The sequence below is a fragment of the Dendropsophus ebraccatus genome, chromosome 9, assembly GCF_027789765.1.
Source record: "Dendropsophus ebraccatus isolate aDenEbr1 chromosome 9, aDenEbr1.pat, whole genome shotgun sequence".
In the NCBI taxonomy this organism is placed as follows: domain Eukaryota; kingdom Metazoa; phylum Chordata; class Amphibia; order Anura; family Hylidae; genus Dendropsophus; species Dendropsophus ebraccatus.
Genome location: NC_091462.1, coordinates 113,777,919 through 114,040,302, shown reverse-complemented (window position 1 = coordinate 114,040,302; position 262,384 = coordinate 113,777,919). Strand labels below are relative to the sequence as shown.

The 262,384-nt window shown below is 46.9% G+C and overlaps 7 protein-coding genes across 19 annotated transcripts; 3 read left to right on the top strand and 4 right to left on the bottom strand.

The window, feature by feature from the left end:
* Positions 1-8,836: 8,836 nt before the first annotated feature.
* Positions 8,837-17,712, bottom strand: LOC138800536 (ubiquitin-conjugating enzyme E2 T-like). The gene is made up of 2 exons (XM_069982285.1): positions 17,585-17,712; positions 8,837-9,405 (listed from the first exon to the last, which is right to left on the bottom strand). The coding sequence occupies exons 1-2, from the start codon at positions 17,680-17,682 to the stop codon at positions 8,940-8,942; spliced, it is 564 nt and encodes a 187-aa protein (XP_069838386.1). The 5' UTR covers positions 17,683-17,712; the 3' UTR covers positions 8,837-8,939.
* Positions 17,713-27,610: 9,898 nt separating this feature from the next.
* On the top strand, positions 27,611-154,800 carry LOC138800535 (uncharacterized). 5 transcript variants are annotated; one of them, XR_011364473.1, is made up of 25 exons: positions 27,611-27,832; positions 38,076-38,396; positions 40,458-40,604; positions 44,381-44,464; positions 51,884-52,204; positions 54,888-55,019; positions 56,899-56,982; positions 62,045-62,128; positions 78,487-78,741; positions 81,787-82,041; positions 91,087-91,206; positions 91,453-91,584; positions 92,987-93,073; positions 104,575-104,679; positions 104,967-105,125; positions 114,165-114,419; positions 117,044-117,298; positions 119,367-119,446; positions 122,203-122,255; positions 132,160-132,374; positions 134,182-134,468; positions 139,469-139,594; positions 150,237-150,399; positions 153,322-153,539; positions 153,667-153,725. XR_011364473.1 is itself a non-coding variant. In XM_069982282.1 (25 exons), the coding sequence occupies exons 1-25, from the start codon at positions 27,826-27,828 to the stop codon at positions 153,936-153,938; spliced, it is 4,038 nt and encodes a 1,345-aa protein (XP_069838383.1). In that variant the 5' UTR covers positions 27,611-27,825; the 3' UTR covers positions 153,939-154,800. The 5 variants fall into 5 exon arrangements, 4 of the variants coding, with proteins under 4 accessions (XP_069838383.1, XP_069838382.1, XP_069838384.1 ...); XM_069982282.1 differs by having other exon boundaries at positions 153,325-153,363; positions 153,667-154,800; XM_069982281.1 differs by having other exon boundaries at positions 153,322-153,363; positions 153,667-154,800.
* Positions 98,218-100,466, top strand: LOC138801043 (lamina-associated polypeptide 2, isoforms alpha/zeta-like). Its single transcript, XM_069983461.1, has 2 exons — positions 98,218-99,262; positions 99,356-100,466. The coding sequence occupies exons 1-2, from the start codon at positions 99,159-99,161 to the stop codon at positions 100,464-100,466; spliced, it is 1,215 nt and encodes a 404-aa protein (XP_069839562.1). The 5' UTR covers positions 98,218-99,158.
* Positions 154,801-165,668: 10,868 nt separating the features above from the next.
* LOC138801598 (apoptosis-associated speck-like protein containing a CARD) lies at positions 165,669-168,867 on the bottom strand. Its single transcript, XM_069984599.1, has 2 exons — positions 168,571-168,867; positions 165,669-166,289 (listed from the first exon to the last, which is right to left on the bottom strand). Exons 1-2 carry the CDS (start codon positions 168,578-168,580, stop codon positions 165,994-165,996), a joined length of 306 nt encoding a protein of 101 aa, XP_069840700.1. The 5' UTR covers positions 168,581-168,867; the 3' UTR covers positions 165,669-165,993.
* A 9,258-nt stretch (positions 168,868-178,125) lies between these two features.
* On the bottom strand, positions 178,126-199,189 carry LOC138801597 (apoptosis-associated speck-like protein containing a CARD). 2 transcript variants are annotated; one of them, XM_069984597.1, is made up of 3 exons: positions 198,782-199,188; positions 185,313-185,363; positions 178,126-178,539 (listed from the first exon to the last, which is right to left on the bottom strand). In XM_069984597.1, the coding sequence occupies exons 1-3, from the start codon at positions 198,789-198,791 to the stop codon at positions 178,241-178,243; spliced, it is 360 nt and encodes a 119-aa protein (XP_069840698.1). In that variant the 5' UTR covers positions 198,792-199,188; the 3' UTR covers positions 178,126-178,240. The 2 variants fall into 2 exon arrangements, with proteins under 2 accessions (XP_069840698.1, XP_069840699.1); XM_069984598.1 differs by lacking the exon at positions 185,313-185,363 and having other exon boundaries at positions 198,782-199,189.
* A 16,860-nt stretch (positions 199,190-216,049) lies between these two features.
* Positions 216,050-223,839, bottom strand: LOC138801595 (apoptosis-associated speck-like protein containing a CARD). The gene is made up of 4 exons (XM_069984596.1): positions 223,301-223,839; positions 219,860-219,931; positions 219,572-219,607; positions 216,050-217,515 (listed from the first exon to the last, which is right to left on the bottom strand). The coding sequence occupies exons 1-4, from the start codon at positions 223,575-223,577 to the stop codon at positions 217,253-217,255; spliced, it is 648 nt and encodes a 215-aa protein (XP_069840697.1). The 5' UTR covers positions 223,578-223,839; the 3' UTR covers positions 216,050-217,252.
* Positions 223,513-261,066, top strand: TRIM72 (tripartite motif containing 72). Of its 8 annotated transcripts, XM_069984594.1 has the most exons (9): positions 223,513-223,640; positions 224,549-224,702; positions 254,992-255,034; positions 256,791-257,187; positions 259,109-259,204; positions 259,296-259,526; positions 259,907-259,929; positions 260,018-260,136; positions 260,352-261,066. In XM_069984594.1, exons 4-9 carry the CDS (start codon positions 256,792-256,794, stop codon positions 260,915-260,917), a joined length of 1,431 nt encoding a protein of 476 aa, XP_069840695.1. In that variant the 5' UTR covers positions 223,513-223,640; positions 224,549-224,702; positions 254,992-255,034; position 256,791; the 3' UTR covers positions 260,918-261,066. The 8 variants fall into 8 exon arrangements, with proteins under 8 accessions (XP_069840695.1, XP_069840696.1, XP_069840689.1 ...); XM_069984595.1 differs by lacking the exon at positions 224,549-224,702; XM_069984588.1 differs by lacking the exon at positions 254,992-255,034.
* Positions 261,067-262,384: the final 1,318 nt, after the last annotated feature.

Sequence of the window (262,384 nt, the reverse complement as noted above, 5' to 3'; positions counted from 1 at the left end):
CTAGCCATAGACACCAGGTTAGGTTCTTGAGCAGCATCCATGGCTTGAAACCCCAGAAACACCTTGATGTGTGAACCCAGATGGAGCGCTTCATATAAATATTTGACCCCGGCCTCTTATATACACATAGGTCATCCTTTGTCACCATCACAGGAGAACATCTAGAACTGGATGGACGATGGAGATTTTCTCTGGTGCAGCTTATCTGTGTCAGTCCACAAAGTGCTTCGCCTGAACCGAACCCTGTAACAACAGGAAAATTAAAAAAAATTATATTTTGAACTATTATAGAATGTATGTATAAATTCTATTTTTCATCTCAACTACTGTACAAAAATCTGCAGTAATTATTGTTTTTTTTTTTATTTTTTTGCATGCAAAAACATAAACCTGAGCAAACATTCCTTAGTGACACTGAAGTTGGGACAGAAGAGGTGAGAAGTATATATGACAGCTCCGGTTCTAACATGACAAAACACCTGCACATAAACAGAGGCACTCGATGGCCTGAGGGATGACACTGCACCTGTACACTATAGATACTGAGTCATGTGACTACACCTGCACACTATAAATACTGAGGAACATCACTGCACCTGTACACTATAGATACTGAGGAACGTCAATACAACAGTACACTATAGATACTGAGGAACGTCCCTACACCTGTACACTATAGATACTGAGGAACGTCAATACAACAGTACACTATAGATACTGAGGAACGTCCCTACACCTGTACACTATAGATACTGAGGAACGTCCCTACACCTGTACACTATAGATACTGAGGAACGTCCCTACACCTGTACACTATAAATACTGAGGAACGTCTCTACACCTGTACACTATAGATACTGAGGAACGTCCCTACACCTGTACACTATAGATACTGAGGAACGTCAATACAACAGTACACTATAGATACTGAGGAACGTCTCTACACCTGTACACTATAGATACTGAGTCATGTGACTATACCTGTACACTATAGATACTAAGGCACCAGAATACAGATACTGTGGGACCATTGTACTAAGAACTTTTTTTTTTTTAAACTCAGTTTTATTAGAGTATATAACATGGCATATACAGGTACACATATGGCAAGGGTACATCAGATCAGAAAACCATCCTAAGATACACAGCTTCTCATAAAAAGATACAAGCAAAATCTCTCTCTGTAATCCAAAGGGAGACGCTCACAGGTCACTAACTTCCCACATTGTCCAGAGTTACAATCTCACAGAACGAAAGTCCCGAAGAACATAGAGACAAGGTGCTACAGCACCACAGGGCGATCCAGCCTAAGCAGAGTCAGGTAGGTCCTGGGTGGAGATTAGCGTTCCCGGTGACTGCCACCACGCATTCTGTGCTAAGAACTTTATATTCAAAGGCAGAGTCATCATTAGTCAATACATCAAGACAGTAGTGTTTAGAAAAAGTTTGCAGATTTTTCCAGGTGGCGGCCTTGCAAATCTGCTCAGTAGAAGCTCTTTCCACCCAGAAAATGGAAATGAAAGACTAAAGAGAGCTTTGAACTCAACTAGAGATGAGAGTATGTCTCCTACTCCAGCCATGTGATCCATCCAGTTACGGAACTCTTCTTGCTTCCTTACTGTAATATGAGAGTTTTGTCTTTTCTCCGCTCATGTGTGGACTCCATATAGTGAAGGACTACCCTTCTAATGTCTAAATTGTGAAAGAACCTATGCTGATCAGGACAGAAAGGAGGAACACTGATATCCTGAGACCTACAGAAGGAAGAGACTTTCGGAAGAAAACTAACTTGAAGATGAGTCCATCATCTAGAGCCCTGAAAAAGGCTCCTGAATAGACAAAGCCTGACGCTCACAAACAAAAAAAAAACTGAAAATGGGTACTCCATAGAGATGAGCGAGTAGTGAAATATTTGAGAATTTGAATCGAGTAGGCACTGAGATTCGACTATTCGAACGAATACTCAATCCCATTATAGTCTATGGAGAAAACAAATTCTCGGCACTTGGAAATCCAAATTGGACCACTTGGAGGTCACCAAGTCTCCCATGAAACCTCCCTGAATGATGCCAACACCTCCGGAATGACACTGGGACATCAGGGGGAGCATGCCTGGGTGCACCCAACACCCCAAAATCGCAGTATAATGCCACTCTCCGCAGTTGTGACTGAAAAGTATATGCGAACGCTTTACGGCAATGTTCACACATTTCCTTCATATTTCTTGCGCAGCGTTACATACATGATTCCAACGTGTCTCCGCAGAGTATCACACGTCATGCTGTACGAACATTACTGGAACAGTATGTATCACGTGCCTCTAACTGGGCTACTGGCACACTGGATTAACGTTAACGTGCCCTTAGTGGGCTACACCAGGGACACTATAAGTCACTTGTACACACAGATTCCTGGAATGGATACACCGGCTGATGCTGTTATATCATCTATGTCTTAGCACTGAGAAGCTTTGGATTCAGAGATGACTTTTTTGCTGTATTTTAGCCCTGAAAAGGACTTTTGGGTTCAGTAGTAATCCTGCCTAACCAAACCGCTACTACAATCTATCTCTCCCTACTGCAAGATCTCTCCCTGACTAGGTTGAAAGCTCATCTGCAGTCGAGAGGCGGGAGCCAAGTATTTAAGATTCGAAGGTCATGTGGTTCATCCATCCAATGAGGGTAGACGCCGTTTTCGCGCTGCGTGCGTACTCCCAGGGTCCCTCACGGCCTCCCTGCATGGTGATTGGATTAAAAAAAGCGCCAACTGCGATGGGAGGGCTTTCCAATGTTTCCCACGTATTCGACACACTACCCGATTGTATTCGAATCTTTCTTATACCGCAATATTCCATCTAATACCGTCTCGTACGAATCGTATTCGCTCATCTCTAGTACTCCAGGTGGTAGGGCTTTTTTTTTGTGGATCTTATAAACCCAGAAACCCAACTATTGTCACAGATTTTATCATCATAGGAGGCGTAAAAGGCCTACACCTTAAAGTTACTGGGGGCCAGCCCTAAGTCGAACCCATCCTGTAAGAAATCAAGGATTAGTGGAATTTTGAGAGAATCTGGAACCACACCAAGAAGCAAACTCTTTCCTGATCTTAAAGGAGAAGTTGTGCTTTTTATAAAAGCTGGCAGCCTGCAGGGTGAGGAAGGAAATAGATTAGAAGTAAAACATAACCTAACCACGTGCCTGCGCTGGCCTCCGGGATCTCCACTTCACGGCCAGTCCAACGGACTGGCCGCTCATCCAGTCAGTGACTTATCGGCTGTCCAGGGACAGGCATTTTACCCCGAGCCGTGACGTCATCACAACTCTAAGGAAAATTACTTCCGGCAGGGGTCTATGGCCACTCCAGCCACTCACTGGCAGAGGTAAGTTCCTACTTGTAATCAATTTCCCCCTGCAGGCTGCCAGCTTTTAGAAATCACTAGTCTTCTTCTTTAAATGGGTATTCCCTTCATGTTAAAATATGCTGAAGCATCCCCCCTCCTCCTGGAGACTGACAATTTGTTCTATACTTGTTATCTTTTCAGTCTGCTTCCAAAGTTCTGAGGTTGCTGCTTTCTGACGACACAGAAAACTGTGTGTGAGCTGCGCTCTCCTTCCCTCCCCCACTCCCGAGATGGCTCATGTGAACAGCTCCTTGGCCAGCTGTTTCTGCACTCTGTAATGCATGGAGAGTTAATTGCAGGGAGGTCATCAGCAACTTGACCTCGGATTGAAGTCTGCAGTGCTGGAACCTGGAAGGTAAGTAGGTATTTTACTATAAAGTGACCAACCCCTTTAAGACAGCTAATTAACCATTCAAATGCCGCTGTCAAAACTGACAGCGGCATTTAAATAGCTTTAAAACGCGATCCAAGGTGGCCTAGTGGCAAGATCGTAAAGGGGGTCATACTTCCTACTTTCCTGTCCGGGACTCAGTGACGTAATGGTGTTGATCCCAGCTCAGCACTCGATTACTAAGTTTTCTAAATAAATATATATATTTGCTATAGTTGCCCGAACTATTAAATCATCACACATAAAAAGGCGTAAGCACAAAAAAACAAAGTGCAAAATTGCAGATTTTTGTTTACATCACATCCAGAAAAATTTGAATAAAAAGTGATTAAAAAGTTGTATATACGCAAGCAAGATATCGATATAAAGTACAGATCATGGGGCAAAAAAAATGTTTCAAAAAGTCCTGTACGGCAAAATTTTTTTAAAAGGGGTTGTCCAGCGAAAAGAGTTTTCTTTAAAATCGACTGTCAGAAAGTTATATAGATTTGTAATTTACTTCTATTTAAAAATCTCAAGTCTTCCCATATTTATAAGCTGCTGTATGTCCTGCAGGAAGTGTTATTTTATTTACATTCAGAAACAGTGCTTTCTGCTGACATCTCTGGCCGAGTCAGGAACTGTCCAGAGCAGCAAAAGAGAAAAAAACATTTTTTCACTGGACAACCCCTTTAAAGGACAAGTGCCATGAAAAACTTTTTTCCAGTAATTGAAGCACATTACAAAGTTATATAACTCTGTAATATGCTTCAATCACCTATCTGCCTCCCTCCACCCCCCACCAGGAAGTGTCCTGACTCACACAGACCTGATTATTGTCGTCACCGTCACCAAGCTCTTCTCTCAGCTCCTTCTTCTGTTACACTAGCCTCCCCCCTTCCCTGCCTTGTCAGGTGACAGGCTTGCTCAGCTCCCATTGGCTGAACAACTGCAAGCCATCACTTGTCACATCGCACTTGCTTATCTTCCCTCCGACTGACTCCGGCACATAGGCAGCTCCCCCCTCCCCTCATACCCTCTCTCCCCCCTCCCCTCATACCCTCTCTCCCCCCCTCCCCTCATACCCTCTCTCCTGCTGCCGTGGACTCAGTGAAGGAGTCATGTCACTAGAGAAGATAAGCTGAGCAAGCAGAGTCACCTGACAAGGAGGGGGAGGGGGAGGCTGGTGTAACAGGAGCTAGAGCAGCCCTCCTGCTGATGACTCATCCTCACAAGAAGGAGCTGCCTGGTGATGGTGACGACAGTAATCAGATCTGTGTGAGTCAGGACACTTCCTGGTGGGGGGTGGAGGGGGGAAAAGACAGAGAAGGGAGGCAGATAGGTGATTGAAGCATATTACAGAGTTATATATCTTTGTAATGTGCTTCAATTACTGGGAAAAAGTTTTTCATGGCACTTGTCCTTTAAGCTTTATAATGATCAGAATAGAGCAATTTTAGTAAAAATTTTTTAAAAGCAGCTAAATAAAATAAAAGTTATAGGTTTCCTATCGCTGTAATCATACTGACTTGAGGAACATAGATAACATGTCAGTTTTGACCTCAAATTCATTACACAACTTGAATTACCCGCCCCTCTGTCCCTCTTAGGCCGAATTCATGTAATCAAAATGATGAGTTTTCCAAAATTATTATACCCCATCCAGACGATCCCCATACTCCTAAAACACAGACGTAAACAGACTCACTTCTCTCTTTTAACAGTTTCATATGGCAAAGGAAGAAAAAAAAAGTACGTATCGCCAATACAACACTATGCCTACCGACGCGAGATGCAGGGACCAAACTACCAAATGTGAGAGTATATAACTTAGCGGCTTTATTCCGTCACGTGAGACTGGATATTGCACACTAGTCATTTTTCGAACCTGCGCTTAGAGTCAGAACTTGTAGCTACGTAGACCCTGTCGGCACTCCTCCCTGCCAAATATACAGAGACCCCTTTGCACCTTTTATTTTGTTCAGAGACAGAGTAGCAGCGCAGAGGACCATACGCAAACCATATCAACTACCTTATACGATGTCCAAATACTTCCCTCTCTGGCGCAACCCTGCTTTCCCACAGGGAGATGAAAACCCGCTCTTTTAGATGTGGAAAACTAGACACAGAGACACAATGGTGGATTTGCTTGATCTCCAGGTGGGTGCTTGTATTGGTGGGATACTTGTCTTGGCAAGACATCTCCAGTAAACACAAACTGACCCATAACCAACAATGGCAACATCTGCAAACCTGTAGTTATAGTAAAGAAAGAGTGAAGACCCTCCCCCTAGCGGAAAAGACTGGTCTATTTGATCAACTGCTGGCTTCTACGGATGCTCATTTATCTTTATCATAGATTTATTATATGCTCTCTGCGGTAGCATCACGATGCCTAGCAGATAAGGTTTTGAGTCACTGGGTAGGAACACTGTCTAGAGATGATCTGAACTCAAAAATTTTGAAAGGCTTGTCCTTGCCCTTCCAAACGAACGCCTCCGTGAATCACACCTGAAAGTGATACACAAGGCTATCTACGCCTTTAACTTCCAAAGAACGTCCCTCTCCAAACCATATACGCCATACTGCCCAAAATGCAAAGCTCCAGCAACAGATTTATTTCATGGTCTGTGGACCTGCCTAGAGACCCAAAGCTTTTGGAGACTTGTCCGGGAGCTTATCGCCACTACATGGAGTACTAACCTAGATATTGACCCAATAGGCTTCTTATTCTACTACACCACACACACCTCTGTAGATGGCTCTTCCGAGACATTGGTAGCAAGTAAAGGTGTACATCTAACTCTTCTGTTAGCTCTCCGGAGCATTTTACGCCACTGGTTAGACGAAACATTACCCCCATTGATGAACTCATAACTGGACTCAAAGACACATTACATTGGGAAATAATACACACGCTGAAAACAAAAGAAACTTCAACAAAAGATTTCTTTGGAAAATGGAGGAATTTTGTGGAATGCAAACTCACTCAAGTGGAAAGGGTACAGATCATGCAACACTTCAGATTCACTAGCTGCTATTGTACTGAGGACATTAAGGGCACCCTGGGCGTTTTGAAACTATGATATCTCATCTACTGATATGTGGACAGAAAAGGTTGGTCTGTCTCACTCCAATAATTATTACTGTTCTTTTCCTTTTGGGAAACCTGTCACACTGTAGTTTTTTCTGACTTTTGTTGGACTGCAACAAATCACTATATTCTCTGGGCACTTCTCTCTACAGGAAAACCCTTTACCTCACTTTATCTTATGTTCTCATCACCCCACTGTCGGAGAGATCACATTAATTTGTAGTCTGATTTATTGTCCATCCCGATACCTCATTGACCCATCTTGTGAACCGCCTTGGCAAGATCAGATATGGGACCTTGATGGAAGCGACAAACGATGGGTGGACTAAAACAGCAAAATTTGGGGGATGTACAGGATAATGACTTTATTGTCTCAGTTACAAAAAGCAGCAATTGTGTGACCTATCTGCAATTTGTATTACTTTTGTATACCTGTACAATACTGTAATAAAATGTTAAAAAAAAAGGTCAGTTTTACCACAGGGCAAACCAACCCCCCCCCCCCCCAATAATGAAAAAAATGCTGTGACCCCGCTCTGAATCCCTCCACTTTCAGCAGCTAGGGACCACGGCTATTAGCAGGTGCGGGCCGATCGCCACTCCCGCTAATTAGACACTTAAATGCAGCTGTCGGGGGGACGTGTCCGGCTTCTGAGGAAGATGGACGCCTATTAGAGGGGCTCTGCTCATCCACTGCTGGCTACATCAGCTACTGCCCCCCGTTATTCCCTGCCATCCTCCCTGAATTACCTGGGGGAGACCCCAAGAACCCCTGTAAGCAGAGGTTGCCGGCTTCAGTTGTGTCAGGAGTTCGAGGTGGGACGCCGAGTCCTCTGCATGCTGCAGCCGTCGCCATCTTGCATAACACAGAGAGGCTATAGCAGACCGTGAGGTCGGTGGCCGCCCCCATGGAGTGTCCTGCAGGCCAGCTGGGCATAGCAGCGAGAGGAGGACAGCCATATTCCACCTGGAGCTTTCCAGAACTGCTCTGGCTGCATAATCCCTGGGGTCACTTCACCACAAGTACTGGGGAATGGGGCACCAGAAGAGGCACCTCAGCATATTGTATATACTAAGTCCTGGAGCACGCAGGGGCCCACATCCACCCTACCTCGAGGGTCACCCAATTTTCATTGGCAGCTCTTACCCCTGTTCCCTCGCAGTCTCTCTCACAAATCCCCATCTGCCAGATGGACCTGGATTTCTGGTAAGTTCAGCTTTAGCTGTCCAGGAGTTGTAGTTTTGCAACAGCTGGAGGGCCGAACGTTCCCCATCCCTGTTTAACAGCATGATAACAAAGTAAATTGCAAACTTGCTTTATATCACATCTACTGCTGATACATGAAGTCACAGCCAGTCATGACGTACAGGTATGTGATATGTAGTGAAAGGGTTAGAGAGAAGCCAACAGCAGATTATAAGACTCTAACCTGCTGTTTTGTCCCTATAGTACAGAAGCCGCTTAGAATAAAAGGTAATTTTCTTACCATCACCTTTAGTTGTCTTTAAATCTGTTTTATTAATTAGGTGGTTTGGTGCACTGGGGGTGGTACCACAGCATTTGGTGTACCGATCCACCCATCCCCCCCCCCACTTCTTATGAATATTCATGTGGTGCTCTGCAGTGATGAGGGAACAGAGCAGCAATAGTCACACAGAGCGGATCAGTGTACCACAGGCCATAGCTCTGCCCCTAAACATTAACAAAATGGAGAATCAGGACACCATGAGAAACAGTGAAGTATTTTACAAGTGGATTATATGTGATATCAAAGCCTCAGAGGTCATCAAGTAACAAGGCACAGATCACATGATCACTGCAGCACCTCCTCTCTCCTCCTCCTGACCTCTATAGAGAGCTGACTCTGCTCCTGCATCCATATACATTACAGTCCATAAGAAACTATAGCAGGAGGCATCTGACAGCCCACTACAGCCGCACAATGTGAACATACTGTATGGTGACCCCTCTGTGTATATACACGCTTATTTATTCAGCACACGTAACATGACTGCCACCTGGCGGTGAGTGCGGTAACTGCAGCTGTCCTGTAATGTCCGCTATAGTGCCATCATGGTAGCCCGGGCCGGGGCTTTTTGGCGGGCTCTGCCTGGTCAGCGCTGCGCCTTTTCTGCGCCAGGCTGTGGGCGCTGGTGTCCCGGGGTTTGGCGTGCTTCTCCGTCCAGCTCCGGGCGGTGGCGCTGTACGCGGCCCTGTGGTACTTGTATTCCCGGGCGATGTCCGCCATCAGGGGGTCCTCCGGGTTGGGCTCGGCCATGAGGAGCTGGATGGAGGTCAGGACGGAGGACAGGCTCAGGGCCGGCCTCCAGGCGCCTTTAGGCGGCGGCTTCAGGATGTCCAGGCAGATCCTGCCGGCGGTGTCTATGTTCGGGTGGTAAATGGGGGTGACAAACTGCACCCGAGGGGGCTCGAAGGGGTATCTGTCCGGCACGGTGACCTCCAGGCTGAACACCCCGCCCTCATAGGGGGTTCCCGGGCCGCCCACCACCTGAGCCCGCAGCTCGTCCATCTTATCACTGCAGTCACGCTATCAGCACTTCACAAAAATGGAGTCACGCTATCAGCACTAGAAATTACAGTGCTCTTATATACCATGTATTACGGTAATAGCCAGGACTAGTTAGTTCCAGGCTTCAGAATGTGCCAGGAAGATCAGAGGGGGACATCTACATGTAAGACTAAAGAATGGCAACTCTTAACCCCTTCAGATCCATTCACCCACTGTTAACCCCTTCACATCCACTACAATCTAACTCATATACTGTTAACCCCTTCAGCTCCGGGAATATTTTATTTTTTTCTAACTATATGTAAAACAATCCTAAAATTTTAAAGTGCTGCGGAATCTGTTGGTGCTATATAAAAAAAAAAAAATATTATTATTATTATTATTATTTTAATTAACACCTATAAGAACATAAATGTATTTTGCTTCATTCCTGCCCGTATAACCGCTTAAGGGTTACTTTACATTACCGGATTCGTAGCGGATTTCACGCTGCCAGTTTGCAGTGAGATTTGCTGTGAATCCTTGTACTGAGAAGGTGAATGGGGTTCTGCTTCTTGTGATGCAATAAATTTCGCCACATAATATTTACCACCTGAAAACCCGGCTCATTTTAATTTATTTCTCTCATTTGTCTTATAGAAGAATCACTGTTACTGTAGGAATTCGGAGTAATGTGATAGGAAAGTGTCTATATGGGGCTATATGTCGCATTTTTTGAAGTCCAATAAAATAAAAAAAATCTAATTGTTATCCAATCACACTACCATATCCTAGAAGAGCGCTTATTCTCGTACAGATTCTGTGATTTTCAGACATTTTTACTGTAGGAATTTGGAGTAATGTGATGGTAAAGTGTCTATTTGGGGCTATATGTCGCACACTTTGAAGTCCAATAAAATCACGAAATCAAATTGTTATCCAATCTCGTTACCATATCCTAGTAGAACGCTTACTCTCGTACAGATTGTGTGATTTTCAGACATTTTTACTGTAGGAATTTGGAGTAATGTGATGGGAAAGTGTCTATTTGGGGCTATATGTCGCATTATTTATATCCCAATAAAATCACGAAATCAAATTGTTATCCAATCACACTACCATATCCTAGTAGAACGCTTACTCTCGTAAAGATTCTGTGATTTTCAGACATTTTTACTGTAGGAATTTGGAGTAATGTGATGGGAAAATGTCTATATGGGGCTATATGTCGCACACTTTGAAGTCCAATAAAATCACAAAATCAAATTGTTATCCAATCTCATTATCATATCCTAGTAGAACGCTTACTCTCGTACAGGTTCTGTGATTTTCAGACATTTTTACTGTACGGATTCGGAGTAATGTGATGGGAAAGTGTCTATTTGGGGCTATATGTCGCACACTTTGAAGTCCAATAAAATCACGAAATCAAATTGTTATCCAATCTTGTTACCATATCCTAGTAGAACGCTTACTCTCGTACAGATTCTGTGATTTTCAGACATTTTTACTGTAGGAATTTGGAGTAATGTGATGGGAAAGTGTCTATTTGGGGCTATATGTCGCACACTTTGAAGTCCAATAAAATCACGAAATCAAATTGTTATCCAATCTCGTTACCATATCCTAGTAGAACGCTTACTCTCGTACAGATTGTGTGATTTTCAGACATTTTTACTGTAGGAATTTGGAGTAATGTGATGGGAAAGTGTCTATTTGGGGCTATATGTCGCACTATTTGTATCCCAATAAAATCACGAAATCAAATTGTTATCCAATCTCGATACCATATCCTAGTAGAGCGCTTACTCTCGTACAGATTGTGTGATTTTCAGACATTTTTACTGTAGGAATTTGGAGTAATGTGATGGGAAAGTGTCTATTTGGGGCTATATGTCGCACACTTTGAAGTCCAATAAAATCACGAAATCAAATTGTTATCTAATCTCGTTACCATATCCTAGAAGAACGCTTACTCTCGTACAGATTCTGTGATTTTCAGACATTTTTACTGTAGGAATTTGGAGTAATGTGATGGGAAAGTGTCTATATGGGGCTATATGTCGCATTATTTATATCCCAATAAAATCACGAAATCAAATTGTTATCCAATCACTTTACCATATCCTAGAAGAGCGCTTACTCTCATACAGATTCTGTGATTTTCAGACATTTTTACTGTACGGATTCGGAGTAATGTGATGGTAAAGTGTCTATTTGGGGCTATATGTCCCACTATTTGAAGTTCAATAAAATCACGAAATCAAATTGTTATCCAATCTCACTACCATATCCTAGAAGAGCGCTTACTCTTGTACAGTTTCTGTGATTTTCAGACATTTTTACTGTACGGATTAGGAGTAATGTGATGGTAAAGTGTCTATTTGGGGCTATATGTCCCACTATTTGAAGTCTAATAAAATCACGAAATCAAATTGTTATCCAATTTCGCTACCATATTCTAGAAGAGCGCTTACTCTCGTACAGGTTCTGTGATTTTCAGACATTTTTACTGTACGGATTCGGAGTAATGTGATGGTAAAGTGTCTATTTGGGGCTATATGTCCCACTATTTGAAGTCTAATAAAATCACGAAATCAAATTGTTATCCAATTTCGCTACCATATCCTAGAAGAGCGCTTACTCTCGTACAGGTTCTGTGATTTTCAGACATTTTTACTGTACGGATTCGGAGTAATGTGATGGTAAAGTGTCTATTTGGGGTTATATGTCCCACTATTTGAAGTCTAATAAAATCACGAAATCAAATTGTTATCCAATTTCGCTACCATATCCTAGAAGAGCGCTTAGTCTCGTACAGTTTCTGTGATTTTCAGACATTTTTAATGTACGGATTCGGAGTAATGTGATGGTAAAGTGTCTATTTGGGGCTATATGTCGCACATTTTGAAGTCCAATAAAATTACAAAATCAAATTGTTATCCAATCTTGTTACCATATCCTAGAAGAGCGCTTACTCACGTACAGGTTCTGTGATTTTCAGACCTATTTACTGTAGGGATTTGGAGTAATGTGATGGTAAAGTGTCTATTTGGGGCTATACACCTGATAATTTGAAGTCCAATAAAATCACGAAATCCAATAGTTCTCCATATTGTTCTTGTTGTTGGACGCTTTTGGTAGACGACTTCCAATCCCAGGAGGGACCAGTTTCATGGCTGATGGAGGATAACCATTAAGAGACTTTTTTCAGGACTGTTCTTCTATTCTAGTTTAATAAGTCTATGTTCCTTTTAAGTTTAGGTTAGGGACTCGCAAGAGAATGAGGACCCTTGATGTGGCTTGCGAGCTTACGATATTTCTTGCCTATTTTTTTCTTCTAGTTTTCAACGGTAAAAGATATCTACTAATACCTCATTGAAGATTGGACATCGAGCCATCAAGGAGCCCCACTAGACTAAAGCTGCTTTCACATGCAGCAGATTTTAGGCAGATTTTCTGCAGCAGATTGTCTGTTACCAAACCAAAGTCAACCTGAAGTTTCAAATCTTCTGTAGAAAATCTGCATCAAATCCGCAGTGTGTGAAAGCACCCTTACTATTCTGCAAGTCTTCCCCAGTGCATTATAGGGCCATGCAGCTGCCACTGACTGACAGCTACTTACCGCCCTAGCGGTCTTGTTTCTGCTACCTAATAAAGAGCGCTGAGGGGCCTGTGTGAGCTGCTGGCGCCTGCTGATGCCCCTCCCCTGTGCCAACTTCTATGCTTTTATAGAAGAAGTCTGGCTAAAACATTTTTGTATTGTTATTGTATTGTCACCCAAAAGTTATACAAATCCCCAATATACACCTATTACGGGAAATGCTTAGAAAGCACTTTTTTCTCTGCACTTACTACTGCATCAATGCTTCACTTCCTGAATAACATGACGATGTCACTTCCGTGATAACATGGTGATGTCACTTCCTGGATAACATGGTGATGTCACTTCCTGGATAACATGGTTATGTCACAACCCGACTCCCAGAGCTGTGTGGGCTGTGGCTGCCGGAAAGGATGATGGCAGGGGGACACTGAGGGATACAGGGCACTGGAGGAACACTGAGCATGCCCCTGCCATCATCCTCTCCAGCAGAAAATCTGCCTAAAATCTGCTGCATGTGAAAGCAGCTTTAGTCTAGTGGAGCTCCTTGATGGCTCGATGTCCAATCTTCAATGAGGTATTAGTAGATATCTTTTACCGTTGAAAACTAGAAGAAAAAAATAGGCAAGAAATATCGTAAGCTCGCAAGCCACATCAAGGGTCCTCATTCTCTTGCGAGTCCCTAACCTAAACTTAAAAGGAACATAGACTTATTAAACTAGAATAGAAGAACAGTCCTGAAAAAAAGTCTCTTAATGGTTATCCTCCATCAGCCATGAAGCTGGTCCCTCCTGGGATTGGAAGTCGTCTACCAAGAGCGTCCAACAACAAGAACAAGATGGAGAACTATTTGATTTCGTAATTTTATTGGACTTCAAATTATCAGGTGTATAGCCCCAAATAGACACTTTACCATCACATTACTCCAGATCCCTACAGTAAAAATGTCTGAAAATCACAGAAACTGTACGAGACTAAGCGCTCTTCTAGGATATGGTAACAAGATTGGATAACAATTTGATTTTGTAATTTTATTGGACTTCAAAATGTGCGACATATAGCCCCAAATAGACACTTTACCATCACATTACTCCGAATCCGTACAGTAAAAATGTCTGAAAATCACAGAAACTGTACGAGAGTAAGTGCTCTTCTAGGATATTGTAGTGTGATTGGATAACAATTTGATTTCGTAATTTTATTGGACTTCAAAATGTGCGACATATAGCCCCAAATAGACACTTTACCATCACATTACTCCGAATCCCTACAGTAAAAATGTCTCAAAATCACAGAACCTGTACGAGAGTAAGCGCTCTTCTAGGATATGGTAGCGAAATTGGATAACAATTTGATTTCGTGATTTTATTGGACTTCAAATAGTGGGGCATATAGCCCCAAATAGACACTTTACCATCACATTACTCCGAATCCGTACAGTAAAAATGTCTGAAAATCACAGAAACTGTACGAGACTAAGCGCTCTTCTAGGATATGGTAACAAGATTGGACAACAATTTGATTTTGTAATTTTATTGGACTTCAAAATGTGCGACATATAGCCCCAAATAGACACTTTCCCATCACATTACTCCGAATCCGTACAGTAAAAATGTCTGAAAATCACAGAACCTGTACGAGAGTAAGCGCTCTTCTAGGATATGGTAGCGAAATTGGATAACAATTTGATTTCGTGATTTTATTGGACTTCAAATAGTGGGGCATATAGCCCCAAATAGACACTTTACCATCACATTACTCCGAATCCGTACAGTAAAAATGTCTGAAAATCACAGTACCTGTACGAGAGTAAGCGCTCTTCTAGAATATGGTAGCGAGATTGGATAACAATTTGATTTCGTGATTTTATTTGACTTTAAAATGTGCGACATATAACCCCAAATAGACACTTTACCATCACATTACTCCGAATCCGTACAGTAAAAATGTCTGAAAATCACAGAACCTGTAACAGAGTAAGCGCTCTTCTAGGATATGGTAGTGAGATTGGATAACAATTTGATTTCGTGATTTTATTGGACTTCAAATAGTGGGACATATAGCCCCAAATAGGCATTTTACCATCACATTACTCCGAATCCGTACAGTAAAAATGTCTGAAAATCACAGAACCTGTACGAGAGTAAGCGCTCTTCTAGGATATGGTAGCGAGATTGGATAACAATTTGATTTCGTGATTTTATTGGACTTCAAAATGTGCGACATATAGCCCCAAATAGACACTTTACCATCACATTACTCCGAATCCCTACAGTAAAAATGTCTCAAAATCACAGAACCTGTATGAGAGTAAGCGCTCTTCTAGGATATGGTAACGAGTTTGGAAAACAATTTGATTTCGTGATTTTATTGGACTTCAAATAGTGGGACATATAGCCCCAAATAGACAATTTACCATCACATTACTCCGAATCCGTACAGTAAAAATGTCTGAAAATCACAGAAACTGTACGAGAGTAAGTGCTCTTCTAGGATATGGTAGCGAAATTGGATAACAATTTGATTTCGTGATTTTATTGGACTTCAAATAGTGGGGCATATAGCCCCAAATAGACACTTTACCATCACATTACTCCGAATCCGTACAGTAAAAATGTCTGAAAATCACAGAACCTGTACGAGAGTAAGCGCTCTTCTAGAATATGGTAGCGAGATTGGATAACAATTTGATTTCGTGATTTTATTTGACTTTAAAATGTGCGACATATAACCCCAAATAGACACTTTACCATCACATTACTCCGAATCCCTACAGTAAAAATGTCTGAAAATCACAGAACCTGTAACAGAGTAAGCGCTCTTCTAGGATATGGTAGTGAGATTGGATAACAATTTGATTTCGTGATTTTATTGGACTTCAAATAGTGGGACATATAGCCCCAAATAGGCATTTTACCATCACATTACTCCGAATCCGTACAGTAAAAATGTCTGAAAATCACAGAACCTGTACGAGAGTAAGCGATCTTCTAGGATATTGTAGTGTGATTGGATAACAATTTGATTTCGTAATTTTATTGGACTTCAAAATGTGCGACATATAGCCCCAAATAGACACTTTGCCATCACATTACTCCGAATCCCTACAGTAAAAATGTCTCAAAATCACAGAACCTGTATGAGAGTAAGCGCTCTTCTAGGATATGGTAACGAGTTTGGAAAACAATTTGATTTCGTGATTTTATTGGACTTCAAATAGTGGGACATATAGCCCCAAATAGACAATTTACCATCACATTACTCCGAATCTGTACAGTAAAAATGTCTGAAAATCACAGTACCTGTACGAGAGTAAGCGCTCTTCTAGAATATGGTAGCGAGATTGGATAACAATTTGATTTCGTGATTTTATTTGACTTTAAAATGTGCGACATATAACCCCAAATAGACACTTTACCATCACATTACTCTGAATCCGTACAGTAAAAATGTCTGAAAATCACAGAACCTGTAAGAGAGTAAGCGCTCTTCTAGGATATGGTAGTGAGATTGGATAACAATTTGATTTCGTGATTTTATTGGACTTCAAATAGTGGGACATATAGCCCCAAATACACACTTTACCATCACATTACTCCGAATCCGTACAGTAAAAATGTCTGAAAATCACAGAAACTGTACGAGAGTAAGCGCTCTTCTAGGATATGGTAGCAAAATTGGATAACAATTTGATTTCGTGATTTTATTTGACTTTAAAATGTGCGACATATAACCCCAAATAGACACTTTACCATCACATTACTCCGAATCCGTACAGTAAAAATGTCTGAAAATCACAGAACCTGTAACAGAGTAAGCACTCTTCTAGGATATGGTAAAGTGATTGGATAACAATTTGGTTTCGTGATTTTATTGGACTTCAAATAGTGGGACAAATAGCCCCAAATAGACACTTTACCATCACATTACTCCAAATCCGTACAGTAAAAATGTCTGAAAATCACAGAACCTGTACGAGAGTAAGCGCTCTTCTAGGATATGGTAGCGAGATTGGATAACAATTTGTTTTCGGGATTTTATTGGACTTCAAAATGTGCGACATATAACCCCAAATAGACATTTTACCATCACATTACTCCGAATCCGTACAGTAATAATGGTTCCTCTATGTCTAAGACAAATAAGAGAAATAAATTAAAATGAGCCTGGTTTTCAGGTGTTAAAAATTACATATAGTTAGAAAAAAATAAAATATTCCTGGAGCTGAAAGGGTTAACAGTATATGAATTAAACTGTGGTGAATGTGAAGGGGTTAAAAGTGGATGAATTGAAGTGTTGTGGATCTAAAGGGGTTAACAGTGGATGAATTAGATTGTAGTGGATGTGAAGAGGTTAACAGTGGGGTAATTGAACAGTTGTGGATCTGAGGGGTTAACAGTGGGTGAATGGACCTGAAGGGGTTAAGAGTTGGCATTCTTTTGTTAGTCTTACATGTAGGTGTCACCCTATGATCTTCCTGGCACATTCTGGAGCCTGGAACTAACTAGTCCTGGCTATTACCGTAACACATGGTATATAGGAGCACTGCAATTCCTAGTGCTGATAGTGTGACTCCATTTCAGTGAAGTGCTGATAGCGTGACTGCAGTATCTTATCGCCCACCAGCCAGCAGCTGACCCCGGAGGGCGGCTCGGTGCTGAGGAGCTGCAGCTCCCGCTTTAGTCGTGACTGTCTCTGCATCTCACAAGATGGCGGCGGTGATGTTTGAGGAGAGCGGGGCCGCTCAAAAAGCCCGCCAAGCCGATCACGTGATCAATGTCGCGGCTGGTGGTGTGTGGAGCAGAGTCATGTGACCTGAGAGCGGGAAGATTACTGACTGTACGTCCTGTGATGGAGGTTACCTCATAGCTGTGGTGAAGAGAGGGGAGCAATGTATAATATAAATATATAAGATATAGACTTTTATGTTTTAGGCCTGTGTGAGAGGTTATATTCCCATCCTGCATATGGTATACTGTTGGCATTCTGCTATAAATGGGCTGATGGCACTAATGGCGTCACCTCTAGTTTCTGTACATATGGAGACTACATGCTGCAGCCTTCTGAGCCCTGTAAAATCAATGTTTTTGGATTTAAATAGTCCCAATGGAGGCACTACTCAAGTCATTGGAATGAATGGCGCCCGTTGCTGTAAGCCAGAAGACGTCGGCATTCTGGTCTTGGTGAGATGTGGATGGATACATGTGACGTACACCATAAATGCCTTGTGGACTTATGGTACGTATACACAGACAGATTTATATGACAGATCTTTGAAGCCAAAGCCAGGAACAGACTGTAAACAGAACAGGTCATAAATAGAGATGAGCGAACCAGGTTCGAGTCGATCCGAACCCGGATGTTCGGCATTTGATTAGCGGGGGCTGCTGAACTTGGATAAAGCTCTAAGATTGTCTGGAAAACATGGATACAGCCAATGACTATATCCATGTTTTCCACATAGCCTTAGGGCTTTATCCAACTTCAGCAGCCGCCGCTAATCAAATGCCGAAAGTTCGGGTTCGGATGGACTCCAGCTGCTCCAGGTTCTCTCATTTCTAGTCATAAAGGAAAGACTGAGATTTCTCCTCTTTTTAAATCCATTCCTGGCTTTGGCTTCAAGAATCTGTCAGATAAATCTCTCTGTGTAAACACACCATTAGGCTATATACATGATGCATATGAAGCCATTGGTGCTCTATTATCCCGATACGGGAGGAAAGTGTGTCCTCGTGGCCACCATCAGGAGGCATGCCCCGGTATATCTTCCTGTGGGTGGATGATAATGGGGAATAAATCTTGGTACAAATATTAATTCAATCCGTTATTTCTGCATATAATCATCCCCCAGAACCACGGACAAACCACTGACTGAAGCTCTTCCTTCCTACCGGCATTCTGCTCATCTGTCTGCCGGGCTTTGAAGTGTTCTCCGCTCCTCCCCAGGTGCTGGAAAAGATCCATCCCGTCCTGGGAAACTTCTCCCAGTTTCCCAAGACTGGATTCTTTTTTCCAGTACCTGGTGAGGGGCAGGATGGAGCGGAGCACACTTTAAAGCCCTGCGCTTCGCATCGTTCCTACTGTACATCCACTTATCCCTAATTATTGGTTTCTGAATTTTGTTTAAAATAAAGAAGAGTGAATTTGTTTTGGTTTCTGACCTCGAGAATTTCTAACTATCCCGCCTCTCTCCGCCGCCTCTCTCCGCTCCCATATACCGCCTCCCGGTTCGCACTGCATGCTGGCCGGGGTCAGGAAGCACCCCCACCCCGCAGGGAGCACGGCGCTCCCAGTGCTTCCTGTCCCCGACCGGCATGCAGTGCGGACCGGGAGGCGGTATATGGGAGCAGAGAGCGGCGGGATAGTTAGAAATTGTTAGCTAGGAGGGGGAGCGGCGGAGGGGGCATGCTGAATCCCTTGTGAGGAGCAACTGTGCGGCGGCTTAATGGGGATAGCACAGGTACTACTCCTCATTATCTGCTCATACTATGAGCAGATAATGGGAGTAGTAGTACTGTGTATATGTGGCAGCAGCAGCAGCACCGGGGAGGGAGGGGGGAGGTAGATGCACTTCTCTCCCTCCCTGCTCGGTGCCCTCCAAATGTACTTGGTAAATACACTTATGGATTACTTTGGGAAACAAGGACACTTGCACAAGGACACTTGCTCCCCAAAGTATTCCATAAATGTATTCAATCAAAAACATACTGTATATTACATTTACATACACATCCATGGTAATTCCAATGGAGTGTCCTGCAGGGGTGCAATATATATAGAAGTCAATGGTACTCATTAAATTCTCTATATAGCGCGCCACCTGCTGGACACTCCATTGGAATTACACCCCCTGTTCGTGACGTCACAGTATTTTAGAGAATCTGAAGTCTCCCTTATCTACTAAATTAAGGGAAAAAGCCCTATATGTGCATTTCCCATAATTAATGTACATAAAAAATTTGTCTAACTTTCCATAAGTAATAACATATTAAAAAATAGTTTTGGCAGGAGTTGTCCTTTAAAGGGAACCAATCACCTAAAAAAACTGTTAGGGTCCATTTACACAGAAAGATTATCTGACAGATTATCTGCCAAAGATTTGAAGCCAAAGCCAGGAATGGATTTGAAAAAAGGAGAAATCTCAGTCTTTCATTTATGATCTGATCTCTGTTTATAGTCTGTTTCTGGTTTTGGCTTCAAATCTGTCAGATAATCTTTCTGTGTAAATGGACCCTTAGAGGCCTATTCCACGAGAGCGATAATTGGCCGATTATCGCTCGGCGGAATAGAGAAAACGATCAACCGCTGATCGTTTATTTAGGGCCAAACCTAAAATCATTGGTCCCCCACCGCACATCGCTATGGTGGAATAGCGGTGCACGGCAGGCGACCGACGATTTGAGAAGCAGCACCATACATTACCTGGCAGGACTTCTCGGTAATGATGTCCCTGGATCCCTCGCTAAACGGTCATTGGGCCGTGGAATAGCCCCAGTAAACAAGTGCCGATCTAGCAGATCGGCGCTCGCTTACATCGTTGATCGGGCCCCCATTGGCCCGTGGAATAGGACCCTTAGAATGCAATTAATCAACTCTAATACATCCCATAACAAACTTTGCAAACATCTGCATTACCTGGCTGCCTGCCAGGTATACAGAAAAAAAACATACTCCTATACTTGTATTGATTTTCGAGCTATATGGTAATTGCTGTCATGTAGTCATCTGGGCATTTCTTTTGGCCCAACTAGTCACAGTCCTGGGGCTGGGTTTTGCTGTAATCACACCTCTGTGGACATGATTCCTTGCTCTTTGTCATGTGATCTTCCTCCTGAGGCGGGTCTAGCCATGCGTAGCAGTGTCCAGCAGACATGCGTACAGTTGCGTCCTTTCTCCGCTGTACTGCGCATGTCCAAAATAGCCTCAGACTCAGCAGAATGACTGCTGTACTGCGCATTTCCCTCGGAGGCAGCTACGCATTGTTAGGCGCATGACTGCTATGGGCATGATTCTCAGCTCTTTGTCATGTGATCATCATCTTGGGGCGGGCCTAGCAGTGCTCAGCTGCGTCCGAGGGACATGCGCAGCACAGCAGTCATTCTGCTGAGGCTATTTCGGACTTGCGCAGTATAGTCATTATACACAGTATGGACAGTGTACACACACAGTATACCCATACACAGCAATGATGGTGTATACACAGCACAGTCATTATACACAGGATGGACAGTATACACAGCATGGTCATTATGCACAGCCTAGAAAGTGTATACAGCATAGTTATTATACATAGCATGGACAGTATACAGCATAGTCATTATACACAGTATGGACAGTGTACACATTATACTAATATACGGTGTATACACAGCATAGTTATTATACACAGCATAGAAAGTGTATACAGAATAGTCATACATAGCATGAAAAGTGTATACATCATTATACACAACATGGACAGTGTACACCGCACTGACATGCAGAGATCATGGAAGTAGTGCAGTCTCCATACTGAATCATCATCCTCAACTATGTGTCTTGGAGGAACGATACTACTATATAAAAACCATATATGGGGGCTGCATCGGGTAGAAGGGCTGATACCATTTGGAGGATGCACAGGGGGGAGCCTTATACTATATGAGGGCTGCATAGGGGGAGCCTGATACTATATTGGGGCTGCACAGGGGGGTATATACTATTAAGGGGCTGCAGACAAGAGACCCATACTATATTGGGGTGTACAGAGGGGACTATACTTTATGGTTACTGAACAGAGGGGCCTATATTATATAGGGACTGAATAGAGGGGCCTATACTATATAGGGACCTTACTACAATTACAGGGCACAGAGCATACCTAATTACAGGGCACAGTGGGACATTAAAACTATATGGGGGCACAGAATGGCCTACCTACAATATAGCGCCAAAGGGGACCTAACTGCTATATTTGCTGGAGCAAGGAGCCTAAAATATTTCTCTGACAGATTTTAGAGAGAGGCTTCATGGCCAGGAGAAGACTTCAAGATGACCCAGGCTGGATGGAGAGAAAAAGAAAAGTGAATGACGCTGATCAGAGAAGACGCCCCCTGTGAGTCACTGGATGTAACTGCACTCTGTTATAGGGTCTGTAGCGGTAGGAATAGTGTTCATGGTATTATCTAGTGGTATCATTGGTAATATTTTTCTGTTTTGTTCAGTAGCAGTATGGAGGCAATATGTAATCACTATGGCGGTAATATTTATTGGCAACAATGTCATAAGATAATTATGTATGTTTTGGGGTATTGGTACTGTGTGCGGGCAATTTGAGGGCAATATGTGTGTGGAGCACTAAAGGAGGCATTATACTGTGTGGGGAGACTTGGGGGACATTTATTAAGCTTTTTTTTGTGTGCCGGGCTTAAAAATGTTCCTGCCGCGCCAAAGTACGTTGGATTTACGTAGAGCTGCAATGCCTCTGCATAAATCCCGTGCGCACGCAGTGAAACCTACATCAGCTCAGAGCTGGCGTAGGTTTTCTTAACATTTTTCCACCTGAAAATGTTAAATGCATCCGTGCCCCCTCTGTGTGCTGCTGCAACCCTGTTATGCCCCCTCCACGCCCCTCTGCACATAAAACCATAAATTATTCACAAAACAGGTGTTTTTTTTGCATAGATTTAGAAGTTGGCCCTCTCTTCTGTGCTTAAGCACCGGCCCGGTACCCGTGGGTAGAATGGCACCGTACGGGGGAACTGGGCCGTGGTTCAAAAAACGAACCGCGGCACCGGCTTCCCCGTGACGGCGCCGTTCTGTTGGTGGGTCAAATTTAAGAGGGTGTACCTGATGGTACATCTGTTTTCCACCAGATAATATAGAGGTGTAAGTAACGCTATATTTCATGATATAGACGCTCCGTTATTAGCCAGTTGGGTGTGCTGGCTGCTGCTGATGTCCATTGTGTGACGGATCCAGCTCACCAATACGACAACTATCCTGATGAGAGACTTACCTGCAGTAGGAGAGACCCTCTCCTGTGTTATTATAGGCTCTAACAATGTATTAGGACAGGATGTATACGATGAGGGTGTGAGCAGGTCTCCCGTATACTATACACCCCCACGTCCACATGAATACATAGTGAAAGTGACATTGTCCTACTAAAATTGTGAGAATAAAGCGGCATAGTTCACCGGCAGTGCAAGGGTTAATACATGTTTCCGCTACAGCTGTAGTTACTTTCAGTTTCTAAATTACGTCATTTCCTGGTTTCTACATGTAATAGGGTAGAGCCTAGAATGTATCCTCTCCTTTGAGTTTCTCACTGTAGGGGATACATTCTAGCATGTTCAGTACTTAAATGGCTAGAATGTATCCTCTCCTCTGAGTTTATCCTCTCCTCCGAGTCTCTCACTATAGGGTATACATTATAGCATGTTCAGTATTGAAATATTTAGAATGTATACTCTCCTCTGGAGTGTCTGGAGTGTATCCTTTCCTCTGAGAGGGCATCTCCACCAGGTGTATCCTTTCCTCTGAGAGGGCATCTCCACCAGGTGTATCCTCTCCTCTGAGAGGGCATCTCCACCAGGTGTACCCTCTCCTCTGAGAGGGCATCTCCACCAGGTGTATCCTCTCCTCTGAGAGGGCATACATTCTAGAAAGTGCAGTTTTGAAAGGTCTAGACCACAGGTGTCAGACTTCATCCCTCTGCTGTTACAAACTACATTTCCCATCATGTCTTACTTGTCCAGACATGGTGGGAATTGTAGTTCTGCAACTGCTGGAGGGTCTGAGTCTGACATCTCTGGTCTAGAATGTTCTCTTTTCTAACTGCAGGGTATACAGTCTAGTATGTATCCTCTCCTCTGAGCGTATCCTCTCTTCTGAGCTTCTCCCTGAGCGGGTTATATTACACAGCATGATTAAGAGGTGAAAGCGAGCGGCGATGTGTTAGGTCAGTGCTTTCTTCCCCTTTGTTCCCTGCACATTTTCTGTGTTATTACACACACAGACAGTGACAGGGGGAACTGCGGGCAGCTGCGGGAGGGGCAGCCCAAAAAATCCTTAGATTGTTCAAGCTGCCCATTGTAGACAGCAGCACTATCGTGATCTGGATTACTCGACCAGTTTGAAGACCACAATCAGCTGATAACACGGATTATTACACCAAATGATTATCAGACGTAACGGCCAGGAAACCTTTGGTGTAATACACCAGTCTGTACAAGGAACAGAACTGGTGTGTGGGGTCTGTATACAGGGGAGAGGACTGGTGTGTGGGGTCTGTATACAGGGGAGAGGACTGGTGTGTGTGGGGTCTGTATACAGGGGGAAAGGACTGGTGTGTGTGGGGTCTGTATACAGGGGGAGAGGACTGGTGTGTGTGGTCTGTATACAGGGGGAGAGGACTGGTGTGTGTGGGGTCTGTATACAGGGGGAAAGGACTGGTGTGTGTGGGGTCTGTATACAGGGGGAGAGGACTGGTGTGGGGGTGTCTGTATACAGGGGGAGAAGACTGGTGTGTGTGGTCTGTACACAGGGGGAGAGGACTGGTGTGTGGGGGTCTGTATACAGGGGGAGAGGACTGGTGTGTGTGGTCTGTATACAGGGGGAGAGGACTGGTGTGTGGGGGGTCTGTATACAGGGGAGAGGACTGGTGTGTGTGGGGTCTGTATACAGGGGAGAGGACTGGTGTGTGGGGGTCTGTATACAGGGGGAGAGGACTGATGTGTGTGGGGTCTGTATACAGGGGAGAGGACTGGTGTGTGTGGGGTCTGTATACAGGGGAGAGGACTGGTGTGTGGGGTCTGTATACAGGAAAGAGGACTGGTGTGTGTGGGGGGGTCTGTATACGGGGGAGAGGACTGGTGTGAGTCTGTATACAGGGGGAGAGGACTGGTGTGAGTCTGTATACAGGGGAGAGGACTAGTGTGTGGGGTCTGTATACAGGGGGAGAGGGGACCAGTGTGGGGTGTCTGTGTACAGGGGTTCTCTCCCCCTGTATACAGACCCCACACACACCAGTCCTCTCCCCTGTATACAGACCCCACACCAGTCCTCTCCCCCTGTATACAGACCCCACACCAGTCCTCTCCCCCTGTATACAGACCCCACACACCAGTCCTCTCCCCCTGTATACAGACCCCACACACCAGTCCTCTCCCCCTGTATACAGACCCCACACACCAGTCCTCTCCCCCTGTATACAGACCCCACACACCAGTCCTCTCCCCCTGTATACAGACCCCACACACCAGTCCTCTCCCCCTGTATACAGACCCCACACACATCAGTCCTCTCCCCCTGTATACAGACCCCACACACATCAGTCCTCTCCCCCTGTATACAGACCCTACACACCAGTCCTTTCCCCCTGTATACAGACCCCCCACACCAGTCCTCTCCCCCTGTATACAGACCCCACATACCAGTCCTCTCCCCCTGTATACAGACCCCACACACCAGTCCTCTCCCCTGTATACAGACCCCACATACCAGTCCTCTCCCCTGTATACAGACCCCACACACCAGTCCTCTCCCCCTGTATACAGACCCCACACACCAGTCCTCCCCCTGTATACAGACCCCACACACCAGTCCTCTCCCCCTGTATACAGACCCCACACACCAGTCCTCTCCCCCTGTATACAGACCCCACACACCAGTCCTCTCCCCCTGTATACAGACCCCACACACCACTCCTCTCCCCCTGTATACAGACCGCACACACCAGTCCTCTCCCCCTGTATACAGACCCCACACACCAGTCCTCTCCCCCTGTATACAGACCCCACACACACACCAGTCCTCTCCCCTGTATACAGACCCCACACACCCGTCCTCTCCCCCTGTATACAGACCCCACACACACACCAGTCCTCTCCCCTGTATACAGACCCCACACACCCGTCCTCTCCCCCTGTATACAGACCACACACACCAGCCCTCTCCCCCTGTATACAGACCCCACACACACCAGTCCTCTCCCCTGTATACAGACCCCCACACACCAGTCCTCTCCCCCTGTATACAGACCCCACACCAGTCCTCTCCCCCTGTATACAGACCCCACACATACCAGTCCTCTCCCCCTGTATACAGACCCCACACATACCAGTCCTCTCCCCCTGTATACAGACCCCACACACCAGTCCTCTCCCCTGTATACAGACCCCACACACCAGTCCTCTCCCCCTGTATACAGACCCCCCCCCCACACCCGTCCTCTCCCCCTGTATACAGACCCCACACACACCAGTCCTCTCCCCCTGTATACAGACCCCACACACACCAGTCCTCTCCCCCTGTATACAGACCCCACACACCAGTCCTCTCCCCTGTATACAGACCCCACACACCAGTCCTCTCCCCTGTATACAGACCCCACATACCAGTCCTCTCCCCCTGTATACAGACCACACACACACCAGTCCTCTCCCCCTGTATACAGACCCCCCACACATCAGTCCTCTCCCCCTGTATACAGACCTCACACACACCAGTCCTCTCCCCCTGTATACAGACCCCCCACACACCAGTCCTCTCCCCCTGTATACAGACCACACACACCAGTCCTCTCCCCTGTATACAGACCCCCCACACACCAGTCCTCTCCCCCTGTATACAGACCCCACACACCAGTCCTCTCCCCCTGTATACAGACCCCACACACACCAGTCCTCTCCCCCTGTATACAGACCCCACACACCAGTCCTCTCCCCCTGTATACAGACCACACACACCAGTCCTCTCCCCCTGTATACAGACCCCCCACACACCAGTCCTCTCCCCCTGTATACAGACCCCACACACACCAGTCCTCTCCCCCTGTATACAGACCCCCCACACATCAGTCCTCTCCCCCTGTATACAGACCCCCCACACACCAGTCCTCTCCCCCTGTATACAGACCCCCCACACACCAGTCCTCTCCCCCTGTATACAGACCCCACACACCAGTCCTCTCCCCCTGTATACAGACCCCCCACACCAGTCCTCTCCCCCTGTATACAGACCACACACACCAGTCCTCCCCCACTGTATACAGACCACACACACCAGTCCTCCTGTATACAGACCCCCCACACACCAGTCCTCTCCCCTGTATACAGACCCCACACACCAGTCCTCTCCCCCTGTATACAGACTCCACACACCAGTCCTCTCCCCCTGTATACAGACCCCCCACACATCAGTCCTCTCCCCCTGTATACAGACCCCACACACATCAGTCCTCTCCCCCTGTATACAGACCCCCTACACACCAGTCCTCTCCCCTGTATACAGACCACACACAACAGTCCTCTCCCCCTGTATACAGACCCCACACACCAGTCCTCTCCCCCTGTATACAGACCCCACACACCAGTCCTCTCCCCCTGTATACAGACCCCACACACCAGTCCTCTCCCCCTGTATACAGACCCCACACACCAGTCCTCTCCCCCTGTATACAGACCACACACACCAGTCTTCTCCCCTGTATACAGACCCCACACACCAGTCCTCTCCCCCTGTATACAGACCCCACACACCAGTCCTCTCCCCCTGTATACAGACCCCACACATCAGTCCTCTCCCCCTGTATACAGACCCCACACATCAGTCCTCTCCCCTGTATACAGACCCCACACACACCAGTCCTCTCCCCTGTATACCCCTCCATGCTACTATGGATATTGCAGCTTCCTTCACTCTGTTTCTGCACAGTGAATGGTGCAGCAGCTCACTACTTCCTACTTCCGGTCGAGGCCCCGCCCCTCCTGGTGACATCACACCTCAAAGGAGAGGATACATTCTAGCATCTACCCATGTAATAGTACAACCCGACATTACACCGCTGCGGCTTCTCCGGACATGGCCTGTAAGTACTTGGGGATATATATATCCACTACTGTAATAGCATCTATATCCTGCCGCTCTGATATGTTTTCCCTCAATGAATAACATAATATCCTCTGATACAATAATATCTTCTCCTCTCCCCCTCATGCCCCAGATCCCACTGTACTTTAGTAGAGTTGTGCAAATTTCCAATGTCCTCGAAAAACGCCGCACACTCAGGATCGGGCAAAGCCGAGCACGGTGGAAGTTTGCTCCATATACTTCAGTCATTGCCAGTGTCTCCGCTATCAGTGTGGAGAGTTGGGGGGAGGGGAGAGGACAAACCCCTCTAGAACCTTTTGAAAGTGAGAACTGACCAGGGCCGTATTTGCCACTAGGCACCCGTGGTCCGTCTGCTCCCCCTGCCTGTGCTCCCCCTGCTTGTGCCCCCCATCTCCTCCCCCTGCCTGTGCCCCCCATCTGCTCCCCCTGCTTGTGCCCCCCATCTCCTCCCCCTGCCTGTGCCCCCCATCTGCTCCCCCTGCCCCAATCTGCTCCCCCTGCCTGTGCCCCCCATCTGCTCCCCCTGCCCCCATCTGCTCCCCCTGCCTGTGCCCCCAGCTGCTCCTCTGCTTCCCAGTTGCTCCCTCTTCTCCCCTTGTCCCCCCAGCTTCTCCCCTGCCACACCAGCTGCCCCCATCCTCTCCCTGCCACCCCAGCAGCTCCCCCTGCCCCCTCAGATGCTCCCCCTGCCTCCCCAGATTCTCGCCCTGCCCCTGCCACCCCCAGCTGCTCCCCTTTCCGTCACCCCAGCTTTTCCCCCCAGTCCCCCCCAGCTGCCTCCCTTCCCCAGCTGCCTCCCTTCCTCAGCCCACCCCAGCTGCCTCCCTTCCTCAGCCCACCCCAGCTGCCTCCCTTCCTCAGCCCACCCCAGCTGCCTCCCTTCCTCAGCCCACCCCAGCTGCCTCCCTTCCTCAGCCCCCCCCCCAGCTGCCTCCCTTCCCCTGTCACCCCCAGCTGCCTTCCTTCCTCAGCCCCCCAGCTGCCTTCCTTCCTCAACCCCCCCCCAGCTGCCCCCCTTCCCCAGTCACCCCCATCTGCCTCCCTTCCTCAGCGCCCCCCAGCTGCCTCCCTTCCTCAGCCCCCCCCAGCTGCCTCCCTTCCTCAGCCCCCCCCAGCTGCCTCCCTTCCTCAGCGCCCCCCAGCTGCCTCCCTTCCTCAGCCCACCCCAGCTGCCTCCCTTCCTCAGCCCACCCCAGCTGCCTCCCTTCCTCAGCCCACCCCAGCTGCCTCCCTTCCTCAGCCCACCCCAGCTGCCTCCCTTCCTCAGCCCACCCCAGCTGCCTCCCTTCCTCAGCCCACCCCAGCTGCCTCCCTTCCTCAGCCCACCCCAGCTGCCTCCCTTCCTCAGCCCACCCCAGCTGCCTCCCTTCCTCAGCCCACCCCAGCTGCCTCCCTTCCTCAGCCCACCCCAGCTGCCTCCCTTCCTCAGCCCACCCCAGCTGCCTCCCTTCCTCAGCCCACCCCAGCTGCCTCCCTTCCTCAGCCCACCCCAGCTGCCTCCCTTCCTCAGCCCACCCCAGCTGCCTCCCTTCCTCAGCTGCCTCCCCTCCTCAGCCCACCCCAGCTGCCTCCCTTCCTCAGCCCCCCCCAGCTGCCTCCCTTCCTCAGCTGCCTCCCCTCCTCAGCCCCCCCAGCTGCCTCCCTTCCTCAGCCCACCCCAGCTGCCTCCCTTCCCCAGCCCACCCCAGCTGCCTCCCTTCCCCAGCCCACCCCAGCTGCCTCCCTTCCCCAGCCCACCCCAGCTGCCTCCCTTCCCCAGCCCACCCCAGCTGCCTCCCTTCCCCAGCCCACCCCAGCTGCCTCCCTTCCCCAGCCCACCCCAGCTGCCTCCCTTCCTCAGCCCACCCCAGCTGCCTCCCTTCCTCAGCCCACCCCAGCTGCCTCCCTTCCTCAGCCCACCCCAGCTGCCTCCCTTCCTCAGCCCACCCCAGCTGCCCGCCTGCAGACGAGTTGTGGTCAGAGAAGTCTTCATGATGGTTGCGCCAGATGGAGAAGAAAGCAAAAAGTGAGCAACGGCAATCGGAGAAGACGTCACCTGTGAGTCATAAGTAACTGCACTGTAAACACTTCTATAGTGTGCAGAGCCTGTGTACCATTGGGGTCTAAATGGGTCAGTGTATGGTTTGCGGTAGTGTACTGACACAGCCCTGCGGTCACTACAGTACACTAGCGCAAACTTTTAAACTAGAATCAAACTACAACAGCTGCAGGCACTACAACTCCCAGCATATGCTGAGGGCTGCAGACTGTCAGTACATGCAGGGAGTTGTAGTGCCTGCAGCTGTTGTAGTTGGGCCCTAGGTGGCATATAAGAATATATAGATCAGTGGGGGCTCAGTGCAGGGAAGGGACCCCAGAACATCACTAATAGGGGATAGAACAAAAACATCTCCCCCTATCCCATATTAGTGATATTCTGGGGTCACTTCCCTGCACTGAGCCCCCACAGATCTCTGTATTCTGAGTGTATGATGCACCTAGGACCCAACTATAACAGCTGCAGGCACTACAACTCCCAGCATGTACTGACAGTCTGCAGCCCTCAGAGTATGCTGGGAGTTGTAGTACAGTGTAGACAGATGTAATGCTGGACCTTCAGGGCTGATGGTTGTCACCCACAGATTGCAGCCACCAGGAGTCTCTGCACACAGTGATTTATTACAGGGTTGTCCTCTCAGAGACTACAACTCCCAGCATAGCCGGAGAGCTGTATAAATGTAGGGATTTGTCACAGATACAGATGAATTCAGGAAAGGAGCGGGGTCAGCATGTCGTGTCTCACTGGTTCTATATTGGTGGCCCCAGGTGCCCCAGTCCCACACTGGACAGAAGCGGCCCCCGAACTAAGACGTCCCCGGCCTCCTTCCTTCCTCCATCACGTCTGCTTGATGAGAATAGCGGGCATCAAGCAGAGCGGCACCCAAGTGCCAGGGTATATACCATGCATGTAACCAGCCAGTGCCGGGGGGGGGGGGGGGCGCCTCAGCAAGCAAGGTGCCAAGGGCAGCATGAACTCTAAATACAGGCCTGGAACTGACCTAAGTGTTTCCAGTTCAAAACCACAGAAGTCATGATATAATGATTTTAGGGTAGTGCGGCGCTAAACAATTATTCACTAAATACCACACATTACAAAGTTATACAACTTTGTAATGTATGTTATGTATGTGAATGGCCCCCTTCCCCGTGTTTCCCCCCACCCACACCAGACCCGGAAGTGTAGTGCTCTATACATACCTGCCTCATGCCGATCCCGTCCGCCATCTTGTGACAATGATGTCATCTTCGGACGGATGGCCGAACTGCTCCGACCGTCCCTAGTGCCGGCCGCCCTCTGCCGCATCATCAGCTGCGATTGGCTGAGCATAACTGTGCTCAGCCAATCCCGGCTGAGCAGCTGATGACGCGGCAGAGGGCGGCCGGCACTAGGGACGGTTGGAGCGGTTCAGCCGGCCGTCTGAAGATGCAGTGGTAGGCTCTCCAGAAAACCTTTTTAGGGCTGTATTCACACAACGTCTCTTGTGAATTATTCACGTCTGTTGTTGCAAATTGCAACACAGCCATGATTAATTCACAAGAAATGTTCTATTGAATGGATGGAATCCCGTATGGAGTGTATACACATATATGCTCCGGCCGGGATTCCTAGTTGCCACAATAAAGACTGAGATGTCTATTTATTGAATAGTGGCCACACAAAACTGTCAGTTCACACAATGGAAAAAGCAGCTCCGGCCGCACTCTCCATTATGTGCAATGGTGAATTGGGATGCGGGCACACACGGATGAGTCTGCATCCCAATTCAGCATAAATGAAGTTCATCCTTCCGGTACTGCAGTACCGGCAATGATAAAATTCACGGACACAGAGCGGCCGGTGTTTTACAGTGTGTTAACCCGGCCTAATGTGGTGTACATTGTTGTTTGGACCAGCTGTACCGCCACCTTTTTGTACCACGTTTGGGTTTTCCTTGGGGCATTGTATGGTTTGAGGACTTGATCTGAGTGATGTACCGAGTTGTAGTCCAGAATACAATCTGGTTTCTGTGCCATGGTTGTGGTACCTCAAACAGGGACATGGGTGATGCCATTATCGTGAATTGTGGTGAAAATAAGGACATCACGTTTGTCCTTATACTTGACCAACAACATATTTTCCCTGTTCTCACCACTTGGCATCAGTTGTGTTACTGGATGTCTTGGGAGGCCTCTTTGATTTTTTCAAATCGTGCCCCAAGCTACAGTATCTTGGGCAGTGAGGGACTGGAAACCTCAACCCCAACCCCTACCCCCTGCCCTGCAAATGGAGAGGGGAAAAGAAAAAAAAAAAAGAAAAAAAAACAGCTCACTTTTTACCAAAATGCATTTTCTGATATTTGCTACAACCATGTTCCCAGTGGATGATATTTGGAGCTGTGGGGGCCAGCCATTAGCAGCCTAGAATAGAACAATAATCTTACAGTCTCTTCTTTTATCTTTTTAGATGCACTAATTGACAAGGTGTCCCCTAATATACCCATCAGGGGAGTTGTATCCAGAGACACTCCAGTTTTCTCAGCCACTTTCCTAAATACCAACTCCCAGTATTCCTCTAGCTCTTCACAGGCCCACAACATATGCGTTATTCCTGCATCCCCCGAGCTACATCTCGGACATTTACTATGATTTCTTCTTTTAATATGAAATAAGAATCTGGGAGAGTAGTATAGGCGTTGTAGAATATTAAAGAAGCAGTTCAGTTTTTTTTTTTCCGGCCCCCCGGGTAGCCTCTGTCAAGTATACTTACAGAAGATGATCAGTGTCCCGCGGCGTAGCTCCGGTCCCGTCCCGCGGTGGCGTTCAAATCGGGCGCGCGCTCACTTCCGCCGGCGCTGTGACTCCTCTTCTCGGCCTTGTCATTTGAACGCCGGAAGTCATGCGCTTCCATAGCGAATGCATGGAAGCGAGTGACTTCCGGCGTATAATCACTGGTCAGAGAAGAGGACTCGCAGCAGCCGGGGGAAGTGAGCGCGCCCGATTTGAACGGCACCGCGGGACAGGAACTGACCTACGGGAACGGGACACTGATCATCTTCTGTAAGTATACATGACAGCGGCTACCCGGGGGGGCCGAAAAAAAACCAAAACTGAACTGCTTCTTTAAATTGTATGATTCGGTGACCCCCTGATCTAGAGACTTTTCTCATGTTGCCATAAATTTCCTCCCATCCCTTCTCACTAATGTTCCCCAGTTCTTCCTGCCACTTCTGCTTGCTTTTAACACCAATCGCAGTAAAACTGATTAGATATTTATATATCATTGAGATCTCTTTTTTCTTAACCGTTTTCTTCCTCAGTTGTTCAATAAAAACATCCTTAGTGCCCAGTTCTATTTTATCCAGCTTCATAGACGTTTGGATACAGTGGCGTAGCTACCATAGAGGCAGGGTAGGCTGTTGCTATGAGGCCCCGTGCAGGAGAGGGGCCTGGGGAGAAGGTAAGAGTGTGTGTCCTACTGCTTAACCCCTTATGTACTGCAGTGTGTAAGTGGCCCAATGTTTACTTATATGCTGCAACACAAAAAAGGGTTAACAAGCAGAAGACAGAGATCTCTTCTTCACTGCACTGATAACATCTGATCTCTGTTTTACAGCTGGCAATCAAGTAGGAAAATGTGCAGAGCTCCATGCAGAGGTCAGGGGTTATCAGTACACCAGCAGTAAAGTATATATACACATACATACATATATATTGTTGAGGTGTGGGATTTGTTGAGGTCACAAAAAGAAATCTTCTGTATTTTAAGCAAGAAAACAAAACAAATAATATACAGCAAACCAGGGTTTGTTGCAGCTGCCTTGGTATCAAGCAGCACCCTGCTTTCCCAGCTCACATACTCTGAGCCAGACTCTCTCCAAACCTAGGGATTCCAGGTGTCTTTATACCCAATTTACCCAAAATGCAACACTCTTAAAGCACTATACACATCAGTTTAGATCCAAACATAAAAGTGTCACAAACGTATCCTTTTCTTACACAGCATAAAATTAATAATACATATTGTGAAAATAAGTAACATAGAAATGCAAAAAATAACCAGGAATACAAAACCCAGTATAGCTGCCTAGCTCCAGCTCAGCCTCACCTGGCAGTAATCAGGCCAGTGCTCCATATAAACCCAGCACCCCCTCCCCTCTGCTTACTCCTGATAAGCTGGGATGCTGTTTGTTTGTGGATGTGTGTGCTGGTGGGAAATGCTGCATTGTCTGTCTGCAGAAATAACAGTGGATAGAAAGAGGTCTTGCTGGCCAGCAGAGAAAGAAAGTAAGAGAAAGACACAAACAGACAAACTTATACATCATTCACCCCCCCCCCCCCAAAAAAAAAAAAAAAAAAAATTATATATATATATATATATATATATATATATATATATATATATATATATATATATATATATTATATACACACACACACACACACAGTGGGGAAAAAAGTATTTAGTCAGTCACCAATAGTGCAAGTTCTCCCACTTAAAAAGATGAGAGGCGTCTGTAATTTACATCATAGGTAGACCTCAACTATTGGAGACAAAATGAGAAAACAAATCCAGAAAATCACATTGTCTGATTTTGTAAGAATTTATTTGCAAATTATGGTGGAAAATAAGTATTTGGTCAGTAACAAACAATCAAGATTTCTGGCTCTCACAGACCTGTAACTTCTTTAAGAGTCTCCTCTTTCCTCCACTCATTACCTGTAGTAATGGCACCTGTTTAAACTTGTTATCAGTATAAAAAGACACCTGTGCACACCCTCAAACAGTCAGACTCCAAACTCCACTATGGTGAAGACCAAAGAGCTGTCAAAGGAGACCAGAAACAAAATTGTAGCCCTGCACCAGGCTGGGAAGACTGAATCTGCAATAGGCAACCAGCTTGGAGTGAAGAAATCAACTGTGGGAGCAATATGTCAGGAACCGGACAGCAGGACAAGACAGTGAGCCCTAAGCTTAGCCCCACCCACTGTCCTCTACCTATTTGCCACAATCCGCCCTAAGATGGCGGCGAGCAACTGGGCGGCAGTCCCTGCACTGGCTAGGTGGGACACCAAGACAAACAGACAAAACACAAAGAATGGTCGACAGTCCGGGTCACAACAATCGGGCAGCGCAGTACAAAATCACAATCCAAAAAGCTAGGTCAATAAACAGGCAATATGGTCAGGGGCAGGCAGCAAGCAGGCATAGTCAGAATACAAAGCAAAATAGTCAGAATAAACACAGAGCTAAACAGAAGCAAGCTCAATATCCAGCAGTGAGAGGCAGGCTGGCACACACTATATAGGAGACCAGAGGTCCAGTGCAGAAGCTGATTGGACCAGACCCCTAATCTCCTCAGAACACCTGGGGCAAGAGCAACCTGACTGGCAGAGAGAACAGTCTATCAGACTAGCTAACCAGCATCAGAGTTAACTCCGGAGTGGCCAGGAGTATCTCAGGCAAAGCGGGTGTGGCTGAACAAACACAGAAGGAAATAGAGCTGTGTTCAGACAAGGTTCAGGACACTGCACAAACATACAAAAACACTGAATATCAGCGCCTTCTCAGGCGCGCAGCATGAGCCAAGGGGCGCACGGAGTTCGGTACAGGCACATTCATGACACAATAATTAGAAAATGGAAGACATACAAGACCACTGATAATCTCCCTGATCTGGGGCTCCACGCAAAATCTCACCCCGTAGGGTCAAAATGATCACAAGAATGGTGAGCAAAAATCCCAGAACCACATGGGGGGACCTAGTGAATGAACTGCAGAGAGCTGGGACCAATGTAACAAAGCCTACCATCAGTAAGACACTACGCTGCCAGGGATCCTGCAGTGCCAGACTGTCCCACTGCTTAAGCCAGTACATGTCCGGGCTCGTCTGAAGTTTGCTAGAGAGCATTTGGATGATCCAGAAGAGTATTAGGAGAATGTCCTATGGTCTGATGAAACCAAAGTGGAACTGTTTTCTAGAAACACAACTTGTCGTGTTTGGAGGAAAAAGAATACTGAGTTGCATCCATTAAACACCATACCTACTGTAAAGCATGGGGTTGGAAACATCATGCTTTGGGGCTGTTCCTCTGCAAAGGGGCCAGGACGACTGATCCGGGTACATGAAAGAATGAATGGGGCCATGTATCGTGAGATTTTGAGTGCAAACCTCCTTCCATCAGCAAGGGCATTGAAGATGAAACGTGGCTGCTGGGTCTTTCAGCATGACAATGATCCAAAGCACACCGCCAGGGCAATGAAGGAGTGGCTTCGTAAGAAGCATTTCAAGGTCCTGGAGTGGCCTAGCCAGTCTCCAGATCTCAACCCTATAGAAAACCTTTGGAGGGAGTTGAAAGTCCGTGTTGCCAAGCGACAGCCCCAAAACATCACTGCTCTAGAGGAGATCTGCATGGAGGAATGGGCCACCATACCAACAACAGTGTGTGACAACCTTGTGAGAACTTACAGAAAACGTTTGACCTCTGTCATTGCCAACAAAGAATATAGAACAAAGGATTGAGAGGAAATTTTGTTACTGACCAAATACTTATTTTCCACCATAATTTACAAATAAATTCTTACAAAATAAGACAATGTGATTTTCTGGATTTGTATATGCAGTGCTTTGTGTTGTGCGTAGGGGAGGGGGGCCCCTTACAAATTTTTGCTATGGGGCCCCTTGAATCCTAGTTACGCCCCTGTTTGGAATTTCTTCCCAACTCTTCGACCTATTACCTGCCCACACATCTCTTACTTTCTTTATCCCTGCATCTAGCAATGTCTTTAAGGGCCCTAGTTTTTTTTTTTCTCCTCTAAGTTATTATTATTCCATAATGATGCAAACCCCATAATCCCCTCTAACCCTAGTTTCTTCTTCGTTTCTCTCCAGGTCTTATGTAGGGTTTTGGCCATCTCCATCTTTCCCCCTACATCTCCCTCCAACCAACCCCCCTCCAGGAGCTCAAAAATATTACCTTCTCCAATTGCAACATCAGAAAGTAAATACCAACATCAGGGACACTCAACCCACCTTTACCCAGGGGCGCACACAATCCCCACAAATATTATTAGTATTATTATCACAACACGATCATGTGATCAGTATCCCAGTCTGCCTGGTTATTGGCCAGCAAGCACCATGTGACTAACAGGCCAATCAGAAGTGACAGGACAGCTGATGCAAATTAGCCATGAGGAAGGGGGATGGTTTACAAGCCAGGACAGAGAATCCCCAGCCCAGAGCAGTGACTGCACACTGACAGGCCGACACAAAATGGCTGCACACTGACAGGCCGACACAAAATGGCTGCACACTGACAGGCCGACACAAAATGGTGGCACACTGATGACTGACAGGCTGACACAAAATGTCCGCAGCTAGAGATAAGGGGGGGGGGGGGACACAGATTGGCAGCATCTAGAGATAAGGGGGGGACACAGAATGGCGGCAGCTAGAGATAAGGGGGGGGGGACACAGATTGGCAGCATCTAGAGATAAGGGGGGGGGGGACACAGATTGGCAGCATCTAGAGATAAGGGGGGACACAGAATGGCGGCAGCTAGAGATAAGGGGGGGGGGACACAGATTGGCAGCATCTAGAGATAAGGGGGGGGACACAGAATGGCGGCAGCTAGAGATAAGGGGGGGGGGGGGACACAGATTGGCAGCAGCTAGAGATAAGAGGGGACACAGAATGGCGGCAGCTAGAGATAAGAGGGGTCACCAGTAATAGGAAAAATAGAAACTATAGAACTTCCTGGGCAGCAGCTAAGAGGAGAAAAGTGGCTGAAACCAGCAGACCAGATGAAGCCTCCCTATGTGAGTGATGTATATGCTGGGGAAAGGAAGAGAAATATGGGGAAATGGTTTTTAGTGAAGTACCCCTTTAAGGGGGTGGGGTTTACATACTCAGAATGAAAAATCCTCTGCGAGTGTGTAAGCCCATACAAGCTGACCGTACCAGGAATCGTGTGAAATCCGCTGCAATGGCGGTATGTAAGAAGCTTCCCTTACAGGTCAGCAAAGCCAGCGACTGATCTGCATCTACTTTACTGTTCTATATAGAGAGATTCCCAGCTCATGTGGTTCTCCCCATCCATAGGATAGAACAAGCTGATCAGTGGGGTCCGGCCAGTGGGACGCCATGTATTCCAGGTATAATTTAGTCCACATCTGAGAGCTAATATTTTCTCATTACAGATGAGGATCATTTTGCGGATGCACATTATGCTATAGAAAACCAGTTACCTGAGACTCTGAGCAAGAATGAGGAGCATTTTGTGGACCGACATGGTGCTGAGCTGATACAGCGGGTGGTTCTGGCGGATCCCATCCTGGACGATCTCTATCAGTGGGAGCTGCTGACACGTGAACAATATGACTCAGTGCGTAGGAGGGATACCTCCCAGGAGAAGATGAGGGAGCTCTACTGGTATATAGGATCCTGGAGAGATGAAGACAAGGACCGGCTCCTGGAATCTCTGAGAAGACATAACCCTGATCTCATCGGGAGGCTGGGAGGTAAAGGCTAATCTGGTTACCCAGGGCAGCCAGTTGTTAGCAAGGACAGGTGCCGCGGGACCTGAGTGGTATATGTCCACCCTGGGTCCCAAGCAAACGCCTGTAAAAGCTAGTAGGTGTAGTCCCTGGTGTTCCCTGTGGTGTATAGGGGCACCTGGGTAATCAGATTCCACTATAACTTAACCCCATGAATAGTTTACTTGAAACTTATTTAAAGTGACAGTACAGTTCAGTACCTTGATACAAGTTTAGATACAGCGTTTTCACAAGAGATTGCCATTGTTTTTCTTGAATACTGATGATACTTGTTGGGTTGGTTATACTTTAGATATAAGACGCTTTAGAGCACAGTCCGGTATACTCTCTCTTGTGCGGCAGTGACTAGTCAGGAACCAGCTAACTACTAACAAACTAACTAAACACTTCCCTATTTAATAGCTAAGACTGGGCTTATTCCCTATCTGTGGGGGAAAACTGAGGTAGTACAACATCCCATTGCTGGGAACTTTCTAGAAGGTGTACCTGTTAGGCTAGGGGTGTATACGGATATAACATTTCCCATTGACTTCAATGTGCTGTAATACTATAGGAACTACTCAGTTGCGGCATCTTGTGGCTAAAAATGAATACTACGGTTTTGAAAACACAAATGGGTAACCCATACAAAATAAGTTCAGGGCCGACTGGACTAAGAAAAGAACCCAACAGTGGCCCATGGGTTCCCGGATACTGCACTAATGGACACTGCCTGGTGGAGTGTTAGCTCTTAGGATCAGTGTCCTAAGGGTTGTGTCACACTGTATCAGTATAATATGGGTCCTCGGTGTGTGTATATGTGTATATAAGAAGATAATACTGTAAGAACAATAGTTATCATAGAGGGCTGGTGTATAGTCCAGCAGCCATTACACCAGACACTATACAGTTGTATCATAGAGGAAACAGGACAGTCTGGAAATGGGGCAAATCTGCATCCAGACAAGTATCCATAGTGTCAGAATACACTGCACAAGATCTAGACCAATGTTTCTCAACCTTCTCAAGTCAAGTACCCCCATGTGATGAGACGTTCCAGGCGAGTACCCCCCAAAAATGCGACCGGTTGTAATCATTGACCAAATGCTGAGATCACACTCCGATAGGCTCTGTATAAAGTCGCTGGTACCAGTTTATTCCGAGATCAGATCCCCCCTTAGCAATGTGACTGATCTGTAGGCCCCAGTAATAATACTCAAGTAATGTCATATAATAATGCCCCTTGTAGTCAGTATATATAATATTGCCCACCCTCTAGCCTGGTACAATGCCCCCTATAGCTAGATGCATTACTTCCTTTAGCCGTATTTGGCCCCTTTAGACAGATATGCCCCCAGTATTCAGATAGGCCCGCAGTAGTCAGATATGCCCGCAGTAGTCAGATATGCCCGCAGTAGTCAGATATGCCCCCAGTAGTCAGATAGGCCCCCAGTAGTCAGATATACCCCCAATAGTCAGATAGGCCCCCAGTAGTCAGATATACCCCCAGTAGTCAGATAGGCCCTCAGTAGTCAGATATGCCCCCAGTAGTCAGATAGGCCCTCTGTAGTCAGATATGCCCTCAGTAGTCAGATAGGCCCCCAGTAGTCAGATTAGGCCCTCAGTAGTCAGATTAGGCCCTCAGTAGTCAGATATGCCCTCAGTAGTCAGATATGCCCTCAGTAGTCAGATATGCCCTCAGTAGTCAGATATGCCCTCAGTAGTCAGATATGCCCTCAGTAGTCAGATATGCCCTCAGTAGTCAGATATGCCCTCAGTAGTCAGATATGCCCTCAGTAGTCAGATACGCCTGTATAGCTATGTATGCCCCCTGCAGCCAGATATGACCTATACAAGCAGGTATGCCCATTGGAGCCACATACACAATTGTAGCCAGGTGTGCCCCAGTAGTCAGACATGCCGCCTGCAGACAGATACAAGCTATTTCTCAGAGTGCTCGTCCTCTGGACAATGACATCCACTCTTGCGCTGATACCAATGTTATTCATAGGACACATGAACCAGGTTACACTTATGTTTCTACAGATTCAGAAACCATGGAGAAGTTAAATGTGAAGGTGCAAACATCTAGATTGGCTATGCCACCCAAACTAAGGCAAAGAAGCAGGAGGCCGATGAAGCAGAAAGAGGAAGATGGAAAACCAGAAATATCAAGAATTCAAGCAACGAGAGGTAAATCCCCTGTCAGCTGTGTGAAGAGCCGCACTGATTTGTTGTTGAAGAAACACTCAAAAGTTTTATTTGCTGTTTTTTTCACATATAATGCACAGTCACCATCACTATTCCTGCTGATTCATCTGCCTTCTTGATCAGCCGCCATCTTGTCTTTTAGATGTCAAATTACATCCTCTCAGTTTTTGTATCTGCTATCAGTCCCATGATTGGCAGCTAAACCAGTATCACCACATGGGTTGTACCATCATCATCAGTAACGTCATGTATACAGCTTGTGTTATACGGCCAATGCAGCATTATGCAGGAGGCTCTGGGGGTTGAGATCCTGACGTCAAGCTGGACAGTTCAGTTTACAGTATTAGTAGGTGTACTCATTGTATATACTGACAGCAGCTCCCTATGTACTCACTGTATATACTGACAGCAGCTACCTGTGTACTCACTGTATATACTGACAGCACCTACCTGTGTACTCACTGTATATACTGACAGCACCTACCTGTGTACTCACTGTATATACTGACAGCAGCTCCCTGTACTCACTGTATATACTGACAGCAGCTACCTTTGTACTCACTGTATATACTGACAGCAGCTCCCTGTGTACTCGTATATACTGACAGCAGCTCCCTATGTACTCACTGTATATACTGACAGCAGCTCCCTGTACTCATTGTATATACTGACAGCAGCTCCCTGTGTACTCACTGTATATACTGACAGCAGCTCCCTGTACTCACTGTATATACTGACAGCAGCTCCCTGTGTACTCATTGTATATACTGACAGCAGCTCCCTGTGTACTCACTGTATATACTGACAGCAGCTCCCTGTGTACTCACTGTATATACTGACAGCAGCTCCCTGTACTCACTGTATATACTGACAGCAGCTACCTGTGTACTCACTGTATATACTGACAGCGGCTCCCTGTGTACTCACTGTATATACTGACAGCAGCTCCCTGTACTCACTGTATATACTGACAGCAGCTCCCTGTACTCACTGTATATACTGACAGCAGCTCCCTGTGTACTCACTGTATATACTGACAGCAGCTCCCTGTGTACTCACTGTGTATACTGACAGCAGCTCCCTGTATATACTGACGGCAGCTCCCTGTACTCACTGTATATACTGACAGCAGCTCCCTGTATATACTGACAGCAGCTCCCTGTACTCACTGTATATGACGTCAGCTCCATGTGTACTCACTGTGTATACTGACAGCAGCTCCCTGTGTACTCACTGTATATACTGACAGCAGCTCCCTGTACTCACTGTATATACTGACAGCAGCTACCTGTGTACTCACTGTATATACTGACAGCGGCTCCCTGTGTACTCGCTGTATATACTGACAGCAGCTCCCTGTACTCACTGTATATACTGACAGCGGCTCCCTGTGTACTCACTGTATATACTGACAGCAGCTCCCTGTACTCACTATATATACTCACAGCAGCTCCCTATACTCACTGTATATACTGACAGCAGCTACCTGTGTACTCACTGTATATACTGACAGCGGCTTCCTGTGTACTCACTGTATATACTGACGGCAGCTCCCTGTGTACTCACTGTATATACTGACAGCAGCTCCCTGTACTCACTGTATATACTGACAGCAGCTCCCCGTGTACTCACTGTATATACTGACAGCAGCTCCCTGTGTACTCACTGTATATACTGACAGCAGCTCCCTGTACTCACTGTATATACTGACAGCAGCTCCCTGTGTACTCACTGTGTATACTGACAGCAGCTCCCTGTGTACTCACTGTATATACTGGCAGCAGCTCCCTGTACTCACTGTATATACTGACAGCATATCCCTGTACTCACTGTATATACTGACAGCAGCTCCCTGTGTACTCACTGTGTATACGGACAGCAGCTCCCTGTATATACTGACGGCAGCTCCCAGTGTACTCACTGTATATGACGGCAGCTCCATGTGTACTCACTGTGTATACTGACAGCAGCTCCCTGTGTACTCACTGTATATACTGACGGCAGCTCCCTGTGTACTCACTGTATATACTGACAGCAGCTCCCTGTGTACTCACTGTATATACTGACAGCAGCTCCCAGTGTACTCACTGTATATACTGATAGCAGCTTCCTGTGTACCTCATAGAGCTTACATCAGACGCCCCTCCTCCAGACTGTGCTGCCCTGCTCTGTTTTATTTCGGTCCATAAGATGGCTGACCTGGAGGAGCATGTGAAAAGGCCTCGCCCAGTGTGTCCTCCATAGACATATACAGGCTCAGTGCTGGACACTGGGGGGGGGGGTCATGGTTAGCTGCTCCTCCATGTCAGCCATCTTATGGACAGAAACAAAACAGAGCAGAGCAGCCCAGCCTGGAGGAGGGGAGCCTGATATTAGCTCTATGAGGTACACTGGGAGCTGCTGTCAGTATATACAGTGAGTACAGGGAGCTGCTGTCAGTATATACAGTGAGTACAAGGAGCTGCTGTCAGTATATACAGTGAGTACACTTACTAATACTGTATACTGAACTAGTATACTATAAAGTGGCCAACCCCTTTAAAGGGCCCCGTCCTGCACCCAGTCCTGTCATTGTTCGCTCTCACTGTGCTGCTCTATTCTGTTGGATATCATATATTGCAGTAGTTGTTTCCTGCGGCCGCATATACAGTTTGGGATTCTGGTTCTACCCACACATCATTTATTAGAGCGGATACTAAGTCTGCTGTTCTTATTGTAATATGAGGAATCCATGCTGGTCTGACCTCCAGCTTCTCTTCTATGAGAGTGGCGGCAGCAGCATGGTTCGAGAAAAAAATCCCCCCACCTCACCCCACAAATAATAACAACGCTTTATCCCCCATACAAAATAAATAGAAAAACCTCCATGTTTGGCATCGCCACATCCATAACAATCCATTCTTTAAAACTACATCACTATTAAAATAGCACAGTGCACAGTGTAATTTCTTTTTTTAAAAGACAAAGGCATAATTGCTGCATTTTGCTAGAAAAACATAAAAAAGATCAAAAAGTTAAATGTGTGTGTGTGTAAAAATTGGTATAAAAAAACCTATACATCTTGCTGCAAAAATGTGTCCACAACCAGTTCCGGTGACCCAAAAGACCCAAAATAGGCCGAGCTCTAAGGGGTTAATCCACTGAGGCATTATGGTCCTTTTACACGGAGCGATTATCGTTGCAATCTGCGGGATAACAATCTCATTTGAGCAATAATCGGCTCGTGTAAATACAGCTATCAGTCAAGTGACGAGCAAGAAATCATTGATCGTGATCTTTCAACATGTTCTCAAATGGTCGCTGGTCGCTCGCTGATAATTCGCAGATCGCATCGACTAAACAGTCTTTCACCGATTCACCCTACTGTGTTAGATGGCCTTAAGCGATGTTAAAGCCACCGTAAAAACGATTTTTTTCGCACGATTTATCTCTTCATCTAAACGCTGATTGGAATAAAAACCAAATTGTCGCTTCAAAATTGTTAAAAGATCAATTGAAAGATTTAACATTTTGTTTAAAAGGACCAATATTCAGGCACTTTATTAGCCATTTTATGTCCAAGCTGTTTGGCCTCCACCTTCCATGGCACAGAAAAAAATTACATAGCCCCATGGACCAAAAAATAAAAAAGTTATGGCTATATGTTCTGGCCTACAATGCCACATAGCCGCCTCTCCAGCCATCCTCTACAGCTCTGACGTCTCCTCTGAAATTATTATTAGATATTGAAAATTTTATCTTTTTTTTTTTTTTTTTAGGGGGATCATATCAATCTCTACAAAGCCCGACCCCGAATCTGACAGTGCCTCTCCCTGACGAACACTCCGGATCTCTTTCCTCCTGTAGGTATATCCCCAGTATAATGTATATAACAGCTCACACTGATCCTCCCTCCTGTAGGTATATCTCCAGTATACAGTATATACCAGCTCACACTGATACTCCCCCCTGTAGGTATATCTCCAGTATAATGTATATAACAGCTCACACTGATCCTCCCTCCTGTAGGTATATCCCCAGTATAATGTATATAACAGCTCACACTGATCCTCCCCCCTGTAGGTATATCCCCAGTATAATGTATATACCAGCTCACACTGATACTCCCCCTGTAGGTATATCTCCAGTATAATGTATATACCAGCTCACACTGATACTCCCCCTGTAGGTATATCCCCAGTATAATGTATATACCAGCTCACACTGATCCTCCCTGTAGGTATATCTCCAGTATAATGTATATACCAGCTCACACTGATCCTCCCCCCTGTAGGTATATCTCCAGTATAATGTATATAACAGCTCACACTGATACTCTCTCCTGTAGGTATATCCCCAGTATAATGTATATACCAGCTCACACTGATCCTCCCCCCTGTAGGTATATCCCCAGTATAATGTATATAACAGCTCACACTGATACTCCCTCCTGTAGGTATATCTCCAGTATAATGTATATACCAGCTCACACTGATCCTCCCCCCTGTAGGTATATCTCCAGTATAATGTATATACCAGCTCACACTGATCCTCCCTGTAGGTATAACAGTATAATGTATATAACAGCTCACACTGATCCTCCCTCCTGTAGGTATATCTCCAGTATAATGTATATAACAGCTCACACTGATCCTCCATCCTGTAGGTATATCTCCAGTATAATGTATATACCAGCTCACACTGATCCTCCCTCCTGTAGGTATATCTCCAGTATAATGTATATACCAGCTCACACTGATACTCCCTCCTGTAGGTATATCTCCAGTATAATGTATATACCAGCTCACACTGATCCTCCCTCCTGTAGGTATATCTCCAGTATAATGTATATACCAGCTCACACTGATCCTCCCCCCTGTAGGTATATCCCCAGTATAATGTATATACCAGCTCACACTGATACTCCCTCCTGTAGGTATATCTCCAGTATAATGTATATACCAGCTCACACTGATCCTCCCCCCTGTAGGTATATCCCCAGTATACAGTATATACCAGCTCACACTGATCCTCCCTCCTGTAGGTATATCCCCAGTATAATGTATATACCAGCTCACACTGATCCTCCTCCCTGTAGGTATATCCCCAGTATAATGTATATAACAGCTCACACTGATCCTCCCCCCTGTAGGTATATCCCCAGTATAATGTATATAACAGCTCACACTGATACTCCCTCCTGTAGGTATATCTCCAGTATAATGTATATAACAGCTCACATTGATACTCCCCCTGTAGGTATATCTCCAGTATAATGTATATACCAGCTCACACTGATGCTCCCTCCTGTAGGTATATCCCCAGTATACAGTATATACCAGCTCACACTGATACTCCCCCTGTAGGTATATCCCCAGTATAATGTATATACCAGCTCACACTGATACTCCCTCCTGTAGGTATATCTCCAGTATAATGTATATACCAGCTCACACTGATACTCCCTCCTGTAGGTATATCTCCAGTATAATGTATATAACAGCTCACACTGATCCTCCCTCCTGTAGGTATATCTCCAGTATAATGTATATAACAGCTCACACTGATCCTCCCTCCTGTAGGTATATCTCCAGTATAATGTATATACCAGCTCACACTGATCCTCCCCCCTGTAGGTATATCCCCAGTATAATGTATATACCAGCTCACACTGATACTCCCTCCTGTAGGTATATCTCCAGTATAATGTATATACCAGCTCACACTGATCCTCCCCCCTGTAGGTATATCCCCAGTATACAGTATATACCAGCTCACACTGATCCTCCCTCCTGTAGGTATATCCCCAGTATAATGTATATACCAGCTCACACTGATCCTCCTCCCTGTAGGTATATCCCCAGTATAATGTATATAACAGCTCACACTGATCCTCCCCCCTGTAGGTATATCCCCAGTATAATGTATATAACAGCTCACATTGATACTCCCCCTGTAGGTATATCTCCAGTATAATGTATATAACAGCTCACATTGATACTCCCCCTGTAGGTATATCTCCAGTATAATGTATATACCAGCTCACACTGATGCTCCCTCCTGTAGGTATATCCCCAGTATACAGTATATACCAGCTCACACTGATACTCCCCCTGTAGGTATATCCCCAGTATAATGTATATACCAGCTCACACTGATACTCCCTCCTGTAGGTATATCTCCAGTATAATGTATATACCAGCTCACACTGATACTCCCTCCTGTAGGTATATCTCCAGTATAATGTATATAACAGCTCACACTGATCCTCCCTCCTGTAGGTATATCTCCAGTATAATGTATATAACAGCTCACACTGATCCTCCCTCCTGTAGGTATATCTCCAGTATAATGTATATACCAGCTCACACTGATACTCCCCCCTGTAGGTATATCCCCAGTATAATGTATATAACAGCTCACACTGATACTCCCTCCTGTAGGTATATACCTTAGTATAATGTATATAACAGCTCACACTGATCCTCCCCCCTGTAGGTATATCCCCAGTATAATGTATATAACAGCTCACACTGATACTCCCTCCTGTAGGTATATCCCCAGTATAATGTATATAACAGCTCACACTGATACTCTCTCCTGTAGGTATATCCCCAGTATAATGTATATAACAGCTCACACTGATACTCCCTCCTGTAGGTATATCCCCAGTATAATGTATATAACAGCTCACACTGATAGTCCCTCCTGTATTATATCCCCAGTATAATGTATATAACAGCTCACACTGATACTCCCTCCTGTAGGTATATCCCCAGTATAATGTATATACCAGCTCACACTGATCCTCCCTCCTGTATTATATCTCCAGTATAATGTATATAACAGCTCACACTGATACTCTCTCCTGTAGGTATATCCCCAGTATAATGTATATACCAGCTCACACTGATCCTCCCTCCTGTAGGTATATCCCCAGTATAATGTATATAACAGCTCACACTGATCCTCCCTCCTGTAGGTATAACAGTATAATGTATATAACAGCTCACACTGATACTCCCTCCTGTAGGTATATCTCCAGTATAATGTATATAACAGCTCACACTGATCCTCCCTCCTGTAGGTATATCTCCAGTATAATGTATATACCAGCTCAAACTGATCCTCCCTCCTGTAGGTATATCTCCAGTATAATGTATATAACAGCTCACACTGATACTCCCCCTGTAGGTATATCCCCAGTATAATGTATATAACAGCTCACACTGATACTCCCCCCTGTAGGTATAACAGTATAATGTATATAACAGCTCACACTGATCCTCCCTCCTGTAGGTATATCTCCAGTATAATGTATATACCAGCTCACACTGATCCTCCCTCCTGTAGGTATATCCCCAGTATAATGTATATACCAGCTCACACTGATATTCCCTCCTGTAGGTATATCCCCAGTATAATGTATATACCAGCTCACACTGATCCTCCCCCCTGTAGGTATATCTCCAGTATAATGTATATACCAGCTCACACTGATAGTCCCTCCTGTATTATATCCCCAGTATAATGTATATAACAGCTCACACTGATACTCCCTCCTGTAGGTATATCCCCAGTATAATGTATATAACAGCTCACACTGATACTCCCCCCTGCAGGTATATCTCCAGTATAATGTATATACCAGCTCACACTGATAGTCCCTCCTGTATTATATCCCCAGTATAATGTATATAACAGCTCACACTGATACTCCCTCCTGTAGGTATATCCCCAGTATAATGTATATAACAGGTCACACTGATACTCCCCCCTGTAGGTATATCCCTAGTATAATGTATATACCAGCTCACACTGATCCTCCCCCCTGTAGGTATATCCCCAGTATAATGTATATAACAGCTCACACTGATACTCCCCCCTGCAGGTATAACAGTATAATGTATATAACAGCTCACACTGATCCTCCCCCCTGTAGGTATATCTCCAGTATAATGTATATACCAGCTCACACTGATAGTCCCTCCTGTATTATATCCCCAGTATAATGTATATAACAGCTCACACTGATACTCCCCCCTGCAGGTATATCTCCAGTATAATGTATATAACAGGTCACACTGATACTCCCTCCTATATTATAGATATCAGCTCAGCCCCTCAGACCTCCAACACTGCTGCTTATTGTCACATATATACTGTATACTGTTCAGACTCAGGGGCATATCTAGAATTGGCTGGGCCCTATAGAAAACTTTTGATTGCCCCCCCCCCAACTGACCACTGAAGTGTAGTCCTAAACTTATGTTACATGGTTTTAAAAAAAAAATAATAATAATAATTATATATATATATATATATATATATATATATATATATATATATATATATATATATATATATATATATATATAGCATTAGGAGGAGCATTATAGCACCAGCACATAAGGATCAAAAATTATTACCATATTTAACACCTTCAGGCTATGTTCACACTAAGTAAAAGTATGGTGTGGAACACTGCCTTATCTGCTATGGGATCCCGGACGGAGCGTATACACATAGTATACGCTCCAGCCGGGATCCCATACGGCACTGCAAAGAACTGACATGTCAGTTTTCTGCGGCCGCAATTTAGTGTCAGTTCACACAATGTCCATTCCTGTCAGTTCACACAATGAAGCTTCATTGTGTGCTGTGTGAAGTTCTGCTGCGGGCGCGCGCTGATGCGCCCGCATCAGAACACTGCGGCCAGAAAGATCATATTTGCAGAGACCGGCCGCTCCGTGTGAACATAGCCTCACACTGTAACTGACCAAATCCTTTATACCAAGACCAATAATACCCATATACAAGGGGCGACTACGGTATTACCACCACACCCTGACCACTAACATTACTACAATACTGTTACTGACCAAATCCAGTATACTAAGACAAATAATACCAACAGAACCAGTTTACAAGGGACAAATATTACCACCACTCACTGACTAATACCACCACGTATTGAATTATGCTACCATTGCTAGGGAATAAAACCCACAGTCCAATATCATAGAGCAGCAGATGTCAGCTCCACATAGGCTCTGCAGACCATAAGTGATTACAGTGCAGTTACAGCCAATAACTCACAGGGGACGTCATCTCCAATCGGAGTTGCTCACTTTTCCTCTTCCTCTCCATCCGGCCTGGGCCATTATGAGGATTTTTCTCAGCCACAAGTCGTCCCTGTAGGATCTGCCAGACAAACAGTATAGGCTCCTCACTCATGCACCATCATCCTCCACATCTATTTGCTCCATTTGTTCCCTTATAAAGTAGTTAGTCCCCTCTGTATCCATATAGTAGTTAGACTGTTGTGTACCCCATATTGTAGTTACACCCTTCTGTGCCCCCTGTATAGTAGTTAGGCCCCTCTTTGCCCCTAAATTGTAGTCAGATCTCCCCCTCCCGCTGTGCATCTGTATAGTAGTTAAGCCTCCCTGAGCAGGTAGCCCCCCTAGTAGGTAGAATCCCCATGTAGCTATTTCTCCCATAAGTAGTGGTAGGCACCCCCCTGTAAGTTACCTCCCTGGTAGTCATTTTCTAGGGTATCTAGCCCCCTTCTGTAGGGATCTCCCCTTGTAGTTAGTCCCCTTCCTCCATATAGGTGTTTCTCCTGGTAGGCATGCAGTGTCCCAGAACAGGCTGTCCCTTTCTCACTTTAGGTCTACTTTTATTATTATGGTCCTGCCTGTCCTGGTAACTCTATGCACTGCAACTACTTGCTGTTTCACCCCTATTGCTCTCAGGATCCTGTACAATTCTATGTATGTTTCTGTGTGTATAACTATGTACAGTGGTATGCAAAGGCTGGTGATCACGTGACCGTGCCCCGTAACCATGGTTCCTCCGTCGAGCTTTGGCCAGGGGTTACCATGTGACTTTCCCTTATTGAGCAGTTCTGTCCTCTACCTCAGAGAGGACGGAGGTGTTCCTGCAGCCCCTCTTCACCTTTAGAAGAGAGGCTGGTGCGTTGCTGTTCAGTTATCGGCCGTCCGCCTACTCAGGTGCCTGGAGTATCTTCTCATCTTGGTGTCGTTCCTGTTCTCTTATCTCCTCATCGACTCAAGATATTCACTGCAAGTACTCTAATCCACCCAGCCTCTCTATTCCTATCACTACTACTCCCATCATCCGGCACGTGTCAGCTCAGCCTATGCAGCACCACCTTTGCTCTGCTTGTACAAGTCTGCTATATACCCGGTTGCATCCGGAAGAGACTGTTGCTACCAGTTACCTCAGTTACAATAAAATTGTAACCACCGCTGTTACTGAACCCTGGCATTGGTGTCCAATATCTGGTGCCCGACTAGGTACAGCGAAGAATCGCATGCCCAGTGTCCCGCATAGTACCGCAGACCGGCCTCCAGCTGTGCCACCCTCGTGCCCTAACCGTGACCACTCTATATCCCACAGCTGCCCCGGTTACTGCCTGCAATACCATCCGCAGTGCGGAGCGACCCCCTCGGGTCAGGGCATCGCAGTCACCCTCCCAATTCCCCCTTTCCCATGCAGGCATCCTCATGTTAAAAAAGAAACCAATACTCACCTAACTGTAGCTGCAGCGTCTCCTTCTTCTCCCAGCTGTCAGAGCACAGGTGACGTCACTCATGTGCTGGAGCGCTGGGAGGGAGCGATCTCTTGTGACCGGAGACAGAATGCTGCCTCCAGACAAAAGAGTGATTGGCAGGGTCAGAAGCCAATGGCTCCTGACCCTGTCAATCACAGCCCTGCATTTAACTGCGAGCGTTCATCAGAAGTGGGAGCAGGTAAAGGGCTGGATCCCGCTTGCCTGCCAGGTGCTGAAAGTGATCTCAGGGGGCCCCGGACCATTACAGCATTGTGCCCACCGGGCCTCCTGATGCCACAGGCCCCGGAGCAGCTGCCATTTTGGTAGTTCCGTCTTTGCAGAAACTGTTACCTTGAGGTTAGCTGTTCTCCTTTACTTCTGCTGCATGAAATTGGTTCATCTCTCTCCACTTCCATCTGTCAGCTCCGGGCAGCTAAGAATGCCATAGGATGATGTGGTGACATAGCCGACAGGGAGGGGGCTCTTCTCTTTTTTGACCAACATGTTATCTCCTCCTGCCCAAACATATATGATGGATAGATGGTCGGTCTCTTACAACGTGTGAACATAGCCTAGTATAGAGATATTCCCAGCTCATCCATAGGATAGAACAAGCTGATCAGTGGGGTCCGACCAGTGGGACGCCATGTATTCCAGGTATAATTTAGTCCATATCTGAGAGCTAATATTTTTCTCATTACAGATGTTGAGCATTTTCCGGCCATACCTTATACTACAAGTAACTGGTCTACTGAGACTCTGAGCAAGAATGTTCAGCATTTTGTGGACAGACATCGTGCTGACTTGATACAGCGGGTGGTTCTGGTGGATCCCATCCTGGATGATCTCTTTAAGTGGAATCTGCTGACACGTGGACAATATGACACAGTGCGCAGCTTCTTTACCTCCCAGGACAAGATGCAACAGCTCTACCGTTATATGCAATCCTGGAGAGATGAAGACAAGGAGCGGCTCCTGGAATCTCTGAGAAGACATTACTGTCCGCTCATCACAAGTCTAGAAGGTCTGAGTTGTATATGTCCTCTGTGGGTCCCAAGCACACACCTGTAAAAAAATTAGTAGGTATAATTGCAGTCCCTGGTGTCCCCTGTGGTGTATAGGTGCACTTGGATAATCAGTCCTCCTCTCCCCGTGCCCTCAGTAAATGGTGGGATCAGCTGCAGGACCCCCACTGGGCTCCGGGATCTCCAGAGCTGATATGCCACGACCCTGATGGACTTGCCACTCAGCTAGTCAGTGACTGGGGCGCTCCAGTCAGTGATCGGCTGAGTAGCCAGTCCATCAGCTGGGACAGGCCTTCGCGTCTTAAGTAATAGAAGACTTGTTGCAGAGGTTAGGGGCTACCCAGGGGCCGGTCTATTAAGTGCTGAGCTCTGTCAGGGTGACTTTAGATACTTGACTTTTCATAGGAGAATCCCTCTTCTCATCATTTAGAGAATAACATCTCTTGTTGAAAGAGATCAGAGAGTACCAGATCCAAGGACACGAGCCCCGGGCTTGAAGAACAGAGCAGAGATAATTCCTCTAAATTAACCTAGAAGATGGAGCAAATATTGGTGGGGTGAATTGGCTTTTGTTGCTACTTTTCCAATCACTAGAGATAGTTCTGGTCAGCTGAAGAACTTCATGAGGATACTTGTAGAACAGTCAGACATAGATAGGATGGTCCATATAGATAGATAGGATAGTCCGTATAGATAGGATAGTCCCTTTAGTAGTTGCCCCTGTTTAGGGTTTAGCTGCCAAATTTATGTGCTAGAAGACAGAACAAAGGCTTTAGCTGGAGTGAGCACCCGGCCATATGGGCTGGGCCCTTAGATACTATCTATTGTGCGGCAGTGACTAGTCAGGAGCCAACTAACTACTAATGCTGGGTTTACACGGAGCGATAATTCGCCCAATCGTACGATTAACTATTTGCGAAGTAACTATTTTTTTTTATAACAATCAGCATTTAGATGTCAGCATTCAGCATTTAGATGACAATTTAAGAACACGTTAAAAGATCAAAATGAACGATTTCTCACTCGTCGTTCGATCGTTCACTGCGTTTACACGTACGATTATCGTTCGAATTCGATCGTTATCGTGCAAATTTGCACGATAATCGCTCCGTGTAAACCCAGCATAACTCCCGGACTAACTAAACAATTCCCTGTATAATAGCTAAGACTGGGCTTATTCCCTATCAGTGGGGGAGAACTGAGGTAGTACAACGTCCCATTGCTGGGAACTTTCTAGAAGGTGTACCTGTTAGGCGAGGGCTGTAGGACATGGCAGGCAATCAATCTCATTACAGCATAATACAATACGGATATAACATTTCCCATTGACTTCAATATGCTGTAAATACTATAGAGGCGACTCAGTGGCGGCATCTTGTGGCCACAAGTGAATACTACGGTTTAGAAAATACAAAGAGCATGGGTAACCCATATAAAATACCTTCAGGGCCGACTGGACTAAGAAAAGAACCCAACAGTGACCCATGGGTTCCCGGACACTGAACTAATGGACACTGCCTGGTGGAGTGTTAGCTCTTAGGATCAGTGTCCTGTCGCTGTACTTATATTATACTGATACAGTGTGCCACAACCCCTTATGTGTTCTCGGTGTGTGTATGTGTATATAAGAAGATAATACTGTAAGAACAATGGAGGGCTGGTGTATAGTCCAGCAGCCATTACACCAGACACTATACAGTTGTATCATGGAGGAAACAAGACAGTCTGGAAATGGGGCAAATCTGCATCCAGACAAGTATCCATAGTGTCAGAATACACTGCACAAGATCTAGACCAATGTTTCTCAACCTTCTCAAGTCAAGTACCCCCATGTGATGAGACGTTCCAGGCGAGTACCCCCCAAAAATGCGACCGGTTATAATCATTGACCAAATGCTGAGATCACACTCCGATAGGCTCTGTATAAAGTCGCTGGTACCAGTTTATTCCGAGATCAGATCCCCCCTTAGCAATGTGACTGATCTGTAGGCCCCAGTAATAATACTCAAGTAATGTCATATAATAATGCCCCTTGTAGTCAGTATATATAATATTGCCCACCCTCTAGCCTGGTACAATGCCCCCTATAGCTAGATGCATTACTTCCTTTAGCCGTATTTGGCCCCTTTAGACAGATATGCCCCCAGTAGTCAGATATACCCCCAGTAGTCAGATATGCCCCCAGTAGTCAGATATGCCCCCAGTAGTCAGATATGCCCCCAGTAGTCAGATATGCCCCCAGTAGTCAGATATGCCCCCAGTAGTCAGATATGCCCCCTGCAGCCAGATATGCCCCCAGTAGTCAGATATGCCCCCAGTAGTCAGATATGCCCCCAGTAGTCAGATATGCCCCCAGTAGCCAGATATGCCCCCAGTAGCCAGATATGCCCCTCTGCAGCCAGATATGCCCCCAGTAGTCAGATATGCCCCCTGTAGTCAGATATGCCCCCTGTAGTCAGATATGCCCCCAGTAGTCAGATATGCCCCCTGCAGCCAGATATGCCCCTCTGCAGCCAGATATGCCCCCAGTAGTCAGATATGCCCCCAGTAGTCAGATATGCCCCCAGTAGTCAGATATGCCCCCTGCAGCCAGATATGCCCATTGGAGCCACATACACAATTGTAGCCAGGTGTGCCCCAGTAGTCAGACATATAAACCAGGTTACAGTTATGTCTCTACAGATTCTGAAACCATGGAGAAGTTAAACATGAAGGCGCAAACATCAGGTGTGGCTGTGCGACCCAAACCAAAGGCAAAGAAGCAAAAAGTAGAAGATGTAAAACCAGAAATATCCAGAAAGCTACTAGTGATCGGTAAATGACCTGTATATATATATATATATATATATATATATATATATATATATATATATATATATATATATATATATATATATATATATAATGTGTAACCCTTGCTGCACAATAGCTAGGCCGTGTTATAGACTTAGTAAACTAGCCGATCAGCGATCGTTTACATTACTGATCAGGCTTTATAATACAGCCCTAAGTGTCTGATCACAGGATGTCCACCTCTAGGATGCCCCTGTGGAGAGCAGAACCCGCTGCATGAGCTATAGGTCTCCACAAACTCCATGCATTGTCTATGGCAGGGATGGGGAACCTTTGGCCCCAGAGACCAAAAAATAAAAAAGTTACAGCTATAAGGAATGTGGAAAATGAGAAAGATAATAACAAAAATTATCTGCATTCTTAAAGGAGCCGTCCGGAAATATTTGAAAATTTCTAGCAGGGTTAGAGAGGAAGAAGCTTAACTTACCTCTCTCTGTACCTCCGAAGCGCTGCCTCACCCTCTAGGATCCAAGGCTCAAGCGATGTCACGACTTAGCTGATGGACTGTCTGCTCAGCCAAGCAGTGATTGGGATGGGGCAGATGGGGCAGTCCACCAGCCATGTCGGACATTTTCCCAGAGTTGTGACAATATCAGAACTCAAGTGAGAATGGGTTTCAGGCAGGATCTTGAAATCTGTGAGGCGGCACATGAGGGCACAGAGAGAGGTAAGTAACACTTGTTTATAAAGTGTGTGTGTGCCCCCACGCCCCTGACTCTTGGCAAGTTAAATCATTTGTCATGTCGCTATACTCACAACAGAGTTAGACTTTTAAACAATAGGGGCCACCCTGGTGTTTATGTTCTAGTACTCGCAACCGAGTGGAGGCACCCCTTGGCAACAGGCTAGAGATATCTGGCTATTCTTGTGTTTTGAGACTTGCAACCGAGACCGAGAGCTCAGTGATTGCTGTGTCTTGTTGGTCTATTTTTCATTGCCCCGGCTAGCCAGAATCTTGCTCCACACTGACGAGGGGCAAATACCCCAAAACTGCTGTCTGTGGATGGATGTCTGCCATGGTAAACCCTTATCATGTCACTAAACTTGCAACAGATTTAGACTTTGACATAAAGGGGGCCACCCTGTTGTTTCCTTATTTGTGTTCTAGTACTTGCAACCAAGTGGGACTATGTATCAGGGTGGCTCAGTGCTCTCCCCATCTGGAGGCGCCCCTTGGCAACAGGCTAGGGATATCTGGCTATTACCCTGTTTTGAGACTCGCAACCGAGACTCCACAGACTCCTTTTTTGCAAGTTAAAACATTTGCCTGACTTCTCCTTTAAGCATTTAAAGTCAATGGGACTTTATACCTGTGAGTTTCTTCTCCATCTTTGGCAGCAGCAAACAGGCTGAGGGAGATGAGAAGCCATCCTGAAATGAATCTGTCAGCAGCAGTTCAGGTTCCAGACTGCTGACACTATTAGATGCTGTTAGATCATGGAGACGCCTGGTACCTCTCATATATCTGTCTGTGCTTCCAGAATGTAGAGAAATGCTTCTATTCTCTGGTGTGAAGTGTCATAGAGGCATTTACAAGCCCCTCAAGTGCTGATGGCTGTAACACCTCCTCGCTCCCCCTCCCATCCCTGTCCCCTTTCATCTACAGCTAGTTGGAAGCTGATCTTCCAGAAGTAGAAAGGGAGTGAGGAGACGTCCCAGCTTGCTGTGCTTCACAGACCTGGGAACGCCTATGTGACTTTACATCATAGATTAAAGGTGTTTTTCTATGTTCTGGCCTACATAGCCACATAGCCGCCCCTCCAGCCATTCTCTACAGCTCTGACGTCTCCTCTGAAATTATTATTAGATATTGAAAATTTTATCTTTTTTTTTTTTTTAGGGGGATCATATCAATCTCTACAAAGCCCGACCCCGAATCTGACAGTGCCTCTCCCTGATGAACACTCCGGATATCTTTCCTCCTGTAGGTATATCTCCAGTATAATGTATATACCAGCTCACACTGATCCTCCCTCCTGTAGGTATATCCCCAGTATAATGTATATACCAGCTCACACTGATACCCCCCCTGTAGGTATATCCCCAGTATAATGTATATAACAGCTCACACTGATCCTCCCTCCTGTAGGTATATCCCCAGTATAATGTATATAACAGCTCACACTGATACTCCCCCCTGTAGGTATATCCCCAGTATAATGTATATACCAGCTCACACTGATACTCTCTCCTGTAGGTATATCCCCAGTATAATGTATATACCAGCTCACACTGATCCTCCCTCCTGTAGGTATATCCCCAGTATAATGTATATACCAGCTCACACTGATACTCCCCCCTGTAGGTATATCCCCAGTATAATGTATATACCAGCTCACACTGATACTCCCCCCTGTAGGTATAACAGTATAATGTATATACCAGCTCACACTGATACCCCCCCTGTAGGTATATCTCCAGTATAATGTATATAACAGCTCACACTGATCCTCCCTCCTGTAGGTATATCTCCAGTATAATGTATATACCAGCTCACACTGATCCTCCCTCCTGTAGGTATATCCCCAGTATACAGTATATAACAGCTCACACTGATCCTCCCTCCTGTAGGTATATCTCCAGTATAATGTATATACCAGCTCACACTGATACTCCCCCCTGTAGGTATATCCCCAGTATAATGTATATAACAGCTCACACTGATACTCCCCCCTGTAGGTATATCCCCAGTATAATGTATATAACAGCTCACACTGATACTCCCCCCTGTAGGTATATCCCCAGTATAATGTATATACCAGCTCACACTGATCCTCCCTCCTGTAGGTATATCCCCAGTATAATGTATATAACAGCTCACACTGATCCTCCCTCCTGTATTATATCCCCAGTATAATGTATATACCAGCTCACACTGATCCTCCCTCCTGTAGGTATATCCCCAGTATACAGTATATAACAGCTCACACTGATACTCCCTCCTGTAGGTATATCTCCAGTATAATGTATATACCAGCTCACACTGATACTCCCCCCTGTAGGTATATCCCCAGTATAATGTATATAACAGCTCACACTGATACTCCTCCCTGTAGGTATATACCCCAGTATAATGTATATACAAGCTCACACTGATACTCCCCCCTGTAGGTATATACCTTAGTATAATGTATATACCAGCTCACACTGATCCTCCCTCCTGTAGGTATATCCCCAGTATACAGTATATAACAGCTCACACTGATCCTCCCCCCTGTAGGTATATCTCCAGTATAATGTATATACCAGCTCACACTGATCCTCCCTCCTGTAGGTATATCTCCAGTATAATGTATATAACAGCTCACACTGATCCTCCCTCCTGTAGGTATATCCCCAGTATAATGTATATACCAGCTCACACTGATCCTCCCTCCTGTAGGTATATCCCCAGTATAATGTATATAACAGCTCACACTGATCCTCCCTCCTGTAGGTATATCTCCAGTATAATGTACATAACAGCTCACACTGATACCCCCCCCCCCCTGTAGGTATATCCCCAGTATAATGTATATACCAGCTCACACTGATCCTCCCTCCTGTAGGTATATCCCCAGTATAATGTATATACCAGCTCACACTGATCCTCCCCCCTGTAGGTATATCCCCAGTATAATGTATATAACAGCTCACACTGATCCTCCCTCCTGTAGGTATATCTCCAGTATAATGTATATAACAGCTCACACTGATACTCCCCCTGTAGGTATATCCCCAGTATAATGTATATAACAGCTCACACTGATCCTCCCTCCTGTAGGTATATCTCCAGTATAATGTATATAACAGCTCACACTGATACTCCCTCCTGTAGGTATATCCCCAGTATAATGTATATAACAGCTCACACTGATACCCCCCCCTGTACGTATATCCCCAGTATAATGTATATACCAGCTCACACTGATACTCCCTCCTGTAGGTATATCTCCAGTATAATGTATATACCAGCTCACACTGATCCTCCCCTCTGTAGGTATATCTCCAGTATAATGTATATACCAGCTCACACTGATACTCCCCCTGTAGGTATATCTCCAGTATAATGTATATACCAGCTCACACTGATACTCCCCCTGTAGGTATATCTCCAGTATAATGTATATGATCCTCCCCCCTGTAGGTATATCTCCAGTATAATGTATATACCAGCTCACACTGATCCTCCCTCCTGTAGGTATATCTCCAGTATAATGTATATACCAGCTCACACTGATCCTCCCTCCTGTAGGTATAACAGTATAATGTATATACCAGCTCACACTGATACTCCCCCCTGTAGGTATATCCCCAGTATAATGTATATAACAGCTCACACTGATCCTCCCTCCTGTAGGTATATCCCCAGTATAATGTATATAACAGCTCACACTGATCCTCCCTGTAGGTATATCCCCAGTATAATGTATATAACAGCTCACACTGATCCTCCCCCCTGTAGGTATATCTCCAGTATAATGTATATACCAGCTCACACTGATCCTCCTCCCTGTAGGTATATCCCCAGTATAATGTATATACCAGCTCACACTGATACCCCTCCCCCCTGTAGGTATATCCCCAGTATAATGTATATACCAGCTCACACTGATACTCCCCCCTGTAGGTATATCCCCAGTATAATGTACATAACAGCTCACACTGATCCTCCCTCCTGTAGGTATATCTCCAGTATAATGTATATAACAGCTCACACTGATCCTCCCCCCTGTAGGTATATCCCCAGTATAATGTATATACCAGCTCACACTGATCCTCCCTCCTGTAGGTATATCCCCAGTATAATGTATATAACAGCTCACACTGATCCTCCCCCTGTAGGTATATCTCCAGTATAATGTATATACCAGCTCACACTGATCCTCCCTCCTGTAGGTATATCCCCAGTATAATGTATATAACAGCTCACACTGATACTCCCTCCTGTAGGTATATCTCCAGTATAATGTATATAACAGCTCACACTGATCCTCCCCCCTGTAGGTATATCTCCAGTATAATGTATATAACAGCTCACACTGATCCTCCCCCCTGTAGGTATATCTCCAGTATAATGTATATAACAGCTCACACTGATCCTCCCCCCTGTAGGTATATCCCCAGTATAATGTATATAACAGCTCACACTGATCCTCCCCCCTGTAGGTATATCCCCAGTATAATGTATATACCAGCTCACACTGATACTCCCCCCTGTAGGTATAACAGTATAATGTATATAACAGCTCACACTGATCCTCCTCCCTGTAGGTATATCCCCAGTATAATGTATATAACAGCTCACACTGATCCTCCCCCCTGTAGGTATATCCCCAGTATAATGTATATACCAGCTCACACTGATCCTCCCTCCTGTAGGTATATCTCCAGTATAATGTATATACCAGCTCACACTGATCCTCCCCCCTGTAGGTATATCTCCAGTATAATGTATATACCAGCTCACACTGATACTCCCCCCTGTAGGTATAACAGTATAATGTATATACCAGCTCACACTGATCCTCCCTCCTGTAGGTATATCCCCAGTATAATGTATATAACAGCTCACACTGATCCTCCCTCCTGTAGGTATATCTCCAGTATAATGTATATAACAGCTCACACTGATACTCCCTCCTGTAGGTATATCCCCAGTATAATGTATATAACAGCTCACACTGATCCTCCCTGTAGGTATATCCCCAGTATAATGTATATAACAGCTTACACTGATACTCCCTCCTATATTATAGATATCAGCTCAGCCCCTCAGACACTGCTGCTTATTGTCACATATATACTGTATACTGTTCAGACTCAGGGGCATATCTAGAATTGGCTGGGCCCCATAGAAAACTTTTGATTGCCTCCCCCCCCCCAACTGACCACTGAAGTGTAGTCCTAAACTTATGTTACATGGTTTTAAAATAAATAAATATATATATATATATATATATATATATATATATATATATATATATATATATATATATATATATATATATGGCATTAGGAGGAGCATTATAGCACCAGTACATAAGGATCAAAAATTATTACCATATTTAACACCTTCAGGCTATGTTCACACTAAGTAAAAGTATGGTGTGGAACACTGCCTTATCTCCTATGGGATCCCGGCCGGAGCGTATACACATAGTATACGCTCCGCCCGAGATCCCATACGGCACCGCAAAGAACTGACATGTCAGTTTTCTGCGGCCGCAATTTAGTGTCAGTTTACACAATGTCCATTCCTGTCAGTTCACACAATGAAGCGAGCGGCTCCGGCCGCTTGCTTCATTGTGTGCTGTCTGAAGTTCTGATGCGGGCGCGCGCTGATGCGCCCGCATCAGAACACTGCGGCCAGAAAGATGATATTTGCAGAGCCCGGCCGCTCCGTGTGAACATAGCCTCACACTGTAGCTGACCAAATCCTTTATACCGAGACCAATAATACCCGTATACAAGGGGCGACTATGGTATTACCGCCACACCCTGACCACTAACATTACCACAATACTGTTACTGACCAAATCCAGTATACTAAGACAAATAATACCAACAGAACCAGTTTACAAGGGACAAATATTACCACCACTCACTGACTAATACCACCACGTATTGAATTATGCTACCATTGCTATGGAATAAAACCCATATATCTGTCTGTGCTTCCAGAATGTAGAGAAATGCTTCTATTCTCTGGTGTGAAGTGTCATAGAGGCATTTACAAGCCCCTCAAGTGCTGATGGCTGTAACACCTCCTCGCTCCCCCTCCCATCCCTGTCCCCTTTCATGTACAGTTAGTTGGAAGCTGATCTTCCAGAAGTAGAAAGAGAGTGAGGAGACGTCCCAGCTTGCTGCACTTCACAGACCTGGGAACGCCTATATGTTCTGGCCTACATAGCTATATAGCAGCCCCTCCAGCCATCCTCTACAGCTCTGACGTTTTCTTTTACATTATTATTATTAGTTGTTCATAATGTTATCTTTCTTTTTAGGGGAATTGTGTTTTTCTCCAAGACTCCTGCGCCCGAATCTGACAGTGCCTTATCTCGATGTACGCTCCGGATCTCTTTCCTCCTGTAGGTATATCCCCAGTATAATGTATATAACAGCTCACACTGATCCTCCCTCCTGTAGGTATATCCCCAGTATAATGTATATAACAGCTCACACTGATCCTCCCTCCTGTAGGTATATCCCCAGTATAATGTATATAACAGCTCACACTGATACTCTCCCCTGTAGGTATATCCCCAGTATACTGTATATAACAGCTCACACTGATACTCTCCCCTGTAGGTATATCCCCAGTATACTGTATATAACAGCTCACACTGATCCTCCCCCCTGTAGGTATATCCCCAGTATAATGTATATAACAGCTCACACTGATACTCCCCCCTGTAGGTATATCCCCAGTATAATGTATATAACAGCTCACACTGATCCTCCCCCCTGTCGGTATATCTCCAGTATAATGTATATAACAGCTCACACTGATACTCCCTCCTGTAGGTATATCCCCAGTATAATGTATATAACAGCTCACACTGATCCTCCCTCCTGTAGGTATATCTCCAGTATAATGTATATAACAGCTCACACTGATACTCCCTCCTGTAGGTATATCTCCAGTATAATGTATATACCAGCTCACACTGATACCCCCCCCCCTGTAGGTATATCCCCAGTATAATGTATATACCAGCTCACACTGATACTCCCCCCTGTAGGTATATCCCCAGTATAATGTGTATACCAGCTCACACTGATACTCCCCCCCTGTAGGTATATCTCCAGTATACAGTATATAACAGCTCACACTGATCCTCCCTCCTGTAGGTATATCTCCAGTATAATGTATATACCAGCTCACACTGATCCTCCCTCCTGTAGGTATATCTCCAGTATAATGTATATACCAGCTCACACTGATCCTCCCTCCTGTAGGTATATCTCCAGTATAATGTATATACCAGCTCACACTGATACTCCCCCCTGTAGGTATATCCCCAGTATAATGTATATAACAGCTCACACTGATCCTCCCCCCTGTCGGTATATCTCCAGTATAATGTATATAACAGCTCACACTGATACTCCCTCCTGTAGGTATATCCCCAGTATAATGTATATAACAGCTCACACTGATCCTCCCTCCTGTAGGTATATCTCCAGTATAATGTATATAACAGCTCACACTGATACTCCCTCCTGTAGGTATATCTCCAGTATAATGTATATACCAGCTCACACTGATACCCCCCCCCCCTGTAGGTATATCCCCAGTATAATGTATATACCAGCTCACACTGATACTCCCCCCTGTAGGTATATCCCCAGTATAATGTGTATACCAGCTCACACTGATACTCCCCCCTGTAGGTATATCTCCAGTATACAGTATATAACAGCTCACACTGATCCTCCCTCCTGTAGGTATATCTCCAGTATAATGTATATACCAGCTCACACTGATCCTCCCTCCTGTAGGTATATCTCCAGTATAATGTATATACCAGCTCACACTGATCCTCCCTCCTGTAGGTATATCTCCAGTATAATGTATATACCAGCTCACACTGATCCTCCCTCCTGTAGGTATATCTCCAGTATAATGTATATACCAGCTCACACTGATACTCCCCCTGTAGGTATAACAGTATAATGTATATACCAGCTCACACTGATCCTCCCTCCTGTAGGTATATCTCCAGTATAATGTATATAACAGCTCACACTGATCCTCCCTCCTGTAGGTATATCCCCAGTATAATGTATATAACAGCTCACACTGATACTCCCTCCTGTAGGTATATCCCCAGTATAATGTATATAACAGCTCACACTGATACTCCCCCCTGTAGGTATATCTCCAGTATAATGTATATACCAGCTCACACTGATACTCCCCCTGTAGGTATATCCCCAGTATAATGTATATAACAGCTCACACTGATACTCCCCCCTGTAGGTATATCCCCAGTATAATGTATATAACAGCTCACACTGATACTCCCCCCTGTAGGTATATCCCCAGTATAATGTATATAACAGCTCACACTGATACTCCCCCCTGTAGGTATATCCCCAGTATAATGTATATAACAGCTCACACTGATACTCCCCCCTGTAGGTATATCCCCAGTATAATGTATATAACAGCTCACACTGATCCTCCCTCCTGTAGGTATATCTCCAGTATAATGTATATAACAGCTCACACTGATACTCCCTCCTGTAGGTATATCCCCAGTATAATGTATATACCAGCTCACACTGATCCTCCCTCCTGTAGGTATATCCCCAGTATACTGTATATAACAGCTCACACTGATACTCCCCCCTGTAGGTATATCTCCAGTATAATGTATATAACAGCTCACACTGATCCTCCCTGTAGGTATATCCCCAGTATAATGTATATAACAGCTCACACTGATCCTCCCTCCTGTAGGTATATCTCCAGTATACAGTATATACCAGCTCACACTGATCCTCCCCCCTGTAGGTATATCTCCAGTATACAGTATATACCAGCTCACACTGATCCTCCCCCCTGTAGGTATATCTCCAGTATAATGTATATAACAGCTCACACTGATCCTCCCTCCTGTAGGTATATCTCCAGTATACAGTATATACCAGCTCACACTGATCCTCCCCCCTGTAGGTATATCTCCAGTATAATGTATATAACAGCTCACACTGATCCTCCCTGTAGGTATATCCCCAGTATAATGTATATACCAGCTCACACTGATACTCCCCCCTGTAGGTATATCCCCAGTATAATGTATATACCAGCTCACACTGATCCTCCCTCCTGTAGGTATATCCCCAGTATAATGTATATACCAGCTCACACTGATCCTCCCTCCTGTAGGTATATCTCCAGTATAATGTATATACCAGCTCACACTGATCCTCCCTCCTGTAGGTATATCTCCAGTATACAGTATATACCAGCTCACACTGATCCTCCCCCCTGTAGGTATATCTCCAGTATAATGTATATAACAGCTCACACTGATCCTCCCTGTAGGTATATCCCCAGTATAATGTATATACCAGCTCACACTGATCCTCCCTCCTGTAGGTATATCTCCAGTATAATGTATATACCAGCTCACACTGATCCTCCCTCCTGTAGGTATATCCCCAGTATACAGTATATACCAGCTCACACTGATACTCCCCCCTGTAGGTATATCCCCAGTATAATGTATATACCAGCTCACACTGATACTCCCCCTGTAGGTATATCCCCAGTATAATGTATATACCAGCTCACACTGATCCTCCCTCCTGTAGGTATATCTCCAGTATAATGTATATAACAGCTCACACTGATACTCCCCCCTGTAGGTATATCCCCAGTATAATGTACATAACAGCTCACACTGATACTCCCCCCTGTAGGTATATCCCCAGTATAATGTATATACCAGCTCACACTGATACTCCCCCCTGTAGGTATATCCCCAGTATAATGTATATAACAGCTCACACTGATACCCTCCTGTAGGTATATCCCCAGTATAATGTATATAACAGCTCACACTGATCCTCCCCCCTGTAGGTATATCTCCAGTATAATGTATATACCAGCTCACACTGATCCTCCCCCCTGTAGGTATATACCCAGTATAATGTATATACCAGCTCACACTGATACTCCCCCCTGTAGGTATATCCCCAGTATAATGTATATACCAGCTCACACTGATACTCCCCCCTGTAGGTATATCCCCAGTATAATGTTATACCAGCTCACACTGATCCTCCCTCCTGTAGGTATATCTCCAGTATAATGTATATACCAGCTCACACTGATACTCCCCCCTGTAGGTATATCCCCAGTATAATGTATATAACAGCTCACACTAATCCTCCCCCCTGTAGGTATATCCCCAGTATAATGTATATACCAGCTCACACTGATCCTCCCCCCTGTAGGTATATCTCCAGTATAATGTATATACCAGCTCACACTGATACTCCCCCCTGTAGGTATATCCCCAGTATAATGTATATAACAGCTCACACTATACTGGAGATATACCTACAGGAGGGAGTATCAGTGTGAGCTGTTATATACATTATACTGGGGATATACCTACAGGGGGGAGTATCAGTGTGAGCTGGTATATACATTATACTGGAGATATACCTACAGGGGGGAGGATCAGTGTGAGCTGGTATATACATTATACTGGGGATATACCTACAGGGGGGAGGATCAGTGTGAGCTGGTATATACATTATACTGGGGATATACCTACAGGGGGGAGTATCAGTGTGAGCTGGTATATACATTATACTGGAGATATACCTACAGGAGGGAGGATCAGTGTGAGCTGGTATAACATTATACTGGGGATATACCTACAGGGGGGAGTATCAGTGTGAGCTGGTATATACATTATACTGGGGATATACCTACAGGGGGGAGTATCAGTGTGAGCTGGTATATACATTATACTGGGTATATACCTACAGGGGGGAGGATCAGTGTGAGCTGGTATATACATTATACTGGAGATATACCTACAGGGGGGAGGATCAGTGTGAGCTGTTATATACATTATACTGGGGATATACCTACAGGGGGAGTATCAGTGTGAGCTGTTATATACATTATACTGGGGATATACCTACAGGAGGGTATCAGTGTGAGCTGTTATATACATTATACTGGGGATATACCTACAGGGGGGAGTATCAGTGTGAGCTGGTATATACATTATACTGGGGATATACCTACAGGGGGGAGTATCAGTGTGAGCTGTTATGTACATTATACTGGGGATATACCTACAGGGGGGAGTATCAGTGTGAGCTGGTATATACATTATACTGGAGATATACCTACAGGGGGGAGGATCAGTGTGAGCTGGTATATACATTATACTGGGGATATACCTACAGGGGGGAGTATCAGTGTGAGCTGGTATATACATTATACTGGAGATATACCTACAGGGGGGAGGATCAGTGTGAGCTGGTATATACATTATACTGGAGATATACCTACAGGAGGGAGGATCAGTGTGAGCTGTTATATACATTATACTGGGGATATACCTACAGGGGGAGGATCAGTGTGAGCTGGTATATACATTATACTGGAGATATACCTACAGGGGGGAGGATCAGTGTGAGCTGGTATATACATTATACTGGAGATATACCTACAGGAGGGAGTATCAATGTATATACCAGCTCACACTGATCCTCCCTCCTGTAGGTATATCTCCAGTATAATGTATATACCAGCTCACACTGATCCTCCCCCCTGTAGGTATATCCCCAGTATAATGTATATAACAGCTCACACTGATCCTCCCTCCTGTAGGTATATCTCCAGTATAATGTATATAACAGCTCACACTGATCCTCCCTCCTGTAGGTATATCTCCAGTATAATGTATATAACAGCTCACACTGATACTCCCTCCTGTAGGTATATCTCCAGTATAATGTATATACCAGCTCACACTGATACTCCCCCCTGTAGGTATATCTCCAGTATAATGTATATACCAGCTCACACTGATCCTCCCCCCTGTAGGTATATCCCCAGTATAATGTATATAACAGCTCACACTGATACTCCCCCCTGTAGGTATATCTCCAGTATAATGTATATAACAGCTCACACTGATTCTCCCTCCTGTAGGTATATCTCCAGTATAATGTATATACCAGCTCACACTGATACTCCCCCCTGTAGGTATATCTCCAGTATAATGTATATACCAGCTCACACTGATACTCCCTCCTGTAGGTATATCTCCAGTATAATGTATATACCAGCTCACACTGATCCTCCCCCCTGTAGGTATATCCCCAGTATAATGTATATAACAGCTCACACTGATACTCCCCCCTGTAGGTATATCTCCAGTATAATGTATATAACAGCTCACACTGATCCTCCCTCCTGTAGGTATATCTCCAGTATAATGTATATAACAGCTCACACTGATCCTCCCCCCTGTAGGTATATCTCCAGTATAATGTATATAACAGCTCACACTGATACTCCCTCCTGTAGGTATATCTCCAGTATAATGTATATACCAGCTCACACTGATACTCCCTCCTGTAGGTATATCTCCAGTATAATGTATATAACAGCTCACACTGATCCTCCCTCCTGTAGGTATATCTCCAGTATAATGTATATAACAGCTCACACTGATCCTCCCCCCTGTAGGTATATCTCCAGTATAATGTATATAACAGCTCACACTGATACTCCCTCCTGTAGGTATATCTCCAGTATAATGTATATACCAGCTCACACTGATACTCCCTCCTGTAGGTATATCTCCAGTATAATGTATATAACAGCTCACACTGATACCCCTCCCCCCTGTAGGTATATCTCCAGTATAATGTATATACAAGCTCACACTGATACTCCCCCCTGTAGGTATAACAGTATAATGTATATAACAGCTCACACTGATCCTCCCTCCTGTAGGTATATCCCCAGTATAATGTATATACCAGCTCACACTGATACTCCCCCCTGTAGGTATATCTCCAGTATAATGTATATACCAGCTCACACTGATACTCCCCCCTGTAGGTATATCCCCAGTATAATGTATATACCAGCTCACACTGATACTCCCCCCTGTAGGTATATCTCCAGTATAATGTATATACCAGCTCACACTGATAGTCCCTCCTGTATTATATCCCCAGTATAATGTATATACCAGCTCACACTGATACTCCCTCCTGTAGGTATAACAGTATAATGTATATACCAGCTCACACTGATACTCTCCCCTGTAGGTATATCTCCATTATAATGTATATAACAGCTCACACTGATCCTCCCTCCTGTAGGTATAACAGTATAATGTATATACCAGCTCACACTGATCCTCCCCCCTGTAGGTATATCCCCAGTATAATGTATATACCAGCTCACACTGATACTCCCTCCTGTAGGTATATCCCCAGTATAATGTATATAACAGCTCACACTGATCCTCCCTCCTGTAGGTATATCCCCAGTATAATGTATATAACAGCTCACACTGATCCTCCCTCCTGTAGGTATATCCCCAGTATAATGTATATACCAGCTCACACTGATCCTCCCCCCTGTAGGTATATCCAGGGCCGCCGATAGGGCAGTACAAGTGGTACTGCCGTATGGGGCCCGGACCCTAAGAGACACGGGGGGGGGGCCCGGCGGGCCCGCCGGCCGCCGCCCCCCACCGCTACGCTAGGGGGGCCCGCACGGCCCCCCTTGCCACCTGTTTCTGAGCATCCTGAGAAGCTGCGGCCGCGCAGCTTCTCCGGATGCATTGATCGCTTTGATGTTCCGCCCGCACATTGAGCGGGCGGAACATTGAAGCGATCAGAATACAGGAGAAGGACCTGTCAGCGTCCTCCTCCTGTATTCTCTCCCATAGGCTGCCGGCACTTCATACCAGCAGCCTATGGGAGACCGGGACGTGACCTCTCCGGCAGGCGTGTTCATGTGACGTCATCACGCCTGCCGGAAGTCCCGTCCCTGCGGCTCGCAAGATGGAGCCCGAAGAAGAGGAGGAAGAGCTGCTGCCTGCACAGCGCGGATTAGGTGAGTAGGATGTTTGTTTTTTTAGGGGCACCTCTGGGGGCATTATTAGTGTATGGGGGGCACCTCTGGGGGCAGTATTAGTATATGGGGGCACCTCTGGGGGCAGTATTAGTATATGGGGGCATTATTAGTGTATGGGGGGCACCTCTGGGGGCAGTATTAGTATATGGGGGCACCTCTGGGGGCATTATTAGTATATGGGGGCACCTCTGGGGGCAGTATTAGTATATGGGGGCACCTCGGGGGGCATTATTAGTGTATGGGGGCACCTCTGGGGGCATTATTAGTATATGGGGGCACCTCTGGGGGCATTAGTATATGGGGGCACCTCTGGGGGCATTATTAGTGTATGGGGGCACCTCTGGGGGCATTATTAGTATATGGGGGCACCTCTGGGGGCAGTATTAGTATATGGGGGGCACCTCTGGGGGCATTATTAGTGTATGGGGGCACCTCTGGGGGCATTATTAGTGTATGGGGGCACCTCTGGGGGCAGTATTAGTATATGGGGGGCACCTCTGGGGGCAGTATTAGTATATGGGGGGCACCTCTGGCGGCATTATTAGTGTATGGGGGCACCTCTGGGGGCATTATTAGTGTATGGGGGCACCTCTGGGGGCATTATTAGTATATGGGGGCACCTCTGGGGGCAGTATTAGTATATGGGGGCACCTCTGGGGACATTATTAGTATATGGGGGCACCTCTGGGGGCATTATTAGTATATGGGGGCACCTCTGGGGGCATTATTAGTATATGGGGGCACCTCTGGGGGCATTATTAGTATATGGGGGCACCTCTGGGGGCATTATTAGTGTATGGGGGGCACCTCTGGGGGCATTATTAGTGTATGGGGGGCACCTCTGGGGGCATTATTAGTGTATGGGGGCATTAGTAGTGTATGGGGGCACCTCTGGGGGCATTATTAGCTCATGGGGGGAACCTCTGGGGGCATTATTAGTATATGGGGGTACCTCTGGGGGCATTATTAACTCATGGGGGCATCTCTGGGGGCATTATTAGTATATGGGAGCACCTCTGGGGGCATTATTAGTATATGGGGGCACCTCTGGGGGCATTATTAGTATATGGGGACACCTCTGGGGGCATTATTAGTATATGGGGGCACCTCTGGGGGCATTATTAGTATATGGGGACACCTCTGGGGGCATTATTAGTATATGGGGGCACCTCTGGGGGCATTATTAGTATATGGGGGCACCTCTGGGGGCATTATTAGTATATGGGGACACCTCTGGGGGCATTATTAGTATATGGGGGCACCTCTGGGGGCATTATTAGTTCATGGGGGCATCTCTGGGGGCATTATTAGTGCATGGGGGTACCTCTGGGGGCATTATTAGTTCATGGGGGCCACCTCTAGGGGCATTATTAGCTCATGGGGGCACCTCTAGGGGCATTATTAGCTCATGGGGGCACCTCTGGGGGCATTATTAGCTCATGGGGGTACCTCTAGGGGCATTATTAGCTCATGGGGGCACAGCTGGGAATCCTACATACAGGGGGCATCCCACACAGCGCAGTTACTATGGGAGCCTACAGGGGGGAGAAAGGAAAGGAAGTTGCTAGAAATGTGCGGAGCCTAAATTGTTTGTCTCGCAGGTTCTAAGGGGATGAAACGTATCTGGAAGGAATCATCATGGAGGTCTGGGCCGGATGGAGAGGAAAAGGGAAAGTGACGCCTCAGATCAAAGAAGACATCACCTGTGAGTCACTGTATGACACTTTTCTTATTTTGTAGAACATCATTTAGTAGGGGCGCCCCGAGGTGACAGCTACTACATTATCTGTACTCAGAGATATCACTGTGTTATCTGTTGTGTTACATAGGACTGTAGGTAACTACTACATTATCTGTACTCAGAGATATCGCTGTGTTATCTGTGGTGTTACATAGGACTGCAGGTGACAGCTACTACATTATCTGTACTCAGAGATATCACTGTGTTATCTGTGGTGTTACATAGGACTGCAGGTGACATCTACATTATCTGTACTCAGAGGGATATCACTGTGTTATCTGTGCTGTTACATAGGACTGCAGGTGAAATCTACTACATTATCTGTACTCAGAGATACAACTGTGTTATGTGGTGTTACATAGGACTGCAGGTGATATCAGGTGATTTCTCCAGGTTGCAGAAGTTCAAACTTCATCGTGCCCTGGTGTGCTGGTGTCTGTATGTCTGTATACATGTGTGCTGGTGTCTGTATACATGTGTGCTGGTGTCTGTGTGTGAGATCAATTCTAGAGAACTGGCTCATATACCCCATTTTCCCCAGTGGCTTAAAATGTAACCTCTGTTATACAGTTATAAAATTGTAGAACCTAAAGGTGAACAAGGTGCAATTCAAAGAGACACTTACTTGTATAGCTGCCTCTTGTGCTCTGTATGCAGTGCATTATATTCACCCTTGCAACGTACAATTTATAGCGTGTCTACAAGCCCAGCGGGGCTCATTATGATGGAGACTAAAACTTATACAAGAGTGGGGTAGGGGTTCCCCTGTATTCAGAATGCTGTTGAGTGCTCGGCAATGCCCCGTCTGGGATTATTGAATTACGAGGGTCTATGCAGAGCAGGATAAAGACACCTCTGCTGCACAAACAGGATCTCCTAGAAAGCGTTCTCACCGCCATGTATTCGCTATCACTGTCTTGGGTGAGCTAAACTAGTCTGCCTGGGGGGGGTGTGATTTGTATATGCTCACTAACATGGAATAGCCTCATTATATTAGCCTTATCAACATATTCTATGTTAGTGAGCATACCCGGGGGGGGGGGGGGGATATTGGTGAACATATACAAATCAAACAGCCCCCCAGACCCTCGAAATTCAATAACCCCAAACGGGCCATTGCCTAGTACTCAACAGCATTCCGAATACAGGGGAACCCCTACCCCACTCTTGTATAAGTTTTAGTCTCCATCATAATGAGCCCCGCTGGGCTTGTAGACACGCTATAAATTGTACGTTGCAAGGGTGAGTATAATGCACTGCATACAGAGCACAAGAGGCAGCTATACAAGTAAGTGTCTATTTGAATTGCACCTTGTTCACATTTAGTTTCTACAATTTTATAACGGTATAACAGAGGTTACATTTTAAGCCACTGGGGAAAATGGGGTATATGAGCCAGTTCTCTAGAATTGATCTGAACCAAATTATACCTCCCAGCAAGGCGTGGGGCGAACACACTATTTTTTTTTTTTTTACTAATGTGGGGGGCCCAGACACTTTGGTTGTATGGGGCCCCGAAATTCCTGATGGCGGCCCTGGGTATATCCCCAGTATAATGTATATACCAGCTCACACTGATCCTCCCTCCTGTAGGTATATCTCCAGTATAATGTATGTACCAGCTCACACTGATCCTCCCCCCTGTAGGTATATCCCCAGTATAATGTATATAACAGCTTACACTGATACTCCCCCCTGTAGGTATATCCCCAGTATAATGTATATAACAGCTTACACTGATACTCCCCCCTGTAGGTATATCCCCAGTATAATGTATATAACAGCTCACACTGATCCTCCCTCCTGTAGGTATATCCCCAGTATAATGTATATAACAGCTCACACTGATCCTCCCTCCTGTAGGTATATCTCCAGTATAATGTATATAACAGCTCACACTGATACCCCCCCCTGTAGGTATATCTCCAGTATAATGTATATACCAGCTCACACTGATACTCCCCCTGTAGGTATATCCCCAGTATAATGTATATACCAGCTCACACTGATCCTCCCCCCTGTAGGTATATCTCCAGTATAATGTATATACCAGCTCACACTGATCCTCCCCCCTGTAGGTATATCCCCAGTATAATGTATATACCAGCTCACACTGATACCCCCCCCCTCCTGTAGGTATATCCCCAGTATAATGTATATACCAGCTCACACTGATCCTCCCTCCTGTAGGTATATCTCCAGTATAATGTATATAACAGCTCACACTGATCCTCCCTCCTGTAGGTATATCCCCAGTATAATGTATATACCAGCTCACACTGATACTCCCTCCTGTAGGTATATCTCCAGTATAATGTATATAACAGCTCACACTGATACTCTCCCCTGTAGGTATATCTCCAGTATAATGTATATAACAGCTCACACTGATACTCCCCCTGTAGGTATAACAGTATAATGTATATAACAGCTCACACTGATACTCCCCCTGTAGGTATATCTCCAGTATAATGTATATAACAGCTCACACTGATACTCTCCCCTGTAGGTATATCCCCAGTATAATGTATATAACAGCTCACACTGATACTCCCCCCTGTAGGTATATCCCCAGTATAATGTATATAACAGCTCACACTGATACTCCCTCCTGTAGGTATATCTCCAGTATAATGTATATAACAGCTCACACTGATCCTCCCCCCTGTAGGTATATCTCCAGTATAATGTATATACCAGCTCACACTGATCCTCCCTCCTGTAGGTATATCCCCAGTATAATGTATATAACAGCTCACACTGATCCTCCCTCCTGTAGGTATATCCCCAGTATAATGTATATACCAGCTCACACTGATACTCCCTCCTGTAGGTATATCTCCAGTATAATGTATATAACAGCTCACACTGATACTCCCCCCTGTAGGTATATCCCCAGTATACAGTATATAACAGCTCACACTGATACTCACCCCTGTAGGTATATCCCCAGTATAATGTATATACCAGCTCACACTGATACTCCCTCCTGTAGGTATATCTCCAGTATAATGTATATACCAGCTCACACTGATCCTCCCTCCTGTAGGTATATCCCCAGTATAATGTATATACCAGCTCACACTGATCCTCCCTCCTGTAGGTATATCTCCAGTATAATGTATATACCAGCTCACACTGATACTCCCTCCTGTAGGTATATCTCCAGTATAATGTATATACCAGCTCACACTGATACTCCCCCCTGTAGGTATATCTCCAGTATAATGTATATACCAGCTCACACTGATACTCCCCCCTGTAGGTATATCCCCAGTATAATGTATATACCAGCTCACACTGATACTCCCCCCTGTAGGTATATCTCCAGTATAATGTATATAACAGGTCACACTGATACCCCCCCCTGTACGTATATCCCCAGTATAATGTATATACCAGCTCACACTGATACCCCCCCTGTAGGTATATCCCCAGTATAATGTATATACCAGCTCACACTGATACTCCCCCCTGTAGGTATATCCCCAGTATAATGTATATAACAGCTCACACTGATCCTCCCTCCTGTAGGTATATCTCCAGTATAATGTATATAACAGCTCACACTGATCCTCCCTCCTGTAGGTATATCTCCAGTATAATGTATATACCAGCTCACACTGATACTCCCCCTGTAGGTATATCTCCAGTATAATGTATATAACAGCTCACACTGATCCTCCCCTCTGTAGGTATATCTCCAGTATAATGTATATACCAGCTCACACTGATACCCCCCCCTGTAGGTATATCCCCAGTATAATGTATATACCAGCTCACACTGATCCTCCTCCCTGTAGGTATATCTCCAGTATAATGTATATACCAGCTCACACTGATACTCCCTCCTGTAGGTATATCTCCAGTATAATGTATATAACAGCTCACACTGATCCTCTCCCCTGTAGGTATATCTCCAGTATAATGTATATACCAGCTCACACTGATACTCCCTCCTGTAGGTATATCTCCAGTATAATGTATATACCAGCTCACACTGATCCTCCCTCCTGTAGGTATATCTCCAGTATAATGTATATAACAGCTCACACTGATCCTCCCCTCTGTAGGTATATCTCCAGTATAATGTATATACCAGCTCACACTGATACTCCCCCTGTAGGTATATCTCCAGTATAATGTATATACCAGCTCACTCCGATACTTCCTCCTATATTATAGATATCAGCTCAGTCTCACACCCCAAAACTGCTGCTTATTGTCACATATATACGGTATATCTGTCCATCTCTCTCATAGTACCAGCATTATCACATTATCTGCTCAGCCTGGTATAACTGCTCCCTGTGACATATATAAAAATATATAATATATAATTAATATATATATATATATATATATATATATATATATATATATATATATTGTAAGGGATTAGGTAGCAGGAAAGGGTCTCCTGAGGTAGACAGGCACACATGCAGGAGTCACAATAAATAAATATATATATATACATACTGTATACTGCTCAGCTTGGTATCACTGCTCCCTGTCACATATATATGTGGTGGTTAAGCCCTTGTGTGATGTTATGTCGGAGGAACGGCCGATCACTTGCTAGGTGGTTAAGTGTGACTCCACGCCGGAGGTGGTTGGCCGAGATACAGCCAGACCTTGGAGTGTTATTTCGTGACACCAGTGCCCAGTGGGCACACAGGTGTGATGGCACGCCTGCTTTTTTTTTTGACAAGGCTGGTTGTACCCTTTTCCCCTTTGGTCAGTGTCCTGCCGGACTGCTACGGGTCCCTGGGGTTAGAGTGATCATGGATGGCCAGAGCGGTGTAGTAACCCTCCCGGACTATCGGAACCGCTACCCACAGAAAGGGGAAGTATCCCAAGGATGTGGCGTGTGCTGTGTCGGTGGATAATGAGAAATCAGAGAGTCTCTTTAACGTAAGGAAAGCTGGTTTACTAGTTCTAAATGTGCAGCAGGTCATACAGATTCAACAGTATGAAGTTTCTTGGATAAAGTACTTGATCACACACTTGACAATGGTTCCCGATAAATACTTGACAATACAGTGACCTGATCTGTAGTAGAAGTGCAGTGTAGGGTATAGTTGTACCGACTGGGTAGTGTGCTGAGTCATACAAAGAAGCAGAGTAGTAGAGAGGAGGATGCCGTGAGAGTCTCAACCCATGTAGTACTGTGCTCTGCTGGGATGTTGGAGGATGAGGTAGAAGAATACTTAGAAGAAGAAGAGAACACATATGCCCGTGTATTGACTTTTACTTAGTCTTCACACCACTTATGCCCACTAGACTTGGCTGAACCTCCCTAATGGGTGGCACAGGCCTCAGACCTTGTTACCTGGAATGAGCGGAATGCTGAGGGTTCCCTGCTGACACCCGTGCTGTGAGATGGAGTTCATATGCTTACTGCAACTTTGCTCTATCTAGATCAGTTCCTATATAAGCACAAAGACTGCAGCACTCCAGTAGGTAGTGGAAAATCAGTGTAAAAATGTATTCCCGTGAAAGCTATGATCGTTGCTGTGGTCAGAATCGTCGCTTTCTTTGTATTTTGAGATGGGAATAAATTTTTGCACAGATTTTCCACTACCTACTGGAGCGCTGCAGCCTTTGTGCTTATATATACGCCTCTGCTTGGCGGACCTCTGGCATGCTTGCTGGCACCCGACCTTCATTAATTTTCTTAAGTGCCACGTACAATTTTAGTGTTTCATAGATCAGTTCCTAGCTCTTTGGCTTTCGTGGATACTGTCCTGCTCTGTTACTTCTCCTAGCCCACAGCGTGGTTTGAGGTTGTCTCTGGTTTAGTGTTGTGTAGCGTCACTTGTGAGAAAGTTGGTTGCGGCGTACTGTCTTGCGTCCCTCCCACACGGGGTTCTAGCTAAGACTGAACTGAGGTACGGGGACCTGGCAGAGGGCCAGGGCCCAAATAGGACCACTGTGGAGAGCTGTCTAGCTTGAGTCCTTCCTCCGCAATGCCCAACACGAAAGACATTTGCTCCTCCTCCACCCATGTTACTTGTACTGGTTGAAAAAAAGAGACTAAACACAGGAATTCCGGCCAGTACAGTCACGGCTTAGTGTGTCCGTCAATCACATAACCGCCTTCTCTCTGTGAGGGCTCAGGTGTCCCGGGATACACAGGACTTCCTGTTCTCTGACTGTTTCCTGTATTTTGAGGAAAAAACAGGAATTGCCGTGTTTTCCATGATAACTAAAAAAATAATAATGAATATAAATTGCAAATTTGCCTTATCACATCTACTGTTGATTTTAGATTTTGAAATTTATAACGACAGGGACACTTTATAACGAACAAGGGGTGGGACATGGTCAGCTACCTGAAACTTAAGCTGAGTAATCGAATGTTTTGCCTCCATAAAATCTTTCAGGATAGGCAGCTCCACCTTACCCGTCCCAATGGTGCTTTTTATGTTTTTGTATACGTACCAATTTCATTGGTCATCTCCCCCACATAGCACAGTCCACATGGACAGGTAATGATATATACTACAGACTAGACCTGGAATCAGGGGAAACAAGCAGATTTACATAGACTGAGCCTAGTCTGAACAGGGCCCTTACAGACACCTATATCTGATTACACCACTAGATCCCTAATATTGCAAATTCTCTTATAGGACATAACTGGGGAGGGATTAAAAAGCCTCCACCCCCAAACAACCTCTTTGTAATATATTCCAATTTTTCCTCAATATATTCCCTATCTTACTATCTTACTAAGGGACAAAACGTGGAAACAAAGGGAATGCGTAAAGTTGTAGTTCTGTTCCTAGGTGTAAACAACTGCTTTCTTTCCATATTGATCACCTTATCCTTATGATAATGTACCAAGGCAGCCAGATACCCCGAGCTAGAAATCTGTCACATATAGAATCAAGAATAGCATCCAAGAGTTCATCCTGTCCAACCATTCAACTTACATGAAGCACCTGACTCCTTGGGAGGGACTCCACCATCTTCCTAGGGTGATTACTTAGATACTATTTCTGTCTATAGATGTAAAAAACAAATCCGAGGATGTCTGAGTGATAATGCTTCTCTCATTACAGATGAGGATCATTTTGTGGACAGACATCGTGCTGAGCTGATAGAGCGTCTGACTCCTGTGGCCCCGCTCCTGGATCATCTCTATCAGTGGAAGCTGCTGACACATGAACAGTATAACATACTGCGCAACATCATTACCCGTCGGATCCAGATGCGACAACTTTACTATTATATGGGATCCTGGAGAGATGAAGACAAGGACCGGCTCCTGGTGTATCTGAGAAGACATTACCCTGAGCTCATCAGGAGGCTGGAAGGTAAAGTCTAATGCAGTATTTCTCGTCCTTTTGAAGCCAAGCACCCCCATGTGATGAGATGCTCCAGCCAGGTACCCCCCAGGATGCGAATGGTTAAAAACATTTACTAAATAAGGCATCACACTGCCACAATAGAGTCTGTGTATAAAGTGTCATATCAGATCTCCCTCCCCCCCCATTACATTGTGACTCACATGCGCCAGTACTAATGCTTAAAGTGTCACTGTCATTTAAATTATTTTTTTTTTGCAGAAATCAATAGTACAGGCAATTTTTTTTTTTAAACTTTGTAATTGGGTTTATTAGGCAAAAAATGCATTTTTATCATGACAAAGCAGTTAAAAGCTCCCCCCCTGTCTTCATGGTTCTCTATGGAGAGGGGAGGGGTGGAGGGAGTTGAGGAACCAAAACAGGACAACAAAGAGTTAATTTACAGCTACATCACCAGGCTATCTCCTCTGAAGTCAGCACTGACCTCTGAATACTGGCTTTCACATAGGTCCCACTGTGTAATCCTTTGCTCTCTGCTCTCTGCTGCCGACTAATCTCTAATGCCCCCTTTATCCAGATACATTGCCCCTTTGTGCCAATATATGCCCCCTCTAGCAAGTGGCAATGATTTTTATAGCTAGATATGCCCCTTTAGACAGAAATGCCGCCAGGTATGCCCAATGTAGTCAGATACAATGCCCGCCGTAGCCAGGTATACCTCCTGCTGCCAGGTATACCTCCTATAGCTGGGTATACCTCCTATAGCTGGGTGGGTATGCCCCCCCCCCCCCCCCCCCCCCCCGAAGACAGATATACCCCTCATAGCTAGGTATGCCCCCCCCCTGCAGACAGATATATCCCTCATTTCCGGGTATAACCCCCCCGCAGACAGATATACCCCTCATAGCCGGGTATACCCCCCCCCCTGCAGACAGATATATCCCTCATAGCCAGGTATGCCCCCCCCTGCAGACAGATATATCCCTTATAGCCAGGTATGCCCACCCTGCAGAGTTGGATCTGATGCTGGTAATGGTGACAGGGACATCTGCATGATTAGAAGCCAAGTGACAGCCATATCCAGGCTTTAACCTGAACTTTGACTCGGTAGAGAGCCTGGTGGTGACCTTCCTCCTAATTGTGGGCAAGAGTCTGGTGGTGAATCTCCTCCTAATTGTTGGCGAGAGCCTGGTGGTGGCCTTCCTCCTCATTGTTGGCGAGAACCTGGTGGTGACCTTCCTCCTCATTGTTGGCGAGAGGCTGGTTGTGACCTTCCTCCTCATTGTTGGCGAGAGCCTGGTTGTGACCTTCCTCCTCATTGTTGGCGAGAGCCTGGTGGTGACCTTCTTCCTCATTGTTGGCGAGAGCCTGGTGGTGACCTTCTTCCTCATTGTTGGCGAGAGCCTGGTGGTGACCTTCCTCCTCATTGTTGGCGAGAGCTTGATGGTGACCCTCCTCCTCATTGTTGGCGAGAACCTGGTGGTGACCTTCCTCCTCATTGTTGGCGAGAGCTTGATGGTGACCCTCCTCCTCATTGTTGGCGAGAGCCTGGTGGTGACCTTCCTCCTCATTGTTGGCGAGAGCTTGATGGTGACCCTCCTCCTCATTGTTGGCGAGAACCTGGTGGTGACCTTCCTCCTCATTGTTGGCGAGAGGCTGGTGGTGACCTTCCTCCTCATTGTTGGCGAGAGGCTGGTGGTGACCTTCCTCCTCATTGTTGGCGAGAGGCTGGTGGTGACCTTCCTCCTCATTGTTGGCGAGAGGCTGGTGGTGACCTTCCTCCTCATTGTTGGCGAGAGCTTGGTGGTGACCCTCCTCCTCATTGTTGGAGAGAGCCTGGTAGTGACCTTCCTCCTCATTGAGAACGGGAGTCTGGTGGTGGTCCTCCTCCTAATTGTGGGCGAGTGCCACGGCCACACAGCGATGATCTGCGGCCGGGGGAGGAAAGGTTAGGGGGGGGAGGAGGGGGGCCGCTGCTGTCACAGAGATGGTGCAGCATATGTGGAGAGAGGAGGGGGCCACAGTAATTGCCGGAGGGAGGATAGGAGCTTCGCTGAATGAATGATTTTAACCCCGCAGCAGCCAGCAGAATAACGGCGCTTTGGTTTGGGCTGCTGGCTGTATTAGGGTTAAAATCATTCATTCAGGGACGAGCTGCCTGTATGAGAGGCCAATGCTAGATCACACATACAGCGGGGATAGAGAGCCGCTGTATCTCAGTTACATAGTCCCAGGCCCCGCCCCCTATGATGATGCAGTGTCAGGGGGCTGTGAATGATGCCCATAGAGGCATGATTACAGCCAAACCCCGCCCTCCCCTATAAAATCAGCATACTCCTCTCCTGACATCCTCTGTGCTGCTGGGACCCTGCTCCTCCTCTGTGTAACTCTCACCCTGTGACTGCCCCTATAAGTTCAGCACCCTCCTCTCCTGACATCCTCTGTGCTGCTGGGTCCCTGCTCCTCCTCTGTGTAAGGGCCCTATTACACCGGATGATTATTGTGCGAAAAAACGTTAAATTGTTCGAATTTAAACGATAATGATTCTGTGTAAATGCAGGCAACGATCGAAAAATCGTTTGTATGTCGTTGATCGTTGATTTAGATCTGAACCTAAAATTATTGTTAATCGTTCGCTAATCGTTCGTTGTAATTCCACGTTCGTTCGCTTAAGTTCATTGTTCATTGTTTTGCTCGGATCAGAGGGAATAAATGATCGCAGTAACAATCATAACTAACGATTATCGTTCCTTGTAATATTGTGAACAATTTCAGGTTAACGATAAACAATCTCGTTTGCGATCATTTATCGTTAGTCGTTAAAAATCGTTAATAGTTAAGTGGTTACTTGCATAAAGAAAGAAAGTGTTAAGTCGCTGTCCTGTGTCCCTGACAGGGGACCTGACCAAAGCCAGGCCCTGGCTTAACTTCAGCAGAGACTCGTCTGTTTGCTTCCTCTCACACTAGCCCAAAACTCACTACTCACTAATAAGACACTTGAGGTGACGCTCACAGATCGGAGGACGTCTAAGTGATATTTTTTTCTTATTACAGGTCCGGAGCATTTTGTGGACAGACATCGCAATAAACTGATACAGCAGGTGGATAATGTGTCCCCGATCCTGGATGATCTCTATCAGTGGAAGCTGCTGACATATGAACAGTATAACACAGTGCGCAGAATCATTACCCGTCAGGACCAGATGCGGGAGCTCTACTGTTATATGAGATCCTGGAGACGTGAAGACAAGGAGCGGCTCCTGGAGTCTCTGAGAAGACATAACCCTGATCTCATCAGGAGGCTGGAAGGTAAAGTCTAAAGGACACTGATCCTAAGAACTAACACTCCGCCGGGCAGTGTCCTGTCGCTGTACTTAGAAAAGGTTGTGTCACACTGTAACAGTATAATATGGGTCCTCAGTGTGTATGGCTATGTTCACACAACGTATATTTTCGTAAAACCATGGCCGTTGTACAACGGCTGTAATTATTGCAAAAATATGCGTGCCTTTGCTGCCTATGAGATCCCGGCCGGAGTGTATACACATAGTATACCTAGCGGCGCTGCAAACAACTGCCAACCCATGTCAGTGCACACCATGGCGCGAGCGGCTGCAAGCTCCATAGTGTGCTGTGGGGAGTTCGGATGCGAGCACACTGCTATCACCTGCAGGGGGCAGCAGATTCTCCCAGGATTTAGGTCATAGTCCAGCATCTAATGTGGTCAGTGTGAACATGCCTCTACCTGAGGGATCTAGTAGGGCAGATTATAGATCTCCGTTATGCTGCGTTTACATGAAACGATAATTGGCCCGATCGTACGATTAACTATGTCGGAGTAACGATTTTTTTTCATAACGATCAGAGTTTCGTTTTGCGATCGCTAAAGCCTATCTTACACATTGGTTAAATCGGCGAACGACTGTTCACACGGAACAATCTGCAAATTTTTGGCGAACGATCAACGACAATTTGAGAACATGTTCAAAGATCAAAATGAACGAATTCTTGCTCGTCGTTTGATCGTTCGCTGCGTTTACACGTACAATTATCATTTGAATTTGATAGTTATCGTGCAAATTCGCAAGATAATCGTTCCGTGTAAACGCAGCATTATAGATTTGCAGGTGGAGATTGTGCAGTGTATTACAGCAGCCTCATAGTAGAAGAGAGTTTCATCAGACCCTGATCTGCCCTGTATATATTATATCCACAGCATGTAATGCTGCCCATGTGGTGTGGATTTCCTACTCACCTCAATGGGGAAGAGAAAACCTACAATAAATCCACAATGAAATGTAATGTTGCACATTTTGCCCTGGAATCACATCTGCGGATTGTAGCACAAAACCAGACGAAGAATCTGCAGCATTTCTATCATTGTGACTGATTACTACCTCATACATAGATCTGCGATACCCTGACCCGTGAGGGTCACTTCGCAGTGCAGGTGTTGTGAGCGGGCAGAAAGCGGGGCAGCTGCAGGGTATAGGATTGTCACAGTACAGGGCCTGAGGATGGCACAGCTGAGGGACCGGTCTGCAGATACTGCGGTATACTTGCTACTGGGCATGCGATTCTTCGCTGTACCTAGTCAGGGCACCAGTAAACGGACACTGGACAATGCCAGGGTTCAGTAACAGCGGTGGTTACACTTTTATTGTAACTGAGGTAAACTGGTAGCAACAGTCTCTTCCGGATGCAACCGGGTACATAGCAGACTTGTATAGACAGACCTAAGGTGGTGTGCAAATGAACAGCCAGGATCTGTAACAGCAGAGCACCAAGTCCACTCTCCTGAAGGTGAAGAGGGACACACTAACACTTCCTTCCCCTCTGAGGTAGAGGATGGAACTGCACAACCTCCTTGCTTGGGAGCAGGGGGAAGACTGAGGCACAGCAGGAAGTCACATGGTATCCCTGGCCAGAGCTAGACGGCCATTGGAGGAACCATGGTTACAGGGCACGGTCACGTGATCACTCAGCCTTTGCATACCACTGTACATAGTGAAATACACATGCAATATACATAAACCTGATAGAACTAGGGACTACATAGTCACAGTTGCAGTGCAAATAGTTTCCAGAACAGGCATGACTACAGCAATGAAAATAAACTTGACACGAGAAACAGCCTGTTCTGGGACACTGCACATCCACATTCTGCATCCATGTACATGTCCTCTCCTTACCTGCCCCCTGCTGGTGGATTCTAGCACTTGACAGCCGGGACAGAGATCGTCAGGAGCCTTGGATCTGATTCTGGTAATGGTGACAGTGACATCTGCATGACTGGTTATCGTCCCAATAAAGACACTACTCGGCATTAGATTTTATTGGCCACAGCAGCCTGTATAACTTACAAATTTAAAGGGAACCAATCAGCCCAATTGGGCTGATATGGTTCCCAGGAGCGCTGGATAAAGCTCCTGCTGCAGGAGCTTCATACCAGAGAAAAACAAAGTTAGTATCCCCCGTGCGTGACAGGCAGAGGCGGGGAGGTACTCATCTGGGAGGCTCCCCGCCCGTCACTAGTCACTGCTCTCTGTTTGTCAGCGTTCTCCACGGGATGATTGACAGGCAGAGAGGCCAGTAACGGACCGCTCTGCCTGTCTATCATCCCCTCTGAGCGCACTGAATGTAAATGCTGATGTATTATCCCGCTTACAGACTGGCAAAGAGCCGTCATCTGAAGATCAGTGGGAAGATGTAGAGATGCCGCCCTTCTATGACCGCTTTGCTCACCAAGCAGGAAGGTCTTAAAGTCAACCCTCGGCATGAGTTGCCCAAATGGAAGCTACTACAGGCAGAGAGCCGTGTAATTGGAGAACTCCAAAATTACCTGCTTACAGGCAAAGTACCTGTCAGGCTACACAAAGCTCACCCAGACACTGAGCTACAGAGACTCTGGCGGCAAAGGAAACGTCTCTTCCTACAGAGAGGCCTACTCCTCAGGACGAGGCCTACTCCTCCTTAGATCCTATTACCGGAGAAAGAGTTCAGCAGATCCTCATCCCCAGGCGAGATGCCAAAATGATCTTAGCGGCCACTTCGGAGTGCACAAAACAGTAGTGACAATCCGGAGAAGGTTCTATTGGGTCGGTATGAAGACTGATATTGAAAGTTGGTGTCAAAATTGCCCTGATTGCAGTCTTGCCAAATGAGGGAAGACAGATGCCAGAGCCCCTCTACATCCTATCAGCACCTCCAGACCAGGAGACATTGTGGCTAAAGACCATGTGAAATTGGCCCCTACCGCATGGGATGGAGGGTATTCTCTCTCGAGGTTTTTTGTTTGTACTGGGAGATAACTTGTTTTGGGAAAAAAAACTTTTTCAATAAAAAAGATTTGATAAACAAAAATAAAATTGGCCCCTACCAGATCCGGCTACAGCTACGCCCTGACCATGATTGACCACTACAGTAAGTAGACAGTGGTCGTTCCAGTAAAGGACTTGACAGCGAAAACCACGGCTATTATGCTGTATCATCATTACATCAAGCACTATGGTTGCCCTGAAGCCATCCTCTCAGACCAAGGTCCGGCATTTGAATCCCAGCTCTTCCAAGAACTTTGTGAATATCACGAATGCAAGAAACTTAGAACCACAGCATATCACCCCCTGGTAAATGGACTGTGTTCTCAGCATGTTGATGACCACTAGATTCATGTGTTAACAGCTGCTGTATCTAAACCAGGCGAATGGCCTGATCTTCTGGGAGAACTGGTTGAAGTGTACAATAACACTACTCACTTTTCTACTGGCTATACCTCCTTCTACCTAATGTTTGGGCGCCAAGGTCAACTACCCAATGACAGGGCCTTAAGCATTCAAGTCACAAATTCCCTTGACCTGCTACCACAAACAAACTGGGTTCAGGAACACCAGTGGAGAATCCAAGAAGCCCAAGAGATAGTCAATAGCAGAATAAAGGAAGTTCATCACCGCCAAGAGGAGGATTATAACCGGCATGCTAACACCCAACCTCTCAAAGTTAGTGATAAAGTCTGGCTGAAAGATGGTCATCATTCTGGAAAACTTGATCCACTCTGGGAGGAAGATCCTTATACAGTCATCTCAATTCCCCATGAAGCTACTGGCGTGTACCAGATCCAAAAAATGGGAAAACAGCCTGTAAATATTCATCCCAACAGACTGAAACTCTGCAGTGACAGAGACCTGCCTTTAACAGGAGAAGTGCTCCTGAACACAGAGCCCCTCTATCTTTCCTGCAGTGTAACTACTGTTCTGGTTCCAGCAGAGGTTCCCTATGGTCAGCCAAGAAGCCCAGATCACCTTCCTTCCTATGATCTGGCGGATAACCACCCAGTTGACTCTGTTGTCTTCCAAGAAAAACCACTACAGCTAAGAAGATCTACAAGGTCAACCACCTGCTCATTACCATGACCTAGTTTTTGTTTAGTTTTGCCCCTCGATTTAGGCCCCTTGATTTCTTTCTTCCCTCTTAGTTGTAATTTGGGTAGTTAACTTTAGTTTAGTTAGTTAGGGATTTGAGTCTCTTAAGGACTCTTGATGACCAGTTTTTTTCACTATGGACAATGGGAATATTGCCTTTGCATTGTTATTATTGCAGTTGTTGGTGTGAAACAGTTCTATTTGTATTTTATAACAGTCTTTTCCTCAAGGTGTTACGCCGTGGATGGCTTTTCTCAAGTGGGGTAGTATGTGGTGTCCCACCACTGGTGTCGCCATTAGTTACACCCTTTGTAAAAGCCTGTACTTATTGTGAGTCAGTAGTGATAAAGTTTTGCCACTAGATGTTGCTGTTATAGGTATCTGTACTTAGATTCTGCACGGCTGAAGTATGGAAAGGGTTATTGTTTATTTGTGTGTCACGTGGATCTGTGAACCTATGAGAGTATCTTCTTCTTCTATCCTATCATCTCTCACTTTACTTCTTCTTTATGCACTCTTCACCCACTCACAGCGCACTTTAGATATGCTGGTGATAAGAAGTCACATGGGTAGAGGAAGTGTAAGTCAGTCTTAGTCAGGTTCCTGTATGGGTAGGAAGCAAGACAAGACACAGCTAACATTTTCTTCTCAGCTTATTTCACACAACACTATGCAGTGTTAAAACTCTTACAGGAGAGGAAAAGTCAGAGATCACCTCAACCCACACCGTGGACTAGGAGAGTCACAGTGCAGGACAGTATCCACAAAAGCCAAATGAAGCTAGGAACTGATCCGGATGGAGCAAAGTTGCTAAGAGCCTAGGAACTCTATCTTGCAGCACGGTTGTCAGCAGGAAATCCTCAGCATTCCGCACATCCCAGGTAAAAGGGTCTGTGGCCTTGTGTCACCCACTAGGGCGGGTCCCCCCAACACTGGTGGTGCATTAGGTGGTGCGAAGACCCAAAGGTCAATACACGGGCACAAGTATTCTCTTCTTAAGTATTCTTCTACCTCACCTTCCAACATCCCAGCAAAGCACATTACTACTTGGGTTGGGACTCTCACAACATCCTCCTCTCTGCTCCTGGTAAAGAGGCTCAGTGATTCTTCGCCCCGCACCAACACAGTATACACCAAATCCTTGGGACATTTCCCCTTTCTGTGGGTGGCAGTACCAATAGTCCAGAAGGGTCACTACACCACTCCAGCCCACCGTGATAACATCCCAAGGGACCCAGTAGCAACCCGGCAGGACACTGACCACAGGGGAACAAGGTACAACCGGCCCTCTAAACTAAAAGCAGGTGTGCCACTATACCTGTGTGCCCAACCGTCACTGGCAGCACAACTTATCATCACTGGGCCCGGCTGTATCTCAGCCTACCACCACACACCCTACCATCTAGCAAGTGACCGGCTGTTTCACCTACATACCACCGCGGGGGTGCACCACTGGGGGAGCACTGGTACAATAGGGAGCAATACAGTTGTTGTCTCAAATGTAATTAAAACAGTATCTGAGGCTGCAGGGAGAAAAATGTTCTGTTAAGCAAAAAAAAAAAAAAAGAAAAGAAATTGAGATTTAAATAGAGAATCGTCCAAAGTGTAAAAAAAAAAAAGAACAAAAGATTTTATTTTTGGGCCATATCGCCCAGCCCTACTCCAGTATAATGTATATAACAGCTCACACTGATACTTCCTCCTAAATTATAGATATCAACTAAGTCCCAGACCTCCAACACCGCTGCTTATTGTCACATATTGTTAGGGCTGCGGCGGCGTCCCACCCGCTCTCCTTCCTCCACTCTTAATGCAGTCGCCGGAGACCATGTGCATGGGGCCTGCGCTGCCTCGGTCCCTGAGGGTGCCTCACCGCTCCTTGGTCCTGTCTCCCTCTGTACCGGCCGGTGCGCACGCCCCCGTCTCCTAGGACGCGCATGCACCGGCTGTCGCAGGTTTAAAGGGACAGGTCGTCCTTAATTGAAAAGTTGCACCAATCACTTACCTATACATTGACACCTGCCCTGATCTTCCCTGTTTCTGCCCCTTGTTCTTGGCCGTTATTCCTGCTGTCTGCGGTTTTCACCGCCGTCACTAGCAAGCCAAGCCAGGGGTAGAGACCTGGGGGTCGTCTGCCGCAGCAAGTCCATCCCGCCTTGCGGTGGATACTGGTGAGGACCAGCAGCCCCTTAGACTTCGCTCCCTGGTGCAGCTTACGCCATTACTGGTGACGGTCCAGTGGATCCACGACTCCAGTCATTACACATATAGGCTGCGTTCACACTACGTATATTTCAGTCAGAATATGTATATTTCAGTCAGTATATTTCAGTCAGTATTGCAACCAAAACCAGGAGTGGATTAAAAACACAGAAAGGATCTGTTCACACAATGTTGAAATTGAGTGGATGGCCGTCATATAATGGCAAATATTTGCTGTTATTTTAACCCTCTCCCGCCGCTGCACAGTAAATTCCCGTCGCTGCAGCGACGTGAATTTACTGCAGAGGATGACACAGGCGTAGGAGCTACGCCTGTGTCATCCGCGGCGGGTCCCGGCTATCAGTGATAGCCGGAGACCTGCCGGAACTCTCAGCACCGGGGCCGCGCTCCGGTGCTGAGAGTTAACCCTATAAATACTGCGGTCCACTCAGTTTCAACATTGTGTGAACAGATCCTTTCTGTGTTTTTAATCCACTCCTGGTTTTGGTTGCAATACTGACTGAAATATACATAGTGTGAACGCAGCCACTGTATACTGCTGAGACTGTTAAATCCATCTCTCCACCACTATTATATTATCTGCCTCGTATCACTGCTCCCATAGAAAGCTCATTATCTCTTGGCTGTTTCTGGTTATGTCTTCCTCTTGCTCTACACAGCAAGTGGAAATCTCCAGATGAATCTAAGGCTGGTCAGTGTAACGTGAAACTGATATCCCCAGGTGTAACTGTGGTGTGTGCTCGACCGGTCACTTGCTAGATGGTACTGTGTGACGCCATTACTGTGGTGGTTGGTTGGAGTTCAGCTCAGCTGGATGGTAGATTGTTGTGATGCCAGTGCCAGTTGGACACACAGGTATGCTGGCACACCTGCTTTTATTTTAAGGTGGCTGGCTATACCCTTTCCCCTGTGGTCGGTGACCTGCCGGGCTGTGAGGGGGTCCCTTGGGTAATTATCACGGTGGTCCGGAGTGGAGTTGTGACCCACCCGAACTATCGGTACCGCCACCCACAGAAAGGGGAAATGACCCAAGGACAGTGTAACTACTGTGTAGGTGCTGGAATAATGATCACTGAGTCCCGTTTTCATAAATAAAATCTTCTTTACTGTAGGAATACTTAAAACAGAAACTGAAAATAGGCTTCTGACTTGACTGGACACGATCTGTCCTGAGAGCTTTAGAAGTAGAATAGCAGTGCTGACTTGGTTGCATGCTGTGAGATAGAGTAGGCTCAGAATAGCGGAGTAGAGTAAGTTGTAAGAGTTCAGAGAAATGGAGAGGAGTAAGTCATGAGAGTCCCAACCCAAAGTACTACTGTGCTCTGTCGAAACTCTTAGAGTAGAATACTTGTGAAGAATACTGTGTTTTGACCTCCGTCATGATACCACCTATTGCCCTACAGTTTCGGGTGACTTGTCCTCCTAGGGTACACAAGCCCCAGACCTTGTTACCTGAGTTGAGCAGAGTGGCCAAGATTACTTGATTACACCCAGGTTGCAAGGTAGAGTACGTAGGCTTCTAGCGACTTTGCTCTATCCGGATCAGTCCTCCTCTGTCTCTGGATACTGTCCTGCACCTTTAGAAATGCTCACGATGTGGGTTGGGGTTATCACTGACTTGTGCTCTCTTGAGTTGTTTAGCACTGCATCAAAGAAATAAGTGTTGCTTCAGAGAAAAGAGTCTCTGTGTCTCCCATACGTCTGTCCACTACCACACCCCAGACTAGACTACTGTGGACGGCCCACGTGTGGGTGTGTACTTCCTCTCACTATGTGACAAATTCCTACAGGGTGTGTAACAACTCCTGTGAGTGGTGGAGTAGAGAGTTGATGGAGAAAGGAGAACAGAGATAGGCGGAGAAGAGAAAAGAGCTCTCAGTGGTGCACAGATTACACACAAACAATAACCCTTTAGGTACTAGAGCTGTTCAATATACAAAGGCATACACCAACAGCAGCGACATCTAATGGCAAAACCTAGACATAACTTCATTACCACTTTACTTGAAGTATAGACTTTTGCGAGGGGTGTTTGGACTTAGTAACACCCGTGGTGGGACACCACATAACTTTATACTATAAATGTCCTGGAAAGGTTAGCATGGTCCATGGTCTATCATGGTGGGAGATCTAAGCTTAACCCTCAGGAAGGGATAATTATCTAAACTGGAATACTTGTACATCGATCATTAATAAAATTCACCCCTCTTTCACGAGACACACGCCTCTTCGTTAATCTGACGGGACCTGTGCTGGTCACATGGCGGGAACAAAACTCTGCACCTTCTCTGGGGCAGGTGTAAATTTCTGCCACAGTTTACTCCTGTTTACAGACCCCCCCCCCCCCCCCCAGGTGAGCTGGGCATATACCAGGAAAAAGGCAGCGATTTTGTATCAAACTACTTGGTTTTTCCCTGACGTACGCCAGAGCGCATATTGATAAATCTGTCCCCTAATACTTGCAAGAACATCTATCACCTGGAGAAGCAGGTTATAGGTCACAGATGGCAGAAGATGGTTAGCTCCACACAGTCCTCTGCAGTCACAAGATGAAGGCAAGGCTGGAGCGGGCCAGATAGGGGAGGAAGCTTTGGTAGTAAGACTGTGGCCTATACAGAAACAATGGATCCAGTGATGAGACTAATCATGCTGAATTATAATGTGACTTCTAATCGTCTGTTTCTGTTTTTATTGTTCTTTCTCTTGTACAAAGCTCCTGGGACGGGTGGTGGAGAGATCAGTGTAGCAGAGGAGAAGAAAAAAACTGGAGCCGGAGAAAGTCCTGAGATCTCAGCGAGCCAACAGTCCGGTGACGACACAAAACCAAAAAAAGGTAGAAAACTGGTGAACACCTGTATAGAGCATTGGGTGGTATTGGACAGAATGGGGTGATATGGGACAGGACTGATTTGGGTAACATTCACATTATGGAAATTCAATTCCAATATTATTCCTAAAAAACCCTGAAATTATTTCTCAGATTGCTCGTCCTCTGGACAATGACTTCCACTCAGCTCTTGTGCTGATAGCAATGCTATTCATACGACACATGAACCAGGTTACACTCATGTTTCTACAGATTATAAAACTACACCGGAGTCAACTATACCAGCACAAACATCTGGTGTAACTGGGGGCAGTGAGCAAAAAGCAGAGAAACAGGAAGAGGAGGATGTAAAACTAGAAGAATCAAGGATGCAACTAAAAAGCGGTAAATGACCTGTCAGCTCTATGGGGGGGGGGGGGGCTTTGTTGTTGAAGAGACACTCAGATTTTTTGTTTGTTGTCCTATATAATGCACATCACTATTCCTGCCGCGTCATCTGCTCAGTTTCTGCTCTGCTACATCCATACATTGTATTATTGTATCTGGATCAAGTGACCTCTGATCAGCCGCCTTCTAGAATACTCTCCACTTCAGATCTGTCAATCCCATGATGCATCAGCACAGTATCACACGGGCAGCTAAAACTAGTACTGTGGTAGCCAGGGGTGCTACATGGAACTTGCCAGGGAAGGTGTTGCAGTACCGCTGTGGTGCTTTTCACGTGGCTCAGAGTATGTTCTCCCCGAATCCAAGCACGCGCCTCTTAGAGGAGTTGGGGTAGTTGTAATCCCTGTGGTGCGGTGCAGAGAAACACAACGTCCGGGATAATATCAACAGGTGGAAACTTTTACTGAACCTCTCTTAAAGGTGCAAGGTGCAAAATATAATAGCTAAAGAGTTGGCTGGTAATATCCCTTTACCACTCTGGACATTTGACCGCTTTAGCAGGTATACTGAGTTTTAGGAGAATCTAAAGTTTTAGCAAAGTCTCTAAAGGTGGTTACTTAGTTAGCTTTAATCTTTACTTGAAGACTAGGTGGCCTACTTTAAGGGGGAATATACAGACATTAAAGTTAGGGATGGTCTGAAACTGCCGAGGTTCGGGTTCGGGCTCGGCATCAGATTCCCGCTGTCTGCCCGCTCCGTGCAGCGGGTGGATACAGCGGGAGGACCGCCTGGAAAACTGGGATACTGCCTATGGCTGTGGCTGTATCCCAGTTTTCCAGGCGGTCCTCCCGCTGTATCCACCCGCTGCACGGAGCGGGCAGACAGCAGGAATCATTACTGAGAGTTCAGGTTCATACGAACTCGGTTCGGACCATCCCTAATTAAAGTACTCAGTTCTAAGGTGTTCTACCCACTTTGGAGTAAGTGGCTATAAACTTGAAAAGAAGTACCTGTATTCACGGCTATAATGATCTGCCTAATGCTGGTCAAAGGCAACGAGTGACACGATCCAGGAACACAGGCCCCACTGAATTGTGAGCTAGTCATTGGGGTTCTGCTTTAGGTCCTTGCAAGTTGCAGCAGAGTAAGTTGTCTTTAGGATGAGGGGTGTTTCAAAATGTATTTTACCTGAGCGGAATACCCCTTTTAATTTGAAAGGACTAAAAGAGTTTAGCCTCACATAAATATAACAGCACTTTGAAGAAAATAAAACGAAGAAAATAAAAGGTTCTGACCTACATAGCGCACATTGCAGCACCTCGAACCATTCTCTAGATCTCTGACTTTTTCTCTTAAAATATTTATTATTAGTTGTTGATAATTTTATCTTTCTTTTTAGGGGAATCATTTACATCTCTACAAAGCATGTACGTGACTCCACCAAAGACACTGCCTCTACTTGAAGACATCCTCGATTTTTCCTCCTGTAGGTATATCACCAGTATAATGTATATACCAGCTCACACTGATACTCCCTCCTGTAGGTATATCTCCAGTATAATGTATATAACAGCTCACACTGATACTCCCCCCTGTAGGTATATCCCCAGTATAATGTATATACCAGCTCACACTGATCCTCCCCCCCTGTAGGTATATCTCCAGTATAATGTATATACCAGCTCACACTGATACTCCCCCCTGTAGGTATATCTCCAGTATAATGTATATAACAGCTCACACTGATCCTCCCCCCTGTAGGTATATCTCCAGTATACAGTATATAACAGCTCACACTGATCCTCCCTCCTGTAGGTATATCCCCAGTATAATGTATATACCAGCTCACACTGATCCTCCCTCCTGTAGGTATATCTCCAGTATAATGTATATAACAGCTCACACTGATCCTCCTCCCTGTAGGTATATCCCCAGTATAATGTATATAACAGCTCACACTGATCCTCCCTCCTGTAGGTATATCCCCAGTATAATGTATATACCAGCTCACACTGATCCTCCCCCCTGTAGGTATAACAGTATAATGTATATAACAGCTCACACTGATCCTCCTCCCTGTAGGTATATCCCCAGTATAATGTATATACCAGCTCACACTGATCCTCCCCCCTGTAGGTATAACAGTATAATGTATATAACAGCTCACACTGATCCTCCTCCCTGTAGGTATATCCCCAGTATAATGTATATAACAGCTCACACTGATCCTCCTCCCTGTAGGTATATCCCCAGTATAATGTATATACCACCTCACACTGATCCTCCTCCCTGTAGGTATATCTCCAGTATAATGTATATAACAGCTCACACTGATCCTCCCTCCTGTAGGTATATCCCCAGTATAATGTATATACCAGCTCACACTGATACTCCCCCCTGTAGGTATATCTCCAGTATAATGTATATACCAGCTCACACTGATCCTCCCCCCTGTAGGTATAACAGTATAATGTATATAACAGCTCACACTGATCCTCCTCCCTGTAGGTATATCCCCAGTATAATGTATAAACCAGCTCACACTGATCCTCCCTCCTGTAGGTATATCCCCAGTATAATGTATATACCAGCTCACACTGATCCTCCCCCCTGTAGGTATATCCCCAGTATAATGTATATAACAGCTCACACTGATCCTCCTCCCTGTAGGTATATCTCCAGTATAATGTATATAACAGCTCACACTGATCCTCCCCCCTGTAGGTATAATAGTATAATGTATATACCAGCTCACACTGACACTCCCCCCTGTAGGTATATCTCCAGTATAATGTATATAACAGCTCACACTGATACTCCCCCCTGTAGGTATATACCTTAGTATAATGTATATAACAGCTCACACTGATACTCCCTCCTGTAGGTATATCCCCAGTATAATGTATATAACAGCTCACACTGATACTCCCCCCCTGTAGGTATATCCCCAGTATAATGTATATAACAGCTCACACTGATACTCCCTCCTGTAGGTATATCCCCAGTATAATGTATATAACAGCTCACACTGATACTCCCCCTGTAGGTATATCTCCAGTATAATGTATATACCAGCTCACACTGATACTCCCCCCTGTAGGTATATCCCCAGTATACTGTATATAACAGCTCACACTGATACTCCCTCCTGTAGGTATATCCCCAGTATAATGTATATAACAGCTCACACTGATACTCCCCCTGTAGGTATATCCCCAGTATAATGTATATAACAGCTCACACTGATACTCCCCCCTGTAGGTATATCCCCAGTATAATGTATATACCAGCTCACACTGATCCTCCCTCCTGTAGGTATATCCCCTGTATAATGTATATAACAGCTCACACTGATACTCCCTCCTGTAGGTATATCCCCAGTATAATGTATATACCAGCTCACACTGATCCTCCCCCCTGTAGGTATATCCCCAGTATAATGTATATACCAGCTCACACTGATCCTCCCTCCTGTAGGTATATCCCCAGTATAATGTATATGATCCTCCATCCTGTAGGTATATCCCCAGTATAATGTATATACCAGCTCACACTGATCCTCCCTCCTGTAGGTATATCTCCAGTATAATGTATGTACCAGCTCACACTGATCCTCCCTCCTGTAGGTATATCCCCAGTATAATGTATATAACAGCTCACACTGATCCTCCCCCCTGTAGGTATATCTCCTGTATAATGTATATAACAGCTCACACTGATCCTCCTCCCTGTAGGTATATCTCCAGTATAATGTATATAACAGCTCACACTGATCCTCCCTCCTGTAGGTATATCTCCAGTATAATGTATATAACAGCTCACACTGATCCTCCTCCCTGTAGGTATAACAGTATAATGTATATAACAGCTCACACTGATACTCCCTCCTGTAGGTATATCCCCAGTATAATGTATATACCAGCTCACACTGATACTCCCTCCTGTAGGTATATCCCCAGTATAATGTATATACCACCTCACACTGATCCTCCTCCCTGTAGGTATATCCCCAGTATAATGTATATACCAGCTCACACTGATCCTCCCTCCTGTAGGTATATCCCCAGTATAATGTATATAACAGCTCACACTGATACTCCCTCCTGTAGGTATATCCCCAGTATAATGTATATACCAGCTCACACTGATACTCCCTCCTGTAGGTATATCCCCAGTATAATGTATATAACAGCTCACACTGATACTCTCTCCTGTAGGTATATCCCCAGTATAATGTATATAACAGCTCACACTGATCCTCCCTGTAGGTATATACCCCAGTATAATGTATATAACAGCTCACACTGATACTCCCTCCTGTAGGTATATACCCAGTATACAGTATATAACAGCTCACACTGATCCTCCCCCCTGTAGGTATAACAGTATAATGTATATAACAGCTCACACTGATACTCCTCCCTGTAGGTATATCCCCAGTGTAATGTATATAACAGCTCACACTGATACTCCCCCCTGTAGGTATATCCCCAGTATAATGTATATACCAGCTCACACTGATACTCCCCCCTGTAGGTATAACAGTATAATGTATATAACAGCTCACACTGATCCTCCCCCCTGTAGGTATATCTCCAGTATAATGTATATACCAGCTCACACTGATCCTCCCTCCTGTAGGTATATCCCCAGTATAATGTATATAACAGCTCACACTGATCCTCCCTCCTGTAGGTATATCTCCAGTATAATGTATATACCAGCTCACACTGATCCTCCCCTCTGTAGGTATATCTCCAGTATAATGTATATACCAGCTCACACTGATCCTCCCCCCTGTAGGTATATCCCCAGTATAATGTATATAACAGCTCACACTGATACTCCCTCCTGTAGGTATATCCCCAGTATAATGTATATACCAGCTCACACTGATACTCCCCCCTGTAGGTATATCTCCAGTATAATGTATATACCAGCTCACACTGATCCTCCCTCCTGTAGGTATATCCCCAGTATAATGTATATACCAGCTCACACTGATACTCCCCCCTGTAGGTATATCTCCAGTATAATGTATATAACAGCTCACACTGATCCTCCCTCCTGTAGGTATATCTCCAGTATAATGTATATAACAGCTCACACTGATACTCCCTCCTGTAGGTATATCTCCAGTATAATGTATATACCAGCTCACACTGATCCTCCCCCCTGTAGGTATATCCCCAGTATAATGTATATAACAGCTCACACTGATCCTCCCCCTGTAGGTATATCTCCAGTATAATGTATATAACAGCTCACACTGATCCTCCCCCCCTGTAGGTATATCTCCAGTATAATGTATATACCAGCTCACACTGATCCTTCCTCCTGTAGGTATATCCCCAGTATAATGTATATAACAGCTCACACTGATCCTCCCTCCTGTAGGTATATCTCCAGTATAATGTATATAACAGCTCACACTGTTACTCCCTCCTGTAGGTATATCCCCAGTATAATGTATATACCAGCTCACACTGATCCTCCCTCCTGTAGGTATATCCCCAGTATAATGTATATAACAGCTCACACTGATACTCCCTCCTATATTATAGATATCAGCTCAGTCATTAGTCTCTGTTGTAAATCTGACATCTAAAAATACAGTGATGGGACAATATACAGCTGTTATATAATTCATTTTAGGGCTATGATCACATTACGTGAACGACCGTCCGTTCCATGACCTTGGCCGGGTCACGGAACGGCCGGTCTCTGCACAGATCATCCCGGCCGGATGATCTTTGTGGCCATAGTGTTCTGATGCGGGCGCATTAGCGCGCGCCCGCATCAGGACTTCCCATAGCGCACAATGAAGCGGCCGGATTCAGACTTTTATTAGGAGAGGAGATTTTTTATTAATAATTTTTTTTACACTAATTAGAAGTCTCCCTGGGTGACTTCTACATACAGCACTGATCAATGAGATCAGTGATACATTGCTCTGGGGGCTGCAGCCCAGAGCAATGTATTGTTGAGCCAGGATCAGCGTCATTGCAACACTGAATCCTGGGTAGATTACCCCCCTCCCCCCGCAATTGGATCGTAGAGGGAGGATCCAACCCTCTCTGAACCCCCCCCTTTGCGCCACCATGATGTATACAGGGTTAAAGTGTCACTGTCGTGAAATTTTTTTTTTGCATAAATCAATAGTACAGGTGATTTTAAGAAACTTTGTCATTGGGTTTATTAGCCGAAAAATGCATTTTTATCATGAAAAGCAGTTTGAAGCTCTCCCCCCTGTCTTCATTGTTCTCCTATGGAGAGAGCTAAAGAAAAGACCAAAACAGGACAACAAAGAGTTAATCTACAAATCCCTCACCCTGTATCTCCTCTGACCATCAGCACTGACCTCCCTGACCTCTGATTACAGCTGTCACCCACCTCCTGTAATCCTCTGTTATCTGCTTTCTGCTGTCACTCCCTCCTCCCCCTCCCCTCTCCCTAGAGCAGACAGGGGACGTCTCCTGCAACAAGTCACAATTTTCAGATTTTTTGGAGTGGATGAAAAAGAGGAAGGAGGGGGGGACCTGGGAAAAGGCTTTTTACATGCAGATAATGGCAGATTTGGCTAATAAACCCAATTACAAAGTTTCCCTATTCGCCCTATGACAGCACCCCTGGAGAGCGTCCTTCCCCTTCCCAAAAGACAGGAAACAGCCGCCAAGGATGAAAGCTTTAAAAGGGGCAGGACCGACCCCAAACTCCAGTTCTGTTTCCTGTCTTCTAGGAAGAGGGAGAGTGAGACTGCAGTCTCACTCTCCCAGGAAGGATCGCCGAGGAATGAGAACTGAGGCGCCCGGTCCCTATGATTAGTCCTCAGGACAACGGGTTACCTGTGCCTGGCGTAACTCTTCTGGGGGAAGCCGCCGGCCAGTCTGGATTGTCCCGGTCCGTCGGGCCTCCTGTTCACCCTCACCTCTCGCGCGGATGTCAGCAGGGAGACGCGGTGAGTGCCGGTCTGTCCGGGCGTCCTTTCCTGGGCCTCCCAGGGCGGCAGCCTGGTGTCAGGTACGAGCGCTCCTATAGGAGCGCTTCCGGGGTCTGTCGTGCATCCCGGCTGGCGTGTGACGTCACTTCCGCGGGACGTCTGACGACTTCCGGTGCGGCCTAGACGCAAACGGCGGCCTTTCCTGGAGGGGACAGGGAGGCGGCGGATCAGCCAGGTACGATACCGAAACCTCCGGGCGGGCTCCGTTAGTGGGAGGGGTAGGCGAGGGGCCGTGCTCCGAACCTCCACCGGAAGTGGAGAGGGAGGGGGCAAAAAAGCTCCCTTTAAAAGGAACAGGAGGCCTAGACAGAGGTGTGTGCTCCTCGGACGGGACGCCAGCCAGTTCCAGGACCAGGCAGAGTGGAAGTTTTTCCCGTGTATACTGCCCCTTCTGCTGATTCTGCAGCATGGAAGAACCAGAGCACACTGAATCCCAAGAGACCGGGTCGGAGGTGACTGTGATGGTCGGGTGAGAGGGGTTGTACCCCAACATGGTTTATTCCCCCTATAATGGTTTTCATATGTATTTTAGGAAGGTTCCAAAAGACCTAAAGCTAAAAAAGAATGTGCCATGTGTAGGAAGAAATTACAATCATCCTATTCCAAGAACCTCTGTAATACATGCATTACTAAAGTCATGCAGGAAGAAGCTCCATCTTTCATGGCTACTGTTAAGTAAGAATGTATTTTTTAGGGGGTTCTTTGTTCGGAGTTTTTTATTATTACCCCGAATGGTTTTTTTTCTGACAAATTCTTAATTCCTTGCAGAACCCTCATTAAGAATGAGATCAGATCCTCCATTTCATCTGACAAGCCTTCTACCTCTACCTCTCAGCTAGAGGTTTCTGCGCTGTCTCCCTCTGGTCCTATGTCTCCTCAGGAGCCTATCCAGATTGAGGATGAGGAGGAGGGGGAATACAGGGAGTCTTCTGATTCTGAGGAGGATTCTGCTGGAAAAGCGTTGTTCCCTATTGACAGTGTGGACGCTTTAGTCAAGGCTGTTAGAAATACTATGAAAGTGGAGGAATTCAAGGAACAACTGTCTGTACAGGACAAAATGTTTGAGGGTCTGGCTCCTAGGAAAAAGAAAGTATTTCCATTACATAAGAATATTAAGGACTTAATCCAGAGGGAGTGGAATAAGCCAGACCGGAAGTTCTTTGTTCCCAGAACCCTCAAACGAAAGTATCCGTTTGATGAGATAGAAACGGAATATTGGGACAGGCCCCCTATGGTGGATCCAGCAGTAGCAAAATTTTGTAAAGGGGCCTTCCTTCCATTTGAGGATACTGGAGTGTTGAGAGACCCAATGGATAAAAAGGCTGATGGGTTTCTTAGAAAGAGTTGGGAGGCGACAGCGGCTTTATTTAAGCCTGTTGCAGCTACTACTTCGGTTGCTAGGTCAGTAAAGATGTGGTTAACTGACCTTGAGTCTAGTATTAAAGATGGTACTCCTAGAGATGAATTAATTAAGTCTCTCCCATCTCTTGCTAATGCCTTAGACTTTATGTCAGATGCATCTGATGACGCACTCAGACTTATAGCAAAATCCACGGCTTTCTCTAATTCAGCCCGTAGGGCTTTATGGATTAAGGACTGGAAAGGGGACATGGCCTCCAAATCACGCCTCTGTGCTATGCCATGTCAAGGTCAATTTCTCTTTGGCCCAGCCCTGGACACTGTCTTGGAGAAGGCATCTGACAGGAAGAAGGGGTTCCCTTCAGTTGGGCCTCCTCTGGCTAAACGGCCCTTTCGTGGCAAGGGTAGGGGGGGAGCCCAATCTTCCTCATCTAGGGGGAAAAACTGGAAAGCACAGGGGAAAAGCAAAAATTTTTTGTTTCCCAAAAATGCGACAAGTAAAAAAGATGACAAGCAATGACGCCAGGCCACCTGTGGGGGGACGCTTGACCCTATTTCACCCAGAATGGGAAAAGATAAGCAGCAGCAGATGGGTGTTAGATTCAATAAATGTTGGTCTAAAACTAAAGATGTCGTCTCTCCCAGGTGGTCGTTTTGTCATTACAGATCTCAACAGGGATCCTCAAAAGCAGTCAGCTCTAGAATTAGAGATCCAGTCTCTTCTCCTAAAAAAGGTACTAGTCCCAGTCCCTCAGTCAGAGATAGGGAAGGGTTTCTACTCAACCCTATTTTTAGTAAAGAAACCCAATGGAACGTTCCGAACTATTATAAATCTGAAAGACCTAAATCAGCATTTATGCTACGAGAGGTTCAGGATGGAAACGATTCAATCAACCATCCTGAATCTCTCGAAGGACTGTTTTATGATGACACTGGACCTGAGAGATGCATATTATCATGTTCCAATTTTTCAGAGTCATCAGAAATACTTAAGAGTGGCAGTCCGAATCCAAAAGGAGATACGTCACTATCAGTTCCAGGCCCTCCCTTTCGGGCTTTGTCAGGCTCCCAGAGCCTTTACAAAGATTATTTCAGAGGTAATGGCCCACATAAGGGAGAGGGATGTGCTGATAGTCCCGTATCTGGACGATTTTTTGATCATAGGCCCTTCAGTAGAGATACTGACTCAACAGGGACTACTGGTACAGGAAATTTTAGCCAAACTAGGTCTAGAAGTAAATCTAGAGAAATCTTGTCTAGTACCAAGTCAGATATGTTCCTTCCTAGGGATCAGCCTCAATTCAATAGTCCAGACGTCTTTTCTCCCCCCGCAGAAAGTCTCAAACCTAGTATCACGGGTGATGGAATTAAAGAGAAGGGGCTCCTGCACCATCAGACAAGCAATGTCGGTTCTGGGGTTAATGACCTCAGCCATTCCAGGGGTTTGTTGGGCCCAATACCACTCCAGGAGGCTCCAGGCTCAAATTCTGGAGGTTTGGGACAAACACAGGTCTTCCCTGGAGATGCAGTTCTCCCTATCTCCACAGGTTTTGAGGTCGCTGGAGTGGTGGTTGGATCCCCAGAATCTATCCAGAGGTGTCCTCTGGGAAAAGGAGGAGATCTTCCAGATCACGACAGATGCCAGCCCAGGAGGGTGGGGAGCCCATGCGGAGGCCCTTCTGTTGCAGGGAAAATGGAATCCCAGGGAGGCAGAAGATCCACAAAATGTCAGGGAACTAAGAGCAGTGTTTTTTGCCCTGTTAGGCAGTTTAGGAAAGATAGAAGGGAAACATGTAAGAATACTGACGGACAACTCCACAGTAGTGGCTTACCTCAACCATCAGGGGGGGACGAGATCAGACAAGCTCATGAAAGTGTCTCACTTCATTTTCAGGTTGGTAGAACAGAAGATTCTTTCCCTATCGGCCCTCCACCTGAAGGGTTCAGAGAACGTGACCGCAGACTATCTGAGCAGAGTCTCTCTGAATCAGTCAGAATGGTGCCTCAGTCGGACAGTGTTCAGACAGATCACGGAATTATGGGGGAATCCAGTGATAGACCTGTTTGCCAACAGAGCCAATCGTCAAGTTCAGAGATTCTACTCTCTGAATCCAGTAGAGATGCCGTCAGGAGTGGACGCATTTGCTCAGGATTGGAGCAGAGATCTACTATATGCCTTTCCCCCCATACGTATGCTTCCCAGAATGCTAAGAAAGGTGAGGACAGACAGGGCCCTTATAATAGTCATTGCTCCCTTTTGGCCAAGAAGGGTATGGTTTTCCTGGCTGAGGAAACTCTCAATAGCCAGGCCATGGGTTCTTCCAGAGACCCAGGATCTCCTATTCCAGGGCCCAGTTCTGCATCCCACATCGCAGCATCTTCATCTGACGGCCTGGCTGTTGAGAGGCAACTAATGATGGATAGAGGTCTGTCCCCATCAGTTATTGATACACTCTTAGCTAGCAGAAAGAAAGTTACTTCACAGATCTACCTAAGGACGTGGAAAGTTTTTTGTAGGTTTATGGGATCTCCGATTAATGTCCTCAATCCACCTGACATAACCAAGATTCTAGAATTTCTACAAAAGGGTCTAGAATTAGGGCTAAGCACCAGTACCCTAAAGGTACAAATTTCAGCTTTAAGCGCTCTGTTTGACTTTCGTATTGCAGACCACCAATGGATAAAAAGATTTATAAAAGCATCAGACAGACTCAGACCCACAGTAAGATCAAACATCCCTCCATGGGATCTAAATATAGTGTTGTCGGCCCTGGCCCTCCCTCCTTTTGAACCTTTAGAGGAGCTTTCAGAGAAAAATCTATCCCTAAAACTTGCCTTTTTATTAGCTATAACTACGGCTAGGAGGGTAGGAGAGATTTCAGCCCTGTCTATTATCCATCCTTATATGACGGTACTAGAGGATAGAATCATTTTATCTCCTGATCCAGCTTTTTTACCCAAGGTGGTTACAGATTTCCACCGATCGCAGCAGGTAATTCTACCCTCCTTCTGTCCCGATCCAAAGAATGAGGGAGAACGTAGATTCCACAATCTGGATGTAAGACGTTGTCTCTTATTCTACCTGGAAAAAACTAAGGATTGGAGGAAATCTCAGAGGTTACTCCTTCTATTTCAGGGAAAGAATAGAGGTCAGGCTGCCTCCTCTAGATCGGTAGCTAGATGGATTAAGGAGGCCATTAGCTTAGCATACTCCTCGTCAGGATTAGCCCCTCCAAGGGCTTTTGGGGCTCATTCAACCAGGGCAATCTCGACATCTTGGGCAGAAAGAGCAGCAGCATCAATATCTCAGATCTGTAGAGCAGCCACCTGGAGCTCACCACACACCTTTTTTAAGCATTATAGACTGCAGCTTCCAGGGTCAGAAGACCTTTCCTTTGGGAGAAAGGTGCTTCAGGCTGTAGTCCCTCCCTAATAAGAAAGCCTATTCTAGTCTCCAGGGGTGCTGTCATAGGGCGAATAGGGAAAACGTAAATTACTCACCGGTAATTGTTTTTCTGTGAGCCCATGACAGCACCCCTCATAATACCCACCCAGAAAGAGAGATATATAATGTATTATAAATTGAAATCGTACAAATTGGAAAGAGGGAATAAGAGTTATAAGAAGTAAGGAGAAATGAAGATAAAATTAAACCTTAGCTTCTTTTTTCATTTTTTTCATTTTTTTCAGCCCAAACAAGGGCAGATGGAAAAAGATTTTTCTCCGTGGAGGGGAAAGTGTTTTCTCTGCTGGAGAGCAGAGCTCTGTTTTATTCTAGATTCCTGAAAACTTGTTGTGAACTGGAGTTTGGGGTCGGTCCTGCCCCTTTTAAAGCTTTCATCCTTGGCGGCTGTTTCCTGTCTTTTGGGAAGGGGAAGGACGCTCTCCAGGGGTGCTGTCATGGGCTCACAGAAAAACAATTACCGGTGAGTAATTTACGTTTTCTTAAAATCGCCTGGACTATTGATTTCTGCAAAAAAAATAAAATAAAATACGACAGTGACTCTTTAAGATAGGTTTGTGTTTATACAAATAACCTTGTATCCTGGTTGTAGTGATTTGTTCTCTCAAGACTGACACAGTGCTTTCTGCTGACCACTGTGTCAGACTGGAGAGAATACACCATTTCCTGCAGGACATACAGCAGCTGATAAGTACTGGAACACTGGAGATTTTTAAATAAAGTAAATTACAAATCTATATAACTTTCTGACACCAGTTGCTGTGAAAACAAAAACATTTTTTTCACTGGAGTACCCCTTTAAGTGTCCTACTTATCAGACTCCCACCGATCAGCTTTTTATCCTCTAACAATGCTCTGAAACTGGAATGATGCCCACAAAGTGCAGTCCTCATAAGACCTATTTAACCAGGTATGTCCCCTGCGCAAGAATATCTGTCACCTGGAGGAGCAGATTATAAGTCACAGGTGGCAGAAGTTATAGGTTAGATTAAGATGAAGGCAAGGCTGGAGCAGGGCAGATAGGGGCGGAAGCTTTGGTTGTAAGACTGTGGCCTATACAGAAACAATGGCTCCAGGGATCAGACAGACTAATCATGCTGGATTATAATGTGACTTCTAATCATCAGTATTGTTCTGTTTCTATTGTTCTTTCTCTTGTACAAAGCTCCTGGGACGGGTGTAGCAGAGGAAAAGAAGAACGCTGGAGCCGGGGAAAGTCCTGGGATCTCAGCGAGCCAACAGTCCGGTGACCACACGAAACCAAAAAAAGGTAGAAAATTGGTGAACATCATTGAGCATTGGGTGGTATAGAACAGTATGGGGTGATATTGGACAGTATGGGGTGATATCGGACAGTATGAGGTGATATTGGACAGGACTAATAGGTTTTAGGGAACAGTCAAGTTGTGGAAATTCAATTTCATTATTAATCCTAAAAACCCCCCACAAAAACTATATATCAGATTGCTTGTCCTCTGGACAATGACATCCACTCTTGTGCTGATAGCAATGTTATTCATACGACACATGAACCAGGTTACACTCATGTTTCTACAGACACTAAAACGACAGCGGAGTCAACTATAACAGCACAAACATCTGGTGTAACTGGGGGCAGCAAACACAAATCAGAGAAGCAGGAAGAGGAGGATGTAAAAGCAGAGAAGCAGGAAGAGGATGTAAAAGCAGAAAAATCAAGGACGCAACTAAAAAGCGGTAAATGACCTGTCAGCTCTGTGAGGGGGGGGGGGGGGCTTTGTTGTTCAAAAGACACTCACAGATTTTTGTTTCTTGCCCATATTATGCACAATCACATCACTATTCCTGCAGTGTCATCTGTTCAGTCCCTGCTCTGCTACGTTCATACATTTTATTACTGTATCTGGAGCAAGTGACCACTGATCAGCTATGCTGATGCTATGTTATGTTATGCTATGTTATGAATTACGTACATTGACCTCCCCATGTCACTCCCTCGATCATGGAACTGGAGCCTCAATGAGATGCTGCTCCAAGACCCCATCGTTTAGATTGCTATCCCTACAGATATAAACTGATATTTCACAAAAAATCGTTTTGGCAGACGTCTCTCCTCACACAGTGTGGGCCGTGCATAAATGTGTTATACGAGGACGCAGGAAATGACAGCCCTCCTTTCCACTATTGTATCACTGGAAACCTCGCATAAACAATCTCTTTCTCACTCCACTCATTCTGAGCTCTTTTTAGCCCTCAAATGCTTACAAGACAAACTGGACTTTATAACCAAGAGTCTACTTGCTGAGAGGAGATGTCACTTCTTTGAATTTGGAAATAAGTGCAGCATTATCCTTCCTCGCACCCTTCAAGAACTAAGAGCATAAACACGCTGGTCTAATGTTGGTTTTCCTGGCGTTCTGGTGCCACGATGTGATGAAGTGTAGAATCTGGTTAGAGGACATCAGAGGCACAGGACATCACGTCAGCCCTGATATTTTTCTCCATGGGGCAGAAGTATATAAAGATATTTGTGAAAAGAGAAGGGACCAACAGGCTTGCCTTGAATTGAGACGCTGGGCCATCTGGAGGAACAGCACATTCTTGGGATTCGTAAAGATGTTGACAGGATGTCTACCTCCACTAATAGATGATGCCGCTCTTCAAGTGCCAGATTAATAGCTAAGAGGTCACGATCTTCACTGGAGAAAATGTAATGTAATTTATCTCTGCTGGAGAAAATGTCTTTGGAAGGAAGCCACATGTTCTGGTCTTGCCTCTAGAATCCTTTTGAGTAAGAACTGCTCCAGCAGCAAATGAAGAAGCATCCACCTCCAAGGAGAAGGGCTTCGAAGGATGCAGGCAAGACAGAATGGGAGCTGACGCAAAGGCTGACTTAAGGCATAGGAGGGCCTCTTCTGTCTCTGGAGACCAAGACTTAGAATTACCATTCTTCCAGGTGAGCACAACAGTAGGTGCTACCGCCGTGGAATAGTGAGGAATAAAGTGAAGATAATAGCTGACAAACCCTAAAAAGCCAGTGATGGACTGCCCGGAGGCAGATAGGACGAGCCCATTGAAGAACAGCAGAGAGCCTGGCTGGATCTAATAGTAGACCCTTCAGAGACAATATAGTTAAGGAAAGGAAGACTGGACTGATGGAACAGGCATTTCTCCAGTTTGGCGTAGAGGTGATTCTCCATAAGATGTTTTATGACCAAACCGACATGGAACATATGAGTCCAAGTTGGAAGAGAAGATGAGAATGCCATTCAGATATACGACCACACAGGAGTACAGAAGATCAAAAAATATTTAGTTTATAAAGTCTTGGAAGACTGAATTCCAATCCAGTGTAGAAGCAAGATGTAGTTTCAGGAGGCCCAGGAAAATGGCCAAAGAGGAACGAGGAAGCACAAAGTAACATAATCTCTTCCTTATGCAGAGTGCCCACTTGAAAGCTCACCGTCTCTGTATGAATGTTCTGACTTAGGGGTTCTCCCATAACAGATGGAATTCTCAATGATTTTGCAAGTTAGATCACTGGGAGTTGCCATCTTTGAACTAAGAAGGCATTAACAAAATTGCCTGCAGAACCTGAATCCAGGTAAGTGGTGGTCTGATAGAATCTGAGATCTGGACCGGCAAGGACAGTCATGGATGCATTCACACCTAGGAAGGCTCCTCCTACATTGCCTCTGTTGCCGGACGCTGAGGACGTTGTGGGCAGTTTAAGCAAAAATTATCGGGACTGGTTCCAAGTTTTGTTCCCGACTGAGTTCTCTCCTCTTGCGCCAGACAGACTCTGTCCACCTGCATAGGCTCCTCAGTAGGAGGTAGAGGTAGGGGAACAAGTGTCCTCTGAAACCCTGGAGCCAACCAAAAAATGCATCGAGGATGAACCAATTTGAACTCCAAGCAGACCTCCTCTTCTCTCTTTTAGAGAGCTGAACCATGATCTGTGTAGGCAGGTGGATCAGTTCATCCAAAGGGAAAGGAAGATCTCTACAGGAGAGCATGTCCTCCATGTGACTGGCAAGTCCCTTCTTGAAAGTATCAGAAAGTGCAGCATTGTTCCAGTCGAGCTCCGCAGCCAAAGTACGGTATTGTACTGCATTGTACAGGCATTTTGTCAGTGCTGCCAGATAATGTATTCCAGCTTATTGGAAGTCTCCCACTATATCACATTGACTCCACCAGATGAGATTAGGAGAATGGAGGAACTAACCTCTTCTCTATCTAACCAATTTGATGCCTTTTTAATCTGTAGACATCTTGGTTCATTCTTCAAAACTCTGACTATGCTCAACTGATTGCTGAAGGTTGACTTTCTCCTTCTCTTGTGTCCATGTCTGAGTTCCTCCTTGTTACTTGACCCGGGTATTGCAGATTACGGGGCTAGGGAATAATAACTTAACCAACCTTCCTTTTCCCCCCATATCCACTCCCTGTAATAAAACACCAGACACTATGTAACATTGGAATAATGGCCACAGCAGCCTCTTTATTATTAAATAACAGGGTTATCAAATATATACCAACTCTAATAAACATATTACATATATAAAATCTATAACCAACACATTATCATAACAATAATAACCCGTATCCAGAGGAGGTCATGGATGTCCCATCCATAGCAGTACAGCTAAACATAATGATCCCCAGTCGCTACGCACCGGCTCAGGGCTGACAAATCTGTCACGTACTGCCAATCAACACATCACCCTACCTAAGTGGTAACCACATTCCGTACCCCAAATAGTTGCCAGATACACACGGGGGTTCCCCATTCCTCCACATGGCCTCCCGATAACCACCACAGTCAGAGCCATCGAGGACCCCCCCCCCCTCCGCCACCACGAGCAGGGACGACACCTTGTGCCTGACGCCACACGAATCTAGCCACCACCTCCGACCAAACTACGACAACCCCAGGAAACATAGACCACAATCTCAATATGTCAAATTGAATGTCCCGGATTAACTCCTGGGACGCCCGCACCCCGATGTCATTGCCCCCGATGTGCAAAACCAAGACGTCTGGAGCCCTGTCCAGCCTGGTGTAAAAATTAAATTCTGGTAAAGCCCCACCCCACAACAAACCCCCAACACCGATCCACCGGACATGGACCTCACTCCTCGGAAAGCCAAGTTGTCTGCCATCCGGTCTCACATCCGCTCTCACTGCCCCCCGGCGAACATACGAGTGTCCCAGAATCCACGTCAGGCAACCACCATCTAAAAGGAAAGAAAACAAAAGAAAAAGAACACAGGCAAAACAGACCAAACATCCCCCTTCACATCAAATCCATCCACACATAAGACCGGAACCTAGCAGATTCCCACCGCCCAATCTTACGGACCACACTATCAGACAAACCACATCTAACGTCCTCAGTAGCTGCGCCATCCCCGAAAGGAGTAGGAAGCAAACTCCTTTGCCGGCAAACCCAAACATCCAAGCCCTTTGCGGAAAACCGCCACAAACTGGAAACAAGAGAGGGCCCTCCCATCACAATGTAACAGAAGGGGTCCCTCCCCGACTCCAGAGCGGACCCTCAAATAGTCCAACACACATTTCACCGGACACGCAGCGCAACCGCCTATCGCATAGAGCTTTATGTGCTTGCCCCTCCCTGCCTGATCGGTCTTCGACCTACGAAGCCAACAGGACACACTCCCCTCCCCCACCACTACGTCCCTTACCTGCAACCCATCTCCTGACAAACAGGAATGACTAACCAACTCACTTATTCTAAAGGCCCCCAAAAAAGCCAATGAAAAAGCAGCCATGAACACACATTCGTAACCATTCATGCATAAATTTCCCAACACCCCAACCAAATCCACAAGAATACCAAAGGACACCGTCCGCCTTGTATCCCTCGCAACCCTCGACTTCCTGTACCCCGCCAATGCCTGGCGGACCAAAAAATCTTTAGTCACATCCCGAACTCCAATCATTCTAAACCAAAAGGACAGGCCGGAGAGCTTCTTGGCAATGCCGGCCGCTGAAACTCCCGCTCCAAACGCATCCCAACAAACATCAGCAACAGAGGGACCAACTCACCACTCACACCATCTGACCCCACACTCCCACAAAACTCCTGCCACTCACGCCACGCCTCCTCACGACCCCGCCACGTAGGCCGACTGACCGCACTCTCCATCAGACCGAACGCAGTCCACAAACCAGACTCCATAGATGATCTGGGCAGGAGCACCCATGCTGTTCCGCCTCTGGGGCCAGTTCCCGAAAACGGTCCCACTGGAAACGAGAAAGCGAATGGAGTTCCTGCTCCCAGGGAGGTGACACGCAGACAACCACGCATTCAGTTCCAACCCGCTCAAGACAAGCTGGCCCAATAGATTCACCACTGGCGGCGAGGACATCGGCAAGCTATTGCTGGCTTGTACTACAGGCAGATTATCGTGACGTGAACTTGTGGGCGCCAAACCTCCACAGCTGCCACTATGGGAAACTGCTCCAACAAAGCGAGGTTGCGCGCCAAACCATTCTCACGCCACTCCTTATGCCAGACGTCCGCAAACCACTCACCCCCAAAGTATGCACCAAAACCAATCGATCCAGACGCATTTGTAAACAATTGCATGTCCACACTCTCAACCCAGTCGTCCAACCAAACCGAGCGCCCATTGTATTGTGCCAAAAACATCCCACACGTGCAAGTCGTCTCTATGGTTTGCTGTGAGCCTGATGAAGTGAAGAGGGGAACGAATTCCCGCAGTGGCCGTCGCCAAGCACCGGCAAAAGATCCTCCACATGGGCATAATGCGCAAAATTAAGCTTGCCTTAAAGGGATTGGAGCTGGCGCAATCGCACTTTCCGCAAACCCAAGAACTCCCCCACCAACGCACGCAGATTGCGCAACTTAACCGGTGGCAGTCGACATCCCATTGACACCGAATCAATCTCAATACCCAAGAAACAGATGACAGTAGTGAGTCCTTCCGTCTTGTCCGGGGCCAATGGAATGCCGAACCTGCGCGCCACCTGCTCAACTGTATGTAACAGGACAGAACAAATAGGAGACAAAAAATCGTCGAGGTAATGCAAAACCGACTGCAATCCCGATTCCCTGCGCACAACCCACTCCACAAAAGTGCTGAAAGACTCAAAGTAGAAACAGGAAATGGAACACCCCATAGGCAAGCAGCAATCCACATAGTTCTGTCCTTCCCACATACAACCCAACAAATGGAAGCTATCAGGATGCACCGGTAGTAGCCTCAATGCAGCCTCAATGTCTGTTTTAGCCATGAGCGCTCCCGGCCCACACCGCCGCACCCAATCCACCGCCCGGTCAAGTGAGACATAGGACACCGAACACTCTTCCAGATCTATTCCATCATTTACCGATACACCTTCCGGGTACGACAAATGATGGATTAGATTAAATTTGTTGGGTTCCTTTTTTTGGCACCAAACCTAAAGGAGAGACCCGCAGGTGAGGCCACGGTGGGTCTGCAAACTGACCCGCCATGCGCCCCAGAGTCACCTCCAAATTTGGCGGATTTCAAATTTGGCGGGCGAAAAATCGGAGCATCTGGAGCAAAAGGAATTTTAAAACCAAACATAAACCCATCCCTGAACAATTGCGCTGCCCTCTGGTCAGGGTACTCATTTAGCAGTGGAAGCATCACCTCTATTCTCACCGGCGTCCGTCCCCTTCTGGCCAGCATCGGCAGGACAACCCTTGGAGTTCCGGAAGCATCTAGACTGAGGGTGGTTCCCCCACGCAGGGTCCACATTCGTGTTTGAACCTGCAGCTGGACCCATACCGGTAGTTACCTTCGTTGTATTGCCAGCAGCAACCACCAGCTGACCCAGTCGAACCCCCGGCCCCTGCCTGAAACTACTGGGATGGCGCATGAGTCGCCACCATCAGCCGCATCCTCAGCGCTATATCTTTATGATCCCAGCGCAGCGCTGGCCTTACCGCTTTACGCTGACGGAACTGCTCGTCATACCTCAGCCAAGCAGTTCCGCCATAAACACGATAAGCCTCCCCGATCGCATCCATATAGCCGAATAAAGCAGAACAATTCTGAGGAGCCTTCTCCCCAATCACACTCGCCAAAATGGCGAAGGCCTGAAGCCAGTTTGTAAATGTCCGAGGTATCAGCCGATACCGCCACTTTTCCTCTTCCTCCTTCTTACTCTCGTCTGCTTTACCCTTCTCTATGTTGAATTTCTCCAGAGGAAGCAACATATTCATCCTTCCAAATCCTCTCCCGCACTTCCTGTTTCAAATGTGCCCCTAACAGGCCATCGAAACACACATACACCTCCCCACGCACCGAGTCATCCAAGCGGACGGAGGCATCACTGGATGCAAGCCCCGCAGCAGACACCGCTTGAACAACTGGGGATGCCGGCGCAACTGGTATTCCGGGCGCCACAACCCCTGCACCGCCACCCACCCATGCCGCCGCAGTCACTTGCACTTGCGAGCTCGCGCCTTGCACCACAAAATCCTGCATGCTTACTAAAAACTGCACCACCGCCTCCCCAATCCCTGCAAACTGGCCCCTGACCCCTGACCCCTCAAACCCACATTCATACCTCCAGACACACCTGAAGACGCAGGAGACAAAACAGTGGACAGCACAGACATGGAAAGAGACTCACCAGGCTGACTCTTGGCGGACGCTGGAACAGCCGTTACCAGGGATCGCACACCCGCTGTCGCTGCACCACGAACTTCTCCCTCCTCTAGGCCGTCAGATCCTTCTGCAGATGATGGCCCGGCTCCCGGATCCTCCTCAGCAGCATCCAGTGTGGGCGGGGCCCCCTGAACCCGCTGTCCAGATGAGCCGCCGGCGACAGGAGTGATGGCCGCAATGGGTGAGCTGCTGGGGACCCCCTGTGACATGGAGGGGGAAGCCTGCCCCCCCCCCCCCGGCCGCATCAAGTCCCACATCAGAGGCCGGAACGGAGGGAGCCACGGGACCCCCCCCCCCCCTCACCGCCCGGAATCCCGCCGCGCTGCAGGATTCCTCCCAGCCCGCCTCCTGCGCAGGGATGATCTGGGCCTGTCAGGAGTGACTGGAGGGTCCTCTGGAGGGCTCCCTACGTGGCGGGAGCGGCTGGGGACTTCAGGGCTGAGCCGCGCCAGAGGCGTGCGGACGGGCGGACCCCTGGGGGCTGCAGTCTTCCCTCCGCTTCCCCAATCACCTGGGCAAACTGTGCTTGCAGCCAGGCGGCCCCATGCTGAGCCGCGGCACCCAGCAGGGACACCATGAAAGCCGACACATCTACAGCAGGCTTAGAATCCATGCTCCGCCTCAGATCCTGTCACGGTGAAGAATGAGTTGAGTCTTCCCCTTCCTCAGTAACTTCTCCTAGTTAGCCCCCTCCCCCACGCTACTCTAACCTCACCCATTGGCTCTCCCCCTAGCAACCCATTAAGCCACCATCCCCTGAACTCCCCATAACCTCATCTCCTACCCCCTTGTAAAAGTTAACCCCTTACTGCCCACCAAGTCATGTACGGGCTGCCACTAGGCTGCGCCTGTTTTTGCCCTCCCTCTTCTCTTTTTTTCCCTGTCCCTTTTAACTCTGTTTTTTCTCTCCTCCTTTAACCTTACCTAGTTTATCAGAATACTTATTGTATAAATATTTTTATATTTTAAAGAATTTTTTGACATTTTTTCAAATTTTTCCTTTATCTATTTTATAAAATTATCCAGAAAACTTGTAGTTCTCATTCTCACCACTGTGGCTGAGACTTCCTAATGTGTCTGTAGTGATAAGAGAAGGCTGTTGTGAAGCGATCTGTACAGCATTGCAGCGTCATGTGACACCAGTAGAAGTCTGTTTATTGTCGTCTGTGTCCATGAGTCTTGCTGTAAAGAATGTCACTAATTGCTGTTAAAAAAACACTTCCCTTTATAGAAAATAGGTTCTTACTGTGAGCTAGGTAAGCTAATATCCTCCTTTCTGGTTACTTACTAGGACCAGTTCAAATAGTATTTCAGTTTATGGTTCCTTTGTTATGTCATGCTTTTTCTTTATCAAGCCGATCTGCGTTTAAAGACGGGCCTTTTGGTTTCAATTAATACAACATTAATACTAAGGGTGATCAATATGGTATATGGGCTGTCTAATATCACATGCCAAGTCTTTCTTCTAGACCCTTGTCTTGTTCATGTTTTGCTGTGGTGCTTTATTAGTGGGATTCATTCCCTTGTCTGTTTTACTTTTGTTATATATTAAAAAAATCTATAAGTACAGAATTTAAAGAAGAAAAAAAAATTATATATATATTACCATTAGTTATATACAGAGTAATAAAGAGGTATTCCCATCTCATGTGGTTCTCCCCATCCATAGGATAGAACAAGCTGATCAGTGGGGGTCCGACCAGTGGAGCCATTTATTCCAAGGACAAATTAGTCCCCATTCTCTGGACCTTTAAGGACCTTCTGGATTAATACATTCACATTGAACTTTTTGATACTAGGTACAGGACATTTATGTACTGCTTTTTGTATTTTTTTGTTTCTTTTACGGGGGTGGAACTTTTGTTTGCTTTCCATTCCCATTGTATTTTTATACAAAACTGCATAAAACTCAATGAAAAATACTTTGACTAAAAAAAAGGGTCCTATCGGTCAGAGCCCACTATCCTAAGGACGAGGATAATAATTTGCTCTGGGAATAAGACACTTGAGATGACGCTCAGAAAGTTTCTGTGACATGAGGGAAGCAGATGGGAGGACGTCTGAGTGATAATATTATTCTTATTACAGATCAGGAACATTTTGTGAATAAACATCAGGATAAACTGATACAGCGAGTGGTCAATGTGGCCCCGATCCTGGATGATCTGTATCTGGGAAAGCTTTTGACACAGGAGGAATATAACATAGTGCGCCACATCTATACCTCCCAAGACCAGATGCGACAGCTCTACTGGTATATGGGATCCTGGAGAGATGAAGACAAGGAGCGGTTCCTGGAATCTGTGAGAAGACATAACCCTGATCTCATCGGGAGGCTGGAAGGTAAAGTCTAATGGACACTGCCTAGCGGAGTAATAGCTCTTAGGATCAGTGTCCTGTCGCTGTACTTAGAAAGGGTTGTGTCAGACTGTATCAGTATAATATGGGTCCTCGGTGTGTGTATATGTGTAGTTGAGTTGTGTGATGGTTTTACCCACTGTCCCTGTCTCCTCAGTGACCTCATAGGCTTCTTCCTGCTCTCCTCTGCTGTCAGACAGAGGAGGAGGAGGAGCCGGAGAGCACCTGGCTGTGAGGAAGAAGAGGGTGGATCTGAAGGAGGTGCACATTATTCGCAATACACATACAGCTCTGCACCACACACATACATACACCTCTTCACAATACACATACAGCTCTGCACCGTACCATCACCGCTCTGGGACCCAAGATGGCCTCTGGGATCTTCTCAGCTGACATCACAACCTGGCTGATTGACAGCCCGCTCAGCCAGTCAGTGACTGGGGTGGGACCGTGCTCCATTCACTGACTGGCTGAGCGGGCCTTCCATCAGCCGGGTTGGCATTTTCCCCCGAATCGTGACGTCATCACAACTCGGGAGAAAACACCTTCCAGCGTGGGGTCCCAAAGTCTGTCAGGCGGCGCATCATAGGGAAAGGTAAGAAATCAATGATGGTCATTTTCTACCCTGTCCCTGCCGTCTGACAAAACTTTTTTATGGAGACGTGGTTTGGTGGTGACTTGGAGACATGGTTTGTTATGGAGACATGGTTTGGTGGTACTATCCAGTCTCAGTAGGGGTGTCATCATGGCACAGTATCTTGGTGTTATATAGACATGGTAAGGTGGTATTATACCGTGTAGCATATAGGTAGTGTAGGTATTAATACAGTGTAGCATAATGCAGAGAGAGGACTGAGAATATTCACCAGGGATATCAGTATAGGACATACCTCCCAACCATTCCCGGATCTGCATGGGACAGTCATGATGTTGGGCAGATGCCCCGCCTTCCCTAGATGGCCCCTATGTATCCCGCCTAATCAGCAGCTGAGGGACACTGCTGGATTACCACTAGGGAAGGAAAAAAAAACAACTCTCCTGTTAACCGCTCCCCAGCAGCTCCTCTCCCGGCTGCGTTCTCCTCTTGTCATCTTCAGTTGCAGGCAGCATGGTGCAGAGATACTGCCTGGCCCATATGTGCCCTGCAGCCTCTACCCTTACCTGTATGTGTGAGATGCACACGCTGAAAGATTGAGGCTGCAGGGCAGATGAAGAAAAGAAAGTGAGGGACTCGAATAACAGAAGACGCTCCCTGTGAGTCACTGGCTGTAGCTGCACAGTAATCACTGGTCTTTGTATAGTGGATGTTATGTAGTAAGGGTATGGGGGTGAAGGTGTGGTGATAATATTTATTTCTTAAATAATGATAATGGGTGATGTGGCCTGAGGGGCGTGGCTACCTGAGTGTGGCTATAGTGGGCGTGGTGCATTGCCACAAATGTCCTTTTGCCTCCTAGCAAAAGTTGTGAGGTATGGTAGAGGGTGGGCAGAAATAGTGGATGCAAGGGGTCCTGGTGTGTGAGGTATCAGACAGGACGTGGTGTCACACTTCCCCAGCCTCCTATATACAAGGCCAGTAAGGTGATCATATCCATAACTAGGAAGCTGTGGCTATTGCAGTGGCCCAGAACAGGCTATCTGTTCACTAGTTTGTATCTACCTCTTTATTATAGCTAGTCTTGTTCTGGGAAGGCCGTGGTCCACTGCAACTGTGTGTTGTGTAAGCCCCTGCAGTATTCAGGTTTTCTTATTACACCCATGTCTCATGTATATTTCACTGTGTATGCCTAATAGTGATAATGCAAAGGCTGGTGATCACGTGACCCTGCCCTGTTGCCATGGTACCCCCAATAGCCGTCAAGCTTTGGCTGGGGGATACCATGTGACTTCCTGCTGTACCTCAGTCTATTCCCTACCACAGAGGGGATAGGTTGTGTGTCTGACCTCTCCCTCTGCTAAGAGAGAGACCTGTGTGTGCTCCGCTGCCCCAGTCCACTGGCTGTGTGCCTGCCTCAAGGGTGAAGATTCTCATCTGGGTGTCGTTTCCAATTATCTCCTTCATCATCTCAAGTCATCTACCGCAAGTACTCATTTCAAGTCTATCTCACCCAGCATTCTACTACCCTTATCATCCGGCACGCTCACCTACAGCCTATTGCAGCATCACCCTTACTCTGCTTATCCAGGTTTACTGTATTCCCGGTTGCACCCGGAGAGACTGTTGCTATTGGTTACCACCGTTACAATAAAAAGATCATCACCGTTGTTACTGAACCCTGGCATTGGTGTATTAATCGGTACCCCGACTAATCGCATGCCCAGCCTCTGCATGGTCAGGAGCCCGGTTCTCAGCTGTGTTGCCCTCGTGCCAAAACCGTGATAATCCTCTGCTCAGCAGCTGCCCCGGTTCCTGCCAGTAACTACATCTATCAGCGGAGTGGCCCCTAGGGGCATGGGCATGGCACTATTATTTACTATTATTTGTATTCTGTGGACGGGGGTGACAACTAGTAATGGGTATAAGACACTTGAGATGGCGTTCAAAAAGATCACATGAGGGAAGCAGGTGGGAGGACGTCTGAGAGCTGATATTTCTCTCATTACAGGTCCGGAGCATTTTGTGGATAAACATCAGGAAGAACTGATACAGCGAGTGGATAATGTGGACCCGATCCTGGATGATCTGTATCAGAGACATCTGCTCGTATATGAACAGTATAACATAGTGCACAGCATCATTACCTCTCACGGACAGATGCGACAGCTCTTCTGGTATATGGGATCCTGGAGAGATGAAGACAAGGAGCGGCTCCTGGAGTCTCTGAGAAGACATAACCCTGAGCTCATCGGGAGGCTGGAAGGTAAAGTCTAATGGACACTGTCTGGCGGAGTGTTAGCTCTTAGGATCAGTGTCCTGTCGCTGTACTGAGAAAGGGTTGTGTCACACTGTATCAGTATAAGGGCTTGTAGACACCATTTACAACCAGGTGTATCTTGTAATGATGATTTTCCACATATGACTCTTCCACATTTGTCAAAAACTTGTCACCTACTGACTCCACATAAGTAGGGATGAGTTGACCTGGACTATAAAGTCCTCCAAGGCATACCAGGTGGTGTTGGTGGCCGTTGTGGAGTGCTTATAAAGATGTCTCGCATTGTGGCCATGCTAACCCTCCTTTCCAAGGTGGCGCCAGCTGCATTTGCGACTTCCTGTTAATTCGCCCTACACTGAGCCCTCGCTGTCAGATGGGAACTCCACCAGTATTGTGTCTGTGGGCATGTATAAGCACATCTTCTGATCACACTCCACTGACGGAAATACGGAAGGAATGTTTTTCTTGTAGCAGCGATCCAGCAGGGTGGTCACCCAGTAATCCGAACTGGTCAGAATGTGGGCAACTCGGCAGTCCCAGGACAAGCTGTCCTCAGTGGGAGGTGTCTCCTGTAGGTACTCTGCATCTTTCATGCCATGCTCTAGTGCCTCCTGTGAGCTTTGTTTTGGTGCCACTGTGCTGTGAAGACAAATCCTCCTCCTCCAAATCTTCCAAAACTGGCCACTAGCCCGACAGTACAGCAACCCACCCTCTAAGCCGTGTGTAAACAACTGGCCCAAAAACTGTGTGAATCAGTGTTCCTCTTGCTCTTGTACAGCCATAACATCATCCATCATGGCCTGAAAGGTTTTCTTGAGGAGGCATAGGATGCGGATGGTGGCACTGACTATACGGTCTTCAGCGCTGACCATATTAGTGGCGTATCAGAAGCAGCGCAACATGACACATATGTCCTGCATGGAGGCCTACTTTTTGGTGGCCTGATGTTGTTGGCAGACTCTGCAGTATATGTAATGTGGAGCTCCACCTTGTGGGTACATCACATGAGGTAGTGGGTGGGAAGGACAAAGTTACTCTAGAACGCAGACAGGTGAGCAGCAGCAGGGTGAGAATGTCTAAAATGCGCAAACACTGCCTGCACATAATTTCCAAGGGTAAAACAAGTAAATGTGTGGTAAGTGGTTTAGATAAATGGCTGTGACCCCCCCCCCCCCCCAGGTTGTACCTTCCCTGGTATGCAGACATTCTCCTTGTAGGTAAATCAACCCCAGTAGGTAGTATTTTTTTTATGTAGGTAATCCCCCTTCTTATGGCCGTAATGCTGCCTCTGGTGACTGCAGTGGCTGGCAGGTCAAGGGCTAGGGGCAGCACCCAATGACTAAGTCCCATTACCCCCCTCCTCTAAGGAGCAGGGGGCCCCAGCTGATGCCAGCTTGTCACTCTAGCTCAGGATTCCTTGGTCCGTTGGTGGGCCAGTCCGAGCCTGTCTCTCGGAATTTGCCCAGAGCCCGGAGTGCCCCTTAGAATATTTATAACACATAGATAGCAGCAGCGTCACTCACCAACTTGGAACTTTTATTTCAGGTCAGGTAACAAACAGGACATGGTGCAATCCAATAAAATAGATACGATTGTTTCACGCTACCTGCGCTTCATCAGGCCCACACATCATTACGTCAGCTGGTGCAGCTTAAATACGCCAGCATGAGCTCTACAAGATACAGTGTGTTACAGAAAAAGTAAAAAAGTACAAAATTGTATCACCAGTAAAACACCTAACCGATATTAATAATATACATACTAGATTTTTTTGCCGATCATCTCCGCTTATATTAGCCCAGACCATTTCCAAGCCCAATGCAAATTCCACCTGCCTCAGCGCCTTAATGTAAGGTATAGGGTGCCTCCGCTCACGTGCCGTTCCCGAAGCTGTATTCATAACAAAGAAGCTGGGGACCAGACATGGAAATCGGCGGGGGTACTGAGGTATTCTGTGGATAGGGGACAAGTTCATTTTCCCTGGACAATCTCTTTAAAAAATATTAGAAATCTTATTCCTCACAATGTTTTTCTTATTCTCTTTTCTGTCAAGAAATGAAAGAGCCGCATGGAGGAGCAGTCAGCGATGTATCATCCACCAAGACCTTTGCTGCTGGAGACAAGATGGCAGAGGTAAAGAAAACTGACCGGCATGCTCATGTAAGGACTGATTTATTAAAGGACAACTCCCACGAAAGAAATTTTTTGCTTATTTAACACACATTACAAAGTTATATAACTTTGTAATGTGGTTAAATACCCGGTCTGGCCCCCTTCCCCCACTTTCGGGCCCTGATTGGCTGAGCTTGCTGGAAGCCATGTGATGCGCTCCAGCCAATGAAAAGGCTGCCGGTGCGCAAGGGCACTGGCAGCCTTTTCCATCCCCTGGACCCAGAAGTCAGAGACATCGCTGGACAGTGGCGACGGAGAGGCGGACAGCGGGCGAATCGAGTGGCGATCGCCACCGGAGGGATGGTGAGTATGGTGTCTGTGGTTTTTTTGGGGGGGAGGGGTCCCGCGGGAGTTGTCCTTTAAATGCAACCTGTCACCAATTTCATACTGCCCAACCCACTCGAGCGACAAAGAGAAATTGTAGGTTTAAAAAGCTGCTGGGACCCAGATAGAGAGTCACCAGGGTGCATCCTACTGCCTGCCCTGTACGCCTTCAAGAATGTGTATGTCCCTAGGAGTATATAGAGAGAGATGCATCACTGAAGGCTGACGGGTAGCGGAGGACTGACTCCATGACTACTTACCCCCAGGCCCAGGTCCTGAGCATTTCAGAGTAAATTATGTTGTCCAGGTAGCTGAGGTGTAAGCAGCATGAAACAGGTGACAGCAAGGGGTATATCACTGTATATAAGAAGATGTATAACTTAATAATAATAATAATATAAAAGTACATATATAATTATATACAGGATATACCCAGGTTATACCAGCTGTACATATATCACTATATACAGGAGATCCCCAGGTTATACCAGTGGTACATATATAATTATATACAGGAGATACCTAGGTTATACCAGCTGTACATATATAATTATATACAGTATATACCCAGGTTATACCAGCTGTACATATATATAATTACATACAGGAGATACCCAGGTTATACCAGCTGTACATATATAATTATATACAGTATATACCCAGGTTATACCAGCTGTACATATATAATTATATACAGGAGATACCTAGGTTATACCAGCTGTACATATATAATTATATACAGTATATACCCAGGTTATACCAGCTGTACATATATAATTATATACAGGATATACCCAGGTTATACCAGCTGTACATATATAATTATATACAGGAGATACCCAGGTTATACCAGCTGTACATATATAATTATATACAGTATATACTCAGGTTATACCAGCTGTACATATATAATTATATACAGGAGATACCCAGGTTATACCAGCTGTACATATATAATTATATACAGGAGATACCCAGGTTATACCAGCTGTACATATATAATTATATACAGGAGATACCCAGGTTATACCAGCTGTACATATATAATTATATACAGGATATACCCAGGTTATACCAGCTGTACATATATAATTATATACAGGATATACCCAGGTTATACCAGCTGTACATATATCACTATATACAGGAGATCCCCAGGTTATACCAGTGGTACATATATAATTATATACAGGAGATACCTAGGTTATACCAGCTGTACATATATAATTATATACAGTATATACCCAGGTTATACCAGCTGTACATATATAATTATATACAGTATATACCCAGGTTATACCAGCTGTACATATATAATTATATACAGGAGATACCTAGGTTATACCAGCTGTACATATATAATTATATACAGTATATACCCAGGTTATACCAGCTGTACATATATAATTATATACAGGATATACCCAGGTTATACCAGCTGTACATATATAATTATATACAGGAGATACCCAGGTTATACCAGCTGTACATATATAATTATATACAGTATATACTCAGGTTATACCAGCTGTACATATATAATTATATACAGGAGATACCCAGGTTATACCAGCTGTACATATATAATTATATACAGGAGATACCCAGGTTATACCAGCTGTACATATATAATTATATACAGGAGATACCCAGGTTATACCAGCTGTACATATATAATTATATACAGGATATACCCAGGTTATACCAGCTGTACATATATCACTATATACAGGAGATCCCCAGGTTATACCAGCGGTACATATATAATTATATACAGGAGATACCTAGGTTATACCAGCTGTACATATATAATTATATACAGTATATACCCAGGTTATACCAGCTGTACATATATAATTATATACAGGAGATACCCAGGTTATACCAGCTGTACATATATAATTATATACAGGATATACCCAGGTTATACCAGCTGTACATATATCACTATATACAGGAGATCCCCAGGTTATACCAGCGGTACATATATAATTATATACAGGAGATACCTAGGTTATACCAGCTGTACATATATAATTATATACAGTATATACCCAGGTTATACCAGCTGTACATATATAATTATATACAGTATATACCCAGGTTATACCAGCTGTACATATATAATTATATACAGGAGATACCCAGGTTATACCAGCTGTACATGTATAATTACAGTATATACAGGAGACCCCCAGGTTACTTGTCTCCATCTTGCTGTTGTGCAGACTGCTGATAGTGTATATGGGCTCATCCTCCTAACAGGAAGTTACCATCATAGTTATAAGCTTCATTATGGGTTAACTGTGATAGTGACCTCACTATTCTGCATATATAATAAATGTTGTATTATTGTGTATTATCCATTTTCTGGTATTTTCCCTCTTTTTTAGGCCATAGAGCAGCCTGATGTAGAACCACAATGCATTAGTGACAAGAAATACAGGTAAGGCAGGAGAAAGCATTAAAGCTACTTCCCACACATAATTTAGTTTTTTGGGGTGATAAAACATTGACAAAAAAAAGAAAAAAAGCTCTATCTTACAGCCATCATTTTCTCAATGAGTTCTGTTAAAGTCAACGGTAAAATAGTTGAGTTTTTTGTTGACACATTTATTATATGGCCTCAAAAAGGCTTTTTTATGTCAATATATCTGCCAAAATGTGGCGCGTTTTTGCCCCTTGTTTTGCAATGTTTTTAAGCCATGGCTTAACATCACAGGAAAAGGCCAAAAAAGACCAAAAATGTTGTGAAAAAAATTCCCAAAACAGCCAGAGAAAGGAAAACTGTTTGTTTTTTTTTTTTTTTTTGTTTGTTTTTTTGGTGGTTGTTTTTTTTTAACTAATTTTTTTTTGAAAATTTCAAACAGTTTATACATAGACAAACAAAGCTAATATGGCCTAAATATCGGCGTAGAAGAAAAGACGGAGGGGGGGGGGGGGACCTATGATTTCTATCCTTCAGCATCCGAAGCACAAGAATCCCATGGAGACCATATGGACTCAAACCTTGTAAGACTAATATTCAACATAGATGTAAATTTTTCCCAAAGATCTCAACTCCTTCAGCCAAGACGTTAAGCAATCCAAGAAGGAAGGGGATGTGCGTTTCCAGTTTCTGACGGTCAGGGACTTGGCTTCGGTGAGGAGCCCTAACAATAGTTTGGTGGGCTTCTTTCCCATCCCCTTATTGGAAACATTAAGAAGGCAGACTGCTGGTTCCTTAGGTATCTTCTTCTAGAGAACCACCAAAGATAAGTCACAAACCTCTCTCCAGAATCCCAGTATTAGCGGGCAGTCCCACAAGATATGCAACTGGGTACCCACCACACCCAAACACCGCCAACACAGTGGTGAAATACTATTGTTAGCTTATGCAGGAGCTCTGGTGTATGATACCAGAACATCAGCACTTTGTAGGGCATTTCCATGTATATGGTGTATATCGAGGAGGTTGGCGTCCTATTCCACACCACGCTCCAGCATTCCGGAGAAAGCTGCCATCTAAACACTGCTTCCCATTTATCCATATATGCATTTCTAACCTGGGCCCCCTCTACCGGAGACAGAAGGATACGATAGATATCCGATATTAGGCCTTTAGTAGATGTACCTGCTCTGGCTAGCTGTTCAAAAGCTGTGGGTAGATGTCCAAGTAGCATGAGATGATGCTACTTAGCCAGACGAGGTAGCTTTAAACCCCCCGATCTCAGAGTGCCTTTCAGAGTTCTGCCGCACGTTTAGCTAGACAAGTTGACTCCAATATCTGTGAACCTCCCATTCACATCCAAAGGAATTAAGTAAGTAGATGGCAATGTGCTAGTAAAAAAACATTTATTGTATATCCAATGCGTATCGGGGAACAACATAACCCCCCTTCCTCAGGGATGAATGAAGGGTAAATCAGAGAGTTTGTGGGTACGTATAAGCTAACGAAACTTGTTCGATAGTTTAGCCTGGTCAGCTGGTACAGGTCTCTCCGTAACCGAGTGCCTGTCCATAGACTCGGAGAAGAAGAGATTAAAGTGTACCTGTCGTTATAACTTTCAAAATCTGAATCAACAGTAGATGTGATATAAAGCAAGTTTGCAATATACATTCATTTATTTTTTGTTTTTATCATCCTGTAAAACAAAGGTGAACTTACCAGAAATCCAGGTCCAGTCTCCTGAAGGCAGCTATATAACAGCTATGGGAATGTAGAAAGGCAAATCAGCTCACCATGTGTGCAATAGTCAGTGGTGCTGGTCCTCAATTACGTCTGGAGCAGGTGGAAGGAAACAGAGATCCGGGCCATTTTCCGGTGGCAATAGGTAAAAAGTGGAAGTCCACAGCTCCAAGTAAAATGTAAAGTCTTTATTTAGAAATCCTCTTAAAATCCAAACATAACAATAAAAAACACGCCGACGCGTTTCAGGACACTGGTCCCTTAATCATGATTAAGGGACCAGTGTCCTGAAACGCGTCGGCGTGTTTTTTATTGTTATGTTTGGATTTAAAGAGGATTTCTAAATAAAGACTTTACATTTTACTTGGAGCTGTGGACTTCCACTTTTTACCTATATAACAGCTATACTTACTGTATCCAGGTCCAATCTCATGAAGGCAGCTATATAATAGCTATACTTACTGTATCCAGGTCCAGTCTCCTGAAGGCAGCTATATAACAGCTATACTTACTGTATCCAGGCCCAGTCTCCTGAATGCAGCTATATAACAGCTATACCTACTGTATCCATGTCCAGTCACCTGAAGGCAGCTATATAACAGCTATACTTACTGTATCCAGGTCCAGTCTCCTGAAGGCAGCTATATAACAGCTATACTTACTGTATCCAGGCCCAGTCTCCTGAAGGCAGCTATATAACACTTATACTTACTGTATCCAGGTCCAGTCTCCTGAAGGCAGCTATATAACAGCTATACTTACTATATCCAGGCCCAGTCTCCTGAAGGCAGCTATATAACAGCTATACTTACTGTATCCAGGCCCAGTCACCTGAAGGCAGCTATATAACACCTATACTTACTGTATCCAGGTTCAGTCTCCTGAAGGCAGCTACATAACATCTATACTTACTGTATCCAGGTCCAGTCTCCTGAAGGCTGCTATATAACAGCTATACTTACTGTATCCATGTCCAGTCTCCTGAAGGCTGCTATATAACAGCTATACGTACTATATCCAGGTCCAGTCTCCTGAAGGCAGCTATATAACAGTTATACTTACTGTATCCAGGTCCAGTCTCCTGAAGGCAGCTATATAACAGCTATACTTACTATATCCAGGCCCAGTCTCCTAAAGGCAGCTATATAACAGCTATACTTACTGTATCCAGGCCCAGTCACCTGAAGGCAGCTATATAACACCTATACTTACTGTATCCAGGTTCAGTCTCCTGAAGGCAGCTACATAACATCTATACTTACTGTATCCAGGTCCAGTCTCCTGAAGGCTGCTATATAACAGCTATACTTACTGTATCCATGTCCAGTCTCCTGAAGGCTGCTATATAACAGCTATACTTACTGTATCCAGGTCATGTCTCCTGAAGGCAGCTATATAACAGTTATACTTACTGTATCCAGGTCCAGTCTCCTGAAGGCAGCTATATAACAGTTATACTTACTGTATCCAGGTCCAGTCTCCTGATGGCAGCTATATAACAGCTATACTTACTGTATCCAGGTCCAGTCTCCTGAAGGCAGCTATATAACAGTTATACTTACTGTATCCAGGTTCAGTCTCCTGAAGGCAGCTATATAACAGCTATACTTACTATATCCAGGTCCAGTCTCCTGAAGGCAGCTATATAACAGCTATACTTACTGTATCCAGGTCCAGTCTCCTGAAGGCAGCTATATAACACTTATACTTACTGTATCCAGGTCCAGTCTCCTGAAGGCAGCTATATAACAGCTATACTTACTGTATCCAGGTCCAGTCTCCTGATGGCTGCTATATAACATCTATACTTACTGTATCCAGGTCCAGTCTCCTGATGGCAGATTTTCTGACTTGTGCTGGTTGAAAACAACAGACTAAACCCAGGAATTCCGGCCAGTACAGAGAGTCACGTCACAATGTGTCCATCAATCACATGACCGCCTTCTCTCTGTGAGCGCTCAGATGACCTGGGATACACAGGACTTCCTGTTCTCTGACTGTTTCCTGTTTTTTTTGAGAAAAAAAGAGAGTCAGAACACAGGATTTACTGTTTACTGTCTGTAGGTAAATGAGGCCCAATGTTTTTGCCTTTGTTGCTGACAAGTAACATTATGGCTCAGTTGTTGTCCTGACATTGTGTGAAATTTGATGCTCATTTTTGGCTTCTCTGGTCCCCAGACTTATCAGGTGTCAGACAGCATGGCATTACATCTGCCTAACCCCCCCCCCCCCCCCCTTCGTCCTTTCATATGTGTAAATACTGAGCAGTACGTTAAGGAAATGGTTACCAAATGGCACCAATATGGAGTTGTCACTAGTACTATCGACCTTGTTACCAGCCTGCAATGTCTGCACTGCCCTACAGAATATTGAGCCAATGAGCCATGAAAGCCTTGTGTTTTCATTGTTCTTACTCCATGTATGAGCGCCTATCTAGCAGGCTCTCTTTGAGCCATGGGTCATGTACCAGTATGTCACCATCTCAGTCCCCCAATGAACTCCTAAGGATGTTAAGGCGTTGGGAGTCAGTACATCTTTGGTGATGTATGTAATATATTGTTTTCTGTATTTATGTTGGTATTTCTTTGCCCGCAGACTTGGTTGGTCTGTATCCACTAACCTATTTTTGTCATTATATGATACTGCTATATATATTGTATAGAGAGGTAGACTGTATTTAGTGAGACAGTCATTCCACCATTATCAGTGTAGGGCTGTATAGGAGTCTGAGTAGAAGGCTCTGGGCCAGGTTGGGGCTCTTACAGGGACATTGACAGCAATTGGGATGGGGTCAGTGTGAGGGACCCCTGGGTAGATACAATATTGGTTTTCTTCGCCCACCTCCCCTTTCTGACCAGCACAATGATACTATATTTATCTCAAAACAGAAATGTGAAGGATGAGGCACTCACCAGTCCATGAATATTTCTTGATTTTATTGCATATATCCACAGGTGGTTTAGGACGCGGTCAGAAAATAGTGAACGGGCGACAGCCTGTTTCGCGTGATGACGTTCACGCTTCCTCTCGGCCCTGACGTCACCTCGTAACCTTGCCCTTTTAAACAACGTGCTCATTAACATCAACACACATAAAAAATATCATTAAAAACAAAAAGGTACAAGTACGTTTCTTATCTAAGCTGCAAGTACACTATATTTACATATTTCTAGTTTGTTTTGTATCCATGCAGATCCGAGCGATCATTTAACCCTAGAGGTCCCAACGTATCCATTTTAATAATTAACTCTGTTTCTCTTTTAAGCAACTTCTCATTTCTACTGCCCCCTACCGGTGAGTTCTTCTCATGCCATAGTCCCATAAAGCACAGTTCAGACGTATCCCCACCATGGACTCCTCGCATGTGTGCAATTACTTTTGGGCAACCCTTACCTGTCCGAATGGACCTTACATGTTCAGCATACCGCTGGCAGAGTGGTCTAATAGTTTTCCCGATATAATAAAAACTGCAACTACATATTAATGCGTACACTACATATGAGGTGCGGCAAGTCATATAATCATGAACCTGCCATTGTACACTTCCCAATCTTATCTGTGCCACGTCATTGAACTGATTACAATAGTTACATCTGCCACACTTATGATTTCCTTTAAGACCACTTCTATCTAAGCACATTTTACTTCTTTCTTCTTTATGCGGTTTAAATCGCCCCCTTACCAACTCATTACGGATAGTTTTACATTTTCTAAATGCCACAAGGGGTTTCTTCACTGCCTGTTCTCTCAGGGCCTCATCCCCCTCCAACATCTTCCAATTTCTAGTTATTGCCGTGCGTATTACATTATTCATAGGACCATGTTTGAACACAAACGCAAACCGGTCAATTTTTTTCTGTCTTGGTTTGCTCCTTTGAATTAATACTTCACGGTCTAGGGATCTTGCTTTCCTTCTGGCCTTCTCAATAATTTCCTTGGGATAGCCCCGGTCCAATAATCTTTTACTCAGGTCCTCTGCCTGCTGTTCAAAAATCTCATTTACGTTATTAATACGGCGGAGCCGTACAAACTGACCATACGGGACCGCCTGTTTTACTGACTGTGGGTGATAACTATTATATTCCAGTAGTGTATTAGTTGCTGTTGCTTTAAGATAGCCACTTACTGTTAATTCCCCTTCAGATAACTGCAGATGAACGTCCAGAAAATCTAACTCATTTTTACCATAATTCGCTGTGAATGACATACTGAACCGGTTAATATTCATATAGGCCACAAATTGATTAAACTCATCCTCTGACCCAGACCACACCAACAACACGTCATCTATATATCTCATGTATAGTGCTATCTTGGATATATAGGGGTTATGTGTACTGAACACGATCTCTTCTGCCCATCGCAGTTCCAGCACGCTGACAATACCATTGGTCAGCGAACTGGAACGAACTCTAGTAGTTCACAAATGAAAGATGAGAATTTTTCATCACTATTGCCATTTTTTAGCAATTAATGCTGTACAGCCTGTACACCTGCATCCTGCGGGAAGCGGGTGTATAGACTCTCGACATCAATACTGGCCATTGTCATACCTTCTACCCAAACAAATTCATCCAATATCTTCAATAGATCTTTCGTATTACGTAAAAATGTGGGTACATTCTGTAATAGGGGGCGTAGGACCCAGTCCAAATATTTTAAGACTGCCTCGGTAACTGATCCCCGACCTGCTACTATCTGGCGCCCCAGAGGACGCTCGACAGATTTGTGGATCTTCGGGATCCAATACCAGTAGGGTTTACATGGAAACTCCACTACCAATTTCTCAGCAAATTTCTTGGACATCAGTCCTTGTTCAACCCCCTTACGTAATAGTGATCTTAACTTATTTAGGTAATCATGTGTGGGGTCTTTGGTTAACTTTTCATACATGTTGCCATCCTGTAGTTGGCGCATAGCCTCTTCTACGTAATAATGGAAGAGTTTGTGCTCCATCACAACGCGTTCCAGTTCGCTGACCAATGGTATTGTCAGCGGGCTGGAACTGCGATGGGCACACCAGATTTATATTTAGCGGAACTTGAAGAAGAGATCGTGTTCAGTACACATAACCCCTATATATCCAAGATAGCACTATACATGAGATATATAGATGACGTGTTGTTGGTGTGGTCTGGGTCAGAGGATGAGTTTAATCAATTTGTGGCCTATATGAATATTAACCGGGTCAGTATGTCATTCACAGCGAATTATGGTAAAAATGAGTTAGATTTTCTGGACGTTCATCTGCAGTTATCTGAAGGGGAATTAACAGTAAGTGGCTATCGTAAAGCAACAGCAACTAATACACTACTGGAATATAATAGTTATCACCCACAGTCAGTAAAACAGGCGGTCCCGTATGGTCAGTTTGTACAGCTCCGCCGTATTAATAACGTAAATGAGATTTTTGAACAGCAGGCAGAGGACCTGAGTAAAAGATTATTGGACTGGGGCTATCCCAAGGAAATTATTGAGAAGGCCAGAAGGAAAGCAAGATCCCTAGACCGTGAAGTATTAATTCATAGGAGCAAACCAAGACTGAAAAAAATTGACCGGTTTGTGTTCAAACATGGTCCTATGAATAATGTAATACGCACGGCAATAAATAGAAATTGGAAGATGTTGGAGGGGGATGAGGCCCTGAGAGAACAGGCAGTGAAGAAACCCCTGGTGGCATTTAGAAAATGTAAAACTATCCGTAATGAGTTGGTAAGGGGGCGCTTTAAACCGCATAAAGAAGAAAGAAGTAAAATGTGCTTAGATAGAAGTGATCTTAAAGGAAATCATAAATGCGGCAGATGTAACTATTGTAATCAGTTTAATGACGTGGCACAGATAAGATTGGGAAGTGTACAATGGCAGGTTCATGATTATATGACTTGCCGCACCTCATATGTAGTGTACGCATTAATATGTAGTTGCGGTTTTTATTATATCGGGAAAACTATTAGACCACTCTGCCAGCGGTATGCTGAACATGTAAGGTCCATTCGGACAGGTAAGGGTTGCCCGAAAGTAATTGCACACATGCGAGGAGTCCATGGTGGGGATACGTCTGAACTGTGCTTTATGGGACTATGGCATGAGAAGAACTCACCGGTAGGGGGCAGTAGAAATGAGAAGTTGCTTAAAAGAGAAACAGAGTTAATTATTAAAATGGATACGTTGGGACCTCTAGGGTTAAATGATCGCTCGGATCTGCATGGATACAAAACAAACTAGAAATATGTAAATATAGTGTACTTGCAGCTTAGATAAGAAACGTACTTGTACCTTTTTGTTTTTAATGATATTTTTTATGTGTGTTGATGTTAATGAGCACGTTGTTTAAAAGGCAAGGTTACGAGGTGACGTCAGGGCCGAGAGGAAGCGTGAACGTCATCACGCGAAACAGGCTGTCGCCCGTTCACTATTTTCTGACCGCGTCCTAAACCACCTGTGGATATATGCAATAAAATCAAGAAATATTCATGGACTGGTGAGTGCCTCATCCTTCACATTTCTGTTTTGAGACAGCATTGTTTTTTGCTTGCTGATTGAGTGTGTTTATATGTTATTAGACACAATATAGGTTAGACAACGCCAACATGTTTAGTAGACACAATAGGGAATGACGAGCTGATCAGAGGGTCCAACTGTAGTATCCCACAACGTGTTTTTCTTCTCTTCTTACACCTTGGTAAGACTGTATCACTCATGTGTCACAGGTTAGGACAGGTTGGTGGCTGTTTCTTACTCCAACCACTAGATGTCACACTCTCACAGCACAGCTGCAGATAACACAAGGTCTAGCTGCACACACACTTCTCTTTTACGGTAACTATTCCCTTTAGTTAGTGCCTGGCTACAAGCCAGGCAGGACATGTATATAGTTGTTCCTACAACTAGATACCCAACCACTATGGGTAACTAGACAAGATCCCTAGAGAAAACCAGAGACAAGAGAGTCTTCACCCTTGCCTACTGCAAGGACAGATTAACAAAACAGGACAGTCAACCACCTTAGAAAAGGGAGGGACAAACTCAAGACTGGACCTGCAGTAGAGCACAGTGCCAGAAAGCCGCTCTCTATTGAAAGACACTACAAGCCAGCTCCACCCAGAGCAGAGACCTGGGACTCCAACGACAACTCCAATAGGACGGAAACCCGACACTGTGGGGGCAGAAGGTGGTTAGGTGAGATAACTAGACTCATCCATACATGAGTACGAGGATTCTTCAAACACATCTCAACACTTCACCACATCCCAGCAGAGTACCAAGTACATTAGGCAAGGGCCTCCTATTCGGTCCCTATTTCCTGTTATCGTTTTCTTATATCAACTCACCCATCTACCTGTTGGAATATTGTTATTGATTCTTTTTTGCACTGAGTGCTGTTTGTAATAGTTTGCACTGATACCTTTTTAAAGTATAGTTTACAAGTTGAGTAAAGTGGGACTCTGTGAAAAGTGTCACCTCTGCCGCCGCACCTGTACCTACACTCTGCACCTCAAACCTGTCCTAACCAAGGTCCGGTTGCCGGGTGTCCGGGAGTGGGTGTTACCACTCCTGGCCACTGTGACAGGTAGCCTCCAAAACCCACCAGCAGACCCAACATCAGAACCAGCACCCCGGGCCACAGCACAGCTGCTGGTGGTCTCCCACAATCAAGGGAAAGGGGACCCGAATCTCCCTTTAGAATGCACTACACACTGTTCCATACATTCTCTATAGGAGACATTGAAACAGCTGATTTCCCTTTAAGGCTATGTCCTCTCCATTATGTGCATGTGCTCAGTAGTCCTGGATATTCATGAGAAGCAGAAAACCCCGCCCACCAGCTGCTGATTGACAGTTATCTATCCGTGCTGTATATAGGCAGTCAACTGTCAATCAGCAGCTGGAGGGCGGGGAGAGGGGTGCTGCAAGAATCCTATTAGGAGAACGACTGAACAGAATGATGTAAGTAATACACCGAACTGTTCAGCATTTATATCACTAGTTTATCCTGCCCTAATTTAAGGCAGCATAAACCTAGTGACAGATTCCCTTTAACAACAAATAACGTGTGTTATTTGATCAAAACAGCTGTTAATTGCCGTTACGTCACGGACGTTTAATAAAAGCAGCTGTCGTTTTGACAGTGTGTGTGTGTGTGAACGTATCCTAAAGAAGTATAAAATCTTGTCTTTTTAAGGGTTGAAGTGCAGTCGATGTTTCATTGTCAAGAAACTGGGATAAAGTTTGAGGTGGAGACCACAGCGATTATTGAATATTCCTTGGAGTACGGGGATGACTACATGAAGGTGATCCAGGACAATGGATATGAATTACTGGGACCCATATTCAATGTACAAGTCCTATCAGGCCTGGTGTCAGCCGTCTACCTACCACATTATGTCTGTCTTGATGGTGAGTTACCAAACCTTTCCTGTAATCTCCAATATAACAGCTGAGATCTTGTGAGGCCACGTTCACATGTTCAGGTTTTTAACATTAAAGGGGTTATCCAGCGGGGGGGCACTTTTTTGGGGGGACCGGGGAGGAGGTGGCTGAAATAAAAGACATCCACCTACCTCCCCGGTTCCAGCGGCGGGTCCCGCATCATGGCGCTCCAGTGCCCGGCTCCCGGCCGCTTCCTGGTGTCTGACGCCGCCCGAGACGCTACGTCTCAGGCCCGCTCAGCCACTCAGTGAAGGAGGCGGGATCTGAGCGGACTTCAAACGGATCCCGCCTCCTTCGCTGAGCGGCCCTGAGACGTAGCGCCTTGGGTGGCGTCAGGCACCAGGAAGCGGTCGGGCACCGGAGCGCCGTGATGCGGGGACCCGCCGCTGGAACCGGGGAGGTGAGTGGACGTCTTTTATTTCAGCCACCTCCTCCCCGGTCCCCCCAAAAAAGTGCCCCCACGCTGGAGCACCCCTTTAATTACTGGATAGAAAGCCAGGAACGGATTTAATATAGGGAAAAAGTCAGTCTCCTCTTAGAAATAATGCTCCTTACTGCCTGCACTCAGAAATGGTGTATCCTGAGTATTAGTATTGGGGCCCTTAATGCACCCACCCTGTAGTGGTGCCCCTCACTGTCCTCACTAAATAATGGTGCCCTATTGTCTTCACTTAGTACTGGTGCCCCCTTACTGCCTCAGCTTAGGAATGGTGCCTCCCTAATATCCCTAAGGGTATGTTCACTCTGAGCAAATCCGAGGTGGAATTCCGCCTGTCTCAGTGTGCAATAGCTTGTCTATGGGACAAGCTCGAAGAAGTGACATGTCAATTCTTAGAGTGGAGAGCGGCGGCAGTGGAGGAGTGCGCGCTGTCCCATAGAAGGGCTATGGCACACTGAGACAGGCGGAATTCCGAGGCGGAAAGTTCCCACACGGAATTCCGCCTGATTTGCTCAGTGTGAACATTACCTTACTCCTTATTGTTGCCCTTTAGTGCCCCCTATTAGTTTTTGGGCCTCCACCAACTAAAATACTTACCTAGCACCATTCCAATGATGATGATCCATATTTCACACTGAGGGCGCCTTTACACAGAGAGTATTATCTGACAGTTTTTGAAGCCAAAGCCAGGAAGAGGATATATCTCAGTCTTTCCTTTATTACCTGTTCCATGTTTATAGTCCATTCCTGGCTTTGCTTTCAAAAATCTGTCAGATAAATCTCTGTGTAAAGCCACCCTAAGCTAGAATACCTGGGCAGACGCAGGTGAGTGTGATGATGTCATTACATTGTATTGGCCTGAATACAATGAGTTGTATTGGCCTGGTGTAGGAAGCAGCTAACCATTTCATGCCTGCCATAGTAGCTACCTGTATCAGCGTCTTGAGGATGCAGGATTTCTTCTAATCATCACTTGTCTGAACACTGCACAGGTGCCTTAAGGATCCAGCACATGTGCAGTGTTCAGACAAGTGATGAATAGGAGAAATCCTTCTAGGGGCGTTCCTAATGATGAGAGGGTTGGGAGGAGGGGCAGAGAGGCGTCGCAGGCCTAGGGCATACACTCTCAAGGCCACGACAATTTGACACAGGGCTGCAAGTTAAAAAGTTGTCTTTAGGACAATAACAGCATCACCTGCCGAACGGACCCCAGGACAGATCTTGGATTAAAAGCAGCTATCCGAAGGTACAAGAGTCTCTTAACAGTAATATTTTTTCTTTAAAGACGTACAGAAACTATTTAAAAGTAACTCTTGTGTTATTTATCTCTTACAGGTTTTCTAGATAAATCTCTGATAAAATTTGGCGATTTCAAGGGTGGGAACCTCACCCTGAAAATCCCAACTAGAATTGAATCTTCTTATGTTGTACTGGAAAATCCCACATTTACACCAGTTGCGCCTGTTGGTAAACAACGTACCTCTGCTTCGGGAAAGAAGAGGCGGTATCCATTTAATGGGATGGTTTTCCTATACTTCCGGGTAGTTTGTCCAAACAACAATGACCGCGCAGAGTACAGAATTCATCTCTATCTTATTCCTGTTGGTAGATGTCATATAAAGGTGAGACTCATATGATTATCACTGAATTCTGTGGAATATGGTGGAAACACCTGTTACAGGAAGAGAAATGATAATTTCAGGGACATTAGACATAGGTAGTGACTCTCCCCCCGCTAGAGCCCCCTCTACTCACCTGATTGCACCGGTTCCCGCTTCTTGATCCGGTCGGGTGACGGAGATTTCAGTGCCCGAAGCCCGGCGCGCGCACTCCTGAGATAAGTCCGATGCTCATAGAGAATGGATGGAGCTTCGGACTCACCATTCATTCTCTATGAGCATTGGACTCAGGAGTGTGCGCGCCGGGTTTCAGGCGCTGAAATGTCCGTCACCCGATCGTCTCAAGAAGCGGCACCCGGCACAATGAGGTAAGTATAGGTTGCTCTAGCGGGGGTCGGGAGCCTGTCACCCCGGCACGGGGGGTGACAGGTCCTCTTTAACATTGTAAAATCCTCGAAATTCCTCTTAAACCGCCATCGAGAATTTCAAGACTCGGTACAGAATCGGACTGGCCCACCAGGGGACTGGGAATTCCCCTTGTGGGCCGACACCTGCAGGTTGCTTAACACTTTAAAAGAGAAAGGGTATGTGCCCACTATGGAAATCATGCTTAGGAGAATCATCCTCCCATTGCCTCCAATGGGCCTCCCAACTTACTACTCTTTCTGTTCTTTTCTTTTGAGAACTTCTTACCTCCCACTATCCACCTCACCCCTCTATTGTGGACTGATATCAGTTTTGACTTCTGATCACACCACCAGTGTGACCACTCATGTTTGTGCATTACACCAGGGTGTTCTACAATGCATATTCCTGGTTAGCTGGCATCGTGGTTGCATTTACTATCAACCTCCCCAGCCGACTAGCTCTGTTACGGTTACTCATTCTACCACCTACACTACTATACAGCCTTGTGCTTATCTTTTGCTCCATATTTGCTGGATCCACTATTGGTCTACACACCTCCGAAGGATTCCAGCATGGGCAAGCCTTCCTGCTTATAGTAAATGGATGGAAATCGAGAAGTTATGGTTGTCTCCCGCACATCCCGATAACCCATTAGGATCAGGAGTGTACCATGCTCCTATGCAAGATCTCCTTGGACCTATAGCATTCATTAGAGACCTTTGCTCTGGTAGGTTTCAACTTCCTTCTGAATCTTCCCCCCCCTTTCTAGTCCAATGCCAATATCCAAGACAACTCTCCAATATAACGAAGAAGTGTTAACCTATATTCCACCATGCAATGTTTTAGTAATAACCTTTCTCAAGCAGTCGTTGGAAAAGGCTTTTACAGAAATGTTGCATGGTGGAATACAGGTTTACATTTGCTCATGTTATTGGAGAGTTGTCTTGGATATTGGCATTGGTTTTGGAGCAGACCTTGGATCAGGCCTGGTGAGACATGCACTTCACCACTATTAGTTGTATCCGGTGCTGCTACAGAGGCATAATAATAATAATAATAATAATAATAATAATAATAATAATAATAATATTGTAATTATTGTATCCTTTCTATTTCATCCACATTTGTCTAGCCGTTTAGCTTCCCATGCTTCTTGGAGAGCCACTTCACTTTTGAGGACCTTGTATCCAGATTCTCCTTCCCCCCTCTAGTGGTGGTCTTCTATTTGCAGATTAAAGGGGAACTACGGATAAGAAAAACTTGTTTTCTATTAAAAGTACATTAAAAGTTATATAGATGTGGCTATACAATGTATTACCGTATCTGTGCGGGTCTGGCACACTGGTAGCTGATAGACATCCTGGAAGTGAAGAAAAATGGCCCCTGTGCAAATCCACATTGTCTCCTGCTCCTTCTGCTATCCCCCCTAGGAGACAAATATTCCAGGTCTCTGTCTCACATTGTGTGTGTTTGCTGATGATGCAGACAGGGGGCAGGGCGTGATGTCACAGGAGGCGCGGCTGGATAATCCAATCCCCTGAGTGATTCACCATCTCTGACCGGCCAGAAGCAGCTGCTGCACTAATTTTACTGATTTTGATGGGTGGGGGCTGTGATGGTCAGCTGAGGGAAAACATTGCATTCTGGGAATTGCTAAACCAGGAAGGACAGAAACAATACAGAACGAAAACTGGAATAGATAGGTAAGTAATGCTATATGCTTCTGAAGACGTTTTATTTTTTTTTAACCTCTACCTGGAGTTCCCCTTTAAACACTATGCTCATGCACTCTTATGGAGCACAGCTCCCTATTACATGGCAATGCTGCTTCACCACCTCCAATATAGGCCTCATTTCTGCTATCTACCCTGTCCTGGTGTCCCTGCCCTCTGAGAGCCTACCCCGCCACTCCTATACACTAAAATGGGAAAATTACCTAGGTGCTCCCTTGATGGACACTGAATGGGGAATAATCTGACAACAAGCAGCCAAAACTTCCCTGTGCATGGTATACAAAGAAAACCAATAGAAATGCCTCATGCACTGGTACCAAACCCCCGAGATTCTTCAGTGCTCTCTGCTGGTGTCGTGATAAGGGCCAGGGATCTCTTACACACCTATTCTGGGACTGTGACATTATACAGCCATACTGGAGAGTGCTGTCAGTGTTCGTTTGCTCCCTGTTCCCCGCTCGCTGCCTCCGCTATACCACGCGTCAGCAGCGAGCGGGTGAGTACAGGGACGGCCGCAGGGAGCTGCAGGGGGGCTGCCCGTGTGATCGCTAGATCGTCCGGGCAGCCTATAGAGGAGAGCGGCGGTCTGCTGCTCCTAACCCACGGAGTGGCGGCAGCAGATTGCTGCCATCCTGGTCGTTAGTCTTTCAACATGTTGAAAGACAAACGACAGCAACGATCAGTTGACATTCTTCATGTCAGCTGATCATTTTCTTCTATTACACGGGACGATTATCAGCCGTAACGCCCTAATACGCATGATAATTGGCTCGTGTAATAGGGCCATAAGCTGTGCTCCCTCAGGCTGGACAGGACCCTTCCTTGTGCTTTCCGTGTTGCTCCTCTCTGGCTTGATGTCCGTCTATCCAAAACATTGACGGCCCTTCTCATCCTCATTGCTTTTTCCAATTTGTACATTATTCATTTGTAAACCAACGCACTTGTGTTTGTGAACACTCTCTGTGAGCTGCCTCACTACCTTTTAAACTGAAGGGACTTATTGTTTTCTGTGCTTATACCTTGGACATATTTGTCTCGGCTACTTGTATTGTTTTTTTTTCCTTTGAAAAATGGATAAAAATACAAACTAGATTTGCATTTCCAGGGACATACATAGTGCTTGAAAAAAGCGCCCCTTTAACAGTGACTTCCCTTTAAGAGAAACTTGAACCCTTAATAACCTCCCTTTAAGAGAGACTTGGGTACCACCCCTTTAAGAGTGACTTGGGTACTGCCCCTTTAAGAGCGACTTGGGTACTGCCCCTTTAAGAGCACCTTGGGTACCGCCCCTTTAAGAGCGACTTGGGTACCGCCCCTTTAGGGAACGTCTTGGGTACCGCCCCTTTAGGGAATGTCTTGGGTACCGTGCCTTTAAAGGGGTTATCCAGCTCTACAAAAACATGGTAAAAAGGAGGAAAAGATCCACAGCGTCCAAAAAAAGGTTTGTTGTCTTTATTATGAGACATATGAAAAGTTACAAAAGATAAAAACGTAGGCCTACATGTTTCGGGGAAGCACACCCCCTTGATCACGGCCGTGTTGGCCGCTGTGGATCTTCCCTCCTTTTTACCATTATCGGGTGCGGCCCGCTACCACTCCACTTCCTCCTGCCTGAATGTCCACCATCACACAACAAACCACCTATGGTGAGCTGAGTTTTTTCTTTGTTCACGAGATTTTGGCTACAAAAACATGGCCACTTTCCCCCTACTGTTGTCTCCAGATTTGGGCAGGTTTTGCTGCTCAGTCCCATGGAAGTAAATGGAAGTAAACTGCACCTGAACTGGAGACAAGAGAGGGGGATAAGTGTCCATGTTTTTGTAGCGCTGGATAACCCCTTTAAGAGCGACTTGGGTACTGTCCCTTTAAGAGTGACTTGGGTATCGTCCTTTTACGTACGTAGTGCGGGTGTCTGCTCTGCTACATGGCTGGCTCAGCTCTGCTACGTAGTGCGGGTGTCGGCTCTGCTACGTAGGGCGGGTGTCGGCTCTGCTACACGGCTTCCTCAGCTCTGCTACGTAGTCTGGTGTCTGCTCTGCAATACGGCTGGCTCAGCTCTGCTACGTAGTGCGGGTGTCGGGCTGGCTCAGCTTTGCTATTTTACTGACTGAACTCTGCTACTTATAATGGTAAAGATCAGTGCTCTGTTACGATGACAATCTTACTCATGTCAGTAAGACAAAATCGTTAAGGACCTTCCTTCTTCTACATCTTCTATTGGCCAATAGTGGACATGTGACTTTGTGAATGTTGTGAGGCAGTGACTGACAAGACCTTAGAATTTCTATTGGCTGCTATATTTCAGCTATTTGCATATGTGCTGTGATTGGCTGTTAGCGGTTACAGTGTGGGCATTATTTTGAATGGGCCATTATTTCACATGGGAAATTCGGGGTCTTTAAATGTAAATTTCTTAAACGACAAATCCGTTCAAAAACCAAAAATAGATAGCACACCTGTCACTGCCGAGGGCTTTGAAACGCAGTTTGAACAGAGTCTGTGTGCAAAGCGGTTCGGGCTGTATTAATTGCAGAAAAAGGGGAAGAAGAAGAAGAAGAATACGGATTACAATATAGGGATTTTTCAAGCACTATAATAAGCAAAACCCAAGTCCACAATATGATGAAATGTCATATCTGACCCATGTGGATTTAACCAAAAGGAAATATTTCTCCACAGCATGGCAGAAGCACATCAACAGTGTGTGTGTGTATGTATATGTGTATATATATATATATATATATATATATATATTACAGATTCAGATTGTGTTTGGTAGGTGATTGGAAGATCATAAATCTTACATAACATAACATATGTTTCTGGCTTTATTACTTATCAATTTATTTTTCTTTTCACCAGAATCTTACTGAGCAGAAGGAAAAAGAAGGATTTCAGAAAATTAGTAAGCCACCCCAAACCAAGAGTGTGTACGCTGACGTAAATTACATCATCAGGGGAGAGCCGGATGCAGATATAGAGCCTAAGGTAACAGGACTAGTGTCACAAAGTTAGACAGATTTGTTAAGTACTACTATTTAAAATCCTCAAATCTTTCAGTACTTATCAGCTGCTGTATGTCCTGCAGGAAGTGGTGTATTCTCTCCAGTCTGACACAGTGCTCTCTCCTGCCACCTCTGTCTATGTCAGGAACTGTCCAGAGCAGCAGGAAATCCCCATAGGAAACCTCTCCTGCTCTGGACAGTTCCTGACATGGACAGAGGTGGCAGCAGAGAGCACTGTGTCAGACTGGAGAGAATACACCACTTACATAGTAACATACAGTAGTTAATAAGTTTGAAAGAAGACAAGAATCCATCAGGTTCAACCTACAGAAACCCTACTGTGTTAATCCAGAGGAAGGCAAAACCCCCTATGAGGCAGATGATAAAGCCCCATCACAGGGAGAAAACTCCCTCCCGACTCCAATGGCGATCAGAATAATCCCGGATCAACGTATCACCGGAAATCTAATGCCCATAACTTGTAATATTATATTTTTCAAGAAAAGCATCCAGGCTTCCCTTGAACTTATTTAATGAATTAGCCATGCAAGACATACAGCAGCTGATAAGTACTGGAAAACTGGAGATTTTACATAGAAGTAATTTACAAATCTTTATATCTTTTCGAGACCAGATAATTTCAAATAAAAAAAGAATTAATTTGTTTCTAAGAGTTCCTTTTAAATGATCTACCAAGCCACCCTGAAGGTACCCTGACATCCAATGATATTAAAGGGTGTTTCAGGGTATTTTGTATTAATGTTCCACTCTTGGGATGGACCATGAATGACTCATCAGCTGTTAAATAATTAGTATCTGAGTTATCTCTGATTGCGGCCCGTGTGGTAGGATATCAGCTATATATTGCTGAAACCAGTGTCGGACTGGAGTACCCGGGACCCACCAGAGGAAATGATCCTTGGGGCCCACCAAAGAAGAATCGGTGAAAAGCGACATACTGACCCGGCCCTATCCTGGATTCATCTGGATCTGCGACAACTCCCTTGTGAATGACATGTTTTCAGTCAAACTACAACTCTCAGAATACCCTACACTTATGCAGCTTTAATGAAGGGGATGTTGGGAGTTGTAGTTTCAGACAGAACAAACCTTTAATAATTGATTGTTGTGCAGAAGCTTCTGGTGGCCGTAATCTGTTATAACCATCATCCCTCAAGGTCCAGCACTATATGTCTCTACAGTGGCAGCTCATATGTACTACAACTCCCAGCATATCCTGAGGGATGCAGACTATCAGTAAATGCTGGGAGTTGTAGCTGTTGTACCTGGAGGATTCTTGGTGTATTGTAGACTGAATGCTTTGTGGGAGATCAGAATAGAGAGTTATGTGGGGGCTCAGTGTGTGGAAGTGACCCCAGAACAGCACTAATATATATATCACCACCATACTGTACCTCTCAACATACCATCACACTGTTACTGACCAAATCATCCATCACATACTACTACCTCCTTCATCATCCTCCTGCTCCTCCATCATCAAACTACTACCCCGCTCATCCTCCTGCTCCTCCATCATCATACTACTACCTCCTTCATCATCCTCCTGCACCTCCATCATCATACTACTACTCCTCTCATCCTCCTGCCCCTCCATCATCATACTACTACCTCCTTCATCATCCTCCTGCCCCTCCATCATCATACTACTACCTCCTTCATCATCCTCCTGCACCTCCATCATCATAGTACTACCTCCTTCATCATCCTCCTGCACCTCCATCATCATAGTACTACCCCTCTCATCCTCCTGCCCCTCCATCATCATACTACTACCTCCTTCATCATCCTCCTGCACCTCCATCATCATAGTACTACTCCTCTCATCCTCCTGCTCCTCCATCATCATACTACTACCTCCTTCATCATCCTCCTGCTCCTCCATCATCATACTACTACCCCTCTCATCCTCCTGCTCCTCCATCATCACACTACTATCCCTCTCATTCTCCTGCTCCTCCATCATCATACTACTACTTCCTTCATCATCCTCCTGCACCTCCAAGATCATACTACTACCCCTTCATCATCATACTACTACCCAGTCACTTTTCTTCCCCTCTATCATCATAATACTACGCCCTTTATCATCATACTACTATCCCTTTCATCCTCCTGCCCCTCCATCATATTACTACCCCTCCATCATCCTCCTACGCCATCATACTACTACCCGCTTCATCCTCCTGCCCCTCCATCATATTACTACACATCATCATCCTCCTACCCCATCATACTACTACCCCCTTCATCCTCCTGCCCCCCAATCATATTACTACCCCTCCATCATCCTCCTGCCCTTCCATCATAGTAGTACCCCCCCCTCATCCTCCTGCCCTTCCATCATCATCATAGTAGTACCCCTCTCATCCTTTTGCCCCTCATCAGCATACCAGTACCTCCCTTATTATTCTCCAGCCCCTCCAACTGTATTTAAAACAAAAAACAGCTATACTTACCTCACCTGTATGGTTCCTCTAGTGCACCAGCGACTCTTCTCCCTGCTCTGCCTGAGTGAGATCGTGAATGCCAGAAGGGGGTGGGCCTTCCCGCAGCGGGGGGCGGAGCTTCCCGGGACTACACAGGACATGGTTTTGCCGTGGCTGTCTCCTCAGAGTCGGGCAGACCCGGCAAAACCATGTATTTATCCTGCTGCAGCTGGGGACCCACTGAGGACAGGCAGCATCATTGTTTGGGGGCCCCAGCTGCTGGACAGGCAGTGGGAGTGGGGGAGGGGCCCACCGGAGGATCTCCGGTGGCCCAGTCCGACACTGGCTGAAACCCAATATGCAAGTTGTATGCTGTAGTACACAAACCTCAAAGGTAGTGAGATTGTAATGCACAAACAGATTAAGGCTGGGTTTACATTTAGTAAGACACCGGCAGTTCTGTGACTTGACCGTGTCACAGAACTGCCGGTGTCGGTGAAGTACCGGATTGATCAACTTCCTTTCTGATGAATAAGGATGCGGGCGCTTTCAGGTGTGTGTGTGTGTGTGTGTAATATATATATATATATATATATTGTGACAATCTGGGGGTTACTCACTCGCTGGGGTCGCCATCTCCTGGGCCTGAGACGGTTGGCACATCACAAATTGCAGTCCAGTCAGTGCTGTATACTTTATACTGACCTCAGTCAGCTTTATTTATCCGTTCAAATAACACAAGACATAGGCAACACTGCCAATAAAATAAAACCTGGGCTGTCTAGCCACTGACTACACATTACAGCTTCCCTAGCTGACTTTCTGAGCCTACTGCTCCACTTGACCAGGTACACTGGTCTCACCCAGACTTCTTGTCTGCAGCTCCCACAGGCCTAGTGCTGCCTGTTCTCCCACCCTGGGAGTCTTCACCTGGGAGCCATCACCTGAGAAGCTCTGGAGTCTCTTATAGAGCTCCACCAGGTGGTTTCAGAGCCTCATTAGCTCTAGGGCTGGAATGGAGTATATGGACCCGGAGCTCCACCTGAACTCCTATTCCCACTCCAGAGGCCCAGAACTGCCTCTTACAGCCCCACCATGCCACATATCCTCCCCCCCTGACAAAGGCCATAGGACTTGTCACTTTATTAACACCCCCTCCTGGGTCAAAGGTCCTACATTGGGGTAACATGTGACACCATTCATGCCTTATTTTCTTTTTCTGGGGACACACATCACACTTTTCATGAGGTTTTTGATTCCCCCACATTTTCCTTAACACAGGAACACCATGGTCCACTTTCTCACTTTGGCATTCATTTCTTTCATGCCGACGTCCATTAGGGGAGACATGCATTGGACGGCTGTACTGAGAACCACTCTCAGCATGCACACAGTCCCCATTCTCAGCGTGCACACAGTCCTTATTCTCATTCACAATTTGGTTTCCCTTATTGGTAACATCCAGGTTGTTCCCCTTGGCAACATGAAACCTCTCACTTCCAGCTACATTGGATGGGACTGTATGAGTGACACTCGGCTCAGACATTGACTGACAGTTCTCACTACCTCTCACTTCAGACAGGGCAACATACAGACTGCATTCACTTTCAGTCTCCAAAGTGAAAGTCTTCATATCAGCTCCTTCATGCACATCTGTGTACTGAGGACATGATTCCTCCAAAGTTGCCTCTTCATTATTCACATCAGCCTCAGTAACTTCAAGACTCCCTGTAAGAGGTAATGTGTGAGCCAACACAAGCTCTTCAGCCTGACCTTCTCTGGCCACCATCTCATCACCTGCTACTTGAGGCATGTTCACATTAGCCACAGGAACAGCTTCTGGGACCTGACAAAGAAGAGATTCTATAACAATAAGCGGTGGTTGTTCTACTACTGTGTGACCACCACTAACATCACTGGATGCTGCTACTGTGTGACCCTCACTAACATCACTAGATGCTACTACTGTGTGAGCACCACTAACCCTACTGGATGCTACTGTTTGACCACCACTAACCTCACTGGATGCTACTACTGTGTGAGCACCACTAACCCTACTGGATGCACCACTCCGGTCTATCTGGCTCTGCATTGTAACACAGTCACCCACACCAGACTTACTGTCATAGACATAGGGGGCGCTCTCAGACAAACCATGTGCATACGGCTTCCTACCAGGCCAAGCACACCTGGCTATCTTCATGCAACATTTCTGTCTACAACCATGTTCACACTGGTCACTTTCTACCTTTCTTTTATTTCGGAGATAACAGGTGGGCAGCAGGCTAGCACACCTGTTGTAGGAACACAGTTTAGGTGTAAGAATACACAACACATTTTCACTATGTTTCTGCACCACATGCATTCTCACTGCATCACTTTGGGAAAAACGCGCCCCACAAACCCAGCATACATACCGCTTACTGCCACAGTTACTTCTCACATGCTGTTTGACTTTGTAGGTCACTCTCTTGGCATAATGGGAACCCATAGGCTTGTCAACCGTCTGCTTACCCTCCTTTTTATCATCTGCAGCTATAGCAGATATCTGGTTGCCACTAGCAACCACATTGGCCTCACTTGACTCAGTAACGGCCACCAAGGTTTCTGTACTGCTTTCAACCACAGCACATTCATCCCATGCAATACTCTGGTCCTTACACACCATGACCTCTAGGGGCAGCACAGCACATTCATCATTTACCTGCTCAGGTTGCATGACATAGGTATGGGTTACATGCATGTTAGGCAGCAAATCTGACATTACCTTACTGCTATCACATAACTGCTGGGTGACATTTTCAATAAACATTGCATGCAATACATTATCATTAAGTTCATCTGACTTTTCAAGTCCATGTTCAGACTGTGCAATAATCTCATCAGACATCAGGATGGTCTTGTCAGCCACAGGATTCTTCTCCTCACTAGGCAGCATCGCTGAACATTCGGACTTATTTTGGTCACAGTTCACACAGTAAGACAGTGAGGCTCCACCCACTGGTAACTCTGGGACTTTTGTATATGGTTCTCCTGGCTCCTCCCCCTTGGGCAGTGGTACAGTACACTTTACAGGGGATTCTCCCTCCCACAACTGCCAGAAATAAGGAAAGTCTCTGCCAAGTATAAACTCCACCTGAAGGTCCGCGCAGACCTCCAGCACATGATTTACTGTCCCATAACAGGTTTTAAAGTCAATTAGAATAGTCTTACCATACGGCTCTGGTCGACTCTTCACGAACAGTATAATATCCGGATGGACCCTGGACACCTCCTGGCGACAATCCAGGTCAACCAGCAGTGGGATTCCACCCACCAGCAATTTACAGGTTTTTGGTTTAAATTTCTCTGATCTCCTGACCAGAGGACGATAAGATTCACAGACACCCTCTCCCATGCACCTCCAACATGGCTCCCTCTGCTCAGTGACTGCCGCTTGCTGGTGTGGTTGGTTGCTCTTAGCAACATCATCATGGCGCCTCTGCAGAAGTGACTTTTTAACACTTGGGCACTGGGCAAAAGCGCTTCCAACTATACAACAGTTCATTCTTATACATCTCAAGCCTGGCTCTGGCTGGTTGGCTTTAGGGACGGCACCCTCACGCTTTTTATCTGGAGAATCAGACAAGGATGCACCTGGGACCTTGGTATAGCAACCACTTGGCTTGGACCCCTGTGCTTTCTGGTGGGCAGCCTCCTGCAGTGCAGTGCAGGTATTTGGACACCAGCTCTGTGTAGCAGCACATGCACTTTGTACAGGAGCTTGCTTATCCAATGTCCTTTGCAGTTGAGCCTCAACAGCCTCCCGCTCTGCTTCAAACTGCACAAGGTTATAACCCATTTGTTTGGCCATGTCTTCACGGCGCTGTATGTCCCATATGCGTCTGACATAGTCCTCTGCTAGACCCATGGCAATTATATTCTTTAAGCAGCAGAAACACCAGCTTCAAACATAAGCAATACTGGTCTTATCCAGACAAGACAGTCTCTGTAGGTCTCTCTCCACAGCAACACAGTCTCTGTATGTCTCTCTCCACAGCAACACAGTCTCTGTATGTCTCTCTCCACAGCAACACAGTCTCTGTATGTCTCTCTTGCTCCACAGAGACACAACCTCTTATAAGGCTTCAGGCTCTTTAAATCCAGCCACAAACTTCATGTGCCATTTTTCTGCCCACAGCAATCCTCCACCATATGTGAGAATCTGGGGGTTACTCACTTGCTGGGATCGCCATCTCCTGGGCCTGAGACGGTTGGCACATCACAAATTGCAGTCCAGTCAGTGCTGTATGCTTTATACTGACCACAGTCAGCTTTATTTATCCGTTCAAATAACACAAGACATAGGCAACACTGCCAATAAAATAAAACCTGGGCTGTCTAGCCACTGACTAACACATTACAGCTTCCCTAGCTGACTTTCTGAGCCTACTGCTCCACTTGACCAGGTACACTGGTCTCACCCAGACTTCTTGTCTGCAGCTCCCACAGGCCTAGTGCTGCCTGTTCTCCCACCCTGGGAGTCTTCACCTGGGAGCCATCACCTGAGAAGCTCTGGAGTCTCTAATAGATCCACCAGGTGGTTTCAGAGCCTCATTAGCTCTAGGGCTGGAATGGAGTATATGGACCCGGAGCTCCACCTGAACTCCTATTCCCACTCCAGAGGCCCAGAACTGCCTCTTACAGCCCCACCATGCCACAATATATATACACACACGCACGCGCACACACACATATATATATAGTTACAATCGGGTGTGTTTTTATATATATATATATATATATATATATATATATATATATATATATATAGTTACAATCGGGTGTGTGTATATATATATATATATATATATATATAATATATATATAGTTACAATCGGGTGTATATATACATTACATTGAGGTGTATATACACATTATGTTCGGATATATACATTTGGGTGTGCCCGCATCCAAATTCACCATTACACACAACGTATAGTATGGCCGGAGCTGCACTTTATATCGTCTGCCCATGTCAGTTTTCTGTGCAGCCGCTAGGAATCCCGGCCGGAGTGTATACTATGTGTATGTATATATGTACAATGGGGGACATTTATTAAGTCCTGCGTTTTCTGCGCCAGACTTAAAAATGTCCTTGCAGCTCCGCCGGTACGGAGATTTATGTAGAGGCGGACTTCCTCTACATAAATCCCGCTCAGAGCTGGAGTAGGTTTCCTGCGTATCTTTAGGAAAAAACAATGATGAATCCACGCCCCCTCCACACCTCCTCCCCACCCCCCCTGGCGTACGAGGCAGAAAGTGCCAATTTGCGAATATTTTATTCGCAAAACGGCCATTTGCGAATAAAATATACGCAAATCAGCACTTTCAGACGGAAAAAAAAAAATACACCGCTTGATACATGTCCCCCTATGTGTATACTCTCCGGTCGGGATTCCATTACATTAAAGCAACGTATATTTTGAATTAATCGCGGCCAGTGTAGCAATTTGTAACAACAGCCGTGATTAATTCAAAATATATGTTGTGTGAACTTAGACTAAAGGTTACTTGTCTCTTCAACAAATTGCCCACACATCATAGCAACATAATTCCTAAAAGGAATGGGCAGCAGCTCTCGAGTGAGCGCTGTGCCTGTTCATATCAGATTACCACCACTGCCAGACAATCCATACGCGGCTCATGGCGCTCACTGAGCAGAGATGAACAGGCACAGGGCTTCCCATTGGGGTCTCATGATGCAGCTTTTTACATACAGCCACCCTTTAGGAAGAGGTATTATCACAGATATACAGTATTTATTAGAGATTTTTTAAATTTGGCGCTCGTCTGCTAAACATTTTTGCATATTTATTAAAACAATCATAGGTACTTGTAACCCACATCCATCATATGTCCTGGGGGGAGTAATAACCTGCAGCATCATATGTCCTGGGGGGAGTAATAACCTGCAGCATCATATGTCCTGGGGGGAGTAATAACCTGCAGCATCATATGTCCTGGGGGGAGTAATAACCTGCAGCATCATATGTCCTGGGGGGAGTAATACCCTGCAGCATCATATGTCCTGGGGGGAGTAATACCCTGCAGCATCATATGTCCTGGGGGGAGTTACTCTGGGAGAGTCACTGATAGAGAAGGATCTGGGTGTACTTGTAGATAATAGACTACAGAACAGCACACAATGTCAGTCAGCTGCTTCTAAGGCCAGCAGGATATTGTCATGTATATAACAGGCCTGGACTCTCGGGACAGGGATATAATATTACCGCTTTATAAAGCTTTGGTGCGGCCTCATCTGGAGTATGTCGTCCAGTTTTGGAACCCGATTCATAAAAAGGATGTTCTAGAGCTGGAGAGGGTACAAAGACGGGCAACTAAACTAATAAGGGGAATGGAGCATCTTAGTTATGAGGAGAGATTAAAAGAATTACATTTGTTTAGTCTGGAGAAGAGACGTTTAAGGGGAGATATGATTAACTTATTTAAATATATAAATGGCCCCTACAAGAAATATGGGGAAAAGATGTTCCAGGTAAAACCCCCTCAAAGGACAAGAGGGCACTGCCTCCGCCTGGAGAGACAAGAGGGCACTGCCTCCGCCTGGAGAGACAAGGGGGCACTGCCTCCGCCTGGAGAGACAAGAGGGCACTGCCTCCGCCTGGAGAGACAAGAGGGCGCTGCCTCCGCCTGGAGAGACAAGGGGGCGCTGCCTCTGCCCGGAGAGACAAGAGGGCACTGCCTCCACCTGGAGAGACAAGGGGGCACTGCCTCCGCCTGGAGAGACAAGGGGGCGCTGCCTCCGCCCGGAGAGACAAGGGGGCGCTGCCTCCGCCTGGAGAGACAAGGGGGCACTGCCTCCGCCCAGAGAGACAAGAGGGCACTGCCTCCGCCTGGAGAGACAAGGGGGCGCTGCCTTCACCTGGAGAGACAAGGGGGCGCTGCCTCCGCCTGGAGAGACAAGGGGGCGCTGCCTCCGCCTGGAGAGACAAGTGGGCACTGCCTCCGCCTGGAGAGACAAGGGGGCGCTGCCTCCGCCTGGAGAGACAAGGGGGCGCTGCCTCTGCCCAGAGAGACAAGAGGGCGCTGCCTCCGCCTGGAGAGACAAGGGGGCGCTGCCTCCGCCTGGAGAGACAAGGGGGCGCTGCCTCCACCTGGAGAGACAAGGGGGCGCTGCCTCCGCCTGGAGAGACAAGGGGGCACTGCCTCCGCCTGGAGAGACAAGGGGGCACTGCCTCCGCCCGGAGAGACAAGGGGGCGCTGCCTCTGCCTGGAGAGACAAGGGGGCACTGCCTCCACCCGGAGAGACAAGGGGGCGCTGCCTCTGCCTGGAGAGACAAGGGGGCACTGCCTCCACCTGGAGGGACAAGGGGGCACTGCCTCCGCCCGGAGAGACAAGGGGGCGCTGCCTCTGCCTGGAGAGACAAGGGGGCACTGCCTCCGCCTGGAGAGACAAGGGGGCGCTGCCTCCGCCTGGAGAGACAAGGGGGCACTGCCTCCGCCGGGAGAGACAAGAGGGCACTGGCTCCAACCGGAGAGACAAGGGGGTGCTGCCTCCACCCGGAGAGACAAGTGGGTGCTGCCTCCGACTAGAGAGACAAGGGGGCGCTGCCTCCGCCCGGAGAGACAAGGGGGCGCTGCCTCCGCCTGAAAAAAAAAAAGGTTCAATCTCCGGAAGCGACAAGATGTCTCCACCATAAGAACAGTCACCCCAGGATCTGGTCACAGCAAAAACAGTGGAGGGCTTCAAAACAGGCTTATAGGGTGCATTCACACATACAGGATCCGCAGCAGATTTGATGCTGTGTTCAGTTATTTAGACCAAATCTGCTGCGATATGCTATGTGTGAAGCTACCCTTAGACCGTCTCTTAGAACAAAATAACATAAATGCATATGTATACTATCTACCCATCATCCCTCCCTCCATCCCCTCCTTATATATATATATATATATATATATATATATAGAACCTACCCATCATCCCTCCTTGTATATGTATAGAGCCTACCCATCATCCCTCCCCTTCCCTCCATCCCCTCCTTGTATATGTATAGTATATACCCATCACCCCTCCCCCTTCCCTCCATCCATCCCCTCCTTGGTCAAACTTAATGGACGTGTCTTTTTTTCAACCGTACTATGTAACATATTTTGTATTGTTTCTTATAGACCCTGGAGCTTAAGATTCATAAAGAAATAGAAAAGTGCCCGTACACAGAGATCAACTTCTCAAAGAAAGCAATCTCACAAAGCGAAAAGCCGATTATATTATGTGTGATAGACAAAAAGAGTTCGGAATCAGAACCGGTGTGGAGAGGACGACTGACCAGAGGTATCACAGGGATTATATATGGAGGACGACTGACAGGAGGTATCACAGGGATTATATATGGAGGACGACTGACAGGAGGTATCACAGGGATTATATATGGAGGACGACTGACATGCGGTATCACAGGGATTATATATGGAGGACGACTGACAGGAGGTATCACAGGGATTATATATGGAGGACGACTGACAGGAGGTATCACAGGGATTATATATGGAGGACGACTGACAGGAGGTATCACAGGGATTATATATGGAGGACGACTGACCAGAGGTATCACAGGGATTATATATGGAGGACGACTGACCAGAGGTATCACAGGGATTATATATGGAGGACGACTGACAGGAGGGATTATAGGGATTATATATGGAGGACGACTGACCAGAGGAGGTATCACAGGGATTATATATGGAGGACGACTGACAGGAGGGATTACAGGGATTATATATGGAGGACGACTGACCAGAGGTATCACAGGGATTATATATGGAGGACGACTGACCAGAGGTATCACAGGGATTATATATGGAGGACGATTGACAGGAGGTATCACAGGGATTATATATGGAGGACGACTGACATGCGGTATCACAGGGATTATATATGGAGGACGACTGACCAGAGGTATCACAGGGATTATATATGGAGGACGACTGACAGGAGGTATCACAGGGATTATATATGGAGGACGACTGACCAGAGGTATCACAGGGATTATATATGGAGGACGACTGACAGGAGGTATCACAGGGATTATATATGGAGCACGACTGACCAGAGGTATCACAGGGATTATATATGGAGGACGACTGACCGGAGGTATCACAGGGATTATATATGGAGGACGACTGACAGGAGGTATCACAGTGATTATATATGGAGGACGACTGACCAGAGGAGGTATCACAGGGATTATATATGGAGGACGACTGACAGGAGGTATCACAGGGATTATATATGGAGGACGACTGACCAGAGGTATCACAGGGATTATATATGGAGGACGACTGACCAGAGGTATCACAGGGATTATATATGGAGGACGACTGACCAGAGGTATCACAGGGATTATATATGGAGGACGACTGACCGGAGGTATCACAGGGATTATATATGGAGGATGACTGACCAGAGGTATCACAGGGATTATATATGGAGGACGACTGACAGGAGGTATCACAGGGATTATATATGGAGGATGACTGACAGGAGGTATCACAGGGATTATATATGGAGGACGACTGACCAGAGGTATCACAGGGATTATATATGGAGGACGAATGACCAGAGGTATCACAGGGATTATATATGGAGGACGACTGACATGCGGTATCACAGGGATTATATATGGAGGACGACTGACAGGAGGTATCACAGGGATTATATATGGAGGACGACTGACAGGAGGGATTACAGGGATTATATATGGAGGGCGACTGACCAGAGGTATCACAGGGATTATATATGGAGGACGACTGACAGGAGGTATCACAGGGATTATATATGGAGGACGACTGACCAGAGGTATCACAGGGATTATATATGGAGGACGACTGACATGCGGTATCACAGGGATTATATATGGAGGACGACTGACAGGAGGTATCACAGGGATTATATATGGAGGGCGACTGACCAGAGGTATCACAGGGATTATATATGGAGGACGACTGACCAGAGGTATCACAGGGATTATATATGGAGGATGACTGACCAGAGGTATCACAGGGATTATATATGGAGGACGACTGACATGCGGTATCACAGGGATTATATATGGAGGACGACTGACAGGAGGTATCACAGGGATTATATATGGAGGACGACAGACAGGAGCTATCACAGGGATTATATATGGAGGACGACTGACCAGAGGTATCACAGGGATTATATATGGAGGACGACTGACCAGAGGTATCACAGGGATTATATATGGAGGACGACTGACCAGAGGTATCACAGGGATTATATATGGAGGATGACTGACAGGAGGTATCACAGGGATTATATATGGAGGACGACTGACCAGAGGTATCACAGGGATTATATATGGAGGATGACTGACAGGAGGTATCACAGGGATTATATATGGAGGACGACTGACCAGAGGTATCACAGGGATTATATATGGAGGACGAATGACCAGAGGTATCACAGGGATTATATATGGAGGACGACTGACATGCGGTATCACAGGGATTATATATGGAGGACGACTGACATGCGGTATCACAGGGATTATATATGGAGGACGACTGACAGGAGGTATCACAGGGATTATATATGGAGGACGACTGACAGGAGGTATCACAGGGATTATATATGGAGGACGACTGACAGGAGGTATCACAGGGATTATATATGGAGGGCGACTGACCAGAGGTATCACAGGGATTATATATGGAGGACGACTGACAGGAGGTATCACAGGGATTATATATGGAGGACGACTGACCAGAGGTATCACAGGGATTATATATGGAGGATGACTGACCAGAGGTATCACAGGGATTATATATGGAGGACGACTGACATGCGGTATCACAGGGATTATATATGGAGGACGACTGACAGGAGGTATCACAGGGATTATATATGGAGGACGACAGACAGGAGCTATCACAGGGATTATATATGGAGGACGACTGACCAGAGGTATCACAGGGATTATATATGGAGGACGACTGACCAGAGGTATCACAGGGATTATATATGGAGGACGACTGACAGGAGGTATCACAGGGATTATATATGGAGGACGACTGACCAGATAATGAAATGTATAGTGGATGTTATCCTGAGGATTAAAACCACACCCAATATATCTAAGATACAGAACCTAGAACCTTGTGTTTCTATACGTCACATGATGTGATGATGTTTCTTGAGTCTGGTCTATAAATGTATTATTTTTATCAGCAGATATAGAAGAACTGGCAGAAGCAAAAGCCGCCCAGAAAGGTAACGTGTTATATTAGTATCACAATCATCTGTGTCCTCCATCTAATGTCCTCCAGTGTTAGACCACTAGATCACCACCAATATAGAGGCAGCTGAATGTACAGGAGAGCCGGATGCTATGCAACAGACTGACACTACTGACTGCACAAGAAATAATACAGACGACACAGAGGAAGGTGCAGAAACAAGAACTGTCTGCTATGTATGAGCTGTGTGTACGAGATATTGTATAGTGTTATATTTATTTGAGCGGCTGAAGACTTCTGATCACTCATTCTGCTGATAATATCCTGATATTTGCAGGAGATCCTCCCAGGAGTTTCATAGATGAACATTATTCAGAGCTGGTACAGAGGGTGGATAATATCATGCCTGTCCTGGATGAGCTTAAGGAGAAAGACCTTCTAACAGGAGAACAGTACAATACAGTAGAGAGCCAGACAACCGCTCAGGAGAAGATGAGAAAACTGCTGAGCTTTGTGGGATCTTGGAGCAGTGATGACAAGGAAACGTTCCTCAAGATTGCAAAAAGCCACAATAAATCAAACATCAAAAAGATTGAAAAAGGAAACTGAGATCACACATATCCTGCCTCACACATATCCTGCCTCACACATATCCTGCCTCACACATATCCTGCCTCACACATATCATCCTCACACATATCCTGCCTCACACATATCCTGCCTCACACATATCCTGCCTCACACATATCATCCTCACACATATCCTGCCTCACACATACCATGCCTCACACATATCCTGCCTCACACATATCCTGCCTCACACATATCCTGCCTCACACATATCCTGCCTCACACATATCCTGCCTCACACATATCCTGCCTCACACATATCCTGCCTCACACATATCCTGGCTCACACATATCAGCCTCACACATATCCTGCCTCACACATATCCTGCCTCACACATATCCTGCCTCACACATATCCTGCCTCACACATACCATGGCTCACACATATGCCTCACACATATCCTGCCTCACACATACCATGGCTCACACATATCAGCCTCACACATATCATGCCTCACACATATCCTGCCTCACACATATCCTGCCTCACACATATCCTGCCTCACACATACCATGGCTCACACATATCCTGCCTCACACATATCCTGCCTCACACATATCCTGCCTCACACATATCAGCCTCACACATATGCCTCACACATATCATGGCTCTCACATATCATGCCTCACACATATCATGCCTCACACATATCCTGCCTCACACATATCCTGCCTCACCCATATCCTGCCTCACCCATATCCTGCCTCACACATATCATGGCTCACACATATCCTGCCTCACATATATCCTGCCACACACATATCCTGCCTCACACATATCATGGCTCACACATATCATGCCTCACACATATCCTGCCACACACATATCATGGCTCACACATATCCTGCCTCACACATATCCTGCCTCACACATATCCTGCCTCACACATATCCTGCCTCACACATATCCTGCCTCACACATATCATGCCTCACACATATCATGCCTCACACATATCATGCCTCACACATATCATGCCTCACACATATCATGGCTCTCACACATATCATGCCTCACACATATCATGCCTCACACATATCATGCCTCACACATATCCTGCCTCACACATATCATGCCTCACACATATCCTGCCTCACACATATCATGGCTCTCACATATCATGGCTCACACATATCATGTCTCACCCATATCATGACTCACACATATCCTGCCTCACACATATCATGGCTCACACATATCCTGCCTCACACATATCCTGCCTCACACATATCCTGCCTCACACATATCCTGCCTCACACATATCCTGCCTCACACATATCCTGCCTCACACATATCCTGCCTCACACATATCATGCCTCACACATATCATGGCTCACACATATCATGCCTCACACATATCATGGCTCACACATATGCCTCACACATATCATGGCTCACACATATCCTGCCTCACACATATCATGGCTCACACATATGCCTCACACATATCATGCCTCACACATATCCTGCCTCACACATATCATGGCTCACACATATCCTGCCTCACACATATCATGGCTCACACATATGCCTCACACATATCATGGCTCACACATATCCTGCCTCACACATATCATGGCTCACACATATCCTGCCTCACACATATCATGGCTCACACATATCATGGCTCACACATATCCTGCCTCACACATATCCTGCCTCACACATATCCTGCCTCACACATATCATGCCTCACACATATCCTGCCTCACACATACCATGGCTCACACATATCAGCCTCACACATACCATGGCTCACACATATCAGCCTCACACATATCCTGCCTCACACATATCCTGCCTCACACATATCCTACCTCACACATATCCTGGCTCACACATTTCATGCCTCACACATATCATGGCTCACACATATCCTGCCTCACACATATCCTGCCTCACACATATCATGCCTCACACATATCCTGCCTCACACATACCATGGCTCACACATATCAGCCTCACACATATCCTGCCTCACACATATCCTGGCTCACACATTTCATGCCTCACACATATCATGCCTCACACATATCATGGCTCACACATATCATGCCTCACACATATCCTGCCTCACACATACCATGGCTCACACATATCAGCCTCACACATATCCTGCCTCACACATATCCTGGCTCACACATTTCATGCCTCACACATATCATGGCTCAGTGGTCGACACTGTAGCATTGCAGCACCTATTCCAGGTTCAGATGCCACCTAAGGACATCTTCATCTATAGACATATATATATTTATTTACAGATTATGTTGGATTTACGCAACGTCCTCAGGAAGAAAAAAGGCCTATATGGGAACATTTTGTAAATACAACGAAACATGTTGAAGAGGTACTCAGATTTTAAATGCCGATTCTATTTGCCTTACTCCGGGGCGGGGGGGGATTTTGGGGGATCGCCGGAGAGGGGGTGAAAATTGAAGCCGGAGATCACCTACCTCGCCGGCTCCAGCGCCGGTGCCCGGATCGCGCCGCCCCGTACTACCGTACTGCAGACGCTTCCTGGTTAGAGCTGCGTAGTACCCCTTTAAGGATGGCAACATTTTAACATTTTTGCATTTTCATTTTTTTCTCCTCGCTTTCTAAAAGCTCTAAAACTCTTTTATTTTTCCACCTACAGGGCCATGTGAGGTCTTGTTTTTTTCAGGTGTTTTTTTCTGTGTTTACATAAGGCACTTTATGGTAAAACTGACATTTTATCTTTATTCTATAAGTCAGTCTGAACACAGTGATAAGCGGGTTATATAGCTTTTCTAATGTTTTATTATTGTTTTTAACAGTAAAAAAATTTTTGGAAATATTTAAAATGGCCCTATGACTCCTATAGCACATTTATTTTTTTTACTTATGGGGGTCGTATGGGGCATCATTTTTTGCGCCATGATCTCTAGTTTTTATTAGTATCATATGTGTTTAGATCGGATGTATTGATCACTTTTTATTATTTTTTTTTATATATAAAATGTAATAAAAAAATCAGCGATCCTGGTGTTTTTCTACCGCTTTTTATTCACGCTGTTCACCGTACAGTAATAATATTGTTTTATTTTAATAGAGCGGACGGTTACCCCTCTTACAACATATAATATGTTTATTTATTTTATTACTTTTATGTGTTTGTTTTAAAAAAAAAAATGGGAAAGGGGTGATTTAGACTTTTATTGTGGGAGGGGCTTTGGGGCATTTTTAAAAATACATTTATTTATTTTATTACACTTTTTAAGTCCCCCCAGGGGACTATTACATACATTTGATTGCTAATATTGATCAGTGTTATCTGCGATCAGGGATCAGTGTTATCTGCGATCTTCTGATAGAGCCTGCCTGTGGCAGACTCTATCAGAAGACTGAAGATCAGGCTGCACGGAGGTAAGCAGAATACCCCCAAGAGTCAGGCCATTCGATCGGGTCCCCCGCAGACACGCTGCGGGAGTCCCAATCAGTGAGATGCTCCTGTCACTTATACTTAAACGCCGCTCAGTTTTCCTCCAGTGCCCTGTGTCCCTCAGTGTCCCCCTGCCATCATCCTCTCCAGCAGCCACAGCCCACACAGCTCTGGGAGTCGGGGCATGACATCACCATTTTATCCAGGAAGTGACATCACCATGTTATCTAGGAAGTGACATCACCATGTTATCTAGGAAGTGACATCACCATGTTATCCAGGAAGTGACATCACCATGTTATCCAGGAAGTGACATCACCATGTTATCCAGGAAGGATGGGAGGAGCTAGTGACTGACCTGCAGAGAGCTGGGACCAATGTAACAAAGACTACCATTAGTAACACGCTACACCCCCACCCAGTGGCATAGCTACTGCGGTCGCTGCTGCGACTGAGCCGCTACCGAGGTTGGGCCCGCGACCACACTGCCCCCCTCCCATTCCCTCTTGTGATTGCAAGCAGGGTTTTGCTTGCGATCACAAGAGGGATGCTGGGACGGGCCCCCAGCAGCACACGCACCAGTAAGCTCTGTGTGTGCCGGGCATGGTACTTCCAGCGCAGGGAGCATCTATAACAAGCGCTCTCTGTGCCGGAAGTAACATCCCCACACACAGAGCCCACTGTTGCGTGTGCTGCGGGGACGAGACAGAGCCAGGGAGCTGGGAGCCGCGCATCAGCCGACAGCCAGACCGAGCCTGCAGTGCAGGAGAAGACAGGGGAAGAGAGACACAGCGGAGGAGCGAGTTGTCAGGTGAGTTCTGTTTTTTGTTTTTTTTTGCACAGACTGGGGGCTTTTTAGAGGGGGATTATAAGGGGAATAATAGGGGGCCATCTATTAGGGGGATTATATGGGGCCATTATAAGGGGATAACATGGGGCCAGATGGTTCCCCTGCTTAAGCCAGTACATGTCCAGCCCCGTCTGAGGTTTGCTAGAGAGCATTTGGATGATCCAGAAGAGTATTGGGAGAATGTCATCTGCTCAGAACTGTTTGGTAGAAACACAACTTACCTACTGTAAAGCATGGGGGTGGAAACATCAGGCTTTGGGGCTGTATCTCTGCAAAGGGGCCAGGACGACTGATCCGGGTACATGAAAGAATGAATGGGGCCATGTATCGGGAGATTTTGAGTGTAAACCTCCTTCCATCAGCAAGGGCATTGAAGATGAAACGTGGCTGGGTCTTTCAACATGACAATGATCCAAAGCACACCGCCAGGGCAATGAAGGAGCGGCTTCGTAAGAAGCATTTCAAGGTCCTGGATTGGCCTAGCCAGTCTCCAGCTCTCAACCCTATAAAAAAACCTTTGGAGGGAGTTGAAAGTCCGTGTTGGCCAGTGACAGCCCCAAAACATCACTGCTCTAGAGGAGATCTGCATGGAGGAATGGGCCAACATCCAAACAACAGTGTGTGCCAACCTAGTGAAGATGTCTGTCATTGCCAACAAAGGAGATAGAACAAAGGATTGAGATGAACTTTTCTTATTCACCAAATACTTATTTTCCACCATAAATTGCAAATAATTTCTTTCCAAATCGAACAACGTGATTTTCTGGATTTGTTTTATCATTTTTTCTCTCGTAACTGAGGTCTACCTATGATGTCACATACACCGGCCTCGCTCATCTGGGGAAGTGGAAGAACTTGCACAATTGGTGGCTGACTAAATACTTTTTCCCGACTATATATCATTGTATAAAAGTAAATGTTGGACCAGGCTGGCGCCACTTCTTAGCCTTCACCTTTAACCTTTAAATAATTATGTCCCACTTTCCCTCATGCCCATTACTAACATTATTAAGTGAATGTAAACCTACCTGATACTAAGATACCAATAACCCCTTCATGTTCACAACATGTATATATTCCTGACTGTGTAAGGGTTTTAAGGTGTGCGGAGCAGCTTCAGTGTTATCTCCACCGCACAAATTAATGTCTCATGATCGGGGGTTATGACCTGTCATTGATCTCCTAAATGCTGCGATCACTGCGTTTAAGGGAGTCAGTGACAGGGAAAGTACCTGTCACTGACTAATTGGGACCCCGATCTGTGATTGTGGGACTCCTGACCACTTTCCCTGACTGGTGGATGTATAATATTTACCTTTTTCCTGTCGGATCAGCGACCTTCTCCTAGAGTGTGCCCTCAGGCAGAGCATGAATAATACTGATCCATGGCACAGCATTGATCAGTATAAGCAATCTAATGATTACATGTAATAGTCCCCTAGGATGACTTAGTGTAAAAACTAAAATATGCTAGAAGAATAAACATATTTGGTATCGTAGCATGCTTAATTGTCCGATCTCTTAAAAGATTGTTCCTGATGTTTATTTTTACCATATGTCAGAAAAAAAAAGAAGAAGAAAAAGCGCTCAAGAACTCCTCCCATTTACAACTATATGATACCAATAAAAACTATCGATCATGGTGCAAAATATGACCCCAACCAGCCCTGTAGATGGAAATATAAAAGTGTCATGGCTCTTAGAAGGTGGGGAGGTGAGCACTGCTTCATGTAACCTGGACATCCGGGCATTAATGACCTTTGGTGATGGAGGGGTTATTATAGGTTTGGGCGGAGCAGCGGGGATTTTTGTGTCTTCTATGTTTCTTTCAGAAGTCTTGTTTGTAAGAGGAGAATCCAAGATGACTCACAGGCTAATGCTCAACTCCTCCATCTCACGTCCCCTAGTCCAAACAAGGAGAAAGTATGCAGAGACCGCTGTAAGAAGCTCCGTATGTCCAGGGATCCTGCTATTCATCATCCAACCAGAGCCAAGGGAAGCTGCCGCCCCGGGCTACACGGATGTCTCTGTTTATTCTGCGTCTTACTAATAAAATCTTTCTATACAGATCAGGAAGATTTCTTTATATATTTCCACTGTTCCAGTAACAACAAGCTGTATACTGATCCTTCCTGGACAGATTTTGTGTATTGTCTGTAAATTTGTTTGTATATTTGTTCTTCTTGGGGTCATTTTGTACTAAATGGAGAGTCAATAAGAACAATTTCTGGATTTCTGCTTATTTCCCTGGATGTTTTCTCTTCACAGGCCAATGTTTTATCTGTATAGAGGATACGTATGGGCTTCGGGACTTTAGAGACTACGGGGGAGATTTATCAAACTTTTGTAAAGTAAAACTGGCTCCATTGTCCCCTAGCAACCAATCAGATTCCACCTTTTCATTCCTCAGAGACTCTTTGGAAAATGAAAGATGGAATCTGATTCACTTCTACTTTACAAAAGTTTAAAATCTCCCCCTATGAGTCCTATTACAGGGGGCGATTGTCTGCCCAGTCAGGCTGAATCGGGAAGATATCAGCCGGTGTAATAAAGACAATGATCAGCTGAGGAGCCGATCATCGGCTGATCAGTGTCTTTTAGCATGTTATAAAATCATTGGCCCCGACAACAAATCACTTTACTACTTACTGTATAAGGCAAGGGCAAGGGCATGGACATTGCTAATAATGGGTGCTGATCACTGAGCTGTGTAATGGGCGCTGATCACTGAGCTGTGTAATGGCCGCATCAGTACTGAGCTGTGTAATGGGCGCATCAGTACTTAGCTGTGTAATGGCGGCATCAGTACTGAGCTGTGTAATGGGCGCTGATCACTGAGCTGTGTAATGGCCGCATCAGTACTGAGCTGTGTAATGGCGGCATCAGTACTGAGCAGTGTAATGGCGGCATCAGTACTGAGCTGTGTAATGGCCGCATCAGTACTGAGCTGTGTAATGGCGGCATCAGTACTGAGCTGTGTAATGGCCGCATCAGTACTGAGCTGTGTAATGGCGGCATCAGTACTGAGCTGTGTAATGGCCGCATCAGTACTGAGCTGTGTAATGGCGACATCAGTACTGAGCTGTGTAATGGCCGCATCAGTACTGAGCTGTGTAATGGCCGCATCAGTACTGAGCTGTGTAATGGCGGCATCACCACTGAGCTGTGTAATGGCGGCATCAGTACTGAGCAGTGTAATGGCCGCATCAGTACTGAGCTGTGTAATGGCCGCATCAGTACTGAGCAGTGTAATGGCCGCATCAGTACTGAGCTGTGTAATGGCCGCATCAGTACTGAGCTGTGTAATGGCCGCATCAGTACTGAGCTGTGTAATGGCCGCATCAGTACTGAGCTGTGTAATGGCGGCATCAGTACTGAGCTGTGTAATGGCCGCATCAGTACTGAGCTGTGTAATGGCGGCATCAGTACTGAGCTGTGTAATGGCGGCATCAGTACTGAGCTGTGTAATGGCGGCATCAGTACTGAGCTGTGTAATGGCGGCATCAGTACTGAGCTGTGTAATGGCGGCATCAGTACTGAGCTGTGTAATGGCCGCATCAGTACTGAGCTGTGTAATGGCCGCATCAGTACTGAGCTGTGTAATGGCGGCATCAGTACTGAGCTGTGTAATGGCGGCATCAGTACTGAGCTGTGTAATGGCGGCATCAGTACTGAGCTGTGTAATGGCGGCATCAGTACTGAGCTGTGTAATGGCCGCATCAGTACTGAGCTGTGTAATGGCGGCATCAGTACTGAGCTGTGTAATGGCGGCATCAGTACTGAGCTGTGTAATGGCCGCATCAGTACTGAGCTGTGTAATGGCCGCATCAGTACTGAGCTGTGTAATGGCCGCTGATCACTGAGCTGTGTAATGGCGGCATCAGTACTGAGCTGTGTAATGGCCGCATCAGTACTGAGCTGTGTAATGGCGGCATCAGTACTGAGCTGTGTAATGGCGGCATCAGTACTGAGCTGTGTAATGGCTGCATCACCACTGAGCTGTGTAATGGCCGCATCAGTACTGAGCTGTGTAATGGCCGCATCAGTACTGAGCTGTGTAATGGCCGCATCAGTACTGAGCTGTGTAATGGCCGCATCAGTACTGAGCTGTGTAATGGCGGCATCAGTACTGAGCTGTGTAATGGCCGCATCAGTACTGAGCTGTGTAATGGGCGCTGATCACTGAGCTGTGTAATGGCCGCATCAGTACTGAGCTGTGTAATGGCGGCATCAGTACTGAGCTGTGTAATGGCGGCATCAGTACTGAGCTGTGTAATGGCGGCATCAGTACTGAGCTGTGTAATGGCGGCATCAGTACTGAGCTGTGTAATGGCCGCATCAGTACTGAGCTGTGTAATGGCCGCATCAGTACTGAGCTGTGTAATGGCCGCATCACCACTGAGCTGTGTAATGGCCGCATCAGTACTGAGCTGTGTAATGGCCGCATCAGTACTGAGCTGTGTAATGGGCGCTGATCACTGAGCTGTGTAATGGGCGCTGATCACTGAGCTGTGTAATGGCGGCATCAGTACTGAGCTGTGTAATGGCCGCATCAGTACTGAGCCGTGTAATGGCCGCATCAGTACTGAGCCGTGTAATGGCCGCATCAGTACTGAGCCGTGTAATGGCCGCATCAGTACTGAGCCGTGTAATGGCCGCATCAGTACTGAGCCGTGTAATGGCCGCATCAGTACTGAGCCGTGTAATGGCGGCATCAGTACTGAGCTGTGTAATGGCCGCATCAGTACTGAGCTGTGTAATGGGCGCATCAGTACTGAGCCGTGTAATGGGCGCATCAGTACTGAGCCGTGTAATGGGCGCATCAGTACTGAGCCGTGTAATGGCGGCATCAGTACTGAGCTGTGTAATGGCGGCATCAGTACTGAGCTGTGTAATGGCCGCATCAGTACTGAGCTGTGTAATGGCCGCATCAGTACTGAGCTGTGTAATGGAGGCATCAGTACTGAGCTGAGTAATGGCCGCATCAGTACTGAGCTGTGTAATGGGCGCTGATCACTGAGCTGTGTAATGGGCGCTGATCACTGAGCTGTGTAATGGGCGCTGATCACTGAGCTGTGTAATGTCCGTGCAGTGTCCCAGAACAGCCCTTCTTATGCTCATATTTTTATTATAACTAGTTCTGTTCTGGAAAGCTATGGTCCACTGCAAACTGCGTGCATTGCGTTACCCTTCTCAGTATTCAGGTCTGCCATTTCAGTCACTTATTGCATGTGCATTCAGGTATCAGTGTCTAATGGTATTATGTCGCCTCCTAGTGTTCAAGGATGGTACTTCTCATGTATATTTCTCTGTATATGCCTAATGGTGTGATGATGCAATGGCTGGATGTCACATGACTGTGCCCTGCTTCCATGGTAACACCAATGGTCATCGAGCTTTTGGCTGGGGTTACCATGTGACTTCCTGTCCTACCTCACAGTGTAGTCTTGTCCTCCACCTTCAGGAGACAAGTTGTGTGTTTGTCCTCTCTCTCCCTGCTAAGAGAGAGACCTGCGTGTGCTCTGCTGCTCCAGTCCACTGGCTGTGTTCCTGTCTCAAGTTTGAAGATTCTCGTCTGGGTGTCGATTCTTCAGTCATTCTTCAGTTCCTCTCATCATCATCTTCTCAAATCATCAACAGCGGGTATTTCGTTCAGGTCTCATTCCATCCAGCATCTCATCCTCAGTTTCACTACTACTCCCATCATTCAGCACGCTACTCTCACAGCCTATTGCAGCATCACCCATTATTCTGCTTTATTCAGGATTGCCTTATTCCCGGTTGCATCCGGAGAGACTGTTACTATTAGTTACCACCGTTACAATAAATATACAACTACCGTTGTTTCTGAACCTTGGCATTGGTGTGTTCATTGGTGCCCTGACTAAGGACAACGAAGAATCGCACGCCCAGTATTCCCGCATGGTCAGGAGCCCGGTATCCAGCTGTAGCACCCTCGTGCCTACACCGTGACCACATTATCCTACAGCTGCCCCGGTTCCTGCCTGTTAGCACCATCTATACTGCGGAGTGGCCCCTAGGGGCCAGGGCATCGTAGCCGCATTAGTACTAAGCTGTGTAATGGGCGCTGATCACTGAGCTGTGTAATGGGCGCTGATCACTGAGCTGTGTAATGGGCGCATCAGTACTGAGCTGTGTAATGGCGGCATCAATACTGAGCTGTGTAATGGCGGCATCAGCACTGAGCTGTGTAATGGCCGCTGATCACTGAGCTGTGTAATGGGCGCATCAGTACTGAGCTGTGTAATGGCGGCATCAGCACTGAGCTGTGTAATGGCCGCATCAGTACTGAGCTGTGTAATGGCCGCATCAGTACTGAGCTGTGTAATGGCGGCATCAGCACTGAGCTGTGTAATGGCCGCTGATCACTGAGCTGTGTAATGGCGGCATCAGTACTGAGCTGTGTAATGGCGGCATCAGTACTAAGCTGTGTAATGGCCACATCAGTACTGAGCTGTGTAATGGCCGCATCAGTACTGAGCTGTGTAATGGCCGCATCAGTACTGAGCTGTGTAATGGCGGCATCAGTACTGAGCTGTGTAATGGCGGCATCAGTACTGAGCTGTGTAATGGCCGCATCAGTACTGAGCTGTGTAATGGCCGCATCAGTACTGAGCTGTGTAATGGCGGCATCAGTACTGAGCTGTGTAATGGCGGCATCAGTACTGAGCTGTGTAATGGCCGCATCAGTACTGAGCTGTGTAATGGCGGCATCAGTACTGAGCTGTGTAATGGCCGCATCAGTACTGAGCTGTGTAATGGCGGCATCAGTACTGAGCTGTGTAATGGCCGCATCAGTACTGAGCTGTGTAATGGCGGCATCAGTACTGAGCTGTGTAATGGCGGCATCAGTACTGAGCTGTGTAATGGCCGCATCAGTACTGAGCTGTGTAATGGCCGCATCAGTACTGAGCTGTGTAATGGCCGCTGATCACTGAGCTGTGTAATGGCCGCTGATCACTGAGCACACGCAGGCCTCTCTCTTAGCAGGGAGAGAGGACAAGCACACAACCTATCCCCTATGTGGTAGGGAATAAACTCCGACAGAACAGGAAGTCACATGGTAACCCCAGTGACATCCAGCCATTGCATCATCACACCATTAGGCATATACAGAGAAATATACATGAGAAGTACCATACTTGAACACTGGGGGTGACATACTACCTTTAGGCACTGATACCTGAATATATATACAAGAAATGAATGGAATAGCAGACCTGAATACTGCAGGGGTGACACAATACACGCAGTTTGCAGTGGACCATAGCTTTCCAGAACAGAACTGGTTATAATACAAGTGCGAGCATGAGAAGGGCTGTTCTGGGACACTGCATTTGCATGTGTGATATGATGGGTGACAGGGCCACAATGTCACATAACAATATATAGGATCCAGCTTGCACCACAGTATTGTACAGTAAGAAACCAGACACTTTCTACAGCAAGATAAAAAGTTTATTAAAGCAAATCTAATTCCTAGGTCAAAAAGAGGGACATGTAAGGGGAAAAGAGGGACAGGAGACGTGGGTCAAAAGTAGGGACTGTCCCTCCAAAAGAGGGACACTTGGGAGGTATGTATACTATACGGAGCCTGTGTCCGATAACTTCTCTTACACATCAAATTAGAATCCGGCAATGTATGTAATGTAGGGAATTTTCTTTAGTGTTTTACAAACAATGATCCGGGGTGAGACGTCTGCTGTGATGATAAGGAGTTACACAGTGCTGTACAATATACGGTGAACCCTCCGGCCTCAGCTAGCGGAGATCCATCCCAGCACCCATCTGGTTTTGGTGCCTTCCCAGCCTCCGGATGAGCGGAGCGTTATGTTTTCTCAGAGATTCCAGTAACCGGTCTTTGTCTTCATCTCCCCAGGCTTCAACGTAATCGAAGAGCTGCCGCATCTTCTCCTGATCGGTTGTCTTACTGCGCACTATGCTATTTTGTTCACGTTTTATTAGATTCCAGTCCCGGAGATCATCGAGGATCGGTGGCACCGGAGTCACATGTTGTATCAGCTCCGTTTGATGTCTGTCCACAAAATGCCCCATGTCTGTAATGAGAACATACCGGAGATCACATCTATGTCTATCACATCTGGCATGAGATTCTGAGGAGGAGGGAAGTTTTCTTTGTCTTCAGCACGGTTTTCATACAATCCTGTATTTTATTAATATGTTGGTTGGGTGCCCTGGGGGTGGGGCTACAGCCTTCTGCACCAATCCAGCCCTGCCGGCCAACCCCTCCTTATATATATAGTGGCAGCGCTCTGTAGTGACGTCACTCTGGCCCCTCATCACTGCAGAGCGCCCATGCCATAGACACTATTCTATTGCTGGACCAATTCCACCGTCAATGTCAATTCTTGCGGCGGATGGCGGAGCCTGCCCGACCATATGGGGTGTCTATGGGATGGACGGAGATGCGCCCCGCCAGGAGCGGGTACAAGCGACGGAATCCGCCGGAACTTCTCCGCATGGATTCTGTAGTGTGAACCCACCCAAATAGAAGGAAACAACCACAATGGCCGTCAGTCTGTCCCTACAAAGAATCCTCACCGAGTACCTGGGAGTCCAGATAACTACAAACCCAATATAGTTCTACCAAACCGATATTACTCCATATACATCTAACCTGGAATCCACCCAAACAGATGGGAAACTGGTGGCCAAACCTGGAGCCAAGAGAAGTAGAACGTGTGGTGTTAGGTACGGCCCAAACTAGTTTCTCCAGTTACGTTTTCTCGCTCTCCCACAGTCATCTGGCTTGAATCCCTTCCTCCCCTTTATCTGGAAGGCCGGCACTGTCGGGATATTACACAACTAACAACTCTAAGGAACAATCTAACTGAAAGACAATTTATTCCATTTACCTAGGTGGAGTCCTCTCTGACTGGCCAGACTCTTAACCCCTTCTTCCCCTTCCTGCCCTCCTGTTTGATTTGGCTCCAGCTGCCTGTTGAACAGTCCCCATAGCTGTGGAAGGAAAGGGTTAACCCCTCCTCCCCTCAGCCGCTGCTCCTGGAGCCGCTTCCCTTCCCTCCCTCCCGTTAGGTTTTAAAGTTCAGGGTTTTATACTTTTATGATATGAGTTTTGTTGTTGTCTATGGTGTGTATTTGTTCTTGTTTCTGATTGGGTGTCTTTTCCATGGCTAATAGACTGAGAGCCCTTAAAGGGGTTATCCCATGAAAATATTTTTCTTTCAGAGCAACTGGTTTCAGAACGTTATATAGATTTGTAATTTACTTTTATTTAAAAAAAAAAAAAAAAAAAAAAAAGTCTTCCTGTACTTATCAGCAGCTGTATGTCATGCAGGAAGTGGTGTATTCTCTCCAGTTTCACACAGTGCTCTCTGCTGCCACCTCTGTCCATGTCAGGAACTGCCCAGAGCAGCAGCAAATCCCTACAGAAAACCTCTCCTGCTCTGGACAGTTCCTGACATGGACAGAGGTGGCAGCAGAGAGCACTGTGTCAGACTGGAGAGAATACACCACTTCCTACAGGACATACAGCAGCTGTTAAGTATGGAAAAACTTGAGATTAAATATTAGTAAATTACAAATCTATATAACTTTCTAAACCAGTTGATTAGAGAAAGAAAGAAAAAAAGATTTTCGCTGGAGTATCCCTTTAAAGTAGTGGGTGGTCTCCCACATTGGGGGCCCCTGTTGGTGCACTTCCAACTATTTTTGTTTGTTGATAACTTTGGGCCGTCGACTACCCTCACCAAGTCACGCTCCTTACCCATATGTGTCCAATATATAGAAATGACACTATGGAACCGCCATGGGTCCTACCTGACCCCTATAGAAGAGTATAACACCAGTATATATAATGGGTATCACCATGTTTGTTTAATGCAAATAACAATTAAAATATTTACTAAATAAACAACGATTGTTGTAACAAAAGTGTTTAAAAATCCAAAGCTAAGACGGGTGACGTTTCCATATGATGTAGATACATAGGGGGAGATTTATGAAAGGGTGTAAATATACATCTGGTGTAAACTGCCCACAGCAACCAATCACAGCTCCTCTTATATTTTACCAGAGCCGAAAGCTGAGCTGTGATTGGCTGCAGTGGGCAGTTTACACCAGATGTATATTTACACCCTTTCATAAATCTCCCCCTTAGTGTACAGGCTGTGCGCAGTATACAGGGAGCGGAGCTGCTGCTCTCTACCCTGGACGACCGTCTCTGTCCCCTGAGAGCTGCAGGATATAGATAGTATTACACCACACTGTGTATATCTGTCTCTGACCCCCGAGAGCTGCAGTATATAGATGCTATTGCAGTATACTGTATATATCTGGTCGGCTGGATCCACTTACCGGCAGCCATGTCCGGAGATCCTTCTCGAGCAGCAGCGGTGTGAGGGTGTGAGGCGGGGTTGGACTGTTTCAGGCTTTATCTCAGAGATACTGTAATTTGGCGGGAAAATATTAACCCTCACACTGCCTGTGATAAGCCGAGCGGGAGGAAGAGGAGCAGCAGCACTGAGGGTTGGAATTCTGTTTTCTGTAACTTTCAGCTGCCGGCTGGTATACGAAGGAAGGGCACAGAGCGGGGGGCGCAGCATGGCTGGGATAGCTGGGAGTGTAATGGGTTAAGTACGGAAGAAGTGTGGGGCAGTAAGGGTTAAGTGTAAGTCAGTGGGAGAGGGAGTGGAGCCGACACGGAAAAGTGCGGGAGTTGCTAGGTGAGTCACTTAGCAACGGACACAGGTCCTATAAGAGGTGAAGAAGAGGCGGAGCATTAGTTGTCGCCAGACACAGTCAGCCCTCCCCTCGCCCCTATCGGAGGTTATATGGCGGCCGGGTGTGCGCGTCTTGGTTCATTTCTCGTCCTGACAGCCTGCGGTAGGGGGGTCTCATAGGGGACTTTAATGTAGAGTTACTCTGAAGGGGACCCGTCAGAGGGATGGTGACTGGTCAGTGACTGGTGCTGCTGGGGGATAGTCAGTGACTGGTGCTGCTGGGGGATAGTCAGTGACTGGTGCTGCTGGGGGATAGTCAGTGACTGGTGCTGCTGGGGGATAGTCAGTGACTGGTGCTGCTGGGGGATAGTCTGTGACTGGTGCTGCTGGGGGATAGTCTGTGACTGGTGCTGCTGGGGGATAGTCTGTGACTGGTGCTGCTGGGGGATAGTCAGTGACTGGTGCTGCTGGGGGATAGTCAGTGACTGGTGCTGCTGGGGGATAGTCAGTGACTGGTGCTGCTGGGGGATAGTCAGTGACTGGTGCTGCTGGATGGTGCAATGCCAGACCTCCCTAGACCTGAACTCTATTATTGTTGCTATTATTATCTATTATTGTTATCATTGTTGTTATTATTATTATCTCTTATTGTTATTTATTGTTGTTTAATGTTATTCTATTTGTTAATTTGAAGCACTTTAATAAAGATGATGTTATGGCCAATTGTTCCAACACTACCGGAGTGTCCTCAGAGTTTGTGGGGGAAGGGGAGATTGGGTCAAAGGTAAAGTGGGCTTAGAAAGAGCAATACCTTAAGTCATGTCATTTCCTCTTTACCATAACATTATGGTTCTTGTATCAGGACAGATTCCCATCATCATCCATAACACAGAATGTACAGTATACAGGACACCTGCTCATCCCCTCAATGCAAAACTGTTAAATACTTAAAGGACAACTCCGGACATTTTTTTTTTAGCTTAAAGTGACTCTGTACCCACAATCGGTCCCCCCCCCCCCCCCCCCAGCCCCTTGTACCGTTCAGCAGGTGATACAGTTATTGTCCTAAAAAACAACTTTTAAACTTGCAGCCCTGTGTCAGATTGGCGTGGCGTAGGGTGTCTATGCCCTAGGATTGCGACACCCCTCTGTTCCTCCTCCCCGCCCTTCATCATCAGGAAAACCCCTAGAACAATTTCTCCTATTCATCACCTGTGTGAACACTGCACATGAGCTGGATCGTTAAGGCCCCTGTACAGTGTTCAGGTGATGAATAGAAAAAATCCTGCCCGGGGGCGTTCCTAATGATGAGGAGGCCAGGGAGGAGGGACGGAAGCCTAATGCACAGACACTCTAGGCCACGCCAATCTGACACAGATCTTGGATTAAAAGCAGCTATTCAATGGTACAAGCGGTTTGGGGGTTTCAGATTGTGGGTACATAGACGCTTTAATGTAATTTAATTTAATTTAGTTCTACAACTTTGTAATGTATGTTAATAAGCTATCTGGCCCCATTCCCCCCAAACCCCATTGGGGGGGGGGGGCGGTATGTGGAGACGGGCCTGGTCTTCTTCCTCCTCAGCATGAATTGGGTAGGAAAAGGCTGTTGTTTCCGAGTATAACAATGGCCATTCTTATAAAAAAAGAATACACTGTGCAGAATTCTATGGGGAACAGCGGCCGTTGTTCACACACTGTATTAAATAATGGCCACTGTTCTCCTATGGCCACGGGGCTGTGTGTGGAGAGCTGGGATAGGTAGAAGAAGACAGAGTATCTCCTATAGGTCAGTACAGACCACATGGTACATAGAAAACAGTAACCCTTTACTTACTTCAGCTGTGCAACACATAACAGATTTTAGAAATAACACTGACACCTAGTGGTGAAACTATAGAATGTTGCCTTCATCACCACTGAACAGAACTTTAGGACAAGTGCCTGGGGCACTTAACTGTGGGACACCATAATAGTTAATTAGCAATAGTTAAAATAGACTGTAGCTGTGGAGCGTAGGTAAGTTAGGATACTGTAGACTATTGAAAACGGGGGCCTATTGGCATAATGGCTCAGCTTGGGCTGTAAGTGACAAGTCCTGAATCCACTGGAAAAGACATCCACTGATACTATTATGTGGGCACAGAGTGACACGCTAACAGGGATTACAGGTCCACTTAGAGCTAGTTGTCCAGGAGACCCCCAAGGATCACGCTAGCGAGTTGCAGTAAAAACTCGGCCTTTGCACCTAGCTAAACTACTTACTAGGGTTGGTACGTCAATAGACTTGCAGACTCCTTCAGAGTTAGCAGTAGAGAAGACAGTCCCCCATGGGAACAGGTTTGTTCTGTCCTTTACTGCAGCTCCACATGGTGCTCTTGCCGGACATGGCTAGGACCTAGTAGTCAGAAGAATATGCAGAAGTCCCGCAGAAGGCTCCTAGCGGCAGGCCAGGGCCTGGAGACACGCGGTCACCAGGCTCTGTGAGGATACACTCTCTTATAGGCTGAACAGTAGACTAGACTGCCCCCTTAAGCATGGCCATTTCTAGAGGCGGGCGGGCCGGGCGAGCACATGGGCGCCGACAGCTTTGGGGCGCTGGTGGCATCGCCCGGACCTCACTTTGCTGCGTGCGGAGCACAGGGGGTGATTATTACTATGGGGCAGAGCATGGGGGGGGGAATTTTTACTATGGGGACAGCACGGGGGGTTTATTACTATGGTGGGCAGACCACAGGTGGATTATTAATATTGGGGGCGGGGGGGGGAAGCACAGGGGGGGAATACTGATATGGGGGGATAATGGGGGGGTTTATTAATATGGGGATAGTGCGATGCCCTTACCCCTAGGGGCCACTCCGCAGTATAGATGGTGCTAACAGGCAGGAACCGGGGCAGCTGTAGGAAGTAGTGGTCACGGTGTAGGCACGAGGGTGATACAGCTGGAAACCGGGCTCCTGACCATGCGGGAATACTGGGCGTGCGATTCTTCATTGTCCTTAGTCAGGGCACCAATGAACACACCAATGCCAAGGTTCAGAAACAACGGTAGTTGTATATTTATTGTAACGGTGGTAACTAATAGCAACAGTCTCTCCGGATGCAACCGGGAATAAGGCAGACTTGGATAAAGCAGAGTAATGGGTGATGCTGCAATAGGCTGTGAGAGTAGCGTGCTGAATAATGGGAGTAGTAGTGATACTGAAGCAGAGATGCTGGGTGGAATGAGACTTGAATGAAATACTTGCTGTTGATGATTAGAGAAGATGATGATGAGAGGAACTGAAGAATGACTGAAGAATCGACACCCAGACGAGAATCTTGAGACTTGAGACAGGAACACAGCCAGTGGACTGGAGCAGCAGAGCACACGCAGGCCTCTCTCTTAGCAGGGAGAGAGGACTAACACAACCCATTCCCTTGATGGTAGGGAATAGACTGAGGTAGCACAGGAAGTCACATGGTAACCCCAGCCAAAAGCTCGATGACCATTGGAGTTACCATGGAAGCAGGGCACAGTCATGTGACATCCAGCCATTGCATCATCACACCATTAAGCATATACAGAGAAATATACATGAGAAGTACCATCCTTGAACACTGGGGGGCGACATAATACCATTAGACACTGATACCTTAATATACATGCAATAAGTGAATGAAAAAGCAGACCTGAATACTGCAGGGGTGACACAATACACGCAGTTTGCAATAGCTTTCCAGAACAGGACTGGTTATAATAAAAGTGTGAGCATAAGAAGGGCTGTTCTGGGACACTGCAATAGAGCACAGGGGGATTATTTATATGGGGCACTGGCGTAGCTACCATGGGGGCAGGGTACGCCGTCGCTATGGGGCCCGGGGGCTTAGGGGGCCCGGGCCCCCGCGTTAAAGTATGCCCCCGCCCCCTGTATTGCCGCTCACTATGCATATGCATAGTGAGCTGCCCTGAGCCATCCCCTCCGCCCGCCCCTTCTATCGCTGCTCAGCTGAGCCGATCAGAAGCCCGGAAAAGTGCAATGAGCAGCACTTTCCTGGGCTCCTGATCGGCTAAGCGGCGATGGAGGGGGCGGGCTGGGCGTGCGGAGGGGATCGCTGTCCTACTCACCTGTCCGCCGGCCCCAGCAGCTCCTCTCCCGACACTCCGGTCTCCCGTCATCCTCCGGGCACAGGCAGTGGGGTACAGAGACGCTGCCTGTGTCCCGGAAGTGTTCTGCAGCGGCAGTCTCTCTGTCCCCCGCTGCCTGTGCTGGAGGATGACGGGAGACCGGAGTGTCGGGAGAGGAGCTGCTGGGGCCGGCGGACAGGTGAGTAACCTGTTTGTTGATTTTCTGGTCGCAGGGGGGATTGGCTACTATGGGGGGCACTGTATGGGGCATTGGCTACTATGGGGGGCACTGTATGGGGCATTGGCTACTATGCGAGCACTGTATGGGGCATTGGCTACTATATGGGGGCACTGGCTACGATGGGGGCATTGGCTACTATATGGGGGCACTGGCTACGATGGGGGCACTGTCTGGGGGCATTGGCTACTATATGGGGGCACTGTATGGGGGCATTGGCTACTATATGAGGGCACTGTCTACTACATGGGGGCATTGTATGGGGGCATTGGCTACTATGGAGGGCACTGGCTACAATTGGGGCACTGTATGGGGGCATTGGCTACTATATGGGGGAATTGGCTTCTATGAGGGGCACTATATGGGGGCATTGGCTTCTATGTGGGGGCATTGGATACTATATGGGGGCATTGGCTACTATGGGGGGCACTATATGGGGGCATTGGCTATGTGAGGGCATTGGCTACTATATGGGGGCATTGGCTACTATGGGGGGCACTATGTGGGGGCATTGGCTACTATATGAGGGCATTGGCTACTATGGGGGGCACTATATGGGGGCATTGGCTACTATATGGGGGCATTGGCTACTATGGGGGGCACTATATGGGGGCATTGGCTACTATGTGGGGCATTGGCTACTATGGGGGGCACTATATGGGGGCATTGGCTACTATGTGAGGCACTATATGGGGGCATTGGCTACTATGTGGGGCACTATATGGGGGCATTGGCTACTATGTGGGGCACTATATGGGGGCATAGGCTACTATGTGGGGCACTATATGGGGGGATTGGCTACTATGTGGGGCACTATATGGGGGGGATTGGCACCAATCACACTGCTGCTATCTCCAAACTGTGACAATGAGCAAAATATTTTTTTTCTATTTTCCCCTTATAATCAGGGGCGCGTCTGATCAAAAGGCGCGTCCTATAAAGCGAAAAATACGGTACTACATGGGGGGGGGGGGCAGAGAAGGGTCTAACTACTTAATGAGGGACACAGTTGTCTAACTACTATATGAATACAGAGGGGACCACTATATGAGGGAACAGATGGAGCAAATAGATGCATAGGATATTGGGGCATGAGTGAGGAACCTAAACTGTCCGGCAGATCCTACTGAGTGAAGTCCTTATGGTGGCCAGGCTGGATGGAGAAGAAGGGGAGAAGTGAGCAACTCCGATTGGAGAAGACGCCTGTAACTGCACTGTAATCACTTCTGGTGTGTAAAGCCTGTGTGGAGCCTATACATGCCACTGTATGGCCAATGGTGATAGTGGACTGTGGATATTATACCGTAGCAGTGGTAGCATTATTCAGTATGTGGGGGTTTTAGTCAGTGAGAGGGGGTAATATTTGTCCCATGTAAACTGGTACTGTTTGTATTATTCATCTTAATATACTGGATTTGGTTGGTAACAATATAGTGGTAATGGCTCTGGTCATGGTGCTATAATGCTTTTCCTAATACTATATATACATATTGCTCTCTCTTCACAGCTTAGTGGTCAGTTGTTTGGGGGGGGGGGGGGGGCAATCAAAAGTTTGCTATGGGGCCCAGCTAGTTCTAGTTACGCCCCTGATATGGGGATAGAGCACAGGGGGGATTATTAATATGGGGATAGAGCACAGGGGGGATTATTAATATGGGGATAGAGCACAGGGGGGATTATTAACATGGGATAGAGCACAGGGGGGATTATTAACATGGGATAGAGCACAGGGGGGATTATTAACATGGGGATAGAGCACAGGGGGGATTATTTATATGGGATAGAGCACAGGGGGATTATTAATATGGGGATAGAGCACAGGGGGGATTATTTATATGGGGATAGAGCACAGGGGGGATTATTAATATGGGGATAGAGCACAGGGGGGATTATTTATATGGGATAGAGCACAGGGGGGATTATTAATATGGGGATAGAGCACAGGGGGATTATTAACATGGGATAGAGCACAGGGGGGATTATTAATATGGGGATAGAGCACAGGGGGGATTATTAATATGGGGATAGAGCACAGGGGGGTTATTAATATGGGGATAGAGCACAGGGGGATTATTGATATGGGGATAGAGCACAGGGGGGATTATTAACATGGGATAGAGCACAGGGGGATTATTAATATGGGGATAGAGCACAGGGGGATTATTTATATGGGGATAGAGCACAGGGGGGTTATTTATATGGGATAGAGCACAGGGGGATTATTTATATGGGGATAGAGCACAGGGGGGTTATTTATATGGGATAGAGCACAGGGGGATTATTAATATGGGGATAGAGCACAGGGAAGATTATTGATAGGGGGCAGCACTGGGGGGATTATTAATATGGGGGGAGTACAGGTGGTATTATTACTATGGGGGTGCAACACAGGGGGCATTATTACTATGGGGGTGCAGCACAGGGGGGATTATTGATATGGGGTCAGCATGGGGGGATTATTGATATGGGGACAGCAAAGGGGGGTCTTAATATGGGGCAGAGCACAGGGGGAATCATTTCTATAGGGGTAGCACAGTGGTACAGCAGGAGGCATTATTACACAGCAGTGCCCCCATATAGTAATAGGGGCAACCCACATACTTACTGACTTTAATGCACATGACACAAAAAAGTGGAAGTTGTAAAAGTGCGGAGCCTAAGATGTTTGTCTGGCAGGTTCAGAAGAGATGAATTGTAGCTGCAAGAAATCATCATGGTGGCCTGGGCCAGAAGGAGAGGAAAAGGAAAGTGACGCCTCAGAAGACAACGTCACCTGTGAGTCACTGAATGACTTTTTTTTTTTACCCCAGCTGAAAAAGGTTGAATAACACTTCTACATGCCATATTACCCACACTGCTTCTCCCTAGTAACTTTTAGCGAGGTTCGCCCTGTAGTTCTAATTACCCAAAAAACGGCCCCGCCCATAAGTCCCACTCTACGATATATATAGGGCTAACAGGAGGGGATGTGATTGGCTTAGAATAACCCTCTGTGATAGGTAGATCCACCAGGTGGGGTTCAGAGCCTCATTAGCTCTTGGGTTGGAGTGGAGTATATGGCCCAGGAGCTCCACCTGAACCCCAATCCCCTCTCCCGGGGTGCAGTACTGCCTCTCAAAGCTGCACCATGCCACAATATATACAGTTTATAGAAATGCAATAATGAAGCCACAATGTCAGAACTATAGAGGATGTGGTCACATAATACAACAACCGCCAGCCATGTCCGGAGATTCTCATGCAGCAGCAGCAGATGTGTAATGTCAGGGTTGCGGTACTATGAGTAGGAAACAGGAAATAATTCAGAAAGTTCAAACAATCTTTTATGGCCTTACCTTCACACTGAGCGCAGGACGAGCAGGAGCAGCGCTGGGTCTGGAGATCTGTTCTTCTCCATGTGATCCTTGTTCTCCTATCAGGACCATATTATTATCCATAACACTGAATGTGGGGGTGTACAGTATACAGGAGACCTGCTCACACCCTCCTCATCCTCCCCCCTGTATATACCCTGTCCTTCATCTTCATACACTGTTACCTGACAATTGTTCATGTTCACAGCAGTTATGACCAGTAACTGCTAAGAACTGAACCGCCAACCACTTCACTGTAAAGCATGGTGGAGGGCAGGGAACTATACTGATAGATCAGACAGATACTGCAGAGAAGTAGAACACCTGTCAAAATGCTCTGTCCTCAGTCCATAGGACTCACCCCCACTTGCTCCTGACTGTGTCTTCACCTGCACTGCAGCCTGTGGTGACCATCACATGATTACCAGAGGTTGCAGTACAGAAGAAGATGCCATACAGACAGGAGCAGAGAGGGGTGTGTGTTAGGCGGGGTTTCCATACTGCATTTATGTTAAAAACACACCTTTTAACACACTGCGCTAGCCGTATTAGTTATAAAATGCTCTTGCAAACTGGAGGCAGGACCTGGAGCAGTGCAGCCTTTACCAGCGCACTGGATAAAAATATTCACTTCATACATTGTTACCTGACAATAGATCATGTTCACAACAGCCCTGACCAGTGACTGCTAATAACTGACCGCCCACCTGTCTCCTCCTTCCCCACGGACCGGGAAGGCATCGGGAATTAAATGCTGCAGGTTTGAGAACATTTGAGTTTGATCGAACCTGCAAAATCCCGATGTACGATCATCTATGGTCATTAGCTCAGGCCTAGTGAGAAAACGATCAGCTGATCTCCTAGTTGTGCCCAGCTTACAGATCATTGTCCGCTGGCCGCAAACCTCCCTATGTGATACAGGATCTTTGGCGAACGATCAATTAAACTCTCATTTGTTGGCCGTACTTTGGCCATCATTACAAGGTGTATGGGGCTCTCCTGACTGACCACTAACAGATAGTGCTGGTGGAGATAGGGGTCGGCCGTGATAAAAAAAAAATCACCACCCAACCCCTTTGATCTGGGAGATATAAGCAGCAGCCAGAGCTTTCTGGTTGTGGCTTAACCCTCCCTTCCCCATAGAAAGCACAGAAATGCTCGGCTGTGGCAGACATTACAGTGTATGGGAAGAACGGGGGGCCAGAAGGAAGAGATAGCTGACAGCTGACCAATCATTCGGCGGCCATCAGATATTGAAGGTGTATGGCCACCTAAAGGGCCGCACAAATGGTCTAGAGATAGTTACAGCCCTGGCTGCACAAATACCGAGCCGTGTAAGGGCCTTATTACACGGAACGATAATCATTCGAAAAATCGTTAGATCGTTCGGATTTGAGCGATAATCGTTTACTGTAAGCGGCTCAGATAACGGGAGCTGACCAGTGAGATCGCCGCGCTCGGCCTTGTAATACACAGAATATATGACAATGAAAACAATGCACCGTAAGAAATTTTATTCTGTCTTATAAACAATGATGAAGGATGAGACGTCTGCTGTGATATTATAAGGAGCCATACTGCGCTGTATGATATAGGCCGAGCCTCAGCTACCGGATATTCATCTTAGAATCCAGGAGATTTGCTTGTTTGCTTTCCAGATCCCTGATGAGCGCAGCGTTATGTTCTCTCAGAGATTCCAGGAATCGGTTCTTGCCGTCATTTCCGAAGGATTCGACCTGGCGGTAGAGCTGCCTCATCTGCTCCTGAGTGGTCGCCTTACTGCACACTTTGTCATATTGTTCACGGGTCAGCAGCTTCCAGTGATAGAGATCGTCCAGGATGGGCTCCACCAGAGCCACCCGCTGCACCAGCTCCTTACGCTGTGTATCCACAAAGTGCTCCTCATCTGGAAGTAGAAGATACAGGGAATATCCCATCATCGATAGAAGGTGGAATCAGGAGAACCCCTCCCTCTATTATATCATGTAGGAAGAGCGATGACCCAGAAGCTACAGGAATATTATACATGATAATAGGTCACTACCAATATAATTCATATAACAGGATAACACTGCTCCCTATACAGAGACAGGGATTATATAGTCTATTCTACATGTGATAATGCTATTAGTGATGGAACTGTAATGGTCAAGGAGACACGTGGTACCATTCATATATCCATCTGTGCTTCCAGATCATAGAAAAACCCTTTTATCCTATAGTACACAAAATCAAAGAGGCTTTCCCGAGCTCCTGAAGAAAGCTGAACTTAGACTTGTGCTGATTAAAAAAAAAAACAGACTAAACACATGAAGTCTGACCAGTACAGAGAGTCGCGTCTCAATGTGTCCATCAATCACATGACTGCCTTCTCTGTGAGCGCTCGGATGGCCTGGGATACACGGGACTTCCTGTGTTTAGACTCTTTGTAAAAAAAAAAAAACACAGGAAGTGCAGTGGTTTCCATAACTAAAAAAAACAATGAATGTAAATGGCAAACTTGCTTTATATCTCATCCACTGCTGATTTAGATTTTGAAAGTTACTGTATAACAACAGTGACACTTTATAAAATGGGTGGGGGATTTGTATAAGTTAGGATCTAAGAAGGAGAAAAATGGGTAACACAGACAATCTTAAGTATGTGAAAAACTCGGATTATTAAAAGGGGTTATCCAGTGCTGTAAAAAAACATGGCCACTTTCCCCCCTCTCTTGTCTCCAGATTGGGTGGGGTTTGGAACTCAGTTCTATTCAAGTAAATGGATTTTAATGGCAAACCACACCTGACCTGGAGACAAGAGAGGGGGAAAAGTGGCCATGCTTTTGTAGCGCTGGATAATCCCTTTAAAGTAAATAAAAGAGAACAAAGCAATGGAATTTACAGCCTATGGATTAGTTCAATGTTTATCCACAGTGGTGCCCCAACATACAATACATTCAGCTAAGGATGGCTTCTCAGAGGCTGTGGTAAGAGGAATACAGCATCAATTTACCATGCTGCCCCCATCAGTATGCCAGGCCCTCACCGGTCCCTGCCTGTGCCCGACATCAGCTTACAGCAGGACTCCAGCCAGAGACTACACTGATAATGGCCGCCCCATATTATAGGCTCCATACTAAAAGCCAGACTCCAGGCTCCTGTATTATCAGTGCAGGCTCTGTACTTCCGGGAGTTTAAGGACCTTCAATGACATCATCAAAGGTCCTTAAATTCCAGGCAGTACGGAGAATGATCTCCCAGGTCCTTAATTTAGGGTAGTGACTAAATCCCATACCGCAAAGGGACCTTGCTGGGGGCAGGCACACAGCTCCCAGGCAAGCCCCGCTCTGTCCGGATTTCATTGGCTGCTCCACTCCGGGCTTCCTAGCAGTCAAAATTAGACCCTGACGAACCCCCAACCCTAATCCGAAAGTTTAGTATTAGGGTTAGGGTTGGGGGTCGGATTAGGGTTACTACTAATTAATATTGGATGTTGAGAGACCACTGTGTGTGTTTGCAATAAATTAGAATATCAACAAAAAGTTTTTTTTTTTCAGTAATTCAATTCAAAAAGTGACCTCATATATTCCATAGAGTCATTACATACAGAGTGAACTTTTTCAAGCGTTTATTTCTGTTAAAGTTGATGATTATGGATTACAGCCAAGAAAAACCCAAAAGTCAGTATTTCAGAAAATTAGAATAATTAACCCAAAACACCTGCAGTGGCTTCCTTAGTGTTATAAAAGGTCCCTTAGTCTGGTTCAGTATGCAACACAATCATGGGGAAGACTGCTGACTAGACAGATGTCCAGAATGCGTCATTGTCGCACGCACACTCTACAAGGAGGGTAAGCCATAAAAGTTAATTGCTAAAGAAGCTGGCTGTTCTCAGAGTGCTGTATCAAAGCAGATTAATGGAAAGTTGAGTGGAAGGAAAAATAGTGGTAGAAAAAAGTGCACAAGCAACTGGGAGAACCTCAGTCTTACAGGATTGTAACGAAAATGGCATTCAAAAATTTGGAAGAGATTCACACAGAGTGGCCTGCTGCTGGAGTCAGTGCTTCAAAAGCCACAAGCACATCCAGACGTCTGCAGGACATGGGCTATAAGTGTTGCATCCCATGTGTCACACCTGCCCAATAAACAGGGCCAGAAGCGTCTTATCTGGGCCAAGGAAAAGAAGAACTGGACTGCTGATCAGTGGTCCAAGGGGCTGATCTCTGATGAAAGTAAATTTTGCATTTCATTTGGAAATCTCAGTCCCAGAGTCTGGAGGAAGAGTGGAGAGGCCCAATCCAAGCTGCTGGAGGAAGAGTGGAGAGGCCCAATCCAAGCTGCTGGAGGAAGAGTGGAGAGGCCCAATCCAAGCTGCTGGAGGAGGAAGAGTGGAGAGGCCCAATCCAAGCTGCTGGAGGAAGAGTGGAGAGGCACAATCCAAGCTGCTGGAGGAGGAAGAGTGGAGAGGCCCAATCCAAGCTGCTGGAGGAAGAGTGGAGAGGCCCAATCCAAGCTGCTGGAGGAAGAGTGGAGAGGCCCAATCCAAGCTGCTGGAGGAAGAGTGGAGAGGCACAATCCAAGCTGCTGGATGAAGAGTGGAGAGACACAATCCAAGCTGCTGGAGGAAGAGTGGAGAGGCCCATTCCAAGCTGCTGGAGGAAGAGTGGAGAGGCCCAATCCAAGCTGCTGGAGGAAGAGTGGAGAGGCCCAATCCAAGCTGCTGGAGGAAGAGTGGAGAGGCCCAATCCAAGCTGCTGGAGGAAGAGTGGAGAGGCCCAATCCAAGCTGCTGGAGGAAGAGTGGAGAGGCCCAATCCAAGCTGCTGGAGGAAGAGTGGAGAGGCCCAATCCAAGCTGCCGGAGGAAGAGTGGAGAGGCCCAATCCAAGCTGCTGGAGTAAGAGTGGAGAGGCCCAATCCAAGCTGCCGGAGGAAGAGTGGAGAGGCCCAATCCAAGCTGCTGGAGGAAGAGTGGAGAGGCCCAATCCAAGCTGCTGGAGGAAGAGTGGAGAGGCTGCACACAATCCAAGCTGCTGGAGGAAGACTGGAGAGGCCCAATCCAAGCTGCTGGAGGAAGAGTGGAGAGGCCCAATCCAAGCTGCTGGAGGAAGAGTGGAGAGGCCCAATCCAAGCTGCTGGAGGAAGAGTGGAGAGGCCCAATCCAAGCTGCTGGAGGAAGAGTGGAAAGGCCCAATCCAAGCCGCTGGAGGAAGAGTGGAGAGGCTCAATCCAAGCTGCTGGAGGAAGAGTGGAGAGGCTGTACACAAGCCAAGCTGCTGGAGGAAGAGTGGAGAGGCTGTACACAATCCAAGCTGCTGGAGGAAGAGTGGAGAGGCCCAATCCAAACTGCCGGAGGAAGAGTGGAGAGGCCCAATCCAAGCTGCTGGAGGAAGAGTGGAGAGGCTGTACACAATCCAAGCTGCTGGAGGAAGAGTGGAGAGGCCCAATCCAAGCTGGAGGAAGAGTGGAGAGGCTGTACACAATCCAAGCTGCCTGAGGTCTAGTGTGAAGTTTCCACAATCAGTGATGGTTTGGGGAGCCATGTCATCTGCTGGGGTAGCTTCACTGGGTTTCATCAACACCAAAGTCAACGCTGCCGTCTACCATTTTAGAGCACTTCATGCTTCCCTGTGCTGAAAAGGTTTTTGGAGATGGAATTCTCATCTTCCAGCAGGATTTGGCACCTGTCCACACGGCCAAAAGTACCAATCCCTGGTTTACTTACCACAGCATCACTGGGCTTGATTGGCCAGCAAACTCGCCAGACCATAACTCCATAGAGAATTTATGGGGAATTGTCAAGAGGAAGATGGAAGACACCAGAGCCAACAATGCAGACGAGGTGAAGGCCGCTATCACAGCAACCTGGACTTCACTAACCCCTCTGCAGCGCTATCAGCTGGTCGCACCCATGCCACATTGCCGCATCGATGCCGTCATTCATGTAGAAGGTGCTCAGACCAAGTATTGAGGGACTTTACTGGACAGACTTTTCATTTGGTCGACATTTCTGTGTTAAAAACATTTTTTTTCTGTTGGTTTTATATAATATTCTAATTTTCTGAAATATACTGACTTTTGGGTTTTTCTTGGCTGTAAAACATGATCATTAACTTTAACAGAAATAAACACTTGAAAAAGTTCACTCTGTATGTAATGTATATAGAATATATGAGGTCACTCTGTGTGTAATGTATAGAATATATGAGGTCACTCTGTGTGTGATGACTCTATAGAATATATCAGGTCCCTCTGTATGTAATGTCTATAGAATATATCAGGTCACTCTGTATGTAAAGTATAGAATATATCAGGTCACTCTGTATGTAATGTCTATAGAATATATCAGGTCACTCTGTATGTAATGTATAGAATATATCAGGTCACTCTGTGTGTGATGACTCTATAGAATATATCAGGTCCCTCTGTATGTAATGTCTATAGAATATATCAGGTCACTCTGTATGTAAAGTATAGAATATATCAGGTCACTCTGTATGTAATGTCTATAGAATATATCAGGTCACTCTGTATGTAAAGTATAGAATATATCAGGTCACTCTGTATGTAATGTCTATAGAATATATCAGGTCACTCTGTATGTAATGTATAGAAAATATCAGGTCACTCTGTATGTAATGTATAGAAAATATCAGGTCACTCTGTATGTAATGTATAGAAAATATCAGGTCACTCTGTATGTAATGTATAGAATATATCAGGTCATTCTGTACGTTATGTATATAGAATATATGAGGTCACTCTGTATGTAATGTCTATAGAATATATCAGGTCACTCTGTATGTAATGTCTATAGAATATATCAGGTCACTCTGTATGTAATGTCTCTATAGAATATATTAGGTCACTCTGTATGTAATGTATAGAAAATATCAGGTCACTCTGTATGTAATGTATAGAATATATGAGGTCACTCTGTATGTAATGTCTATAGAATATATCAGGTCACTCTGTATGTAATGTCTCTATAGAATATATTAGGTCACTCTGTATGTAATGTATAGAAAATATCAGGTCACTCTGTATGTAATGTATAGAATATATCAGGTCACTCTGTATGTAATGTCTATAGAATATATCAGGTCACTCTGTATGTAATGTATAGAAAATATCAGGTCACTCTGTATGTAATGTCTCTATAGAATATATCAGGTCACTCTGTATGTAATGACTCTATAGAATATATCAGATCACTCTGTATGTAATATATAGAATATATCAGGTCACTCTGTATGTAATGTATAGAATATATCAGGTCACTCTGTATGTAATGTCTCTATAGAATATATCAGGTCACTCTGTATGTAATGTATAGAATATATCAGGTCACTCTGTATGTAATGTCTCTATAGAATATATCAGGTCACTCTGTATGTAATGTATATAGAATATATCAGGTCCCTCTGTATGTAATGTATAGAATATATCAGGTCACTCTCTATGTAATGTCTCTATAGAATATATCAGGTCCCTCTGTATGTAATGTATAGAATATATCAGTTCACTCTGTATGTAATGTATATAGAATATATCAGGTCACTCTGTATGTAATGTATATAGAATATATCAGGTCACTCTGTATGTAATGTATAGAATATATCAGGTCACTCTGTATGTAATGTATAGAATATATCAGGTCCCTCTGTATGTAAAGTATAGAATATATCAGGTCCCTCTGTATGTAATGTATAGAATATATCAGGTCACTCTCTATGTAATGACTCTATAGAATATATCAGGTCCCTCTGTATGTAATGTATATAGAATATATCAGGTCCCTCTGTATGTAATGTATAGAATATATCAGGTCACTCTCTATGTAATTTCTCTATAGAATATATCAGGTCCCTCTGTATGTAATGTATAGAATATATCAGGTCACTCTGTATGTAATGTATATAGAATATATCAGGTCACTCTGTATGTAATGTATATAGAATATATCAGGTCACTCTGTATGTAATGTATAGAATATATCAGGTCACTCTGTATGTAATGTATATAGAATATATCAGGTCCCTCTGTATGTAAAGTATAGAATATATTAGGTCACTCTCTATGTAATGACTCTATAGAATATATCAGGTCCCTCTGTATGTAATGTATATAGAATATATCAGGTCACTCTGTATGTAATGTATAGAATATATCAGGTCACTCTGTATGTAATGTATATAGAATATATCAGGTCACTCTGTATGTAATGTATAGAATATATCAGGTCACTCTGTATGTAATGTATAGAATATATCAGGTCCCTCTGTATGTAATGTATAGAATATATCAGGTCACTCTGTATGTAATGTATATAGAATATATCAGGTCACTCTGTATGTAATGTCTCTATAGAATATATCAGGTCACTCTGTATGTAATGTATATAGAATATATCAGGTCCCTCTGTATGTAATGTATAGAATATATCAGGTCACTCTCTATGTAATGACTCTATAGAATATATCAGGTCCCTCTGTATGTAATGTATAGAATATATCAGGTCACTCTCTATGTAATGACTCTATAGAATATATCAGGTCACTTTTTGAATTGAATTACTGGGGGGGGGGGGGGGGGAATACATTTTGTTGATATTCTAATTGATTGCAAACCACTGCATATATTTGAGCATATTACACTTAAAAAGATATTTTTATTAAGAGACTCTAATCCAATTTGCACCTTTTAATGTTGTTTCCTGATCCTCTCTCTCAGATTGTACGGAAAGAAACGCTAAAAAAGGACAAGAAGATTAGTCCAGACCAGAGAACATTACAGAGTTATAAAACAGAGAATACAAGTGAATAATAATGACGGGAATGAAATAGTTCCTATCCATATCCATATCCATATTATTCCTCTACATCTACTTCTAAATTAGTTGCTTCTCAACCAAGGCCCCCCAACTGGTGCAAAACTACAATTCCCATCATGCTTGTATGGTAATAGTTATAGCTTTAGTTGTCCAGGCATGATGGCAATTGTAGTTTTGCACCGGCTGTAGGGCCGCAGATTGACATCTCTGCACTTAACAAAAACGGACACAGAAAATAACCTCACTGTCCCTGTAATATCCCTGCACTATCCCTAGACTAAACCAAGCCAAAAAAACCCCAAAAAAACACAACTACCAGAATGCACTAAGACCCAGAAGAACACAACTGAGGCAAAACTTTGAAAATTAGGAAACAAAGGGAACCAGACTCTATGACCTCCAAATACCAGTATGGGCAGGAATCGAGCAATAGACACGGACCAAGACAAGTGCACGGAACTAAACAGAACAGTTAGACAGGCTAATGCAGACTGGCCATGCATTTTATTAACACTTGAATTACCATTCGTCTGACAGTTATCTCTTCTGACCTCCCCATACCCATGAACATGCCCCCCAGTAAGTAGAATAGTACCCCAATAGGTAGAGCTGCCGGCCTGGGCAGTAAAGAGTTCAAAAAATAAATTCATATACTCATCTCTGTTCTCAACCCTTTTTCCTACTTTCCTCTTTCCTGGGTGTCGGTGCGGTCAGCCAGGATAAGAGGTGGCCCGCACCCCCCCAGGGGCCTTTCAATCTGTTGCCTGAGGCAAAATACTGCTCCTAAATATACAGTTGCGCCAAAAGGTTACATACCCCGGCAGAATTTTTCCTTTCTTGTCCTTTTATTTAGAGAATTTGACTGATAACACAATGATTCCCCTCATGGTGAGTGGTCGGGTGAAGCCATTTACTGTCACACTACTGTGTTGTCTCTTAATGACAACCAAAACCATCCAAATCACCCTGATTAAAATGTTACATCCCCTGGTGATTGTGGCCGATGCACAGGATAGGCACAAATGGGTTTGCATGGCGACTAAGGGTAACATCCTCATCTGCACCCTTCTATGTGCATGAAAGCTGAGGGAGTTTCTGGGATCCAGACGGACTCTTCCATCTTCCATTCGGCCACTGACGTTCCTGGACTGTGAGTCATGGGGAAAGCAAGAGAATTGTCACAGGATCTACGGGAAATGGTGGCAGAACTGTACAAAACAGGAAAGGGATACAAAAAGGTCAGCAGTGTCCAAACTGGGATTAATAACTGGGAAATCCAGGGTCTGTACAAACCCCAGTCAGGGAGACCAACAAAAATCACGGCCACAACTACCAGGAAAATGTCTTTTTTATACTATATTTTATTTTTATTTTTTTCCAAAATGCAACATATTATACAGCAATTAAAAATTAAAGAGACAAGGACAGCAAACCAGTACAAATACACATCCCAATTCATCATTATAGCTACAATACATAAATCCTTACCCCTCCTAACCCCGCCCCCACCCCCATCCACTGAATGAGAAAAAAAGATAAAAAAGAACAAAAAACAAATCCCCACTTAATAATAAAATCTCTCTTACAGGACCACGCATCTCTCCCAATCCCCAATACTCGGAGTTCTACTGGATATCCAATTACGTACCATTTATACTTATCAAAATAGTAATAATACTTTTTCTATGAGTTTTTTTTCCAGATGTGTCACCTAATAGGATTAATTGTGGCGTCCTAGGTAGCTGAATTCCCACTTTCTGTTCTATCTTCTATAAAGCTCGGGACCAAAACTCAACAATCTTTTCACATGACCGTAATAGATGTAAATCTATCACCCCCACATCTTAAACATCTATCATGGATCCATCTACCAATTCTAGATAAGAACTGGGGCCAAACTGACACCTTTCCGGCAAGTGCATCTATTGTTGACTTAGGGCCACATGTATCATCCGGCGAACGGATGATTTTCGGGCGGAAAGTGCCGATTTGCGTATTTTTTTATACGCAAATGGCCGATTTGCGAATAAAATATTCGCAAATCGGCAGTTTCCGCCGAGTACACCAGGGGGCGGAAAAGGGGCGGAAAAGGGGCGGAAAGTGGGCGGAACGGAGGGCGCGGACTCAGAGTCCGCGCGATTTACCATCCGTTCCGCCAAAATGTACGCCGAAAACCTACTCCAGTCCTCAGCTGGCGTAGGTTTTCGGCGGTGCGCAACGGCGCGCACGGGATTTATGTAGAGGCAGTCCGCCTCTACATAAATCTCCGTAGCGCCGGAGCTGCGGGGGCATTTTTACGCCCGGCGTAAAAAACGCCGGACTTAATAAATGCCTCCCTTAGTGTTTAGTATGTTAGATTCTTCCAACCTTCTGGAATCTGTGACTCCCAGATATCCAAAACTTCCTCCTCTCTCCAAAACTCTCAACGGGGGAAACTGTAACTTCACATTTTCATCTAATGGTATAAGCACAGACTTTGCCCAATTTATTGCTAGGCCCGACAACTTTCCCACTTTCTCCACTATGTCTCTTACTCTGGGCACCCCTACAGCTGGGTCTTTAAAAACAGCACAAGGTCATCGGCATAAAGCGACACCCTGTCTCTCTCGCTCCTCGCCCCAAACCAACCATCTCCAGGTAGGATCTGATTGTCATTGCTACTGGTTCAATACTAAGGACGAAGAGCAGGAGAGAGAGGGGACAACCCTGCCACAAAGGAAGCCGACGTCCTTCCCTCAATAGAAAACAAAGCTGTAACCAATGCATAAAGCAGCTTTACTATCCGGATAAACTTCGGCCCAATACCAAATTGCCTCAAGGTTTCCCATAGATCAGGCATGTTCCGAACTTTTACGGCCCCCCAGGTATCCAGCAGCAGCAGATACCTTTGCCGCTGCTGCTCTAGTGCACGGAAAAGGAAAGCCGAAATCTCGCGATGTCCGAGATTTCGGCTTTTCTTTTTCGTGCACTAGAGTAGGCCCCGTTCCCACTGAGCAAAGCTAGCGGAATTCCGCAACGGAATTGTCCGCCGCGGAATGCCGTTAGCCTCCCGCTCATAATGGGAGTCTATGGGAGGCGCGCGCTGCTGCTCTGTACGCGCTGAAGAATGAACATGTTCATTCTTCAGCGCGTACAGAGCAGGAGCGCGCGCCTCTCATAGACTCCCATTATGAGCGGGAGGCTAACGGCATTCCGTGGCGGACAATTCCGTCGCGGAATTCCGCTAGCTTTGCTCAGTGGGAACGGATTTGTCATACAAGTCATAAAATAAAAAGTATGCAGTTTTCAATAAACTTTGTAAAAAAAAGTTTATTTGCATTCATTTTAATGGTCCAAAGAATGTCAAGCAAAATGGTCGGCCCTCGCACATGTTCACTTCATCAAATTTGGCACTCTTCGAAAAAAGTTTGGACATGCCTGACATAGATACTCCCACTCCACCCTGTCAAAGGCCATATCCGTGTCCAACGACAGAATGGAGTGGACACTGGCTCTCTCACAAACTGCAGGTTTTCTTGCAAACGTCTAATACTATGTTTTACCATACGACCCTCCATAAATCCTTCCCAAGCCTGCTCGCCAACACTTCAGCGAAGATTTTGGCATCAGTATTGATAAGGGAGATTGGTCGGTACGACCCAACCTCCAGCAAGCCTATCCCTTCTTTTAGGATTAAGATAATCACAGCCTCTCCGATCGACTTCGGAAGTTGACCTTCTTTAATTGAGTGATGGAGGGTCTCCAGGCGTGCTGGAAGTAAGATCTCTCTATGTTCTTTATAGATACTAAAGGGTAAACCATCGTTCCCTGGAGCAGTTTCCCCCTGAGGGGTCCAGCGCCAAAACCAACTCCGAGAGTGAAATGGGACTCTCCTGATCCCCCCTCTGAGCTTGACTAATTTATGGAATCGCCAAACCTCCAAAAAATTCCTCCAACCTCCCTCGTAATTGGCCGACCTCAGATGTATATACACCAGCATAACATTTCCTAAACTCCTCCAGTATCACCTCCTTGCCTTTGCCTTCCTGAGTTTTTGTCCTATCAATTCCCTTTCTCCCTTCTTGATTTTTAATTAAAGCCAAAAGCCCTTTATTTAATGTGCCCGACCCCCCCCCATCCCTCTTCTCTCCTAAGAATGGGTGTTTAGCTTTTTCTAATAAATAGCCATCCGATTCATCCTGACCATTTTTGTGTGAGCGGGTGAGTGGGCAGGAGGGGAGGAGCATGAGGAGGGGCGGAGGCTCACCTCCTCCGCCTAGTATCTGGAGTATCCTGACCGTGCTGTGAAGCTGACTGCCTGCCTTGTGTGTCAGTGGATTCGGCCTGCTGATGGTGTATTTGCCGCTTTGGTCTTGAGACGCTCGGCTGGGTTTGGTAACTTCCATACTGAGTCAAATGGCGCTTGCGACACAGTGTCTGGGGGAAGGCTGTTTGCAGAGGCCGGACATTTGGCGCAGAGGCAGAGTGGAGTCTGAGGGAGAGCGGTGGATGGTGAGAGCATCCCTGCGGTCAGTGCGTGGAGGCTGCAGGCGGAGGTCTGGTCCCCGTTAAAGGTGCGACATGGTGCCCTAGAGCAAGTGGTTGGGTGCTGAAGCTGGTGAGACACATTGGAAGTGGGGCCGCCATTAATGGATGCAGCAGAGCTGAGCGAGTGAGGATTCGGTAACACTTCAGCAGGACGATACTCCTCCACAGGAATTGGTCAGGGGCTAGGCTACTTTGGTGAAGACTGGTAAAGCAGCGGATAGGTGAAAGCTGCGTGATATATGTTCGATGTGTTTTGGATTTACTTTAACTGACTCTGTGGGGCTTGCATATTTGCCTGAAACATTTGCTTCTAAGGGGTTAACCCTGTATATTATGTGGGAGACAGGGTTAACTTATGGCCGAGAAAGAAAGACTATCGTTTATACGTGACTGAGTCAAACTTTGAGCCTGGCTGAATAACTCATTGTTTAAAGAGGTTGGAAAACACGAACCCCTTAAAGAGCCACCTGGGAGCTTGGATGAACAAACCACTGATAAGATATGTGCAATAACATGAATAATCCTTAAAGTGCAAAAGTGGAGAGTTCTGGAGAACCATGGTGCTCTGAGAAAGGAACGTTGGGCTGATATATTAAAGGGGTAGTGCGGCGCTAAATAATTATTCACTAAATAACGCACATTACAAAGTCATACAACTTTGTAATCTATGTTATGTTAGTGAATGGCCCCCTTCCCCGTGTTCCTCCCTCCCACACTAGACCCGGAAGTGTAGTGCTCTATACTCACCTGATCCGTGTCGACCCCCGTCCGCCATCTTGTGACAATGATGTAATCTTCGGGAGGCCGGCCGAACCGCTCCGACCGTCCCTCATGCCGGCCCCCCTCTGCCGCGTCATCAGCTGCTCAGCCGTGATTGGCTGAGCATAACTGTGCTCAGCCAATCGTGGCTGAGCACAGTTATGACGCGGCAGAGGGGGGCCGGCATGAAGGAGGGCTGGTGCGACGTCATTGTCCCCAAGATGGCGGACGGGGGTCGGCACGAATCGGGTGAGTATAGAGCACTACACTTCCGGGTCTAGCTTGGGTGGGGGGAAACACGGGGAAGGGGGGCATTCACTAACAGAACATACATTACAAAGTTGTATGACTTTGTAATGTGTGTTATTTAGTGAATAATTGTTTAGCACGCACTACCCCTTTAACCTGTTCAAAGCTCCAAAGTTGGTGTGGCGTAGGGGTTTTAAAGGGGTTATCCAGCACTACAAAAACATGGCCACTTTCTTTCAGTGACAGCACCGCTCTTGTCTCCAGCTTGGGAGCTGAACTGGAGATAAGAGTCGTGTTGCCTCTGAAAGAAAGTGACCATGTTTTTGTAGCACTGGATAACCCCTTTAAGTCTGAGGAATTGGGGGGGGGATATCTTTTTGTTATTCCTATATTGTGTTTACTAACTGCTCCATTCATGTTTAGTGTATAGCTATTGCCTCGGCCATTGAGGATTTTTTTGTGCCTTTGGGTTTTTTGAGTTTTGGAGTTTAAAGGGAACCTGTCACCCCCTGTGCTGGGGTGACAGGCTCCCGACCCCCCGCTGGAGCACCCTATACTTACCCGATGGCGCCGGGTCCCGCTTTTTGATCCGGTCCGGTGACAGAGATTTCAGCGCCTGAAGTTCGGTGCGCGCGCTCCTGAGATGAGTCCGATGCCCATAGAGAATGAATGGTGAGTCCGACGCTCCGTCATTCTCTATGGGCATAGGACTCATCTCAGGAGCGCGCGCACCGAACTTCAGGTGCTGAAATCTCCGTCACCGGACCAGATAAAGAAGCGGGATCCGGCGCCATCGGGTAAGTATGGGGTGCTCCAGCGGGGGGTCGGGAGCCTGTCACCCTGGCACGGGGGTGACATGTCCTCTTTAAGTACTTGTGTATTAACTCAGTAGTGGAATATAGCTTTTAGAGTAAGTGCTGTAAACCTTGAGTTGAGAATGAGTCGAAAGGTGAACAAAGCAAATAGTCCGGGTAAAGATCTTAAGGATAAGGGTATGGGTAAAATTGACCAGAGTTTTTTCACACCAGGTGGTGGGGGAAAAGATAAGGGTGGGTTCACACTATGGAATCCGCACGGATAAGTTCCAGTGGATTCCGTTGCTCGTACCTGTTTGCGGAGGCATGCCACTCCGCCCGTGCCATAGACACCATTCTATGGCTAGGCTTATTCCGCTGTCCGCCAAAAGAATTGACATGTCAGCTCTTTTGGTGGAAGGCAGAATCCGCCCAGCCATAAAATGGAACTTAACCGTGCGGATTCCGTAGGAGGATCAGGAACAACCTAGCTGGCTCGCTGATATTTTTAATGCAATACAAAAATGTGACTCCTCTATTAAGGGAAGTCCGCTGATGGGGGAGAGGGGAGGGTTGTTGTTTATTTTTTCTCTTCTTTCTCGGTCCCTTCTAGATTTAACTAAATGACAATATAGATAACTTGGAATGAAAGGGGTTTGAATGAAAGATGTAAGAGAGTGGGGATATTGTATTATCTTACATACTATATGCCGGGTATTGTTGCCCTATTAGAAACTCATTTAGCCGAAGAGTCGGGTCATAAACTGCATAAATTATGGTGGGTGAAGGAATACTTTTCTTTCTACTCCAATTATTCACGGGGGATTTCTGTATTGGGTCGTAGGGGGGTAATTGGCAGGCTATCGAAGTTAAGGTGGATAGGGAAGGGCGAGTTATTTATTTTATTGCCAGATTGAAGGCTTAGTGTGTATCTTAGCCTTTGTATATATTCCACTTCCCTTCAAGTCCAAAGTACTTGAATTATCATTTGGGTTTTGCCAGAAGTTTCCATCATGTCCAGTTCTCATGGTTGGTGATTTTAACGCTGATGAGGGGTTGGATAGAGTGTGTGTTAGAGATCGGTTAGACTCCCTATTATCTCTCCATTGGCATCAGTGGTGGAAGAGATTGGCTGGAGGGATTATTGGAGGGAGGTTTATCCGGGGAGGAGTGAATTTACATGCTGGAATAGAACCAGCGAGACTATGTCAAGGATCGATTTGGCACTGGTCAACTCTCAGATGACAAGTAATGTGAGGGAGATGAGATATCTGAATCGTTGGTAATAAATATCACATAAAAGTTAGAGTCACCTCGGAGGTTTAAATTAAACTCGTATTGGTTGGAAATAGTAAATAATAAGGGTGGAATTGGGAAAGAAATGAAATTGTTTTGGGACTTGGATAAGGGCACCACTTACAATGGGTGTGGGGCACTATAAAGGCCAGTATGAGGGGTTCTTTTTTGGGGCAATTTGTAACACAAAAAAAGTTTAGAGTTAAGGAAAAGAGACAAAGAGATTTAGTAGTAAAGAGTGAAGGAGAGCACATTTGTTCAGGCTCACACAGTTCACACGATGAGTTAAAAAACTGCCAGGAAAATTGTTTGGGACGCAAAGAAAAACCCACAAATAAAATCAGCTGGAATCCAGGACTCTCTGAAAACTAGCGGTGCGGCTGCAGAACAAAGTGAAGGTTCTGGAGCGGCCATCTCAGTCTCCTGATTTCAATATCATTGAGCCACTCTGGGGAGATCTCCAGCGTGCAGACAGCCCAGGAACTTACAGGAACTGGAGGCTTTTTGCTGAGAGAATAGGCGGCTTTACCATCTGAGACCATAAAGAGCCTCATCCACAACTACCACAAAAGACTAAGCTGTCATTGATGTTAGAGGGGGCAATATACAGGATTAACAACTGGGGGGGGGGGTGGGAACTTTTTATCAGGGTCATTTGGATGTTTTTGGTTGTCATTATGATATAAAAAGAGAAAATACAGTGGTGTGACAATAAATGGCTTCACCCGACCACTAACCATGACTGGGGGGGGGGGGATTTTTGAGTTATCATTCATATTGGCTGAAAACAGGACAAGAAAGTAAAAATTCTACTGTGTGTGCGTGTGTGTGTTACTTCATTACCTTTGGGGCAGGAATTCAGGGAGTTGCTGTATAACCCCAGTTGTATCTTTCATTGCCACCCACATAACTTCTTTTGCCCCCTTCCACACTCCTCTTTTTGTCTGTTGATCCAGACTTAGGCTGTGTTCACACTACGTATATTTCAGTCAGTATATTTCAGTCAGTATTGCAACCAAAACCAGGAGTGGATTAAAAACACAGAAAGGATCCGTTCACACAATGGTGTAATTGAGTGGATGGCCGCCATATAACAGTAAATAACGGCCATTATTTCAATATAACAGCCGTTGTTCTAAAATAACAGCAAATATTTGCCATTATATGGCGGCCATCCACTCAATTTCAACATTATGTGAACAGATCCTTTCTGTGTTTTCAATCCACTCCTGGTTTTGGTTGCTATACAGCCTCAAATATACGTAGTGTGAACCCATCCTTAGGGTGGTATTACACTGGCAGATGGGGGCCCCATAATACCTGTAAACGAGCACCGATCTGCTAGATTCCACGGCCCGATAATCGTTTAACAAGGGCTGCAGGGACATCATTACCGATGTCCTTGCAGCCCTTGCTTAACTTATACATTACCTATCCATGCTCCAGGGCTCCTCTTGCGGTCTTCTTCTCCCCGGGTGACAGGCCGCTCAGCCAATCACTGGCCAGGACCGCCGCGGCCTGTGAGCTGAGACAGGCTGCTCTGAAGCTAGAGCGCGCGGGACCCGGAGAGAAGAAGACCGCAAGAGGAGCCCTGGAGCATGGATAGGCAATGTATATCATCAGTCGCCGGGCGCGCACCGCTATTACATGTAGTGATGCGCGGTCGGCGCCCAAATATAGGTTCAAACCTATATCAACGATCAGCCGATGATCGTTGTCATCGGCTGATCGTTGTGTTTATTACACGGAGCGATAATCGGCCAAATCGGGCCGATTCGGCCAATTAGCTTCCATGTAATAGTACCCTTAGGGTATAGGGCGTCAATTTGTTCTGCTCCAGTTTTAGCTCTGCCCAGTCCCAATGTCCCAGTCATTGTAAAACTCTGTATTGGAAGGAAAAGGGGGGAGGGGGGATGTAACGTTGTGATACCTTCCTTTTCATGCAATATTATACAGATACTGTAAAAATGCTTCATTCTCTAGAATATTCCGGCACAGAGCAGGACAGTATCCACAGACAGCAGTAAGCTAGGAACTGATCCGGACAGAGCATTCCGCTCATCCCAGGTAACAAGGTCTGGGGCTTGTGTGACCCTCTAGGACAGGGGTGGGGAACCTTTTCCATGTCGAGGGCCGGTCGGGCCTTAATAAAATCATTCGAGGGCCGCACTCAATGTTATACCGTGCGCGGCAGTTAGTAGTGGGGGTTTGCAGCACCCGAACAAGGCAAAGTATTGTTCCCCTAATGCCCCTGCTATTGTAGTTAACCCTCTGTGATGCCCCTTGTACCTGATTTGAATCCTTAGTGATGCCCCTGGTAGCCTAGTTAACCCCCCCAGTCATGTCCCTGGTAGCCTAGTTAACTCCTCAGTCATGTCCCTGGTGGCCTAGTTAACCCCCCCAGTCATGTCCCTGGTAGCCTAGTTAACTCCTCAGTCATGTCCCTGGTGGCCTAGTTAACCCCTCAGTCATGTCCCTGGTGGCCTAGTTAACCCCTCAGTCATGTCCCTGGTAGCCTAGTTAACTCCTCAGTCATGTCCCTGGTGGCCTAGTTAACCCCCCCAGTCATGTCCCTGGTAGCCTAGTTAACTCCTCAGTCATGTCCCTGGTGGCCTAGTTAACTCCTCAGTCATGTCCCTGGTGGCCTAGTTAACTCCTCAGTCATGTCCCTGGTGGCCTAGTTAACTCCTCAGTCATGTCCCTGGTAGCCTAGTTAACTCCTCAGTCAGGTCCCTGGTGGCCTAGTTAACCCCCCAGTCATGTCCCTTGTGGCCTAGTTAACCTCCCAGTCATGTCCCTGGTAGCCTAGTTACCCCCCCCCCCCCCAGTCATGTCCCTGGTGGCCTAGTTAACCCCCAGTGTCTGCCCCAAATGAAAAAAATAAACATCCCACTCACCTTTCTTCCGCTCCCACGCTGTCCAGGTCCTCTTCTCCCTCCTCTCTTCTGTGCCGGTCTTCTCCTGCAGGCGGCGCGCGATGAAATGACGTCATCGCGCGCGGCCCGCAGGAGTCAGAAGACGTGCGCCGCTCTGCGCCGCGCTGGTGAGGCAGGAGCCGGCATGCAACACATCTTCCTGTGTCTGTGCCAGCTCCTGCCTCACCAGCGCGGCGCACGTCACAGGAGGGCAGGAGTCAGAAGATGTGCACCGCTCTGAGGGGAAGGAGCCGGCACTCACAGCATCCTCCTGGCAGCTGTCACAGACACAGGAGGATGCCGTGTGTGTCGGCTCCTTCTCCTCCAGAGCGGCGCATGTCACAGGGGAGCCGCGGGCCACATCCGGAGGTGTCAGGGGCCGGATGCGGCCCGCGGGCCGGAGGTTCCCCACCCCTGCTCTAGGACAAGTCCCCCAAATCTAGTGGCCATAAGGTGGTGTGAAGACTCAAAAGTCAATACACGGGCACATGTGTTCTCTTCTTCTTTTTCTAAGTATTCTTCTACCTCATCCTCCAACAACCCAGCAGAGCACAGTACTACATGGGTTGAGACTCTCACGACATCCTCCTGCGATGCCCCGGGCCCGTAGGGGCCACTCCGCAGTGTAGATGGTGCTAACAGGCAGGAACCGGGGCAGCTGTAGGGCATAGGGTTGTCACAGTGTAGGCACGAGGGTGATCCAGCTGGATACCGGGCTCCTGACCATGCGGGAATACTGGAGGTACCATGGAAACAGGGGCAGTCACGTGACACACCAGCCATTGCATCATCACACCATTAAGCATATACAGAGAAATAAACATGAGAAGTACCAAACTTGAACACTGGGGGCGACATAATACCATTAGGCACTGATAACTGAATATACATACAAGAAATGAATGGAATAGCAGACCTGAATACTGCAGGGGTGACACAATACACGCAGTTTGCAGTGAACCATAGCTTTCCAGAACAGAACTGGTTATAATAAAAGTGTGAGCATAAGAGGGCTGTTCTGGGACACTGCACTCCTCTCTGCTACTCTGCTTCTTTGTATCACTCAACATGTACTCAGTCAGCACGACTGTACTCCTCACTCCATTCCTGTCGCAGATCTGGTTATCATATTATCAAGTATCTTATCAAGTGCTTTATAAAGGGAACTTATCTTGTCAACGTAAAGCTGTATAACTTGCTGCACACCAGGATCTTTTAAGTAAAACCAAACTTATTTATGGTAAAGAGACTCTGTGATTCTTCACCCCACACCAACACAGTGTACACTACAGCCTTGGGACATTTCCCCTTTCTGTGAGTGGCAGTTCCGATAGTCCAGGAGGGTCACTACACCACTCTGGCCATCCATGACTACACCAACCCCGTAGCAGCCCGGCAGGACACTGACCACAGGGCAAAAGGGTACAGCCGTTCTCCCAAACTAAAATCAGGTGTGCCACCACATCTGTGTGCCTCACTGGCACTGGCGTCACAAAGTAACATCCTAAGGTCCGGCTGTATCTTGGCCAACCACCTCCGGAGTAGCGTCACACACTACCATCTAGCGGGTGACTGGCCAATCCTCCGACACAACATCATAGGGGATCACACATACGTCCACCACACATAGCCACAGCCTATGGCGTGCTGGAGCTGTGCTCATCTCTAGCTATAAACCCTTCTTCTCTAGGACCTCCTGCTTCTTCTAATCTTCAAGACAACAAGATAACCTCTGACCTCCCCCCCACCTCTAACTATATATATATATACAGTCTGTACTCTATATATACAGTGTGTACTCTATATATACAGTGTGTACTCTATATACGGTCTGTACTCTATATATACAGTCTGTACTCTATATATGGTCTGTACTCTATAGGTATTTCATATGCACGGTCTACAATGTCTTCACCCTGCCTGCCACATGTGCGGTAACGCTGCACCGTCACTCAGGGGCATATTGAATTAGGCTGAGTTCACACTGCGTTTTTGCAAACCGTTTTTTTTCATCCGTTTTTTTTTGCAAAAAACGGATGCATTTGTGTGCATCCGTTTTGATCCATTTTTCCATTGACTTCCATTATAAAAAAAACGGATCAAAACGGATCCGTTTTTTTTGACGGACACAAAAACGTTGCTGACACTATCTTTTTTGTCCGTTAAAAAATGGATCCGTTAAACGGATTGCAAAAACGCAGTGTGAACCCACCCTTATACCGCAGTTAACCCTTACACCCCCAAATGGAGGGTAATATTGTACATTAAAAACTATTATAACACCTTATTTATCAGACCCCAGTCCCTATAATATAGCAACAAGGAGGATGCGGCCACATAATACAACAACCTGTGTGATCCCCGAGAGCGGCAGGATATAGATGCTAATACAGTAGTGCAGCAGGATATAGATGCTAATTCAGTAGTGCAGCAGGATATAGATGCTATTACAGTAGTGCAGCAGGATATAGATGCTATTACAGTAGTGCAGCTAGAGCGGCAGGATATAGATGCTATTACAGTAGTGCAGCAGTATATAGATGCTATTACAGTAGAGCAGCAGGATATAGATGCTATTTCAGTAGTACAGCTGGATATAGATGCTATTACAGTAGTGCAGCAGGATATAGATGCTATTACAGGAGTACAGCAGGATATAGATGCTATTACAGTAGAGCAGCAGGATATAGATGCTATTACAGTAGTGCAGCTGGATATAGATGCTATTACAGTAGTACAGCTGGATATAGATGCTATTACAGGAGTACAGCTGGATATAAGTCTCCGATCACTTACCGGCAGCCATGTCCGGGGATCCTCCTCCAGCAGGAGCGGCAGATGGAGAATGTCGCTGTTGTGTTTCCTGCTTTAACACAGAAACTGAAAGAACCTGAATAGTGTCGGGAGTACGGGTTAACCCTCACATTGCCACACCCTGTATACACATGATGGGTTTTGTAGTTTTGCAACAGCTGGAAGGTCACAGGTTCTGTATTATGGACATGGGGACGGGCAGGAGCAGCGCTGCGTCTGGAGTTCTGCTCTGAAGCCTCTCACTTCCACAGAATTCCCTCTTCTCCATCAGATCATTGTTCTCTTATCACTATCCGTAACCCTAAAGCCCCTATTCCACAAGCCAACTGGAGGAGCAAACAAGCGCTTTCAGAGCTCTCTTGCTCCTCGTTCCCCGCTCACTGCTTCCGCTATTCCACGTGTCGGCAGCGAGCTGGTGAGTCGGGGGGGGGGGGGGGGGGGGTACAGTATACAGGACACCCCTCTCCAGGTATACAGTATACAGGACACCCTCCATGTATACAGTATACAGGACACCCTCCATGTATACAGTATACAGGACACCCCTCTCCATGTATACAGTATACAGGACACCCCTCTCCATGTATACAGTATACAGGACACCTCTCTCCATGTATACAGTATACAGGACACCCCTCTCCATGTATACAGTATACAGGACACCCCTCTCCATCTATACAGTATACAGGACACCCCTCTTAATGTATACAGTATACAGGACACCCTCCATGTATACAGTATACAGGACACCTCTCTCCATGTATACAGTATACAGGACACCCCTCTCCATGTATACAGTATACAGGACACCTCTCTCCATGTATACAGTATACAGGACACCCCTCTCCATGTATACAGTATACAGGACACCCCTCTCCATCTATACAGTATACAGGACACCCCTCTTAATGTATACAGTATACAGGACACCCCTCTCCATGTATACAGTATACAGGACACCCCTCTCCATCTATACAGTATACAGGACACCCCTCTTAATGTATACAGTATACAGGACACCCCTCTCCATGTATACAGTATACAGGACACCTCTCTCCATGTATACAGTATACAGGATGCCCCTCTCCATGTATACAGTATACAGGACACCCCTCTCCATGTATACAGTATACAGGACACCCCTCTCCATCTATACAGTATACAGGACACCCCTCTCCATGTATACAGTATACAGGCCACCCTCCATGTATACAGTATACAGGACACCCCTCTCCATCTATACAGTATACAGGACACCCCTCTTAATGTATACAGTATACAGGACACCCTCCATGTATACAGTATACAGGACACCTCTCTCCATGTATACAGTATACAGGATGCCCCTCTCCATGTATACAGTATACAGGACACCCCTCTCCATGTATACAGTATACAGGACACCCCTCTCCATCTATACAGTATACAGGACACCCCTCTCCATGTATACAGTATACAGGACACCCCTCTCCATGTATATGTGGTGAGTCCCCTGATGATGATGTAGCGGTGGGACGGCCGTTCACTTGCTAGATGGAAGTGTGACGTCACTCCTGTGGTGGACGGCCGAGATACAGCTGGACCTTAGGGTTTGTCACGTGACGCCAGTGCCGGTTGGGCACACAGGTGTGATGGCACGTCTGCTTTTAGAGTGTAAGGCCGGTTGTACCCTTCTCCCCTGTGGTCGGTGTCCTGTCGGGTTGCTGCAGGGTCTCTGCACAGATAATCCCGCGGATGATCTTTCAGCCGCGGGGTTCTGAAGCAGGCGCATCAGCGCACGGCCGCATCAGAACCTCCCACAGCACACAATGAAGCAAGTGGCCGGAGCAGTTGTGTGAACTGACTGGGTCTCCTACTATTCACTGAATTGCGGCTGCAGAAAACCGACATGTCAGTTATTTGTGGCCCCGTGCAGGATCCCGGGGCCGGAGCGTATACGATGTGTATACGCTCCAGCCGGGATCCCACAGAACAATAGGCATTGTTCCCCGTACAAAGTACGGCTGTTGTTGCCGATGGCAACAACGTTCGTACATTTACGTAGTGTGAACATAGCCTTACTGAGTAGAGTCAGATACTAAAACTGTTTCTATTTTTAGACGGTAATTTTATTTCACTTTTTGTACATTGTTATGGGGGCGGCCATCTTGCCTGGGCTGTTCTTAACAGCATTTAGTGACATGCTTTACAGCAAGACTCATGGACATAGACGACAATAGAGAACTCTGTCCCCTTGAGATAAATGTGAAACATTGCTGAGTGCGCTCTGTGACCTGTAAAGAGGTCATTCTACAGGGAGCTGCTATTGTCTCCTCTATCTACTGGTGTCACATGATGCTGCAATGCTGCACAGATCACTGTACAGCAGCCTCCTCTTATCACCACTGTGCAGACCACGGTACAGCAGCCTCCTTTTATCACCACTGGACAGATCACTGTACAGCAGCACCCTCTTATCACCACTGTACAGATCACTGTTCAGCAGCCTCCTCTTATCACCACTGTGCAGATCACAGTACAGCAGCCTCCTCTTATCACCACTGTACAGATCACTGTACAGCAGCCTCCTCTTATCACCACTGTACAGCAGCCTCCTTTTATCACCACTGTATAGATCACTGTTCCGCAGCCTCCTCTTATCACCACTGTGCAGATCACTGTACAGCAGCCTCCTCTTATCACCACTGTACAGATCACTGTACAGCAGCCTCCTCTTATCACCACTGTACAGATCACCGTACAGCAGCCTCCTCTTATCACCACTGTACAGATCACTGTACAGCAGCCTCCTCTTATCACCACTGTACAGATCACCGTACAGCAGCCTCCTCTTATCACCACTGTACAGATCACTGTACAGCAGCCTCCTCTTATCACCACTGTACAGATCACTGTACAGCAGCCTCCTCTTATCACCACTGTACAGCAGCCTCCTTTTATCACCACTGTATAGATCACTGTTCCGCAGCCTCCTCTTATCACCACTGTGCAGATCACTGTACAGCAGCCTCCTCTTATCACCACTGTACAGATCACTGTACAGCAGCCTCCTCTTATCACCACTGTACAGATCACCGTACAGCAGCCTCCTCTTATCACCACTGTACATATCACTGTACAGCAGCCTCCTCTTATCACCACTGTACAGATCACTGTACAGCAGCCTCCTCTTATCACCACTGTACAGCAGCCTCCTCTTATCACCACTGTACAGATCACTGTACAGCAGCCTCCTCTTATCACCACTGTACAGCAGCCTCCTCTTATCACCACTGTACAGATCACTGTACAGCAGCCTCCTCTTATCACCACTGTACAGATCACTGTACAGCAGCCACCTCTTATCACCACAGACACAAAACAATTATTTTATAATATAGATAGAAAAATGGAAAATCAGAAAAAATGTCACAAAAAATTATTTAAAAAATGTTAAACATAAAAACAATAAGTTATTTTCTGTTGATACTGTTCCTTTAAAGCATGGGGGGAGGCCTCTAGGACCTCAGGCTACATAGATAAAGCAGGTAATAGGATCTGTCACATTCCATTGTGCAGCACACACAGTTATTTTCCTGTCATATACAGGGCTTATAGACAATAAATGGTGCCCTTATGCAGGTGTGAACACAACCCTGAAACCTGATCGCTTCTATTTTTGCTAATTTCTCCCAATAAACATTTCATACCATAGTATATCCCATTGATTGAAGTTAAAGATGTATTCAGAGTCTGTATCATCCATGTAAGAAAGTAGTTCCCCCCTGAGCCCAGTAACTGGTTGGGCCACTCAGGTCTGTAACAAGTGCTGGGATGGCTCCTCTCTGCGGGATGACTGTAGTTCTGCTACATCGGATGATCCCGAACCTGAATGGCCCATATAATGTCTCACCGCAGCATCTCATTGGGTCAGGTTAGGATCCAGCTGCCCTCTAACCTTCATTTTAGGGATTCTGAGCCATTCGGAGGTGACTTGCTTGTGTGGTGATTCGACCAGTGTTTGTTGATGTTATTTTGTCGTGACGCCAGTGCTGTGATAGCAAACAGTATGATGTTGGTACCTGCTTTGTATATGGCCGCTTTATGTCCCCAAATGGTTGGTAACCTCCGGGTTTGTTGTAGGACCCTTGGGCTCTTGTCACGGCAACCTGAAGTGGCAACTGACCCACCCGGGATGTCAGTACCACCACCCAAAAAGGTGTGCGGTGGTGTGTGTATAGGTACAGGTGCGAACAAAGGTAGACCGAGTCCCGTGTGTTTGATATGAAAATATAACAATTTACTGTAGAACTTTGGCAAGACAACAGGACACTCTCTGTAGACAGTGCAATCTTGACACAGACTCAAGTGCTGACTTAATGCTTTAGAAATAGGTGTTTTTGAGGAATAGATGCTTTGTAGAAATAGAGAGAAGAGGAGAGGAGATTGCCAGAGGAACCCTTTCCCAGTGTATAATCTGTACTCTGCCGGAACTAGAGTGTGAATAGATAAGTAGTGAAATGATACTCGAACTCACGTTTAGACAATGTTTGACTGCCTTCTGCCCCCTGGTATTGTAGAACCCATCTCAGGTGGGTAGCACGAGCCCCAGTCGTCGGTTATCTGGGTGTAGCGTGGTGCTGGAGATTTTGCTGTTAGGCTATGTTCACACTACGTTAGAGACCGGCCGTTCCGTGACAGAGCGCGCGCCCGCATCAGAGCTTCCCATAGCACACAGTGAAGCAAGCGGCCGGAGCCGCTCGCTTCACTGTGTGAACTGACAGGTCTTTCTGCGGCCGGAATTCACTGAATTCCGGCCGCAGAAAACTGACATGTCAGTTTTTTCCGCCGCCGCATGGGATCCCGGCCAGAGCGTGTACTATGTGTGCACGCTCCAGCCGGGATCCCATTCAAAATAAGGCTATGTTCCACAACTGAAAACTACTGCCGTAGTTCTGCAGCGAGAACTACAGCCGTAATTTTACGTAGTGTGAACATTAACCTGCACAGTGCAGTAGAATACGTAGACCTTTTATATAACGGTAGCTTTGGCCTACTGGGATCAGCTCCTATTGTTTCAGGAGTCTGTCCTGCAGTTTTTTGAGGCATTCCTGGCGTGGGCTAGGGTGGTCCTTGGTGGCTGCTCTCCCTTTCTGTTGCTTAGCACTGCATAGTATAAGTAGTGTTTGCTTTAGAAGAAATCTTTAGTTTCATCTGTCTTTTGGTTCCTGTCAGAGGTCCTGACCTGCCTGCCTGTCCCCGACTATACACCAGTCTCACTTTTCTTTACTTCTCTTCATCAAGCCACCTATGCAAGCAAGTTGTACCTGGGGGTCACCTGTGGCAGCAAGTCCATCCGGCCTCACGGCTGGCACTGGTGATGACCAGCAGAACCTTAGATTTCTCTCCCTTGTGCGGCTTACTCCATCGCTAGCGGAGGTTCAGCGGATCCACTATACTCCAGCTGTTACATGTTGAATATTATGACATTTTAACATGAAATCAGCTTTCCCCACATTCATATCTGTCTGTTTACTTGGGTTAGCCTTCTTCAGGCCGTATTCTCATGCTTCAGTTTAAATTTTTTTGATTTTTTAAAGTATAAAGAGGCTGCAACATACAATAGTCTGTGTATGTGTAATATCTGTGTATATCCCTGTGTATGTATGTCTGTGTATATCTATGTATGTGTATATCTGTGTATGTGTATGTCTGTGTATGTGTATATCTGTGTATGTGTATGTATGTGTATGTCTGTGTATGTGTATATCTGTGTATGTGTATGTCTGTGTATGTGTATATCTGTGTATGTCTGTGTATGTGTGTGTATGTGCATGTGTATATTTGTGTATGTCTGTGTATGTGTATATCTGGGTCTGTGTATGTGTATGTCTGTGTATGTGTATATCTGTGTATGTCTGTGTATGTGTATGTCTGTGTATGTTTGTGTCTGTGTATATCTGTGTATGTATATGTATGTGTATATCTGTGTATGTATATGTCTGTGTATGTCTGTGTATGTGTATGTCTGTATATGTCTGTGTATGTGTATATCTGTGTATGTATTTGTCTGTGTATGTGTATGTCTGTGTATATCTGTGTATGTGTATATCTGTGTATGTGTGTGTCTGTGTATGTATATGTCTGTGTATGTGTGTGTCTGTGTATGTATATGTCTGTGTATGTCTGTGTATGTCTGTATATGTCTGTGTATGTGTATATCTGTGTATGTATTTGTCTGTGTATGTGTATGTCTGTGTATATCTGTGTATGTGTATATCTGTGTATGTGTGCGTCTGTGTATGTGTATGTCTGTGTATGTGTATATCTGTGTATATGTGTGTCTGTGTATGTGTTTATCTGTGTATGTATATGTCTGTGTATGTGTATATCTGTGTATGTGTGTGTCTGTGTATGTGTATATCTGTGTATGTATATGCCTGTGTATGTGTATATCTGTGTATGTGTGTGTGTATATCTGTGTATGGGTATATCTGTGTATGTGTGTGTATATCTGTGTATGTGTATGTCTGTGTATGTGTATATCTGTGTATGTGTATATGTGTATGTGTATATCTGTGTATGTATTTGTCTGTGTATGTGTAATATCTGTGTATGTGTATATCTGTGTATGTGTATGTATATGTATATGTCTGTGTATATGTATGTCTGTGCATGTGTATATCTCTGTATGTGTATGTCTGTGTATGTGTATGTCTGTGTATGTGTATATCTGTGTATGTGTATCTATATGTCTGTGTATGTGTGTGTCTGTGTATATCTGGGTATGTGTATATCTGTGTATGTGTATGTCTGTGTATGTGTATGTGTATATCTGTGTATGTATATGTATGTGTATGTGTATATCTGTGTATCTGTGTGTCTGTGTATATCTGTGTATGTGTATGTCTGTGTATATCTGAGTATGTGTATGTCTGTGTATGTGTATATCTGTGTATACACAGTTCCAAACAATCACCGGCACTACAGGTCCCAGTCTGGAGGTTTGTAAAGGACCCTTCTCCCTCCCGGATCGGTGTAGCTGGTGCTCTGCCTTACAGTGGTACAACTTGATCCATGCAAAAAGAAGAAAATGTTTCAGCGGCACTTCACCATAAATTTCACCTTTATTGGATCCAACACATGCTGCACAGGACACTGAGAGGACGCTTCCTCCCCACCGACGTTACCTGGGTACCTAAACACACAGATTCAGGCACAGACCTAGACTATGCGGTCCGGATTCGCCCATCACTGTTCAACAGCGGGACCCGTGACCCCCCCTCTTCAACACTGACTATAGCACCTGCTTACATATCACTCCATCAGACCGCTCACCAGTGTTCTCTATACTTCTTTATGTATGACAGAGTTCAGTCACTGATAATGTACAGAAATCAGCAACACTGGGGTATAAGGTACGACAAGCTGCACCGTATACAAGTGGAATCAAACTTGAGGAAGGCTGGTCAGTACAGAGAGGTTTTTGCCTCCAGGGCCCCTGAACCTGCCATGGAGTAAAGTGTCCCTGAAGTGGCCACAAGAAGTCGACTCCAGCACTTCCCAAAGCTGCAACAAGCGATTCCCTGCCGCCCGTCACCGCTGTGAGGATAGCATCAAGCTCCAACACCCTCTTAGGCCACGGTTGAATCACTTCCTTCTCAGGGACCCCCGACATCTATAGTTCTTTAAGCAGGACTGATCAGCTTCTGTGTGACTGATCCTGTGTGCATTCCTCAGGTGTCGTGTGACAGATCTGCCGCATTCTTCTGTGAGTATTTACACATCTTCTAGTCTAACTGGACTGAGTTTCCCCTTACATAGATCTATAGCCCATAGCAACCAGGCCCATAGCAACCAGGCCCATAGCAACCAGGCCCATAGCAACCAGGCTGCCTCTCTACCAAAGTGCTCTAGAGTTACCTGTTACTATTCTACCCTTACTGTACAGCGTATAAGCTGTATCTACCTTCTGCTATACCTGATATATATATATATATATATATATATATATATATATATATATGTATACACTTTGCTATGCCACTTCCTATAAATGTTGGATTTACAGTGGTGTCCTGGCCTCCTAGTGTCACCTGCACTTTCCATCACTGACAAAGAATTAGCCGGAAGACCTCCCGGTCATGTGACACCTCAAACAGCACCCGCGCCCCCCGCCGGCCCTGCGTAGTATTACACCACTGTTCTCCCCTGTGTCACCACAGCTTCCTGTTACTTTGCTCCTCGTTTCCTCTAATAGTCGTATTACTTCTCCCATCTTTTTAAGAATTGTTGCTATTTATGCACTGATGCGGATGAGCTGTAGATGTTGTTATGCTGTAGGTGACACTTCTGGATGTGCGGCACAGTGTAACATAAATCCCCTGAGCGGCACCCCACCCCACCCCCACCCCCACCCTTCCTGTAACCAGGCCAGCTGTACTTCCTTATTCTTCTAGTAAGAAATGTTTATCTTATGTGGCCGCACTCACATCTGCTCCTGTATACAGCCACACCCAGCACTCCGCCATGTCCCTCCTTTCCCTTCTTCCTCCTGTAACATATATGTAGTATACCAGAGCACAATCCCTGTGGCTGGGCTCAGGATGGCACCTGTCCACAAGTGCTTTATTGCATATTCTAGGAGTTAATATGTCTTATATTAAACTGTTATGTGTATTTCTCTGTACCAGTGTAACTGGCAGGCAGAGAATGGGTTACATGCTCTTCACTGCCCACCACACAAAACAGCGATACACCTACTGTCCTTAGTGGGAACTGCTCTAGGTAGTGTTGTAAGCCTAGAAAGTGCCAGCAAGTGGGCGGGGTATGCAAATAGGCCCCTATATAAGGTTGGCAGTTGCAGTGTTTAGCGAGACAAGTGACTAGCTGCTGAGGGGAACAACATCACCTCAGGAGAGACCATCACCACAGAGCAAAGATGCTGAGGGGAACAACATCACCTCAGGAGAGACCATCACCACAGAGTAAAAGCTGCTGAGGGGAACAACATCACCTCAGGAGAGACCATTACCACAGAGCAAAGCTGCTGAGGGGAACAACATCACCTCAGGAGAGACCATCACCACAGAGCAAAGCTGCTGAGGGAACAACATCACCTCAGGAGAGACCATCACCACAGAGCAAAGCTGCTGAGGGGAACAACATCACCTCAGGAGAGACCATCACCACAGAGCAAAGCTGCTAAGGGGAACAACATCACCTCATGAGAGACCATCACCACAGAGCAAAGCTGCTGAGGCTATAATAATACAGGGGAGAGCAGCAGCCAGAGCCTATAATAATACAGGAGAGGGGAGAGCAGCAGCCAGAGCCTATAATAATACAGGAGAGGGGAGACCAGCAGCCAGAGCCTATAATAATACAGGGGAGGGGAGAGCAGCAGCCAGAGCCTATAATAATACAGGGGAGGGGAGAGCAGCAGCCAGAGCCTATAATAATACAGGGGAGGGGAGAGCAGCAGCCAGAGCCTATAATAATACAGGGGAGGGGAGAGCAGCAGCCAGAGCCTATAATAATACAGGGGAGGGCAGCAGCCAGAGCCTATAATAATACAGGGAAGAGCAGCAGCCGGAGCCAATAATAATACAGGGGAGGGGAGAGTAGCAGCCAGAGCCTATAACAATACAGGGGAGAGCAGCAGCCAGAGCCTATAATAATACAGGGGAGAGGAGAGCAGCAGCCGGAGCCTATAATAATACAGGGGAGAGCAGCAGCCAGAGCCTATAATAATACAGGGGAGAGCAGCAGGCAGAGCCTATAATAATACAGGGGAGAGCAGCAACCAGAGCCTATAATAATACAGAGGAGAGCAGCAGCCTATAATAATATAGGGGAGGGGAGAGCAGCGCCAGTGCCTATAATAATACAGGGGAGAGGAGAGCAGCAGCCGGAGCCTATAATAATACAGGGGAGAGCAGCAGCCAGAGCCTATAATAATACAGAGGAGAGCAGCAGCCAGAGCCTATAATAATACAGGGGAGGGGAGAGCAGCAGCCAGAGCCTATAATAATACAGGGGAGAGCAGCAGCCGGAGCCTATAATAATACAGGGGAGAGCAGCAGCCAGAGCCTATAATAATACAGAGGAGAGCAGCAGCCAGAGCCTATAATAATACAGGGGAGAGCAGCAGCCAGAGCCTATAATAATACAGGGGAGGGGAGAGCAGCAGCCAGAGCCTATAATAATATAGGGGAGGGGAGAGCAGCGCCAGAGTCTATAATAATACAGGGGAGAGGAGAGCAGCAGCCACAGCCTATAATAATACAGGGGAGAGCAGCAGCCACAGCCTATAATAATACAGGAGAGGGGAGAGCAACAGCCAGAGCCTATAATAATACAGAAGAGGGGAGAGCAGCAGCCAGAGCCTATAATAATACAGGGGAGGGGAGAGCAGCAGCCAGAGCCTATAATAATACAGGAGAGGGGGAGCAGCAGCCAGAGCCTATAATAATACAGGGGAGGGGGGAGCAGCAGCCAGAGCCTATAATAATACAGGGGAGAGCAGCAGCCAGAGCCTATAATAATACAGGAGAGGGGAGAGCAGCAGCCAGAGCCTATAATAATACAGGAGAGGGGAGAGCAGCAGCTAGAGCCTATAATAATACAGGGGAGAGCAGCAGTCAGAGCCTATAATAATACAGGGGAGAGCAGCAGCCAGAGCCTATAATAATACTGGGGAGGGGAGAGCAGCAGCCAGAGCCTATAATAATACAGGAGAAGGGAGAGCAGCAGCCAGAGCCTATAATAATATAGGGGAGAGCAGCAGCCAGAGCCTATAATAATACAGGGGAGGGTGGAGCAGCAGCCAGAGCCTATAATAATACAGGGGAGGGGGGAGCAGCAGCCAGAGCCTATAATAATACAGGGGAGAGCAGCAGCCAGAGCCTATAATAATACAGGAGAGGGGAGAGCAGCAGCCAGAGCCTATAATAATACAGGAGAGGGGAGAGCAGCAGCTAGAGCCTATAATAATACAAGGGAGAGCAGCAGCCAGAGCCTATAATAATACAGGAGAGGGGAGAGCAGCTGCCGGAGCCTATAATAATACAGGAGAGGGGAGAGCAGCAGCCAGAGCCTATAATAATACAGGGGAGAGCAGCAGCCGGAGCCTATAATAATACAGGGGAGGGGAGAGCAGCAGCCAGAGCCTATAATAATACAGGGGAGGGGAGAGCAGCAGCCAGAGCCTATAATAATACAGGGGAGAGCAGCAGCCGGAGCCTATAATAATACAGGGGAGAGCAGCAGCCAGAGCCTATAATAATACAGGGGAGGGGAGAGCAGCAGCCAGAGCCTATAATAATACAGGGGAGGGGAAAGCAGCAGCCAGAGCCTATAATAATACAGGGGAGGGGAGAGCAGCAGCCAGAGCCTATAATAATACAGGGGAGAGCAGCAGCCAGAGCCTATAATAATACTGGGGAGAGCAGCAGCCAGAGCCTATAATAATACAGGGGAGGGGAGAGCAGCAGCCAGAGCCTATAATAATACTGGGGAGAGCAGCAGCCAGAGCCTATAATAATACAGGGGAGGGGAGAGCAGCAGCCAGAGCCTATAATAATACAGGGGAGAGCAGCAGCCAGAGCCTATAATAATACAGGGGAGGGGAGAGCAGCAGCCAGAGCCTATAATAATACAGGGGAGAGGAGAGCAGCAGCCAGAGCCTATAATAATACTGGGGAGAGCAGCAGCCAGAGCCTATAATAATACAGGGGAGAGCAGCAGCCAGAGCCTATAATAATACAGGGGAGGGGAGAGCAGCAGCCAGAGCCTATAATAATACAGGGGAGGGGAGAGCAGCAGCCAGAGCCTATAATAATACAGAAGAGGGGAGAGCAGCAGCCAGAGCCTATAATAATACAGGGGAGGGGAGAGCAGCAGCCAGAGCCTATAATAATACAGGGGAGGGGAGAGCAGCAGCCAGAGCCTATAATAATACAGAGGAGAGCAGCAGCCTATAATAATACAGGGGAGAGCAGCAGCCAGAGCCTATAATAATACAGGAGAAGGGAGAGCAGCAGCCAGAGCCTATAATAATACAGAGGAGAGCAGCAGCTGGAGCCTATAATAATACAGGGGAGGGGAGAGTAGCAGCCAGAGCCTATAATAATACAGGGGAGAGCAGCAGCCTATAATAATACAGGGGAGGGGAGAGCAGCAGCCAGAGCCTATAATAATACAGGGGAGAGCAGCAGCCAGAGCCTATAATAATACAGGGGAGGGGAGAGCAGCAGCCAGAGCCTATAATAATACTGGGGAGAGCAGCATCCAGAGCCTATAATAATACAGGGGAGGGGAGAGCAGCAGCCAGAGCCTATAATAATACAGGGGAGGGGAGAGCAGCAGCCAGAGCCTATAATAATACAGGGGAGGGGAGAGTAGCAGCCAGAGCCTATAATAATACAGGGGAGAGCAGCAGCCTATAATAATACAGGGGAGGGGAGAGCAGCAGCCAGAGCCTATAATAATACAGGGGAGAGCAGCAGCCAGAGCCTATAATAATACAGGGGAGGGGAGAGCAGCAGCCAGAGCCTATAATAATACTGGGGAGAGCAGCATCCAGAGCCTATAATAATACAGGGGAGGGGAGAGCAGCAGCCAGAGCCTATAATAATACAGAGGAGAGCAGCAGCCTATAATAATACAGGGGAGAGCAGCAGCCAGAGCCTATAATAATACAGGAGAAGGGAGAGCAGCAGCCAGAGCCTATAATAATACAGGGGAGGGGAGAGCAGCAGCTGGAGCCTATAATAATACAGGGGAGGGGAGAGTAGCAGCCAGAGCCTATAATAATACAGGGGAGGGGAGAGCAGCAGCCAGAGCCTATAATAATACAGGGGAGGGGAGAGCAGCAGCCAGAGCCTATAATAATACAGGGGAGGGGAGAGCAGCAGCCAGAGCCTATAATAATACAGGGGAGGGGAGAGCAGCAGCCAGAGCCTATAATAATACAGGGGAGGGGAGAGCAGCAGCCAGAGCCTATAATAATACAGGGGAGGGGAGAGCAGCAGCCAGAGCCTATAATAATACTGGGGAGAGCAGCAGCCAGAGCCTATAATAATACAGGGAAGGGGAGAGCAGCAGCCAGAGCCTATAATAATACAGGGGAGGGGAGAGCAGCAGCCAGAGCCTATAATAATACAGGGGAGAGCAGCAGCCAGAGCCTATAATAATACAGGGGAGAGCAGCAGCCAGAGCCTATAATAATACAGGGGAGGGGAGAGCAGCAGCCAGAGCCTATAATAATACAGGGGAGGGGAGAGCAGCAGCCAGAGCCTATAATAATACAGGAGAGGGGAGAGCAGCAGCCAGAGCCTATAATAATACAGGGGAGGGGAGAGCAGCAGCCAGAGCCTATAATAATACAGGGGAGGGGAGAGCAGCAGCCAGAGCCTATAATAATACAGGGGAGGGGAGAGCAGCAGCCAGAGCCTATAATAATACAGGGGAGAGCAGCAGCCAGAGCCTATAATAATACAGGGGAGGGGAGAGCAGCAGCCAGAGCCTATAAAAATACAGGGGAGGGGAGAGCAGCAGCCAGAGCCTATAATAATACAGGGGAGGGGAGAGCAGCAGCCAGAGCCTATAATAATACAGGGGAGGGGAGAGCAGCAGCCAGAGCCTATAATAATACAGGGGAGGGGAGAGCAGCAGCCAGAGCCTATAATAATACAGGGGAGAGCAGCAGCCAGAGCCTATAATAATACAGGGGAGGGGAGAGCAGCAGCCAGAGCCTATAAAAATACAGGGGAGGGGAGAGCAGCAGCCAGAGCCTATAATAATACAGGAGAGGGGAGAGCAGCAGCCAGAGCCTATAATAATACAGGGGAGGGGAGAGCAGCAGCCAGAGCCTATAATAATACAGGGGAGGGGAGAGCAGCAGCCAGAGCCTATAATAATACAGGGGAGGGGAGAGCAGCAGCCAGAGCCTATAATAATACAGGGGAGAGCAGCAGCCAGAGCCTATAATAATACAGGGGAGGGGAGAGCAGCAGCCAGAGCCTATAAAAATACAGGGGAGGGGAGAGCAGCAGCCAGAGCCTATAATAATACAGGGGAGGGGAGAGCAGCAGCCAGAGCCTATAATAATACAGGGGAGGGGAGAGCAGCAGCCAGAGCCTATAATAATACAGGGGAGGGGAGAGCAGCAGCCAGAGCCTATAATATTACAGGGGAGGGGGGAGCAGCAGCTAGAGCCTATAATAATACAGGGGAGGGGAGAGCAGCAGCCAGAGCCTATAATAATACAGGGGAGAGCAGCAGCCAGAGCCTATAATAATACAGGGGAGGGGAGAGCAGCAGCCAGAGCCTATAATATTACAGGGGAGGGGGGAGCAGCAGCTAGAGCCTATAATAATACAGGGGAGGGGAGAGCAGCAGCCAGAGCCTATAATAATACAGGGGAGAGCAGCAGCCAGAGCGTATAATAATACAGGGGAGGGGAGAGCATTTCATGCAAAAAAAAAAAATCAGATGAAAAAAAAGATGCATTCGTGTTCATCCTTTTTGATCTGTTTTGTTTTTCCACTGACTTCCATTATTAAAAAAAAAAAAACTGATCAAAACGCATCCGTTTTTTTTTAGCATACACAAAAATGTGGTCGACCACGCAAATGTTTACACATTAAAAAAAAGCAAATACGTTTTGATCCGTTTTTTGATTTTTTTAGCAGGAGCCGTAAATTGTTTATTCAGCTGCGGTCACATGCAGAGCAGTAAGGTGGAAGCGCGGAGGACTCATTAGACAACAACAGTTTGTAGAGTAACGGCGCCTTTACACGTAACGATTATCGTTCGAATTTTCGCGATAACGATGGCATTTGAGAGATAATTGGCTCGTGTAAACACAGCGTACCATCAAGCGACGAGCGAGAAATCGTTTATTGTGATATTTCAATATGTTCTCAACTCGTCGTTGGTTGTTCGCTAAAAATGCAGCTGCAGAGCGTCTCGTCAGGTGTTATAGAGCGCATATGCCTTCTCTTTTCTGAGACGGGCGCCATGTTTTATGAAAACCCTTCGAGTGTGGTCTGAAAACGTTAGTTATCATCTGACGTATGTCAGCTACACAGACCACAGGCCTCACTGAGTCTCCAGGTCCCCACTCCCCTGGTGAGAAGAGGAAGACGGAGTGAACACTCCACTGGGCGTGATGAGACCCCAGGATGTGGCCAATGGAGGAGGGTACAAGCCAAGGGAGAGTGTTATGTTGTATAAGGATATGATCTATACGGCTATATGAGTCGTGTGGAGGAGAGTATAATCTATAGTCCCTATCCGTGGGAAGTACTAGGCGAGATGCATCGTATACCTGAAGAAGAGTAAAGGATTTAATGACGGAGTAAGAGAGAGAGGAGCGGCCAGAAGAATTGTCTAATGTAGGATCAGATGCTGCGTTTACACGTAACGATTATCGTGCGAATTTGCGAATTCGTGAGAATTCGAACGATAATCGTACGTGTAAACGCAGCGAACGATCGAACGACGCACGATAAATCGTACATCGTGATCTTTTATCAGGTCAGCAAATCGCCGTTCATCGTACGCAAAAAATTCGCAAATCGTTCCGTGTGAACAGTCGTTCGCCGATTTAACCAATGTGTGAGATAGGCTTAAACGATCGCAAAACGATCGCAGTGCGAATTTTCGTACGATATATCGTACTGTCTAAACGCTGATCGTTATAAAAAAAAAAATCGTAAATCCGACATCGCTAATCGTACGATCGGGCCAATAATCGTTACGTGTAAACGCAGCATAAGGCAAGGATGAGGAACCTTCCAACCTCCAGCTGTTGCAAGACTACAATTCCCATTAGCCTGGAAAACCAAAGCTTTACCTTTGACAATCCCGCTGATCTCAGTCATTAACCCCTTATATGCCACGATCAGTAGTGATCAATCATTTATTGCAATGATTCTCAGACTGTGACGCGCCCCCTAGGTGCTGGGGAGGCAGGATTCATAAAGGTGACTATAATCCGCACAGTCCTGCCCCTGGCTGTAACACTCTCAGGTTTAGGAACATTACTGACTCACGGTGTACTCATTTTAATGTTATACAGAGTTTAGGAGACAAATGATGGATAGACTGAGGAATAGTTTTTATTTTCGTGTGGACTTCCACCATAGATGGTGAGGCCCAGGCTCCAGGTTCTTGGGCGACAGAGCCTCAGTGGGTCCCTTTGCAGACCAAATCAGACCAAGTGGCGACAATAAAACAGCTGGTCCCCTTATAGATGGACCCCCCCTGTGTAGTCCTCCCTATAGATGGACCCCGTGTTGTCCCTCTCATAGATGGCCCCCCTCTGTGTAGTCCCCCCTTATAGATGGCCCCTCTGTGTTGTTTACCTTATAGATGGCCCCTCTGTGTTGTTCCCCTTATAGATGGCCCCTCTGTGTATTCCCTCTTATAGATGGCCCATCTGTGTAGTCCCCCTTATAGATGGACCCCCTGTGTTGTCCCCCTTATAGATGGCTCATCTGTGTAGTCCCCCTTATAGATGGCTCCTCTGTGTTGTGCCCCTTATAGATGGCCCCTCTGTGTAGTCCCCTTGATAGATGGCTCCTCTGTGTTGTTCCCCTTATAGATAGCCCCTCTGTGTTGTTCCCCTTATAGATGGCTCCTCTGTGTAGTCCCCTTGATAGATGGCTCCTCTGTGTTGTTCCCCTTATAGATGGACCCCCTGTGTTGTTCCCCTTATAGATGGACCCCCTGTGTTGTTTACCTTATAGATGGCCCCTCTGTGTTGTTCCCCTTATAGATGGCCCCTCTGTGTAGTCCCCCTTATAGATGGCTCCTCTGTGTATCCCCTCCTTATAGATGGCCCCTCTGTGTATTCCCTGTTATAGATGGACCCCCTGTGTTGTCCCCCTTATAGATGGCCCCCCCTCTGTTTAGTCCCCCTTATAGATGGCCCCTCTGTGTAGTCACCCTTATAGATGACCCCTCTGTGTTTTTCCCCTGATAGATAGACCCCCTGTGTTGTTCCCCTTATATATGGCCCCTCTGTGTGGTCCCCCTTATAGATGGCTCCCCTCTGTGGTGTTCCCCTTATAGATGGACCCCCTGTGTTGTCCCCCTTATAGATGCCCTCCCTCCTGTGTAGTCCCCCTTATAGATGGCCCCTCTGTGTTGTTCCCCTCATAGATGGCCCCTCTGTGTTTTTCCCCTTACAGATGCCCCCCGTGTTGTCCCCCTTATAAGTAGACCCCCTCTGTGTAGCCCCCCCTTGACTCCATATCAGCCATATTGGCTGCTCTGCTAAAAAAAGTCTGCCTCAGACAGGCTGTACTAGCACAAAACCCATAGATGGGAAATAAAATTGCGCTCTGCCCCCTCCCCCCCTCTCTCCCCTGCCGCTGTCACAAGATTATGACAGCGGCAGAGGACAGCGGAGAAGGGGCAGACACAGGGGACATCAGCTTATAGGATCATTATGATCCCATAAGCTGATGTCAAATCCCGACCTGGGCATTGAGGCCTCAATGATCCCAGGTTGTGAAAGGGTTAAAGGTTAAATTAGTTAAAAGTAGTAAAATTAAACAAAAGTTCTATAAGTTTGATATTGTTATAATTGCACCAACCCACAGAATACAGGTAACACCATAAAGTCTCCAAGGTTAGCAAAAGTTCTTTCAATTTTACTTTGTAAATATGTTTTTTCAGTCTTAGGCTAGCTTCACATGTACCAGATCAGAACACTGCGAGTTCCACTGTAATTCCTAGTCCTGCCATTTTCTATGGGTTTACATGCTGGCAGCGGAGTTTCCATTTCTCTGTGAGAATCTAAAGCTTCTTCCCATTTAACCCCCTGCTGCTGGGCTAATATGTTACCTGGCCTTACTCCTGGCTGCTTCTCAGGCTCCCGGCTCCCTGGAGGCGGGGCAATGCACTGATTGGCTGAGCAGAACCTCAGAGCAGCAAGTGGGAGTGTGGCCAGGTAGTGTAGTAGCCCAGCAGCAGTGGGTTCAGTGGGAAGAAGCTTCATGTACTCGCAGCAGAATGAAGAATCCCCTGCCAGTATGTAAACCCATAGAAAATGACAGGATCGGGAATCGCAGTGGATTTTGCTGCAGAATTTCGGTGACACAATAAGTTTCACTGCAATGTAAAACTGGTCCTACAAAAAAACCTATAGACAGAAAATGATAAGAGTTATGGCTTCTGGGCAGTGAGGGGGGGAAAAGAAACAATGACAATTGGCCGATTCATTACGGGGTTAACAGATTCAATGGTTTTTAAAAGGACATAGAAGCCACCTAAACTCCTCTGTAGTCGTGGGGGTAGTTGTTGTCTTTTTCCTCTGAGTAATAAGAACGTCCGACTATTTCACAGACAGTTATTTTGTGTTTTACACATATACAAAGATCAAGGACAAGACGAGCCGTACTGCTCCAGGTGATACAAGCCGCTCCATCTCTCTTCACCTACAGGAGCGTCCTCTAGTCTTTATCTTCCCTCCAGATCCCGGATGAGCGGAGCATTATGTTTTCGTAGAGATTGCAGGAGCCGATCCTTGTCTACATCTCCCCAGGATACAACGTAACCCATGAGCACTCGCATCTTCTCCTGGGAGGTGGCCATGCTCCGCACTCTGTTATATCCTTCAGGTGTCAGCAGCTTCCACTGAAAAAGATCGTCCAAGATGGGAGCGACCAGGGTCACCCGCTGTATCAGCTCCACATAATGTCTGACCACAAAATGCTCCTCATCTGGAATGACAAGATACAAGAGAGGTTTCCTATCACACTGACAGCATGGCTTTCCCTATCACACTGATGTCTATAATGCAGCCTCCCCGTGATGTAATATGACTCCTGTGTAATACTAGTCCTGTGTATATTGTGCACAATGATCTGTGTGTAGCTGGGATTTTAGTGCTTTTTTAGCCTTCATCACATCTTTTGCTGGAAATCACTCAGAATGTTCCTCAGATTAGACAGCTTGGTATTTACCAAAGGCAATTCTTCAGCCATGGTTCCCTAGAGGTTTCCTCCACAGGGGGGTTTTCCTCAGTGCTGGAGTCGACAATTAGTTTTGTTTAGTACAATTTTCATAGTTTTTTTTTCATGTTATATGTTTATAGCATTGAATTTATTGTGCAAAAATATGTAACTAGGTAAAAAATGGCAAATTTTATGAACTATTACAGTTTTGGTTGGGAGGTTCAGGAGTCAGGTGGAAGTGACAGGTGAAGTTACGGTGGGCTCAGTTCAACTCATACATTTCCTTTATCTCTGAATGTATACTTTTATTGTGTGAGACTCAAAAACACAGAGGGCTGAGAAAATGGGAAGATTTATTTACTTCAAAATTGGTGAGTTTGTACAAGAGAAACGACAAAGGAATATGTGTGGTAATTTATAACCGTAATATTAAAACCAAGTGAAGATCCTAAAATCCTTCCACTGTCTATAATGAAACATTTTTTTTAATAATATAGATATATAAATGTTTGTAGCTATTTTACCCCTTCTCCAAAAAGAAAAACCTTCACTCGTGAAAAAAACTTTTACATCAAACATGGAGGTCAGGAGCAGTGTTCTCTTTATCTCTCAGTGATCTTACTAGAACCCTCAAAAATTAAAGGAGTACTCCAGAAAAGATACAAAAATTCACGGAGGGCAGGGGATGGGGGGAGCATAATAAAGAATCTATACTTACCCATTCTCAGGTCCGCAGAGCTGCAGCACCACCGCTCACTGACAGTCTTTGGTCTACTACAACTCCCAGCTTCCTGTGTTGTCACAACCCAGGAGAGGGTACCTGCTCAGTCAGTCAGTGACTGGCTGAGTGGGCATCCCTGTGATGTAGCAGGAGTTGCAGGAGGCCAGTGGAGGTCTGGGATCGGTGATGCTGTGGCTGCGGGGACATGGGGTGGGTAAGTATTGATTATTTATTATATGCCCACTGCCCCCTGTGAATTTTTGTATCTTGCTTAGAGTTATCCTTTTTATGCACAAACAGCGCCCTGCCTGTCCTCAGGTTGTGTGTGGTATTACAGTTCAGCATCATTGACTTTAAAGGAGCTGACACGTTACATCCCGGCTGATGGACGGCCGCTCAGCCAGTCAGTGACTAGGGCAGGACACCACTTCAGTCACTGATTGGCTGAGCGGTCAGTCCGTCACCCGGGACAGGCCTTTTCCCCGAGTCATATGTATGTGTATGTGCCTGAGCTGTCCGCTCAGTCCGGCCTCCACTGATCGGTATGGATGATGTTTTACCTGGAGACAGAATTGAGTGGTTGTGTTTATGACATGAGAATAATGGGAGGAGTTAGGGCGGAGCCGTTTCAGTGTAGTTGAGGACTATTTATTTATAATGTTTATTTACTATTTATTATTAATATTGATTGTTTTTGTGCAATATTTACAATAGGGGAAAACTAATAAGGCTGGGTTCACACTGCGTTTTTGCAATCCGTTTTTGCAAAAAATGGATCCGTTTTTTTTTTTTTAACGGACACAAAAGTAGTGTCAGCTATGTTTTTGCGTCCTTAAAAAAAAAGGATCCGTTTTGATCCGTTTTTTACAATGGAAATCAATGGAAAAACGGATCAAAACGGATGCACACAAATGCATCCGTTTTTTTTCATCCGTTTTTTGCAAAAAACAGATGAAAAAAACGGATTGCAAAAAGGCAGTGTGAACCCAGCCTAAGATTTGTGAGCGTTTCCTTCCCAGCAGCAAATAGTAAATGTTTGGACTAGTGTTTTCTATGTTTTTTGTTCCCTTTATGTTTATTACCCCCTTAGACTCATATCACCTTCTGGCGTCCTCTGAGGCTCCTTCTCAGCCGGTGCTAAAAAAATATAATAAATGAGAAAGAGATGAGTTATAACCTGTCATAGAGTATCTAGTAATCCCCTTTAAGACCCCCACCCCAATTTAAGCCCCCCCCCACCTGTCATCTAGCAGTTATAGGACCCCCCCCCCCCCCTCCTGTATACACTAATACACAGAGTCTTCTGGATACTGTATAACACTCTGCCTTAATTCCCTTATTGGATTATACTGAGGACATAGTATAAGTAGCCTCCAATCTACTGCTCACCTCCAGGGGGCGCTCCATTGTCTGCCCTATTGTCTGCTCCATTGGTCGCGTCCTGAGATCCCCAGCCACTGACTGGAAAACATAGAAGAGAAGAACTGAGAGAACTACACACCAGCATGGAGGAAGCTAATACAGCTGTGGTGTTACATAGGACTGCAGGTGACTACTACATTGTCTGTACTCAGAGATATCACTGTGTTATCTGTGCTGTTACATAGGACTGCAGGTGACTACTACATTGTCTGTACTCAGAGATATCACTGTGTTATCTGTGCTGTTACATAGGACTGCAGGTGACTACTACATTATCTGTACTCAGAGATATCACTGTGTTATCTGTGCTGTTACATAGGACTGCAGGTGACAGCTACTACATTATCTGTACTCAGGGCCGATTCTAGCTTTTTTGCCGCCTGAGGCGAAAACTGACAAAGCGCCCCCTCCCCCCCCTCAGAGCAATAGTCAGGGAGAGAAGATCCAGGACAGGCACAGTGCAGCATCACAGTGTGTATGGGACAGCACTATAGATAACAGTGTGCGGTGACCAGATTTTTTAACTGTTTGAGCCACTATGGGCCCCCTGGGAGCTTCAAAACAAACAACAATCTACAACTGCTGACCTCTGACCTCAGGAGCCGGAGAAGAGCCATAAAACGGGCTGCTCTGTTAACTCTTTCAGTACTGCAGAATGTAGAGTATTACTGTGCATCACTTATATTCTGCTACACAGAAAGAGTTAACAGCAGAGCAGAACATGACTTTTATGCCTCTTCTCCTGCTCTTGCACTGTGCTGAGGTCGGAGGTCGGCCGTGCAGAGAAGACATAATATAGCGTCCCCGCTGCTGGTAACTTTTTCTTTTCTACAGTGTGTAAGTGATGCAGAGTATAATAACTGCATTATTGAAAGGGTTAACAGGAGACACTATATCTATGTCTTATGTGATGTGAATACCTGTGAATACGAGGCTTCCAGTGCCTCCTCAGCGCTTCTCATGAGGCAACTGACAGGAAACACGGCTGGGCACTGAGCCGTAACTAGTTGTAATGATAAGGACACAGGACGCTGATGCCGCCCCCCTCAAGGGCTGTGTTATCTGCCGCCTGAGGCAAACACTTCACCTCGCCTCATGGCAGATACGGGCCTGTCTGTACTCAGAGATATCACTGTGTTATCTGTGGTGTTACATAGGACTGCAGGTGACTACTACATTATCTGTACTCAAGAGATATCACTGTTTTATCTGTGCTGTTACATAGGACTGCAGGTGACTACTACATTATCTGTACTCAGAGATATCACTGTGTTATCTGTGGTGTTACATAGGACTGCAGGTGACATCTACTACATTATCTGTACTCAGAGATATCACTGTGTTATCTGTGGTGTTACATAGGACTGCAGGTGACATCTACTACATTATCTGTACTCAGAGATATCACTGTGTTATCTGTGCTGTTACATAGGACTGCAGGTGACATCTACATTATCTGTACTCAGAGATATCACTGTTATCTGTGGTGTTACATAGGACTGCAGGTGACTACTACATTATCTGTACTCAGAGATATCACTGTGTTATCTGTGCTGTTACATAGGACTGCAGGTGACTACTACATTATCTGTACTCAGAGATATCACTGTGTTATCTGTTGTGTTACATAGGACTGCAGGTGACAGCTACTACATTATCTGTACTCAGAGATATCACTGTGTTATCTGTGCTGTTACATAGGACTGCAGGTGACTACTACATTATCTGTACTCAGAGATATCACTGTGTTATCTGTGGTGTTACATAGGACTGCAGGTGACAGCTACTACATTATCTGTACTCAGAGATATCACTGTGTTATCTGTGCTGTTACATAGGACTGCAGGTGACATCTACATTATCTGTACTCAGAGATATCACTGTTATTTGTGGTGTTACATAGGACTGCAGGTGACTACTACATTATCTGTACTCAGAGATATCACTGTGTTATCTGTGGTGTTACATAGGACTGCAGGTGACAGCTACTACATTATCTGTACTCAGAGATATCACTGTGTTATCTGTGATGTTACATAGGACTGCAGGTGACTACTACATTATCTGTACTCAGAGATATCACTGTGTTATCTGTGCTGTTACATAGGACTGCAGGTGACATCTACTACATTATCTGTACTCAGAGATATCACTGTGTTATCTGTGCTGTTACATAGGACTGCAGGTGAGACCTACTACATTATCTGTACTCAGAGATATCACTGTGTTATCTGTGGTGTTACATAGGACTGCAGGTGACTACTACATTATCTGTACTCAGAGATATCACTGTGTTATCTGTGGTGTTACATAGGACTGCAGGTGACAGCTACTACATTATCTGTACTCAGAGATATCACTGTGTTATCTGTGCTGTTACATAGGACTGCAGGTGACTACTACATTATCTGTACTCAGAGATATCACTGTGTTATCTGTGGTGTTACATAGGACTGCAGGTGACATCTACTACATTATCTGTACTCAGAGATATCACTGTGTTTTCTGTGCTGTTACATAGGACTGCAGGTGACATCTACATTATCTGTACTCAGAGATATCACTGTGTTATCTGTGGTGTTACATAGGACTGCAGGTCCCATCTACTACATTATCTGTACTCAGAGATATCACTGTTATCTGTGGTGTTACATAGGACTGCAGATGACATCTACATTATCTGTACTCAGAGATATCACTGTTATCTGTGCTGTTACATAGGACTGCAGGTGACTAATACATTATCTCTACTCAGAGATATCACTGTTTTATCTGTGCTGTTACATAGGACTGCAGGTGACATCTACTACATTATCTGTCCTCAGAGATATCATTGTGTTATCTGTGGTGTTACATAGGACTGCAGGTGACTACTAGATTATCTGTACTCAGAGATATCACTGTGTTATCTGTGCTGTTACATAGGACTGCAGGTGACAGCTACTACATTATCTGTCCTCAGAGATATTGTGTTATCTGTGGTGTTACATAGGACTGCAGGTGACTACTAGATTATCTGTACTCAGAGATATCACTGTGTTATCTGTGCTGTTACATAGGACTGCAGGTGACAGCTACTACATTATCTTTACTTTGATTACTATGATGCCTGGGGACTTAGAATGTATGAATGGTGAACAAATGGTTAATGTATACAGGAGTTATGTAGACTTTGTAGAAGCTGCTCTCCTGTACTCTGCAGCCTGAAGGAGGGGGAGGGGGAGGTCTCTGTTCTGAATGGTGGCGGTGGCCCCACATCTGTTAGTCATATGTATGATATGGGAATACCGCCCCCCACTGGTTCCCTGTGTCCTGTTATAGTAAGGTCCCTTTAGGTGGTTGGGCTGTGCAGTATATATATATATATATATATATATATATATATATATATATATATATGGCTCTTACCTTCCTGTAAGGCGCTCCTTAGAGTCTCGGCCTCCTTATTCTCATCGATGGCTTCCAGAACAGCCAGGGTCACCTCCACCCCATAGGAATCCTTGTAGTATCTCCGGATGAGATCAGTAACGTCATCAGGATCAGCGTCCTCCAGCTCTCCTCTGGGGATCTTGTTAAATTCCTTCTTGATCTCAAAGTCGTTCAGTTTCCTTCTAAACTTCTTTAACGATTTCTTTTCCAGGTTACTGAGCGATCGGACCAGGACGTCCCTCACCGTCTTCCCCATCTCCGCCTAGGTAGTGAATACTGTGCAGGTGGTGCCACACTTAGAATGGAAACTGAAAGAAACGTGAGGATTTTTTGCACAATTTCCTGTTCCTCTGCTGTTTCCTCTCGGTTGCCGGACTTCTTCCATGGTTGGTGTATTTGGTGCCTTATGTCCCAGTAGGGTGGATGAGCGGTAGATGCTGGTATACAGCAGAGTATACAGCTCATTGTAACAGACACAGAGGACATTATCCCCTGAGCCCCGCGCTCTCCTTACACACACACGCACACACCCTCACGCACACACACCAGCTTCACTTCCTCATTGCCCCAGTAAGACGTGTTTATCTTGTGAGGCCGCTCACATCTGCTACTGTGTACATGCAGATATGGGGAAGAGAAGAAGAAGGGATAATGGAGAGGATGGTGGTGGTAGTAGTAGTAGTGGTTACGGCAGTAGATGACTTGTGTCTCTTTCCTTTATAAAGCACTTCAGCTCAAGTATGAGGGGATTCCTGATGAGCTGGAGGGGGGGGGGGGATGAGAGCCATGACCAGGACCGGCACCCCAGCCCCTGACTTGTTATGGTCACTGGCTACTACAGGAGGGAACAAACTCTTCCATTTATCCTCTCCGCTGGAGGTCCACTGTAGTGATTTTAGGGGTGCTGTGTGGCGTCCCACTATTGAGTGCCTTATGCACCTGTTGCAAAGTTCTCACTCCAGGTTAACAGTGGTGATGAAGTAGTTTACAATTTCGCCACTAGGTGTCAGTATTTTATATTTTTATGTGTGCACAGCTGAGGAAGGTAATGGGTTAATGTTACTGTTATACCATGTGTTCTGTGCTGACCTATAGGAGGTGCTTTCTCTTCTTCTACCTATCCCTGCTCTCTATACTCACCCCCTGAAGGAGGAGTTAGCTCCGTGTGTACAGATGCAGCCTGAGACCAACAGTTCTTCTAGTATTTCTACTTTATCTTCTATGCAGTGCACTTTAAAAGGAGAAGAGTCCAGGGACACCCTAACCCACGCCGAGAACACGTCTAAAAAGTGCAGGGCAGTATCCTGAACACAAGAGAAACTAGCCTGGATAGGACAAAGCTACCATAAAGAAGGTCTATGTATCCTATATCGCAATGCAGGTAACTAGGACGCCCGGACACTAAACTACGCCCAGATAACCACGGCTGGGGCTTGTAGTACCCTGACAGGACGGGACACTCGACACTGTAGGGCACAAGGTGGTCAGACACAGTCTAAACACAACTACAAGTAACTTCTCACTATAATATATATCTCTTCAAGTTGCGACAGAGTACACAGCTAGATTGGGTTGGGGTTCCTTCGACAAACTCTTCTCCTCTGCTCAACCCTCCAAGCACCACTACAATCACCTCTATTCTACTCTCCTTCTCCAAGCATCTCCTCAAGCACAACAAGTTCCAGCACTAAAGTCTGTGTCAAAGATTTATCTATTTGTGAAAGTGTATTGTACTGCTGAAGAACTCTGCAGTAAAGCTGTTCTATTTTTACAACACAGGGACTCTTTGTTAGTATGCACCAGCACCCACACACACCAGCAGTGCCCTCCTCTCCTGTCACCGCCAGCTCGCTCCCCTCTCCTGTCCCCTCCAGCTGTGCTCTCCTCTCCTGTAAGCTCCAACTGTGCCCCCCTCTCCTGTCCCCTCCAGCTGTGCTCCCCTCTCCGGTCACCTCCAGCTGTGCTCCCCTCTCCGGTCACCTCCAGCTGTGCTCCCCTCTCCGGTCACCTCCAGCTGTGCTCCCCTCTCCTGTCACCTCCAGCTGTGCTCCCCTCTCCGGTCACCTCCAGCTGTGCTCCCTTCTCCTGTCACCTCCAGCTGTGCCCCCCCTCTCCTGTCACCTCCAGCTGTGCTCCCCTCTCCTGTCACCTCCAGCTGTGCTCTCCTCTCCGGTCACCTCCAGCTGTGCTCCCCTCTCCGGTCACCTCCAGCTGTGCTCCCTTCTCCTGTCACCTCCAGCTGTGCTCCCCTCTCCTGTCACCTCCAGCTGTGCTCCCCTCTCCTGTCACCTCCAGCTGTGCGCACCTCTCCTGTCACCTCCAGCTGTGCTCCCCTCTCCGGTCACCTCCAGCTGTGCTCCCTTCTCCTGTCCCCTCTGGCTGTGCTCCACTCTCCTGTCACCTCCAGCTGTGCTCCCCTGTCCTCTCACCTTCAGCTGTGCTCTCCTCTCCTGTCACCCCTCCAGCTGTGTTTCCCTCTCCTGTCACATCCAGCTGTGCCCCCTCTCCTGTCACCCCTCCAGCTGTGCTCTCCTCTCCTGTCACCCCTCTGGCTGTGCTCCCCACTCCTTTCACCTCCAGCTGTGCTCCCCTCTCCTATTACCCCTCCAGCTGTGCCCTCCTCTCCTGTCACCCCTCCAGCTGTGTTCCCCTCTCCTGTCACCTCCAGCTTTGCTCTCCTCTCCTGTCTCCGCTCCAGCTGTGCTCTCCTCTCACCCCTCCAGCTGTGCTTCCCTCTCCTGTCACCTCCAGCTGTGTTCCCCTCTCCTGTCAACTACAGCTGTGCTCCCCTCTCCCCCCAGCAGTATTATCCTTTCCTGTCACCTCCAGCTGTGCTCCCCTCTCCTATCCCCTCCAGCTGTGCTCCCCTCTCCTGTCACTCCTCCAGCTGTGCTCCCCTCTCCTGTCCCCTCCAGCTGTGCTCCCCTCTCCTGTCACTCCTCCAGCTGTGCTCCCCTCTCCTGTCCCCTCCAGCTGTGCTCCCCTCTCCTGTCACCTCCAGTTGTGCTCCCCTCTCCTGTCCCTCCAGCTGTGCTCCCCTCTCCTGTCACCCCTCCAGCTGTGCTCCCCTCTCCTGTCACCTCCAGCTGTGCTCCCTTCTCCTGTCACCTCCAGCTGTGCTCCCCTCTCCTGTCACCTCCAGCTGTGCTCCCCTCTCCTGTCACCTCCAGCTGTGTCCCCCTCTCCTGTCACCTCCAGCTGTGCTCCCCTCTCCTGTCACCTCCAGCTGTGTCCCCCTCTCCTGTCACCTCCAGTTGTGCTCCCCTCTCCTGTCACCTCCAGCGGTGCTCCCCTCTCCTGTGCCCTCCAGCTGTGTCCCCCTCTCCTGTCAGCCTGCCAGCTGTGCTCCCCTCTCCTGTCACCTCCAGCTGTGCTCCCTTCTCCTGTCACATCCAGCTCTGTCCCCCTATCCTGTCACCCCGCCAGCTGTGCTCCCTTCTCCTGACACCTCCAGATGTGCTCCCCTCTCCTTCCCCCCCAGTTCTGTTCCCCTCTCCTGTCACCTCCAGCTGTGCTCCCCTCTCCTGTCCCCTCCAGCTGTGCTCCCCTCTCCTATCAACCCTCCAGCTGTGCTCCCCTCTCCTGTCACATCCAGCTTTGCCCCCCTCTCCTGTCACCCCTCCAGCTGTGCTCCCCTCTCCTGTCACCTCCAGATGTGCTCCCCTCTCCGGTCACCTCCAGCTGTGCTGTCCTCTCCTGTCACCTCCAGCTGTGCTCCCTTCTCCTGTCACCTCCAGATGTGCTCCCCTCTCCTTTCCCCCCAGCTGTGTTCCCCTCTTCTGTCACCTCCAGCTGTGTTCCCCTCTCCTGTAACATCCAGCTGTGCTCCCCTCTCCTATCAACCCTCCAGCTGTGCACCCCTCTCCTGTCACATCCAGGTGTGCCCCCTCTCCTGTCACCTCTACAGCTGTGCTCCCCTATCCTGTCACATCCAGCCGAGCCCCCCTCTCCTGTCACCCCTCCAGCTGTGCTCCCCTCTCCTGTCACCTCCAGCTGTGCTCCCCTCTCCTGTCACCCCTCCAGCTGTGCTCCCCTCTCCTGTCACCTCCAGCTGTGCTCCCCTCTCCTGTCACCTCCAGCTGTGCCCTCCTCTCCTGTCACCCCTCCAGCTGTGCTTCCTTCTCCTGTCACCCCTCCAGCTGTGCTCCCCTCTCCTGTCACCTCCAGCTGTGCTCCCCTCTCCTGTCACCTCCAGCTGTGCCCCCCCCCCTTCTCCTGCCACCTCCAGCTGTGTTTCCCTATAATGTCTTCCCTCCAACTGTGCTTCCCTCTGCTGCCACCCCTCCGGCTATGCTCCCCTCTCCTGTCACCCCTCCAGCTGTGCTCCCCTCTCCTGTCACCTCCAGCTGTGTCCCCCTCTCCTGTCACCTCCAGCTGTGCTCCCTTCTCCTGTCACCTCCAGCTGTGCTCCCCTCTCCTGTCACCTCCAGCTGTGTCCCCCTCTCCTCTCACCCCGCTAGCTGTGCCCCCTCTCCTGTCACCCCTCCAGCTGTGTTCCCCTCTCCTGTCACCCCTTCAGCTGTGCTCCCCTCTCCTGTCACCTCCAGCTGTGCTCCCCTCTCCTTTCACTTCCAGCTGTGTCCCCTCTCCTGTCACCCCGCCAGCTGTGCTCCCCTCTCCTGTCACCTCCAGCTGTGCTCCCCTCTCCTGTCACCTCCAGCTGTGCTCCCCTCTCCTTTCACTTCCAGCTGTGTCCCCTCTCCTGTCACCCCGCCAGCTGTGCTCCCTTCTCCTGTCACCTCCCGATGTGCTCCCTTCTCCTGTCACATCCAGCTGTGCCCCCTCTCCTGTCACCTCCAGATGTACTCCCCTCTCCTTCCCCCCCAGTCCTGTTTCCCTCTCCTGTCCCCTCCAGCTGTGCTCCCCTCTCCTATCAACCCTCCAGGTGTGCTCCCCTCTCCTGTCACATCCAGCTTTGCCCCCCTCTCCTGTCACCCCTCCACCTGTGTTCCCCTCTCCTGTCACCTCCAGCTGTGCTCCCCTCTCCTGTCACCTCCAGCTGTGCCCCCTCTCCTGTCACCTCCAGCTGTGCTCCCTTTTCCTGTCACCTCCAGCTGTGCTCCCCTCTCCTGACACCCCTCCAGCTGTGCTCCCCTCTCCTGTCACCTCCAGCTGTGCTCCCCTCTCCTGTCACCTCCAGTTGTGTCCCCCTCTCCTGTCCCCTCCAGCTGTGCTCCCCTCTCCTATCAATCTTCCAGCTGTGCTCCCCTCTCCTGTCACATCCAGCTATGCCACCCTCTCCTGTCACCTCTACAGCTGTGCTCCCCTATCCTGTCACATCCAGCCGAGCCCCCCTCTCCTGTCACCCCTCCAGCTGTGCTCCTCTCTCCTGTCACCTCCAGCTGTGCTCCCCTCTCCTGTCACATCCAGCCGAGCCCCCCTCTCCTGTCACCCCTCCAGCTGTGCTCCTCTCTCCTGTCACATCCAGCCGAGCCCCCCTCTCCTGTCACCCCTCCAGCTGTGCTCCTCTCTCCTGTCACCTCCAGCTGTGCCCTCCTCTCCTGTCACCCTCCAGCTGTGCTTCCTTCTCCTGTCACCCTTCCAGCTGTGCTCCCCTCTCCTGTCACCTCCAGCTGTGCCCCCGCCTTCTCCTGCAACCTCCAGCTGTGTTCCCCTATAATGTCTTCCCTCCAACTGTGCTTCCCTCTGCTGCCACCCCTCCGGCTATGCTCCCCTCTCCTGTCACCCCTCCAGCTGTGCTCCCCTCTCCTGTCACCCCTCCAGCTGTGTTCCCCTCTCCTGTCACCCCTCCAGCTGTGTCCCCCTCTCCTGTCCCTCCAGCTGTGCTCTCCTCTCCTGTCACCTCCAGCTGTGCTCCCCTCTCCTTTCACCTCCAGCTGTGTCCCCCTTCTCCTGTCACCTCCAGCTGTGCTCCCCTCTCCTTTCACCTCCAGCTGTGCCCCCCTTCTCCTGTCACCTCCAGCTGTGCTCCCCTCTCCTGTCACCTCCAGCTGTTCTCCCCTCTCCTGTCACTTCCAGCTGTGTCCCCCCCTCCTGTCACCTCCAGCTCTGCTCCCCTCTCCTGTCACCTCCAGCTCTGCTCCCCTCTCCTGTCACCTCCAGCTGTGCTCCCTTCTCCTGTCACATCCAGCTGTGCCCCCTCTCCTGTCACCTCCAGCTGTGTCCCCCCCTCCTGTCACCTCCAGCTCTGCTCCCCTCTCCTGTCACTTCCAGCTGTGTCCCCCCCTCCTGTCACCTCCAGCTCTGCTCCCCTCTCCTGTCACCTCCAGCTCTGCTCCCCTCTCCTGTCACCTCCAGCTGTGCTCCCTTCTCCTGTCACATCCAGCTGTGCTCCCCTCTCCTATCACCTCCAGCTCTGCTCCCCTCTCCTGTCACCTCCAGCTGTGCTCCCCTCTCCTGTCACCTCCAGCTCTGCTCCCCCCTCCTGTCACCTCCAGCTGTGCTCCCCTCTCCTGTCACATCCAGCTGTGCCCCCTCTCCTGTCACCTCTAGCTGTGCTCCCCTCTCCTGTCCCCTCCAGCTTTGTCCCCCTCTCCTGTCAGCCCGCCAGCTGTGTTCCCCTCTCCTGTCACCTCCAGATGTGCTCCCCTTTCCTTCCCCCCCCAGTTCTGTTCCCATCTCCTGTCACCTCCAGCTGTACTCCCCTCTCCTGTCCCCTCCAGCTGTGCTCCCCTCTCCTATCAACCCTCCAGCTGTGCTCCCCTCTCTTCTGTCACATCCAGCTTTGCCCCCCTCTCCTGTCACCCCTCCAGCTGTGCTCCCCTCTCCTGTCACCTTCAGCTGTGCTCCCTTCTCCTTTCACCTCCAGCTGTGCCCTCCTCTCGTCACCTCCAGCTGTGCTCCCCTCTCATGTTTCCTCCAGCTGTGTTCCCCTCTCCTGTCACCTCCAGCTGTGCTCCCTTCTCCTGTCACCTCCAGATGTGCTTCCCTCTCCTTTCCCCCAGCTGTGTTCCCCTCTTCTGTCACCTCCAGCTGTGTTCCCCTCTCCTGTAACATCCAGCTGTGCTCCCCTCTCATGTTTCCTCCAGCTGTGCTCCCTTCTCCTGTCACCTCCAGATGTGCTCCCCTCCCCCCCCCCCCAGCTGTGTTCCCCTCTCCTGTCACCTCCAGCTCGGTTCCCCTCTCCTGTAACATCCAGCTGTGCCCCCTCTCCTGTTCCCTCCAGCTGTGCTACCCTCTCCTATCAACCCTCCAGCTGTGCACCCCTATCCTGTCACATCCAGCCAAGCCCCCCTAACCTGTAACCCCTCCAGCTGTGCTCCCCTCTCCTGTCACCTCCAGCTGTGCTCCCCTCTCCTGTCACCTCCAGCTGTGCCCCCTCTCCTGTCACCTCCAGCTGTGCCCCCTCTCCTGTCACCTCCAGCTGGTCCCTCCTCTCCTTTCACCCCTCCAGCTGTGCTTCCTTCTCCTGTCAACCCTCCAGCTGTGCTCCCCTCTCCTGTCACCTGAAGCTGTGCCCCCCCCCCCCCCTTCTCCTGACACCTCCAGCTGTGTTCCCCTATAATGTCTTCCCTCCAACTGTGCTTCCCTCTGCTGCCACCCCTCCGGCTATGCTTCCCTCTCCTGTCACCCCTCCAGCTGTGTTCCCCTCTCCTGTCACCCCTCCAGCTGTGCCCCCCCTCTCCTGTCACCTCTATCTGTGCTCCCCTCTCCTGTCACCCCTCCAGCTGTGCCCCCCTCTCCTGTCACCTCTGCGATGCCCTGGCCCTTGGGGGCCACTTCCGCAGTGCTGGTGTTATGAGCGGGCAATGACCGGGGCAGCTGCAGGGTGTATACTTGTCACGGTATAGGCCTGAGGGCAGCACAGCTGTAGGGCCGGTCTGTGGAATCTGCGGGTGATGATGGGCATGCGATTCTTCGCTGCACTTAGTCAGGGCACCAGTTAGTGGACACCAATGCCAGGGTTCAGTAACAGCGGTTTTATTATAGATGAGGTAACTAGTAGCAACAGTTCTGTCCGGATGCAACCGGGTATATAGCAGGCTTTGACAAATAAAGCAGGAGTGGTGCTGCATAGGCTGGGAGAATACGTGCCGGATGATGGGAGTAGGAGTATGAGAGAAATAGCGTTGCTGGGTGGATTAGCTTGAGAATAATACTTGCTGTGAATCCTTGCAGCGATGAGGAGAGATAACGGAATGACACCCAGATGAGAGAGAAGAATCCGGTCACTTGAGCAGGCAGATACAGCCGAAGACTTGAATACAGCAGAGCACTCGATCCACAACTCCTCTGAGGCAGGAGAGGGACGACACACACAACCTCCTTGCTCAGCAGCAAGGGGAAGACTAACTTGTTAGGAGGAAGTGGGAGGTCACATGGTTGCTCCTGGCCAGAGCTAGTCGGCCATTGGAGGAACCATGGTTACAGGTCACGTGATCAGCAGCCTTGCATACCACTGTACACTGTAATACACAGGAATACATGAGAATACACATGAGAATGCACATTACTAGAGAATACTAGGGGAAAACCAGCAGCAGTTGCAGTGCAAACACTTACCAGAACAGGCATGGACACAGCAAGAGAAATGGCCATAATAGGAGTAGTAGTCTGCATGTTCTGGGACACTGCACCTCCACCTGTGTTGCCCTCTCCTGTCACCCCTCCAGCTTTGCTGCCCTCTCCTGTCACCCCTCCAGCTTTGCTGCCCTCTCCTGTCACCCCTCCAGCTGTGCTCCCCTCTCCTGTCACCTCTCCAGCTGTGCTGCCCTCTCCTGTCACCCCTCCAGCTGTGCTGCCCTCTCCTGTCACCCCTCCAGCTGTGCTGCCCTCTCCTGTCACCCCTCCAGCTGTGCTCCCCTCTCCTGTCACCTCTCCAGCTGTGTTGCCCTCTCCTGTCACCCCTCCAGCTTTGCTGCCCTCTCCTGTCACCCCTCCAGCTGTGCTGCCCTCTCCTGTCACCCCTCCAGCTGTGCTCCCCTCTCCTTTCACCCCTCCAGCTGTGCTCCCCTCTCCTGTCACCTCTCCAGCTGTGCCCCCCTCTTCTGTCACCTCCAGCTGTCTCCTCCTCTCCTGTCACCTCCAGCTGTGCTCCCCTCTCGTGTCACCCCTCCAGCTGTGTTCCCCTCTCCTGTCACCTCTCCAGCTGTGCCCCCTCTCCTGTCACCTCCACCTGTGCTGCCCTCTTCTGTCACCCCTCCAGATGTGCTCCCCTCTCCTGTCACCCTTTCAGCTGTGTTCCCCTCTCCTGTCACTTCTCCAGCTATGCTTCCTTCTCCTGTCACCCCTCCAGCTGTGCCCCCCTCTCCTCTCACCTCCAGCTGTGCTCCCCTCTCCTGTCACCCCTCCAGCTGTGCTCCCCTCTCCTGTTACCCCTCCAGCTGTGCTCCCCTCTCCTGTCACCTCCAGCTGTGCTCCCCTCTCCTGTCACCTCCAGCTGTGTCCCCCTCTCCTGTCCCCTCCAGCTGTGCTCCCCTCTCCTATCAACCTTCCAGCTGTGCACCCCTCTTCTGTCACATCCAGCTGTGCCACCCTCTCCTGTCACCTCTACAGCTGTGCTCCCCTATCCTGTCACATCCAGCCGAGCCCCCCTCTCCTGTCACCCCTCCAGCTGTGCTCCTCTCTCCTGTCACCTCCAGCTGTGCTCCCCTCTCCTGTCACATCCAGCCGAGCCCCCCTCTCCTGTCACCCCTCCAGCTGTGCTCCTCTCTCCTGTCACATCCAGCCGAGCCCCCCTCTCCTGTCACCCCTCCAGCTGTGCTCCTCTCTCCTGTCACCTCCAGCTGTGCCCTCCTCTCCTGTCACCCTCCAGCTGTGCTTCCTTCTCCTGTCACCCTTCCAGCTGTGCTCCCCTCTCCTGTCACCTCCAGCTGTGCCCCCCCCCTTCTCCTGCCACCTCCAGCTGTGTTCCCCTATAATGTCTTCCCTCCAACTGTGCTTCCCTCTGCTGCCACCCCTTCGGCTATGCTCCCCTCTCCTGTCACCCCTCCAGCTGTGCTCCCCTCTCCTGTCACCCCTCCAGCTGTGTTCCCCTCTCCTGTCACCCCTCCAGCTGTGCTCCCCTCTCCTGTCACCTCCAGCTGTGCTCCCCTCTCCTGTCACCTCCAGCTGTGTCCCCCTCTCCTGTCCCTCCAGCTGTGCTCTCCTCTCCTGTCACCTCCAGCTGTGCTCCCCTCTCCTGTCACCTCCAGCTGTTCTCCCCTCTCCTGTCACCTCCAGCTGTGTCCCCTCTCCTGTCACCTCCAGCTGTTCTCCCCTCTCCTGTCACCTCCAGCTGTGTCCCCCCCTCCTGTCACCTCCAGCTCTGCTCCCCTCTCCTGTCACATCCAGCTGTGCCCCCTCTCCTGTCACCTCTAGCTGTGCTCCCCTCTCCTGTCCCCTCCAGCTGTGTCCCCCTCTCCTGTCACCCCGCCAGCTGTGTTCCCCTCTCCTGTCACCTCCAGCTGTACTCCCCTCTCCTGTCCCCTCTAGCTGTGCTCCCCTCTCCTATCAACCCTCCAGCTGTGCTCCCCTCTCCTGTCACATCCAGCTTTGCCCCCCTCTCCTGTCACCCCTCCAGCTGTGCTCCCCTCTCCTGTCACCTCCAGATGTGCTCCCCTCTCCTGTCACCTCCAGCTGTGCTCCCTTCTCCTTTCACCTCCAGCTGTGCCCTCCTCTCATCACCTCCAGCTGTGCTCCCCTCTCCTGTCCCCTCCAGCTGTGCTCCCCTCTCCTATCAACCCTCCAGCTGTGCTCCCCTCTCCTGTCACATCCAGCTTTGCCCCCCTCTCCTGTCACCCCTCCAGCTGTGCTCCCCTCTCCTGTCACCTCCAGATGTGCTCCCTTCTCCTTTCACCTCCAGCTGTGCCCTCCTCTCGTCACCTCCAGCTGTGCTCCCCTCTCATGTTTCCTCCAGCTGTGTTCCCCTCTCCTGTCACCTCCAGCTGTGCTCCCTTCTCCTGTCACCTCCAGATGTGCTCCCCTCTCCTTTCCCCCCAGCTGTGTTCCCCTCTTCTGTCACCTCCAGCTGTTTTCCCCTCTCCTGTAACATCCAGCTGTGCTCCCCTCTCATGTTTCCTCCAGCTGTGCTCCCTTCTCCTGTCACCTCCAGATGTGCTCCCCTCTCCTTCCCCCCCAGCTGTGTTCCCCTCTCCTGTCACCTCCAGCTCGGTTCCCCTCTCCTGTAACATCCAGCTGTGCTCTCCTCTCCTGTCACCTCCAGCTTTGCTCTCCTCTCCTGTCTCCGCTCCAGCTGTGCTCTCCTCTCACCCCTCCAGCTGTGCTTCCCTCTCCTGTCACCTCCAGCTGTGTTCCCCTCTACTGTCAACTACAGCTGTGCTCCCCTCTCCCCCCAGCAGTATTATCCTTTCCTGTCACCTCCAGCTGTGCTCCCCTCTCCTATCCCCTCCAGCTGTGCTCCCCTCTCCTGTCACTCCTCCAGCTGTGCTCCCCTCTCCTGTCCCCTCCAGCTGTGCTCCCCTCTCCTGTCACTCCTCCAGCTGTGCTCCCCTCTCCTGTCCCCTCCAGCTGTGCTCCCCTCTCCTGTCACCTCCAGTTGTGCTCCCCTCTCCTGTCCCTCCAGCTGTGCTCCCCTCTCCTGTCACCCCTCCAGCTGTGCTCCCCTCTCCTGTCACCTCCAGCTGTGCTCCCTTCTCCTGTCACCTCCAGCTGTGCTCCCCTCTCCTGTCACCTCCAGCTGTGCTCCCCTCTCCTGTCACCTCCAGCTGTGTCCCCCTCTCCTGTCACCTCCAGCTGTGCTCCCCTCTCCTGTCACCTCCAGCTGTGTCCCCCTCTCCTGTCACCTCCAGTTGTGCTCCCCTCTCCTGTCACCTCCAGCGGTGCTCCCCTCTCCTATCAACCCTCCAGCTGTGCACCTCTATCCTGTCACATCCAGCCAAGCCCCCCTCTCCTGTAACCCCTCCAGCTGTGCTCCCCTCTCCTGTCACCTCCAGCTGTGCTCCCCTCTCCTGTCACCTCCAGCTGTGCCCCCTCTCTTGTCACCTCCAGCTGGTCCCTCCTCTCCTTTCACCCCTCCAGCTGTGCTTCCTTCTCCTGTCAACCCTCCAGCTGTGCTCCCCTCTCCTGTCACCTGAAGCTGTGCCCCCCCTTCTCCTGACACCTCCAGCTGTGTTCCCCTATAATGTCTTCCCTCCAACTGTGCTTCCCTCTGCTGCCACCCCTCCGGCTATGCTTCCCTCTCCTGTCACCCCTCCAGCTGTGTTCCCCTCTCCTGTCACCCCTCCAGCTGTGCTCCCCTCTCCTGTTTCCTCCAGCTGTGCCCCCCCTCTCCTGTCACCTCTATCTGTGCTCCCCTCTCCTGTCACCCCTCCAGCTGTGCCCCCCTCTCCTTTCACCCCTCCAGCTGTGCTGCCCTCTCCTGTCACCCCTCCAGCTGTGCTCCCCTCTCCTGTCACCTCTCCAGCTGTGCCCCCCTCTCCTGTCACCTCCAGCTGTCTCCTCCTCTCCTGTCACCTCCAGCTGTGCTCCCCTCTCGTGTCACCCCTCCAGCTGTGTTCCCCTCTCCTGTCACCTCTCTAGCTGTGCCCCCTCTCCTGTCACCTCCACCTGTGCTCCCCTCTCCTGTCACCCTTTCAGCTGTGTTCCCCTCTCCTGTCACCTCTCCAGCTATGCTTCCTTCTCCTGTCACCCCTCCAGCTGTGCCCCCCTCTCCTCTCACCTCCAGCTGTGCTCCCCTCTCCAGTTTCCTCCAGCTGTGCTCCCCTCTCCAGTTTCCTCCAGCTGTGCTCCCCTCTCGTGTCACCCCTCCAGCTGTGCTCCCCTCTCCTGTCACCTCTCCAGCTGTGCCCCCCTCTCCTGTCACCTCCAGCTGTCTCCTCCTCTCCTGTCACCTCCAGCTGTGCTTCCTTCTCCTCTCACCCCTCCAGCTGTGCTCCCCTCTCGTGTCACCCCTTCAGCTGTGCTCCCCTCTCCTGTCACCTCCAGCTGTGCTCCCCTCTCCTGTCACCTCCAGCTATCCCCCCCTTTCCTCCCTTCTCCCCACAGCTTGTACTGTACTCGACTTGAAGGTTTCCTTACACAGTAAGGTTTTTATGTTCGGGTCCCTAGAACAGCTCCACCCACCTGCTGGAACCTTTCCTCATTAACCGTAACAGTTCACTTATAACACTGTGAGTGGCGCTGCTGTCTGTCAGCTCTACAGGTGTGTGTGACAGCATGTAACCTTCCTCTGCTGCCAGGAACACTGCTCAGCCACATAGTCTGTGTTCCGTGTCACTGCATACAGTCACACCTGGCACCGGACAGTAGGTTGTAGTATGCTGCTCCCACCACCAGGTGTCACTGTGACTTGCACCTTATATTGCATGGCTGAAGGAGGAACTGTGAAAAGGGTTAACTGATTGCTTTATTGATTATATATGTTCCTTGCCACTGTCTGATGATTTATGCTTAACCAATCCCTGAGTTTGCTACCTCAGAGGTCACTAACCTATCAGATCCCCCCCTGAAGAGCCCTATATATAGTAGGGTCTGGACTGGTTGCAGCAGATTTTCCTGTCAGAATGTATGAGCAAGACTATATCCTGCTGCAGAGATTCCTCCAGGCCCTGGCCTGAGGCCAGGACTCAGTTGCTGGAACTTATATAAAAGATTATCTTTCTTCCTACAAACCTTGTCTTCCCAGCCATGTCCGGCTAGTGCCTTTAGGTGGTGAGGCCGCGGTAAAGGGGATCAAGGGGCACCCCTGTCTATGCTGGGCGGCTATTCTTCTTTCATCCTGATGATCACTCTAGCTACAAGTCAGTATTTAAGCTGCAATAAGCTGAGACTATCCTTAGCACCTGACCGTAGGAGGAGAACTTTGTCACTATAAGGGGTCCATAAAGGGATCATATGGTGGATCCTCCAGACTTCATCAGCTGGGAGAGGTATAATATGTTCCCACCAACCCAGGAGGAGGTTACCGTACAGTATGTCGGGTCGCAGGGGCCGCTGCTCTGAGCTGGTGGTATTACTTGTGGTTGTAGTTCTGTGTTGATACAAATTCAATCAGATTTACTATTAGCTTATTGTGTTTGTCAGAATGGTTCTTTCTTTTTCTATGGTAATATTATATGCGTAACGGAACTATAAAGGGCTGGACCATCTGTGCCAGGAAGATGTGGTGAGACCATGCGGCCTCTAGTGTATGATAGTAGATTTACCATGTACTGTCTGAGGATTCTGTCAGGTATTGACTCTGTATAGACTCGAGTCAACACCTGGGTCTATGCCCCAGTAATTCCTTGTGGATTTTTGGCAAAGTAAGAATGTTGCAATTTGGGGACATAAAAACACATATACAAGAAACGATGGGAACGATTAACAATGATTTTATGGTCAGCTTAAAAGATCGTTTAAATTCAAATAATATGACGATTTTCCGCACGATGTGTCATTGGGCCCTAAGTATTGGGCCATGTAGATGCTGCCTTTCGTGTGTGGAGTTTCACATGGCTCTGCTCTTGTATATACTGCTTCTTTTATAAGAAATGTCATCATTAATAATAGGACTATTAAAGGAAAAGTCCGCCATTTTTCACCCGCCATGTTGTGATGACGCCATGACTGGAGCCGTGTCCCGCCATCAGCTGGGTCGTGATGTGTCAGTGCTGGAGAGTCCCCTCCCCCTGCCGAATTTTAAAAATGGCCGGACTTCTCCTTTAAGTGATAATAATATTGAACAGCAATAATATCTCCACGTTCTGGGGGACGGCCAGCAAAGAAACACCAACAACATTGTATCCAGAGATAAAGAGAGTATATTGTACATAGAAACAATGGAAGTGATGCCACAATGGTATTATCACCATGACATAAGAATGAAGAGCCACCAGTATAGCTGCCCAGTCTGAACCCAGTTCCTCCAGTCCCGACTCTTTCCAGGACTCTCTTCCTGTGAGTTATATGGCGGCCTCCAATAAATACATGTAACAGTAAGAAAACATATTTGGTATCGTAGTGTGCCTTATTGTCCGATCCACTAAAATATAACAATATTGTCCTCGGCGGCGGTATGTGGACCCCAACGCTGGAGCCGGGGAGTAGGTGCATGTTATTACGTTTAGTATGTCTCTTACCTTCCTCCTGAGTGCCATTCCGGGGCAGTTAGTCTTCTGCTCCATGATCTGGTGAGACCATTAGGAGCACCGGGCCCCCATAGCACTGATCCAACCCCAGCCGCCCCACCCCTTTCTAATGATAATGAATGGAGCGGGCTGGCTGGGGCAGGCCAGATCGGTGCCATTGGGTAAACTATCCCTTCCCCAGTTGTTACCTATACCTTCCCCAGTTGTTACCTATACCTTCCCCAGTTGTTACCTATCCCTACCCCAATAGTTACCTATCCCTACCGCAGTTGTTAGCTATCCCTACCCCAGTTTTTACCCATTAGGAAGATCAATTCTGGTGCCGTTTTTTCTTCCCCCGGCATTCACCATGCACGATACCAACACTGCGATACCAAATATCTATGTTTCTTCATTAAGAAAGGGATATTTTTTTATATATTTTTTTAATTTAATATTTTTTTTTTCTAAAACATTTTTTAATTTTTTTTTTTTCTATTTGTTTTTGTTAGATCCCTAGTAAATTAGATAGTAGTACCTCAGTTGTGCTATGCACTATACAATATTATCTTTACACTGACAGATAGCCTGGAGGTCCCAGTCTGTGGCAGGATCTCACCGGCTTAAATAGTTGGCAGAGCCGCTGCCCCGACCAATATCAGGACCTCGCGATCGTGCTGCGGAAGTTCCGATGGACGACAAGGGGAACGCCCTCCCCCCGTCCACCCAATAGATGCAGCGGTCAGTACTGACTGCAACATCCCATCTACAGGCTATGTTCCCACTTCTGGATTTTTCAAGGGAATGATGGCTGTCTATTGATAATGATGACCGCAAATAACGTTCATGATCATTATTTGTGGCCGTTATGAATAGATGGACATTACCCAAAGTGGGGACATAGCCATAGGGTTAAACCGCGGAGACCGTCACCTGCACTGGCCTCTGCAGCTGCGGCAGGAGCATGGCTATGACGGACAGCCTAACCCCGTTGGTGATTCCGCGGCCTTCGTTTCTAAGCCCACGAGATTGCCATGGCAACACTGCACACCATAAATATATAAATAAACAGTTTGACCTACTGTGCGCTGCTATAGGACATTCAGGGAAGAACACCTCTTTCCTTTTGGAGTGATTATTTGGCTTGGCATATATCCCCAGTCAGTGTTCTAAGACTCCTAGATAGGGTGAGACTTGACTTGAAGGGACACCACTTTGCCTAAGTGGTGTGAGAGCTATTTTGCATATTTTTTTTTCCCAGAATTCATTCCCAGTGGAATGTCTATGTTATGGTACACTCTCCTTAAGGAGAATTAGTATCCCATAGGACATCCAGGTAAAATAAAGTTACATAGTAAGGTAGAAAAAGGACATGTCCATCAAGTTTGACCAAGAAGGAAGGGAGGAGATGTGACTCTATAGGTCTTCCTACACTTTGATGTTACTTTGCTCTCAGCCGGTTGTGCCGTCCTCCACTGTTTCCGCTGTCACAGCTCCCAAGTTCTGAAAGAAACAGCATTCTCTCGGACCACGTATGCAGAGCAGCTACGTGAAGCACTACAGATTGGACGATCTATACTGGGAGGGCTCTGCCTTCCCCAGCGAGCATTAATGGCCACCCTCCCATCCTCATCCATTGCTAGGTAAGTCCCATTGTGTGCTGCCATAAGACACCCTGGAAAAAAAATTACATTTTCTCACCCGAAATTTCCATTTCCTGGAAGCCAATAGACGGGAGAATGCACTCGCCCTTTGTTTGTTGCTTATCACTTTTAGTGTGTGTGCACACTGAGGAATAGGCGAGGAATTGAAGAGGAAGTTTTCTGCTTGAAATTCCACGCCCATTCAGCTCTGGCACAATAGGAGCGTAATTCAAACCCCATCGACTTCTATAGGATTTGTCTAGCAGAATCCACCCAAATAATGTCAGAATTTGGCGGAAAGCGGATCCGCGGTGGAAGATTCTGCCTAAACATTCTGTCGTGTGAACAACAGAGGAGAGATCTCATTGAACACAATGGAACATTGCTCTGATCATGTTTTGCAAGCGGGATTTTAAGCGGAATCTGCGGGAACTTAAGAGCAGATTTCGCTTGAAATTCCTCAGTGTGCACACACCCTCACATGGAAGGCTAGCCGCTGTAGCTTCTTATTCTGGTGGGAGTACCTGTAATCATGTATTACTAGTAACCCATCTTCTATCCTTAAAATGCGCGCTGCCTTTGTACTTCAGGGAAAGGAAAATCTCAGTGGAGACAATGTTATTCTATTAGCATGTGACTAACAAATATTTCTATGATGTACGACTACTGTGCCCTTCGCAGCTTCCTGATGAGTGGAGCGCTATGTCTTCTCAGAGATTGCAGGAACTGCTCCTTGTCTTGGATTCTCCAGTATTCCACGTAGCGGTAGAGCTCCCTCATCTGCTCCTGGGAGGTGTCCATACTGCGTATCCCGTCATAGGCTTCTCGGATCAGCAGCTTCCTCTGATAGAGGTCGTCCAGGATGGGAGTCACCAGAGGAACCTGCTCGATCAGTGCTGCCCGATGTCTGTCCACAAAATGCTCCTGGTCTGCAATCAGAACATGCAGTATGAGAGATATATCACATTATATCGCACCCTTATGTCTTAAAGGGGCACTCCAACATCCGATAAATAACCACACGGCAGAAGCATATGGCATTGTTACCTGTCTGCCTCCGTTCTAAAACCACCAGAAATCCATTTGTTTGGAGTCTTAGGGGGAAATTTATCAAACTGGTGTAAAGTGAGACTGGCCCAGTTGCCCCCGGCAACCAATCAGATTCCACTTTTCATTCCTCACAGACTCTTTGAAAAATGAAAGGTGGAATCTGATTGGTTGCTAGGGGCAGCTGGGCCAGTTTCACTTTACACCATGTTTGATAAATCCCCCTTAGTTCTAAAGTTCCGGGTTGTATTACCTGGTTGAGAAGTTGCTCAGTGCTACAAGTCCCGGAATTCATTGATTTTCACCACAAAGCTGTTGCAGAACATGTCATTTTACTGCAGACTATTGCACAATTAGTGAGGTTGCAGTCCCTGGCAGCAATGGTCATACTCAGCACAAAGCAGCATGCGACAGTCCCACCTCACTTTCCCTAAGGGCTTATCCCCACGTCCCGTAATCCATAGATGAGGAAGCCCTGTAGTGGACTCTCTCCCCGCTCAGCATCATGTATATATATGATGCCGGGAGCTGGGACAGTGTTTGACTAGTTGTGGTAAATACAGAAAAGTGATGTACCAATGGTACATTTGCTTTAAGTGGCCACAGGCAACATTATAATTCCAACCACCAGAGGCCGCTGCCTCCCCAGCGCTCTAGCACACAAGGGACATCATTTGTGCTGTAGCGCAGGTAGACGAGACACCGGAGGAGGTAAGTATGGCTTTATTTTAATACACAGAGAGGATGCCTGCATGGGGGGAAATTAACTAACAGGGCAGGTGCTGAACATGGGGGGGGGGGGGGGTAACTAAGAGGGGAGATACCTTACATGGGGGAGGCTATCCTCTGGGGGGGGGGGGGCTACCTAACAGGGGAATTACCTACAGGAAGGCCTTACTACATTGTGCATATTACATAGAGGGGGCTAACTGCAAGGGGTATTAACTACAGGAGGGAGTGGGGGGGCAACTACCAGAGGGATTACCTGTAGGGGGATGTCTATTGTGGAGAGGGCCTTTTCCCTGGGAGGATTACCTACAGTGGTGTGCCCACTAAGAGGGACCTACTACCAGGGGGATTACATGCCCGCATGGTAGCCCTGGTGACATGGTCCATTTTGCAAAACGCTGTCTTGGAACCATTTTCTTGTGCACTGGAGGCGGACTTCATGCCCCCAAGTGTAATTGTGGTGTCCCACCACAGGTGTTGCCTGTTCTTACACCTCTCGCAAAGGGCTGTACTGTAAAGTCTTAGTGGTGGTGAGTTATTACTGAAGTTTTGCCACTAGATGTCGCTGGTATTTATACTGTATACCTAAGTATTGCACAGCTGTGATGTCTAAAGGGTTATTTGTTCTGTGGTCTGTGCACCAATGAGAGCTCTTTCCCTTTTCTGCTTATCTCTATCCTTCTCTTTTCCTTGCAAGAATTGTAAAGTGCTGCGCAATCTGTTGGCGCTATATAAATAAAAATTATTATTATTATTATTACTCTCTTCTCACCCACTCACAGCACACGTTACAGATGCTGTAGGAAGTTGTCACATCGGGAGAGGAAGTGTAGCCACACTTTTGGGAGTCTTACCCTAGATTCTGTAGAGGAGGGACGCAGACTAGCACGCTCCCTACAGCGGTCAAGTTGGGCCCTGGCCTATGCCAGGTCCCCTGTTATGGGACTCACACAGTCAGTCTAGGAGAGTCTTAGTCTAGAAGTTAAGCAGAGCAGACGCACATACGAAACCTAGACACGTCTTGAAAGCTACACTTTTACACACTATGCAGTGCTGAACGCACACTTAAAGAGGGATCATCCCATCCCACGCCGAGAACAAGTCTAAAAGTGCAGGACCGTATCATGAAGAAAGAGGAACTGATCCGGATAGAGCAAAGTTGCTAGAAGCCTACGGACTCTATCTCGCAGCGCAGGTGTAACCAGAAAATTCTGACCACTCTGCTCAACTCAGGTAACAATGTCTGGGGCTTGTGTCACCCTCTAGGACGGGTCGCCCAACACTGGTCGGCAATAGGTGGTGCAAAGACCAAAAAAGAGTCAAAACACGGGCACAAGTATTCTCTCTACTCTCAAGTATTCTACAGGTTACTGACCACAGGGGAAAAGATATAGCCAGCCTCACTAAAATAAAAGCAGGTGTGCCATCATACCTGTGTGCACTGGTGTCACGACAACATAACACCTGGCTGAGCTATATTTCGACCACCCACTACACTAGTGGAGTCACACAGTACCATCTGGCAAGTGATTGGTCGTGCCGTCCAGCAGAGCTTGGCCACCACATAATGATATCTCCTCCCTCAGCCCGCCTTCACTGCATACAGGGGGCTGGTGCACAAAAAGAGAATGACACAGAGTACGGGAACCTGTCCGTTTTGAAAAATGGACTGCGTCAGTAGGATCCCCGTGTCGGTGCAGACAGGGTAATGACCAAATAAAATCTGAATTACAAGATGGAACCTTCACTTTAACTACTATATAGAGCATAGAAGGGGAATATTATATTGGGAGAGGTTCTGCTGAAATAATTTGTGACTGATAGAAGTATTCATGATGGCCAGGGCCAGATGGAGAAGAAAGACGTTAACTCCAATCAGATGAGATGCCCCCTGTGAGTAACTGGATGTAACTACACTGTAATCACTTATATAGGCAAGTAGGGTGGGGGTACAGTTAGGTTACATGGAGTCTAAGCACAAGGTTAAACATAGAGACTTCACTGTGATTTCATTTCCTACACCTACCTTTTGTGTTCTGGGGTTTGACTGAAAATATGGAGTCAAGAAAGTCAAGAAACTTGGTATCATCTGCAAACAAGAAAACGATACATATATAGCGGCTGCATATAGAAGGTATAGGGCAATAACATACATGTGAGTAATACAGGGAGTACAGGCAAAACCCCATTAAAAAAGGCAATAAAAACACCGTATGTGAACACAGTCTTAGGCTGGGTTCACACTACGTATATTTCAGTCAGTATTGTGGTCCTCATATTGCAACCAAAACCAGGAGTGGATTAAAAACACAGAAAGGATCTGTTCACACAATGGTGAAATTGAGTGGATGGCCGCCATTTAATGGCAAATATTTGCTGTTATTTTAGAACAACGGCTGTTGTATTGAAATAATGGCCGTTATTTACTGTTATGTGGCGGCCATCCACTCAATTTCAACATTGTGTGAACAGAGTTTTTTTGCCATTTTTAACATATATTCACATTCATTTTGCCCTATGTTTAGCACAAGCTAATTGTATCCATAGGCTTTTACGTCTGATGCTTCCAGCTAACCCCCAAAATATAGTTTTATTATCTCCTGTGCCATATGCTAACTATCTGTTATTTAGGCAAGGGGGCGGTCCTTTCCTCTGGACTAGTCATGGCTGGCTGGAAGGAATCATCTGTAATCCCGCTTCTCTCGGTGCGATCACAGTGCGGGACCTGCAGCGTTACTGAGCGGCTGCTCACAGTGATGTAGCTGTCATGGAGGCAGACCATGCAACTGCTATGGGGCCCATGTGGCAAGGGGGTCCGGGCGAACCCACCGAGGGGCACTGACAGCCCCTCCCCAGATCACAGAGGCTCACAGAGGCAGACAATTCCTGCCCCCCGACAGCGGATCACAGGAAGCTTTAACAGCTGCCATCTGCACAGGCTAATAGTGGCTGATAACCACATCAGGGGGCCCATCCCTGAAATACACTGGGCCTCCTGAGCTGTCATCATACTACCAAGGGAGGTGCCTACCATGGGGGACACTATACACAGGAGGGATACAAGGTGAGATGCATACCACTGAGGACACTAGGAAAGATGCCTACCATGGGGGCACTAGGCTAGGGAAGATGCCTACCATGGGGGCACTAGGGATGATGCCTACCATGGGGGCACTAGGGATGATGCCTACCATGGGGGCACTAGGCTAGGGAAGATGCCTACCATGGGGGCACTAGGGAAGATGCCTACCATGGGGGCACTAGGCTAGGGAAGATGCCTACCATGGGGGCACTAGGGAAGATGCCTACCATGGGGGCACTAGGGAAGATGCCTACCATGGGGGCACTAGGGAAGATGCCTACCATGGGGGCACTAGGCTAGGGAAGATGCCCACGAAGGGGGCACTATCTACTGTATGGAATACGAGGGGAGATGCTTCACATATGGTATCTACAGTAGGATGAGGAGAGCAGGGAGGCCCAATCAAAAGTTTGCTATGTGGCCCAGCCCTTTCTGGTTACGCCCCTGAGGGGATTGGTCGGGGAGGGGGGGGGGGGGTCTGTTGGGGATTGTTTGTGCAGCCCAGCCACTTGATTCATTGCCCTGTATAAAAGCACAGCTGATCAGCACACACTGCCATCCTGCCATGGCTTCATATTGGCCCTGTAAATGGACCCTAACAGTGTCAGCCGTCTGCAGTTTCCTCGCTATACCGTCCATTACTGCAGTATTGTCACTGAGATGACGGCTGTTTTCCTGATCCCCTCCCCCCACACACATTTACACTGAGGCGGGAAGATAGAAATCCATGGAAGATAATGGACGGAGCTGCTCATTAACCCAGAGAGATCAAAGTGTGGAAGACAGGAACGGTCTGATAAAGTGAGAGCTGAGCTGTGATTGGTCGATGTGGCAATTTACACCTGGGTTTCTCCTCGTTGTGTGGGCGATGATTACAGCACCAGGTGCATACTGATACAGGAGCAAACAACGCCATAAATGTATACCACTGCAGCATAGGTATATATGTATACCACTGCAGCATAGGTATATATGTATATATATATATATATATATATATATATATACACATATATATATGTATACCACTGCAGCATAGGTATATATGTATATATATATATATATATATACACATATATATATGTATACCACTGCAGCATAGGTATATATGTATATATATGTATATATATATATACACATATATATATATGTATACCACTGCAGCACAGATATATATGTATACCACTGCAGCACAGATATATATATGTATACCACTGCAGCACAGATATATATATGTATACCACAGCAGCACAGATATATATATATGTATACCACTGCAGCACAGATATATATATGTATACCACTGCAGCACAGATATATATATGTATACCACTACAGTACAGATAAATATAAATGTATACCACTACAGTACAGATAAATATAAATGTATACCACTACAGTACAGATATAAACATACACACATATATATATATATATATATATATATACATACTATACCACACACACACATATATATATATACTATGCAGTACAGATATACACATTTACAGAAATGTATAAACTATACGACACATAATTTACTAAGATTATCAACCAGGCTGAAGGGGGTTTCTTATTCACAGGATTGTTCTTCTCAGTTTTTAGCCCTTTTGTTTTTTGTTACAAAAAATATAATATTAATCATAATTTACCGCCTGGCCCAAAGTGGTTCTGGGTGTAAAAACTGCCATTAAAGTGGGCAGATGGGCATTTTTTCCTGATTTATATAAATGTGTCTTAGGCTATGTTCACACACAGTATTCTTGTTTTTTTTTTTTTTTTCTTATTTCTGATCTTCATTTTAAGGAATTTTTCATTTTATAAGATTACAACTGTCAGTGCGTACCAAGTAATCCATAGGTCCATAGAGACCTTCACACTGAAAGAGAAGCGTGTGTGCACTGATGATAATGGAGCACTTGTCTTAAAGACGTATAATAAAAGCAAAGCAAGGGATAACCAAAGGGTTTTACCCCAACTATATACAGTCAGGTATATACAAGATATAGATTCCTTAGATACAATTTGATGTGCGATTTAAGGCATAAAAGGATCATACATGTTAGTAATGGGATGAAGCCACCTCAGTACTTTTTTCCTTCTCTACGACAGGGGAGCTGTAGAAGGGGGTTTCCTAAAATTTTTCCAGTGGTTCCAAATAATGGAATATGAGGCATGAGATCTCTGCTCCCAATTCACCAGTTCTTCCATCCGACATAAGCATACTTGCCAACAGTCCCGGTCAGGGGCGGATTAACCTTACCATAGGCCCCGGGCTGTTCACCAAGCCTGGGCCCAACCCCACCCCACTGTAACTATGGCAACACTATTGTAGTGTTAATAGTACAGAATAAATAATGTCATGATGCTCTGATGTGTGCAAAATTGCCGTAAAAAGTTGCAGTTTTTTAGCAAATCATGGCAGAACTGTGGTCAGGAGACAAAACACCACTAGAGTACAGTGGCACCTTGGTTTAAGAGTAACTTGGTTTAAGAGTAACTTGGTTTAAGAGCTCACAGTTTTTCAGAATTGTGACTTGGTGTAAGAGCATTGCTTTGGTGTAAGAGCTCTCTGTGCTGGGTGGGAGGGGGAGTCGGGGGAGGGGCATGGTCTGTATAGCGGGGTCTACAGCCCTGTACTATGACCCAGGAAGTTCCAATAAATACACGGACATAGAACCATCAGATCTGTGAGCTAAGTGCTGAGTAGAATGTAGTAGAGCTGATAAGGTTGTACTGAGGTAGTAGAGAGGAGGATGCCGTGAGAGTCTCAACCCAAGTACTAATGTGCTCTGCTGGGAGGTTGGAGTGTATAGAAGAATACTTGTAGAAGAAGAAGGAGAAACAACCTGTGCCTGTGTATTAACCTTTCCTACAGTCTTCACACCACCTTCTGCCCACTAGCTTTGGCTGAACCGTACTAATGGGTGACACAGGCACCAGACCCTGTTACCTGGGATAAGCAGAATGGTTAGGGTTTCCTAAGTACTCTGGCACTGCGAGATGGAGTTCATCGACTTTTAGTAACTTTGCTCCACCCGGATCAGTTCCTAGCTCTTTGGCTTTTCTGTGGATACTGTCCTGCACTGTGGTTACTCCTAGTCCTCGGCGTGGATTGAGGTTACCTGTAGGCTAGTCCTCTCCTGAAGCGCTTAGCAGTACATCATACAGCTTGTTTGGTGCTTCATGAAAGAGGGTTGTAAGAGCCGACTGTTCTGTGTCCTACCCATGCGGGGCACTGACTAAGAACTCTCTGGTAGAGGGGGGCCTGGCAGAGGTGCGTCCAGTCAACACCAAAGCTCAGCTAGGAACCCTCCTCCACCCAAGGGACCAACTTCCTAACCAGCGTGTAAGAGGCGCTGTGGTTGGTTAGAAAGGGTGCAATAGAGAAGGGGGAAAGAAAGAGAGGATAGGATAGAAGAAAGGAGTGAAGAAAGGAGCCGCACGCTGCATTGTATTTGCTTACAGGTTCTCTGCGGCCGCTATTCATTGAAAACGTACATGTCAGTTCTTTGCAGCACCGCTAGCGATCCTGGCCAGAGTGTATACCATGTGTATTTATATGTGTACATGTGGTGTCCCAATAGGGGTGTTATTGCTGCTCACACCCTTCGCAAAAGTCTGTACTTTTTGTGGTCTTATTGCAGTTAAAGTAGTATTTAAAGATGACCACTAGATGCCGCTATATTATGTGTTAAGTGTGGAAGCTGCACAGCTGAAGTGTTTTTAAAAGGGTTATTGTGTTTGTGTACCAGAATCTGCAAGCCAGTAGGATCCTTGCTTTCTTCTGTCCTATCACCTTCTCTCTTTCTGCCCTTCTGTTACACTCTTTCCACCCAACCACAGCACACCTTACATGCTGGGTTGGAAGTTAGTCCCTTGGGAAAAGGAGGAGTCTTAGTCAGGATTCTGTGGAGGGAGGATGCAGACCAGACTGCTACTGGTTCTACTTGGGCCCTGGCCCTCTGCCAGGTCCCCCCGTAAAGTGAAATCTTAGTCAGTGCCCCGCATGGGTAGGACACAGGACAGTGCTTCGCTTCAAACTTCTCACTTAGCAACTGTACACAGCACTAAGCAGTGCTAAAGCCTTTTAGAAGAGGACCAGCCAACAGATCATCTCAACCCACGCCGTGGATTAGGAGCTACAACCGTGCAGGACAGTACCCACTACAAAAGCCAAAGAGCTAGGAACTGATCCGGGTGGAGCAAAGTTACTATAAAGTCTATGAACTCCATCTCACAGTGCGAGTGTCAGCCAGGAAACCGCAACCTTGGGACATTCTCCCCTTTCTGTGAGTGGTGGGTCCTACTATTTGGGAGGGTCACTACATCGCTCTGGCCACCTGTGATAACATCTGTGAGAACTATTTTTTTGTTTGGTTATGCAATTTCCATCCAACAGTGAGGGTCGGCGATGGGGTTCAATATGGCCCTCCCTATGCAAATACATATATGGCGCAAATTTGAGGAAAGGTTTGTATATACACATCCCAAATTCCGTGAACACGTCCATTTTTGGCATCGATTTATCTATGATATAATTTGCATATGGGAGGGGCCACTGGACTCCCTTCTAACATTCCACTCTGACATCAATGGGGTGTGGGAGGAGTTAAAAGTTAAGAGAACGAATAGTTCAACATAAATCTACTATTCGTCGGCAAAACCTATTGTTACCGGTTCCTCATCACTTCCATAAGTTTAACCATCAAATCTCTCAGTTACGGGTCACACGGGAGAAGAGGTGACGGTTTGTAGGATATTACAGGAGGACGGCCTCTCCCCCTCCCCCCAGCAGCCTGCGGACCCCCTGCAGATACTCAGGAACCAGCTGGCTCAGTCTATAGCTTGTTCAGTAACACATACACCCTGTCAGTCTCTATGCCTGAGTCTATGTGTGATACTGAGACCAGCCAGGAGGGGGCAGCAGCAGACTGACTCAGATCATACAGCAAAGAGGGAGGCCCTGAGTCAGTCTGCTGCTCTGATGCAGGTAATTCCCGTCATATAAAAGTGTAACCACTTCTACAGCGGCACTCACCTTGTCACCAATGCGAGGATGTAAAATGCTAAAAAAGTGGCGTCCACAGCAAGACTGATGGCGAAAAAACCTATAAAAGCAAAAGAAGCCGGAACAAAGACATAAAAGTAAGAGGAAAACGTAAAGGTGGTGGAAGAAAGTTATACAGATTTGTAAATTACATCAATGTAAAAATCTCCAGTCTTCCAGTACTTATCAGCTGCTGTATGTCCTGCAGGAAGTGGTGTATTCTCTCCAGTCTGACACAGTGCTCTCTGCTGCCACCTCTGTCCATGTCAGGAACTGTCCAGAGCAGGAGCGGTTTTCTATGGGGATTTTCTGCTGCTCTGGACAGTTCCTGACATGGACAGAGGTGGCAGCAGAGAGCACTGTGTCAGCCTGGAGAGAATACATCACTTCCTGCAGGACATACAGCAGCTGATAAGTACTGGAAGACTGGAGATTTTTAAATAGAAGTAAATTGCAAATCTATAAAACTTTCTGACACCAGGTGATTTTTCCTGTGGAGAACCCCTTTAAAGCGTACCTGCTGCTGTCAGTCACCTCCATCCCATAGACTTATACTGGAGCTGTGAGGCTGGGGTGGCTGCGAGGGGGACACGCTTCTCCTGATCAGTGAGACCCCTGGGACATGCTGGGGGAGCCGGGTGTCCGCACTCACTGCCGGGACCAGAGAAACCTCCCAGGCTTACAGGCTTACAGGTTGCAGTCAGTATCTGAGGTTCCCTGTAAGGACTCTGTGAGGGTCAGTGACCCCATAGGCCACATGATTATCCACTGCCGGGGGTCTTCATGGCAGCTGAGGGGCTTCTCTGTATGTGCCTGTATGCAGTTGTGTCGGAGGACGAATACTCTGGACTGTGACCGTGGAAAATCCATGCTAGAAGGTGAAAGTTAAAAAAAAAGAAGTAAAAATAATAGAAAAAAACATCAAACAAAATACACAGAAATGTATAAATTCTAGAACTTAAAAATCTAGAATAAAAAACTTCCCATATTTGGTATAACCACATCTGAAAAAACCCGAACTAAAAAATTATATTGTAGAGAGTACAACCTGTCCCACAAAAAACGAGCCCTCGTATGGCGACAAGAAAAAAGGGGGAAAAAAACTGCGACAATATAAAATATAAAAGAAACAGGATTAATTTGGCATGGTCACTGAAGGGTTAAGATATAGAGAGAAAACTATATATATATATATATCGCTCCTAGAGGGAGGGGCCTCAGTCTGTGGGGCGGAGACATCCCCATCACTGTGCTGCTGTGAGGGATGTGAGGGTAAGTAGTAACCTAAGACCTCTTCTCATATAAATCTGTGGCCACTTATCTTCGCTCTATAGTGTCACTCATAGTAACCAACAGAGATTGTAAATCACAAACCTTACAAGACATAAAAGGAACAGTAATCCGATACATAACACTATAGGCCCATCCTGCACTCCAGTCTGTAACAATGATTCCACATGTCATTCTCCAAACTGTCCACAAGATGGAGCTGATGGGACTTTACTTTAAGGGGTAAATTTCTTGTCTATAGTAATATGGAGTATTGCTGGTATAACCTGGGTATATACTGTATATAATCATATATGTACAGCTGGTATAACCTGGGGATCTCCTGTATATAATCATATATGTACAGCTGGTATAACCTGGGGATCTCCTGTATATAATTATATATGTACAGCTGGTATAACCTGGGGATCTCCTGTATATAGTGATATATGTACAGCTGGTATAACCTGGGTATCTCCTGTATATAGTGATATGTGTACAGCTGGTATAACCTGGGGATCTCCTGTATATAGTGATATGTGTACAGCTGGTATAACCTGGGTATATCCTGTATATAATTATATATGTACAGCTGGTATAACCTGGGGATCACCTGTATATAATTATATATGTACAGCTGGTATAACCTGGGTATCTCCTGTATATAGTGATATATGTACAGCTGGTATACATTATGTATACAGTGATATTTATACATTATTACAGTCCAGTCTGCGGTGTTTCGGGGTGTGTGGTCAGACATCGTCCTTTTACTATGTAATGTGACGACCTCCTCTATGGTTCCTGGCGTTCCATGAATCTCAGCTGTTCCTGGGGAGATAACTGTGTCAGAAATAACCAGCAGTGGGTGGAGGGGCACAATATATCTGCTGGACGTCCCGGCTGGCAGCTGCTGGTCACCGTCCTCTTCGGCCGCACCTGTCCTGGTCTGTATCTGCGGCTCCTGGTCAAAAGCTCTTCTGTTCAGTGTCCTGAGCTCCTGTTCTTGGTCAGTTGTGTCCTCCCTTGGTCATTGTCTTCTCTTCCGATCAGTGTCTTCTTTCCTGGTCTGTGTCCACCTCTGGTGATCAGTATCTGGATCTTCTGCTCAGTGTCCACCTCTGGTGATCAGTATCTGGATATTCAGGTCAGTGTCCACCTCTGGTCATCAGTATCTGGATCTCATGGTCTTTGTCCACCTCTGGTGATCAGTATCTGGATATTCAGGTCAGTGTCCACCTCTGGTGATCAGTGTCTTCTTTCCTGGTCTGTGTCCACCTCTGGTGATCAGTATCTGGATGTCCTGGTCTGTGTCCACCTCTGGTAATTAGTATCTGGATCTTCTGGTCAGTGTCCACCTCTGGTGATCAGTATCTGGATATTCAGGTCAGTGTCCACCTCTGGTGATCAGTGTCTTCTTTCCTGGTCTGTGTCCACCTCTGGTGATCAGTATCTGGATGTCCTGGTCTGTGTCCACCTCTGGTAATTAGTATCTGGATCTTCTGGTCAGTGTCCACCTCTGGTGATCAGTATCTGGATCTCCTGGTCAGTGTCCACCTCTGGTGATCAGTATGTGGATCTTCTGGTCAGTGTCCACCTCTGCTGATCAGTATCTGGATCTCCTGGTCAGTGTCCACCTCTGTTGATCAGTATCTGGATCTTCTGGTCAGTGTCCACCTCTGGTGATCAGTATCTGGATATTCAGGTCAGTATCCACCTCTGGTCATCAGTATCTGGATCTTCTGGTCAGTGTCCACCTCTGGTGATCAGTATCTGGATGTCCTGGTCTGTGTCCACCTCTGGTAATTAGTATCTGGATCTTCTGGTCAGTGTCCACCTCTGGTGATCAGTATCTGGATCTCCTGGTCAGTGTCCACCTCTGGTGATCAGTATGTGGATCTTCTTCTGGTCAGTGTCCACCTCTGGTGATCAGTATCTGGATCTCCTGGTCAGTGTCCACCTCTGGTGATCAGTATCTGGATCTTCTGGTCAGTGTCCACCTCTGGTGATCAGTATCTGGATATTCAGGTCAGTATCCACCTCTGGTCATCAGTATCTGGATCTTCTGGTCAGTGTCCACCTCTGGTGATCAGTTTCTGGATCTCCTGGTCTTTGTCCACCTCTGGTGATGAGTATCTGGATCTCCTGGTCAGTGTCCTCTTCTGGTGATCAGTATCTGGATCTCCTGTCAGTGTCCACCTCTGGTGATCAGTATTTGGATCTTATGGTCAGTGTCCACCTCTGGTGAACAGGATCTCCTAGTCAATGTCCATCTCTGATGATCAGTATCTGGATCTCCTGGTCAGCTGGCTGGTTGTCCCCTCCAAAGTCTCTGTAGTTGTCAGTGTCTGGCACAGTCTGTGTCTTGTGGTCATGTCCGCTTTTCCTGTCTTACGGTCCTAATCACTTCTCCTGTCTTGTGGTCGCGTTCACTTCTCCTGTCTTGTGGTTGTTTCCACCTCCCCTGTCTTGTGGTCTTGTCCACCTTTCCTCTTTTGTGGTTGTATTCACGTCTCCTGTCTTGTGGTCCTGTCCACCTCTCTTGTCTTATGGTTGTGTCCATCTTTCTTGTCTTATGGTTGTGTCCATCTTTTTTGTCTTATGGTTGTGTCCATCTTTCCCCTCTTGTGGTTGTGTCCATCTTTACTCTTTTGTGGTCATGTCCACCTCTCCTGTCTTGTGATCTTTTCCACCTCTCCTGTCTTGTGGTTGTGTCCACCTCTCCTGTCTTGTGGTTGTGTCCACCTCTCCTGTCTTGAGGTCGTGTCCACCTCTCCTGTATTGTGGTCGTGTCCACCTCTCTTGTCTTGTGGTCGTGTCCACCTCTCTTTTCTTGTGGTTGTGTCCACCTCTCCTGTCTTGTGGTTGTGTCCACCTCTCCTGTCTTGAGGTCATGTCCACCTCTCCTGTATTGTGGTCGTGTCCACCTCTCTTGTCTTGTGGTTGTGTCCACCTCTCTTGTCTTATGGTCTTATCCACCTCTCCTGTTTTGTGGTCATGTCCATCTCTTCTGTCTTGTGGTCTTTTCCACCTCTCCTGTCTTGTGGTTGTGTCCACCTCTCCTGTCTTGTGATCTTGTCCACTTCTCCTGTCTTGTGGTCTTGTCCACCTCTCCTGTCTTTTAGTTGTGTCCACCTCTCCTGTCTTTTGGTCGTGTCCACCTCTCTTGTCTAATGGTCATGTCCACCTCTCTTGTCTTATGGTCATATCCACCTCTCCTGTCTTGTCCACCTCTCTTGTCTTATGGTCATATCCACCTCTCCTGTCTTGTGGTCTTGTCCACCTCTCTTGTCTTATGGTCATGGCCACCTCTCCTGTCTTGTCCACCTCTCCTGTCTCGTGGTCTTGTCCACCTCTCCTGTCTCGTGGTCTTGTCCACCTCTCCTGTCTCGTGGTCTTGTCCACCTCTCCTGTCTCGTGGTCTTGTCCACCTCTCTTGTCTTTTAGTTGTGTCCACCTCTCCTGTCTTTTGGTTGTGTCCACCTGTCCTGTCTTGTCCACCTCTCTTGTCTTATGGTCATGGCCACCTCTCCCGTCTTGTGGTTGTGTCCACCTCTCTTGTCTTTTAGTTGTGTCCACCTCTCCTGTCTTTTGGTCTTGTCCACCTCTCTTGTCTTATGGTCATGGCCACCTCTCCCGTCTTGTGGTTGTGTCCACCTCTCTTGTCTTTTAGTTGTGTCCACCTCTCCTGTCTTTTGGTCTTGTCCACCTCTCTTGTCTTATGGTCATGGCCACCTCTCCCGTCTTGTGGTTGTGTCCACCTCTCTTGTCTTTTAGTTGTGTCCACCCTTCCTGTCCTGTAGTGGTGTTCACTTCTTTTGTCCCTTGGTTTTGCCTCCTCTCCAGTCTCCATTATTTCTTGTGGTGTCCAGGTCTCTAATACTTTTCCTTACTGATTCCAGATCTCCTCTCCGCGTCTCCGGTGACTTCTCGGCCTGCCTCCAGGTAACACTCTGCTTTCTCCTCTAAGTGACCTTCACACTTTTTACTTCTCCTTTTTTGATTTAAGAAATATTCTGTCCTACGCTTACATCTGGTCAGACCTCCGCCCATCCTTACAGGACTCCGACTGTCCATGTCTTCACTCCTATATGTAATACTACATCTTAAAGGAGAACTCCACCTAAAGGAACATTGCAGGAACACTAAACCTCATGTTAGGAGCTAATATGAGCAAACAGCCGGCAGTGTCAGTCTCTGATTATCGATCAAGGGAGATCAAATAGATCTGGGAGGTTTGTTAACCCATTGCAGACCATTACAGAGAGCAAATGGCTGATACCAGAGAGCAATAGATGGATTCAATGGGTTGAGACATGGCTGATAACAGAGAGCAATCACTTACATAGTGTCAGACTTTTTTGCTTTATTGTGTTGGGTGATAACACTGAAGCTGTGGTGCCTCTCTGTCCTCATGGCAGTACAGCCTGTCCTGTGCGCTTCAGTGTTGTCATAGGGACCTGTGCTAAACAGGCTTGTAATAGGACTGTGCGATTGGCATAGAGCATGGGAGGGGGGGTCAGAACACATTATGTAATAGTCAAAATTAAGATTCTTAAAGGAATTATCCAGGATTAGTAAAAGATTTCAAGATATAGCGCCCCCCTTGTCTCAGGTTGTGTGCGGTATTGCAGCTAAGAACTGTTTTTGGAAGGAAGCAGCCATGTTTTTCTTAACCTGGATAACCCCTTTAAGAGTTGTCTGGATGCAGTGTAAAGCATGGGGGTGTAATGTGGAGCCTGTAATATAATGTGATATAATAGAGTATTCCCATGTGAGTGTATACAGTGAGCAGACGGCTTATTATCACCTCCTCCGCCTGTAACACGACCCCCCCGGCCTTTCCTAATATTCTATTTTAAGCTGCAGCCGTTCCTCCCTGAATTCCTGTCATTTCCAGCTGCGATGTTCTGCGGCTCTGCAGTCCTGGATTACACCAGGCCTCATCCACAACCACCTGATCCGCCTGACACTTCCTGTTCTGTAGAGAAAGTTTCTCCGCAGTCATCGAACATCACAGGAAGAATGACAACGACTTGTATATATAGATAAGATAGCATCTCTGTGTTCTGAACAATGCAAAGGTCACAAAGCATGCCCACAAGACTCTCCCACATCAGCTAATAGGGGGTAATTACAACTCACATCCTTCTCTTCACCAACATTACACATTGACCTCTGCACAGGTGATAAAGCATGCCCACAATACTCTCCCATAGAAGTACTGCACATCCCACCTCCTCCTCACCGCACCGACCTATGTACAGATCATAAAGCATGCAGCACTCATGGTCACAGCTTACCTCCTCACTCTCCTTGCACAGGTCACAGAGCATGCCCACAACACTCTCTTATTGAAATAACCCTCTCCCTGCACAGTTATAGTTAAAAACGTTTGAACACTCATCAGTACAAGTTAACAGGTGATGGCCACAGCTTTGCACAGGTCACAGAGCATGCCCTCAACACTAGGAGTTAATAAGCTTCCTAAGATCCATGTGGCTGCTGTAAAGCATCTCTCTAAATGCCGTAAACAGCTGTTGTGTTAAGGTGGAATTTATATACAGAAAATTAAATTCTACATAATCTAAAGATGTAAGGAAGGAACGCGGAGGGTGGAGTGTTACACAGTGGGGTCTATCTATCACCTGTATGATGTACCCACAATTCATTGCTGCCTTGTTGCCCATCTCCCCCCCAGAATGGCGAACCCCCAGCTAGTACAGGGCATGCAGAACGACCTGACCTGCCAGCTGTGCCTGGAGCTCTTCCGCTCCCCCGTCACCCCGGAGTGCGGCCACACCTTCTGCCAGACCTGTCTGACCGGCGCCCCCAAGAGCCCCGACCAGAACGGCTCCACACTCTGCCCTACATGCCAGGCCCCCTCCCGCCCCGAGACCCTTCACATCAACCGCCAGCTGGAGCACCTGGTGCAAAGCTTCAAGCAGGTCCCGCAGGGGCATTGCCTGGAGCACCTGGACCCGCTCAGCGTCTTCTGCGAGCAGGACAAGGAGCTGATCTGCGGGGTCTGCGCCTCCCTGGGGAAACACAAGGGCCACAACATCATCACCGCCGCCGAGGCCCACGCCAAGATGAAGGTGAGAAAGCCCAGCCGCAGAACAGTGAGCGCAGCTCCGGAGTATAATACAGGGTCAGTAATGTATATACACAGTGACCCCACCAGCAGAATAGTGAGCGCAGCTCCTGAGTATAATACAGGGTCAGTAATGTATATACACAGTGACCCCACCAGCAGAATAGTGAGCGCAGCTCCGGAGTATAATACAGGGTCAGTTATGTAATGTATGTACACAGTGACCCCACCAGCAGAATAGTGAGTGCAGCTCCGGAGTATAATACAGGGTTAGTAATGTAATGTATGTACACAGTGACCTCACCAGCAGAATAGTGAGTGCAGCTCTGGAGTATATTACAGGATGTAACTCAGGATCAGTACTGTAATGTATGTACACAGTGACCCCACCAGCAGAATAGTGAGCGCAGCTCCGGAGTATAAAAAAGGATCAGTAATGTACAGTATGTACACAGTGACCCCACCAGCAGAATAGTGAGCGAAGCTCCGGAGTATAAAAAAGGATCAGTAATGTACAGTATGTACACAGTGACCTCACCAGCAGAATAGTGAGTGCAGCTCTGGAGTATAATACAGGGTCAGTAATGTAATATATATACACAGTGACCCCACCAGCAGAATAGTGAGTGCACCTCTGGAGTATAATACAGGATCAGTAATGTACACAGTGACCCCACCAGCAGAATAGTGAGTGCAGCTCCGGAGTATAATACAGGGTCAGTGATGTAATGTATGTACACAGTGACCGCCCCCCCAGCAGAATAGTGAGTGCAGCTCTGGAGTATAATAGGATCCAGGGGCGGTCTTGGCATTTCTGGGGCCCCAAGCAAAGTTATGTCTGGGCCCCCCCCCCGCGGCACGCGTTCCAAAACAATAGACCGCTGTGTGTTGCCCCCAGTAGTATTTACCCCTTGTGCGCTACCACCAGTAATATATACCCCTTGTTTGCTTCCCCCAGTAGTATATAGACCCCTGTGTGTTCCCCAGTTATATATAGCCCCCTTTGTGCTCCCCCAGAAGTATATATACCTCCTGTGTGCTGCCCCAGTTGTATATAGACCCCCTGTGTGCTGCCCCCAGTCGTATATACCCCGTGTGCTCCCCCACTAGTATATAGGCCCCCTGTGTCTCCCTCAGGGGTATTTAGCCCCCCTGTGTGCTCCCCCACTTGGATATAGACCTCCTGTGTGCTCCCCCACTTGGATATAGACCCCTGTGTACTCCTCCAGTAGTATATAAACCCCCTGTGTGGTTCCCCCAGTAGTATATAGACCCCCTGTGTGCCCCACCAGTATTATATAGACCCCTTGTGTGCTGCCCCAGTAGTATACAGACCCCTGTGTGCTCCCCCAGTTATATATAGACCACCTGTGTGCCTCACAAGTAGTATATAGACCCCCTGTATGTTCCCCCAGTAGTATATAGACCCCCTGTGTGTTCCCCCAGTAGTATATAGCCCCCCTGTGTGCTCTCCCACTTGGATATAGACCTCCTGTGTGCTCTACAAGTTGTATATAGACCCCATTCTGCTGCCCCAAGTAGTATATAGACCCCTTGTGTGCTGCCCCAGTAGTATATAGACCCCTCTGTGAAGCCCCAGTAGTCTATAGCCCCCCTGTGATATAGCCCCCTGTGTGCTCCCCCATTTATATAGACCCCCACTGTGCGCTCCCCCAGTTAAACAGACCCCTGTGTGCTCCCCCTGTGCGCTCATTACGAGTGCTCATAGTTACAGTTCAGATGGCAGCAGCGAGCCGGGCAGCGACCCTGTCCAGCGGTCTTGAGCATAAGAGCGGGGCGTGGGGGCCCCCCTGGATGTTGGGGGCCCCAAGCGATCGCTTGGTGTGCTTGGTGCCAAAGACCGCCACTGATAGGATCTTATAGCAGATGATGGTAACATGGAGACATCTTCTCTTCCTTCTCAGAGACAACTTCCCCAGCAGCAGGTCCTCTTGCAGGAAGCCCGACTACGGAAGGAGAAGACGGTGGCTCTGCTGGACAGACAGGTGGCTGAAGTGAAGGTGAGTGCTGGTGATGGCCGCCGTCCTCCCCCCATCCCCGGCCCCTGCCCCACCTCTGGCCCCTATGGGTGACGTATATATTACATTGCAGGATACAGTGTCCCGCTTTAAGTCCAGTGTGAAGGATCAGCTGAACTCCATGCGCACCTACCTGAACATCATGGAGACCTCCCTATTCCGAGAATCGGACAAAGCCGAGCAGAACGCTACCGCCGCCCTGCTGGGGGAGAGGAAGAGCCTGGCCCATTATGTGGAGCAGCTCGGCCAGATGGATGGAGTCCTGAAAGAGCTGGAAGGACAGGAGCAGACCGAGTTCCTGCGGGTAAGACCCATGGATGGCGGGAGGATATACAGGAGATTTTATATTAAAGGGGAACTCCAGTGGAAAAATATCGTTTTCAAATCAGCTGGTGTCAGAAAGTTATACAGATTTGTAAATCTTTGTACTTATCAGCTGCTGTATGTCCTGCAGGAAGTGGTGTATTCTCTCCAGTCTGACACAGTGCTCTCTGCTGCCACCTCTGTCCATGTCAGGAGCTGTCCAGAGCAGGAGAGGTTTTCTATGGGGATTTGGACATGGACAGGGGTGGCAGCAGAGAGCACTGTGTCAGACTGGAGTGCCCCTTTAAATGTATTCTGTATTATAAAAAGTAACATAAAATACATCAGTGAATGATCTTCTCATCTTCTCTCTCTTCACAGAAATTCTGCGTGGTGTCAGCCAGGTGAGAGATCTCAGTCCAATAATAGCTGCGGACCCCTCTCCTGTGTGATACATCCCACCTAATGTATCTAATCTTCTTCTTTGTACAGACTTGGTAAGATCTTGTCCGAGTCTCCTCTTCCCGGACGCCTGGACATTCAGCTGCCCATTATATCAGATGAGTTCAAGTTCCAGGTGTGGAGGAAGATGTTCCGGGCATTGATGCCAGGTGAGGATTATAGGTAACCTAGAAAACTGCTGGCTGGGAATTATGGTGCAATACCGGCCATGACCACCAGGTGGCAGTGTGACCCCATTGTTACCTCCTCATTTCTCATTGAACACTGACTTCCTGAGTTGAAGTTTTTTTTGTGTTTTTTTTTTTTTCTTCCTTTTTTTGTATATCATTGTGAATATCATTTTTACGAATCTCTTTCTTTGCAGCTCTGGAAAACCTGAGCTTTGACCCGGCCACCGCCCAGCAGAACCTGGTGGTGTCGGCAGACGGTAAATGGGTGGAGTGTTCTGACCAGAAGCAGCCGGTGTCCGACGACCCCATCCGCTTTGACAAAGGCAACTGCCTAGTCACCAAGGAAAGCTTCACCGATGGGGAACACTACTGGGAGGTGCTGGTGGAGGACAAGCCAAGGTGGGCGCTGGGCATCATCTCCGAGACCGCCAACCGTAAAGGGAAGCTCCACGCCAGCCCCTCCAATGGCTTCTGGATCTTGGGCTGCAAGGAAGGAAAGGTGTACGAGGCCCACGCGGAGCAGAAGGAGCCGCGTCTCCTGCGGGTGGACGGGCGTCCGGAGAAGATTGGGGTCTACCTGAGCTTCTCCGATGGGGTGGTCTCCTTCTTTGACTGCGGTGATGAGGACAATGTGAAGCTCCTGTACACCTTCCATGAGCGGTTCTCCGGCCGCCTCTATCCATTCTTTGATGTCTGCTGGCACGACAAAGGGAAGAACAGCCAGCCCCTGAAGCTGTATATGCCATCCGGAGGCCAGTGATGGATAACACATAGCCACACACGGACGTATAGCGTCCCCCATAGGAGGCACGGACTGTGCGGGACGGGTATCACCATCCTGCCATACACATGAGCCGCCACCACCCACCTGAACTCTATATACTGGGACTTTCACACCAATAAATTGTTTCCCACCACAGATGCTGAGTGATTTGTATAATAGACCCCGGGCTCTTCCCAAACAGTCGCTGACTACTCATATAGTTATCCCAGTGCTCGGACCCCCGGCGCTCCTGTGGGAAGGGGGTAACTTTGAATGTTGGGATAATGTCTTTAGTGCAGTAATATTTACATGTCCACTAGGGGCAGCACTGAGCTGTGGCTATATACAGTATATACCGCCTGTCAGCCTGGAGCTCCATATAGCTACAGCTTCCAGATATACCGTATGTTCATCCTTACTATAGCATGCATGACAATATATACTGCTGTATCTGCTGTGTAGAGGGACAGTATATACTGCTATATCTGCAGTGTGGAGGGACAGTATATACTGCTGTATCTGTTGTGTGGAGGGACAGTATATACTGCTGTATCTGCAGTGTGGAGGGACAGTATATACTGCTATATCTGCAGTGTGGAGGGACAGTATATACTGCTATATCTGCAGTGTGGAGGGACAGTATATACTGCTGTATCTGTTGTGTGGAGGGACAGTATATACTGCTGTATCTGCAGTGTGGAGGGACAGTATATACTGCTGTATCTATAGTGTATAGGGACAATATATACTGCTGTATCTTTAGTGTGGAGGGACAGTATATACTGCTGTATCTGCAGTGTAGAGTGACAGTATATACTGCTGTATCTGCAGTGTAGAGGGACAGTATATACTGCTGTATCTGCAGTGTAGAGGGACAGTATATACTGCTGTATCTGTTGTGTGGAGGGACAATATATACTGCTGTATCTGCAGTGTGGAGGGACAGTATATACTGCTGTATCTGTTGTGTGGAGGGACAGTATATACTGCTGTATCTGCAGTGTAGAGGGACAATATATACTGCTGTATCTATAGTGTATGGGGACAATATATACTGCTGTATCTGTTGTGTGGAGGGACAGTATATACTGCTGTATCTGCAGTGTGGAGGGACAGTATATACTGCTGTATCTGCAGTGTGGAGGGACAGTATATACTGCTGTATCTGCAGTGTAGAGGGACAATATATACTGCTGTATCTATAGTGTATGGGGACAATATATACTGCTGTATCTGTTGTGTGGAGGGACAGTATATATTTCTGTATTTGTAGTGTGGAGGGACAGTATATACTGCTGTATCCGCAGTGTGGAGGGACAGTATATACTGCTGTATCTGCAGTGTGGAGGGGCAGTATATATTTCTGTATCTGTAGTGTGGAGGGACAGTATATACTGCTGTATCCGCAGTGTGGAGGGACAGTATATACTGCTGTATCTGCAGTGTGGAGGGACAGTATATACT

Bases quoted from the DNA above. Each gene is read 5' to 3' on its own strand.
- LOC138801595 (XM_069984596.1), bottom strand. From the start codon at position 223,577: ATGGGGAAGACGGTGAGGGACGTCCTGGTCCGATCGCTCAGTAACCTG. The intron at 219,608-219,859 runs GTGAGCAGTAGA...ATATTTTTTTAG, and splicing joins CAATGGAGCGCCCCCTGGAG to CACCGGCTGAGAAGGAGCCT. The intron at 217,516-219,571 runs GTGATATGAGTC...TTGTCATTCCAG, and splicing joins GCCTCAGAGGACGCCAGAAG to ATGAGGAGCATTTTGTGGTC.
- LOC138801597 (XM_069984597.1), bottom strand. The intron at 178,540-185,312 runs GTGCAAATTGGA...TTCTACTTCCAG, and splicing joins TCAGGAAACAACATTAAAAG to ATGAGGAGCACTTTGTGGAT.
- LOC138800536 (XM_069982285.1), bottom strand. From the start codon at position 17,682: ATGCAGAGACAGTCACGACTAAAGCGGGAGCTGCAGCTCCTCAGCACC. The intron at 9,406-17,584 runs GTCACGCTATCA...GCGTGACTGCAG, and splicing joins GTGGGCGATAAGATACTGCA to TGATAAGATGGACGAGCTGC.
- TRIM72 (XM_069984588.1), top strand. From the start codon at position 224,680: ATGTATCCTATATCGCAATGCAG. The intron at 257,188-259,108 runs GTGAGAAAGCCC...CTTCCTTCTCAG, and splicing joins AGGCCCACGCCAAGATGAAG to AGACAACTTCCCCAGCAGCA. The intron at 259,930-260,017 runs GTGAGAGATCTC...TTCTTTGTACAG, and splicing joins TTCTGCGTGGTGTCAGCCAG to ACTTGGTAAGATCTTGTCCG.
- LOC138801043 (XM_069983461.1), top strand. From the start codon at position 99,159: ATGTGTAGGAAGAAATTACAATCATCCTATTCCAAGAACCTCTGTAAT. The intron at 99,263-99,355 runs GTAAGAATGTAT...AATTCCTTGCAG, and splicing joins TCTTTCATGGCTACTGTTAA to AACCCTCATTAAGAATGAGA.
- LOC138800535 (XM_069982281.1), top strand. The intron at 78,742-81,786 runs GTAAAGTCTAAT...TTCTTATTACAG, and splicing joins GCTCATCAGGAGGCTGGAAG to GTCCGGAGCATTTTGTGGAC. The intron at 122,256-132,159 runs GTAAGGCAGGAG...TGTCTTTTTAAG, and splicing joins ATTAGTGACAAGAAATACAG to GGTTGAAGTGCAGTCGATGT.